This window comes from Sprattus sprattus (assembly GCF_963457725.1).
Source record: "Sprattus sprattus genome assembly, chromosome: 18".
Classification (NCBI taxonomy): domain Eukaryota; kingdom Metazoa; phylum Chordata; class Actinopteri; order Clupeiformes; family Clupeidae; genus Sprattus; species Sprattus sprattus.
The window spans coordinates 19,247,787-19,531,897 of record NC_137916.1 but is presented as its reverse complement, the minus strand read 5'-3'; the positions used below and the strand labels follow the sequence as shown (position 1 = coordinate 19,531,897).

The following is a 284,111-nucleotide window of genomic DNA, read 5'->3' as shown; positions in this document are numbered from 1 at the left end:
GACTCCCTACATCACCAAACTTTGCCATTTCCCCAGCAGGAGAAAAGAAAAAGCAACTCATAATGGAAACCATAATAATGAAGGCAATGAGCAGGTACAGCACAGGGAGGGGGAATGAGGGCTCTGCTCTGTTGCAGAGGGAACGTCGGTACAAGAAAGAATTGATGGCTTCATACAAGCCAGCAGGTCCTGTGTGAGGGCTTTTATGTCCTTCTCACTCCTGCTGGGATTCATCACTTCTGCCTGTCTTTTCCCATTAGCTTTACCATGGTGTCTCATTCTCACCATTCTCACCGGCTCGCCAGTCCTCTTCATGTTAGGCACCCATCAGATATACAAAAGAACGAGGCCTCACCATAAGAGAGAGAGGGGGGGGGGGAGACTAGGACACCGATCGATTTCCCCTCATTACAATTTTGTTTTATTGTCTCCATTAGGACCTGCTGGGTCAATCCGATTCGCTCAAGGAGGAATGAGAGAGAGAGGGAAGAAAGAGAACACAAGGGAAGACAGACAGAAAGAGAGTAACAACTGTCTAGTCATCAAGTGCTCGTACCATAATTTTCTTTTCATTTTCTGTAATCTCGACGAGTAAAAATGTTTACACTTTAATATTATAAGTTCATGCTTATGGTGATATTCCTACAAATACACTGTAATTTGCCAGACATTCAGACTTTTAAATATATGTACCACAAAGCTGGCAGATGGTAATCAGATGGCAGATGGCAATTATTTGTTATAGTTATATTCGGTTGTTATAGCTCCTGTTTGCAAATCTTTGAAATACATAAGCTTCTTTCTCACACACACACACAAGACACACACACACACACACACTTTATAACCACCTTCAAACTCAACACCCTTATAGTGCTGTGCTTTGTTATGCCTGAGCTGTTTGAACAGTCAGCAAAATATACCCACCGTCTTTACATTACTTTAGAGGTTGTGCTCACAGGAGTAAGGAGAATGCAGAATGTTATGGCAGTCATGGTCCAGCTTTAGGATGGGCACCACCAGAGGAAGCTGCAGTACTACTCAGGGGCATGACAAGACTTTTTGCCTAAGGTGGCTAACGTTGTCATCATTTTGGTGAATCTATTGCAATGATTATGTTTTCTTGTTTCCTGAAAAATACAATACCCATGATCCCGAGTGACACAGGACACAGAAACAGGTCTATAACGCTGCCAGTCAATCAGCCCTTTGTTATTTCCTTTTATTTCCTGTTATTGTGCTATTCAAATGATTATTCAGATTAGTCAGCACATCACAATGACAATTACAAACAATCTCTCATTCCCTATCACAGTTGATGAAAGGTGCATAAAAATAACCTGCCAATTTACTGAATGAAAGTGTTTTAATGTTATGTCTTTCATTTCGAACCCCCCCCCCAAAAAAACAGCTAAACACAGCCAATTATGTACTTCACAATCAATATCTAAAATAATCTCGGTGATGCATTTAACAAACAAGGAAACACAGAACAAAGTAATTGCACTGTCAGAGAGAGAGAGAGAGAGAGAGAGAGAGAGAGGGAAATAAACAGAGAGAATAGAAAGGGGGAGACAGACAGACAAGAGAGAGATACAGAGAGAAATAGATGTAGAAGAGAGAGAGAAAAAGAGAGAGGCTGACAAAGAAAGAGAAAGAGAGACTGGGATGGGGTGGACCACGGACAGAGGGAGAGAGAGCACAGTGAGAGAGGAGCATTCCGGCTGCAGTCGAGAGCATGACAGAGCAGAGCGGGTGGCAACGTAGGCAAAGGAAGCAGAGTTAAGATCCTGGGTGAGTAAACTCATATCTGTTACTTGATAACCAGTCTTAATAATGTCACCCTTTGATTAGAGAATTCATCAGATTCAGACTGTTTTTCTTGAGGTTCTACTAAATGTCTTTGCTTAGTTTGATATTTCTCTGTTTTCGGATGGGAGTACATGTGAATTCAGTTCCTCTTCATCAGTTGACCAACACTGATATATCACTGATGGTGTTGTGTATGATTGGAATTCACATGTATGTGTGTGTGTCTGGGGGGGGATAACAAACAGAAGGGGGGCGATGTGCAGTCCTTTTTAGGATGCAGAAACTTGAGAAAATGGAAAATAAAATTACAATTTTTGTGTAGGCAAGTAAAAGGAAAATTACCTCCTGTCGATGGCTGAAGTCTGTACATGTGCCTGGTTTGATTTGAGGCTAATTGTTGACGTGCTGACAATTGGTATGTGGAGAGTATCATAACGGAACACAGACCATCTGTGAACACAATATAAACTGTTCACATTCTGTGTCTAGAAAGTACAAGAAGGAAATTAAATTTTCCCTTCTCACTTTGAGACGATAGGTTTGTGAGTGACCCTTTCCAACCTCATATCCATACGCTGGTGGGATTAGGTTGCCTTGATGCACTACCCAATTTAAGCAGGGAAACTGCATTCTTTTGCCACCACCCATTGCATAAAAAACTTTGAGATGCATGAAATAATACCAGAGACAGAGAAAAGCAATGGATTGGCTCTGACATACAAATAACACCTTTCCTCAAAGTGTAGGATGCTAAATTGATTGCTGTACTGATTGTACTTGATTGCCTTTCACTCAACTTCCGTTGTGTTACTGTTGGATGAAATGTGGATGAAGTGGGTATAAGGGCACAAGTAAAAGAGTGGGAGCCTACAGTATACAAGAGAGGTTTGAGTGGGTGGGTGTCAGGGGATGGGCCTGAAAAGGAGGGTCACAAGCAGAGGAGACCCAAGCCCAGTGAGGACATCATGATCTCTGAACAAGCTACATGATGATGAAAATTACAGAAGGAGGTTACAGAGCTGCTGGGTGGGGAGATAAGTACTGTGTGTGTGTGTGTGTGTGTGTGTGTGTGTGTGTGTGTGTGTGTGTGTGTGTGTGTCTTCATATCTGTGTGTGTGCGTGCATGAATGAGTGATTTTCATTCATTCCTCCATAGAAACCAGTGTTTTGAGATCTGATGAGGTATATCCCTATGCTACAACCCAGACAGCTGGTGTGTAACATTCCCTGTCTTCTCCATGACCCAGGAGCAAAAACTCCTCCTGTGCACCTCTAACCCCTCTGCAGGTGATGGCTTTCAATGACTGTTCCACCTCTCCCCTGGACATCGTCCCCTCTCAGGAGTGCAGTATTTTCCTGTCAGTGATCCATAATCACTCTTTGAACACAACCCCCTCTTCAGCGTACACCCCACCAGCCTACGGCATGTCCTGCCTCAGCATGAGCCTCGGCGTAATCTCCAACCTCACTGGTCTGGCTGTCCTATCGAGGTCATATACCCGCTTCCGCGGTCGTGCCAAAGCCCCCTTCGTGCTGTTGGCCAGCGCACTGCTCCTTACCGACCTGGCAGGGCAGGTGACCCTGGGCGCTTTCTCCCTCTACCTGCACCTGGAGCAGAGACGGCAGCAGCGAGCCCTGCAGCAGTATTTTGAGCCGGTGCGGGCCTTCTGCAAACTGTTCGGGGCCTGCATGGTGTTTTTCGCCCTGTGCCCACTGCTACTTGGAAGCGCCATGGCGGTCGAGCGCTGCATGGGCATCACACAACCGTTCCTGCACGCCACGGTTGCCACTGTGGGACACGTGCGCCTCTCGGTGCTTCTTCTCGTCTCCCTGGCACTCTCCCTGGCAACGTTTCCCTTGCTGACGGTCGGAGGTTACGTGCCGCAGTACCCCGGCACCTGGTGCTTCCTACCAGTGCACGGGCCGCTCTCCCTGGCACACGCGGGCTTGGTGTTGAGCTTTTCTGGCTTTGAACTCGCCGCGCTCTTTCTGTCGGTGCTGTGTAACACCGTGAGTGGAGTGGTGCTTCTACAGGCCAGGAGGACCTCGCGGAGAGCCAGGCATGGCACTGCCAAGCACCGGGGCCCTGTCAGCGCATCAGCAGCCATACACTCACTGGACGTGGAGATGATGGGACAGCTGGCGGTGATTAACGTGGTGTCATGTCTTTGCTGGTGTCCTTTTCTGGTGAGTAGCTGTGTCCTTCAACGACACAAGCCTTTTTCAATGGTGCCAGAAAAATCAGCAGGAAATTCGAAATCACCCCTACACAAGCCAAACACACATAGATACATACACACGTACAAACACACAGCCCACTAACATACTAAAACCAAGTCTTTGACGAATGTATACGTTTGACGAAAAAAATCTTTCTTAACAAATAGAAAAACAAACAGGAAATTAATCTGGCTCTGTTTTCTGCTACCTCAGATTTGTGTCTCTTCGTCGGTTGGGAAGTTTCTCGCCGGTTCCCCTCCATCATATCCGATCCGAAAGCAAGAGCAACAGCTTCTGCTGAGTCTCCGCCTGGCGTCCTGGAACCAGATCCTGGACCCGTGGGTCTACATCCTACTGAGACGGGCCGTGTTGCGCCGGATCTGCTGTGGGTTGCAGCCCGACAAGCTCACAGTCACACAGAACAGCTCCAGCACTGGATCCCACAGAAGATAAATATTTTGTCTGAAATAGTTGATAAAGATATGTCCACCAATATGTTGTTGTGGTGCAGATCAGTTGGAAACAATTCCACAAAGCCCTAGGAATGCTGTTCACATCATCATTCACATCAGCAAAACACATCAGAATCAGAATCACGTTTATTGGCCAAGTAAGTTTGCACAAACAAGGAATTGGACTCTGGTTAAAGTTTACTTACACAACATATACAGCCGCAGAAAAAATTAAGAGACCAGTTCAAAATTATCAATTTCTCTGGTTTTGGTATGAGTTAAAGTAAAATGAACATTTAAGTTTTATTCTATAAACAACTTACAACATTTCTACCAAATTTCAAATACAATGATTGTCATTTAGAGCATTTATTTGCAGAAAAATGACAAATGGTCAAAATAGCAAAAAAGATGCAGTGTTTTCAGATCTCGAATAATGCAAAGAAAACAAGTTCATATTCATTTTTAAACAACACAATACTAATGTTTTAACTTAGAAAGTGTTCAGAAATCAATATTTGGTGGAATAACCTTAATTTACAATCACAGTTTTCAGGTGTCTTGGCATGCTCTCCACCAGTCTTTCACATTGCCGTTGGCTGACTTTAAACTACTCCTGGCAAAAAAATTCAAGCAGCTCGGCATTGTTTGATGGCTTGTGATCTTCCATCTTCCTCTTGATAATATTCCAGAGGTTTTTAATGAGATTCAGGTCCTGATGTGGTGGTCCTTAATCCACACCCTCACTGGCCTGGCAGTGTGGCATAGAGCATTGTCCCGCTGGAAAAATAAAACACTCCTCAGAGTGTGGGAGCATTGTCAGAGCAAAGGGAAGCAAATCTTTCTTACAGGAAAACGTTGTACTTTGCCTGGTGGCGGTTTGTAAAAGACCATAAGGATTGAACCAAAGAGGACTGGAGGTCATCTTCTAAGTTCATCTTCTCTTCTCTGTCTAATTTTCAGCTTTGCCCAACACATGGTCGTCTGATGGTTAGACAGAGACCTGGAGACGCCTACAAGCCACAGTGTCTTGCACCTACTGTGAAATTTGGTGGAGGATCTGTGATGATCTGGGGGTGCTTCAGCAAGGCTGGAATCGGGCCGATTTGTCATTGTGAAGGGAGCATGAATCAAGCCACGTACAAAGTTGTCCTGGAAGAAATCTTGCTTCCTTTTGCTTTGACAATGTTCCCCAACTCTGAGGAGTGTTTTTTCTAGCGGGACAATGCTCTATGCAACACAGCCAGGTCAGTCAAGCGGTGGATGAAGGACCACCACATCAGGACCCTGTCATGGCTAGCCCAATCTCCAGACCTGAATCCCATTTAAAAGCTGGGGAATGTGATCAAGAGGTCGATGGAAAGTCACAAGCCATCAGACAAAGCCGAGCTGCTTACATTCTTGCCACAGGAGTAGTATAAAGTCACCCAACGGCAATGTGAAGACTGGTGGAGAGCTTGCCAAGACACATGAAAGCTGTGATTGTGAATCAAGTATTGTGTTGTTTTAAAATGAATATGAGCTTGTTTTCTTTGCATTATTCAAGATCTGTAAGTGTGTTCATTCTGTAATCCTACAATTAGTTACAGTGTCTGTAAGTTACTGCTGTGTGTTCCGTTAGCATCTGGGTGCTAAGTCCTGCTGAATGGAGCAGCCTACGGACATTTGTCATTTGTCAAGTTGTCATTTAAAAAGAAAAGGATTCTCTCACCGGTCTGCTACCACATCTAGTTCCTTGCCTACCCCATCATTACTTCCAGCTAACTCAGGCTGAATCAAGAAATACAGAGTTTTCATCCGTAATTCGCTATCAAAATACAGCCTATCGTTCACTATCGACTCCTTTAAGTCTCATAAATGTTATGCTGTCTGCACATGACACATTTTGTGTGCCCCAAAATGAAGAATAACTAATTTTTGTCTTCTGATATTTTACCGCGAACACATAGATGAAATATAGACACATAGATCTTGTGCACACACAATAATACAGTTATTATGAAAGTGCCTATGCATCACAGTGTGTAAGCAGAATGAAAATCTTGGTTTTGCTGTTTCCACTGCATACAGATGGTTTTGCATTATTTTCAGGCCTCCTTTTTAATACCATAGCGGAACGGCATAGGCTACTTCATCCTCTAATGTTGCAAATGCATTGTACTCAAAGGAAGCACAAAATAACTGCCAACACATTTGATCGATACCCTCTGTCTCACCTGCTTTAATGATCCCTCAAACCTGTTTGCGATTCCTGTTGGAGCCTCCATCAGCCCCCTTTTAGTGCTCCCAGGGGAGGGAGAGCTGCAGCTCCGGGATCACATTTGCATTGGCGTCTCCATATCTCCGCTATGGGGACTGTCATGCCCCCAGACACCCCTGCCTCCATTTATAAAGCAACTGGTGAAACATGGATCCTTCTGGTTGTTCCAGCTGTCTCACTCAGAGGCTCATTGGTTGCCCAGTCAGGGCTGAGCCTTGGGGGGAAGGAGGGTGACCCTTCTGGCCAAGGTTGGGGCAGAGGCAGCGGCAGTGGCGTAACTATAGGGAGTGCAGCTGCACTAGGGCCCGTGGTGAAGGGGGGCCTGTCCTCCATCTCAACGCAGAAGCGAGACATTGAAGAACTGACTGGGCCACCCGCCATGCTCGACGCATCGGAAATTTGTTTATGATTCAGTCCGATCAATTCGCAAACATTTCTCAATTATGGGGACAGTTATTCCTAATTATGAGCTATCACTTGCCCAATAACCATTTTAACAATAGTCAGTCTTGACAACAGCAAATAATTAATTTAGCCTCATTTGCCTTCTGCTGAATGAAACGAGTCTCGTTTTTATTAAGTAATATTGCCATCGAAAAATAGCAAGGATGTCTGGGTAATTTTGTTGTCAAAGATTCTATAGCCCACCCACACATGTTACGATTGTTTCCCATCCTGTGTTGTGTTGCATTGCTTGTTGAGTAAGCGATAAGTAGGCTACCCCATGCCCTTCAAACACAAAAGTGGCTGCAGGAAGCGGCATGAACGCAACGAGCAGGATGAAAAGGGTGGCAAAACTGCCAAAATTATCTTCATTTGGATTTGTGGCGAAGAGTGTTCAGGAGAACGCTTCGTCTCTGACCCCAAACCCAACGGCAATGAGGCCCAACAGGGTAGGCTAATCACATAGCGTTTACTGTCTGGTATACTGTCTGTTATAACACGGGTAGATGGAATTATAACACGGGTAGATGGAATCCACCATTCTGAGAGTTAGTTCCGGGGTGTGCTATATTCTACGGTATAGTAACTGTACGACCTGTTTTCATCTACCTGAGCGTTCCATATCAGTACGCACTCAAAAGGAAATATCTATCCAAGATGGCGGCGTGTTGTGGCTAATGTAGTGGGGAATGTTTCATGTGAATTAAGCTATCTACACGACTTTTTATATGCCTAAATTGACTCGGTTAGTTGTTTCTGTGCTACGCGAATGTTGCAGAGTATTGAAAGTATTTACTGAAAGTCTCGAATATTATTTGTAGGTGACTTTTAGCGCTTAGACCAAAAACCCATTTGAAACACACGTAGCTTTTGTGCTAGGTCTAACAGACGTTAAATTCCCAATGCTATTTGTCTGTTGCATAGCAACAGCCACACAAAGGGGGACTATTTTCTCTTGGCTACTGAAATGCGATACACAACGTTTGGTGTCTACAACTTTTTTTGTCCTGAAAGGCAGCTTACTGTTTACTTTAATTGTACTTAATATTTTGGAGTCGCTGGCAACCGTGTTATAAAAGCAATAAGGTACTCGAGTCAGTACGGTATCGTCAATAATGTACTTGTTCGAGGGTTTGCCGGCCCTCCGCTGCGCGTCGGGCCTAACAACTCCCTCGAACAAGTACATTATTGACGATACCGTACTGCCTCTCGAACCTTATTGCTTAAATATACTGTCAACTCCTATAGTTCACATCCTGCAGTGCAACAGATAGCAAAAGCTCAGATTGTGGATAACCACATGGTTACATTAGAATTTGGTGAGGTGTGCACGCCTCTGCTATTGTTTCTTACCGTAGAATGCCATTCTAAATGTCATGCATGTTACGTTTTATAATACGCCTAATGCTACTTGAAATGTTTTTTTTTGCTTCAATGTCGTTAAAAGAATAAGTTACTTTGCGCGTAGGCCTACGTGATATTGTTGGATGAAGTTTGTTTTGGTTGCAGCACACGAGACGCTGTCGAGCAGCTGTTCCCATAAATCCATGTAAATGTTCGTAATTCACAATAATGTTTGATAACCCCCTGAAGAAGTTGTATTAATGTTTTCCCATGTGTTGTCTATCTGCTCATTATACACTGTTTCTCCAAAATCAGTTTGATCGATGAAATACTGTGTTCATTGGTGTTTTCATGACAACATATTTTAGCAACCCTTAATGTGTATTGTACATCATAAGTACATTGGCCTGCGTCTCGTTTAATTGCAATATCGTTGTTGCGCCTGACGTTATGACGGTAAGGGGGGCCCATTGACAAGCTGTGCATTCGGGCCCGTCAAATCATTGTTACGCCGCTGGGCAGCGGTCATCCATTTTGACCAGTGGTGGTATGATTTACTGCTGCTGTGGGTGTCTGGAGATGGGCAGAGCTGGCGGACAGTGGGTACAATTCTTAAATTAAAGTGTGTCTGTGTCTGTGTGTAGTAGTATAAGAAGAGAGCAATACATACTTTTAGCACTGTTTCAAACTTTCTGGAACTCTCCAGATCCATGTTGAAAACATTTTATGATGTTCTCACCTTTCTCGGACAGAATGTATTTGTTCCTGACAACAACAGTGCAGGGCTGCATCAGCTTTACTTCTCCAGGACAAGACACATTTCTTCTAAATGAGCCTTCAGTTTTTCCTCACTGTACGCTGTTGTACATTCAAAGTGATTGACAGGAAACTAAACAAAGTCTTTGTACTGAAGCCTTGCAATTACATAATGCATGAGTATTCAGCACTGAATGTTCTACTCAGCAATTCCCACCTTGTTTGGAGTATAAGACTTGTATGTATTTAATAAGTCCCCAACTTTGGCTCATCGCTCATCCCTCTTCTCAGTGGAGATCAGGTTAAATATCCAGAGTTTTCTTTTGCTGGATGGTGTGGTGTAGTAATGTAAAACAAGGCGTTTGAATTGTACCTGCTCTGGTTCGTGCAACCATCAATCTACAGTCTAGACTCTTTTATGAGTATGTTGATTATATTACCATAAGTTATTATCATCAGTGCTACAGGACATTTATCATCAGTGCCACAGAATAGCTGCAGATAAACTGTCTGCTATCAGCAGTCTTAAGAGTTTCTAAGCCTCTGAGGTGAAGTGATTTAAGCCAGAAGGTTTTTGTGACATTAGAATTTCTCATGTGTGCATAATATTATGGTGATATGATATATATATATATATATATATATATATATATATATATATATATATATATATATATATATTTGAGATTATTGTTTAGTTATTTGATATTTCCTTGGGCATTTCCAAGACTTTGTGTCTCTGTGAGCGGTGTGTGTTTTTATCTGTGTGTTTGTATCTCTGTGTGTGTGTGTGTGTGTGCAGAGCGCTACTCTGTCTGAACCGCTATTGATCACGGTCCCTTTTTAGAACTGCTAGAGCCTGACTAGCCCTCCTGATCCAGATGGCCTTTTCTGTCTTTACACCTCCAGCTCAGGCAAAGATCAGTCTTTCCAAAGCTCCTACCTTGGTGCACAGCTCGGGAGGGATCTCCAGCTTCATATATTTGTCTGTTTTGTTTGTGTAGCATACTTGGGGTTCCCAGTATGCACTGGGTGTTGTGTTTTGTTGTTGTTGTTGTCGTTGTTTTAGCTGTTAGCGGCCCATTTTGTGTCTAGTAGGAGTGTATGTGATTGTTGACCATGTCGTCTGTGAGTTGATTAATGCCTGTGTCAGTCCCTTGTGTTGGTTTAATGTATCTGTGCACAGTGTCAATGGCGATCTCCCCTCCTTTTGTGCCATTGATGTATGAGTTCCTCCTACGTGTGTCCCCTACTACAATAAATGGCTGCTGCCAACAAACCAATGCTGTAAGAGTCATCCCTTCAGGAGAAGAGCCAAAAATGTGAGTGCTAAGCATTGTGTGTATGTTTTGTTGTGAGATTAGTCCATACATGAAGTTTATAGTTTAGGTATTTAGCAAACAAGTGAGCGACCACACACAGCCATAACGGATTATGTTAGCTTCATGTCAGCTGGAAGATACATCAATAAGAGTGTCCGTTTCATCTTAATCCTTTTTCATCAAGACACTTATTCAATGTATTCCTTTGGGTCAAACAGTCCTTGATTTGTGTGGGATTTTATATTTAGTTTTATTACTTCTAGCACGCAGGCTTGAGAAGAATTGACACTTGAAATAACCTCTCAGTGTGAAGAGCCTATAGGCCAAGTGACTGGGTTGATTTTGGAAGTGAGATTGTTAAAGTAATGGGAATCAACAACTGAGGATTTAAGACTGCATAACAGGATAACTTTAACTGTGAGACGAATCACTAACAACACACACCTGACAAACAAATCAGCATAAATGTTCTTAAACTTTTGAAACCAAGTCAAGCCAAAAAAAAAGACACCACAAACTAAACATACTGACAAATATATATATAATAGCCTGCACTGATCAGTACTCTATGATTCTATATTCAATTGTATTTTTTTTTAAACAAGGTATCTCTCCTGATGAATGTATGAATGCATGCATGCAGTAAAATCTTAATAGACTGAAATTATAAATATTGAACTTTCACAATTTCGCCAGGGAATGAGAATAAAGTTGGAGTTGTGGTATATGAACATGAATGATACTGAATCTCCAACTCTCAAATAATGTTGCTAGCAACTCATTATTTACTATCCTTCCATTTTCATTTGTTAAGCATTAGGTATAAGTATTAGGTAGGTCATGTCATGTCGAACAAGTTCCATAAATTAGATTTTTAACAGCTGAGTCTTGTGAACTTCACATATTTAGAGCATGGCTTAAGATATTGTTCCTTTTAATTATGTCTTCATGTATTGTCAATTTGCCTTGACTGGAAAGCACTTTGGGTTGATCCCTGTTGCTTTTAAATGCGCTCTATAAATGAAAGTGTCTTGACTAAATTCACAAATGAAGTTGCGTGTGGACAACAGAGTAAAATATTTTGTGGACAACGTCTAGTGGAAGGGGAGGGGGAAGGAGATGGACTTCTCTGCATGAGTCTACCTCAGTCTGCCCTCCCCTGCTTCATCTCATCTCAGCCCCATGCACAGACGTTACCACTTATATACTCTGCACTATCACTTTCCAAACACACACACACACACAGAAGCACAAGAACACTATCTTGCACTATCCATCCACACAAGCACACGACCATTATATTTGTTTGCACTATCCACACCAGCAGCACAAGATCACTTTCCTCCTGGACACCGACAATCACAATCATTGCATTCTGCATCATAGGGTCAGAGCCATCACTGTATCTGTAAACACTCTATGTTATTATGTTCTCCCTATGTTTGTATTTGTGATTTATGCACTGTATGTACGTATGTCGGTGAGGCGTATAAGTGTTTATGTGTATAAGCTACTGGATGACCTAAATTTCCCCTCGGGATTAATAAAGTATCCATCTATCTATCTATCTATCTATCTAGTGGTCCACCGTCACAGACAGTCTCACTGGCATTAGCCTCAGCGGTCCACCGTCACAGACAGTCTCATGGGCATGACCCTCAGCGGGTGTTCCTTGCACGCTGTGCAGAAGTAAGGGAAGAATCTCGGGCTGACAATGCTGGTGAAAGTATAGAGGGGCGTCCTCTCCCGAGGGTCATAGAACGTCACCTTTGACCGATCCATATCCAGCACCACTCTGACGACCAGCGGATCCTGGGTCATCGTCAGGGCTGACCAGGGCGCCGTGCAAGCCTTGTACTCGCAGTTGCGAAAGCGAATGGCATAGAAGCCTTCTGAGGGCGTCAGCACGTGCTTGCCCTTCCGGTTGATGGACTCGCTGGCCACCCCCACCACCCAGTAGGTGTTGTCCTTGACCTCCACATCCCAGGTGTGTCGGCCCGAGCTGTAGCCGTCCGAGCCCAGCATCTCAGCGCTGACGTCGAAGCGCTCTGGGTTGTTGGGGAGCTTGAAGGTCTGGGTGAGGCATTGCACCGTGTTCAGATCTTTGGACAGAAGGAAACAGCTGGCTGCTGTGTTGGGGTCTAGGGTTACGGGAGCTGGAGTCAAAATAAGAGGAAGCATCTCAATGTGTGAAAGTGAAAGTTACTTAACTACTAAAAGCATTACAATAGCATACCTAATGACTTTGTGAGGAGCCTTTAGGACCCCTTTCTAGGCTGATTTTGTCAAAGACACTGTTAACTTTTTTTGGGATCCTTTTTTGAGGATTGAGGTGAGACAAAAAAATGAGCTCCAAAACCTTTCGATTCAATGACTTGCAAAACCATTCAAACAATGACTTCTCTGCAGGTTTTGTTTGTTTCTCAGGATGGGGTAGGGGTAGAATGCAGTGTCACATGCTTAAGCATTCTTGAGGTAGTGCCAGGAATTTGTTTTGGAACAGTCTCTTTTCACAGCCATAGTTTTGAATTGGGAAATTATTATTTCTTTTACCTGAATGCACCCCAAAATTGTATGTTTGTAATCACTGCATATCAGTAGTCGATGCATAAAATCAACTCTTTTGTTTCTGTGGGATGTGACTAAGTTGCAAATGTATTGAAGTCTTCAGACCATAGAGGATTCTTCACTATATGAGATGGAGAGGGGAGTAGCCTAGCAAGATTCTGGGAGTGAAGGATATCAGTTTCAGTTCTCACATCAACTCTCTCTCAATGATAAAAACAAACCTAATGTAAGGCACAGTGCACCTGGAAATGCATTTCTTTGATGAAAACAAGACTCACTGAATTTAACAATACCCTTCATTTTCTCCCAGACTTTAAACTTCAGAGAGCCTAAGTGCTTTGCGACATCAATCAGACTTCCAGAGAGCATGTCTGGGTCCAAAGGTTTACGCCAGGTTCTGTAAAAACAAATGTGCAGAATTAAACTCACTTTGTGCTGCTTCATAAAATGTGTGCAAATGTGTGAGGGAGAAGTAATGTCTTTAATAATTACATAATTACAATTATATCCATTGACCCCTTTTAAACTTTCACTGGTACATCATTTTACATACCTTTTGATGGTGTCCTTATAATTCTACAGAGGAAAGACATAGATTTTATTTCCTTAGGCATACCAGTAGGTTTCCAGGCAGAGCATAACATGGTCAACATTACAGTGAACCCTTAAGTGTTGGTCATTTCAAAGGAAACTTTGAGGTTTTGTTACCTTTAAAAATGGTATGTCTTTGGATCTCATCTCCTGCTCGGCTCTTCTGACTGTGTTTGCGAGGCAGGTCAGTTCATCGGTTATGTCTGCAATCCGATCATTTATTATCTGGCACTTCATTTTCTCCTCTTCTTTCAGAAGCTTAATCCTTTCGGCTTCTTCCTCCCGCAGGAACTTGTAAAGCGATTCAAACTCTTCCCTAATTTGGCTCTCTGTATGCTCAGCTTGAGCCTATGAAAACAAATGATTCTTGAATTAACTGTGGACGTGCTAAATTTCAGTAATTTCATGACTGCATTTTCAACACACAAACAATATACTCATACTCAAATTACCTTTATATGCTCTGTCACTTGATCAGCAGTCACTTTAGCTGTCTTGTAAAGCTTGAGTTTATCTTTAAGTGGTTTAAGGGCAGTCTTGAGCTCCTCCTGAAAGGCAAAAACAACTATCACAACAGCGTATAACTTCTGGTGGTTGCTTTAAATTACCACATTACCTCACGTCTGATGGTTTGTTGCAATGGGGTGATAAAAAAGGCACTAAATACACAAATGGGCTGTCAAGGATCACTGGGTGAAGGTGACAGCCAAAATGATCAATTAAGCAAATTGACAAATTAAATTGTTATGTTTGTGTTGATATTAAGACTAACGTGTTCCAGTCCCGTGGGTAGAGTAGGTAAGGGGCAGCTGGTCCTGCCAGGAATGCATCACCAAACACTTGAGAAGGGTCAGATTTCAAGGCTTCCTGAGCCCTCACATGAACCCCAAAATATAAGCCTATTATTAGCTATATAAGACACGAAGCCAAGCATCCACAAATAACATACTGTCTCTGTGGATCTATCAGAAGAACTGGGTACGTCGGTCTGCCCAGCATTAATTACAGTAGTTCAAGCTAGTTCAAGTGGCTTGACATGTGTTATGCTTGGTGTGTACTAGTGCAAATATCTAAACTGCATGCAAAACAGATAAACCAGAGGTAAGTTTTGAATCCCTGTCCAAGTAAGAGAAGAAGAGGCAATACCAGAAGAGGCAATACCAGATCACAGTTCCGTGGATGGTCGGTTGACAAATTGGCCATTGTTGTGTCGACTTACCTTACAGTCATACGCAGCTTCGCCTAAGGAGTACAACCTGTGACCTATGTGACGGGGAGACGACTTGCAGACCTCACAAGCAGGCAGCAGTTCCTCCAAGCAAAAAAGGGTTAACGTACTGCCGTGCTCGTTGCATGCCGAAGGATCACTCTTCTTGCGCTCCAGGATGTAAGCCTCACAGGTCTTCTCCAGCATGGTGTTCACCACCAGCTCTTCCATTGAGGAAGGAACGCAACACAAGGGGCAACTGCGGTTGTCCTTGTTCCCATCCCAAAAGCCCTCCAGGCATGGTTTACAGAAGCGGTGCCTGCATAACAGGACCACAGGCTGCCGGAAGATCTGTGCGCAGATGGGGCAGGACAGATCATCCTCGAGCTGAGAGTTTCTGTAAGCCATTTCTCCTGAGTGTTTTGAGCTAGCCCTCTGGAGGTCAGTCGAGGATACTTCAGTTGCTCCACCCTACTTCTCCTCTCCACCCTCTTACGCACGAAAGGACTTGTAGGCATGTGTCACCCCATTTGCACCTCCAAGAAACCCACATGGCCATAAGCTTCATGCTTAAACACTGCCTTTGCGGAGATCAAGGGTATTATAGAATAGCTATGTTGTGTGAGTGCCAGTTTTCATACAATGTTTTGCAAAAGCTTGGGTCCAAACAAAGGGATCAAACAATTGTAATTCTGTTCACATCCCAGTAAGAGATACTGATGAGATTGCGGTCAACTTTAGGATACAGCATATTGGAGGTATTAAGAGGGTAACCAGATAAGTATTAAGTTTGTGTGGGACTGTTACCAATGCTTAAAGGTCACGTAAAACTTTGATATAACGTCTATCTAACTGAACAAGAAACATTTGTATTCTGCTTCTCAGCAAAATCACACCTTTACTTTGTCCTCTAGTTAATACCACAGCACACCAGTTAAGACACAGGCTACAGCTTTTGCTATATGAAAGATATGATGAGCACAGTGCTGTTTGTCATCCCAAAGGGATACTAATTTTGAAACATGTCTTTATTGATAGACATCCAACAAGCATTGGCCATTACAGGCCCATGAAACGCAACTGTAAAAAAGCATAGAACACAATGGGTTCAACAAGTCCTTTACCAATGCAAGATTAAAAAAAAAACATTTTCCAAATTCTTTTAAAAGAGTAGAAATAATTGCCTTTTCAGCTGCCATAGTTGCAAAGTTTGGGTAACACAGTGTGTTCAATGCACCACCGCTTCAGTTTAAAGAAACGCTTTGTTACCTTTTATTGGGGCTTAATGTGTCCCTGGTTGCTGCTTTTAATGTAGTCCCATTAAATAGAGTGGCAAGTTTGCCGCAACGGTTCATGTGCCAGGTGGGTTAAAGAACACATCCACGTGTTCTTATTGCTAACATTAAAAAACCAAATGACCCATGAAAATTAAAATACAAGACATTATCTTATTATGCAGGATGTGGGACAAAGGGTCAAAATGCTATGCAGTACCACTCAAAGTGGGACACTTGAACACCCTAATTTAGACAAGGATCACCTCACTCCCTCAACTTCAAACTACAAATACATACTGTATAGCTTTCCTAATAACTCTTAACACATCCCTTTTAGCCACCATCTTGTGATAATTTCCTTTCGTGGTGCCATTATCATTAAGCTGACTATAGTCTATACAGGTACTACAGAGAGGACTGATGTTTTAGCAAGAGCCACAAATGGATGATGCTATTTTCTAGCAGTCTGCTATTTATTATGCTATTTGCAAGCAGGAGGGTGTGTGTGTGTGTATGTGGGAGGGGGGGGGGGCTTGTTCCTCTTGCAGAGTAAGCAATTCCGCACTGTCATAAATGGGAGACTCACAGAATTTCACCAAAACATGTCCCATTATTTCTCTCTGGAGTGGTTTGTATTCTCTGTATTCGTTCTGTATTTTACTCCTCCTTAAATATGGTATCTTCCTTTAGTTGTATCTGGGAATGTCAGAGCCCTCATCAACGAACTCCTGGGCCTGAGAATACATCTTGACACTTGATACTCTGCTTTTCTGTTGCACATCCTTCTCTGTTTCTCCTGAATCAGTTTCTGGCTTGTAGAGCACTCACCCCTCCCCCACCTTGTGCCAAGGCCTGACTGTTCTCCTTCTCCTTAAGACAGGACATCAACATTAATCATTAACATTATATTAAATACAATTTGACTATTACATTAACAAACACCTCTATCAACAGAGGTTTTGGTTTTAATCTCCCAGAGTAGGCTCTGCCCGTGTCTAAATTAGGCTGTGATATCCCAGATTTGATTACACATGTCCTTGTCTGGTCTTGCCCCCTCTGCATGACATTTATCTCTTTCACAGTCGTTCTAATCGAATGACAACAAAGTGGTCAATAAACTGACATGGGAATTGAATTGCAAAGTGCTGGATTGCATTTGAGTGATCAATGAATACTATGACAGACATGTCTTCACAGAGAACCCTGCCACCAAGTGGCCCATACATTATGATAAATCAAAGTGTAGTTAAATAGGTAACTATAATGCTGTCACATAGTATATTTAATTTTATACAGCTACTTACATAGTAACACATGTAACACAGCCTTAGGTGTTTTATGAGTTGCCCTGGATCTAATATTTTTTCCACAAAAATACAAATCATTTAAAAAATACAGTTCTGGATCTATAGATGTGTCATGCCGATCATGCATTAAAGTCCTCGATAGTAATATAATATTGTTGATCAAAAGCACAAGCAGCAGATCTACTTCAACACTACTTGGCATGCCAGATTTTGTCGGTCGGCACAAGAGGAAGAGAGAGCACTGTTTACAAGCTAAGCGAGCTAATTCACTGAGGCAGTGGCTCAAAACAAGACAACAAGAGCTCTGATAAAATAAATGTAAAAAATGTTTTACTGGTTGATGAAATGAAATGTGAAAATGTAGATATCATGTTTAAGAAAAAAGCTGATGGGAATCTGTTTTTTTTTATTAAAAGTTCAATTGCAGATTATATTTTATTGGTGGCGGTTATGTGGCGTAATTTTTCTCCAAATGTCAAAGGGGGGCTAGCCATGAAAAGTTTGGAGAAAAGTTCATGCGAGTCAGACAGATGACGGGCCATGCATGCCATGGGCTGTCTTTAGGCTTACTGTTCCTGTCTCAAACTGTGTGAAAACGGTGTATTGAAAAGGCTTATAAAAATCACTTATATAATCAGATATTAATCATAATATTATATTGAAAATAGAAGAATAATCTTTCCAAGTTTAGCCTGGGAATAAAGCAACTATTAGTCTAAAAAAATACATTTTTAAAACAAAATCACGTATGTCACAATTAATGGCACCACAAGAAATTTGAATTAAAGAAATGTAAGCAGCCAATCAATTTCATTGGAGTATAAAAATGAGGAGACACAGGGCCCAAATCCCTTAGTCATCCATCACCATGGGAAAGATTAAGAAGCATTCCAATTGCAACAAGACAAAAGTGTGCTGATTTGCACAAATTAGGGATTGGATTATAAGAAAATAGCTGCTTGACTATCAAGATTTAGCTTCTTGTCAGAGGCAGTCCAATTTTAAATGCCCATATCAAAAACTATTATGAACCAACCTCGAAGAGGATGCAAGGCTATTTTGTCAGCAGCCACAGTGAGGAGGATAATAATAGAAGTAAAAGAATCTCCAAAGACCACAGTTTCAAAATTACAGTTTGGTAACATCTTGGGGTCACCCTGTCTTCAAATCCACCATAAGACATTACCTCCACTGCACGTTTGCCCTACTTGACTGAAGTTGCCCCTGTATTTGCGATCAGGGGACGGGGACGTGCCCGCTGCGGTTAGTTAGAGTTTAAAATGATATTGGCAAAATATGCGATCAGGGGACGGGGGCGTGGCAGCAACGGTTAGAGAGAGTTTAAAATGATATTGGCAAAATTTGCGATCAGATGACAGGGGCGTGGCAGCGGTGGTTAGTTAGAGTTTAAAATGATATTGGCAAAATTTGCGATCAGGGGACTGGGGCGTGGCAGCGGTGGTGACAAAAATGAGTGTGTTGCCCCTTTTTTCCAGGGCAGAGCAACTGCCCTTCAAAATTCCTGTGCACGTCCCTGGAGAAAAGCACCTAATACCAAGCGTTCAATATGGTGGAGGGTCTGTGATGCTGTGGGGCTGTTTCTCCTCCAAAGGCCCAGGCGGTATAGTTCACATACAAGGCACTATGGATTCCAGGAAGTACCAGGTGATTTTCAATCAAAATTGGACTGCCTCTGACAAGAAGCTAATCTTCCAGCAAGATGGTACTACTACATTGTCACAGGGTTTCCAATACAGACCGCAAAACAACACGGTGAATAGCCTGGGTGGCTGTGTGTATCTCTCATCTTCACATGACTGCATACTCTCAAAATGAATGCTATAAAACTAGCAATCTAGAAAAGGGGGTTTTATTCACATCTTAATCCAACGACAGATTAATAAAGCACCGATGTACATTGGACCACATTGCTCCCTCTTAGAACACAGATTTGCCGCAAGAACTGCCACTGAGTACTACAGAGATCTAGATACTTTACAGGGACATGGACATGAAACAGATGCCTCACTGGTAATGACTGGTAACAGGTGAAGGCTGTCTCCACATGAATATCTCTAGTGACAAACATGTAAGAAGCGATAAAGAGAGAGAACAAAACCAGTAGGTCACATACTGATCCAATTATGGCTCTATGGCAACTGGATTATATTGGTCTGACTATTATAAGGTCAAGGACTTCACAGGAGGGTTTTATGTTGGGCCTGCAGGTGTTGCCGACATGGGCAGGCTGGCTTCATCTCAGATTATGAACTGTATACCACCCGTGAGACATACATAGGACACAGATGGGGGTGGGTACGTTTACAGGCAGAGCAGTGCAACACATGACAATGTCATGCCAAACTTAGACAAGCATATGTAAGACCAATTCAAAATTAGGTCTGTGTTCAGAAGCTTGCTGCCATTGGACTAGCGCACAGCATTGTGGTGATATCTTTATCCTCCTTTAAATACATTAAATTGATGAAAAGCAAAGCAATGCTGTTGCTTTTCGTCCTTTTAGAGAACAGCTTTTGGTCTGACCTTTAAACAGTCATATCCTCAGTTGTGTTTTAATGCAACACTCTTGACTGTGAAGGTAACAGGCAGCTACAGATGTGTACACAATGCAATTATTTCTCAGAATAGATACAATCAAACAAAAGACACTGTTGCATGAGGTTGCTGAAAGGTATTTAAATCACATCACATGATGCGAGTTTACTACTCAGCGCTTTCTAACACTATAAAACTCATCAGCCGTAGAAGGCATTCCTCTGAAACACTGTTTGAATTAATGACACACCGGTCTGGACCTTTGTGATTTGGCAGGACACAGATACTCAGCAAACTACATACTTTGGCCGTTCACCATTTGGTATTTTGAACCACTCATGATCAATATCTTGGTGCTCCGATGAATGTTGGCATTCTACATGAGACAAATACAGTGTTTCATAACACGTCTTAGGGTAGTCATGCATAATGCACAGTATAGTCACGCATTTGCTATCCATGTTAGATCACATACCTTGCAGTCTTCAAACGCCTCTTTGAGGGGATATACTCTGTGGTTTGTGTGGCTCCCATACTTATAGCAAAACTCACAAACAGGACACAAATCCGCCACACAGAAAAAGGTCAGCTTCTCATCATGCTCCTCACATAGGTTTGTCAGGGAGGCATCAGACTTTTTACTGCACATGGGACAGTCCTGAGACCCCTGTTCCTCCCAGAACTGCATAAGGCAGAACTGGCAAAAGCTGCTGCCACAGGCCAGGCAGGAGAGGACGACCGGGACATTGAAGATTTCTCCACACACATTGCAGGAGGGATCCTCATCAATAATTGCGGAGGCTTCAGCCTCCATTCTGCATGCAAAGTTCTGGACTTGTGTGCCTATAAGAGGCTGAATGATACTCTATGTACTGTATGCATGCTCCAGTGACAGACCAGATTTAGTTACAGGACCCTGCCCCATCCCCCGCCCTTTTCTCAAACAGACACACATCCACAAATCATGTCTCCAAGTCATGTTTGTTTTTATTACCGCCATGTTTGTTTTGATAACTGCCTTGCATATTAACCTGAGCTAAATGTTAGACTTTTTACTTCACATGGGACAGTCCTGAGACCCCTGCTCCTCCCAGAACTGCATAAGGCAGAACTGGCTAAAGCTACTGCCACAGGCCAGGCAGGATAGGACGACCGGGACATTGAAGATTTCTCCACAAACATTGCAGGAGGGATCCTCCTCGATAAATGCGGAGGCTTCAGCCTCAATTCAGCAGGCAAAGTTCTGGACTTGTGTGCCTATAAGAGGCTGAATGATACTCTATGTACTCTATGCATGCTCCAGTGACAGGTCAGATTTAGTTACAGGACACTGCCCTTTCCTACCCCCAACCCCCTTTTCTCAAATAAATCCAGTCTGCAAGACATGTTTGTTAAGTGATTGCACAAGCAATCCCATATTGTTCTTTTATTATTTTTATCAGTAGCCAGACATGACATTTTATTTGTATATCACTGTACTTTTGGTTTGCATCAGTAAACAGCCATAATAGCCACACTGCTTTCTAACTGACTAACTTACTAACATAAGTTGAGTAGCTAATGGTAAGTCACGCTCAGCTAGCAAGCTAATGTAAGCTATTTTGAACTAGCACACAACAGACAATTAAGACAACAAGGGTCGAACAAATTATAGTTTCTAGCGTTAGTCAGTGGTGTAGTGGTCAAATAAAAGGGGTATACATGTCCCGTGACACACTCTTAAACGCTTTTACAAAAAGTGGATAGATTACATAACCTCTTTGCAGGACTGTATTTAAAAAAACATATATAATAGATATATGACACAAATAACAATTTGACATGTCATTCAGAATTCAACATAGAAACGGTTCTGGGGAAGCAACTCAATCCGTTAATACTCAGACTCAGAAGACCGAGTGCAATAAACTGAAGTTTTATTCAATCCTGCAGACATTTCATTAAAATCGAAAGTGGTGGTCCATGGAGCAGCTCTGTCAAAAACCCAGTCCACTAACTATTTAAAGGGCATATTACGTCACTATGCTTTCCATTCAAAAGCCTAAAACTTATATTATTCTCAAATCTATACATTTTATCCACGCTCAGCCAATCAGAATATTCTCGCTCACTTGTTGCGAAACACACTTTTCCAGGTGCTGGCTCTTAATGAGCAGTTATTACCTTATTAGTAGTTTTACCCCTCCTGATTATGGGAGCATGGCTCTTTCGTGGGAACTTCTACCTGTTCTTTGATGAACTCTGCATCCCCTTATGCATAAACCTGTCACTGTAAGCCTGCACCTGTGGAAACAGTATGATCTTGGGTTAAGAAAGTCGGCCTCTCTGTTTGGCCTGACCTTCATCTCTAAACACAGTCCTCTCTGCCTGGTAATTAGGCCTCTCTGCACGTAGGCCTCGAAGACTGGCCTGACCTTGGTCTGTGCGCACGGGCCATTCTGTTTGAACTAACAAAACACTCACTCCTGCACACAGGCTATTCTCTTTGACCTAACAAAACATCCATTGCTGCACAACTCGCAAAAACTGCTTCGTGTTCACCACACAACAGGATTATAACCATGATTCTCAACAATGGATAACTTCATGTCCAACCAAAATTAATGGAAATAGGAATTCCCACTGTGTACATTTGTGCTGATTCAGACAGGTTGCCTAGTTAATGTTGTGTTAGCCAGGTGAGCTATACTGTAAACAGCTCGCTTGAGCATCGATTTGTTGCTACAGCACGCAATAATAACTATTGTTTATGTTTATGTTTTAAGGATTCTCAAAATACTGCCTGTCTGATGGCCATGCCTTTGTGTCTGCATAGCTGCAGCTCCTGTAATTTGCATGCTTGTTCACGTTGGAAAGGAATGGAATGAGTAGGGAGGGAGGGATGGAGGGGGCAGTTTGTTGGAAGGGTGTGCTGTTTTAGGCCTAATGCAGTGAGTGCATTTACCTCCTACTACACCCCTGGTTACAACGTGTTAAAGGTAATGTTAAATTGATTTAAGATGACAAGGTAACTTGAAAAACAAATTGGCTCACTTATTTTTATTTGGCTAACAAGTTCACTAGCATAGCAAGCCAGCTGCTAGCTAGTTAAGTTATCTGATTGCAAACCATATCACAAACATTAAGTCTGTATTTAAATATCTGCTCCTAAGTAGCATTTGGGACACTTCAGTACACTTCTAGCGAGCGCTGCAATACAGCCTATCAATCAATTCAGTCAATTCGCATAAAACTTGCTGTTAGTGATTATAGCAAATACCTTTGACATAGTGACTTCAAGTTTCCATGGCAACTATGGCCTGTTGAGCTGCTTGGCCCCCTCCATGTCCTCAGATGGATCAACTTACCCCTACATGGAGCAAGTTGAGCCACAATTTTTTTTGAGAGACCCCAAAATGGATTTGAGTTTGCCACACTGTTAAGATTTCAATTGATTGCACACATTGTTGTATGCATCAGTTTTACTCTGTCTCATGTTCCCTTGACAATCGGTTGGCCTATCTTTCCCCTACCCATGATCCAAAACAAGACCAGTAAGATTAAGTTGTTTTATGTAACTCCTTCACACTTACTTCACTGTATTGGGGGTGCAAAATAGATAACATTAAAAACGCACTGAATGTTATGGTGAAAGGATAATCAATTATTTCAAATTTTATACAGTGCCTGACAAAAGTCTTGTCACCTATCCAAGTTGTAGGCACAACAGATGATAACTTGACTTGTAGTTGATCAATTGGAATCAGAAATGGCTTCTATGAAAGGCGAAGGCCTTTAGATTATGCTTATTATACCAACATAAAGTTGTGTATCATTAATTGAGTTTTATCATGTAATAAGGACAGACAGGTCAGATTGGGTTTGGACAAAAGTCTCGTCGCATATACAAAAATATTTTTTTTAATTTTTAATTTTACTTTGATAACACAAAAATGCTACAATAACATCAGAGCATAAAGTCATGGTGCCTTGGAAAAAACAAATAATATTGTGTATGACTCCCATGAGCTTGGAGGACTGCATCCATATGTCTCAGCAATTACTCAAATAACTAATTGATGAAGTATGGAATGGCAAAGAAAGCAGTCTTGCAGGACTGGTTTCATCTTCCAAGCCTCCTCCTTCATCCTACTTCAGACATGCTCAATAATGTTCTTGTCTGGTAATGGGCTGGCCAATCCCGGAGCACCTTGACTTTCTTTGGTTTCAGGAACTTTGATGTGGAGGCTGAAGTATGAGAAGGAGCGTCATCCTGCTGAAGAATTTACATTCTCTTGTGGTTTGGGATGTAATAGGCAGCAATAATCTCTTGATACTTCAGGCTGTTGATGTTGCCATCCACTCTGCACACCCATACTGGTTGTAACCCCAAACCATTTTTTTGCCAAAACGATAGACAGTGGAAAAGTGTCAGAAGGTTGATTTTTTTTCTGATGAATCATCCATTGAACTGCATTACGATCGCTACGAATACTGCAGAAGACCTGTTGGAACCCGCATGGACCCAAGATTCACCCAGAAAACAGTCAAGTTTGGTGGAGGAAAAATCATGGTTTGTATGGGGGTGTGCAAAAGATCTGCAGAGAGGATGGCAACATCAGCAGCCAGAAATATCAAGGGATTCTTGATGGCGATTACATTCCAAACCACAGGAGACGGCAAATTCTTCAGCAGGATGGCGCTTCTTCTCATATTTCGGCCTCCACATCAAAGTGGATGCAATATGGATGCAGTCCTCCAAGCTCATCTGAGTCATATATGATATTGTTTTTTTCCCCCAGGGCACCATGACTTTATGCTCTGATGCTATTGTAGTATTCTTGTGTTATCAAAGTAAAATTCAAAATTAAAAAAAATATTTTTGTGTATGCGACAAGACTTTTGTCCAAACCCAATCTGACCTGTCTGTCCTTATTACATGATAAAACTCAATTAATGATACACAACTTTATGTTGGTATAATAAGCATAATATAGAGGCCTTTGCCTTTCATATGAGCCATTTCTGATTCCAATTGATCAACTACAAGTCAAGTTATTATCTGTTGTTCCTACAACTTGGATAAGTGACATGACTTTTGTCAGGCATTGTATATATATGTATATATATACAGTACTTTGCAAAAGTTTTAGGCAGGTGTGAAAAAATGCTGTAAACTAAGAATGCTTTCAAAAATGGAAGTTTATTTTCATCAATTCTTCATAAATTAACAAAATGCAGTGAAGGAACAGAAGAACATTTTAAATTAAATCAATATTTGGTGTGACCACCCTTTGCCTTCAAAATAGCATAAATTCTTCCAGATACACTTGCGCACAGTTTTTGAAGGAACTCGGCTGGTAAGTTGTTCCAAACATCTTGGAGAACTAACCACAGATCTTCTGTGGATGTAGGCTTCCTAAAATTCTTCTGTCTCTTCATGTAAACCCAGACAGACTAGATGATGTAGAGATCAGGGCTCTGTGGGGGTCATACCATCACTTGCAGGACTTTATGTTCTTCTTTAAGCTGAAGATAGTTGTTAATGACATTGGCTGTATGTGTGGGGTTATGTTCCTGCTGCAGAATACATTTGGTGCCAATCATATGCCTCCCTGATGGTATTGCATGATGGATTAGTATCTGCCTGTATTTCTCAGCATTGAGGACACCATTCATCCTGACCAAATGTCCAACTCCACATGCAGAAATGCAGCCCCAAACTGGAAAGGAACCTCTACCATGCTTCACTGTTGCCTGCAGACTCTCATTATTGTACCTCTCTCCAGCCTCCAGCGAACAAACTGCCTTCTTCTACAGCCAAATATTTCTAATTTTGACTCATCAGTCCAGAGCACCTTCTGCCATGTTTCTGCACCCTAGTTTCTATGTTTACGTGCTTAGTTCAGTCACTTGGCCTTGTTTCCTTGTCGGGGTAGAGCTTTTTGGCTGCAACTCTTCCATGAAGACCACTTCTGGCCAGACTTCCCCGGACAGTAAATGTCTGTACCTGGGTACCACTGGTTTCTGCCAGTTCTGAGCTGATGCCACTGCTTGAAATCTTCCGATTTCGAAGGTAAATAAGCTTGATGTGTTTTTCATCAGCTGCATTAAGTTTCCTTGGCTGACCACTGCGTCTACGATCCTCAACGTCTTCTTCAAAAGAGCTTGAACTGCACATTTTGAAACCCCTGTCTGCTTTGAAATCTTTGTCTGGGAGAGACCCTGCTGATGCAGTATAACTACGTTGTGTCTAGTTGCTTTGCTCAGTCTTACCATTTAAATGGATACAAAATAAACATTTATTGTTTACATTTTTCAAAGCATTCTTAGTTCATAGCATTTTTTCACACCTGCCTAAAACTTTTGCACAGTACTGTATATATAAGTTTTAATGTACTGCTGTACTGATATAATGCTGTTCTCTGTGTTGCTGTATTGACATATTGCATCAATAAATACTAAATACATTTTTAAAAATGTAATTTTCGCGGGCAATTCATTTTCAACAGTTCCCCTACATTACAGCAGAACACCTTTGTGTACTTCATGCCAATATAGTATGGAAAGCCAAAAATGACATAATTAAAAATAAATACATATGTAAAAATGTGAGTCATAAATAAATAAAATGACTAAAAATGCACCAAAGAAAAGCATTAGAAAAAATATATCATGCAGTTATGTGAATGGAAATGGAAAATGAGTCCTTTTTATTTACTGTTACATTTATTTACGCTTACATTAATTCCCAAATGAATTTCTTCCTCCTTTTATTTTTCTATTTATTTACACATTTTTTACCGTACTATTTCCCGTACCGTATTTATTTCTTCTCGCGCCTTTTTACATTTCTTTCTCCTACATTTACATTTCTGGCTGCATTTATTTCTGTATTCATTCTTGTCTCGGTATGCAAATGAGGTGGGCTATCATTGGCCGGCGCACCGTCTCGCTCATTGGTCGAGCTGCTAGGCCTCTGGCCTAAGTGTAGGTGAGAAGCTGTATGAAGAGATCGGAAGAGATTGAAAGCTATTTTGATGCAATTTGAATCACAAGAGATCGGAAGAGATTGAAAGCTATTTTGATGCAATTTGAATCACAATTTTTTCTAATGAATCCACCGATCACTTGGAGTATGGTGGCGAGGGAGCTTCGAGGCTTCGCAGAGATGGCTGAGACCTTGACTCCAGATGCCTTGCTGTTTCGGGTAGAGTCGCAGATAGCTATTGTGACAGAGTTGTCTGAGGCTACTGGCTTACAGGTGGATCCCATTCTGGAGACCTTGAATGAGGTGACAGAACGATTGACCGCAGATCTCGCCCAAATTTCTTCACAACCCCACAATCAATGTTCCCTCTAATTTTTTTCAGCACTGAGCAAATATTTTTTATTCTGAGCGCACATTTCAGTACTGTGAGCAGTTCATAAACCACGCAACCTGCCAAAAATGACCACGAGCCTGCAATAGCAATAGGTTTTCAAAGAGATGACAGCAAATGCATCAATATGTCTACAAGGTTGATATTTATTCAATATCCTTTATAATGGCTGGACTTTGGAACATTTTATTGATGGTGTTTTACCAGTCAGTTAAGTTGAACTTATAGGATCTTTGGTGAAAAATAAATAAGGTTTAGGGAGGTTATGACTGGTTCACTGGTTATGAATGATAATGATATATATATATATAGTTATATATACAGTATATACAAAATAAAAGTATCCAAGGTGTTAAGTCATTTCTCAGCAGGTACAACATTTAAGTGGAACTTCATTTAAAGAAAAATGCTAATGCAGTGCTTTACAAGAAATATAGTAATTATAAGGTAGCCTTTATAAATAATTTTATAACTGGAGTGGTTTGTTACAAACTAGGCTACAAAACAAGTAATTTGAATTTCATTGAGGGAGATAGGCCTATCTGGCTGTGTGGCTCATCTTGTCTGCAGGCCTATGGAAGACACATCTTTCTGACTAAACATGTCAAGATGTTGTTGTTATGAGACCTAATAGGTCTAATTGAAAATATTGGAAATGTCTTCCTCAAATCTTCTCTCGCCTCACGATTTTGTCTTAGTGATATTTATTAGACTGAAACCGTGTTCACAGTCGGCGCTAGATGCTTGGAATGTGCCACAAATGTCAAGAAGTTGTACCAGATCTGGAAAAAGCTCACTTTTCAGCGACCAGGTTACAATATCAGAAAATGACTTAAGCAGCCAGCTTTTCCTTTTTTCATTAACCATGAACTTGAATTCGTTGTATTGTTGACAAATGCGTCCCGGGACCGCATATTATGCTTCCTCCAAAAGCGCTTTGAACCTTTTCGCCAGATTGGTCACGTCATTCAGACCATGATCAAATTCACTAACTGCACCACCCAACGTATCCGGCTCAAAGGCAAACAACTCAGCTCATTTTCAGGGAAGGGGGCATCTAAGTGCTCTCAAATTTTACGGACAAACAGAATAAAGTCACTTGTGTTTACTGCATGTTTTCCCACCAGCAAACTCTCTTTTCACGTTTGCCTCCGAGCAGAATTTGCAGATCACGCCACTCCTTTCTTCATGTAAATATGTCTGAAAGTTTTATCCTACCTCAGTTTGGACTATTTCATCTATCCACTCATGTTTAAACGTTAGGCAGACCTTCTTTCTGCGGCACCTGCTCTGCCTTTCTTTTCGCCATGGTAGCCTATAACTGCTGGAGCAGAGCCCGCCAAGAGAGCTAAAGGATACTTTGTATGTAAACATTCTAACGCACATCCGGCTTGGTTGTCAGACATGTCAGTATTTTAAATGTTTATTACCTAGCCTACATCCCCTTTGATGCTCAGATTTTTAACCCCTAAAAAAAAAGTTTGTGCGGTCTGAAAAATGTGCGTGGTCTGAAAACTCTATTGCGCGGACACTTCGACTGGCCTGCGCGGCCGCGCACAGCTTAGAGGGAAAATTGCCCACAATGCTGTTGGGCGCCCATCGTTCAATTTACCAGTGGAAGCAGTGGAGAATTATTTACTGGCAGGGCTAACTGTCCGTGAAGTAGCGGATGTACTCGGAGTTAGCGAGAGGACAGTCCACACCGTCTAATGGCACAGCATCAACCGATCTACTCCAAGTGATCGGTGGATTCATTAAAACAAATTGTGATTCAAATTGCATCAAAATAGCTTTCAATCTCTTCCGAGTTCTTCATACAGCTTCTCACCTACACTTAGGCCAGAGGCCTAGCGAGACCAATGAGCGAGACAGTGCGCCGGCCAATGATAGCCCACCTCATTTGCATACCGAGACAAGAAATAAATGCAGCCAGAAATGTAAATGTAGGAGAAAGAAATGTAAAAAGGAGAAGAAATAAATACGGTACGGGAAATAGTACGGTTAAAAATGTGTAAATAAATAGAAAAATAAAAGGAGGAAGAAATGTATTTGGGAATTAATGTAAGCGTAAATAAATGTAACAGTAAATAAAAAGGACTCATTTTCCATTTCCATTCACATAACTGCATGATATATTTTTTCTAATGCTTTTCTTTGGTGCATTTTTAGTGATTTTATTTATTAATGACTCACATTTTTACATATGTATTCATTTTTAATTATGTCATTTTTGGCTTTCCATAATATAGGAGTGTAAACAACGTAATCAAAGCGACATAAACTAATGTCAAGTGATCAGGCCTGACCCGGAAGAAGAAGGAAGTTGGCGCCTGCTCTCCACTCTCCCTTCATCTTATGTCGTTAAACCTGTGAATAATAATACTATCCAAAATAAACGAATAAGGTTTGTTTATTATTTAGCGTATTGTATTGAAAACGTCAGGGGAGTATTTAAGTGGTGGTGTGAAGAAAATTGCGTTGCTTAGTGATTTTTGGACTTCACGATGGCGAAGTGTGATTCGTTTCACACGCAGCTAACAACAATCATGGATTTAATGAGCAAAACGGCTCTAGCTCAAATATTTAAACTCTTCGAAGAGGATTCGTCGAGATTAAAAAAAGAAATGGCAAGGGTGATGAGAGAAAACAAAGTCCTCCATGATCGTTTGCGTAGCCTGGAAAATGAACTTACCATTGCTCTTCAAGTAAAGCAAGGAGCACATAACCGTACGAAGGCTTATAAAACGGTGGGTATACCGACTGGAGAAACACATCGAGGCGTCGAAAGAGACAATACGGGTAAACAAAAATAACGATTTTTGTAACATCAGGTTAGGTGCATGCACACAACTGCGATACGAATGTATAAATACCATAGAAAGGAAATGATGTAAGTAACACATTGCACACTCATAGTTTCAGGTGTTAACCGTGCACCCTCAATCAATGGGATATTTGGGAAGGAGTGGTGTATGAACCTGTGGGAAGACGGAGAATCGCAGGGATGTCATTCAGCCGATGCAGATCCTTGTGGTGATATTGGGGATAAGGTACGCAATTGTAGTGCCTTTGAATAAAATGTTTGGAAGCATATGTATTAAACGCATATAGCTCCTGTAGGTGGTAACCACCTGTTGCGGTGGAAGTTGGGTTTTGTGTTGATCATATCAGCTTTTCTGTTCTTCTGCAGTGCAAGGTAGATGACCAAGACCAAATAGAGCTACTTACCATAAAAGAGGAGGAGTCAGAAGTAGACATCATTGACATCATCCATCAGAGAACTCAGACCTTTACCAAAGAGAGTGAGTATATATAATTACATGTCGTTCAATTATTTAGCGTGAACAACTGTCTGAGTTGTATTTTTCATCATACAGTGATGGTGGAGTGCTATAAAAATGTAATTACAACATCTATTTCAAGTAGAGAAAATACCAGCCAATTCACTATCTCAGATAGGTCTGTTGAGCAAGGCACCTAACCCCGATCACTGCTCCCTGGGCGCCGCCAAAGGCAGCTCACTGCTCCGTGTTAGTGTGTAACTGCACTTCACTGTGTGTGTGACACTTGCCTGGATGGGTTAAATGCAGAGGTGGATTTCAGAGTGTGTGTGTCTACACCACCTCTGCCATACAGTCACTTTCACTTTCACAACACTATTTCAAGGCCTATGACATCTGTCACCATAAGATTATAACATGGTTATGTTAATATTTTTGAAGCAGGTTTGACGTGAAATGTTAACAAAATATTCCTTCAATATCAGTCTGTCAGTCTTGCTACAGCCAATTTCATAATCGTTTCCCTTGGCTTTAGGAGGAAGATGCATTTCTGACGGAAGCGAGACATTGTCCACTGATGGACATCTCACAGACACAGTCAGGGAAGAGGGACACTCCATTTCTGCAGACTTCTCTGAGGACTGGGACAATCTGCCTGAGTCCTCCAGAGTCTTGAAGGCACAACACACAGAGTTCATTTCCCTCGATGGAACCACATGGGAGTACACCATGACAATGCCCGCAGCAAGTTCCACAGAATACGATCCACACTGTGTGCCAATCGAGTATGAGGGGGAAGAGGTGGCCAAAGAGCTTATAGCCTTTGAAGGGCTATCGGAAAACCCCTCCCAGACAGTTTTTGTGGAGGCGAAAGCCTTAACGGGGGCTGAAAGCGAGGAGAACTTCAATTACTTTGACAGATTTGACATTCAACAGTCCCTGAAGAGGAAGAACAAGTTCCATTGCAAACTCTGTGGGAAGAAGTATGTCAAGTACAGCACACTCCAGACACACATGAAGGTCCACAAGAGAGAGACCATGTACAAGTGCCGGGTCTGCAAGAGCGGGTTCCCGCAGAAGAACCTGCTCAGGACTCACAAATGCACAGTTGCCCAGGCCAACATCAAAAGCGAGGCCAAATTCTGCTGCGAGATCTGCGGCAGGGCCTTCACCACCAATGCCAACCTAAGGGTGCACTACTCCGTCCACACAGGCGAGAGGCCGCACAAATGCGACATCTGCGGGAAGGGCTTCACCCAGAAGGGCAACCTGAACATGCACAGGCGCATCCATACGGGAGAGAAACCCTTCTCCTGCTCCGTCTGCCACAGGAGCTTCTCCCAGAAAAACAACTTGCGGAACCACGTGATCGTCCACGGGAAGAGACAGAAGAAGAAAACTAAATCTGATGATTGACCAGTGTTATTTATTTTTTACATCTTTGTTTGTTAGTTTTTTTAAGCAGAAGTGTCTTTTTTTCAAAATAGGCATGTTAAGTAATTTGTTCATAATGTCAACATTCTTTAAAAAAGAGCATTCTCTACCCAGCACACAGTATCCCATGTTGTAGCCTATATGAAAACATTTACAGTGATACAGTGAAAAAGTATTTGCACCTTTCCCAATTTCTTCTAAACCCCTCAAAAAAAGTTCGGAAAAGTTTTTTTCGTCGATTATTCCTCCCCTCAAATAATACCAATTGGAATTGTATTGTACATCGTTGGAAAGCCTGATTAGTTTACCCGCGGTTAGCTGTGTTGCTCATTCCACGAATGCATGATCCTTACAAGTTGTACCTCGATGTAAAGGTGACTAATCAGGCTTTTCAACAATATACAAAACAATACCAATTGGTATTATTAAAGGGGAGGAATAATCGACCGAATAAATGTTTCCAAACTTTTAAATGTTTCAGATCATCCAACTAATTTTAATATAAAACAAAGACAACGTGTGTAAACACAAAATGCAACTTATAAATTATTATTCATTTTATTGAAGGTTAAGTTGTATTCAAAACCTTTATCACCCATTTGAAAAAGTAATGGCCCCCTAAACCTAATGATTGGTTGACAATCAAACATTTCTTTTGCAGAATTGTTTTAATTCAGCCACATTTAAGCCTGGGCAATCAGTTAATGGTCATGTCCCAGCATCTCAATCGAATTCAAGTCATGACTTTGATTAGGTCACTCAAAGACATTAATTTACTTTCTTCTGAGCCATACAGAAGGTGGCCTGCTTGTGTGCTTCAGATAGTTGTCCTGCTGCATGACCCTACTGCGCCTGAGCTATTGGTAAGAACTGATGGCCAGACATTCTCCTTAAAGTAACACTATTCAACAATTATACTTCAGGATTAGGGTTAGGATACGCAGTTTTACCTTTAAAAAAACAGCTTGAAAAAAATTGGGGCTCTACAATGACTTTGAATATGGAGAATCGCCTCCGTGCCGTTGCCTTACCAGGGTCCATAGGCATATAACTTAGTTATGTATTTTTGCCTGCCGCAGCCCGACTTGTTTACTGTCTGCCGAGCTAGTAAGTGGCTTATTTGCCGTCTTGCTTTGTCTTGTGTTGCACTTGCTTGATGTTTGACTGTGTAAGGACAGTCGTTGAGTAACTAGTTTGTCATAATGTCAAAGTCAGCACATTTAAAGAGATTTCGTTAGTTTTGGCTGCTAGCATACTGTTAGCGAATAGCTATTGATCCGTTGTGCTGCTTTAAGAGTTTTCTGATAGAGAGCAGAAGCCTTTGTGTTCTTTCTGGTCAGCAGTGGTTTTTCGCCTTGCAACTCTCCCAAGGGTGCCATTTTTGCCCAGTGAACATCGGCCTCAGTAAAGCCAAGTGAGGCTCTGCAGTTCTTTAGATGTTAGTGGGTGGGTCCTTTTGTGACCACCTGGATGAGTCGTCGCTGTGCTCTTGGAGGAACTTAAGTAGGCTGGCCACTCTTGGAAAGGTCCACCACTCTTCCAAGATAGTCCCAGAGCCTTAGAAATGGATCTGGAACCTTTGCTAGACTGTTATATGTCAATAGTCTGTGTGTTACAGTTTAATGCAAAAGTTTGGGCACCCCTGATCATTATCATTATTTCAGATTATAATCTGCTGGTCTTTCAAAGCAGTAATTTCATCTGGACATAATGTACACCTTATGGGAAGTCACATTTAAGATCTGTGAATACCTTTATTGAATCGACAGAAACAATGCAGTTTGCATTATGAGAATAACAGATATGTGCAAAAATGTTGGCACCCCAGTGGAATAATCACATCAATATTTGGTAGAGCCTCCCTTTGCTGAAATAACAGCATGTTGATGATTCTTATAGCCACTGCATCTGTTTTTCTCATGATGCATATTGCATTGTTTATTTGGGACCACTCCTCCTTACAAAATGTCTCCAGTTGAGTTAGGTTTGATGGCTGCCGAGCATAGACAGCCCACTTCAGATCATTCCATACATTTTCAATGATATTCAGGTCTGTGGACTGGTATGGCCATTCTAGAACATTGTATCTGTGAAACGTTAAAGTGTGACATATATGCAAAAATAGAAGAAATGGGGGCAAATGCTTTTTCACAGCACTGTACATGCATAGATATATGTATGTAGCTATACTGATTATTTTGAAGAGTATGGCATGGTGGACATGATTGACCTCTCAGCAAATCCATTTGTATGGATTTAATATACACAATTACAATGTTTTGTTTGCTTCAGTGTAATAAACCATCGTACTGGTTAAATGCGACCAGACCTGCTTGACAGTGCTTTTAGATGTTGGAGTGATACTGCAGGTATTTTGTCTGGCCAGCGTAGCTTGGGTCTGTAGTTGTATGCAATCAATACATGGAATCTAAAAGACATATTGCAACAACTCCCAAGCATCATCGTGTTACAGATACATCAATTGGAACACCAGTCAGAGTTTTAACAGATCAGCCAATCAGAAACATATTTTATGTTAGCAATTAGAGGTCGACCGATATATCGGTCGGCCGATGTATCTGGCCGATATGTCATTTTTTAATCGGCATCGGCTGATTTAAAAAATAAAAAAAATCTTTTTTTTCTTTTTTCTTGAAGTAACAACACATGAAAACATAAAATGTGACGGATTCAAGTTTTACAAAGAATTCTCCCTTCCCCCCTTCCCCGGCCCAGACAGCAAGCCTAAAATAAAGACAAATCATAGTCTGTACACATACATATATGTATATACATTGAAGAAAAGAATAACTAAAATAATAATAACAAAAATAATAAATAATACATAAAAAAAGGGGGTGGGGGTTCTCTGGATTCCTAGATTATGGATGTTTGTAAGTATTAGGCTGTGCGTGTGTGTGTGTGTACGGGGGCACGGACTTCAGACTTAAGATACTAGTAGGGGAGTAAAATTGTGTGCATCTACTTATTATTAGTGTGACGCTTTAGCATGCAAATTAATGGGAAAACCTTTAGATATCGGCCAAAAAAAATCGGCAGCCCATATCGGCTATCGGTTAACCCTGACCTCTAAGTATCGGCATCGGTTATAGAAAAACCCATATCGGTCGACCTCTATTAGCAATACTTCTGTTCAGAATCAATAGTATGTTAGTTTTTTACCTACCATTTCTGGCGGTCTCTGTGTGGGGCTTGGGCTTCCTGTAGGAAACGGCTGAACTTGAGTTTAGTCCTCTGTATAAAGGCATTATGGAGGTAAACTAAGAAGCTACAAAACAATTCTTAAAAATCGCACAATGCTGCTTTAAAGGTACAGTGTGTAGGATTTAGTGACATCTAGCGATGTCAGCATCTAGCTGCAGATTGCAACCAACTGAATACTTCTCCCTTTCCAAGTGGTGCCATCAAAATGCATAAGCCATCTCTAGTGCCACTGTTTTGGTTTGTTTGTTCTAGGCTGCTGCAGAAACATGGTGTCACAACATGGCATACCCTGTGGAAAAGGACCTGATACCAATGTAAATACTAAGGGCTCATTCTAAGCTATCGAAAACATGGTTCGTAGGAACTGGTGACTATACACTAATCAAAAAAACAGTATTCATAATTATATGTTCCATTTCTGCTCATAGATCACCCTAAATCTACATACTGTACCTTGAAATTTGAGGGAACAAAAGGCATTTTCTCCTCAGCAACAGTAGCTGGCAAAAAACCCCCACATAAATCATGTATTCTGATTAATACCCAGATTTACTTCAACAACTTGCGAGCTCTCATTTCTTTAAAATACCTCTTTTTATGAAATATGCCATAAGTTTAATGGTGAACTCTTCCTGTTTATTAAAAAATAAAAGGGAAAAAAATAAAAACATTTGGCCCCAGGAAACTACAGTGTTTCAGAATGGCATTCAACATATATTTAGCCAATATTTTCTTTTTACACTAGACATTTTAATCCATAGATTTGCAGTTCTAAAACTATATATATTTTTGGCATGTGCTCCTGGATAACCGTCTCCTTGGCATTGATAGCAGGGCATCTTGATGTTCCAGGTGAGCTTTGTAACTTCCACAGTTAGAGGATTCCAAGGCTAATCAATAAAATGTACTTAAGGCAGTTAGTGTACAGAATTATACAAAGCCTTTGTTTTTTTTTCTTTTTGTTTTAGTAACATAAAATTGAGAACCCAAACACTGAAAATGAATATCAAACAACAAGACCTATTAAAATTTAAATACCATGCACTTCTACTAACACTGTAACACTGAAATGTGGTTGTATATCAGTCAGGTGCTGTCCATCTGACCTGATAGCCTTGGCTCTGGTGAAGGTGCAACCAGATCAGTGTGGATTTTGTAGCCTTCCAGCTTCTTCTGAATGCACATCTAGCTAGTGTTCAATATCTTGCAGCATTTCCCCTGTACGGACACTTAAACTCCCTTGTTAAAAAAAAAAAAACCTTGTCCGTTCTCAGCTTCACCTCAGGTTACGATTACTTAAACATACCCTGAGATTCTGTGGGACAGAATTGTGACTTTTTGATGGAACATTTCATGATTTACATTTCAAATGCCAGCACTTGCCCTGGGTGGTCTCCTAGGCAACGCACTGATGGGTGTTAAAACCATGTTTATAAGCGTAGCTCTTTCCACATTCCAGGCAACTATATGGCTTTTCCCCGGTGTGACTACGCAGGTGTACGTTTAAAGAGCTCTTCTGCGAGAAGCTCTTGCCGCACTCCATGCATGTGTAGGGCTTTTCTCCAGAATGGGTGCGCTCATGGAGCTTGAGGTACGTCTTTTGCGCAAAACGTTTGCCGCACACGTTACAGCCAAACGGTTTCTCGCCTGAATGTCGCCGCACGTGAACTTTGAGGTAGCTCAAATAGTTAAAACTTTTGCCACAGAATATGCAACTGAATTTTTTGTCCCCGTTGCCACCCCTCTGATTCTGAGTGGTGCTGAAGTTGCTGTTACCAAAGTTACTGTTGCCAGCATAAAACACAGGGTAATCATCAGAGCCGAGTGGAGAGTCTGTGGCATCTCCAGAAACGTTACAGTTCTCAGGAGGATTTCCAGAGACTTGGAAGAGCATGGTGGGCTGCTCCTGATCATCTGGAGGAACGGAGTAAGTCATAAAGTCTGCTTCACAATGTTGAGATGCCCCTGTGGCTCTCTGGCCAACACCTTTGCTGGATATAGTAGATCCTGTGCAAGAGAAATATTCTTTCATTATTCTTTGCTTTTTTTCTTAAAGTCACACAGATGCACAGCGTTTATACTGGACACATTTAGACTAGACATCAAGAATATTTTTCTTTTGATGGCACTGAACATCACCCTATAGAAAGATATGATTTCACTGGGACAACATAGCAGCTCAGTGACAGAATAGGCTAGCTAAAGTCTCATTTTTGAAAAAAGAAAATAACACAAACTGACAGTTCTTCCAATGTTCAGTTAATTGTGATGTAAATGATTGTAGGCTCAAGGTCCCAACATGCACATGAACTAGCAATTATGATGACTCAAAATGTATTTTGAACTCGTAACATTAACATACCAGTATCCACTGGTAGTCTGGTGTTTTTTCAGATTGCATTTCTTGAAACTAGCTCTTGACACAAAGGCCATCCTATGTGTACCAATACCTTCCTACTGTTTGATTGCAGTTGATAATAATAGTGTGCTGTACATATCACAAGCAGAGTTTTTTTTAAAACTTAGTGTTTATATATAGGAATAGGTTTAATGCAGCTAATCTAGGCTAGTGAGCATCATTAAGCATCACCCAAATGATTAAGTACAACATAAGAGAAGATTATTGGGAGTTCGGAGAATTTATGTTAAAAAGCATTCCATTTCTAAAGCATTTTATACATTTCTAAAGCACAATAAATGATAAAGTATCAATAATAAAACCAAGTCACACTCAATCAACTCAAATGTCTGAATGTCTCTAAATGGGCCACATAGGTACAAGCTGGCGATAGACTTATGGTGTCAAAACAAGTTGTGTTCCTTCCAACAGCACCATAAGACATGTCACAAGACATTTAGCTAGACATATTTACCTGCCTATTAGATAAAGCTATAATGGCAACCAATGAATGATGATTGGATTTGTTTGCACTAGGTAGGTGAAACACCACCACATTAAGAATGCACAACTGTGAAGAAGTGGCAATGCAAGCCATTTCAAACTAGTTTTAAAAGAAAAAAAGACCACATTGCACACTGCAGCCCTCAGTGTGAAAACATGATTGAAAAGACTCATTTCCCTTTCATGTTGCTCACTTACTTTTGTTATTCCTTAGGACATTATGAAGATTAGTCTCCCCTTGGCAATCTTCAAATGCCTCTTCTTTGATTAAAATCATCTCTGGTTCGTCATCCACCAAATCTATTGACTGCATCAAGGATGGAAATACAAATATCTGTCATTTGTAACCTGAAAGAGTAGACACTTTGCCAAAAATGGTAAACAATCAAATCATTTCTGTCCAACCTGCTGTGTTTGTATATATATATATATATGTAATTAATCTTTTCTTTTTTTGTTACACAATACAAAATGCAAAATGTACCTCATCAGGTATAGCAGCCTCCAGGTGTGAACCATGCTTGTCTATCTGACTAGTCTCTCCATCTTTCCACAAATTCATGCACCACTCTTTTCCGAAGACATTCTCTATGGATGGTTGATGCACACCTGAAATACCAAAGGTAAACTAGTTATCAGGTATAATTAAAAATAGGCTATATATGACAAAATGACAAACTCTATGATTAGGTGAGTAATTGATAATGTAATTTCAGAAAGCTGCGTTACCTGCCACGGTTCTGACTTCGCCACAGAATTCTACCCCATCAGATGCACTGGTGACCGGGGTCTTATGCGTTCCAGTCCCTTGAACACCCCCACCACCGCCATTGCTCCGCACAGCTCTCAATTGGATCTCTAACAATTCACACCTCTTTCTCAGGGAATCGTTCTCGGTAGTGCGCTGAGATACTTCCAGGCGTAAAATCATCGCGCACTCGTTTATAATTTTGCCGATTTCAGTAACAGCCGTTTTGGCCAATACATCCATGATTGAACTCAACTGTGTTTGTAAATTCATGCCATTTACCATCAATGTATCCATGGTATATTTTTCGTCCGGAGCACCACAGATCCAACTGTACAGATTACGCTACTTTTAGATTGAGCCAATACAATATTTTACAGCCAACTCTTCGAAAAACATCGGTTTCTACCTACACTATTCAGAAGCGTCTATAATTTATAGCTGCTAGAATTTTACGTTAAACTGAAAGATATTCAGCCTGGAAGACGTGAAAACAGACCCCTTCTTTAGTTCAGGGAGTGAAGGACTATGGGATATATTACCGTAAACCGTCGTAAACATGAGTCTATACCATAGACTGGCCTACATTGTCTAATCGGCACGAACGTAAATCGTTTGCAAGAGACTACAGTTTTTTCTGGATTTACTGAGAGTTGGGTTTTGATTTGCAACATTTGTAACTTCCCTCCTTCCCCTGATTCTTACTTAAATAATTTAGCCTTTAGCAATGTGGTAGGCCTGGTTGTGACTATATCAAATAGGATGCATTATATGTATGAAATATACATATATTAATACACATTCATAGAAATGCACCATACGTTCTACATGTAACTTCAAATACTGTGTACTGCACACCCATGTAAATACAATTTATTTGCATTTTTCTAATAACCTATGGACATGTAGGCCTTCAGTAGCTACTTAGAGATGCTCTTAAGTATCAGCCACAGCACCTGTCCTTCTTCTAGTGCCCTGAGACTCAATATGCTCCCCAAAAGTCACCACTAAGCTCTGTGTGAATAGTCTGATGTTTTTTCAGATTGCATTTCTTGGTGAAGCCTTTCCCACATCTCAGGCAAAGGAAAGGCTTCTCTCCTGTGTGAGTGCGCTGGTGCATGTCGAGTGTGCACTTCTGGATGAAGCCTTTGCCACAGACCAGGCAGCGGTAGGGCTTCTCGCCTGTGTGTGTCCTCTGGTGGGTGTATAGGTGCCCTTTCTGGGCGTATCTCTTCCCACACAGCGTGCAGTGGAAGGGCTTCTCGCCCGTGTGGCTCCTCTGGTGCGTCTCCAGCTGACTGAAGCACCGGAATCTCTTGCTGCAGTAGGTGCAAATGAAGCGCCTGTCACCCCTGCCAGCCCCTTGGTCGCTATTCCATGGAGTCCTTGTAATACTGGGCATTTGTAACACCTGAGGGTCCTCGTTGATCTGGGAATTTGACTCAAAGAGCAAGGCCTCCCTCTCTGGAGTTGTTGAATATGTCTCCGGATTTGTCTCACCATCTTTCTTATGTGGCTGTGTTGGGGAGGGCTCTGCAATCGGACTCACTTGAGCCCTTGTGGTGAGGGCTGGTGTTTCAGAAGTGCCTTCACTGTCCTGTTTGTCAGTTGAAAGAGTCCTTGCATGATCATCATTGCCCAAACTTATTTCTGTGAACAAAGGGTGACAGAAGTAACCTAAGTATTACCTGAAGTGCAGAAACAGGCCTACTAACTTACAAACAAAATTGAAGACATTGAAGAAATCAGTGCATACAAACACACACAAAGCCTACTCACTGTCTTCACAACTGTTCAACATTTCTGGAGAATTACTATAGCACAATTGCACTTCAACTTGCTCCTCCTTGATGAAAACTTGATGGGTATCTGTGGACTGAAGAATTACTCATCAATGAAAACCATCTGAAAAAAAGTATGAGATTCTGAAATAGGTGTGAGTGTCTGGTGTGACTGGTTCTATTTTCCACATGCATTACAAACCAAAAAGTGGCTAAAACACACATACCTTCTTTCCCACTTGATGACATCCATCCGAGGGGTTGTATATGTTTTCATGTGTAGGTTCGCTAAAGGGAAAATGTATAACTTAATGTACAGTGCCACTTGAAAGTATGTGAACCCCTTGAGTAGTTCCAACCAATCAAATGAGACATCCTTAGGAAAAGGGTTGGGCAACACAGATTAAAAGAGAGAGGAAACCAAGAGGACAGTCCATCAGTCTGGGGAAAGCTATAAGACAATCTCCAAAACATTCCAGCTCCATCCATCCACTGAAAGACAAATTATGTACAAATAGAGGGCATTCAACATGACCCCGACTCTGCCTAAAAGCAGACACCCATCAAGATCATCACCAAGAAACACCAGAAGAATAATAAATTAGGTAAAAGCCAACCCACACATCACCTCTAAAGAGTTGCGGACCTCTCTGGCAGCATCTGGGGTAAATGTACGCGTCTACAATCAGACTAAAATTGTTGTCTTTTCTCTCTTCTTTTGTTTGTGACCAAATCATTCTATTTTGGACTATTCTGTCCAGAGAATGGACTTCCAGAAGGCCTCTGATTTGTCCAAGTGCTCCCTGGCAAAGTTGAAACGGGAAGTTTTTTTTTTTGGGTACACCTTGGCACTAGAGTGGTTTGGTTGGTTTCCTCTCTCTTTTAATCTGTGTTGCCCAACCCTTTTCCTAAGGATGTCTCATTTGATTGGTTTGCTTTATTGACTAATTACGCACCCAAATATGCTTCACCGAATCTGTTACCTGCCTGACTTTACCAATGCCACTGGGGGTTCACTTACTTTTGCACATACACTAATACCATGTTTCATGTAGTTTTTTGGCTACTCACACAATTACCTCTAAACAAGTACATACTATTGATAAACATAAACCTGATATTTCATCTATGGAAAATTGGTGATGAAAAAATTGAAAAATCATGGTTAAAGAACAGAAAACTCTTAACTGCTCAAGGGGTTCACATACTTTCAAGTGGCACCGTATAGCATTACAATGACAAGTTAATTGACGATGGGGGAAAAAACACTGCGACTACAGGCAGGTGTGTTGGGATACTTCATATGTGTGATGATGAGAGTGAAGAGGAAATTAGTTCCAAATGCAAGGAGTTCTCACCCTTTAATCCGTTGAATGTCTTTGCTGGACTGTGGTCCATCAATACAGATGTTCATGTTTCGATCTTCTAGCGTCCGTTCCCCTATTATAACACTGTCTTCAGATATAGCATTACGTTCATGTTCTCCGACATTCAAAATAAGCCTCTGCATCATCTGCAGTTTGTTTTTCAACGAGGCAATTTCTCTTTGACTGCGAGATATTTCCTGCTTTAGACCCCTGGATTCGATATCGACAAGTTTACTGATCTCAAATATTGCCGTTTTCGCCAGTGTATCCATAATACACATTAACTGAGACTGAAATGATCTAAAAGTCGCCATTTCCTCGATGCTGTCTTCGCTCATATTTTCGTATACCGGTATATTGTGACTTGGAAGTAAAATATTTAGATGACAGGAGTGAATGGCGCAAGTTAGCCCCAGCAGCACAATTTCCATCAGCGATTCTCATCTTGTGAAACCTCACGATAAGCGCATGCCTCCCACCTACCGCACGGGAAGGGATATGACAACTAGTTAACCAATCTCATCTCTTTTTTTATCTAATCGGACCAGCCCTAAACTTTTTTTTCAAGACAACCAACTTTTACAACAACAACAACATTAAAACAAGATCTCTATTTAAGGCATTAAGATTGTGTTGTAGACTATGCACACAGGTTATTGTTTGGACCTGCAACTCCATTCTACATCTTTCTGTGAAAACAATAGCAAATATAGTGAAATACTACAACTATAAATACTACATTTTCTCCATCACAGTGGAGGACATAAGCACAAATTTCTATTGCTGCTCAACGCGTTCACTATTATCAAGTGTAAGGTCCGGAAAAGCAAATATTGAATTGACCATTTAATCACGCCTTTAACTTTCGAGGAATTTAACCGAAGTAACATACAATAATTATTCTGAAATAAACCTAGAATTTGAACTGTACTGGAAACTACTGAAACTTAAAACTCGCTAAAAAAAACAAAATAGTATTGAATTAACTACATTAACCAGCATGCTCCACACAGGCGGCGTTTCTAATTGGCTAAGAAACAACACCCACAAGGAAGTTACAGGCGGGGAATACGGAAACTACACTAAAGCTGGAGGGAGACCGATAGCATTTTGAACGGTAAATTGGGTTGACGTAAAGCTTCTGAGTGTTTTATTTTCTCGATTAATATAATCCTCACAGCCGTGTTCGTCACTTTGGAGAATATAATAATGAATTATATCAGCACTCTTCCTGTTACAATAGGTGCTTGTCACCCGATTCCACCATACGTTGGCTAGCCTAATCCCCTTCTGGTTAAAATTCCTCCCATCCTGACCCATCTGTTTTTAAAAGGTGGCTATTCTCTACGTGCCCGTAGTAGTGACTACAATATGTCGTGACGATAGACAAGTAGGCTACACACAAGATCGTGCCAGAGCCAGGTTTGCTTGGCCCGGTGTAGCATGTTCTAGCAAGCACGCGAGGGCGTCAAGGTGTACCACATCCTCTTATCAAAGTGGTAGACCTATTGCAGAACACTGAAAGTTTAAAGAAAATGTGTAATTTTCAGTATAGTTAAAAGCACGGAACGCCCTCTGCAATGTGCGGTTGCATTCTTTAACAACAATTTTTTTGAATTCTATTGTTTTAAAATTTAAAATTTTATCTTTTATCAATTCATAGTATTTTGATTTCTTTCAGACAAGCACGTTGTTGCTAAGAAAGTACTATAACATGACTATATCACAATGTAAAATATCTGAGGTGGTTCAGTGTGAAGATATAGTTCTCTATAACACGAAATAATTTCAGCAAACAATAACTTGGCAAATATGCAACTATGTGCCAAATATTTGACAAGTTTAACACATCTCATAGTGTACAACAATTCCTGAAAATGTCAAGCATTTAGCATGACTAGTTCAAAAGTAATGAGTAATGGAACTTTGTAAATTTTAGCCAGATTTGTTTTGTTGCAGATCCTTTTTAAAGCCTCATAAACTAAACAAGATACAAACGTATTTAGCAAACCCTATAGTGGTTTGGTACAGTGACATTATTTACATGAAGAATGATGGCAATCCGAGATGGTCAATCAGAAGGCCTCTGTGAATGTATGCGCTTTTTGTTTTAGGCAGCCATGTCCAGCAGAAGAGTGGTGGTGTTCCCGTCATCTGTAGAGCTCGGCCCTGTGTTGGCCCAGCTGGTGTGTGATGGAGCGCAGAAGGCCCTGAGCGCTGGGAGGACTCAGTTTTCCCTGGGTTTGTCCGGGGGAAGTTTAGTTTCCATGCTCAGCAAAGAGCTACCAGCCCTGCCTGGTCTGGACTGCAGCAAATGGGTGGTGGGCTTTTGCGATGAGAGAGTGGTTTCTTTTGATGACCCAGAAAGCACCTATGGACTGTACAAAGTATGTGTACTGATTATTTTGAATACAGTATACTTTGATAATAATGAATAGTATAATTCATCATTGGTTTTATTCACTGGACATTTAAAAAAGAGATTTATGAAATGTTTGATGAAATATATTGCAGAACCAGCTTTTCTCCAAAATCAACATTCCAGACAAGGGTATTTTAGCAATAGATCCTTCTTTACCCGTGGAAGAGTGTGCTGAAGATTATGCTCACAAATTGAATCAGGTAAATTCTTTCCTTTGAGTTTATACTGTGAACTTGTGTACTTGAACGTGTACTTGTTCAACTGATATGCTTTATTGTCCTGCTCTTTGTGTAGTTCTTCCCAAATGAGGATGTTCCAGTGTTTGATATGTTGCTGCTGGGAATGGGACCTGATGGACACACCTGCTCCCTGTTCCCTGGCCATGCCTTATTACAGGTTTGTCATCATTATTATTACAGTGCCATTATTTTCTCCCTAAAACGAACAGGCTAAGTAGCTTTTGCAATTCCAAGTCAAGTCTCAAGTCTGTGAGCTCGAGTCCAAGTCAAGTCTCAAGTCTCTTGGTTGTAATGAGCGCTCTATCATCTGCTGCAGGCCATCAAGTTTACTTAGAACACAGCATGGGTATATCTAAGAAATTTAAATCATCATCCCTCATTTATCTCTTACCGTACAATGTCAGCATAAATTGGTTGTTTGGTACATGATCACTTTAAACAGGCTATTGAAATGCAATTTGAAACAAACACAATGATGGCTTTCCTTTAATGTTATTTACTGTATTTTGCCGTGTAACATGAACTTACAGCTACAGTATACATCAAGTGTTGAGGTCCTACTTACAGTTTTTCTCAGTTGCTTTTGTACATTTGTCAGAGGAAAAATTTAGATGATCAAAACTGTTTGACCTCTACACCATCTATTCACTTGTACACATCATAACAGTAGTTTTTTCATTGTTTTGAACATTTTGAAAATGCTTTTGCACATTCATGTAAAAGGCTACCTACAGTCATCTGCTGTTTGGTCTTAGAAAACCCAAAAAACATCTAGGTATCTATTGCAGGTGCATGCAGGTGGCTTAAACTAGTTATCTATGATCGTCAAGACTGGATAACATAACTTGGTTCTCAAACTATTTATGTGGCAGACAAGATTGTGCCACAGGTTGTATTTATCAACTGATTTTCTGCATCCTGCTACAATATTCTTTAACAATTACTTGGAGCCTCGTTGAATTGAAATGGTTGTCAGTGAGATGAAATATCGTTAGTTGGAAACATGCAATAATCTGGTATGGCCATAAATTATTGCAAAATTATTGAGTGCATTCATTTGAGCAGTTACACTAGCAGTGCCATGATTTTCTCTCAAACCACACTGGATTGAAGTGTTTGTCCTTTGCAGGCGGAATGATTTTAAAATCCTCTAGCTTGTGTGGTCCCAAATGTTTAATTTCAAATTTGTGCTCTTATGGCAAGGTACTTAATTTATTTTATTTTATTGTATAGTTGATTCATTATATTGCCTTGCTACTAGTACTGGCTAGAATAACTGTGATGACTTACAATGGCTAGCTGTGTAACAACACTGATACTGTCAACGACGTGTACACGTTTACACTTCTGTTATTTTTATTGAAATTTGTTGTTTCATTATTGAAAGTGCTTTGAACATGCACATAGTGTTTTCAGCTACTAACTTGGTTAAACACACGCTGATGGGCCAGCCCCTGCTCACCAAAGGAAGACTGCTAGGAGAAGCCCTGACCCTTACTCATCAAGTACAGGAAGATATATGTAATAAACCCGCAACCGTGTTAGTTATGAAGAATATATATATATATATATATATATAACAAACAGCGGGTAAAATAAATATTGAACAGCGGGTAAAATAAGTATTGAACACGTCACCATTTTTCTATAATATATTTCCAAAGGTGCTATTGACATGACATTTTCACAAGATGTTGGTAACAACCCTAGTAATCCATACATACACATAAACCAAAATCAAATACGTTCCGAAATTAAGTTATGTGTAATAATGTGAAATGTCACAGGGAAAAAGTATTGAACACGCTTACTGATTTGAACAAAACCCTTTGTTGGTAATGACAGCTTCAAGACGCCTCCTGTATGGCGCACACACAAACACACTTGTTGTTACCCTGGAAATGGAACTATTAATCATGTCATCCAGTGCTCCCCAGCGATATTTGGCAGAGGAGCCAGGCTCCCCTGTTGATGTCACCTTGACATGACATGATAAGACTACACAGGGTTGACAGTGTTCTCGTGTTGCCAAGGTGTAATGGAAAAACTCAGACTCTTTGTGCTGCGTGGGTTCATGATTATAATCATGGAAAAATGTAATGTTTAAAATGAAGAGGGCTGTCAGTTGTGAAGAAATAGCATTATAGTTTGTTTCGGTCTGGAGTAGGTTGTACACATCATCGTGGTTGTCGTGGATGTATCTTTTAGCTTGACCACAGTGGTTATATAATGAGAGAGCTTGGGGTGAATTTGTTCGCGTTGTCCATTTTGGTTATCCCCCTCAAAGGAACATGGGCCTTTGACAGGGAGCGCGCCACGTCTCTGTACCACCTATCTCATATTACTGAACAAAAGTTGGTTTTGAATGCTTCCATATGTGTATTAAAGAATATGTTTACTCTCTGTATGAGATAAAGTAATTTGTGGACAAACCAGCCTCTGCTTCAAACACCATTTTAGGAAACTAAAAGCAACATCAGTCATTATATACATTTCAATCATCATCACCAACAGCAGAATCGTCTTATAAATATACATATTCTGTAGTTATACCAACCAAGTGTTTAGGAGTTGCATGTATATAAATAGTGCGGTATAGGATCCTTTCCTGCTTATTGCAGTAATTGTCATTCGTCTCTCTTCAGTAAATGCATTTAAGTTAGGACCTGAACCATGAAGTCTCTGCTCTTGGTTCTATTTTAAAATCACAAGCATGCCCAAGCAGGCATACGTCTGCTTATGGTGTGACTCCAGGACTATTGCAGTATGCAGTAAGACTGAATAAGTTGCAGGCATCTTATTGCCTTAAAACTTTAATAGGTTACATAATAAATCATGTGATTTAGTAATACAGTAGATAATGCAGTAAAGAATAAGTAATTTAAACAGTTCAAAATATACTCAATTTTGCAGGAAACCCAGAAAATAATCGCCCCAATCAGTGACTCCCCTAAGCCACCCCCCTGCCGTGTCACCATGACCCTCCCAGTGGTCAATGCTGCTCGCTGTGTGGTGTTTGTCTCCACGGGAGGAAGCAAAGCACCAGTGCTAAAGGTATGTAGGCTGTCAATACTGTCTCCCCTCCATTCTCCTTTTGTGCAGAGAATATGAGAGATGCACATCAGGAGACCGGTTACAATGTGTATTTCAGGCCTTTCCCGCAAGCATTGTTGAGCTACAACCATCGTTAGTAAAAGAGAGTGTTCAAACTTCTTTTTGAGTGTTTACAAAATTCTTGTATCTGAACATCTTGTAACAGTGGTCATGGTAGAGCAGAGCTTTTGGAAAACGGCCCATATCTGACACTGAAAAATGATCTAATCAAATGTCAAATTCTAATGTTGTAAGAAACATTTACTCAAAATAATGCAAGAGTATCAACACAACAACTTCTGTTTGTCTTGACAGGAAGTTCTGGAGGGTGGTGAGGGACCAGCCCTACCAGCAGCACGCGTTGCCCCCAGTCAGGGAGAGCTGCTCTGGCTCGTGGACGAGCCTGCAGCAGCCTCCCTAACCCTGGAGGTGGAGAGACCAGGGCCTGGTGCCAAGCTGTAACATTAAACAGAGCACCAGTGAAGCACTTACATACAACACTAACTGTACCACAAGGTTAAGTTGCCTGTGAGAATAGTGATGGTAGTGAGAATAGTGACAAAATGTACACTGGTAATTGGTTGATATATGATTCTGTAATAGAACAATGAAAATATGTAATACCTGTATTTGTGGGAGACTAATGTAAGTCTGTATGACTTGAAAGAAGTATTTTGAAATTGCAGGGTCTATGGACCAAAAGTAAGTTGTCCAGACAGAAACCTTCGTTTGTTTATTCGGAGTGACTGATGATCTATATCTGGCTCCAAGAGTGATTGTCTGCACATCATGTGAGTTTACATAAACTAAACAAGTTACTGAATATCAATGAGTATTTTTTGTCATTGTTTACAACATATGTGAATAGTTCATCATTGCAAATATTCCTAGGCTGAAGTAGTGTGTTTTATTATTGATCAGAATGCTGAAATTGAAACTTGTGGATTTTTCCAGTTTAACTCAAAGATGGAAATATTAGTAGGAGCAGAGATGGGCAGTATTTCAATTACTTGTATTTGAAATACTAGTTAATTTGCTTTTGAGTATTTTGTAATTTGTATTTGATAGGGCCGATAAAAAAATCGAATGTAATTTGTATCAAAATACTTTAGAGTGGGGTAATTTTGTATTTAAAATACTCAAATTACTTTCCAGTGTTCAGGCAGAAGGAGATTTTTTTTCTGTCAGATTCTACCACGAGACTATCTGATCTGCCTCTGAATGTCATTGTCGAATCAGTGAATTTGCCAAAAGTGTTGCTTCTTATGGCTCGCCCCTTTTTGGGGCGAAAAGGAAATCACCCCAGATCTCTCTCATTGACTCATGTTAAATATTTTTTTTTCACAAAACAGGGTTGTGGTCGTAAACTTAGAAAGCTGTCTTGATCCTTGTCAATTTATCTTCATTAGTACATCGACTTAAAGGAGGTTCTTTCAAAGAGCGAATCCAGTTGTTGCACTGAACGTTAGCCATCTTGACACAATGTGACTTGATGAAAGCTGTGTGATGTCCTTATACGCAATTAGAGCTAAGGTCCGGGACGCGATCTGGCACTCCGCGCCTGGGCGAGACTCTACACTTTGTGAATGAGGCGCACCTCACCTAGGACGCGATCTGGCACTCCGCACCTGGGCGAGACGCTCCACTTTGTGAATGAGGCGCGCCTCACCTAGGACGCGATCTGGCACTCCGCGCCGCATTGCATAGAGGCAGGGGCGCGGGCGCACATGAGACTCTTATTAAAGATCTTAGCCTACTATAAACGTTGTTGAGACTCTTACTAAAGATCTTACTCATTCTCACAGAGACAAAACAAATAGCTACACGGTCATTTATCTGTGTGATGTCACATGTGTGGGCCAGTGTTGTCAATCACATGCGGGCGCCAATGTTGTCAAAGATAATCTGTAACTTGTGGAAATTGTATTGTTAAACGGTGAGTACTTTGGTAGATTAAAGTGTAAACTTTGAATACAAATGCTAGTACAACTTCTATACGTTATCTGTAAGGTTGTGAGTGTGAAGTGGTAATGTAAGTTGGATTCGTAAAACGTATTTTAGGAAATAAATGACATTGCTTGACGTGTAGCTATTTGTCTCTGTTTTGTTACCGACTTTCAACCTAATAAAAATCTCAACAACGTTTATAGTAGGCTAAGATCTTTAAAAAGAGTCTCATCGGCGCGGAGTGCCAGATCGCGTCCTAGGTGAGGCGCGCCTCATTCACAAAGTGGAGCGTCTCGCCCAGGCAGGGAGTGCCAGACCCGCGTCCTAGGTGAGGCGCGCCTCATTCACAAAGTGGAGAGTCTCGCCCAAGCGTGGAGTGCCAGATCGCGTCCTAGTCCTTACCTGGCAATTACGTATGACGAAAGCACGGTGGGGATAGCCCTCCCGGAAGCCATAGAGATTCAATGAGAGCCCTGTGGCGGTGGTCACAAACATGAAAAAAAGGATACGGAACCACTGACATAATAGCCTGCACCTGGCCCCGTGGTTACTACGTTACGCCACTGATTAGCCCAAACCTGAATGTTCTGCTATACCAAATTGTGAGAAAACTGAAAAATCAGAAAAAGTATTTCCTGTATTTTAAAAATACAAAATACATGTATTGTATTTTGTTACATTTTCTGGCAACAGTATTTTGTATTTTATTTTGATACATTTATTTGAGGGGTATTTTGTATCAAAATAAATTTTGATGTATTTTTGCCCATCTCTGAGTAGGAGTAGGTTCCCAAGGAGAGGTTAAACCACCTTGTAAAGTACTTTGCATAATACACCATTCTTTAATGAATTAAAACCCCTGGTTCCAGTAAGATTCCCGGTTACAAGGTTTATTTCGATTCATGTGGCTAGGTGAAGAGCGTCTTGAATTACCACCCCTCCAGGGATGGAAACGACTATTTGACGCGCCTCACTCCAACTGGACATTTCCTTTAACATCCATTTTGGGCTGCAATCCCTTTAACTGCCCCTTGAGCTCAGCATTAAAAGAGAGTTGGGAACTTGCAGCGTTGTCACTATACGCCGTATTTCTGTCGGTTAAAAGAAATTCCTCATTGGAGAACTCTTGGCATTTTTCTCGCCTTGCTTTCGTGTCACTTTTGGCAATATCGGATACACTTGCTCTGTGATTTCTTTTTTTTCTACAATGTACAAGTTTCCTTTGCTGGTGCTTACTTTACTGTCGTCCCTAAAGTTAGAAGAAGTCCAAGGATACTTTCCAGAGGAGCGCTGGAACCCTGAATCCCCGCTGCTTGCCCCAAGAGTTCTTATTGCTCTCATCTGTCGCAATTCGGAACATTCATTAGCATATTTTCTTGGGACTATTGAACGCCTGAACTATCCAAAAGATCGCATTGCACTATGGTAAGTGAGCAGGAGATCAATCAGTTTCCCGTGTCCAGGAATCAGCTACGTGTAGCATGTTAATCGGTCAGGTTTCAACACGTCTAAGTCAAGCCTGATGCTTTAACACAACTATGCGTTTTTTCCTTGTTAATATTATGACGAGTCTGGTTATTTCTACAGTTACGATTTATTTAATCAGTTGTAATGTTGCTGAGAATTTTAGACATCTTTTCCTTTTACTAATGTAGCGTAGCCTATCGAACCCAGAGATGAAAGGCTGAGGGAAAGGAAATGTGTACGGTGAAACAGACTTGTGACTGCATCATTTCTTAGTTATAATCCAGCTAATTGTCGACTTCCATCACTGTGTTCGCTTACGCTGCAACAAACTCAAAGTTTGCCCGCCCATAAACAAGTCAGTTCCTGTGTATTCACTAATTTCTTATATCTACATAATCAGGTCCCCTGACCCATTCTCCGTTCCACGTTCCACGTAGGCCTACACATTGTGAAGATATCCGACACTGTCAACGTTCATAGCAGGCTACATGCCTTGCGGGGAGTGGCGAAATCAATGTTCTTTATCCTTGTGAATATCAACCTAAGTTCATTTCTTCACCACAGCCTAACATTCTTCAAAAGACCACTGTAAAATACGTTGCCTACTTTAGGGCAGTTTGTGTGCTTCTCAGTTCCATTGCGCTGCACTGAGATTCAAACTATCGAATTAGTGAAACACAACTTGCAGAAATAATGAAAGCTAACTAGAAATTTAAAATCCAAAATTGTATGAACTGGTGAAATAATGAGTTAACAATTCCAATTTCCTAAGAAGTTCCCACTGTGCTTGTTAACCAGAAGTTGGTAAAACACAGAAAGAGTATAAAATGACATGTGTGTGTCATATCAGACATTGACACCTACCAATCTGACCCAGGGTAATTGTATGATGCCTCGAAGTAATAGAGCTGAATGACTTATAAATCAGATGGATGGGGACAGCACCACTCTGGGCAACCGCAGATTGTGGGTTGCCATTCTGGGCAGCCCTAGATTATGGAATGGCTTTGCCTGATGTATTTACCCATAGCATGATAGTGACTTCTTACCCCTTGATTTTATCCGTGCACAGGCTTTCATTGACTGGATGTTTGAAAGAGTGGGAATGGGAATTAAGTCGAAGGCTTTGTAAACATCTGCCTGCAGCTGGCTTGTGAGCTCAGCCAACAGGGAGAGTCTCACGGTTCTCCACAGGCTACACACAGACAACCCTGACTGGCACCTCACAGAACAGGCCAAATGCTCTTGGTAGTTAGAATGGAGGGCTAGGATTCACTTTGGTACCCTTGCCAAAATGTACTTTTTTGATGTGAGATCTCTTTCTTCTGTCTGTTCACAGAGCATTAAAGTGTGAGTTAAGAACATCTGAGGCATCCATGTCCTAGTCTGCATGCATTGGAACATCTTTTTTCCCCTCTATTGCCAGATGTATCTGGGCATGTTTATAGACATTAAACAACACAACTTTATAACAAGCTGTAATGTGTGATGCGTTACTGAGCAACTTTCCTGAGGAAGTGAAAACAGTGTTGTGTAAAGACGGGAAGAAATCTAGGTTAGCACTGAACAGACTAAGCAGCGTGGATGGGAATTAAGGGACGTCACATCAGCACTCTGTCTGGGGATCCGACTGTGGCTCTGGCCTTGAGTGTTGCTGCTGGATTCAGGAGAAGTGAAATAGTAATTGCAGACTCTGTGGACGAGACAAACTAGACCTGCTTGGGCTAGTGACGTGAATTTAACTTTTGGGTGATGGGTGATCTTCAAATATTGATGTTCCTTCCCTCTCACAGTGCAGTGAGAATCAAAGGTCTGTTTCTCATCACTGGCATTCACACAGGTCTTCAGTCCTACAGTCCAGTAGATTACAAGCAGGTCACAGCAGTCCAGTAGAGAAAATGTGATACTTGTGGGAGAAGGTGAGTGTATAATGTGAGAACATGACCCTGTCTGCCTATTGTTTCATGTCTGAGTGGATGGCTGTTCCCACAGCCAAACTGAAGCTGACACTTTGCTACCGTAACTTCTAACAAGGTACGGCTTTTCATAGTAAAATCTGGGCTCTGGCTCCTCGTGGCAGCCCATATCCTGGAGTTAGAAAAGTTTGGAAAACTACCAGAGCAGCTGTCAAATCTGCACCAGATATAGCTTTTACATCACTGCTCTGTCACTGCAGTGCACTTATTAGGCCATCCGATTCCATGTACACACTTGAAACCCACTTTCCCAATTGACTTGAACAAGGTCTATGTAATCTGCACTGTCCACTGTGTCTTCGCAAAGCCCTGGCTTGCAGGTTTATCCGTTACTGTGAGCTATTCTAGCTTTTAGTTTCTCCTCCTTCATTTGGTATAGACATATGGTCTGTTCCACTGCTGCCCTAGCCTTCCCTAGCTAGTCCTTCATTATTACTCTTGTTTTCCCACATCATTTCACACTCTGTGGAGAGTGTAGTGGATCAGTGGATTCTAGGAATTCTTACAGGTAACCTGTTATCTTTCTTACATCTTCAAATTCATGCTTGACTTCTTACTTCTGACAAGGAGACTGTTTGAGTTGGCTGCAGTGGTATGGTTGTAGCACTGAAAAGAAATTGCATGTTTGCTCTCACGGAGTATAGTGTCAGCTATGGACTACAACTAAGCCTTTCACACTCTGGTAACTGATAGTGGTTCACAAGACTGGTTCTTCATTTCATAATTCAGATGATAGATTAGATTAGGTCCATTACAGTCCATTTTATTGTCATTGTGCAGACTACAGGTATAAAGCCAGTGAAATTCATACAGCATCTATTGAGTGCAAGTGCAAGAGAAATTGCATTATTTAAAGGTAAAGTGCATACTAAGGAAATAATATATATAGGGATGAATATGGGCAATGTGTCTTAAAATACATTTGCATCATTTTTGTTAACAGTCTTTAATCTTGATTTACTGTGTTCATCGTGGTTTAAATTGGAAGTAGTAGAATTTAACACTATATCCATTACTTTCAGTAACTGGGTGTTCCTGTGTGAAAAGCTTGGCCACCAGCCACAATGTGGATAACGCTACTGCCATGCCAAGAGCCTGGTTACACATGATTCATACTCCTAGGTCTTAATTCTGCAGTACCTCTGTCTGTACTTGGCTATATAATGATTAAAGCTTAAGCGTTGACATCCACAACTTGTATTACGGTTGTGTTTGGTGTGATAGCTGCAAGGTTTTAAATCCTTTTTATGAGGGTGGTCCACTTTTTACTCATATATTATGCAATATGTGAGTTGCACTCAGTCACCATGTATTTCTGGATCTCAACAGGGTAGCCACAGACCACAATGTGGACAACACCACCACCATGCTGAAGGACTGGCTTGTCAAGGTGCAGAAGGCGTACCACTCAGTGGAATGGAGACCTCTGGAGCAACCCAGGTTGGTACCATACTTAGGTTTCATCACAAATACTGGTCCAGCAGCTTATGTTCTTCTTATAGCCTTTATACATTGCATTCATGCTGTGTTGTATTATTGTGAGGGAATTTGTTACTTTTTTGTAGAGCTTTTCAAGATGAGCATGGGCCAAAGCAGTGGTCCACCATGCGCTACGCCTATGTGATGAAACTTCGGCAAGCAGCGCTGGAGTCTGCCAGGGAGATGTGGGCTGACTACTTCATGGTGCTTTACAGCTGCAACGCCATTGGATGGTTGCATGGATGAAAACAGTTTCTTCTTGTCTTGCTGTTTTTCATTATAAGTTATACATTAAGTATAAACTAAGCTGTTTTCATTTCCCTTAATATTCATCAGCTGTAATGTCAGATCAAAAAGGCGGGGATTTGATAACCTTTCCACCATCTTGTAGTGCTTTATTTGGAACTGTCATTTGATTGCAATTCCTTGGAGAAATGTGGCAGGGTTGTGAACCTTTAGCCTTTAGAGGGCGGCCTTCTTTTTTTAGAACCCACCAGGAGCTGGCTGTCTTAGTTAAAGAGGATGTGATTTTTGGCTGGAATTATTCCACCTCTCACTTCCACTTTCCTTCTTCAGTCTGACATTTAGCTTATCTCTAACTTTCAGATTCTTACTCACATAATTGTCTTACTGAAACGCTCCTGTGCATTATACATCTGCCACATCTATTTGATTTATGGTCTATGGATCATGTTATTGCAGGATATTTTGACTGCATTTTCCAGATTGTTTACAATCATTTGTAATATCACTATGTTATGGATATCTATAGACTATATCACTGGATATCTCAGTTGGGAACAGTAAGGTAATCCCCTTCCTCTTTCTTCAGCTTATTGACTGTGACAACCTCCTGACCAACCCTAATGTGCTGTGGAGGCTCATCGATGCAAACAAGACTATAGTGGCTCCAATGCTGGAGTCCAGGGCCGCATACTCAAACTTCTGGTGTGGGATGACTGCCCAGGTGCGATGCTTTGGACAGACTGATACGTTGTCGTTAATGTCATAAAAATGTCATACTGTAAGATGCTTCGAAAGTGATGTGTTTTACCCAATGCAGAAAATAGTAGATCATCAGCATCCTGAGCTCTTGATTAAACCTGAATCCCTAAACCTTGTGTCGCTCTGCAGGGGTACTACAAGCGCACCCCTGCCTATTTACCCATACGGAAGCAGGCTCGACAGGGCTGCTTTGCTGTACCCATGGTCCACTCGACATTCCTGATTGACTTGAGGAAGGAGGCCTCCAGACAGTTAGCCTTCCATCCCCCACACCCAGAGTACAACTGGGCCTTTGATGACATCATAGTGTTTGCCTTCTCTGCTCGCATGGCAGGTAGAAATACACAAAAGCACAGCGCAAAGTATGGATGCAGCAGGAATTGTAGTAGTGCAATGATGAATTTGTAAAAGATTGCATAACATTTTATTTTGCAGTATTAAATATAGTTAAGTTCATTTCAAGTTTATTTATGACTATTTGTTCTGTAAAATTTTAGTTTCAACTACTGCTTAAAAGAGAGGGAGACACCATTGTCTCAATGCATCACTCCTTTCTCCCTCCGACTGTCTCTCCCTCAGATGTTCAGATGTTCGTACTTAACAATGAAAAGTTTGGATTCCTCCCTGTACCACTGCGTGCTCATAACACCCTCAAGGATGAAGCAGACAGTTTCATTCACTCTGTGTTGGAGGTTAACGGTGAGACAACCAAACATTTTAGATTCGGTTGCAGATGTTTTAGTAACACAGTCCATTCTTTGAATTGATCTCTGTGCGTCCTTTGTACCAACCCAGCCAAACAAAAAGTTTACAATCGTTTCGCTTTACATTCTAGTTAGGAACCCTCCCCTGGAGTCTTCCAAATACCTGCTACCTCCCGTCAGGCAGCCAGACAAACTTGAATTTGATGAGGTGAGTGTCCGGCTTCAGACCAACAGAATTGAGCTGATTTCACCTACTTTATGATACTGACGTAGCTGTTCCTTTGACTCAACTGGTAAAGCAAAACTGTGGGCTGTCTTCAATACCCACACAGCACACATGTACTTGGTATTTAATGAATATCTGTAAGTCAAGCGTGTATAAAGCATTTGCTAAATGAGTACATTTAGCAGTCTGCAAATGAAGATGTCATGTAAACGTAACAACACCAAAATCGTGGGTTCAATACCCCCGGAGCACGTTAAGTCATATTGGACGAAATGAATGAATGTAAATACCTGATTGCGTCTCTGGTCTGTCCAGGTGTTCATGATAAACCTGCAGCGTCGGGCGGACCGGCGGGAGCGCATGTTGAGGGCCCTGCAGGAGCAGGAGATCGCCTGTAAGGTTGTCGCCGCCGTGGACGGGAAGTACGTTGCTCCATCAGTCTGCTCATGACCGGACGTTTCTCAGTATGTGTGTCCAATAGGCACAGGGGGTTTGCTTTAGAGTTCCAGGGAGCTGGTTGCAAACCTTTTTGTCTCCAGCATTTAAGTTCCCTAAAGAGATTTTTCAGAAAAGTTTTTTAAAAATGTTCCTGAGCTTGTCCCTGCAGTGGAAAAACTCTTCATGTGTCGGCCTTTTGTGGTTTTCTCACTTTGTCCCCAGAGCAATGAATATGAGTGAGATTGAAGAGATGGACATCCACATGCTCCCAGGGTACAATGACCCTTACCATGGCCGACCTCTCACCAAGGGAGAATTGGGCTGCTTCCTCTCCCACTACAACATCTGGAAGGAGGTAGGAGGAGACGCACATGTTTCAGGCAGTTCAGTGTGTATAGACAACCAAAGCCTTGTTTATAACAGTGAGTCATTGACTGTGTGTGTGAATGCTGCTCAGATCGTGGAGCGCGGCCTGAGAACCTCGCTGGTAATCGAGGATGATCTACGCTTCGAGGTGTTCTTCAAGCGCCGGCTGCAGAACCTCATGGCCGAGGTGGAGAGTGAAGGTCTGGACTGGGACCTCATGTGAGTTGGAACTGTGATGATTTCTTCTAATATTTCTTATTTTCTGTCCTTTTTCCTGAAACCTGCCCTACTGTTGTAGAGTAGTAGCTCATTGCCTGTATCAACCACTTGTTTTTTTGTATCCTCTTACCCTACTTATATACTCAATGCCCATGAGTTCACTGCAATTTAAAATATTATTAGATAATGACAATATAACACAGTATGGCAAGGTAATTGGCTAATTATTCCAATACTTTGCTGTATTAATTTTTCTACCCTAATCATTTTTTGTACTCCTGTGTCCTCTCAGCTACATTGGAAGGAAAAGGATGCAGGTGGACCACAAAGAGAAGGCCGTGCCCAACATTCACAACCTGGTGGAGGCGGACTACTCCTACTGGACGCTGGGATACATGATGTCGCTTCAGGGAGCAAAAAAGCTCCTAAAAGCTGAGCCCTTGAAGAGAATGCTACCAGTGGATGAGTTTCTGCCCGTCATGTTCAACAAACATCCTGTGTAGGTTTATTGTTCGTCCTTCCTGACAGCTCTCACCTCGTGGGACCAATGCCAGCAGTGCTCTCGGCCTAAGCTTAGTTCCAACACAAGCATTGTTGGTCTTATAGGCTACTCCCTTGGGCAGATTTTGCCCTCCAGAAGGAGGACATGTTAGAATCATTAGGGAGCACGTCAGCTATAATATTCGGCTTGAGTTTCCCTGTCAAAACCTTTAGGCATTTCCCTCAAGCAAATGCTTAAGTTGTTCTGCTGTTAATGTCTTTTGGCATTAGGTTTCATCCGGTGGGTGTTCATCTCTGAAGATGAATGCGTCACTGTGTGCACACAGCTGCATATTGTAGTGGTATGTGTATTTCCCATTTCATCCACTTTCCAGATGCTGAATCTCTGTTCTTTGTGTTGTCCCACTGCAGCAAAGCCTACATGGAGCACTTTAAGACGAGGAACCTGAAGGCTTTTTCTGCTGAGCCGCTGCTGGTGTTCCCGACTCACTATACCGGCGACGCGGGCTACATCAGCGACACCGAAACCTCCACGGTGTGGGACAACGAGAGCGTCCGCACAGATTGGGACAGGGCTCGCTCGGCCAAGACCAAAGAGCAGGCCGAGATCAGCACAGAGGCGCAGAACTCGGACGTTCTCCACTCTCCACTGGACAGGACTGCACGGGACGAGCTATGAGCTAAGTCACAGGACCACGACAAGAGCCTTTACCTGAATGTTGGACTAAACGCCCAGTACAACCTTTGAATGTCTCTTCTTTTTATGAGTGTGTTTTTTTTTATTGTCTGTGAATTGGTAATTGAATTATCACCGTACATGGGTCTTGGTGCTTTTGTCCCTTTGTGGGATATTGGGGTGGGGGTGTTCCAGCTTTAAGGTTCCAGGGGGGCAGTTTTAAGGTAATTTTGTTAGCATGTAAAGCATTATCTACTCTTGGGTAGATACGACATGTGTAGGCCACTTACGCCTCACAACATTGTTTGGAAATGTTCCATCCTTTTGGTTATTGACAGGCACACAGTCCTTCCCCTCTGAGGACATTCACTGTCTTTTTCTGTAATAAGATCAGCTGTGCAATAGTTCAACCAAAGGTCAAAGCGACTGCTCTTACATTGTTGTAATCCATTGTGTTTTACATGGGTATGCTTTGGGAATACTTTTTTTGAAGTCACTGTCAGTGTGCAGATAGCTTACTTGGGATGAAATGCAACTTAATACAATGAGGCCTCTGCCCCTCAAACCAGAGACTTAAGAATAGTTTTTATATCAAAGTCAGTGTGATCTGGCAAATCATGATCATTGATCATTTTGCACTAATAGATCATATATGGGAATAATTCATAAGGTTTACATTAGGTAACTTTATACAACGCTCTCTCGACTCCTCCGGCTAAAGACGAGAGGCCACCAACTGTAATATTCAGCCAGTCTAAAGCTCCCTTCTCTGGCCACATGCTATTATGGTAAAGAAACGACTTCAGCCTAACTCGAATCTTTAATGACACCGTTCACGGCTTTGTCGGCAGACTGACGCCAGAGCTCAGAACCAACCACTGTAAACACTCCACACTTCGGTTAGGGAAGGAGTGTGCCATTTAAAAAGAGCAATAAAGTTCCCACTCAAGAATTCTTTCAAGACCACTGTCAAACCTCAATGGTCTCTTTGTCTCTGGGCTGTCGTTTGAGGCAGGGCTGTGGTATATTAGATGTGCTGTTGTTGAGCACAATAGCCAAAATTGGGATTCTCGTTATGTTTTTGGGCTGGGAGAGTGGGTGTTTTTGTCGAGACTATTTTAAGACTGAGGTAGGGCAGGCAGGGGCAGGCAGCTTCTCAGTTTTGTTTGTTTCTTTTTTCAGTTTTGGTCAATTTTCTTTTGCTATGCAAATTGCAGCCGTCACATTGTCCTATCAAGCTGTGCATTCATACTTTAATAAATTATAAAATGTTTTGTAAAAAAGTTGTATTCTGCTGAGTGTTGCCAAGGCAGTCTGTTGGAGCACACAATAGATGCTGCCATGATTTTTTTTATTATTTCATGGCAGTGGGTGTTTATTTTCTACAGTATCTTCTTCTACAGAGTCTGTTTAACAAAAATGACCTAAAGCCTCAACCGTAACACACTTTATACCTAAAAAGGACTAAAAGTATAACTAAACTAACTGCAACGGCCCAATTCAATCTTAAAGTTTCACTTTAGTCAGTCCCTTACAGTGCTTTGTTTGTTGTGGATGTATGCTATGTGCAACACCCCACTTTGCAAGAGATGGGTTGCAGAATTGCTGAAATTTGATTTGACAGCCTTGATTTTGACACTGTAAAAGGAACATGGGGTGGGAGGTCTTTCCTTTTTTTAGCTGTGGGGAAGTTGAAAATGAAAGAGGAAGCTGAATATCAGTGGCATGACCTGTTGTCATGACAGCATATAGACGTCACACCAACTGCATAATCAACCCCATCTGTGTGCCCTGTTCTGCCCTGTTTATTTGTGAAGGTGACTGTCGTCTGTGATACACAGTTGGAATGACAATCACACCAAAGGCATTTCCTCCTTGTGCACAGGTAAAGCTCTTCCACCTTGGTTTTAGAAGATAATGTTCAGGCCCAGAAGCCTAGCTGCTGTTGGAAGTGAGGTCTGTGTAAAATCCATGTGTCTCCATCAATCTCTATGCGTCTTTCTCTTAGGCCCGTGGCCTTGGCTGTTATAAATACTGTGCTGTGACAAAGCTGAGATACCAGTCAGCGCCTCCAGAGGGCACTGTAATGCTGTCTGCAGGGTGGCAGACCTGATGCTGTCACTCAGCTTAGTGTGTTTAGTCCAAAAAATGAGCACAATTAGACAAATACCAAACACAGAAGAAAAACAAATGTATTTATTTAAAACTATTCAATGAATGAATTTGAATGTGCACAACACACACACACACACTCACAAACGTTTACGACAGCAACATACACTTTGGGTTATAGGTGTGTCCTACGCAGTGAGAGTTAGACCTATTTCCTCTTGGTGCAATTGTGAAAGAACATTGGCCAACCTCAGTTGGATAGAGGAAGAGAGCTTCAAGCACGGAACGGAAGACACTCCGTGACGCCAGTCCTTTGGTCTTTTTGTTATTTCTTCACATGCTCGTGAGACATTGAGCGCAAAGCGTCCTTCGCAGGTGAGGCTCTCTTAAGCCCGGTAAGATAACAAGTGTGTGGTGCTGAGGATGCTCTCTTGGCCAAGCAGACGGGCTGCTGTGTGCTGGTGAACGTGCCTTTGACGGAGAGGAGGACAGAAACATGGCTGACACAGAGGAGGCGACTGAGACGGAGCGGCCCAAACTAAGGGGTGAGTACCAGCAGGTTGGGCTGGACCGCTGCACAGCTGCTGGAGGTTTCTGCTCTCCATCTTGTGTGGCCTTGTGTGCTATGTCTGTGTGCTGTTCCTGATTTTCATTCCTGTCTTTTTTATATTTGTTTAGGGGCTGTGTGTGTGTGTGTGTGTGTGTGTGTGTGTGTGTGTGTGTGTGAGAGAGAGAGAGAGAGTGAACGTTCCTTTACTTGTTTTTTCCATCTGTCTGACTGCATGTTATCTCTCTCACTCAGGGTGTGCAGGATCACAGCACTTCCTGTGTCGTTGCCCTCCATTTTGAAACTAAGAAACAGCCTGGTTCCTTTTGTGTCACTTGATGTGCATCCCTCCAACTTAACCACAGGGTGCAACCTCTCATTCGTATCTGCCAGTGTAGTGATTATTTTTACTGAAGCTCTGACTAGTTGGTTTAATTTAGCTAAGCTTATGCCTTATTGGCTAATTGAAATAAGAGTAACTGTTATAGTATTAAACTGAATCTAAGTCCACCATCTAAGAAACCCGTGCATATATCATTTAAATCAACTGCATTGCATTTTTCACCCACTTATCTTGACTACTTAAAGAGGGCCTATTATGCTTTTCCAGTTTTTCTTCTAATGTGTTACATAGCTTTTTTTCATATGAACGCTCTGCAAAGTTACAAAGGCTAAAGTACATGTCAGGGGGAGTAACTGTCTCCCACAGAAACCAAATTTTGTCAGCTGCCTGAAATGCCTTGTTGGAATTCCAACCCTTTTCCTATGTTACAGGGTGATGCAATCTTGCAATCACAATCCTTATTACCTGCCTAGCTGACCAATCAAAGCACACTGAGCTCATAGGGAGGGGACTTACAGACACAGGACCGAGAGTGAATACAAATGTACAGTATGAGAAAAAATATGTGTTTTTGGAGATTGAAGCATGTAAACATTTTTGTAGTAGACCCCAAAAATAAAATGATGAACACTGAAATGACCAAAATGTGAAAGTACCATTGTCTTAGCCGACTACAAAGCCTGACTGTACGATCCTGATCCTTCACATTAAATAAGTTCAGTTTGCAAGTGCATGCATGTGAGCTCAGATTCAAATTGTGAGGCATTCAGGCCACAAATCCTCTTCGTATCCTCAAGCAACAAAAATGTCTTAAGGGGCATATGCTCGGCATCTACATCATCTCTGCCACATGCAGTTTACCCAGACATTTGCGTTAACCAGCAAACACTAATAACACAGAGTGCTGAGATAAATGCTTGCAAGGATAATCGTGAGTGCTTATTTGAGAGAAACAGGGCCTTGTTGTCCTCACTGCTGCACATGATACAAAAGGCAGGCAGGATGCGGTTGACCAAAATGGAGCAAGCGGCAAGAGAGAGAGAGAGAGAGATAGAAATGGCAACATTTTTCTCATGGTGTAAGTCTGGTAATGTACATCTGTGCTTAGCTGTTTGTTTTTGTGTGTTATACTTGATTACTAAGTCGTGTGTTGTTGACAAACAGGGCCTGCTTTAAACATTTAGCTGACACAAACACATGGGTATTTCGACTGTTACAACACTTCCTGGCATGACATTCTATGAAGCTGTTCTGTTCTCACAGCTTCATTTCTAAATTGTTTTTATATAGAGATGTCAGTGTTATGGAGCAAACAGACCCACACTCATTTCCCAAAAAATAACTCTTCAGTTGGTGCATATAAATATTTTTCTCTTGTGTTCTTAGTATCTCTCTCTCTCTCTCTCTCTCTGTCCCCTGTTTTCTTCCATCCATCCATCAGTCTACAGCTTGAAACCTCTCTATTATCGCTCCAACAAGAAACACAAAATGTGTGTTGGTGATCTTGTATAAAGACTTTCACCTCCTTTACTTTACAGATGAAAAGTTCCACACAAGGTCTACAGACCCCAAGCGCATGAGTGAGGCTCTACGAGAGTTTGACAGCTTCGAGGTGGTGATTAACTATGAGTATGTGAAATCAAACTGCATCACTTAGATGTGCACATCCCTCAATGTCAGATTAACTTTGATTTACAATTTCTGTATTATGTAGTATGTCTTTCTCATTCTTTGTGTGTGTGTGTGTGTGTGTGTGTGTGTGTGTGTGTGTGTGTGTGTGTGTGTGTGTGTGTGTGTGTGTGTGTGTGTGTGTGTGTGTGTGTGTGTGTGTGTGTGTGTGTGTGTGTGTGTCTGGGTGCCTCAGTCCTGTTGAAGAGTATGACCCTGATGCAGATTCCTTCTCTATAGAGAATGTAGATCAAGAAGATGATGCAACGGTAAGACACACCACGCTGTTATCCACATGTGTTGTGGATCTCACCCTAGAGTCATTATCAGAAGAACATTAATAACCCTCTTCAACATTAATTAACACTAACACACATGCCTTTAAGAAATATTCTAGAACCAAATATTTCAGGCCAACATTTACATGTCAATGTGCTCAAAAGTCTTTATGCTTTCATCTCTCCAGGGTGAGCAGTCTCAGTGTGATGAGGATGACAAAGAAGGAGGTCTATGTGGTAAGATTTTCTCTCTCTCTCTCTCTCTCTCTCTGGCTCTCTCTGGCTCTCTGTGTGTCTCTCTATCCCTCTCTTTCTTTATCTCTCTCTTTATCACTCTCTCACTCTCTCTCTCTCTCTTTCTCTGTGTGTGTGTGTAACTCTATCAGACATTTTGGTGACCACAATTGTTAGGCCTATCTATGTAAGCCAATACCGATACATCCATCTCCTATCGGTATTTTCCCACTTTCTAACCTACAAACGGGCCTCAGACGCTAACACTAGTTCGATGATCTGGTCAGGAAGCATTTTGTGACTGCACTTAATCTTCCCTTCTTCAACCTCCAGTGTTTACATGTAAGTAGCCCCATGGACTAATTGCCCCATGCTAACAAGATTAGCACAGGGGAAGGGCAGGGGCAGGATTAGACCAACAGACAGCTGCTCCTGGGTTCCTCGTCAGACGTCCACTTAAGGAGAGCGGCAAAAAGCGGGGATGGAGGTGGAGAAGGAGAGGGAGGGAGAGGAGAGACTTGAGGGGAAGAGGAGGCGAGACAACTTTACAGGCTGAAAGTAAAGCAAATGATGCAACACAACTGAACATTGGGAGCAGAATGTCTTGAAGAAAGGATGCAGCCGATTACCAGCAGAGTGCATTGCATCCTGACATGCTGTAAACCCCTTTGTCCAAAGCCTGTGTTTACTGGGGATTAAGCCAATAACCAGTGCCGGGTTTCACCGGTCAATCTATAGATGGAATAACAGGACAGTAATTGATAAAGAGTCAGAGGTGGTTGAGAGTGTTGTTGGGTAAAGAAAAAAAGACAGTCAGGAGAGAGCCATCAACCGCCTTCTGCGGTGAGCGAGCTGCACGCTCCCTGTCCCCTGGAGGTCTAGTCTGGCCCAGCCGTCTAGGTGCTGTGGAGAGCCTTAGGGGAAGTAGAGGGTGAAATGACAGCAGGGATTAAGGATTACAGGTGATACCGCAAGATTAAATACCACATCGGGGCTCATTGGACACTGTCACCATAGAGTCACTCTCCAGGCCGGAGAGCCAGCACACCCCCACACACCACACATTTGGCCAGCGATGCATCTCACAGCCTCGGGTTCTCTCATTAATCTGCTGGCAGACTCACACCAACATCCTTTGCTCCCAACCTGACCAGCTCAGTGACAGCCACCAGCATCCAGTTCCTGGTAATAATCTAAATGCAGAGGCTATAAATCAATTGCAAAAACAATTACCTCCCAACACATTGATCAATCAGTGTGTGTGTGTGTGTGTGTGTTTGTGTGGCTGCCAGTGCATTTACTTCTGGTGGTTCAATAAGAATGGAGCTTGTGTAACTGTGGGGTCACCTCAGTCCAGGCCCTTTACTGTAAGCCACATTTAATAATGGACTCGTCAGTCAGTGGGGTGGGCCACAGCAACAGAGATAACCGAAATCAGTACAAACACAAAGCCAGTACAGTGAAAGAGAGACTGAAGTAGTGATAGTTGTGGTTGAAGTTATCCCCTGAATAGGAGCGCTATTCCTGGCCTGGGCCCGGCTCCCAGTCGTTCTGTGGGAGGCACCTCCCCTGCAATCTGGACCTGTCGGGCTGATCCCTCTCCAGGGCCCTGGCAAGAGGCAATGTGGGGTGGGGCAGGCATCGGTGACATGTGGGTGGCAGTGTTGGGGAATAGTGAACTACATGTAATTAAACTAGTAGTTTAACTAAATGTTTCAGTATGCAAACTACATTCATGTTTGCATATTGATTCAAACATTTTTAGTTAATTACTGAAACTACACTGTTGGACCATAAAAGGAAATTAATGATGTTTTATTGTTAATTTACCATTGCTTCAATCCTGTAATTGAATGCCCATTGACCAGCTCCCCCCCCTTTTTTTATCCTGACCACTGTGAAGTCATGCCCAGGAAATGCATCAGGCAGCCACCCTCTCAACACTTGATCTTGGTGTATTGCATGTGCAAGTGTTCAGAGAACTTGTTGCATGCTATTTTGGAGGTTACTTGGCTAATTTAGTAATCCTGCTTGATGCAATACCCCCACCTGGACTCTAGTTCCTGAAAGGCAGCGTCTACCTTATGTGAATAGAGGGGTATTTTATTTTTTTGGTTTATGTATGACCTATGAACAAGCAGGCACTTTTTGCTTTAAGTGGCATTTCGTGCCGACTTAATATACCTAGTTATAATTTCGAAAAATTTGATAATTTCCTTTACAAAGTGATTTTGAAATACTTTAGAATTTAGTACCTTTAGATTTCTCCCTTGTTCAGCGCCTTGCAGTGTGTTAGCAACATGCAAATGCTTCCTCCACTGGGTGTTGTAATGTAGACTGTGGTCAAGAGCCATGGTTGCGGTCACATTTATATTAATCATCTTCTTGACTGTTTGACTACGTCATAGGTTTTGACTTTTTTTTTTGGGGGCACGCAATGCTTCCACTTGATGTTGATCAGCAGTTTCCATGGTGACAATCATAAAGAGACAGCCATGTTTCTGCACTCCAGTTGAAAGGTATTAGTAAAAGCAATTACTTGGTGAAAGAGCTCAGGCATTGCCGATTATCATACACCGGAATGGGAAGTTGAAAATAAAGCCCTGTAGTTGTGTTCAAATTAGCCAGAAAGTCTGTCTGATAAGCAGGATATATATGTACTTCCTTATTTTGTGATAGTGAGGCCAAGAGCTAGGAGAGCCCCCCCCCCCCCCTAAATGATAGCAGAGAACAATTTACAGTCAATAGTAGAGTTTCTCTCAAGCACACATTTTCACAGTCAATGGACTCTGAGACTCCAGAGATATGTCCCTGTCAATGCAATCATTGGTCTGGCGAGGTATGTCGTCTGAGGTGATATAGAAGAAGACCTTTGTGTTTGGTGAGTCCAAAAGGAATGCTTATATGGATAGTCTGCGGTGGGAGGGAAGTGTGTGTGTGTGTGGGGGGGGGGGGATTTGTGGGAGGGTATAGGAATAGAGAGAGAGAGATGAGGGAGGAAGGAGGAGGGAGAAGGGAGGAGGGAGCAGAGCATAGCTACAGCCTGTGTGGAATCCCCAGGCTTCTCTTAACCACTGCTCCTGAACTCCAATCTGCTAAGCCGGAGAGAGGGCGCGCACATGACAGAGAGAGAGAGAGAGAGAGAGAGAGAGAGAGAGAGAGAGAGAGCAGCTGCACAGGAGATTTCTCTCATCCACCAAAGAGTCCACATGACCAGATCTGAACTTTGAGATGAGGGGGAGGAGGGCTTGGGGACTGGAGACTGCCGTTGGCCGTGTTGTAAATAGAGCTACCTCATCCAGCACATACCACCGATCTGTGAAGTTATCTTGCATTGAGCCAATAACTTTTTTTCTGAGTCAAACTCCCTCTGAGGTATGTCCCTCTGTGATGGATGGAGTTTCACTTCAGCGTGTTCCTGTCTCAACTGCCACCTAAAACCACTCCAGAAGGACTTCCTCTCATCGATGGCTGCAGTTCTTCTTTCCCCCGCTCGCTTTGGAGAAATATGGTGGAAGATTCAAGACACAAGGAGACATGCCTACTAATTTGACATGCCCTTTTGGTTTTCTTAGCATTTGACATGGCATTAGGTAAAGAGAAAAGAAAGATATGCTCTACTGCACAGGCTAACAGAGTGGAAGGGGTGAAAAGCTGAACCGTCCGGGACTGTGTTTATATTTTTCTTGGAAAAAGTGTGTGTGTGTGTGTGTGTGTGTGTGTGTGTGTGTGTGTGTGTGTGTGTGTGTGTGTGTGAGAGAGAGAGAGAGAGAGAGAGAGAGAGAGAGAGAGAGAGAGAGAAAGAAAGAAAGAAAGAAAGAAAGAAAGAAAGAAAGAAAGAGTGTTTGGGGGGGAATGCCCAAAGAGTCGTGATGCTGATGTACTCATTCTCAGCCGAGGATGCCGACCAGGCTCTGTGCCGCTGCGATGGGGGCGTGGAGATTGCCATGCAGTATGCCAAGATGTGGTGCCGCTACGCTAAAGACCTGCTGGCCTGGATGGACAAGAGAATCAGCTACGGTGAGTGATGCTAGTTACCGCAAGGTATTTACCCATAAACTTTGCACTGTTAAATCTGTACACGTTAAGAACAAAGAATCAATGCTTAATGTTTTCTTTTGCTGAAGATAGCAGTTAGTACCATACCTTGTTTATTCAGATGTGTCAATTACATACAGTAACCTATGAAGGATCCCCTGTGCTATGGTCACTCAATGTGCAACAAGTGTTATTGTTCTTCTTGCCCTATGTTTGGGGTGTGTGCTGATAAAGCTTTTGCTAAAGCAGACGTTGTAGTGAGATTGGCAGGTCAACAAACCATAAATTGCTGACCACTGTTTAACTTTGCTAGCAAGCTGTCTTCTCTGTGGGTAGGTAGCTTGCAAACATGCTAATGTTGTTAGATAGTAGGCTGGCAAACGCCTTGCAAATCACCTCAGACTTATTCTTTTGGTTACAATAATAGGGTTATCAGATTGTACAGTGTCTATAGGGTTTGGTCCGCCATCTTTGTTATTTTTTTTCACATAGCGTTGAAGAGTGATGCAGACACAATATCACACACAACATCATAGGCCACGTGCACAGGCTAGAGCAACTATAAATCAACCTTAAGTAGGGGTTTTGAAGAAAATGTCTGACCTCAGGCCTCATGTGTGATCAATCTCTCCTGTTGCCCCCAGTAGCTAACAGTGGCGATTACCTGTAGAGATTAAGATCAAGCAGAGGGCCCTTGTGTTTCATGGTGCGCCGTTGTGACCAAGCAGTCAATGAAAACAACAACAACAACGCTGACGCAGACAACCAGAGTCACCCTGATAACAACCCCAAAGAGAGGGGAATAGGGATTATCAGTCTGAGATTAGGAAACTACTCTGAGAGAGAATGGAGCAAGGGGGGTAAAGAGATTACCCCAGGAGACAGCATGCATGCCAGTAAATGCCACTCTGCCTGCCAAGACAAATGACATGTCATGTCAGTCCTCCCAGTGTCAACCTCAGTGTGCACAGATAATGGAATATCTGGATAACTGTTTGCAGCATAACTATTCAAGTATAGGTATGTACCTAATGTACCTATAGTATCTACTATCCCATAGGAAGAAAAATATGGGATACTTGGCAAAAACTCATTACATTGTTCATTTGTAGAGACAGTATGCACACTCATAATAGTTTTCATTTTTAACTAGTTTCCTGATGCATTTTTCATTTACTGTAGCATTACATCCAATCCCACAAATAACTGAACAACTGTTTGTGGACACTGTCAGATATTAGAATATCAAAAATGCACACGCATACTACAGGACAAATGGTGACAAACGGGATCAGAAAGAAACACCCAACGCTGTGGTTGAGCAAGTTAAAGAATAGGAACAATGGATGAGATTCTTGAGAGTCTTGTGGTGGACTAGCAGTAAGAAGTTGCTTTAGAATGGTAAACTCTTTGATCTGAGACATCATAGCACAGTGCATATGGGGTTTGAACCAGGGTTCTAGTGTTGCTATTAATTAACAAATGAGATTAAATGTGTAATGTTCTTTCATTCAGAGAAAGCTCATGGAGATCAATTTTTCCAGTTTCATAACACAAAGCACTTAGTTTTGGCAGACGTCCTAATGGCTATGGCAATGGCTTGGCTGCGATTCATAGCACACATTATTTGCTATGCCATGCTAAGTCCTCTACTTTCCTATTGATCGGACAGCACAGTGTGGTCTATAACGGATCCATCAATACTGACCATGGCTCAAACTATTTTTCCAATCCATCATATATTCCATGATGTTCCTGCCTTTTGGCATTTCTGTGGAACTGACACTAGACATAAAATAGGCCATTATCCATCAGGACAAGAAAGGGTCGTGTTTACTGTTTTAGTCTCCAGTCTGTTTTCCCCTTAATATGTCTATTGTCTATTGACATTTACCTTTGACAAAGATATTGGCATCAAGGTAATAGAATAACCCCCTAAAAAAAACACCTTATGTTTGCAGAGCAAGAGTTTGCCAAGAACATAATGAGAGCGGCAGAAACGGCTAAATCAAGCGTGTCCCAGCAGGTGAGTGCCTGTGTGCTTTAGGTGCACACAAGGGTGGCTGCATTTTGGTTTGGGATTATATTTATGTTTTATATTACCTCATGGTATCTCAATGCTCCCCAAAGGCTATACATAGCAATGAAGAGTGGATAAACTCTGGTTAAACACACTCTCATATCTGGCTGAAGTTTCCTGTGTGTTGTCTGAACCCTGTGCAGGACATGATGCCATTGCAGTACATCTACACTATGGCCCTGGAGCAGGATGCGAAGAACAGCTCCAACGCCAAACACACAGCAGAGCTGCTCCATCAGCGCTGCTACCAGGTACCGGCCGCTGTTCCGCAGTTCCTAGAACTGCAGCCAGCCAGTCAATGGGTCAATGCAGAAATCAATATTAGTGTAGTTGTTGACTGGGCATGTGGTGTAACTCCCTTTCCCTCTCCCTTTCTCCCTTTCTCCCTTTCCCTCTGTCCCTCTGAACCTCTCCATCTCTCTTTCTCTCTCTCTATGGATCAACTGTTCATTTTATTCAGGCACTTGCATGCAAGAGGAATGAGATTGATAGGTGGCGAAGGGAGTTTAAAGAGCAGTGGAGCAAGGAGCAGAAAAAAATGGTTGGTCTCCTTGTGTCTTTTGTGTTTAAGGGGTTTGCATGCTTGCATCATTGTACTAGCTTGGCACTGACTTTTCACTACATTCCCTGTGGTTGGGAAATGTTACATTCATTGTGTTAAGGACATTAATAACGAGCATTGATCCAGTTGAAAGTGATTGGAAACACTCATAGCAGAACACTGATCAGAAAAACTCACAAATGCATATCAGACTTATGAAATGTACGAGAGAGATAAGCTATAAGATCTTTCCCTCAAGAAAGACCTACTGCTCAGCTTTCCGTGATTTTATCTGAATAGTGTCTGTCAAAATTGCATTTCTGAGCACATCAGTCAGACTGCTGTAGCCAGATAAAATCACTTCTTATCACCTCCAAATAATTGAAAAGTATTGCAGACTGCTACCCCGATGAAGACCTCGTCTAGTAGCACCAGGATATTGCTGCTTGTGTTAATTAAAACGTGTGGTGTCAGAACGATGCAGAGTCGGCTCTGAAGAAGGCTCGGCAACAGTACATCCAGCGCTGTGAGGAGCTGGAGAAGGCGAAGGCCGTGACCGCCAAGGCAGTGGAAGAGTCCGGGGGATACAAGACCCTGGACAAGAGGAGGAAGTCCAGAGATGATGCTCAGACGAGGGTACCCACTCCAACACATACTACCAATGTTTCCCTTTGTGCTGCTGGTAAAGGGGTATAGCAAGTGTGTGTGTGTGTGTGTGTGTGTGTGTGTGTGTGTGTGTGTGTGTGTGTGTGTGTGTCTGGGAGAGTGGGTTTTTCTGTTTGTTTGTTTGTTTGTTGATTTGTTTGTTTGTTAGCAGGATTATGCAAAAACTGCTGGCCCATTTTTCATGAAACTTTAGAGAGAGGTGTAGCCAGGGAGCTGTTTCTATCCAGTGTAACTTACAATGCAATGTGTACAACGAGGCCACAAACGCAACACTTTTACATTCCACTGTAAAAACATCCAGTCTAAGGCCATATTCGGGGTTAAAAAGCTGAAAGAATGGGGTGGTGTCACTGTGCAGGGGCCTGGGAACATACTAATGTTATGGTAGCCAGTTGGTAATGCTTTGCAGTGAGCACATCCACTTCTATATCCAAGGTTACGACAAAGGTTAGGCAGAGTAGATTTTGAAATGTGCACTATGCACTATATAGGTTGAGATTTCCGGGGCTGGGGGAATACTGTACAACTACACCCCTGATTCCAACCATGTGTCTCTTTGCCTGAATGCACAGAGAACGGAGGCCGAGCATCTCTACAAGCAGTGTGTGACTGACGCTCAGACCCACCAGGACGAACTGGAGAGGGTGAAGGAGAAGATAGTCATCCACATCCGCAAACTCATCTGTCAGGGGGACACCGTGTTGAAGGAGGTGAGCTGGTTCGAGGTTCTATTTCTGGTTTGCTCAGTAAATGTAGCCTACTAATCAAAACTGAACAAAATAACGCAACATGGGACAAACTCAGACTTTGTTTTACTGTCACTAGCCAGTGAGCTATGGATTCCACATGATAGATATGAATTTGTGCACAGAAAAGAAGAGAGAAACAAGCTTTTGCTGAACAAGGAGAAATTATATTATCTTTTATTTCTGTTCATGAAACATGGGAGAAAACATACATGATTATAGTTCTGTTCAGTGTTTTTAAAACAAATAGAAAAAGTGCCCCATATTGTCAGTGTAAAATGGTGTATATTACTGGATTTCAAATAAAAACGAATCCCTGTGCTTATGTGTTTTTTGTAACCATGATCCTTGTGTTGATGTCTCTCCAGGTTACGGTGAACATGTTCTTCTTCCAGCGAGCGCAGACAGAGCCTATACCTTTGGGTTACCACAACCTGGAGCTCACGTGCAGGCCATATGAGCCTGGCGAGCCCTTTCTGCGTTATGTCTTTGGGAACCAACAGCAGCTTAAACCTCTGCAGACATTCGCCTTTCAGGAATATGTCCCACAGGGCAAGAGGTGAGCGAGCTAAAGATCTTTAAAGGTGTGTGCTTGCAGGGTGTTTGATCTAGAGATGCAATGTAAACAGGACAGGTAAAGGGGGAAACAATTGAGAGAAAATTGAGGGAACATTTGCAACTGAGGATATACCCTGGCACTTAATATTGAAGCTTTTTGTATGAATGTATGAATGTACGCATGTATGTTTGTATGTATGTGTATACCCTGGTCTAGCAGTATAATAACTGATGAGGTCATAAAGGACTCACCAAAAAAGAGCTCTAGCGTGAGGGTGTTACATTTCTCTTCTCAATGTGACTTATCTTCGATAAAGCAGAATGCCAGGGCTCTTCCTGTTTTTGCTTCACACACATTTGATCTTTAAAGCAGAAGACATTCCATCTGTCGTGGTGATCGAAGGGCTTACGCTTCAAAGTAATGTGTAAGAATGGTCCACTGGACATGACATTGACAGACAGTGTTGTTTCTGTGTTTTCTTGTATACAAATATATGAGGCATTCTAATGGAAAACAACTGTCACTCAGGCAGACAGTCAAAAAGTGTCTTCAGCGTACAAGTCCACCAATACAAACAGAGCACAACAATCACCCGCCTTCCTCTACCTCTCACTTTCAGAAAATCTCAGGCACCATCTTACTCTGAGTGAATGTCACACACAACCAAGCGTAGCCTAACTGTAAACACTCCTGCAAAAGTCAGCTGGGACTTCTGTTTTGTCGTAGGTCGCCCTCAGGTGGACGCCGTAAAACAAGCAACCCCCTCAGCCTTCTTCAAGACGCCTATGCTCTTCCTGACGATGTGAAGCGACACAGCGGCGATGGGCGTAAGTCATAAGAAAACACCTCACAAGAAATCATGCGATCACGCTTAAGGGGGAACATAACATCAAAAAGCACAGAAAAGAGATTCAGATGCAACAGATTTTATTTTGGCAAAGCAGAGGAACGAGGAGCGAGTTTGATCGCCAGGTATTCTCCACAGTCATGATCCGTGTTGTTCTGTCCTACAGGTCGTCCTGTTAACAGTGACAGCGAGAGTATGGGAGGAAGTCTTGAGTCTCTGTGCAGTCCTGGTAAGGTTCAGGCTCCTAGCTTACACCAGAATGTGTTTGTTGCATTTTGTTAATTTTACTCTCTCTAGGAGATCACTAATAGGCTGTCTTCTACCGTGTAACTGTTTTCCCTGCCAATAGCCCATGGGAATCGGAGGATTCCAAAAATTCCTTCCGGTACCTTGTCATCAGATGACCTCGATGAGAGAGAGATGGGGACTGTGTACGAAGGCGGTAAGTCCTCCTTTAAAAATATTTTTAAATGTCATTCTGTCCTGCAAGAAATCTTAATATTATCACTCTGATTGCTACTGCACCCCAGCACGTGACAAACACCATTTGTCTTGCCTTGTTAAGAAACATCAGCCTGTACAATCCCACCCCACAGAAAGAATAGACGCCTTGTCCGAGAGCAATGGGTCGACGGGCAAAGTGCGTACATCACGAGCGGCCCTGACTCATCGACTCAAGAAATCGAAGAGCAAAATGGTCAAGTGCAAGCAGTGTGAAAACTATGTCCTGGTCAATGGAGTCGAGTGCGGGGAGGTGTGTAGTATAAACATTGAAAATAAGTGCCTCTGCACCCTTGTAATAAGTAATGTCATAACAATAGTGCATGCTACAGTGTGTAATGCATCATTTAATTATATTATATGTCTTTTACTTTATTTCATTTTATCCTTTTACTATAATTCAGGATATTTTATACTCATCATTCATTTTGTTTCTGTCTCTGCAATGACCTCTCTCTCTCTCTCTGTCTCTCTTTCTCTCTCTCTGTCTCTCTCTCTCTCTCTCATCTGTCTTTCCGCCTCCCAGTGTGGTCTTGTGATTCACAGGAAGTGTCTGGAGGTTTGTCAGCTGGAGTGTGAGCAGCGGAAGGGGCTTCTGTTTGGGACAGGCTTGTCTCTCCTACCCAGGGAGACTCCGGACGAAGTGCCCTACATAGTGCGCGTCTGCACGGCTGAGATTGAGAACAGGGCCATGACAGTACAGGTATGCTCACCTGGGTAAAACTGTGGTGTGGAGCAGTAACTGAATGCTTGCTTATATATAAATAAATTATGTAAGATAGGGAGGATGTTACTGTGTTCAGTCATTTTCCAAAACCAGGCTGGCCATGGAACAGAAAGTTTTTTGTCTAGCAGAAGTAAAAACCTGTGTCAATACCGCCCGGCGTTCTTTTGCCTTGAAAAAGAAACAATTGATTAATCTAATGTTTGTCTAAACATGGACTGTTCAGAAACCCATGGAAAAAGAAGCATAACATGTTTGGCTGTGTATTCCAGGCCATAAATGTATTGTGTTTGACTGGCTGTCTCTCTTTTGTTTTTTCCCCTCAGGGTGTGTATCGGATCAGTGGGGCCAAACCTCGGATTCTGAAGCTCTGCCAGGCCTTTGAGATCCAAAAGGATAATGTCGACCTCTCTGAACACTCTCCCCATGACATCTCCTCTGTCTTAAAGCACTTTTTCAAAGAGGTAGCAGGGCACCACAACAAGTGTTCAACTTGATAGTTTCCCAAACTACGGATGTAAAACACATGCATCTGCTGATCATTCTGATAACACACTTTGGCTCTTTTCACAGCTGCCTGAGCCTCTGCTGACTTTTGACTTGTACAACAACTTCATCAATTTGGGCAAAGAGATCCAGCATATGAGCGAGAAGAGCCATGTCGCAGAGAATCCTAAGATGGTGGTGGACATAATGCGCACTCTGAGAGAGTTGTTGGAGCGGCTTCCTCTGAGCAACTACAGCACTCTGTATCACATGTTGGCTCACCTGTACAGGTAGAAGAACGTCCATCAGCTCAGCATGTTGCTGTCATCTTTATAATTCCAAAAAGTACCGGCGAAAAGACGTTTTATTTAGTTTTGTAGTACATGCAGCAGTCTAAAAATGATAGGGAGACAAACTTGGTGATTTTAAAAAGGGATGTGTACATCCTATAATTTTAGTTGTCACCTCAGGTGTCATAATTATCATGCTATATGTTGTCTCTCTTTCACTCACAGGGTGTCAGAGTGTTACGAGGAGAACAAGATGTCACCAGGAAACCTGGGCATCATTTTCGGTCCAACTCTCTTGCGCCCTCTGGTGTCTGGAGACGTGTCAATGCTGGCCCTGCTGGAGACGAGCTATCAGGCTCTGCTGGTGGAGTTCCTCATCTCCCACCACCGCCAGGTGTTTGGACCAGAGCAGGAGAGGCCATGCACCCCTCCACCACCAGCGCCCACCGCCCCACTCCCACAGACCCCCCCCAGGACTGCCTGCCCCTCGACACTGGCTGCCAGCGTCCCAAAAGAGGAAGGAGCGATTCGAGAGCGTCCTTGCTCGCTGGAGGTAAGTCTTGATGTCACAAGTTGCTTTCACCTGCTGATATCAGACACTGCATTTTCCTCGCCTGTCTATAGCTTGTAAATTGTTAGTCAAATCAACAAGTGCCACTGATGCACCTACGCTGTACCTTTTGATATTTAGACATATGCAGAAACAAGGGTTTTGGATGATGATAATTAGAGATTATGTAGAAAGCTTGAAAATTAGGCAGAGATTAGGAAGTTTCCTGTGTTCTGCTTAGTCGTTCTTGTGCTGCGTGTTTCTCTTTCCTGTGCCTTCCCGCTTCAACCCGGGGAGAGACCTGCAGCTGAGGCGCTCTTGAACGCTTATGCTGTGAGGATTAGTGCGCTTTGCCCGTGAGCTTCTGCATCGTCTTAACGCAGCCCAGCCCAGCCCATCCACTCCAGCACGACGACAAGAGCGGAATGCTTACCGCTCCAAGTCCTTTAGCAAAGTTGTCTGGTTAAATCCATGCTCTTGACATATGGTCCAGCAAATTCATTGGGTTCGCAGTGATTTTAAGAGCACCTGGAGGATGTTTTTTTTTTTGCCTCGTTGCACTTGCTGCAACACTCACCATGTTTAGAACAAGGGCCCTCGCAAACCAAACTAAATTAATACCACGTTTACAACAACTAACCCCTCTTCCCCCCCGGCTGTTCTTATATTTCACAATGGTACTCTGGACCCTGTTAACTCCCCACCTCCTCTCCTTAACATACTCCTCCATGGTAGTTACGCACCCCATAAGACCACAATGTGTGTCATTTTAACAGACCAGCACTTTCAAGAGAGACTCAAGCGAGGGTTACATTTCTGACAAGTCCTCCTCCAATGAAGCAGTGGACCAGCTCAGCCCACAGGCCAATGAGAAAGCAGGTAGGCAGGAGGGGATGTGAAAGGACTGTCCCCATTGGATGAAAGGTAATAGATAGAACATGTTGGAAAATTCGTCTTGCTTGCTGCTGCTGCTGATCTTGCCAACCTATCTGCACTATGCACTCACATTGCACTCAAGCATTCATTTTCAAAGTTAGCTTGGCCAAAGCTTAACATTAGCTTTTGCTGCCAATTCTCACCAATGCTACTAAAGAGTTTTTGTAAATAAATACCATGAACTGTCCAACCAACACTATTGTTTAAATAATTATTAGAGTATTTTTTGCTAAGTGCATTGGCACAGTTTTTGCTACTGGCTTAATAAAGTACTAAGTGCATCTCCTGCATTCATACTTTTTAATTTAAACATTTTTTTTTTCTTAAGTGGAAGTTTCTAATTCCCCCTTATGTTTCTGCTACTCCAGCAGTCCTGGCTGTGAGACGAGCTCCCCCCGCAGCCTGTGGGGGAGCAGGCCCCTTCCTGGTATCCCAGCCCCGCCGCCCCCTCAACAGGCAGCCAGTGAAGCTCCACAGGCACCCCACCCCAGCACCCAGAGTCCGCCCCACCAGCTTCCGCAGTGGCACAGACAACGCAGCAGAGAAAGAGGCCAAGCCAGAGAGTCCAGACAGCAGCCGCAGCTCCTCCCCAGAGCCACGGCGCCCAATGGAGACCCAACCACAAACCCACACACAGCTCCAGGTCCAGACACGCACACACATCCAGGTCCAGACACGTGCACACATCCAGGGCTGGCGGGAGAGCACCCCGGAGACGTCCCGCCCACGGAGCAGAGCAGGGCTGGCCCTGCAGGGACACCTGTCCCCGGCCAGACTGGACGTGAGATTGGACGACACGGTGGCAGCCCTGGCGGCTGCAGCCGCAGCCAATCAGAAAGGCGGCCACTCCGAGGGTGTGGAACTAGCTAAGAGCAAAACGGACCAATTGGCTAAGCTGAACAGCAACCAGTCCAATAACAGGCACGGGGGTGAGGCTGAGGGTAGAGCCCTCGGCCAGTCTTTGAGGAAGCTGTCGGGGGACGAATGGACTGCCAACAAGATTCTGTCTGGGCTGAAGCTAAGGCGCTGTGGTTTGGGGAAAGGGGAGCAGCTGCATTTCGTCTGAGTGACACAGGACTGGTCTTCCTAGACTGATCAAACATAAACTACTCCACACCTACAGCATACAGTATGTAAACATAGGCACTGAGACACTGTTCATCTCTATTCGAAAACACACTTATCGGCTTCTGGTACATTGCTTTTGAATAAGGATTTAGTTTAGTTTTTAACACTTTCATATGTCTCCATGAGTTCAAAGCCCTAACATACTGTCGTAACGCACTGGAACAACCCTCAGGACTTTACAGCAAAGGATTTCTGGCAATAAGGAACTTTGAAAGAGTCTGAATTGTTTTTCTTATGATCAGAGTAAATTGCCATATTTATTTCATGCAGATCTGTGGTCTACTACAAAGTCTTGGAAGACATGAGTAGGACTATTCCAGCAGCACATGCAGTTAAAAGATTATTGTTGTATACAAAGATTTAACAGGCTTTTTTTCTCTGTATAGTCATTGATGACAGCTGGGAATTTAATGTATGAAGTGGCAGAGTGTCCTTTTACAGTATTTTGTATGTTACTATGTTTTAAATGGTCAAAAATACTATACAATCAATTCTACCAAGATGAGTTATTGTTGTTTGATCATTACGTATCTAAAGTTTTTACCTTAATGAGCCTTCATGGTTTTCTTTTTTGTTTGTTTGGATTGAACAATATTTAAGCACCCATCCCTGGTCTCAGAAAAAAAGAAGATGCTTAAAATCCTCGTTCAGCTTCTCGCTTCTAACAAAACGGTATTTTAAGCGTTAACAGTATTTAAATGATTCTTATCGTCTTCTAAAAAATGCGACGTAAGCTTGTTCGACTCCAGAAATACTCTGGATACTTCTCCACTGACGTAAACTGATAACGGTTTTCAGGGAAGCGTCTTTTCTTTCCACGGGAGGGCAGCAGTGATATGTAACGCTAATCATCGGAACTGGTCTAGGCACAATGGCACCAACATTCAATAATGATTGGTTTATTTCAAGTAGATAAGTTTGTAGAGCATATGCTAATAGAGAAACATAAATTGGAAACTTGATAAACTTGTTTAATTGTTTACTTGGCGTCCCATTTAATGAACTTACATTGATTCCAAGAAATTGGGTAAGTCAGCATAACACACATACTCACAAATCACCTACTAAACGTCCGTTTTAGAATACTTCACAGAGCGAAGACTAGGCGTTTTAATATTTCATCCATTTTATTTTTGCTTCTTAGACTATATCCAATGTTTGATTTGTTGATAGCCTAATACCAATCTAATATTTAACATAATACAGCAATAAAACATACAGTATTGCTGTATTGTGTATTTATAACGAGTTCTGAGATTGGCACCAAGTCTCATAAGGCTTTCTGTCTAACACACACACACACACACACGCATGTACTCACTCACACACAAAAGCATTGCCTTCTCTCAAACACGCGCGCGTTCTTACAAGAACATGCTGACCGCCTCTAAATAACAATACATTGTCTCGCACAGTGGTACGGTATACACCTCTACCTCCTCAATGCTTTTTCTTGCCCACTACCCAAACCCTCTCTGTCTCCCCCTCCCTCCCTTCCTCCCTCCCTTCAGTTTTATGCGCGCTGAACTGTGTGCACGGGCTGAGGCTGGAACGGCCATACAGACAGGAGATATAAGTAATTTTTTGGCAATGAATAAGTGTCGCTGCGTAGACCTGCATCTTGGAGTATAACCTGACCGTGCTTGTTGGTATCTAGACAAAGTTTTATTTTTAAGGTTTTTGATGCTTCCAACAGAAATCTCCGGAGGAGTGTGTTTCACCTCAAGGTAGGTTCGGAGTCTTGTGCACGTCGACAGGTTGTTGATGTATTTGTGTAAGATTGTGCGTTGCTTGAGGGCATAGCCTTGCCTATTTGTAGCAATGATCCAAAAAAACTCTGAAGTGGTTTGTCGACTATGTATATTTATCGCACCTTGTTTGTAGCCTACTTGGTTTAGATTGATTGTGATCGCGTGTGTAGAGACATCCAGACAGAGGTACTTGAAGAGACCCGACTAGATTCCCCGTAGCGTCTATTGTTGAGTTTCATCAATATGTCACAGTCAAGTGTGGCATCTACTCAGTGGTATTGTCTCCAGAGGTCTCAAGTGTAGAATTAAAAAATGCAACCGCCAAAGCGGCTCTTACTCTTATGGATAAATCACGGTGTTGTCTTGGATAACATTAACATCTTTTATCTGGTTCAGGGGGGAAACATGTATGGCCACGTGTTCGGAATCCATCAAATATGTATTTTGAAAATCCATTATTTGTATTATTATTTCATGGGATAATGAAATGATAACAATATGACAATATATGTCGAATAATATCGACACTGTCCGTATCTTAAGGTGTCGTTTGCAGCTTCCTTCACTCTCCTTTAGACTACGCAATTGGACCTGTTAAATGCTTAATCGGAAAAGTTTGTATTGTGCGTAAAACATTCATATCATATTTTAAACAATCAAATAACCAATATAAAGAACGTGTATTCTTATTTTAGCTATCATTATTTTCCGAATGATGTTGTGTTGAATTGTTTTAATTCATGGTTCCATATGACATGTCGAGAGTGTAGCAGCGTGCCTTTTGGGGTTCGCACTGTGAACTTGCCGTCATTGGAGGAAGGGAGTAGGCTGTGTTCGTCCGTTTTGCTTATTCGGATAATTTGTCATGAAAATGACGATCAGGGCTGTCAGTAGCCTACATGCTATTAACAATGTAATTTCTTCCAATTCCTTTCGATTCTATTTCATATTCTTGAGAGCAGGGAAAAGTCGGGACTAAATGTAGAAGTGAATTGATATATATATTTGTTTTGCTCAGAAAGTGTTTATTAATCAATTATTGCCACAAGTCCACTAAAATATCACTCTGCGCGGTAAAAATGTAAAGTCGTAAAGTAGTTGTTATTCACAACTAAATTACCTGTAACTGCTTCTGAATTTTAATGAGTTAATTTCGGTAATTAGGCAAGTTTTGTTATTCCAGCTGTTTTGCAAGAACACAGCAGATAAATCTTCATCTTTTGATCACAGGCTTCTTAATTCTCATTTAGCGTAATGAGTGTAAGTCAAATCTGTTATTGGTGTCATCAGTGGATTTGGCTAGTTCTGCCAAGAACAAATGCTCAGTGTGTTTTCCATCTCTTCAACAACGGCCAAAGGCACAAGTAGGCCTACTCAATGAAGATGCCAACGTTGCAGAAGACTGAACAGATTCCTTTATGCAAATAGATAGGTTATCTGATGCTTAAATCGCCAACAAGCATAATGCCAACTAGAAATAGGCAACTTTGATTTCAACTTTCAATTTCAATTTCAACAGCGAATCTTCTTTTCTTCGATAGGGCCTATCCGGTTGTTTAAAACTCGCGTTGATATGAAAGATAGGAACATAATTTTAAAATGCATCAGATGGCACATGCTTCTGGTGCTCTTACTAAAAATAGCGTACACAAATGAGAATAACAGTTGCACTTTTTACGTTTAAACGTTTTAAATTAGTTATTATGAAACCGATTTAGGGTAGGCTACTTGACACTATGTAGGCCTTTTTATTTCATTTTATTCCAACAACCTATATCCGTTCTTTTTAACCGGTTTACTCTCATTTAGCCTTTAAACATGAAATAATGAGCGACTTTGTGTTGAAAGCTTTAATGTATAATGTATTTTTTTTATTAATAATTATAAGGTTGTACAATGTTGTTTAAATTCAATTTAACTTATTACAGGCAAATTATGCAATATCTTGCAGTTTTAAAGATAAGGAAAAATTGCTCACTCTTATTTTTTTGACATTCAGAAATAAACAGTCATATCATATAGCATTAGCTCATTATCCTTTTTATGATTTGATTAATTTTGTTAGCATAGCCTACTGCAATTATTTGACGAATTTGTAGGCTGCATGTGGTTTTTACGAAATTGCGCTACGCCTGCTGATTTCTTAAGTTATATTATTTAGTATTATATTTCAGTCAGTCCTTCGTTAGAGAGGCGTTTAATTAATACCCGATCACTAAACAAACAACTAGCCTATCTTGTTTGCCCGGCGACATTATTGGTTTTGGCTTTAAGCGTCATCTAGACAGCCCATGGGACGAGTTTAACCTTAATGCGTTTTAGGTCAAGCTAATGAGCCTGGGCATCAAGATCCAGCCTTTCAAAACACACACGCACATTCACACGCAGGTATCTCCAGACCAGATTTTGATAATGGACCAGCATGAGCTCCTTCTTCCTTCACGGTGGTCACCAAGTACATGTCTATAAATTAGACTTGAGCTTTTAGTCTTATTATCGTCGTGACCATTGCCTTCCGCGTTGTCATTCCAAGTCCTTTTAAATTATTTTCTGAATTGCAACTAGGCTATATGCTGCGTTGATGCCTAGGCAAAGTAGTGATTAATGGTACACATTACTTATTCATGTCAGGCCATATTTTTTTCAGTGCTCACTCTTTCATCACTTCTTGCCTCTTTCGATTTAATTGTCAAAAAATGACTCCCTTTGTCGTAAAATTGTCATTCACAAAATATAACTCGCGATGGTACATTGTGTAAAAAAAAATATGACACATGTGAGGTCTATATGGCTATTCTTTGTACAGCGAGCACTCCGAGGGAAGGAGGGACACAATGAAAACCGAGGAGAGCCAATCATGTCGTCAGCAGGGACCCTCTGCCATCCCTTTCGGTGAGACAGCTGACATTTCCCAGACTTGTCTTGACTTATTTTGGGCGTACGGGCGGGTAGGTTTTTTGTGATTTTCCCAAGATTATAACAAGTTATGACTACACAATGTCTGACATTTGCATTTGACGCAGCATTCATATATCAAACAGGACAGACACTGAAACAGCATAGGCTCTTCTAGGGTCTATCCATGAGACCATGATACTGTTTTGTAGATATAGTCTGATGTACAACACAAACAATGTGTGCAAGAGATACATTTTTCCCCTCATTTTAAAGACCACCAGTTTACTGCTATTACTGACACGTGAAACTAGGATCAACGCTGATTCCTGAAAACATTCAATTGACCACTGCTGCCATGGAATCACTGATGAGTGTCTTATATTCAATACATTATTTGATATCCAGTACCTTGATTATTGCTCTGATTTTCCTGTCATTCTATGTTATCTCATGGTGTAGAACATGTAAGAGGGGGAGAGGTGTGTGCGGGCTGCGAGTCGACCATTGCGGACCGCTTCCTCCTGCGGGTGAACGAGCGCTCCTGGCACGAGACGTGCGTAAAGTGTGCCGTGTGCCTGACCACGCTAACCGGCACCTGCTACTGCCGGGACCGCCTCCTCTACTGCAAGCACGACTACGAGAAGTAAGAGATGCCCCCGAAGAGGCTGTCACATACTTTTCAGATCATAGTCTCATTCAGATTCACACTCGCCAGCCATAATTCATCATAATAGATTATAAGTGCTTCATTAAAACATTATATGACATCACAAAACATTATAAGTGCTGCATTGAAACATTATAAGACATCATAATACATTATGGGTTTTGCATTGAAACATTATAAGACATCATAATACATTAAGGATGCTGCATTGAAACATTATAAAACATCATAGAACATTATGATTGCTGCATTGACACATTATAAGACATCATAATTCATTATGAGTGCTGCATTGAAACATTATAAGGGCCTCTTTGAAACATTATAAAACAATATTAAAACATTATGAGTGCTCCCACAGGGGAAAACCAAGAGTAAGATCAGAAAGTCATGAGAGTCATACAGAGAGCCTCTCCCCATTCATACAGCAGTCAGTCTGTGGTGCTGGTGAACAGTACAAGAGATGAGATAGGAGGGAGTGTGAGGGCGCACCGTGCAGAGAAAGGCAGCAGGAGATGGCAGGGCTGTCTCAAGGACGACCCCGCAGCCCGTTATCGTTGCTGTGGGAAGTGTCAGACGGCGTCAAGCAGAACAGACACTCCCTCAGCAGCTAACATCTGGAGGAGGAGGAGTGGAGAGGGATAAGGGGACAGTGGGAGAGCAGGATGAGAGCAGGATGAGAGGGAAGAGTGTAAAGAGGTGATGGGAAGAGATACAGTGCCAGACTTCATGTGCTGTTTTTTTTTTTTTTTTCAATGGATTGTCTCAGAAGTATGCACTTGCCTCCTTTATTGCGGGGTAACTTTTAGTTTATCATAGATCTGTCAACTATGTGCACTGAGACCCCTTGATCATTGATCCAGGTTCTCTACCTCGAGCCGAAAATTCCACAAATATTTCCAGATCTAGCCCACAAGATATTTAGTATTGTTGTATATATTTAGCATGCAACCATAATCAAGTTGGACTAAAAGATCTCGAGATGAAGCCAAATGTTATCATTTGATGACCTGACTTCATGTCTTCTAAAATGTATAGGGATATTTGATATTTAGAATTGGGATATATTGTCAAGGAATTGACCGGACTGTGAATGCATGATTGGCTAAGTCTATGCGCTCTGGTCCAGAATGAGCGATCCATAGCATGCCTGTCTGACTTGGCATTCCCTGCTGCCAACGACCTTGACTGGATCAGCAACAATGTCTCCTTGTTTTCCGCCCGGTGTGTCCATCAGCACCCAACACCAAACATGCCTCCTACTCCCTCACATCTCCCAGCAGGTGTGTGCACCACTTCAGCTGGGCCAAGGAATTTCAAATAGCTAAGGAACTGGAATTTGCAGTCACTCGGTTCTGGAATCAAGGTTTCTGTGGAAAGGAGGGGTTGGGAGGGGGTTAGAAAAGAGGGATGCTGTAGGCATTATTTTCTCTTTCTTTAGGTCTCCCTCTCTCTCATCCGTAGGCAATTTTCTCAGTAAACAGCTAACCCTATTTTTTCCCAATAACAACCAAGCTAAAGTTGAGTGTTTTCTTACCCATTATACCACCCCCACGCTAGCCCCTCCTCTTCCCCATCTAATCATCATTATTCACAGCCACTGCCATTGTTATGAGTGCTGTTGTTTTACATACATCTTCTCACAACAAACCGTAGCTGTAGACACCTCCGCAGATCCTACCTCAAACTATCCAAGTCCTAGACATGAATCATCCTCTCACTCTCTCCACACACTGACTCACACATCTACACACACACACACACACACACACACACACACACACACACACACACACACACACACACACACACACACACACACACACACACACACACACACACACACACACACACACACACACACACACACACACACACACACACACACACACACACACACACACACACACACACACACATATATACACATACAGACACAGCAAACACACTCCGAGCCCTGCTGGATGAGGCAGGTCCCAGACCAATAAAGCCGTGCAGCCCCAGGGCACGGCGCCTGAAACCCAGGCAGAAAATTAGTCTAGCGTGGGGCTCCGAGGCCTAGCGGCCCCCACCGCCACCCCTGTCCCCGGGCCTGACTTCCCCCCTTACAGAGGGAGCACAGCATAACACTGAGACATGGGGAGTGGATATTTAAGACATTTGGGGGGTTTAATAGATCACTCTGCGGGGTGGATGACACAGACACCAACTTGATCAGCCCTCTCGGTGGGGGCAGAGGTGCTCACGCTCAGCCAAGAACCGGCCATCGCCTTCCCACATTCTCACAGCGCAATCTCACTCAGTAAAAACTTCAACTCTTCTGGATTGCTGCATGTAAATATTTCCCAGGTATGGAGCTATTCTGGAGAAGAATGATGATTTTTCTCCCCTCTGTCTTCTCTTCTCGCTCTCCCTGTTCTTGTCTTTCTGCGAGATTCTCTCTCTCTCTCGCTCTCTCTTTCTATGTGACTCATTCATCACTGTCTGGTTTCTAATAATATTTCTCTGTCCTAAACCTCATTTCCTGCTTGTTGAGATTGATAGTAGTGATGACACCAATCAGTTTATCTCGCCGTTTACCCCCACGTTTTCGCTTAATCATCCCCGCTCCCTGTGTCTCTGTGTGTCTCAGGGAAAGGGAGGGGGGGGGGGGGGGGTGCTGGTTTGAACGAGGGGCGATTGGTTAAAGTGTTAATTACCAAGTCAGACATGTCTACAGGGTGTGTTGCGGTTGGAGCACCTCGACTTAACAGTATTAGCGACTAGGTCAGCGTAGAGAGTCACTGGGAAGGCTTCTTCTGTTATAAACCACCTAACTGTGCATGCTTGTGAGGTACGCTACTAATGATAGAGGTGCATTTTGGGTAGGGCACAGAGTGTGGAGGTGCAGAGGACCCTACAAAAATAGAGAGGAAAAGAGAGAAAAGGGATTCACGCTTTGTGTTATTGCCACTGTTTTTGCATAACATCTGATGAGGCCCCGTCTTCTCGCCTTCCCCCACAACAATTTCATTACAGACAGCTAATAAATGTTTCATGGCAGAACAAGCTGCCTGGCTTGGCTTTATTAAATCTGAGATAATAAAAGAAGGACGGCAAAAAAAAGAAGAACAGAGAGAGAGAGAGAGAACAGGAGGGGGAGGACCGAATGAGAGAGAGGGAGAAAGAGAGATAGAGAGCGAACGTCGCAGCCATTCTCAAACAGGGTTGCCCGTATCTTCTGTTTCTGGGGCAACGGGTAACGGGTCCCCCTGTCCCCCTCACAGCCCCCGCATCCCACCCCCCACCCAACCAGGAGAGACAGGAAATGAGAAACTGGCTGACAGGATATTGCGTTCTGGTGGCCTGGGGATTAGAGGTTTTATCCAAACACACACACAGACACACACACACACACACACACACACACACACACACACACACACACACACACACACACACACACACACGCACACACATCACATACATACACAGACAGACACACACACACACACACACACACACACACACACACACACACACACACACACACACACACACACACACACACACACACACACACACACACACACACACACACCAAAGGCACACACACTCACAGGCACACACACACATGCATGCACGCACACACACACGCGCACACACACACACACACACACACACACACACACACACACACACGCACACACACACACACAGACACACACACACACACACACACACACACACACACACACATACACACACACACTTTACCCTCCTCTCACGTGCTATCTATACTGCAGATTTATCATATATCAGACGCACCACACACTGAAGTAGATGTATTTTAATGCCTGTTTATCGGGTTTTTCATGAAAGCAGTCGTCTCTGATGTTAGATACAGCCTCCAGCTAAATTTATACTTTATAGCAGTCAGACATAACAGAGGTCATACACATTAGGTAGCCTAATATACATTACAGAGAGGAGGGGAGAAAGTGACTAGTTTCATCTAAAAGATACTTTACTGGGTTGTAGAATTTTTACATTTTTAAAGGTATATTCCATACTGCATGTGTGTGTGTATATATAGCAATGGTATATGACGGTGTCTGCTAGCAAAGTGTGTAAGAAGGTGCAGATGGTACAAAACACTATGAAACCCTTAATCTCAGATTACAGAGTTTTCCTTGGTTAGGTGCCACATTTCTGTTGATGTAGTGTCAGTACTGGGGAAGACAATCCCTGTGCCCCTGCAAGTGTGCAGGCAGCCTCTCTGTCATAAGTAGGTGCCTGAAGTAAAAGTAATGAAATGAAAAGACATTCTACCAGGTGTAGCCAACAGTCTAGCTACTGATATGCTTTCACAGATGAACGCAAGACATCTAGACACTATGTAATAGGATTTAGTATAATGCCAACACTGTCTGACACTAAATATTGGGAAATACTGTTTATTTCAGTTTGATTGCCGATTTCGTTGAAGAGATTGGTACACAGCGATCGGAAATTAATTTAAAAGAAAACGTTGGTGAGAACATAGACGTCAAATCATTACGTATCATTTAATTATACTATGGTATACAATATAGTATGGTATACAATACTTTATATATTATGTATATATACATTATACAATACTATATATATTTTGTCATGGTGTATTCACATGCATGCATTTGTAGTCACACTTGTGTGCAAATTTGTTTTCTGTGCTTCCTCGTGAGATGATTATTGTTCATTAAAATATGAAGTCTGGTTATGAAATTCACACATAAATACATACGGGAAAAATATAAATTAATTTTATATTGATCAAAACTGTGTCAGAGAAATGGCATAATGAGATTGGTGTAGTAGCGTAACTATGTCAGTGATCAGACAGTGTCAAACATCGGCCATTCTGTTAAACAATCAAAATGCTAAATTTAATAATGGATTAACAATCTATAACTTCAGTTTAATAATGGATTAATATGACAACGTACGTGATCATTTGCCGATAACACACGCCGTCCGATAATAGACACCGTTACGATAGGTTCTTCTGAGACTTAACCCACAGCAGCTGATGGACAGAGTGGCCTTTGTAGGAGTGAGGATTGAGTGATGCAAACTTGACCAAGGGACACAAACACAAAAGGTAGAGAGTTAGATTTTTTTCATTTGGGATATTTTTTGTTTTTACTGTTCTTACATCATATGATTTAGGATTCCTCCCCGATAAAAGTCTCATGTGTTTTAAAGTGATATCATTAACATTTTGAAGAAAATGAAATTCGTATTATTATTATTATTATTACATAATTAGGGTTCCAGTGCCTATCTCCTATAGTTTCTATAACTCTTGAAAACATATTTTAATCAAGGTAATTGATACCTGGTATAATAATATATCTAATATTGATTCTGGTAACAGAATGATCAGCTTCGTCATTTTGGTCACCCATATACTTTTCAGTCTCTTCCCGCTGGGTTCATAAACTGAAAATCCATTCAGAAAACCTGCTAGGTCTGCAGACAGGGGGAACAAATGTGTGTGTTTGTGGACACGTGTCTCACAGTCTTTTATTATTGTTATTTTGTACTTTTGCCACCTGTCCATGCCTCCTGAGTCTATCTGGAATTTATGGGAGCATTGGTGGATGAATTTGTGTGTGAGAGGTGAGATAGAGGGGGGTGGGTTGGGGGAGCAGACTGGGTAGGTGGAAGAGGGATGGGCTGGGGGGGTGGGGGGGTGGGGGGTGCAAGTGTAGAGAGTGAGCATTGAGGAGAATGCTGGGAGATTTTAATAACGCAGAGGCAGAGCAGTGAGATTTAATAAAAGGAGATGATGTGATTACTGAACCCTGGCTCTGAGCCACCATGCTTCACAGCAATATCCGTTCACACACACACACACATACACACACAACACACACACACACACACACACACACACACACACACACACACACACACACACACACACACACACACACACACACACACACACACACACACACTTATACACTGGTGTACACAAACATATGCCCAAACACACACACAAACAAACATGCACAAAAATCTCTTGCACACCAACCCACCCACACATACATATTGGTAATCACTATGTGCACTTGCTGCCTGGTGTATGCTCCCGTAGGTTGACAATACAAGTATAAAATGATGCGCACATGGCAGCGCTACAAATCCTCTCTGAGCATCCAACCCACGCACGCCTTAACAGTGTCTGGACATTAACAGTTTTCCATCCTGCAGTAAGACTTACTGGTGGAGACACCTGTGTGCAGGTGAGGCTGTTCGCCATTCCCCAGCGCGTAAGGATAGAGGTGAGATAGTAACTAAAAGCAAAACCTCTCAAATGCCTCCCTCCCAGTATGTGTCTATTAACTCATCTCTCCCTCTGTGCCTTAATCTCAATTAATAATATATAATCCCTCCCCGGTTTCTCTTGAGATTTGAGGGATTAGTTAAATGCTTGGACACACTTAAGCTCGGTATTGTAAATTTACAGTACATTACTTTGTTCCTTGACATTTGAGTTCCCGGCATCCTTCTTAGCAATGGCCGTGAATCTGCGGGAGTGTGTGTAAGTTGTTTCATTGGGTCTGCGTGTGGAGAGGGCTGAATGCTGTATTTGAGGGAGTCTCTCTCTGTTGAGGGTCCCACTCTCTCTTGGTGATTAAGTGGCTTAAGTGGTGTCTCCATGCGTCTGTGACCAATTGTCTTGGAAGGGCAGAGCGTGAGGATTTTTGGTTGAGGGTTTTTTGGTAAAGAGGGTGATTTGGGGAAGTCGGAGGTTTGGCAGACTTGAGGATTGAGGCAGATTAGCCGTGGCAGCTGCATTTCGGACAGGATCATCTCATCGGCGCAGATCAGAAGCCTTAACGGGCGGACCTGGCTGTGTCTTACCCCACCAGATTTAGGGTGCAACACCTTCCTTTCGCCCTGTCAGGGACAATCAACACTCCTCCTCTCCTCCTGCTCTCCCTCCTCCTCTCAGTGTCATGTTGCCATTCCACACCACGTTGCTTAAAAAGTATCTAGTGTAGTTTGGGTTTTCAAAATATGCACATTCTGCCAGACTTTTTAACAGCATAATATGAAAGTCATAAAAAGGCTGTGTTCCCTAGTGTTCGTGGAGATTCCTCTTGATTTTCTGCCTCCCTCCTTCTTTTGTCAGTTAGCCCACTGCTATTGTTTGCCCAAATTAATTATGGTGATTTGAGGTTTATTCTCAATTTTTCCAACATATTTCAGGCTTTAAGGCTGTGCCTGCTCTTTTAACCACATGCATTTGCCGGCTTCATGTAGGTTTCCTTCCATTTCTGCATATTTGTTAGCATCATTTTGTGGTCTTAAACATCCCCATTTATGTAAAAGTGTATCTTTAGATTGATTAATTATTATAACCATATGTTCATTTGCTATTCTCATCAGTTGCTCTCATATGTCCGTACGCAGAGCTACATTTGTGTACATACAGGTATGACTCACATATGGCACCATAGGAGCAGCCCATAACAGACAGCTATAGGTACCTGTCAAGACATATCTGTGTGGAGTGATTTGACGCATGGCTGTGTGATGAGCGTGTCTGTGTGTCTGGGTGACTGGCGTGCTTGTGTGTTTGTTTGAGTGTGTGAAAAAGAGAAGGGAGAGATTAACCCCATGCTACCCACAATCCCTGGTTATGAGTTTACAGCGTCTGTCTGGGCATCGCACTGTTTAAACAACAATCTAATTAATCCTGTCTTTATTAGTTTCACTGAGCTGAGCGGGGAGGGCTGCCGAGGGAACGAGGGAGGACAGGGAATCCTGGCAGAACATGCAGAGTAGGGGAGAGAGGGAGGGGAGATATCGAGGAAAGAACAGAGGGGTTTAAGGGGAATTTAACAGCTAGAGATCCGCGCTACCCACAAAGAACTGTAATGGTGAGAAGTTGTAATAGTGAGGGGAATTTGTAAGGGTCTGCATCCGTGGCAGAGAGTCACTTCGTAAGTGAGGAAGTCAGGACAAAACAGGGGAAAGAAAGGCAGTTTCATACTGAGTGAGAGAATTACATGGTGTCTGCTTGGTTCAGTTTACAGACATCCTGTACATCTTCAGTGCTGATCTTATCCATAATGGAACAGCGGGACACGATTGATTGATATGCTCAATGAGTTGACCTGGAGCTTTGTTGCCATTGTTGCCACATCTTCAGTGTAGAAGGCAACTACTGCCCCCCAGTGTATAGCAGAACAAACTGCATCAGTTGTGGACGTAAAAATAGGAGGCAAATATTGCTATGCCTATCACCAAAGCTCATAAGGTGTGAGAGAACATTATGAGCTTTAAGAATAAATGCAAAAGCAATCTTATCAACACGTTTCTTTTTCCCCAGCACATCCATCAAACCTAAGTCATTTCTAACACCAATTGTAATTTTGTTCCACATACAATACAACGGCTTAGCCCTTCCTTGCTCTTTTCTGAATCCCAAATAAAAATTAATCCCAAATAAAAATTAAAAGTCCTTGAAATATATTTATATACATTTTTACGGAAACCACAGCAGCACCCCTACATGTGAAGTAAGGAACCCACAATGTGGAAACAGAACTCTTCCTATTACACCTGTGTCCATGCAAAAATGTACAGATATTCAAAGATGTGTATTTCAGGTCCATATTGTAAAGTCTGTGTGACACCTCTGCTCTTTGCCCCATTTGTATGTGTGTGTGTGTGTGTGTGTGTGTGTGTGTGTGTGTGTGTGTGTGTGTGTGTCAGGTTGTTTGTGCGGAAGTGCAGCGCGTGCCTACAGGCCATCGGGCGCTCGGAGCTGATCATGCGCGTGCTGGGTCAGGTGTACCACCTGGGCTGCTTCAGCTGTTGTGAGTGTGAGCGCAGGCTGCAGCGCGGCGACGAGTTCGTGCTCAAGGAGGGACAACTGCTCTGCCGCGTCGACTACGAGAAGGAGAGGGAGATGCTGGCCGCCATCAGCCCAGCCCCCACCGAGTCTGGTAAAATCTGCAAATAATATCACAAATAATCAAATTTTATTAATATAGTATTTACCCACAATAACACTACCCACCCTCTTTACTACCAAGAAAATATATGTCAGTCTATAGGGGAGGGACAAAGTCTTAAAGTATAAGTCTCGGACTAAATTTGCACTGTCACTTGTTTGATGTGATAAGACATTTAATGAAACATCTTTAACAGACATGCACATGTAAGACCAAGTCTGAAACAGTAGATACAGTAGGTCTGTCATTTCTGGTGTAATCATTTAATTAAATAACCATGTCTATATCATCCCATCCAAGCCCACAGTTAATATACTGTATAGGCTTGTACTACACATGATGAATTTAAATGAATACAAACAATACTGAGCTTAATTTGAACAGGCACGCCATGCACACCTTCCCAAGACCTCTCATCCTATATTGAAAAAACATTTACTCATTTGTCTTTATGCGAGAATATTGACCTTGAGGGAATCTTTATTTTATTTATTTTTTACATTTCAAAGTACCAATATTTGAAAAAAATGTCATCTAATTTCAAGAGAAATATTCTACCATTAAAGCAAGATATTTACACTTCCTTATATGCCGAAAAATGTATTTCAGATGATTAGAAACAGATTGATTATTTCACATTAATATCCCCAGAAAATGATTACAGATTGATTATTTCAAATTAATATCCCTAGAAAATGAATATTATAGGAATAAGATTTTGTGGCTGCATAAGCTAAGGTCTTGGCAACTGAAGCATTTTTTACAGTATGTAAATTGAAGTTAGAAATGTGATTTTGTACATTACTTTTATAATAATTTAGATTAATTTTGGAAATTTCTGCCAATGCAGCAAGATAATTATAGCCTGGCCATTACCAGCCTGTGACTCCATTTCATTCCGTCTTTCAGTCTGGGCCAACCCAATGCATTTTGGTTTCCGAGATGGGCGGGTGCTTATCTTGAGGTTTAAAATCATTGGAGTTCCCTTAACCAATCAGCAACGTTTAGTAAGCATTCGGTAGATTAAACTCTTCCCAAAGCCAGTTGGGAGAAGAGCTACGACGTCCTTTCCAATCATAAAACTTACAAGAAAATACTCTTGTTCTCCTTTTAATTTTCTGATGTTCTCGAGAGTTGAGACAACTTTTCCGATAGCTTTTCGTGTCTTTTCCTCCAAGGCGAGTTTTGCGTCACAGCTCTGAACTGTTCGCTGATTGGTCCTACAAAATTTTGAGTTCTGGAGACGATTGTCAATGGGGTTGGGCCAGACTGAGTATGAGCTTGAAATCAATTGAGGCGGAAATACGTAGGCTGGTGTCACCAGGCTAAGATAATTACACAAGATAAGAACATTTCGATTTTTAATTGATTAACGACTGCTCAGATGTATTATTTATATTGTTCGGGATCAAAAGAGGTATGTGATGTATGAATGGAAAATGTCTTTTGTTTAGTGCAGTCCAATGTAGCACTACAATTTTTTTGTATATCTAAAATAATCAGGTTTTTTTTTTTTTGGGACATGATCCATGATGTACAAAAAAGTAAACAGGCTAAAATGTCATCCATCATAAAAATATAAGCAAGGATGGTGATGCAGCAGACATTTTGAAGAAAAATTGTGAAATAATATTTCCTAGTTTACCTTCATAACACACCTCTAAGCAATCCTGATGTGATGTAGCATTACTGCAAGACATAAGAGCACAGTAGTGAGAACCTGAGACCGCAGGAATAATAATAATAATAATAATAATGAACTATAAATAAATAAACTGCTGATGTTAATCTATTGCTTACATGTCTTCACAGTGAAGAGTGAGGATGAGGATGGAGGAGGTAGCTCGCTGGCAGGGAAGGGAGGCGATGAAGGCAAGGATCACAAGCGGTCGAAGCGACCACGCACCATACTGACCACACAGCAACGCCGCGCTTTCAAGGCCTCCTTCGAGGTGTCCTCCAAACCCTGCCGAAAGGTGAGCTGGGGTCTGCTGCGTAAAGAATGGAATGGTGCAGTATGTAGTTTTTATTATGTGAAGAAACAGTGGAATAATAGTGTTTCCCTGTGTTTCTATGGTCCCAGTATATCTGATGTATTTGTTTTTCATGCATTTGCCTACATACTCCAGGCCTGGAGAATTGCAAGTGACATAAATACAATAAAATCGCTAAACAATAAACACAGAAATGTGGGGAAACATTCTCATCATTTCAGAATCAAATAACTTTTTTGAGTCAGGCAGTCCTTTTGTCTTTTAACGACAGAAATGATCTTGCGGAGATCCTCATAGACATGGCTTATGAGTCTCAAACGGAGATGCTACTCCTTTCTTCTCTGTAGGTGAGGGAGTCACTGGCTGCTGAGACTGGCCTGACCGTCCGAGTGGTACAGGTGTGGTTCCAGAACCAGAGAGCAAAGGTTAGTGTTTCAGTTGTGCACCACACCACACTCATCGTGTCTTCCATGATGCTTCCATGATTGCTTCTAGTAAAAGAGGAGATTTCTTCTTCTCCTAGCTGGCTCGTGAAATATATTAGTCTTGCTTTCTATAAACTACATTGAGACTCACTGTTAATCATTGACAGTGTGAAAGAATGCACATGCTCTGTACTGAATTGTGTGAACCGAATTAGGAAATGAGCCTTGAGCCAATGCTTGGTTGATGGCTCCTTTGAATAAAAGTGAAAAGCTGCGCTGAACTAAATTGATATGAATGTGTATATCAGTCAGTAAGCTTGTGTGCTCCAGATGAAGAAGATTGCCCGTCGGCAGCAGCAACAGCAGCAGCAGCAGCAGCAGGAGCAGGATCAGCTGAGGGGGAGCAGGAGAGGGCCGAGCCGAGGAGGCCAACAGAGCAACGACGACAGCGAGGGTGAGAGAGAAGGCTCTACTCAACCAAATTATTATTCACTAACCAAGGGGATGATAAGTGACCAAAATAAACAGATCCACAGCACAGCAGAGTGAGAACCCGAGACCGCAGGAGTAATAATAATAATAATAATAATAATACATTATTATTCACTAACCAAGAGGATGTTAAGTGACCAAAATAAACAGGTCCATCTACTTATACAAAGTGACAGCCATTTTTTTTACACTGATGATATCCAGTGCACAGAAAATCTCTTAAAATAAGTGAAGAGTTTCTAGATAGAAAGATAGATGGATGGAGGAAAGAAGAGGATGATGACTGATAATTCACTTTGTTTTCTACAGATGGTTCCAGTGGTCATGGTTTGGACGGACTGCTTGCGTACCCCTCAATGCATCGGCAGCAGCTCTTAGCACTGGACCCAAACATCTATGTGAGTGAGCAGTTCCGCCACGGGCTCACTCCACCTCAGCTGGGCCCAGACCAGATGCACTCTTATGGTAAGATGAGCTGAAAGAGCTGGACACTACCTACTGACTATGTCTTCACCATTACTACTGCCTATGCTGTGAGTTTGTTAATGGTCTTTTGGGTTTTGCTTAAAAACGATTTTAAACACCATGAAGTTCTTTCCTATTTCCTTTCTATGTGACATTTTTGGCTTTAGCTGGTCAACTGTCTGTTCCTGTCTGATGCATTTACATTTATATTTAGTCATTAAGCAGACGCTTTTATCCAAAGCGACGTACAAAAGAGAGAACAATCAAGCTACGAGCAATAAAGACCTAGTGTAACAATAAATACTACTTTACGTAAGAAATAAAAAAGCGCAGGAATGTAACTACTGTTCAAACCATGAGCTTAAAGAGCTGAAGACTAACTAGTGACTATGTCTTTACTACTACTTACCATTACTACTGCCTATGCCACAAGTTTGTTAATGGTCTTTTGGGTTTTGTTTGAAAAAGATTTTGTTAAATTTCTTTCCTATTTCCCTACTATGTGACATTTGTTGCTTTAGCTGGTCAACTGTCTGTTCCTGTCTGTCATCAGCTGGTATCTACCTCTTTCCTCAGACTCAGAAACAGTGTTTCATGACCTGGACAGCGATGGAAGCCTCAGCCAGCTCGGTGACTGTCTCCTAGCGACAGCGGAGGGGGGCCTTTTGGCAGGCCGTGTGGGAAACCCAATAGATCGCCTCTACTCCATGCAGAACTCCTACTTTACCTCATGACCCACCCTACCCCCCCACCCCTACGCTGACCTTGACCCCACACAGACACCACCACCATTGAGTGTGGGACAGCTGATGAGAGGCCATTAGTCCATTGCTCATGAATGAAGCCCATAGGATTGCATTGCCACAAGACTGAGCTTTACTCAATGCCGGGACATAAATCATATATGGAGGTATTAAAAGGTTATTTGGTATTCTACTGAGAATAACACTGATGAGATGAGGTTTTCCTAGGAGACATTATGTAGTTGTTTTGGTTGTCTAGTGCTTGTACATTTCAAGAAAATATCAAGCACTAATCAGCAGTGGTTAAGAACAATATAGTCTTCTGGCAATGAAAAGCACTTTGTGAGGATGTATGTTCAATACACAAAAATTAAGCCAGATTACACAAAAAATGTTGACCTTGCCAAGACTTTTCAAGTGACATCAATACACTTATTCTTATTCATCCTAACTCAAAAAATGATCTAATAATTTTTGTACAAAGAAGAACATGTCATATCAAGGCAATCAGCTGAACGGTGAGCATGTGATTCCCTCGCATGATGTTTAATGGTGTGATACTTCTGTATTTGTTTTTGTGGATGTTAGGCTTGTTATAATCAAGTCTAAATGCAACTAGATTGAGGACAGAGAGATGGTGAAATGTAGTCAAAATGTATAAAAAAAAATGATTTAATATTATTTGGCACAATGGTCAGGTTTTACATTTTGACAGCTTTTTAAAACACAAACGCTGCCTGATTCTTTACAGTTTCCAACATGTACCTCATCCACCTTGTGAGCGGTTGAAGTTGTGTTGGAATTATCTTCTCACACAGCTTTGCATGTGATTTACAGCTGTAAAAATCCACTTACATTTATTTCAGAAGAAAATGCCAGATCCATTTGGTCACTCAAAATCACTTCAGAAGTTTAGGCTACTTTTGTAATGCATAAGTGGAAAAGTAGCCTATGCATTGCATTTTACCATTCCACAACTGCAAACTAAGAGTTCTTGCATTATCTGAGGCGGGTCTTCGGATTCTTCATAATTTTTAGGTAAGCTGAGCAAATATATGGCGGCTCCTTAATCAAAGTCCCTGATTTAAATCGTACACATTTTTAACCATAGAAAGCCCTCCCTCTGTCGGAAAATATGAAAATGTGGCAGTGGCTGTTTGCACATAATGGGATGCTGCAGCAATGTTATGATTTGTGGCCAGAAAAAAATGAAAAGTCTGGGCAACATCAACATTTTTAAGTGTTTCATGATATTCAGCCCCTACGCCTAACTCTTGACATAAGATGATGCCCTTTCAAACTGCTTGTAAAATAATTAGGTGAAGAAGTGGTCATAGCCACTGTTGCTCATTGAGTAGTAATTTCAAACATTTCAAACCTATTTTTTTGGACAAGACTACTGGAACAAACGAAGAATAATGATTGTATGGATTTATATCAAACTGATTGAATAACTTTGTATTAAGTGCTTTTCCTATGATTTTTATGTTGTAGTCCTCCTCCCCTTAAGGTCTGCCGTAATACCGGCAACGCATGGTTGTCTGTCATTGACCTCATACAGGAATATATTACTCATTAACTGGTGAAGCACTTAAGACTATGAGCTTAGGGAGTCTCGATGTGGATCAAGGCACACACATACCACTGTGGTTTGGGAAGTCTTAAGGGGAAAGCAAGGGAGTTCTGTGCCTTACAGACTCAAGTAACGGTGAGCTTTGAAGTATCAAATAGGATCTTAAGATCAGTCATGACTACAGAATTGCCATTCATTTGGTGATAGAGAAATTTGAATAGAGCTGGAAAATGGAGGAGAGCAGACTGACTCAGGTTATGTGTGTCTATGGGTCACTGTTAGCGCATCAGTAGGATACGTTTTACATATAAAGCTGACTATTATTTAAAACATTTTGCTAGTACATGTCGTTTTCATTTCAGAAAAAGTTAGTAATGTTTAGTCCCACCACTGTGTGATGATAGAAATGACTTTGGATCCTGCTCAAATTAGTTGCATAGTTAAGTTAAACTTAGATCAAACCACTTCAGTCATTACAGCTAAGGGCAGAATAAGGCCACTATAAAGCTAGTGTATCTAGTCAATAAAATCCACTCATGGAAGTTTTTGTTTTGAAACAGGAAAGAGGAAGTAGTAAAGAAATGATCAGGGTCTTAAACTACAGGGTTATTTCAAAAGCCTGGTAGAAACAGGGTTTTAATGTGTCTCCTTAGCATTTTTTTCCCCATCTCCTGGACAATGTGATGGAAGTATCAGGATAATGCAGGGAAATCGTGCGATGCTAAGACGTTTATGTGTTCCAATGTAAAAATAAATGTGTTTGTATAATAACTGTCATCTTAACTATCACCACTACGGTTATTGGGTGTAGTCACAGATTATTTCTCTTTGTACCGGTATTATGTTACTGATAGATATTTTGTACTTCTGCCTTGTGCTAGTGTTCATTAATATTGGAGTATTTATTTTGCAGCATGATATGAACCTGAAATATTTCCAGTAAGCATACACAGCGAACTGATAAATGTACCATTTCCCAGACCTATGGAGGACTAATTCTGAGAATACTATTTTGTGAATGGGACCAGGTGAAATACAATGGAGGAAATGTTGCTTTTACCTGGCATTTATTGACATATAATGATGCTGTATGGTTATTTATTGTCTCACACTGTTATGTCTCCTGAAGGAATTCTGTAAAACTCTTGAAGCCTGGGTTGTACAAACTCTCTTAAAAAGCTGGATCAAATGCAACACTGCCAACAGTTCAACATTTTTGATTTGTTAATTCCAATGGATGACGTGTTTTGTGACTGGTTGTATCGTCTCTGCAATATAACATGTAATTTCAGGTTAAGACACATCTAAGGTTACATAATTTATCCTCAGTGTCTGTCGTGTACGGATGTAATTTTTTTCCCAACAAGGTAAAAGAAATCTGTATTTTGAAACATAACAGTCTTTCCATTTGGCTACCTTCTGTTTTAATGGCTCATCTAAGAAATGTTCTGCTCTCTAGTCAAAGCGCTCATAACTCAACATCCTCCCTGTGTCTGTCTCATCGGTCAAAGTGGGCATGACCTCAACCCCCTCTTTCATCCTTTCATGCCACTTTTTTCCACGGTTAGCAGGTAGCTTGAGTAGGAGATGACTCACATTCCTCGGTTAAATATTAGATGGGCTATCAAATTTGTGGGGGGAATTTTTTTTTTAACATGTTGGAAAGCACAACTTCCAAACAGTTGAGTGGTGCTGCCTATTGAAAGTGTCAAGTAGTGTAAAGTTATGATGAACTGTTGGGGATCAAAGAGAGCGTGACTACAACACCTGCTATTATCCTTCATGCTTACTACCAGTGGGAAGCCAAATTAGGAGATGGCAAGCATTCCTTGGTTAATTATTACATAGGGAACCAAATATGGGGGGAAAAAATTACTTATGAACACATGACAGAAATCGCCGCATTTGAATGGTAAAGATGTGTTGCCTGTTGGCAGTTTAAGGTGGAGCAAATCCCTTATGATGAGAATGTACTGTTAGGAACTCATCTTGAAAGGCGAGGCACACGGAGTAAAGACAGTTAGAAAATACTCTCTCTAGCATCCCAATGAATGCAGTCAAGCCTAGACTGTACTCGTCAAATCAAACCGTAAGGTTTCTAATAAAATGTAATGGGGCCATCATCTTTTGCAGCAAGACCAAGATAGTCAAAAACACCAAGATCGAGTCAAAAATAGAGTGTGTTCACACAAAAACATCGAAGACTAATTCTGACACCTTGACTGTGTTTCGTCAATCAAGACTTTGACCGTTTTTATGTATAAAAATATTTATTAAATTGTCTGACACATTGAACATTATGTTATCAAAAAATTACAGAATAGATCTAAAATAAACAAATGAATTGCTCCATGAAGAGAGTGTAAATGTGGTCGTGCAAAACAATGGTTTTGGTCTGAATGGATGTCATCGTAGAACAGAGTTGGTGGACATACAGACACAGTTTTTGGGGGACACCTTGAGGTCATTTTGAAGGCAGCGCTCGCAGCTCTTATGAAGGTTGAGGTGCTTCAGTTGCTGTTGAGAGGGGTAAAAAGCAGAAACTCAAGGTAAGCAGAAGCTTTATGGCTTTTATTTTAAGTGACAAAAACAAAGAACGCCTATCAGAGGCATATTTCCTGTGACTATGGTGTAGCCTAACTGTGGAGAACCCTTAAAGCCAGTGGTTGTGAAATGACTGCTCTTAAATATGTTTGGATTGAATATCAGAGTCACAAGCAGAGAAACACATGCAGAGCGCAGTAATAATTTTAGGAATGTCTGGACATGACACATGTATTAAAGAGTATGCTCACTCATTTACTACTTTTTCTTTAATTTGAAAGCACTGGACACAACACATAAGGTGTGTGCGTTTAGCATCCTGTGATAAAATACCTTAAACTTTTAGATAATGGACTAAATTTAAATCAGAAAATGGCCACTTCATTCTCAATATTTTGGTTTTCCAGTCCATCTCATTATACTAATATTACCGTGATTGAACAGGAGTCCTATTACCCAGGAAAACACTGTTCAGGAGCAAACAGAGGCTTCAACTCAGGGGACAAGGAGCCGTATGAACTCACCTAATGCACTAATGTCAACTGTCTCGGCGCAGGCTGCAAAGCGTGCCACCTCTGGTGAACAGGCCTGGGCGGTTGCCTGGTTCTCTCGCAAGCAACGCTCAAACCGCATGAACTCTCCAGCACAGTCTGTTCGGATCTTCTGAATCACAGGGCTGCCAACAGCGGAAGGGTTACACAGACAGGTCAAAACAGCAATGCTCATCAAATACCCATGACAGACAGAGCCTGAGACCAATAAGTGAACTTCCCAAACTCACTGTGAGGATGTACAATGTGCCACTTTAAGTTTAAGTTCATGGCACTTCTCTTGCCATGTTGATGGGTTAGAGGATACACAGACTCCATACTCTTCCATTTCTTTGTGGCAGAACCGAGCCGTGATCTCCATAGCCGCCTGCCTGTTGTCCAAAACATTGGCAAGAAAACAGTAAACAGTGCATTTAAGTTGTCCATATCGCACACGCCACACTGACAGTCAACAGCGGGGCAGCAAAATGCAAGATCTCAGAAATATTCAGGGGGTTGCACTGGACAGGGACCACGGAATATGCCAGGCAGTACATTTTTTAGATTTAACTAGAGTTGGAGATTTTTCAAGGCTCCAAAAGTAGCTACGCCCCTTGGTACCACGTTACCAGACTGCCAATAACTCACAAACTCACGCGAAGCAAAGGTGGTACCGGTAAAATAAACTTGCTGATCAGGCCAATACACTAACCCTTAAATTAATGTGAAGTTAACATTAAGATGTAACTTAAAACACCTGCACAAGAGGTGCCTCCATGTGCTTACATTAGCTACGAATCGATGTACCACGTCTACATTTAATCTGAAACAAATAGTTACACTTCATTAAGATACAGATAACGCTAAACGCAAACTGACATTTATCAAGCTATTATTAGGTAATACTTACATTATTGTTAGTAGCTAGCTAGCTGACTGGCCAGCTAATGCAAAAAACACACCAAGGTTATTCACGTTAGCAAATTCTACATTGGCCAGCAAACCATGCGCGAATTGGAGCACACTCATTCGTTCAGAAAGGATAACGCCTCCCGCTACACGATTGGCTGTGGTATTTTCTGACATGGAGAGGAGAGGCTTACATAGCTAAACAGCTGAGACAGTTGGCATTTACAAATGTCAGTCACAACCTCCCTAGCTTCTACAAAACACAGGCTCATCAACTTCCTTGATTGATAATGTTCGCCATAATGCTATTTATGGCCATAAAGGCGGCACCACTACTTAAACCCCATGTGCGTACTATAAAGACGTATGTGATGTTTTTGTAGTTTTGTAGTTTTGCCGAAATAGCAGGTTTTATACATGAATAGTAAACAATTTCTGAAGTCGTAAGCACAGTGTCCAATCTGTAGTCTGCAGCCTGCTGGTGGCATCAGACACTAAAATATTCCTGAACACGAATGCCAGGGTACAGGTTTTAATTATGGCAGTGGTTTGTCATACAGACATTTCCGTCTTATTTAAGTGAACGTGAACTACGTTTAATTAGAAGTGAGCTCTGGACATACTAGGTTATACACTACTACACAACCACACGCTCCCCTCGAATATCTGTTGTCATAGTAACACCTCTATGCCGGAAGTGTCGTAAATGTCATGCGTCGTTGCGTACACGGAAGTTAGCTTCGGCGTGAAAGAAATTCCGAAATTGAATCTGAACACCGACTAGACCACGGAATTGCGAGAGTTTATCGTTTCGCCAACACCCAAAGTCCGGAGGAGGTGGCGAGAAGGGGGGCAAGTGTGGAAGGAATAAGCAAGAATGAAAGAAACTGAAAAGGTGGAAAACATGACTGAAGATGGAATTCTGGGGTCGGGGGAGCTGAAGATACCCCCCTCTATGAACCACAACCATGATAATAGTGCTAGCGACGAGCTAGTTAGCTCAGTGTCACTATATCGACGCAGGCCTAGGCTTTTTCATGGCACAGTACTTCCATTCATGACAGTACTTTACCCGGGCTGGCTTTATGTATGGTTAGGAATATATGGGGCTGCTGACTATCCTGAGGCCGGCCTGCTAGCACTTGCCGCTATCGGGATATCTCACATCCTCACTGTGCTTTCTGGTTATTGGTCGGTGCACGCGCACTGTTTGCTCACCTGTGTGAAGGTAAAGTTGATTTTTGTTTTGTTTTTCAAACTGATTTTGTGTCAACGTGTAAAACAACAAGGGCCCTCGGTTATTGTACGGTTCTGGGGTTCAAGTCTTAGCTGTCATGTAATGTCAGATCCCCATGTCTAGCCACTATATTGTTGTTATAGGGCATCCATGTTAGAACTGTTTTCTAGAGAAAACTGATAATTATGGTAAGCTGTTTAAGCATTCAATAGCTTAACTGGGTTTATGTTGCCGATATCTGTATTTCAATTGTTCATTATCAAAAAGATTCAGATATCCACAATGACATTCTTCCTATCTACACACTACTGTCATTTCAGATATCCACAACGTCATGTGTATTGGGCTTTACATTTCAGATATCCACAGATGTTTTTTATATCTAGAATGAACATCCTGGATATCTGCAATAGTATCCTATCCATACTCCCATTTCAGATATCACATACAATCCATTGTTATCAGTGGTCGTCAGGTGCTAGTACCTACTTCCAAAATTATGTCATCATGTTTGACTGCATCAAGTAGCCATAATATGTCAAGTGATGAGGTTGTTTTAGATATTTAGTATGTTGAACTGTAGGTCATAACTTCCATGTAAGACAGCAAATATTATTGTTGCTTGTTGTGTATTGTGGTGGCGTGTTATTGCTGACGTGACACTTTTTGGGCATGTGGCAATCATTTTCAGCCGCTGTGGGCTGATCTTGGTAATGTCACATTGTTGTTTCGGAACATAAATGTAAAATTACAAACCTGGTAGCAATTAGATATTTTTTAACATTGACATGGGGAAAAAGGTTACTTGTGTTAGTATCTATGCCCATGGTCATGTTGTAGCTAAAGCTATCAAACAACAAATTGGATTTAGATTGGTAGGCTAAATTACCTGTCCAGCAGAAAACAGGCAACTTCAACAACACTCTGAAAACATTTGTCCCATCATCAGCGATCAGGCGACCCACTCCCTATGTAGATATAAAGGGGTAATTCTACTAGCTAAAGAAAAACACTCTGATTTGTAGGTTCAGGAAATTATACACTAATGAAAACATAATTATGAATACTATATTCCATATCTGATAAAAGATCCCCTAATTACGGCACACTGTACCTTTTAAGAAGCTGTAGGCGCCTGTGACTACTCCGGAGCACACGTTAATCTACAAGCGATTTCAAATACTACTTACGCTACAATGCTTTCGGGAAACACTCCGAAATTGTAAAATGATTCCTTACAGGGATTCTTTGACTTACTTAGGCTTACAATGCTTTTGGAAAGCCTGACCTAGACTAGTGAGAATACAATTTAGACTAGTAGAAATGCTTTTATGGAAATCTAAGTGTCATTACAGATTATCGGAGTATGGTTTGATTAAATGTCAAAACAGCTTTCCATTGATAATGCTATTTAATACTGGTACAGAAATACTGGTGTCAACATTAGACTAGGCCTTTTAAGTTTCAGTTGAACAATTTGCCAGCTGGGGGAAATACCAGCTCTGATTGATATGGGTGACTGACTGTGAGAAATTCCCATCTGTGTGCCAACAGGAGTCGGATCCAGAAAAGGCCACTTTAGCCAAAGTAGTACCCACGCCTAACAATGGCTCTGCAGAGCTGGTGGCTTTGCAAAGGGACCAGGTGAGATTTCCTATCTGTGGATCAGATGTAAACAGGCTCCCTTGCCTGAGTGTAAGATAATATCAATACGCTTCATATTATGTTTTGTGATACTATATTGTGGTTCATTTTGTGTTGTGTCCCTGACCACTAGACAGCAGTGTTGTTCTGAATGAAAAAAGTAAACTGTATACTCAGACAGTTTTCCTAAATTTATATTTAAGAATCGCAATATATATCACCTTACTTACAGTATTGCGCTAGGCCTATATTGAATCGTGTCCCTTGTATCATGATGCATATCGTATCGCGCGATTTTTGCCAATACACAGCCCTAGCCTTTGGTATGACCATGTTTTGTGTCTGCTGTAAACTGTATACAGAAACCATTTTAAAACCAACTAATCCTTCACACAGACATTAAGTCCAAACTTAAAAGTATAACAGCGTCTACAGTTTACCTGTGATGTGGCTGTGCTCATAATATGACCCTTTCCCACATCCCTTCTTGCAACAGGATGAAAATGGAGAGCGAATCACATCTTTTGAGTTCCAGAAAATCAGATATGTGTTTGACAGCAAAGAGAAGAAGTGCTTTCTCCCTGTTTCGTTCCCCGTGAACCAGCCCATGGGCTACTTCCATGGCTGGAGAGGCTACCAGGAAGAGGCTGATTTGCGTGCTGCTGAGAAGCGCTATGGAACTAACCGCGCTGAAATGATGGTGCCAGACTTCCTGGAGCTCTTCAGAGAGCGAGCCACTGCCCCCTTCTTTGTATTCCAGGTCAGTTGATATGAGAACACATGTATTATGAATTGAAATGTTAAACTGGTGTTATCCATGGGTTTTGTATAAACTTGCACAATATTTTGAAGTTGTTATTATTGGCCGAACAAAGAACACTGAAGTGCTATTTTTAGCACCAAAGACTCCCCTCCTCTGCCAATGAGGTTTTTTTTAGGGTCTAATTGATTTTTATGTTGGGTCCTAAAAGGCTCTTAAATGGGAGAAGTGCCTGACCTAGTACTGGGATGTTGGAGTAGGATTTGTGTTACTTCAGTATAAGTAATAGGAAGATTCAAAATGTTAACTGTGTGTCAACTTTACCTGTCAACAGGTGTTCTGTGTTGGCCTGTGGTGTCTTGATGAGTACTGGTACTACAGTGTCTTCACCCTGTTCATGCTGGTGGCCTTTGAAGCATCTTTGGTGCAGCAGCAGATGAGAAACATGTCTGAGATCCGCAGGATGGGAAACAAACCCTACATGATTCAGGTAGCTGTTCATTTCCCCAGTCAAGTTTGAACCATCCAGGTCTCACCTATACTACTTTTCTGCCTGAATTGGCTTTGCTTCTGAAATAATTATATGGCTATGACCATTACATACATACATATCAATTCAGACGGATGTATAGTAATACATCAGTAAATATCAAAGAAATGTACTATCAAGGAAGGTCTGATCACCTGTTTTTAAATTCTCACAGGTTTATAGAAATAGGAAATGGCGTCCAGTGTCCAGTGATGACCTTGTCCCAGGTGACATTGTATCAATAGGTAAAATCTGCATTTCTATTTTGTATTTTTCAAATACCAATTATGGTATGGAGTATTGTGTAAGCTCATGACTGTGTTTTTGCCTGTAATTAGGACGCTCTCCACAAGACAACCTTGTGCCATGTGATGTTCTACTGCTCAGAGGCCGATGCATCATAGATGAGGCTATGCTGACGGGAGAGTCTGTTCCTCAGATGAAGGTTTGACTTTGTTCAATTCAAAGCCTCAGTTTCTCCTGTCACTTAGACTGCATGTTTGCCTATGTGCTTCTTCAAGGCTTACTAAATGCCTCTTCTCTGTACACAGGAGCCTGTGGAGGACTTGGACCCAGATAGAATACTGGACCTACAGGCTTATTCACGTCTTCACGTGATCTCTGGAGGGACGAAAGTGGTGCAGCACAGCCCCCCACTGAAAGCCAGCGCCGGCCTCAAACGTACGCACCAGAACTTCCTCTTTTTAATTTTTGTGTCTAGCTTTGTAATATATCAGAAACATTTTCACTCGTGAGTTGTGCAATACATCCAGGAAATGGGAGTACAAGCAAAAAGAGAAACATAGATGTTACATTTACAGTCATAACAAAAAGAGTGTGTTTTTTTTTCTTTCCTGTCTAGCTGTGGACAATGGCTGTGTGGCATATGTTTTAAGAACAGGATTCTACACCTCTCAGGTGAAGGAGCTTTCCTCTTGTTCTTAAAATGTATCTCTGTTGGTATGACAAATGTATAGTATAATAGATCTTCAACCAACCACTGATCTCTTTTTCTTAAAGGGGAAATTGTTGAGGACCATACTCTTTGGAGTGAAAAGGGTAACAGCCAACAATTTGGAGACCTTCATCTTTATCCTCTTCCTCCTGGTGTTTGCTATTGCTGCTGCTGTTTACGTCTGGGTGGAGGGTGAGTGGCTGTCTGTTGCTCCCCAAGCATTTTACCTCAGGTACTTCAGTCGATGTTACTTTGTCTCAATACCTTTTTCCTTTTCAGGCACCAAGGATGCCAGTCGGAACAGGTATAAGCTGTTCCTGGAGTGCACCCTCATTCTCACCTCTGTGGTACCACCAGAGCTTCCCATAGAACTGTCGCTAGCTGTGAATACTTCACTCATTGCCTTGGCCAAGCTCTGTGAGTATCTTTGCGTTGTCAGTCACACAGCTTTCTACAGAGAATCTTAACACAGAATACTCACAACCCCCACGTACATTGTCTCTTTTTTTTTCTTTTGTCTCTGTCTAGATGTGTTCTGCACTGAGCCTTTCAGGATACCGTTTGCAGGGAAGGTGGAGGTCTGCTGCTTTGATAAGACTGGCACCTTGACAAGTGACAGTTTGGTAGTGCGAGGCGTTGCTGGACTAAGGTACACCTCTCTTTTGATTTCAGTCTGTGTCACATCCTCTCTGTGAAGAGTTAAGTAGATAAGCACTGCTGTCTGTGCGCTGATAACAAAAACAAGAGACCTCTAACAGCAACCTCTAATAGGACTAAAACCGAATGGTTGGGCTTTTAACTGCTGAAAGAACTACTGCACACTGGGAGCAGGGTAGAAGCCACAAGCTACATAGCAATGCTTAATGCCAGCTAGAACACAGCAGCCGGACTGGTCCACCTGTTATTTAATAATAAATTCATATGTTATAAACCTGTTGATAATAAATGTTTTATTACTGATCAGTGATGTAGGGTATTAACTATGGTGTTGCTTCCAAAATAGCTGTGGCTCTCTTGGCAGTCAGATTGCACATGCTGAACATTTGCATTCAAATTTAGTTGAACTTATTTTCTGCAGATAAATCACCAGCTTTCTGTTCCACTCCACAGGGAAGGGAAGGAGGTGATACCAGTGTCTGAGATTCCGGTGGAGACGCATCGGGTTGTGGCCACATGTCACTCATTGGTCACTCTAGATGACGGACAGCTGGTGGGTGATCCCCTAGAGAAGGCCATGCTGACGGCTGCTGACTGGAGTCTCACTAAAGGTAGAGATGCGCGAGCGTGAAAATATACGATTTCAGTCACCGGGGGGGATATTTCACTGTATTTTAGTTAGCAGTTGATATTGTTTCTTGAAGATGAAGTATGACCCAATGAAAGCTAACCAGAATGGAGACACAAGTCTGTTGTAGGATGAATGAAAGCATACTTACAGCTAACAGGGAAGATGGTTTGGAACAGAGGTGTGCCTGTTACCGTTTGTCTTTCAACAACTTTACAACAATGCTAACACTATCATTGCTAGTCAGAGAAGGCTATGAGGTTGTAGGTGAGATGAGTAATCATTGCAGCTGGTAATGTCACTAAGTTTGGTCTGATAGCATGCCTGCAGCCACAGCTTTGGGCTGAGAGAAGTCTGTAACCTCCTCCTTACTCCTCCTCTGCTACCAGTGAACTCTGGTGTGATATTTTGTAAGGGTATCCAAACTCAAACTCATTTGCCATCTCTGACAAATGGGTTATGACCTGCTGTTTTCAGTCCTAATAAGTGCCTCTGGAATGTGCTGTAATTATGGTCTCTTTGATTAGATGAGAAGGTGTTTCCGAGGGGCATAAAGACTCCGGGACTGAAAATCCACCAACGGTTCCACTTTGCCAGCGCTCTGAAGAGGATGTCTGTACTGGCGTCCTATGAAAGACTGGGCTCCACCGAGCTGTGCTACATCTCCACCGTCAAAGGCGCTCCAGAGACCCTCAGGGGAATGGTAATAAGAGTCCACTACCTTCTCTATGGTCATACGACTGTCTATTACATTTAGTTAGGGCTTCATGTCGGGTTTTCTCACATCGGAAGTTACTTACATGAATTTTTGTCTCTGAAGTGTACCCGCATTGCTATGATGGGACAAGTAGTTACTGACATCTATGTATTAGTGTGCGTGTCGTAGTACCTCAGTGAGCGCTCCTGTCTGGCTGTTGCTGCTCCTGGATCCCTGACCTCAATGTTTCACAGACTGTGAAGGGGCGATGATGGATGATCACCCTAATAAATGATGCATCATTGGGGCCTTTTTTTCCCTTTTGCAGTTCTCCGAGTGCCCTGCCAGCTATGATGAAGTGCACCATGCCATGTCTCGAGAAGGTGCCAGGGTGCTGGCTCTGGGCTACAAAGAGATGGGACACCTCAGCCATCAGCAGGTACACACACTCTGGACCGCTGTTTTCTCACCCATGTTTGTCACTCTCGAAGGGAAAAAACATGCCTCTTTTTGTCCTTCTATTAGCCTTTCCTGAAACAACATTTGTTCATTCATTGTATTCTCTCCTCCTCCGTCCGTTTCTAATTCTGTGGTGGTCTAATTATGGGCCGCGCTCTGTGGAAATGTGTTATGGTTGCTATTTCTGGGGTCTTTTACTGAAACTAGAGAGGAGATTTAGTTCTGTCAGGATTGCTGCGTCAGAGAAGACTCTGCAGAGGAATTACTTTTTTGGGTGTTTTTTTTTCCTCTCTCTTCTCCAGGTGCGAGAGATCACACGTGAGGCTCTGGAGTGTGACCTGCGCTTTGTCGGCTTCATGGTTGTCTCCTGTCCCCTGAAGAACGACAGCCGCATGGTCATCAAGGAGATCCAGGATGCATCGCACCGTGTGAGTGACAACATTTTCTTTTTTTGTCCTCTGTCACTCACACTCGCTTCTCATTGACTGTATTACCGCAGGTGTCCAGTCTCTTCTTTCTAAATGTCTTTCCTCGTCTCCCATCGTGCTTGTCTCTGTCTCTAGGTGGTGATGATCACAGGAGACAACCCACTGACTGCCTGCCACGTGGCCCAAGAGTTGAATTTCATCCAGAAACAGCACACACTCATATTGCAGGAAGGCCCCAACCCAGGTAAGACAGCATACGCCTTGTCGGATGCAAGAGGTGTTCAACTGTGGCCTCATTTGCTTCTTTGGGCTGAGAAATTCTCAACTGGGTCACACACTGGATGTGTTAGATTCAAAACAGCTGTTCCCAGTTATGGGGTGTACACTGGCATTCATAGACAGCACCAAGTTCTGCTTCACCGCTGCTGATGTAAAACACAGAAAAAGCCTGCAGACACATAAAGCAATTGACACATGGCTTGAATTTATGATTTTTTTAAATAACACATATCTTTTTATCATATACATGTCCATGTAGATGTCCATTTTTCAAGTTTATATGTCTCTCAGGTTTGCCCCCTAAGTAATGTTTGTCTGCTATGCGTTTTGTTCCAGGTGAATGGCAGTGGGAGTCCATAGATGGCAGTGTGTGTGTGGCCCTACCCCCTCCCTCCGTGTCGGAATTGGTCCGACAGTACGACTTGTGTGTGACGGGGGAGGGGTTGGCTCGGCTGACCTACGACACCAAACTACTCAACGCCCTTTTACCCCACGTGCAGGTTTTTGCTCGTGTCAACCCCAAACAAAAGGTTCGACTTTTTTCCCCCCTCGTCAGCAAGTTGCAAACAGCCTTTTTAAAGTCTCTTGGTGCCTTATCTGAGCTTGCGGTGTATGCAAATAACAAGCACATATTTTTAGACCAGGTTATTTTTAGATGGCCTGGAAAAAAACCTGACTTAAGTGATAAATGAGTAGGGGAAGTGTAGGGAAAATATAGCCGTATGTTTGAATGAGAACAAATAATTGATTTGGCAAAGTAAGCCACAAAGTTTTCCCAGTGGAGGATCTCCTGCAACATAAAGGCAAGAGAGTGGAGTGTTCTTACTGTAAAGTTTGCCGCATTGCAGTTCTACATTGCAGTTCTTACACTCTTGGTAGACCCCCAACATCTCAGGACTGCACAGATTTTCCCAGACATGCTATGAAACAACACACTCTTAAGATATCACAAAAAAAACTAAAACCTCACTCTCAGTTATGCGTATGGCCTCATTGTGTGGTGTGATGGCCGCGTTGTCTTGCAGGAGTTTGTCATCACCAGCCTGAAGGGACTGGGCTATGTGACACTGATGTGTGGGGATGGGACCAATGACGTCGGAGCACTCAAACATGCCCACATTGGTGAGACTTCCCATCACCTTACAAAGTTGTTTGCACAGAGAAACTTGATATGTATACACAAACACACCCATGACCCATGGTCAAAAATGACCTACGGTAGCTTTCCCAGGGATATGAAGTTAACATAACTGTATGTTAAAAAAGGTAAATGAAAAAAGCTTTTTGGAAATGTTGGTGATAGAGATTATTTCCAAACACTGTTAATGACTTAAGAATATAATAATCAAGTGACTTGTTTGAATATATTCCTGTGAATTATGTGCTTATGAAAGCAGGAGCATGGCTTTTCTCTCTGTGTGTGCAACTAGAATATTAGGTGCCACTAAGTCTGCATATGAACAAGAGCATGTTTAGACCAGAGGAGATAAGAAAGGAACTGTGCTTCTTCCGACCTTGTTCAAAACTGCCATCCTTGCAAGACAGGGAGCCTCGGACGTGAGAAATCCACCACGTGATCATCCCTGCTCAAAGCTAAACTTCTGACTATATAAACTTTGTGCAAAGAGTTTATCAGGGCTTCACTTTCAGCCTCGGCTGGTAGGGGAGCCCAATTGCAATTGTTGTTGTTTGTCTGTCTAATAAATGTACTTTCATGCAGCTCCGGAGTCCTGAACTAACTAGGGTGATTTTTCACCTATCAGTTGGCACCTTTATTAAACCCACTTTGTTTTGACAGGTGTGGCCCTGCTGGCTAACGCCCCTGAGCGCATGCCAGAGAGGAAGAAGCGGGGAAAGGAGAAGGAGGCTCTGCCCAATGACTCCAGGCCCTTGCCACCCGTGCTGAGCTCCGGAGCCAAGGTCAGCTCTCGCGGATCCAGGCACAGGGTCATGGCCCAGAGGGAGGAGCAGCTTGCCGCTCAGAAGGTGTGTGCATGTGTCTGTCTGAGTGTCTGTTGTGGGTGCACATCTGTGACATGTACATAAGTGTGTGTTTGTGTGTGTGTGTGTGTGTGTGTGTGTGTGTTGCGGCCATACACACTTCCCCCTTTGAAGCTTTGATTTGCTTGAGTAGTTGAATGTCCCTGATGCGGTTATGCTTGTAATGTTGACTTTCCTCCATACAGCCTCTCTCAAGTACTTTAAATCAAGAATGTTTTGTTGGGTTATCTCTGTGCAGGAGAGGATCAGTCAGGTTCTGCGAGAGCTGGAGGAGGATCAGGTCCAAGTGGTCAAACTGGGAGATGCCTCAATTGCTGCACCCTTTACCTCAAAGCTATCGTCTATTCAGTGCAGTAAGTAGCATTCTGTGAAAACATTTTCCCTCTCCCTCTCACTTTTAAGAATGTTTGTCAAATAAATATATTCCTGGTGTTGGGTCGCAAGATGCACAGAAGTTTGTAAAATATGAATCATTATGTTTTATTATTTATTTATATACAGTGCCAGACAAAAGTATTCAATACCCCTGAAAGTCATCACCATTTTCACAATTACAAAAGATACTTAATCATATTTTCCCAATCAGTATTTTAACTGCGAACATTTATGCTCTAGTATATTTCCAAAGGCATTTAAGTATTTAAATCCCTGTGCTTTCAAGTTCCAGATTAAGGCAGATGAGAAATTATTCACAGGTGATACAGAGATGCCCCTTATTTCACTATAACTGCTTTTAATTAAGTTCTAACTATGAGAGATTAAAGTAAAGACCTCCTTCTGAATATAAAGGTCATCAGCCAGATTGTGGAATAACAGAGGAAACAAAGACTACCAGAACAAGGTGATTCAAATGCTCAAGTGAAGAAAATACTCCAAGAAAATATCCAAGTGTTTTGAGGTCCAATTCAGCACCATTGCGTCAATCAAAAAGAAAGTAGAAGTCAAACCTCCTAGATGCTTTGTAGAAAAGGTTGTCCCCCAAACTAAGCATATTAACTGGTGAGGTAGGCCACCATAGTAATTGAGGTGCAGGTGAAGGAGTCCACAATCTTAAGATATATCCATACAACTGCACTCCGTTGGAGAGTGGCAGAAAGAAGCCATTGTTTTAGAATATCAATAAAGAATGCATGGAGGTTGCTGAAGACGTGGGAAGGGGCGTTAAAGGTCATATCAGACCAAAATACAGATTTTTGACATCCTCGAAGCGCTTCATGTATTGTTAATCTAACACTGCCAATGCCTCAAGAAACACCATTTAATCGTGAAATATGACTTAGGTACCATCATACTGTGGGGATATTTCCCGTCTGCGGGAACTCTGAAACTTTGAACTCTGAATTGAAGGGAGAATAAATAGAAATAAATTCTACAGTACACAATACAGAAAGAAAACCTGTGGCAGTTTGTTTTAAAAATAAGGCTTGGGAGAGGGATTACTTACCAGAAGAAAATTACCCAAGGTACAAGGCTAAAGCAACACTGGAGTGACTCAAAAAGTTAAGTGAATATTCTAGAATGACACCGTAAAACCTTAAATAAAAATCCTACCGGGAATCTGTGGCACTACAGTCCAGTCTATGAAACTTCTATGCCCCTTTAAGATTTCAGCAAACACTAAACCTGATTTTAAATAGATAAATAAATTCAAAACTGAAATATACTACTTGTATAAGTATTCAAACCCTTGTGCTCCCCCTGGATATAAACATCGCTGCGTCTAAGGTTGTGAAATATATTTTTTTTCACCCTTATTATTCCCTTATTCAGGCATGTGTTTAACTATCTTGGTAAGACTAAAAAGCATACTTCTAACTGATATATATATATATATATATATATATATATATGAACACAGTTCCAACAGACAGTTGAGGTATACTGGATTAAGTTTAGATTCAGTAGACTTGTCTTAAGAGACACATAGCAGACACATATGATTGATGGGCTAGAAACCCCTTTAAGGTTTAAGCAAATTCTAAGCCTGAACGTCCCCCCCTCTCTTAGTCTGCCATGTTATAAAGCAGGGACGGTGTACGCTGGTGACCACGCTGCAGATGTTTAAGATTCTGGCTCTGAATGCCCTGGTGTTGGCCTACAGTCAGTCGGTGCTCTACTTGGAAGGAGTTAAGTTCAGTGACTTTCAGGCCACGTTGCAGGGGCTTCTACTGGCCGGGTGCTTCCTCTTCATCTCAAGATCAAAGGTCAGAGACAACAAAAGTTTCAGCCTTAAATTATGTAATGTAATGTCCTGATGAACTCACTGTCACTGTCCATCCTAAATCTGTATGGTACAATTCTGGAAATACATGGAAAGAAAACCAAACTTTTAAAAACACCCCTCTTCCTTTCAAGTTAGGTACATTTTTGAGGCCCTTACATCATACTAATCTGTTCTGGTATATTTCCTCCCAGCCTTTGAAAACCCTCTCGAAAGAACGGCCCTTACCCAACATCTTCAATCTGTACACGGTGCTTACGGTGTTGCTGCAGTTTGCAGTTCACTTCTGCAGTCTGGTGTATCTGTACAAGGGGGCTCAGAGCAGAAGCCCTCCCAGGTAAACCCTTAAATGTATTCTGGTTTTTATTAACTGTGTGTGTGTGTGTGTGTGTGTGTGTGTGTGTGTGTGTGTGTGTGTGTACTTATACTCTTTCAGCAGTCCAAGTTAGCAATTTCAATCAGCAGATGTACCACAATTATCTAAAACGACATCTCCTCTGTCCAACAGGTCAGAGCAGTTTGCGGACATCTACAAAGAATTTGAGCCCAGCTTAATAAACAGCACTGTGTACATCATGTCTATGGCCATGCAGATGGCTACGTTTGCTATTAACTACAAGGTAACATCCCTTCCATGAACCATCACATAGTCTGTTTGTTCAGCCCGAACTGTTACTTCAACTATTTGAAAATGGCATTTTGCAGGGTCACCCTTTCATGGAGTCTCTCAGTGAGAACCGGCCCTTGATGTGGAGCATCTTCCTCTCAGGCTTTGCCATCGTGGGGCTACTGAGTGGGTCTTCACCTGAGTTTAACGAGCAGTTTTCTCTCGTGGATATTCCCACAGAAGTAAGTACACTGCCTTTATGTGTTTTGTGCTGATGCTAGGTTTCAGCATGTGTTTTCAGCTTTGTCTTAAGAAGTGCAATGTAAGAGACAGCTGCATATTTATTATTATTTTTATTCTACATTGAAATTCTGACCCTTGATTTTGTCCTCCTTAGTTCAAGATGGTGATCGCCCAAGTTCTTGTTGTGGACTTTGTTGCTGCTTTGCTGGTGGATAGAGTTCTGCAGTTTCTCCTGGGAAAAGGAACCCTGAGGTTGCCTTCCTGAATTGTGATGCCAACAGTCGCCCCGAGCAACCGCTGCCCTTAGCAACCAGACTGTCGTGGAGAAGAGAAGATGGCTGGTAGAGACGTCTGCAACACGCGCAGGAGATCTGAGATGGACAGGCGTGACATTTAATGCTCAACACACCTCGGTGTTCCTCTTCATTTCCTTCTCCTTTCATTGCATATCTCCTTCTTCGTTATTCTACTGCTTCTCTCTGAGGTTCCTTCTTCCCGATGCTATCAACTCTCTCTGTTTTAATTTCCATCATGTAAAGCCTCATTCGTTGCTTTCTTGCTCACCTCTCCTGTGGCTGGCGAAGAAGACAGCAGTATTGTGTGGAGTGAGAGTGTGTTTCTATGTGTTCGGACTCACGCACACATGACAGGGGCGTTCTCCAAGAGAATTACAAAGTGTTCTAATTTTTTTCTCCATTTTGTAAAAAGACAGAAATCTGAATTATAAAGACCAAAAAATGTAATTGATTTGTTCTGTGTTTCTTCATTTTACGTATAAGCCATATGAAACGCATTTAAATCCTATTCCTGATCACTTTGTAAAATAATAATTATAATAATAATGATTAACTCATTGTGTATATGAATCATTTCTAATAGATAACACTCAGTGTCATGGTCTGGTTATAATGGAGTAATAGATAAACAGGGTTAGGGTTGGGTCCACCAAGTCTCAAGGTTTTGTATTAAGGCACACCTCAATTGGTGGAACAATATAAGAGTGTTAAACAGCTTCCATCACGAGCACCATAAATGGCCTACCTGAGCTCCTGTAAAGTCAATTTGCTAGTCAGTTAGAAATAACTGTTTACTATAATTGTTTATTAATAATGGTGTTTAAAAGCAGTGCTCAACAAGGGCCCCATGTCAATGGAAGGCACAACTGTATTTTCCCATCTTCAAAGGAAGGAGTATTTTTTTTAAAAGGTCGAACATTGCCTCAGTTGTGTGTATGAATACTGGAGAGTTACGTGGTGATTATCACATAATTTAAATCACGTTAGCCAGTCTTTCACCCATTGTTTCTCTTAGTACAATTTGTAGGCTATAGCCAGTTTACACAGTGATGGGAATGTCATTTGACGTTTGGTGTGATGCGACTTCATTTCCCAGCATGCATTCGAATAATGACATAGGGTACTTTGTTTTCGTAACAGCGCGGGATAAATTTGAAGGGACGACATTAAAATGGCGGAACAGCAGCAGGAAAAGTCCTCTTACACAAGGTTTGTTTTACGATTAACTTTAACAATGCGGCTAAAGGAGGGCGAACGTCCTATGATGGAAACAGCTTGTTGTTTTGTCTTTCTGCAAGTCGACTGTGCAAGCAAAACACTTAATCTAGTTTAGCTAGCCAGTTAGCTATCTACCAACTTCTCAGCCGACAACAATGTTACAACCTGTTGTTGTGGCTACCTCACACTGTCTATGGCTAGAAAGCGACACCTTGGCTCGCGATCAAAACTAAATGTTAACATCACTTGGCAATAACTTTGTAGCCATTTTGTTCACTATATTTTCTTTTGTCGCCTAGTTCCAGAAATGAGAGCCACGGTCATCATCAAAACGAGGTAAGTCAGTAAGCAACTGAACGCATTCCTATAAGTAAACGATAATATCGCTCTGCAAGCTGATTATCTATTCAAGTTGACTGTTGTTATCTATGTTTGACTGAATATAACGTGACCTATGGGCAATGACATCGCATTTCTGTGTAGGCTATAATGTCTGTAAGTTGCGCGCTGGAGACGGCAATTTAAGTTGACGAGACAGATTCACTTTTCAGTCATAGTCAGTGACATGCAAATACACTGCCTTCCATAACTTTGGCAACTCCCTAGGAAAAGTGGTTTGAAATAGTGTTGGCAAAGTTCACTTTTTTTCCAATGTATTTCAAGTAACTTATGAACAAAAAAGGTCAGCATAGCCCTAATACTTTTCATTTTGATTAGCTACCCAACAGTGGTAAAATTACATTCAAGCTAGGTTTAAGCCTAGAATGCTTGACAACTGGATTAAACTTGGCCATGCTTTTCTAAAGAAATTTAGGTCAGCACACTTTAATACCTTTAATGAATGATTGCCAATTAAGGGTTGTACGCAAAAAAAGTCAGTTTAGGATGCCAGATAGTATAGAAATGATTCTAACCAGACAGGACTTTTTGACCTTTCTAAAACAGTTTATATGTGTTTCTTATGAAAAGGCCAGATTCAATAGAAACCATTTCCACATTTTCAGACTTGTTCTCCTGCAGTGCTGCAGAAATGTACATATTATGGAGAAACTTAGGATGCATATGTTCCATTTCATAAAGCATGCTGTGAAGATAAAGACCTGCCTCTGACGATTCATCTTCATCAGTAAGAACAAGTGAGGATTTGTTTTGCTGTGTTCTGACTTACCCTTGTTTTGTATTGCAGATGGAGTCAGAAGAGACTTCCACTGGGATCAAAAGAAGTCTTCATGATGCGAACAACTCTGAACCACCTCACAAGTCTTCTCGTTCAGTGTCACCCTCTAAAGAACTCTTAGCGCCAGGGTTAGACGACAATTTAGAAGAACCAAAGGTGTCTTTGGTAGAAGAGATGGTTCCCAAAACCACGGAAGGCTCCGAACTGAGTCCTCGCTCAAGAAGAAAATCTTGGAGGAGGTCAACACGAGGCCGACAGTCCATGCCCTTGTTTTCAGGGGCTGTTCAAAGTGAGCTTCCTCTGTTTGATGTGATATTTGTTATATATCTGTTTTCCTCTGTTGAATGTATTTAGTAATGTCCTCTTGTTGTGATATTTTCCCTCTGACTTTATGAACCCATATTTACCCACTCTTGCCCATAGATTTACACAAGTCTATCAGTCTGTCCTTACCAAAGGAGGAGAGAATTGAGAAATTAATGGAAGGTGCTATGAATGTAAGAAACCTCACTTTTTAGCTACAAATATTTTCATAAACCTAACCCATACGTTTTTGTCAATGGCAGGAAAGTGTTATTTGAGTAACCACAAATCTTTGTTTCTTTAGGTGGCTGTGGAGAGGCTTCAGAAGACCCTTGTCACTCTGCCAGGTGCAGATTTAGAAATGTTCCAAACACAAGGTAGGTTGTGGTAGTTTGGTTTATGTTCTGCTGGCATGTCTACCTATCTCTAATAGGTAGACATGCCAGCAGAATATTAAGTTGTTGAAAGCTGTCAATATGGCTCGGGTTTTGCACATCACTTGCTCTCCTGATTTAATGTTTTAGTGGAGTCCTTAAAGAAAGAGTGGTCTCGAGTCGCAAAAGAAATACGTGATGAAAGGAAGTTGGAAGAAGAAAAAGAAAAAACAACCAAAAGGTAATTTTATGTATAGAGAGTATTATTTAGGGGTGGCCAGGGGCAGCCGTGGCCTACTGGTTAGGGTTTCAGGCCGGAAACCGTAGGTTGGCCGGTTCGATCCCCGACCAGTAGGAAAAATGTGGGCGGGGGAAGTGGTAGACCACTGCTCTCCCATACCCACATCCACGGCTGAAGTGCCCTTGAGCAAGGCACCTAACCCCGATCACTGCTCCCCGGGCGCCGCCAAAGGCAGCTCACTGCTCCGGGTTAGTGTAACCTAACTTCACTGTGTGTGTGTCACTTCCCTGGATGGGTTAAATGCAGAGGTTCATTTCAGAGGGTGTGTGTCTACACCACCTCTGCCATAGAGAGGACTTTCACTTTCATTTACACAGTAGGAAGTCATAATAGTTTTATGTCTGTATTACTTTCACTTCATTGGTTCTCTGTGTTGTCTTTGTATCCCAAGAGACCCTAATATTGAGAGAGCCTTGGAGCTGTCCAGGAGTGCCATCCACAGGTAGACCTAAGTTGGATTGGCTTTGGAAATTCCATGTGTTTTGAAAGCTAGCATCTTCTGTTTGAGCAACACGTCATGTTATTGCCTTCTGTGCCTCAGGTTGGAGACTGAGAGTGCATTGTGGGACTCTCTGCTTGAAAAGCATCAGTCAAAAGCTGAGGAGCTGGCCAAGTGAGTAAATGCTTTCAAACTATTATTGTTTCTTGCTTGCAGAGATGGGCAGTATTTCAATTACTTGTATTTGAAATACTAGTTAATTTACTTTTAGAGTATTTTGTAATTTGTATTTGATAGAGCCGATAAAAAATCAAATGTAATTTGTAACAAAATACTTTAGAGTGGAGTCATTTTGTATTTAAAATACTCAAAATACTTTCTCCAGTGTTTAGGCAGAAGGAGATTTTTTTCTGTCGAATTCTACCACTAGACCATCTGATCTGCCTCTGAATGTCATTGTCGAATCAGGCATCAGTCAATATGCCAAAAGTGGTACATTTTTTTTCACAAAACAGGGCTCAGGTCGAAAACTTAGATAGCTGTCTTGATCCTTGTCAATTCATCTTCATTAGTACACCGATTAAAAGGAGGTTCTTTCAAAGAGCGAATCGAGTTGTTGCACTGAACGTTAGCCATCTTGACAGAATGTGACTTGATCAAAGCCGTATGATGTCCTTATACGCAATTACGTATGACGAAAGCATGGTGGGGATAGCCCTCCCAGAAGCCAAAGAGATTGCAATGAGAGCCCTGTTTTGTGAAAACATGAAAGTAACACAGCTGCTGCCTGCAAAAATATATATATAGGCTACAAAATCAATCAAGTTGTTGTCTTTTAATAGATTTGCTTAGTTACACTGACATTCTGTGACTGTTCTTCCTTTTTTACTGGGTTCACCAGAGCTTTGTGTACATTATATAGCCCCGTAGCCAGGGCCCATAGACATATTTATGTCAATCTAAATAGTCTGAATAGCCAAGTCACATTGCCAAAAATACTGATGTTTACCTATATTCAGCGAAAAAATTACACCGACAGGTGTAATAGGCGGAATATGTGTGCGGGGGCAGGGGCGTGGTGGCGGCGGTTACAAACATGAAAACAAGGATAGGGGACTCAAATGTTTGGGAACCACTGCCTTACAACACTGACAAGGGCCCGTCATAATAGCCTGCACCTGGGCCCGTGATAACTACGTTACGCCACTGAATAGCCCAAACCTGATTGTTCTGCTATACCAAATTGAGAGAGAACTGAAAATTCAGAAAAAGTATTTCCTGTATTTTAAAAATACAAAATACATGTATTGTATTTTGTTACATTTTCTGGCAACAGTATTTTGTATTTTATTTTGAGACATTTATTTGAAGGGTATTTTGTATTTTGAATCAAAATACATTTTGATGTATTTTTGCCCATCTCTGCTTGCTTGTAACCATAAAACTATCTCAAATGTTTGTGATGTTCATAATGCAGGCTTATAGAGAAGGGAGAGCGTTTGCCTTTAGACCCCAGCTGCATGGCCCATTCCTCACAAAGTGAACTGATCCACAGTAAACCGAACTACCGCAACATACTCTCCAGACAGCAACAGCGTCTCTACACAGTGGAACTGGTGGTAAAGACCTAAGTCATTTTGATCATTGTCTTGATGTGTGCACCAGGTGGCTTCACTGAACAGTACTTCTGCTGTAGTGCTCTCATGATGGCTGTACATGTTGCCCAACAGAAAACCTATTCTCTCTCCTCAGCTGGACGCCCAGTGCAAACTTTTCAAGGAGCTGCTGTCTTTCCAGGAGCAGTGCGAGCTACTGGTAAAGGAGATAAGCACTAAACTTGGTAAGTTTCCAAGCATAATTAGGTAAAATCTAAAGTCTCTGTTTATCCCCAACTCTTAAATCCCAACTAAAAGAGCAAGCTTCTATTTGTGCCAGTGCACCAGTTCAAGCTCCGAGGCAGTTTTATTATTAAGTAATTAATGATTTGGTTATTAATTTGAAATTCCAGATTAATATGAATTGTTGATGACATTGAACATACAGTGTAGCAAATAATAGCCTGTTATTCACAATGATCCTGTCCAGGTTCCAAATGTGCCCCTAACTTTAAAATCTTAAATGTTGCCTAAATGTTGGACACAATGACTTGCATACCAAATTACGAAAAAGTATACGTCCAGTGTTTGAAACCTGATGTCTTTTAGCACACACATGGAATAAATGCAATGTCTGAATTACATTTTCTCTAAATGATAACTCCACCGTTGAGCCAACACTACACCTTGTATGTGGGACGGTAATGCATCATAAACCTGCTCATGAAGTTTCAACTGCACAAGATATTTAGGCATTGAGCATTATAACATGCATACCAAAAGTGTGTTCTGCTTATACCACCTTTACATACATACACAATAACTGATACTTCTAATGGTTAAACAACTCATGATCCTTACATGACACATATCTAAAGTGACCATACATGCAAACCTAGATAATTTATCACATGCATACAGCATTTGGCCTGCGTGATGTAAACAAGGTGGAAAAATCTTCATTTTTGATTTGTGAAATGGTTGCATAAAATAGGTATGAAGTCTACTGCAGTGTAAAAGTATAAAAAGGAAACACATTAGAATGACCGATGAGTTCTAAAGAGGAGAGTCTTTAAACTCTTTGTGATACTTTTTGAATGTAGGCTGCCATGGCTGTCACTTAATCGGATAGCACTAGGTAGGGTCTTTGCACCACTGAGGTACCACCAATGAAAATAATCTTGTTTGCCATTTCTTTCTGTGAAAGAAGGCATTACAACAGACGTTCTTCAGAGGTTCAAAGTTTCTTTTGTCGGGTTAAATGTTGACATCCAGCTAATTGCATAGGTTACGGTATGCAATGGCCGACTGCTGCTGCGGCGTCATCACATTCGCATTATTTGGCGGAAATGGACCTCTAGTACTGTTACTGGAATGCACCTCAAGTACTGTTACTGGAATGGATCTCTAGTACTGTTACTGGAATGCACCTCTAGTACTGTTACTGGAATGCACCTCTAGAACTGTTACTGGAATGCACCTCTAGAACTGTTACTGGAATGCACCTCTAGTACTGTTACTGGAATGCACCTCTAGTACTGTTACTGGAATGCACCTCTAGTACTGTTACTGGAATGCACATCTAGTACTGTTACTGGAATGCACCTCTAGAACTGTTACTGGAATGCACCTCTAGTACTGTTACTGGAATGCACCTCTAGTACTGTTACTGGAATGCACCTCTAGTACTGTTACTGGAATGCACCTCTAGTACTGTTACTGGAATGCACCTCTAGAACTGTTACTGGAATGCACCTCTAGAACTGTTACTGGAATGCACCTCTAGTACTGTTACTGGAATGCACCTCTAGTACTGTTACTGGAATGCACATCTAGTACTGTTACTGGAATGCACCTCTAGTACTGTTACTGGAGTGCACCTCTAGTACTGTTACTGGAATGCACCTCTAGTACTCTTACTGGAATGCACCTCTAGTACTCTTACTGGAATGCACCTCTAGTACTCTTACTGAAATGCACCTCTAGTACTCTTACTGAAATGCACCTCTAGTACTCTTACTGAAATGCACTTTTTGTTAAGAATAATGTACAGCAGAGGGTTCTGTTACAGCACAATTACAACACTGTTGACTTGGAACTTTCTATTGTAATGCTGTGAGTTCCACCGGTATATTGGCCCTTCCTCTGTGATGATGATCAAGCATTCAATCAAGCAAATCTGTGCTATAATGTGCTCTTGCAGCTTTTTAATTGGTGTGCAAAATAATGTAATTATATACAGTATAATAGCCATGGCTGTGAAGATTGCCTATTGTATCTTGGATAATGATCAGTAACAGTTTGTCTGTTTGTTTGTTTGCTTGTTTGTTTGTTTTTTAGCTGATGAGGCTGGATTCCACGATCTTCCTTGTCCTGTCAGAAGCCTTCTAAAAGGACCTGTGGCCAGCACATCATCCTAACGTTTGACTCGAACACAGAACAGGAATACCTATCAGTTTATGTGTGCTCAGTTAACATGGAGTTATGTATTTATGCATATATGAACAAAAGCCTGGGCTCTGTGTAAATCTCCAAGTTGATACTTCGGGTGTCTCATGTGCATCTGTAAGTATCACTTTCAAATGTCTTAATATGAGTGACCTTGTTTGAAATATGTCCACTATTTTATGTATGCAGGTTTATAAAGAAAAGGTTTGTGCTGGCTTGACAGAAGTAAACTTTCATTGCATTTGTCAACATTGTTAATGTCTATAAAACTGTCAAGACTATGAAACAGTAGTAAAATATCAATCAACGTCCACTAGATGGCACTACAGTCTTGTGTTTCCTAATGTTCACACATGTGCTTGCATATTTTGTAAACCCTTCATTGTATGTGTGAAGCCACATTACTCCAAGACGTTTCTCACTTATTCAGAAAATATTAAAAGTGAGAAGATGGCGAGTGTTCTTAAAATGAATATCATGAGACCTCTAAGAATTTTTCAAGTGACCTTTTTAAAGTTGTTGCATTTTGGAGTGCTTGGTGTTCGGGAACAAGGTGTGAACTTAGTGTCAACAGCCGCCTTAATATGTTCTACAGCCAAAATATTGTCATGTTGTCGACTGGACTCCAGAGCCCCCCTGTTTAGTGAGCACTGGGTGTCCTTTTCTAGCGCTGCATCCTACACACCCACCCACCCTTGTGTTTCCCCTGACCATTCACAGGAGTGTGCCCCTCCCCCACTGCCTCTTCCCCTCTCTCCTCTCCTCTTCCCTGGATTGCCGGGGCACCGAGGCAGAACGAAGCTCTGACATTGTGCCAGTGATTCACATTCATTCATTCTCTCTCTCTCGCTTGCCCTCTCTCTCTGATCTACTCCTCATCCTGTGGTACCACTCTCAGTTTCACCCTGCTGCTATATCCAATCACCTCATATCTCTGTGTCTCATACATGCACTGGTTTATATTTGTGTGTATGTGTCTGCAGGTTCCTGTGAAAAACACTGGTATTTACATGCAGATATGGTACCAGCAATTACGCAACGAAAGGCCAAGGAAAGAACATAGGAACGCATCTCTTACTGATAAGTGGGATGGGGGGGTGGTATTCCTTGAAATCAGGCATGTTTTCTAGGAATTCTGTCTCAATTATTTTGTCATGATTTACCTTTATGAATCAGTCAATTAAATGCTGTGGCTAAATTTTGTATGGAGAGAATTAGAGCACGGTGGGAATGAGATTGAGGTGTGGGGTTAAGTCCTTAGCAATAGAGGCTCTGGGGGTGGTGCAAGGCAAGAGGGATCGATTCTTATTTAGATGAAAATGAGGCAGAGCTTGTGGGCTGAGAAAATGCATCTGCCTTTAAACAGCCCAGAATGGGTTTGCATACAGACACTGAAAGGAAAACATGTTGGTTAAAACGTCTTGTTTGCCATGATATCATTATTTCTAAATATAAAAATGACCATACATCCGTTTTAGGTACACATGTAATTATTATATATTGCTAAATTGAAATACGATATTAAAGTTTGGTGGTTAAGCACCTATCTTGACATCAAACCCACATGATAGGGGACGAAATGATGGGGGGAGGGGGAGTTCTTCCACCTTATGCTTAGGGTTCTGAAGACGAGGGGTAGCCTACGCGCACCGTGTAACGTTGATGCTCTGTAGGCTCCACAGTTTATCTTAGAGCAGTAGTAATGACTTCAGTCCAAGGCTCGCAGCCCCTGTACTCTGACTCTCACTTCAGATTGATTAGTCGCAGATTGTGCTGGAGGGATGTGCCGAGCGTCAGCATAAACCTCGGTCAGTTTTGTCCCCCTCCCCTCCCTACAAACCCATCATCTCACGGCCGCGAGACGCACAAGTCTGCTTCTTCTTACCGTGCATTCCTCGAGCCATACGTCAGACAGTACTGTTTCACTCATCGGAGTGATGAAGTACTATGCGGAATCGTCAACGTTTGCAGAAAAAACGAGCAACCTCTTATTTTTAATCTACGCGCGTACAATAGCGGTCCTGCATGTTTCTTTTTTTTTTCAACCAGAGGAACTTAAAATCCACTTGGCCAAACTTATTCCTGGGTAGGCTGGTGACGACTTGTAAGTGTTTGGCCAAGATCTCCCGAGTTAGGCCCCCTTGATGTGACCTGAAAATGGTTAATCAACTACATAAAAACAATTCTTTAGGATTGGCTTATTTTTCTTTTTTTTTAAAAAAAGAACACAAGTTAAGCACAAAATGTTTTATCAATCTGTAACTAATGTTTGAATTTTCAGGCTAATAAAATCATCACATACGCTTCCAGTTCAGTCCAGAGGAAATGTAAACATCATACAAATGCAGAGCCAGGTCTTAATGTTCACAATTGATTGCGGGCAGCACCATTGAAAGAGTGAGGACCACTGTAAAGTCGTACAGGGACATGGATGACTTGATTTTAACTTCAGAGACATGATTGGGAGAGGCAGTAACATTATGCTCGGACTGTAGGCCTGTACAATTTCCACACTTAAAATGTTGATATTGTTCCAACACGGCAAAAATGGATGGGAATTTGGTTTCTGTTGAAAACAACACCTTATTAAAGTAGCCTAACCATAGCTAACAAATAAATACGTTAAGGAACAGACAGATTGATGGCTACAACAGCGACATAGGGAAGTCCTTAAATAATTGAAGTGGGTTTCACCATGTCATTTACTCACATGTTTGACCTGGGAGTTTTTGTCTGAATATATCTTGTATCCAGATGTTAGATTTTTGTAATTTATATCTGATAGGGAAAACTACTAACACAAGCCCCCTGGAGGTTTAGAGTCGTACAACAACCTCCTCATGGACGATGACGTAGGGGTGAGTATCGACTGTGCGCGAGACTACAGTGGTGTGTGTGTATGTGTGTGTGTTCCAATGAGTGGCGAAAAGGAGACAACCACTAGCTAAAGAAAGCAAGGAGAAAGAGAGGCAAGTCAACCATAGTGAGATAGAAGAAAAAAAACAACTAGCCGTGGTCGGTTGAGGGGCATGGAGAGTAGAGTTTTTAGCTTTGTTGAGTTGGTCGTGTTTTCGTATTGTTTTTAGAAAATTGGCCACATACCTGGTTAAATCCAGTTAAAGCGCGAGAAGAAGCCTGCAACTGGCTCTGGTCCCGGTTAAGGACCCGTTGAACGGCTAGCTGGCTACATGGTATTTTGTTGTCGCTAGCTTAGCTTACAGCCTGCGAGGTAGCTCCTTTGCCAGAAGAAATTATTGAAAGTAAGTGGCCTCTGCATTGAGAAAATGTACTGTGCTGCAAGACATATTTGAAATGCTTCGCTGTTTCACCACACGTCGGTTGACAGCGTTGTCTGTTTAACGTTGGTTGTGTTCAGCATTTTTTTCAAGGGACTTGTTTCTCATTTAGCGTTAGCTACCAAACGTTATCTTTTACGTTAGCTAGCCCACTTGCTTGCTAAGTTATTTGGTAGCTCGTTCGCTAGCTTGATTTAGCACGACAGTGAAAAGATTGCTAGCTCGTTTGCTGGTTAACTAGTCGATTTATTTTGACCTGCTTGGTCTCATAATGCACAGTGATGTTTATGAGATTACTGTGCCATGCATTTAAATGTGTACACTGTCACAGGGTTGGAAGTCCTGGCTTGCTGACTGAACTGTCGGGCGCAAGACACTGGTTTAATTAGCTTGTCTTGCTGTCTGGTGCTTAGCTACTTTGTAGTTGCGAAAACAATGCACTGTATTGACCGAACGCACTGAGAAACAGAGGTTAGGGTTTACCCTATGCAATTTTCTTTTAACGCTCTTATTGTGTCATTGGATCTAGTTAACAGTCTATTTGGCAACCGCTTTTTTTGTAACCATCTCTGTGTTCCTGCTGATATTTCGCCTCTTTAACATTAAAAAGCTGCGGTCTGAACCAGCTCCCCTTTTGGGTGCATGTGGTATTATCTCTACGGGCAAGCCAGCACCATTCGTGGCCAGCAAATCTTCATTGTCGTTGGTATCAGCCAAACCAATCTAACCTAACCTTTGTTAACGTTATACGTTGGAGTTTTCCTGTCTCTCAAGGTTAATTCTGCATACCATTAGCTAATCGTGTGAAAGCGTGCATTGTTTTACAAGAGATTTGTATTGTTAGCTGACTATCTTTTTATCCGATTGTGGGGAAAAGACTTCTGTGGAAGTATGGATGATCAGACCCGGATGCTGGCGGGTCTGGGAGGACTCGGCGGATTAACACAAGGCGATGTCGGCGACCCCGACTCGGTTCGGAAGCAGCTCGGCCAACCTCAGCAGGACATTGGGGATATTCTTCAACAAATAATGGCCATCACAGACGAGAGCCTGGACGAAGCTCAGGCAAGGTAAGGCCTTTGGGTGGCAGTGGGTTGTGGAAACCCAATAGTGCAGTCTACAATCGTTAAAATGTTTATATAATGAGTTTACACGGATAAATAAACGTTATACCATGCATGTTTTAGGCAAGCACATTCCAACACAAAATATTTCACTTGAAAATATTTGTTTATTTGAAGCTAAAGCTTGTCACAACTGTTATGCGTTAATCGGTTTAAATAGTATTTTATTTGAAACGTAATCACTACCAGATGCAAGTTGTGTGGTGAAGTTGTTTTGATTTACAAAATGCGTCTCCATACATTAGATCGGTGAGGGCTAATTAAACAATCCAACGTTAAACACTAATGTTACTTGTACACCTGCAGTGTCTGACATGCAACCTTAGCTTCTTTATTTGTCCTGTGCAAACTGTCCATTAACTTAACCTAACAAACCAAACAGAAATTAATAGGTAAATGTAGTCGCCGTGAACATTTGCCAAAATATGATTCGAGCATTTCAGTGTGGTTTGATATGGTGTGTTTACTTTAGACGACCAAATGGTTGAATTTATATATATTTCAATGTTTAGCTAATGACTAAAAGTGCGTAAATAAGGCCTAGAGACTCTGGAACCCCTTTTACAGATGTAATGAAAATTCATTTTGTGCGGAGATAAATACTGTTGCTGGAGCTCTGTTTGTTTATGCATGGAGTGAAGTGTAAAAGTGACGTTTACATTTTTTTTTTTTTAGTTTATCTTTCATAGATGTACCCTGCGAAAGTGGTGCAGTTGACACTGAAATTATGCCCTTTCAAGCCATTTGCTGTCGGCGATGGCCAAATTGCGAGCGTCACCAAATGAATGAATCAGATTAATTTGCTACCTTGTCATTAGCATAGATAATCAGGGAGGTCTTAATTAAGTCATTGCCTACGTGCCGAGACGGCTTTTAAATGTAAATGGTTGTTTAGCAACGTACCGTTGCGCGATATGATATGGCCTAAGAACTGTTTGTGTGACACAAGATCTAAATCAACAGACGCTGTTTGCTTAATGCGATTTTTTTTTTTGCACGTACCCGTACATAAAATAACAAATACAGGCAATAATCACGGTGTGCTCAGGCACAGCTGTCAGTGCATCACAACGGAATATTCATGCTGGTGTGGTTGTAGCCCATATGAGCTACGGAAAGGTCATCTGAAATTGAAGCTGGGGGAATTCGCACAGAAGCCGCTTTATAATGTGAGGCTGTGGCCACTCTGCAATGTGTCATTAGCTTGTGATTTTCCACCAAACCATTTGGCCACCTCGTTCTCTTAATTAATTCACTCTTCTTTCACCCCCTCCCTCCCCGGTGTTCATCCTTTTCATTGTATGCAGGGTGCAATCAATTCTCCTATAATGTGTACGCGAACGCAGCTGTCCACAAATCGAGTTTCTATTAATGAGATGGGGGCTGGCGCTTCATAGACAGGTTATGAAGGCAAGGATATTGCCTTTGCGTTTCATGATGGGCTGGAATGTTCTTTTTTTTCTATTCAAAGGTCTAGGCGAAATTCCCCCAGCACTGTGTTTTTTTTTTTTTTTTAAATGTATTTGAAATATGGGGTTTGGGAATTTTATAAAACGTGATTTGTTATTGTAATAGTCCAGCAGTGGTTTGTTGTTAATTCAAGTTGCTATTGTTTGTGTAACCCTGCATCTGAATTCATGTCATTTTCCTATAGTAGTTTGGGAGAGGCAATGATCTATGTTAGAGTTAACACTAGTTAAAAGTAAACATTAAATATATGCTGTAAAGACTTGCCTGTGGATATGTTCATAGATGTTCTGAGAAAAGAGTGAAATCCACCATGGCCAGCCTAGTAACTGCTCAATCCTTAGGACTTTCAACATCACTACCACCCCCCTCCACCCCCTCCCTAGAAATCTGTCATGGGATTAGTCAGTGTGTCATTCATAGGATTAGACCATATGTAATTCATGCATGTAAACATGGCTTGGCCTTGCAGTCTGCTGTGTTTCTTGGGCGCTTACTGGACAGCTTGGTCTGGCAAAGTCATGAGAACCAGTCAGCTGAGCGATAGTCTGCCTTGGTTCATCTGGGGTCTCACAGGATCTTTTTAAAAAGTCCTCCCATTGACAAGAACAGTTGTTCAGTATTGGTTTTAGTATAAACCATGCCGTACTTATACCTCACACCTGGGGAGTTATACAGTGTCTGCCTTTTGACTACTCCCTTGGAGTAGTCGTTACCATTTATGGAAAGCGCTGCAGCCTCTTGAACGCCACCTTATTGGCAGTAGTCTCTGACACAGGAGCTTTGTAAATATGACAGGAAAGGGCAACATTTTATGTTTCATGGACATAAGAACATTGTTTCATTACATAGGGTCAGTAATGACAAAAACAGAGTGGTCCTCTATGGGCTTCTGAAAAAAATAATTTGAATCTGTAGAAGGAGTTTTCACTGACTACCTTTACTCTCACTGCAAACGAATATTATGAGCAGTGGGGATTGAAGTTAGTTCCTCATGAATTATTTCCTGTTTTCATGCGAAGCATCCACCCCCTGCTCCCTCCAAGTGTATGAAGTCAAGGCAAGCAAATGTGTTAGCAATTTCAGAAGCTTATAGCCACATGCGGAACAGATGCGAGCATTCAAGTGCTCCTCATCCGCTCTTTTGGATTCCTCTCTGGGCCCGAGCGTAGAAGACCCACCCCCATCCCCCCAACCCCAAGCATCCATGCCAGGTACTGTTTTGGTGGCTCCGGGCGATGCCAGCACAGCTGGCACTGCCAGCCCCCCAAATCTCTCACCCTGTTGCCCTGTGTCCAGATGCTGGCCAGAGGAGGCTCCGGCGCAGTGGGGCGGAACTGACGACCCCACAGAGGGAGGGGGAGCTGGGAGGGGCACGGCAGGGGGTGCCCTGCCGCTCAACTTCCAGCACAGGTCAGTACAGGACCGCATGAGCACCCCCGTCTGTCTCCCACCTCCTCCTCCCTGATCATACCTCCATTCTGAAGGAAGCCTGATCTCTTGCTCTTAATACAGTGAGAAAACAGGACTGCCGAACATATAGTATGTATATTGTCACTTGCACGCACAAGACTACAGGACATGAACCGTTAACTGAATGTCACCAGGCATGGCCCATTTCACTCCATTTTAGATAATCAGCAGTGGGGACACAGGGACACGGTGGATCCATCTTCTTAATGTATTGTCTCTTCACTTACCATTTGTATGACACACATGTTCGATGGCAGCCTAGGTTGCTGTTTCCATGTTGAGCAAACTTTTGCAAAGAAATCCACAGGAATGGCATTTAAATGTCAGATTCCAATGAATGTGATTGTCAGCTAAAAAAGTAGCTGCTAATATATTGTGCCTTAAGGGGGAGGCGATGTAAATTAAAACGACTTATGTCCCAATCTAGCGAGTATCAGTTAGATAGCAAGCTAAACAATTAGCCTACTGCTTAGCTTTGCACGGTAAAAAAAAACAAGTGTTTTCTGCTGTCACACTATACATGAAAACAATAACTACTGATATGGTGCTAGTGACAATGTCTTAAAAGTTGTTAAATGTACCTAAATGAACTCCCAGACTACCCTCCACAGTGTTTGTTAGTAAGATCGTTGATGATCAAATAGCCTACAACTCCTATAAAGCCCATATGAGAGATACTTGGATTGCACACCTGTTTTGTTTCCCCAAGCTAGCAGTGGGGTTAATGTCAAAAAGGTTACTTATGTGAATATCTTCTCCAGCGGTAAAATAGTTAAGTTATCCAAGTATCCTCTAGTTTTCTCTAGTTAGGGTAACGTGTTCAGCTTCCTGCATCACTTTGATTTGCTACCTTTTTAGGCCATTGCTGTGTTCATTTATTACACCTCAATAAGTTGCCACCGCAGACGCTGAGAGTTTGTTTGATCATGACCGTTGCTAAGGAAATGTCTGATTGGATTGTTATTATTTGTAGATGAGTTTCACCATCAGTCAATTCCAAAATTAAACCAGTAGATTTTGTTCAGCATTGTGTTCTCTTTAACACCCTCATTTGCTTGTTCTCCTTTCTTGTGTTAAAAGTCTGACTGAAATTAAGCATTTTTTTCTTGTTGTATACGAACACATTTATCTTCTGTGTGTTTTCTGTGTATATTCAGGTGTTTATATTTCCCCCCTTAACTGTGACAGAAGTATTTGTAGTATTATGTAAAAGAATTACTGTGTATATAACGAATTTCTAAACCGTTAAGGCTAATTCTGTCAAAAAGCAAAGTGGTTTGTCCTTTCCTAAACATTCGTGTATGTTTTGTACTGTCATGCAAAGCTCAAGTGGGTGGGACTGTAATTACAAAGCTTGGTTTTCCTCTTTGGGGTTGCTGTGGCTAGCAGGTTTGAACCATGGCGTTTATTGGCCCTGTCCTCGACAGAAGCCAGTACTGTTTGGAGTGCATCCTCAACAAGTAGTCTTCTATGTCTATGAAAGCATTTACCCCACTGTGTGTTATTGCAAACATTTATAGAATTTCAGTTTTTAAAAAACCTGCATTGAACCTTGGACTTAGGTCTTGCTGCTGGGTCTTAGTTTGAACTGTAAATTATCTGACGTAAGCTCTAGTAGTTCCGATACAGATTTAGGATGTTTTTACGAGAAAGCATAGAATACCCTTTGGCTGTATTATGCATGCAGCGTTGTTCACTCCGATGCCGATCGGTAGACAACCTCTTCACTCCTTAGTCGGCAACAGCACCAGGGGCCAAAATTGGAATGGCCAGGTCCGTCTGCTCCTGAATAAAAATGCTGTAGGTCTGCCAGGTGCCGTCGTGGCACATGAGTAGAAAAGTGACATTTTTGCAGCAGCCCAACACACACTGACATTATCACTCATGTCTAGAAGGTTACCAGTCTAGAAAAAAAAAGTAGATGTGAAAAGAGTAGCTGTTGTCAGGTGTCCTTTTGCGTTGTGATAAATATGCGTTGTGATATCTATATATATATATATATATATATATATATATATATTGTAAGGTGTTTTGAAGAGCTGTGTCATTGAGCATTCAGCCCAAACTCGGGTGAGGATGTGTGGAGATCATTCTCAGTTCCTCCTGTCGTCACTCCTCCAGTGTTGATTGACAGAGTGCACAGAGCTGGGGACAACAATGGCAGAATGGTGATGTGCTGCCAAGGCGAGCGCACAGAATCTGCCACTTAAGGCACACTTCATACTTTTAATGAACAGCTTTTTCTTAAGGTTTGCCACTGCCAAGTTCCAGATAGCAAAAAAATTACAAAATGAGTATCATAAATATGAATGAACTACTTTTTTTTTTATTTTTTTTTTATCAGACCATAGCAATAAGGAAGTATTGGGGAAAGGTTCAGGTTTAAATTGCTATGGTGAAGTCGTACCTTGTCTTTGGAATTTAGATTTAATAACATTACAACTATTTGTCTATCAGTTGCCTTCATAGCCCAGTACGCACTGCTCATAGTTAACTCCACTCTCCATTGTAAGTCTTTTCCTTCCAAATTAATATGAAAAAAAAAAAAATGTTCACCCCAAGGGTATATTATTTAACATCTTAAAAAAACATCTCCAGTTGGAAGTCCTGCATAGTTCATCACTTGACCAATAACATATTTAGGCAGAATTGGTACAAACAGCAAATTGTTGTGTACTGAGCCCGTGTCAAATTTATTTTATTATAAAAATGGGCAAGCCAGCAAAGTACAGCTGTGATTGGTACTTCAGAAATTGACACATGCATTGAGATGAAAGAGATTTTTTTTCTAGAGATGTGGTCTGTGATGTCCTGGTAATGTCATCAGCATCATTTTTATGTGAATTTGTTTTCCTGTAGTGGCAGTGCTCCTATCTTTGGCATCACTCAGGTTTTTGTGTCTGGTCTGCCAGGTGGGGGGATGGGTGAGGAGGGGGTACTTTACCAGGGCTTCTCCCTCAAGACAAATTAAGAGCATGCTTCATTTAACACCTCATTTAGTTGTGGTGCATGAGAGAGTGCAAATATGGAGCCATGCAGGCCTTGCTTATTTTTGGGTATAAATATGAAGAAGCACATAATGTTTCATTCCTTTGTGATGAGCAAGAAATGCTCTGGGTAGTTTTGCAGCCTTGTAAATGCCTGGTAAGAAAATAAATCCAAGAGTAATTTCGTAATGGCTTTGGGTTGGTCCGAAAGGATTTGCCTCAATTGTGATCACAGCAATAAGGGATTGTGGGAGTCAGTGGTATTTAAAAGTCTTAATACGACTGGATTATGGGTATGCTCATGATGCATTAAAGCGACAGGAAAGAACTCAAGGCACAGATGAAGCCGCCCTTTGATTGAAGTTTGTGGGCCTCATAATCGAATGTGTTGGTCCAGTACAATATATCAGAATTTAAACATTAGTTATAAACACAAGCCATACATGTTATATACAATATCATGTGTGAGTAAGGGTTCTGTATGGCTAAGTCTAGCTATTGACACTCTTATTATTATTTGTGTGTGTGTTGCAGGAAACATGCTCTTAACTGCCACAGGATGAAGCCGGCCCTTTTCAGCGTCCTGTGTGAGATCAAAGAGAAGACTGGTGAGTTCTCATACATTCTGACTAAATATCCGAGGCCATCATGGCACGTTTGGCCAACTGAATCAGGCCCCCAGATACATTGGTCCTTAGAGATCTGCCCGGCCTTTGCCCTGATTGTGTATTGATTCTTCAAGGTCTGGTATTGATGAAGTATTGATCCTATTGAACGCTGAATGGTTTCAGCTGCAGCTTGTAGAAGGAGAGTAGGGTTGAATTGGTTTAGCATTGGCCTGTTTGTGCCCTCCTTGGCCTGTCGTCATTGTCTTGTTTGGGCTCCCTCGATTAAGCCCCGAGCATGTTGGACCTGTCTCGGATGAGGATTTGCCTCGTTAAAAGTATTGAACTGTTTGAGAATGGCAGTCTGGCTGTGTGTTTACTTACTGGCACGCTTTGCGCTGATTCAATGTTTGCTCTCAAGCTTAGCATTACATACTGTAGAAAATCCCTTTCCAATAAGCTGTCAGCTTGAGCTTTCTCATCTTGTTAGCCACTCTGCTTCATTAGCTGACAGATCATCTGCCATACAGCCCATTCCCTCCCCTCCTTTTTTTGCACAGAACAGGAAAGATGGCAGATTTCTAAGGTACAGAATAGTGTTCCCTGACGCATAAAGTGTGTGTGTGTGTGTGTGTGTGTGTGCGCCCTACATCCTCTCTGTGAAACCACCAACCTCATGTTGAATTACAGTGTTTACGTGATGTGCTTAAGCCTGCTCGTGGACATCCTGTCAATACCCACAGTTTTTGCCTTCCCCACCCTAATTGGAAGTAAGAAAAGGGTAGAGAGGAGGGGAAAGGGGGGTGGGCTTTCCCCCTGCTACTGTGGCAACCCCTGCCATCTTATTTACTTAGTATCATTTACTTTGATTTTCACATTAAGTCCTGGTGGGGTAAGGGCCTTGGGAGAGTTGCGGATGCTGGTGCAGGGTAGTGAGAGTGATGAGTCAGAGGGCTTCTGTTCCCCGTGGAAGGAGCTGAATCAGTAGAACCTCCATGTGGCAGTGGCCTTGGTGTTGCAGCCTTAGTATTCTGCTCCTGAGCAAAAATCAGCCGGTAAATATCAGTCCTAATAAAGGCCAAATGCCTGCATATTACTGTTGTTAGCAACTCTTCAAGATCTGCCTTCTACTTCTGCACAAGCGCCAAATGCAGTGCCACTGCTTATTATGTGATTGGTGCACAAAATCACATGTGGTTCTTTTTTTATTTATTAAGTTTTTATTTTATTATAAGTTATTATACCACTCGGTTTTTTTGGCACTGCTTCTCCTCTGACAGTTGTCACCACGTCGTCACCAGTGCAGATCTCACATGTCTGCCCTAATGGTGTATAGTGCGCTTGTACGCAGCTTTTTGACCGACTCTCTTGTTATTTTTGAATTGTCATCTTTAATGATCTATGCGGCACAGTTTAGCCAAGATGGTGTCCACAGTTGGATTTTCCTATAAACTTGCTCACCCTCGACAAAATGACTTGATTGAAGCTATAATTGTCAGATGAATATATCTGCACACCAGTGGATTAATTAAAGCTTATATTTCAGCCTATGTGTCCATTCAAGTGACAGTGCCTGTGCTGGTAGCCCATCTTCTCCGTCTGTAAATAAAAACAACTCTGCACATTCAGATCTGTGTGTGTCTAGATCTACTTTATTTCTACGTATAAAACTGTAACACTGTGCTAAGATGCTACAGTAGCCTACATGTTGCAGCCAGCAGTATCGGACTAAAGCGTATAAATGTGAGCTGTTGTTTTCTTCCTATATTATATCCGCTCCATATTGTATTGTTATGGGAATGCAGTGTGATTGCAGAAAATTCCAGAAGAACAACTTGACGGCAGCGCTCTAACTCAGAAACTCAAGAGAATGATATCCTCAGCTTCAGTGAAATGCACCATTTGATAGGTTCACTTTGATAGCAATGTGAAATTTAGCATATACCTCGACTATAGGTTACAAACCTTTTTAAGTGTGTGAGAGAATGCATTAAGTGTATCAAAATGAACAAGATTACCAACAGGTAGATGGAAACTATATTGATGGGTCATCACATTAATGTGTCTACATTTTGCTTGAACACATTAAAGTCAAAGCTGGGAGATATGTTGGACGTTCCGAGTTGTCTCCAATGCTCCATAAAATATGAGTCGGAAATAAACTAGTCTACCTGTTACTCTCAAATGCAATGCAATGATGAGTGACCTAGGTGTCAGTTGGCTCCTGCAAGCCATGCGCATTTATATCAATATTCAGACTCAAGCAAAGTTGGTGTGCATCATGTCAAGATTTGTGGGTTCTGACAACACAGTAGTCCTTCTTCGTTTTGGTTAGCTTCTAGGCTGCATCACACCCCTGTTCCGCCGTTACGGCTGTCCCTTTTACACAGACCTCTTTCCGCCTCTGTGACTATCTCCGCTTCTGGCTCAGAGGCAGAACAACAATGACCCCCATTCTGCCTCCGTACCTTTTATTCAGAATTGCAAGGCGAAATAACGGCAAAATATTCTCGCCTGGCAAACACTGTAAAAAACCTCAGTGTGTCATTGGTGTTATAGAGAAACGCTGCCCTGCGCCTTGTTAGATTATATTTATTGCTCATCCAACAGCTGGTAGGAGAGTCAAACCTTTCTTTCATTGGGTGAAGTGTTAGGTTATGGTTCTACTACTGAGGCACAATTACATTCACATTTTCTTGCAGAATTGTATCTCCTGCCTGTAACTTTAAGAACTCCCGCTGTGTTCATCCTGTGCCCCTGGAATGTGAATTAAGGGAGGCTTCCTCTTTTACAGACGATTATGGAGGCGGTTGTTGGCGGTGTACACATCTCCATAGATTTGGCTTAGCCTTGTTCTCTTGTATGCTTGCCTTATTACTCCCCGCTCACACACGCACAGACACAGACTAACTAACAGGACCACTGACACTGATATGCGCTCTTACACCCTGGGTCCTCTCTCCTTCTCTCTCTCTCTCTCTCTCTTTCACACACACATGCATACATGCATACACGAAACAGCAGGCATAAAAGAAAACTTGAGCTCGGGTCTATTCCTGCTGCTCCAGCCTTGTCCTCTCCTCCTCCCTCTCCCTCTCCCACTCCCTCTCCCCCATTCTTGAAAGAGAAGACTTGCTCTGAACTCAGGCTTTTGATATGGTAATGGCGGATGGAGAAGGTGGGGGGAGGTTACGCAGGGTAGTGGGGGAGGGGGAGCTGAATTCCTCAGAGTGCTGCAGTTGGGTAGATTGTTTTTATTGTTAAGGAAATGTTCTACTCAAGTGCAAGTCTCCTGACTGCAAGCTGGCTTTGTGCATTTTTTCTCCCCCCCTCCTCTCACTTTTGGAGTTACTGTTAAACATGGCCCTCATAGTGAGGCGTTAAAAGTTAATGAAACAAATGAATATGAGGGAACTAAGACACTGTGGCTTGGTAATTAAAGCACCATCTTGTTCTCCTCTTGTAAGCTCATCTCCATTCTCCCTGTTTGGCTTCACACTAAAATTGGCTACTTGTATGATGACTTTCTGCCAAAGCTTTAAACAATACTTAGCCTGTTGGGCCCATCTGCTTTATGTAATGGTTGTTTCACATTTCGTCTTTTCTTTTTTTCTTTGCTAGTCTGTTTTTTGTCCTTATTTTTCCCCATTCTGCCAGTCCTCTTTTATCAATGCTTTCTCTCGAAGCTCTTTGCTTCAGTTTTGTTTCAGCAGGTTATACTCAACCTGCTGTCTCTTCAGATTTTGTTCCTTTCAAGCTAAGGCACTTTGCTCACTTTGCATTCGTATTTACCATTTTTCAGGTGGTTTGCCATATGACCAGTGAATGTGTCTCTTGTCTTGTGTGTGAATGACTGTCATGGAATGAATGAATGGCGTGTGGTCATAAACTACTGTCAGAGAATAAGCTGGTCGGTCTCTGGTCTGCCTTCTTTTGTTTGTCTAATCCTCAGTGGAGCTGTGTGCAGACTGCTTATAGTTGCTGTAGTGTGATGCCGCCGCTGCTTCTTGATTTGAAACCAGTTCGGACAGCCTGGCAATGGATTGGATGGAGCTTTTGCAGAGTTCTGTCCAAACAGTCTTGAGAATTTCCTTCACAGCCACAGAAAATGAGTCTTCTGAGACAGGAATGTTAAGCTCTGCATCTCTACCTTTCCAAATAGACAATGCTGCATTTGGATTGATTGGCATGATTTTCTAATAATCTCAATATGTAGCCTAAACCTCTTTGCTAAGTCAGTTCAGCCTGTTTATACTATTATCAGGACCTTTAGCAGGTTTTTTTTTAGTAATGTAAAAACAAAACATTTACAAAAATGTAGCAATACTTAGCAAGAGTTAGATTCTTTAAAATATTCCACATGTGTCCAGGATTAGGTTTAGCGTCATGGTTTGTGTGATTTTCTTTTTTCATTTTAATTTTCTTCCTGATTAATACAAAACAATAACAGTGGTCAGAATTGTTGTCGTAGTAATATTATATTATCTATAGTTTCTGCCTTCTACTACTTTCTGGACTACTGCAATTTGTGTTTTCGGTCATAGTCATATGTATCAGTATTCAGTATATTATTTACTGATACCAGTTCTCTTCCACTTGATGGGACCTTTAATATCCATCTCCGGTCAACCCATCTACTTAATACCTTTATCGAGCCTGTTATCCAGTGACTCCAGGGCCCAATTAAGGGCCTTTTAATTATTATTTGTTCTTAAAAGAGTTTAATTTGAAGCCGCTCATAAAATTTCATGAGTTGTTGGAAAGCTCTGACTTTATTTTTATGAGGCTGAGCTGAGCCAGCGGATTCCTGATGGCAGGGTTAGCATTAGCGGTACTAGCGTTGTTAGCAGCAGAGACTCCTGTAGAGCTGCTACAGGCCAGGCTGATTTTTCTGGCCCATAATGCAGCAGAAACTGAGTCTAGCGCAGCAGGAGGACACAAAAGCACCCTGCAAAACATGCACTCAGGCCCAGTCCTCTGCGGAGCTGACTAATGCTGTCTACTTGGAGTCAGCGCGAGTGGAGCGTTTTAGCCCAGTGCGTGTGCGCACACATCAGTTTAGTTATGTGTGAGTCCTGAAACACGATGCCCTCATGCTTCTGTGCATCTGTCTGCTAGTCTGTGTGTGTGGTTGAGTCTGTGTGCCTATATGTGCCTGCATATCTTTCTAGCTGTGTGTGTGTGCCAGTGAGTCCTGGAACTCAAAGCCATCTCTTCATGTACTCTCGTATTCCATTCATGTGTGTGTTTCTGGTGTTGTATTCTGCCACTCAACTATTTTTTTCTCCCTTTCCTTTCCTCTCCTCCTCTCTCCTTTCTTTTCCCTCCCTCCCTCTCTGGCCTGTTCCCTTTCAAGAAGAGCGCAAATGAGAAAGATAGTGTGAAGGGGGAGAGGGGGCAAAGGAGCGATAGAGAGGGAGATTGATGAGGCAGTAAGAGCAGCAGTAATTACTCTGTGTCCATTCCCCACGCCGGATTGGCAGACGGCTAATATCACACAGACCCCTGGCCCTGACAGCCAACCCCCCCCAACACAAGCGTTGTGGCTTGGGGAGGGGGGGTGGGAGAGCATCACCCATACCCCCATCTCTGGCCCTGTGCTGTGTGGGCTGAACGTCTTCTCTCTCTTTCATTATGCTATTCCTGCAGGAATTACAGCAGGGAATATTGCGCAGACCTCAACCGCAGCGCTCTGCATAAACGGTCAAGCGGCTAGCCCCCTTTAATAAAGGAGCATCGCTGCACAGCATTGATAAACACCCAGCTGACAGCATCTTGTACGCAGGCGCTCTCCACAAACGCTATCTATTTGTTTGACTAATCTCAGTCAATGATTGGAATATCACATACTCAATCATGGGAATGGAAATAATAGGGTATCAGGTGCTCAGTCTTTTTTTTCCCACAGGTCCTTGTTTATTTATTCAATATTTGATGCACATTCATTTTGTGAACCACACGCTGGTGTTGAAGATATATCTTCTTATTGTGGATTCTTCAATTGAATATCCAAAGCCAAAGAGCTCGCTTGATTGCTATGGATGTCTCTGGAGATGTCCTTTTCTCACGCCATTTCTATAAACTCTGATGCAATGGAAGAGTTGAAATGGGAGAACAGCATGGCATTTCAAGAAGCCTAAAATGTTAGGAGTGTGCTCCTATTAAGTAAATCATTTTTTTTTTTAAATCTTGGTCCTTTGCCATATTAAAGATTTTTTTGCATATGACGGAAAACCTTGGCGTTTACTTACAATCTGCCCAAAAGCAAAAGTGCGTTTTTTGTAGCACCAAAATGTGCTTGCACAAAGACGATAATACAGCGTCAGTCATTTCATACATTCAATCACTCATCAATAATGATTTGTCCGCATCACAACCATTCAAATCTACGAGTCGTGGTCCAGGGGCCAGCTGGACTTGAATGCCATTGATCCCGACCCTGTGACTTCCTCTGCCCCCTGTCAGGTTCTGTCCCCGTCACACGTCCAGCTCAAACAGGAAGCGAGCGTCTCCTTAATTAAAGATATGTAAATGTGGACTCAGCTGGAATGCATTAGTGTTGGTGGCGGCAGCGGGGCAGGGAGAGTCAGAGCCTGGCTCCTAATCCAGACTAATTAAGGTTTAATTACAATTGATGGGAGCCTCCACCCCCTTCCACCTAACCATGAACCACTCCACGCTGGAGTCTTGAGGCATGTTTTTTATAAAGTGCTGCTCCGCGTCCCTTAAAGCAGACCGTTCCACGTAGGTGGGAATTCTGATGTCTTTATGTGGAGTGAGACGCTCCCTCGAGTAAGTGTCACTGATGGGGATCTCTGTATTACCAACAGCACCATCCAATATGACACTTACACTGTACACACACACACAAAGCCACCACTCCAACATGCACGTAACCACCATCCAATCTCACTAACACTCACCCCCTAAGATTCTGAGGCCATTCTCTAGAGAGCAGAGAGGAGTAGGTCTGGATGGATGACACTCGGATTGAAGCATTAGCTGTGTGCTAATCTAGCGTTAATCTGTCTGTGGCACGCAAAGGTGTGAACACTCCAGTCTAAACAGAGGAGCCTGAGCGCCGGCTGTTTGTCCCGGCAGTAACTGCACATGCTGCATGGCCCAGCGTCTGCCCTCTGAAGGTGAAACACTATGAGACTCGGCGTCCCCATCACGTCTGATTCCAGTTGTTGTTGTTGTTGTCCTGTGCCCCAGAGGCCTTGCAGGGCCACGCTGTCGCAAAGATGTCTGCACCAGGCAGAGTAGCTCCCTCCCCCTTGCCCATGTCCCTCTTCCTGCAGCATGTGCCGCTGGTTTGTGAGGTGCGGCAGGGTTAGTGTGTACGAGTGTGTGCTTGGTTGCCTCTCGCTCAGTCCCCTGGCCCTGTTTGGCTCTGTCATAATGCTCGTTCACCGGTTATAAATGGGAGCCGCTCCTCTGATCTATCGCTTAATTGCCACCTCATTTGCATAACAGTGCAAATTAACGACCTCTCAAATGAGCGTTCATTTTTCACAAGGTCTTTAGGAGCTCCTTAAGAGGCGGTGCTAATTAGAGCGGGAGGCAGCTGTGCTGATGAGCTGGAGCATCACACAGAGGAGAGAAGGAGAGACAGAGAGCAGGATAGCCCACATGGCTACAACAGCCACTGTCCTCGCACTGCATATACATTTATTCATTTAGCTGATGCTTTTATCCTTCCTGTAGAGTACAGGATGTATATATTTTCATCAGTATATGTGCTCCCTGGGCGCTGAACTCATGAGCTTGGTGTTGGTAGAACGTTGCCCTGCCAGTAACACTATAGCACCACATGGACACTTCCTCCTCGTCCTCCATAGTACGATTGAACTGATGGCTTCTTCTCCTCCTCCACCACCCCACATCTCCCCAGTGCAGTCATGTCACCAACACGGGTAGGTAAACAAGTGCTTTTGTAGGAGCGTGCGCATGCACGTGTGTATTTTTCCTCCTCACACCAAACAGCGAGAAGCTCCATTGTCCGGGCGCTCAGGTGTCCATAAAGGCTCTTTTTTGGAGTTAATAAAGGGCTGATTAATGGCAGCTTGTACCTGTGGCAGTATGTTTGTGTAAGGTGTGAGTGGCTCTCATTCCCAGGCCTAATCAGATCCTAGTGTGTTGACTCTGAACACTGACCACTCCCTCTGCCAGGAAGGCAGAATGACCGGTCGGTTGCTCCTTTCAAAAAAACAACCAGGGTTATTTCACCGAGGTTGAACTCATGATTGGTCAATTCAGACCAAGACAGTCCACATGGCAAACAATTGCAAACAGTGTGAATCATGATCGTAACAGCTATTGAATCGTGTATCTTAAATGGTGGATCTTGTAGCATATTTCAAGAAAAAACACTGGTGGCTCAAATGAACACGATCTGTGGTTGTTTTAATATATCAAATTCAGCTGCTTTGGTGGACATTTACATTGTGTAATAGCCTACGCTAGACATAGTGCTTGTTTCCTCATAGAACTTGATTGGCTTTATCATCTCTGTTTATCCTTTGCAAAGGTTTGAGACAGCTACTCGACCCAAAAAGCAGCTAACATAGCTGAGTAACATTAGTTACCTGAGTATCTAGCGTAGCTGAGTAACATTAGTTACCTGTTGGAATCTGACTCATGAATACCAATCTCTTCATACCGCTGGAATTTCAAAAAAGCGATTAGGTGTTTCAGGTACTTATTGGAAGTTTCGGGTATTGTAAATAAGCAATTAGCAAGGTATGCTAGCCTACAACATTCTATAGCGTACGCTACTTATTCTTGGCATATTGACTCGAAAAGGGAGTGAGGCTACTTAAGACTTTTGATAGGATTATGATTCATTGTCCTCACATTCGTCAGAGGATGGTCCACTGAAGCTAAGAGAACCTATGAGATTAATTTGTATCGCCCTGATTGTGCCTATTCAGACCAAAATCAACCCTCACAAACCCTCATCCAACCCAGGTTGAGGTGGGTGAAAGAGAGTTGAACAGCGCAGGTTATCCCTGTGTTTGTGTGTGTTTTAGAAATGGAGAATGTTTGTTTGTTTGTTTGTGTGTGTATTATAAATGGAGAAGGTGAGTGTGTAAGGAAGTTAGCTCCAGAGTGCGTGCCACTGGGGTTTCAGTAAATATGCCCAACAGGCACTGCTTAACCTGAGCTGCTTATGGCGGGGAGTGACGAATGGATTCGGCAGCTTATGTTGCCCTGGCACACTGTCCTGTGCCCTCTTCTTTCTAGAAATCTCCCTGTATACACCCCTCAATCTCTCTTGCTTCCTCTCTCTCTCTCGTTTGCTCTCTTTCTTTCTCGCTTGTTTGCTTTCTTTCCGTCTTTTTTTGCTTGCTTGTTCACTTCTATCTTTCTTTCTCTGTCTCTCTCTTTCTTTCTCTGTTTTATCATCTGTCTGAAGGTCCTTTTTTTGAGGTTAAGACTGGTTAACATCTTCATATCATGCTGGTTGTCACTGAACCATTAACCCTCTTGCGTGTGTTAGTGTGTGGTGTATCTGTGCATGTGTTAGTGTGTGGTGTATCTGTCATTTCCTATTAGTCAGACAGTCCCTCCTGTACAGCAGTGTACTGTTCAGATGTCCCTAATAGAGATATTACTTTGAACTACCCACCATCATTTAATTAATTGAATGTGTGTTGCCATCGGAGTGATTGCATCACAACACTGCTGCAAGGGTGGCATGCTCAGTTAATGCACTCGAACATGTTTTGGTTTTGATTGATCATCCTAGCAGTTGGCAGATGGGCTTCACCCCACGTTATCTGCAGTGATGCAGAACACAGCTGAAGATTTTTTTTTTTTTTTTTTGCTGTTGTCTCTAGTTTAGTTTGTTTACTGGTGAAGATGCTGGCATGTGTTTTTCAGATGCGCTGGCTCCATTGTCCCCGTCTCCCACTCCAGATGTAATAGTGATTGTTGTCAGAATGCTGTTATTTCTCCCCTGTTATTTCTCTTTCTCTCCCTCACTCACTTACACAAACAAACACACACACACACACACACACACACACACACACACACACACACACACACACACACACTCTCCTTTATTGTCTGCCTGCCATGATCACCCTATTGCACTTTTTTTCTATTTTTGAATTCAGACTGTTTGTATCTCTTTCTCTCAATATCAGTTTTTTTTTCTCTCTCTCCTTTCCTCACTCTGCTCATTGCTTTTCTTTTCTATCTCCTTCTGTGACTCCTTAAGCTTTTTTCCAGTTCTCCTTGGTTCTCCTTCTACCCTTTTCTCTCCTTACCTTTTCTCTCCCCCTCCTTTGCCTCTCCCCCTCTCTCTCTCTCTCTCTCTCTCTCTCTCTCGTGTGCTCTCTCTCTCTCCCTCTCCCCCCCCTCTCTCTTCCCCTCTCTCTCTCTCCCCCTCTCTCTCTCCCTCTTTTTCTCTCCTGCTCCCTCGCTCTCTCCCAGTGAAAGGCTGAGAATACCCAAGGGAGCTGATGCAATTAAAATGCTAATCCTGTCTGTCTACAGAGAGAGGGAGAGGGGAGGGGGGGCTGACAGCATGAGGGATTGCGGCTCACATGGAGAACTCGACTGAAATGGAGAACAGAGGGAGACGAGGGGGGGGCTCAGAAAAGAGAGGGAGAGAGGGTGGGAGAGGGGTGGGGAGGCAAGAGAAAGGGAGGGGGGGGGGGGTTGTGGGAGAGAGTCCAGAGTGAAAAGGGGATGCTAGTAGAGAGGGGGAGAAAGAGAGAGAAAGGGTTAGCATGCATTGAGGAAGACCGAAAGAGAGAGATAGCTTTGATACTTGTAGAGAGAGGGGGGAGGGAGGGGAGAAGAAATGAAGAGCATGCATTGAGAAATACAGAATCAGAGAGGTAGCTTTGAGAGATACATAGAGAGAGGGAAGGATCGGGGGGGGGGTAGCGAAGGGCTGAGCCTGTGTTGTGAGCCGAGCCGTGATGGACTGTGTCTCTCCAGTAATGCACTGAAAAACAGGGGCCATTAATACACCGCTCCCAGCACCAAGCACTCCGCCATTAATACACTCGCTCTGGGCGCTCAACACACACAAACACACACACACACACACACACACACACACACACACCAGCTCAGCTCCGTCTACGCTTTACACATATACCTGTTTCTCCACCTGCACCGACACAAAGGGGCCGCTTGCTCGCCGCCGCCGCTCTCTCCCTGACTGCTTGCCTGTGCAGAGGGAGAGGATGATTATGGATTCAGTCAAAACCCAGCCGGTTACCCTGAATATTTTATGGAGCAGCTCTCCAGTTCCCACTGCCTGTGCTGCGCATACCACTGTCTAAACCAGAGGCTGGAGGTGTTTCAAGGGGGGGGGGGGGGGGGGGGGGGCACTAACTGCTCTTACTCTGGTTTTGTCGTTTAAGGAAATAGTCTCTTTCTATTTCCATTTTTTTGGACTGTAATAGTACTCCATTGCTGTAGTGAGAATTCCAATTGTGACATTTAAGATGTTTTAAGAGGTGAAGACTAGGAGAGGCTTTATACGGCGGCTTTGCCAAGCCACAGTGTGTTAAATGGAGAGGAACCAGCGTTGCCTTAACAGATGCAGCACATTAAAATGTACATTAACTCATTAGCATGTTACTGTGTTTATATTAATGAACCATGTTAATTACCATGATTTAGCAGATTGAGTTTTATGAATAGTCTTGGAAACATACACACTCACAGGGAGGCTCACACACACACAAACTGTCTTAAAGGCTTTCTCCCTATTAAAATACAAAGGGAATGGAATTTTATCATTATTGCCTTTTTACCATTAACCTTTTTGTGTATATCCTCCCAAACACTTTCTAGTCTTATCAGTGTGAGCAGAGGGTGCACCAACAGACGCCAGAGAGACCTCAGAAGCATTCCCCTCAATCAAGCTGTTAACCCTTTGACTAAACAGTGTGTTTATGTGTCCTTATTAGCTTTTCACTGCTTAATTGGTGTAATTGGAGCCTATCAGTGGGCGTTAGGGGACCGCAGGGGGGGATGAGGGGGTTGGGTGTTTGTGTTTGGGGAGGGGTGGGTAAGAGGGATGGGGCTCGTGCTTGACCCAAGCAGTTTGAGTCTGTTGATTGTATGCTGTTGATTGTTGTGCTGGATGGCTGTAAGGTAACCTGCTGCCGTGTCTAAGCTTGCAGCAACAGGAAACTGTTAGTCTGGAGCAAGGTCTGGGACAGGCACTGCTGAAGTTGGTGCCAGAGCCCAGTGCCAAGCTCCTGGGATTCTGTTACACACACACACACAATTTAAAATCTCACACAAAACTGCTTGATACTTCTTTAAGGTTTTCAGTACTCCCACCAGCACAAAAAAGTACTGATGCATTTAGTTCCCCCCTGCTTAGTAGTGGACTAAAGAGCCCAAAAGCTAGAGAGAGGGATGGGCAAATCGGGGTCATTAGTTCAGTCGGCTGGGTCTGCCGCATTCCTGAGCCATGAGAGGGGGAGCAACAGAGAGGAGGAATGTGACTCTGTGTGAGAGAGAGAGAGAGAGAGAGAGAGAGAGAGAGAGAGAGAGAGAAAGAGAAAGAGAGAGAGAAAGATGGGGGGAGAGAAGACCTGAGAGGGAGAAAGAAAAAGAGCGCTAAACAGAGAGAGAGAGAGAAAGATAGAGGGAGAGATGGAAAAGGACCTCAGCAAGAGAAACAAAAAAGGGATGGGGGGGGGGCCTAAGAGGGAGAAAAAGAGAAAGAAAGAGAGGGGGAGAAGAGGACCTGAGTGCAGGGGTTGGGAGGGAACAGCACAGAAAAAAAAGAAAAGAGGGAGAGTTTTTTTTTCTCTCTTTTTCTCCTGTTTTTCAAAGACATGAGAGAGCTGGAAAAAGAAGAGGGGACTAGAAAGTTTGTAGACCAGTAAAAGGGGGTTGGAGGAGAGGAGTATTTTGAGGTGGACATGAAAAAAAGACAAACCAAAAAAAGCTCTTACATGTGCTCTGTCTTCTTTGTAGATGTTGCCCGCACTTTTGGCTTTGGCGGAGCAGCGAACTGCCTGTGTGTTGGGCAGCGCGTTGTATTTTTGGAATTCATTCATTGTTGAAACAATGCAGCCCTTGTCTCCGCTGCACTGTTTATTTATCTCTGGTCCGACAGAAACCGGGCGGGTTAATGCAGTTGATTTGGTGCCTTAATGCAGTTTGTGTCCACAGGGTTTTTGTGGCACAGTTGCCACACCCTTTTGGTGTAATGTAGCTGTAGTGGGAAAAACTAATTTAAACAGCAAAACATCATTCACCAATAAGTTCAGCCTGATACTCTTAGATGGGAGGGCAGTCGTTTTATATCAAGTTATAGCACAGCAGTGGGCAAAAGAAATGGCACTGTCCTTTATTCACTGCACTGTGCACAAAAGGATTTTGTGAATTGGGTTAGGAGTATGTAAGAGGGTGAAGTGAATGAATTTGTGTGACAAGCTAGATATTGCAAACCAGTAAGCAGACTGCATGTTTGTGGTTGTAATCATTCAAATATTCCTTGCAGACGGAATAAAAGAAACAAAAGCTCAGCATGTGCCGTTAGATCTGGTGTTGATTTAAACATGCTTCTAGAGGCTTTCTGTACAAAAGCTACATTTTAATTCCCAACCATATCCTTATCGTTTCATTCACATATTTCATAGTGACATTTCTTCCATGCACTGAAAGAACACACCCACTCTTGCTCTTTCTGCCTAGAGATGGCAAAAGAGATTTTGACCTTGCAGTTCGGTGTCATGAAAACTAAGGTTCTATTGTGCAATGGCTGTATCATTACATACGAGTGTCCTAAAGTCAGGTTATGCTCCCATGGAAGAAATAGTCTGGAAATTCACATCTTCACCAGTGCACATGCTTAGAGTGTAATAGTACGTGTGTTTGTCCCAAGCTGTTTGCTACAGGATTTTCAGTTTGGTATGCTACTTCCTTGTTCGGTACACCCTGACCCTCGCACGCTCTGAACAGAAATTCTGGAACACACTTTTTACCTGTAAGGTTTTGTGTATACACTTCAGAAATTTCATTTACGATGGCATCACCCGAATGTGTCGATCAGCAGAATGAGACAAAAACAGACTGGAAGGCATTCTCCCCACAACATTCAGGCAGCCTCTCACTGCAGATTTAGGCTGTGCCAAAGTAATAACTAATGCTACAGTAGTATTTATCGCTGTGGACATGCTCCAATACTCGGTTGAAGAAAATACAGAATTAAGGCATGTCATGCCCGGTATAAACGCATTATTATCAACAGGTCAGAGTCGGATGATGGAGCATAACTGACAGTTGTGTGATAATTTTTTTTCATGTTGGCAATATCCTAGTATTTGAGGGCCTAAACCGTTTCAATGAGAGTTATGGCCAATGAGGCACTGCTGAATTTTTCCATTTTTCAAAATAAAGGGAAAGATTTTTTTTATTTTTCTCCCACTGCCAAACAGTCACCCAAAAAACTGAGGTACACTCCGAACTGTGAATTTTGTGTCCCGTAACACCCCTAATGCATACTGTATGTCATCATGTAGACACTGTACGGCAGATACACGTGTGTGTGAGAGTGATTGAAAAAGAGAGAGAGATGAGCTGCTGGCCAGGAGCTGACAGAGGTCCTGTTTTAATACACTGGTAGAGTGTGGTGGCTGTAGGCGGTACTTATGGCTGGTCTTGCTCGTAGTGACAGCACATGCACTCCTATTACTTGACTCATGCCTCATGCATTACTCTACTGGCTGACTGCTAGGAGGGGCTCTGCTGACCCCTGCTGGTCGAAAGGAGTACTTTCCTTCAGTGCATCTCTCCTAGAGTACAAAGAAATGTGTTTGACCCGCTTAGCAGCCTCACAAAAAAAAACAAATTGGACTGTGCAATGTGCATTACATTCTACTGTTGACATATTGTACTTGGACAATCAGAAGTTGTATTTGATGATGAGTTTCATATCCTGACTCCTGACCCTTGCAACAATAGTAACAATAGTGGATCTACACTCTTTTTTGACTCACTGATGTTTTTGGTGCCTCTCCCACAGTTCTCAGTATTCGCGGCGTTCAGGAAGAGGATCCACCAGATCCCCAGATCATGCGCCTGGACAACATGCTGCTGGCCGAGGGCGTGTCGGGGCCGGAGAAGGGTGGGGGTTCGGCAGCTGCAGCAGCAGCCGCCGCTGCGGCAGGGGGATCCCCCAACGACGGCAGCATTGAGCACTCGGACTACAGAGCCAAGCTGGCCCAGATCCGCCAGATCTACCACTCCGAGCTGGAGAAGTATGAACAGGTAAGACAAATCAAAGTGATGACTCAAAACACTAACAACTCCTAGCAGACTCACAAAAATGGACTCAGAGAAGAGAAAAGTTTTGTTACGCTAACTGTAATACTGTTAACTCGATTTATTTTCACTGTTGCCCACATTAGCATGTGGTGTTTGACATAATTTTGTGTTATGTTGATTTTCAGGCATCTGTCAGCTTTAGGCAGCCAGGGAAATAGTCGCCTACACGTGTACTATTGGAAGTGATGAAGACATGAGCGACCTGCTTAGCCTATGTAGTTACCACTAGCTGAAATCAAATGCCAATACCAATATAACATTTCACAACACTGCACCATAAGTGCACTTGTCCTTTGATCGTCAACCGTTTTTGAGTTGTTGCAATATAGTTTTTCTGAACCTGTTTTGCACAACTGGACCAGCGTTAATGTTGAACCCTGTCACATCATAACGTTCGTATATGTGCTGACAAATGTGTTCATCTGGGCGACCGTGAAACTAAATTAACAATTTAGGCACCTTGGTGGCCATTTTAGTCGCCATCTTGACCCCACCAGTGTGTTATCTGCTAATGGTGTGTGCATGCAGAATGAGCATGGTTTGGGTATTTAGAAATGGTATAGCCCCAATCACAGGGTTTCAGTAGTGTAGTCTGTGCTGCTGTAGTTTGTTCTGCTCTTGTAGCATGAACCATCATTACTTTGCTGCACTGTAAGCATGAAGATTATGTATTATCCAGTAAAATATATTTTGTACTTGAGCACGTGGACCATGTGAAATGATGAGTCTCTCCCCATCCATGTTTATAGGACCCTGGATTTTCATGATGGACTAAAACAATTGCTTGGAGAAATTGTTATTTCCTTAGTCCCGTCAAGTAGAAAGACCTGTCTGTTAAGGCTTCTCTGTAACATGCCCCCCTCCCCCCTCTGTTCCCCAGGCGTGCAGTGAGTTCACCAACCACGTGATGAACCTGCTGCGGGAGCAGTCCCGCACACGGCCCATCTCCCCGAAGGAGATCGAGCGCATGGTGAGCATCATCCACCGCAAGTTCAGCTCTATCCAGATGCAGCTCAAGCAGAGCACCTGTGAGGCCGTCATGATCCTGCGCTCGCGCTTCCTGGACGCCAGGTAAGAGTGTGTCTTTGTGTTAGTGTGTGTTAGCAATCCTTAAGCTGAAATGAAATCAATGGGAAGATCATGTATTTGGTTTTTCTACTGACAGTTTTGTATAGAAAGAGCCAATTTGACATATTTTATTTCTTTACATAGTCTTTACAATTTTTGATACATCAGGAAACCTTCTGTATTTAATCTGTAAAACGTTTAATCTTGAAATACGTCTCATCTTACATCTTCACAGGCGCAAGAGGCGCAACTTCAACAAACAGGCAACGGAGGTGCTCAACGAGTACTTCTACTCGCACCTGTCCAACCCATACCCCAGCGAGGAAGCCAAGGAGGAGCTGGCCAAGAAGTGCGCGATCACCGTCTCTCAGGTCAGAAGGCCCCGTCACCTCAGCCGCTGGCACTGCACCAGCCCCTAAGCATTAAGATCACAGAGCCCTCGGAGCTCAGCACTAACTGCCCCACATGTGTCTGCCTCTACTGCAGTCCTCCCATACTAGGCTTATAGAGCAAGACACTAGCTGCGCCCAGGGACATTGAAGTAGATCCCAGGGAGCCTCAAAACACTGCAGAATTGTATGCCTCCTGTGTGTGTTCTGTTAGTCGCTGTGGATAAAAGTGTGTAATAAATCAGACTCAAATGTAGAAACCCCCCCTCTGTCTGTATGCATGGAGGGTTTAAATATGTTCATGTCGTCTTCCTCGTCCTTCTTTTCTCCAGGTCTCTAATTGGTTCGGCAACAAGAGAATTCGGTACAAGAAGAACATTGGTAAGTTCCAGGAGGAAGCGAACCTGTACGCGGTAAAAACAGCAGTGGACGCTGCCAATGTGTCGGCGCAAGCTAGCCAGGCTAACTCTCCGGCGACGCCCAACTCAGGTACTGTCTGCTCCACCTCCCCCGTCAGCCCTCTGTAGCGCACACACTCAAACCCCGCTCACACCCACTCATGTAGTCAGGATCAAATGCATGATACATTGGCCCAGGGTGTAGAGTAGCAGTAGCTCAATTGTTTGGTACCTGCATGTGTCTAAGCTTCCTTAATATAGATCCATCGTATGCACACATCCTAGTGTCACTTTGTTACACTCACACTTTAGTACAGATTTAATAAACATTCACCCATCTGTCCCCCTGTCCTAACTGTGTCCATTTTTACAACTCTGTGTGTGTGTGTGTGTGTGTGTGTGAGAGAGCCTGTGTGTTTTTTGACGCCGAGTTAATCAGTTTTTGTTGCTTTTGCCTTCACAAGTAGTAAATTGCAGAGTGTTTATTATGTACCGCAAGACACTTCAAACAAGCCTTCAGCTGAGAGCAAAAGTTTGCTTTGCTATGTGTGAAGGTGCTGATTAGATATGGAAACTAATTTCTCAGATTTATCGCCAGCTGTCAGATATGTATTAAGGTTACTGATGGTTGTCTCATTAAGGTATAATAGCACAAAGGCTGTTAGTGGCGTGTCTATCCAGTGAGCTTGCTCTTTCAAAGGTGGTGAGCTAACAGAAAATGTATGCTTGATACTTCAGAGGGGTCTTCAGTCCGAACAGAAAGAGTTTGATCACTTTGTACATGTTTTACACAACACACAGTTATTACGTTGAATGTTATTTGTTCTTTCATCTTTTATTGTAGCAACACTATCTGATTTTCTGTAAGTCCAACACCCAACCGTTTGTGTGTCTCTTAAGCCTTTGTCTACACAAGAGAGAACCAAACACATTCACTGATACGCACATTTAGATAGTGAAATCTAGCCCTACTTGCTCAGGATGCAAACAGGCAAAGGTAGGTGACTTCAGTATTAACATCATAACGCTCTTCCGCATGGAAGACCATGCCATGTCATGACTGGTTACTTATCAGACGTAATCCGACATTTCATTTCCCTAGTCCTGTCAATGAATCGGCCGGGTAAAGTTCCCTGCTGAGACACAAGATCTAAGATGGAGCCAGAGATATGGCAAAGTTTACCAAAGTGGTGTTCTATTACAGTGAGGTGGCATGACTTCAGGACTGCCTCGTTTCATTTAATTTTTACTTATTTTATTTTTTTTTCTAGAATATTTGTCGACTAATGCAGGCAGATACTCTTGACCCAGAACAGACAGTCTCCCAGACCGGAAAGACAAATGTGACTGGGTTGCCTTATAGTAGGGAGTGTCACACGTAGAAGCAGCTATCTTGCACAGTGGTGTGTGTAACCCCATGCCACTTCTAACACCCCTCACTCACCGGGTCAAATACGGCATGCCTGACGGGCTCCGTGTATCACCTGCAGGATCGTCGGGCTCGTACAGCCTCTCTCACGCAGGAGACGCCTACCTCGGTCTGCGCTCGCTCAACGGGGAGGGCCTCGCTGTCGCCCCCTCTCTTCAGCAGCAGGTAGGCGCTGAAGATGTCCCCAGTGAGCCTGCATCAATGCCCCTGTCCCCATCCCCTACTTTGTCCCTCTATCTGCCTGGCAGTTCTGTAGTCACCACCCTCTGCCTGCACCGTTCGCCCCCCAGCCCTGCATCACCAGAAGTGCCCGGACCCCATGATGCCCCACCCCCATCCTCCCTCTAGCCCTGACAGATCCCCAGCCTAGTGTGTGTGGCCCGCTTGAAACACCCACAAATGTTTTCTAGCCCTCCCATTGGATCAGTGCTGTTTGTGATTGTGAGATCCCATCTTTATCATTTTCGTTTTCTCGTTTTAATTTTCCATTTTGATTCTTCTCATCTCCTCCATCATTTCAACCCAGAAGCCCCCCTCTCCTTGTGCCCCAGTACTGTGGATAAGGTGTTTGAGTAGACCCAGTGCTGTTATACACAAACATGTTATGTTATTTTGAACCAGTCTTAAGTGGATTTATTTGACATATTTGGTTGGGTTGAACTGTGCATTGTAGCCATACAGACAAATGTGTGAGGCTCGCTTTCAGAGGGACAGCCAGGGCCGGGAAAACCAACCTCCCTGGCAAAATGTGAAATACAGGCCTTGATTTGGATAGACTGCTCTCTTAAAAACGCTGACAAGCCGCTCTGCCGTAAAGAAATGGGTTTTTTATCGTTTCGTCACTGAAGAGGCACTAGGCAGCGATCTGCGCGAGGCGAAGCAGAGCATTGAACTCTGCGGCCCTTTAAGCATTTAATCTGCCCCTGCTGGGAGAAGGAGAATGGGATGAAGCTGAAGCCCCTATTGAGATCCAGACGAGATTTATGGTGCCTTCAGCACCACTGCCAAGTCTAGACAGAGAGGAGAGGATTTCTCACCACACTCCTTTCTGTGTGTCAAGTGGTTCACCTTTAAATTAGATGGATTACTTGGTGACAGCAGAGGTATAATTTGTTTGGAGTGCGTAATAATATGAATGTGGACCCCCAGCAGTTGTAACGCCAATAAATGGTGCATGTTGGGATGCTTCAGCTGTAAGGCTTTCATTGTCTTCCTCCTGGCAGCGTCAGTCGGTGGAAAAAACAAGCAGCTGTGAAGTGACTTATGAGAGTGGTGTTATACTAGTCCATTGTGTTATTTTTTTTTGTAGGTGTGATGGCATTCAAACTAAAAAAGAGAACTGGTTTAACCATGCAAAGAGCTAGAACATTTATTTTTTGCAAACCAGATTCTATGTTACTTCAGTAGTTTGTTATGTTTCTTGTCTTTTAGTTTGAATTGAAAATGTTGACCTGCTTACCTGTCTAAATGTCACAAGTTGTGTCTATTTTAAGGTCCTGGAACAAGATTGTGTACATGCACACATCTTGCATGTGCAATTGGAGATGGCTTGTGTTTGGTGTACAACATATTTAGAGAATTTGTGTTCAACAAATGTAGTTAATTAGTGTTGACCTCTGATTAGTTTTGGTCTAACTTGCTTAGGATTTTTTTTTGCAAATAAATGCAGTTATTCAATGCCATACCACCCTGGTAACGCTTGTCCCTGTTGCCTGACAGGTGGATACCCTGCACCGTGCTACACACCTGACGGCCGGTTATGAGGAGCTGTCAGGAAGTGGCCTTTTTACCCCACACAGCCTGGACGTGAGTGGAGCACACATTCATACACACACGCTCACACATGTATCTGTGTGTTTGTGTGTGTATGTGTGTATGTACACACACACACGGACGTACACTCTGGCATACTCGTACATATACACACACACACAGATGCTCACTAAATGCACATATGCCAACACATATACACACACCTTCCCTCTATTTTCTCCTTCATCCTTGTTTTATTCATATCAGTAGACAAACATTGCACACCCATTTGTAGCTGCAGACCAGTCACTGAGTAGAAATGAGGACAGAAAGATGCAAGGCCCATACACACTCCTTGTGTGCGTTTCTGATGATAATGAAAACAGACAAAATGGTAATGATGATAATAGTGAAGTTGATTAATCAAGGTGATTAATCGCAATTAATCGTTTTTTTTTTCTTCTTAAAGGCACAATATGCAACAATTATGCTTCAGGATTAGGGTTAGGATAAGCAGTTTAACCTTAAAATAACAGCTTAAAAAACATTGGGGCGCTACAATGACTTTTAATATGGAGAATTGCGTCCGTGCCAATGGCATAGCAGGGTCGATAGGCATATAACTGCCTTCTGTAGTTTTGCCTGCCGATGCCCGCCGACCTGACTTTGATTACCTTCTGCCGATCCAGTAAGTAGCTTATTTGCCGTCTTGCTTAGTCTTGTGTTGCACATGATTGATGTTTGACTGTGTAAGGACAGTCGTTGAGTAATTAGTTTGTCATAATGTCAAAGTCAGCACATTTCAAGAGATTTCGTTAGTTTTAGCTGCTAGCATACCTTTAGCGAATAGCTATTAATCCTTAATGCACCTTTAAGACGGAAGCTTGTAATAATAGATATTCAAATGTAAAATTTGGAAATTATTGTAGAATCAACAAAAAAGGAAGTATATGTAAATATATGTTTCTAATATATATATTTCACCCTTTGGTGAAATCAAGTTTCTAACCTTGTTATCATGCCCATTTGGTTTTCTTTTCATACACAACATATAAGCTAAATAAGCAGTCAATGCTATGGCTAAGTATTTCCACCTTGGAACTGTATTGTACCAACGACGGTCTGAAAAACATGGAATCAGACAGCCTGGGTTTCTTACGTCACAAACCTAAGGAACCAATCCCTTCACTCCACACTACGTTCTAAGTTGAAGTGCTCAATAAACTTGCAAGCTTTTGAATTAAACTAAGCTCCATGTCAAGTGTACATTGGATGCCCCTAGATATTTTAACCATTACATATGCAGAAATAATAACAAAACCCAGGCAGCTGCGGTTCATTTAAAAAAAAAAAATATTTCAAATGAATCCATGGCACTAAATACTAATACTTAGTATTTGATACTTGATGTAACTTTATACATTTGTAACTGTCTGCACAGTGAATGTCCTCAATCTGCTGCATTTTTGTGCAGATGGTGCCTTAGCTAGTACTAAATGTCTCTCTCTCTCTCTCTCTTTTGTTCCCGTCCCCTCCAGGCTAACAACAGCTGGCAGGACACCACCAACCCCTCTTCCGTCACCTCTCCACCTGGTGCCCCCGGCAGCATCCATTCAGACACCTCTAACTAAGACAAATGCTTTTCTTCCCTACTCTCACACAGACACCCACTGACACGTGCACCCCTACTCCTGTTATTTCTCGACCCACCGCTCCTTCCACTGTCCCTGATGTGGGACATTTTTCCACTCTGCCCCCAAACCACTGCCATCTCCTTGCTCGAACACCCTTCCCCCCTCCCCAACCTCTAAGATCGACCCTACCCATAAGCCCTCTGGACCATCCCACCGGGCCAGGCATGATGGGAAAAGCACACAAACACTCAATGCTCACTCCTGAGGACCGCAGCAGAACACAAAAAGACTGGACTGCCCTCATAACGAGGACAAAAACTCACTGCTGGACCGTGATAACACTCCTCCACATAGAGGAGCGAGAGAGATAGAACATACAGAGAGGTTCCTTCCTGTGAGCCTAAAAACAACACGCAACGTAATGTGATGGCCGGTCTCCCAACAAAGGCCTGAGACGATTTAACTCACTCATCCTCCACCCACCAACACGCACGCACACATGCACACACATGCACACACAAACAAGGCATCACCCTCTGTAGACTTCTGCATTCATTTTTGAGGGTGAAACCAGCAGGCGGCTGAGCACCAGACGCCCCTCTGTCTTGGGGCTGAGTCTGCAGCTCTCTCCAGTCACAGTGGACACCTCCCTCTCTGGGTCCTACAAACGGCTCCCCAGCACCACCACCACCACCACCATCACCACCACGCTTGTACCAAAGTGCTGTCCAACAGTGGTCATCCCTTCCGTTTCCTCACAGAACAACCTCAGACACCCTTGAACTGAACACCAATGCAAGATATCCTTACATCCTGTTCTGCTTCTTGCAAGTCGGTTCCTTTTTAACGGAGTTTCAAAAGAAAAGAAAAAAGCTCAACGTAGCACTATTATTAAGTAAGTGAAAAGAACCTTATAGTATTGTAATAAGGTTGTTTAAAGTACTTTTATCAAACCTCTCAATGCTTGTATATGGACACCCACAACACACACACAAACACATACAAACACACACAGACACAACGTTTACAACAGCTGACAACTAATGAAAATGTGTTAAGCACAAGTATTTTTTTCAGCAATTGGACCTCTTCCGTAGGACACAGGTCAGAGCATAGGATGCTTTCATTCAAAAAGAAAACAAAGGAGTGCTGAGGTTGCAGCAGGACGTATGTCAGACATACCGCTAACAGGCCGAAGAGACAGGAAAGTACTGTGCAGGACCGAGGTTGGGAGAGGAGAATGTATAGGTTCTTTCTATGGAAATGGATTTCTATCTCTTTCTCTCCCATACACACACTCGCGCACACACACACACACACTCTGCAGCCACCCTGGTCACTTTTGTTCAATACTGTTGTGTAATCCTTGGATTTTTGTTTTCTTTATATAAAAAAAATGTAATCTGTTTCTTATTTTTTCTCCTCTCAAGTAATGCCCCAGCCACCAAATACAAAAAAAGTTAATTGTAGAGTTGAATAATTTTATGTTAGAATAACGGCAGGGGAGACGTGGGAGACTGAATAGGGAATGGTTTTTTCAAAACCAGAGGAATGCTACGTGTGATTGTCTTCCATGCATGTAGACGTTGGTGTTTTTTGTGGTGTCCATCAGACCTGTGCATCTACATCAGTTCAGTTCAGACTAACTGGTTCTCTCTTCTATATTTGACTTCTGGAGAAGTTGTAAAAACTTTTTCGAGAGGGTACTAATGACAGACCAAAAAAGGAAAAGAAAAATCGTCATGCACACAATGTACTGACAAGTCCTGCTGGCTGGTGTTTCTGTTCTTGTTCTTTCTTTGAATGGTCTCTGTTTAGGGTTTCCGAACAGGTTGCTGTAAAGCATCTGATCCCCCTTCCTCCTCCCCCCCCCCCCCCCCTTCCTCCTCCCCCTCCTTTCACAACATGCAGGAGGCCACAGATGACCGATTACAGTTGTTACCTGTATTGTTACAAACCAAAAATGTTTTCAGATATGTAATTATGATGACAAAACTGTGGTGGGTGTGTTAGTCTGAAAAGTTACACCTGGGGTGAAAACAAGGAGATTTGTCAGTTTTGCGTTAGTGTATGTGTTTGTGTGTCTTTATGTATGTGTGTATGTGTGTGTGCGAGTGTGTGTGTGTGTGTGTCTGATCTTACCTTACGTTACTTTTGGTGTATCAGGGTGGGTGGGATGTTTTGTTGTGGGTGGTCTGGGGAATAGAGGTGTAGGGATGTTTTATCACTCACCCCTGTGCTTTGAGTTGATTGTATCATGTGTGCAATGGCAGCATCCATTCCACGGGAAGGCACGCTGTCGCTCTAGTTCTCTCGTTCAGCTGACCCCATGGCGGGAACTCCACTCTTTGTCTGTTATCTAGGCCACTCAAACAAGGGCTTGTACTCTCTCCTTTGAAAATGAACCAAAAAAGAGCAGCACTGGGTGTGTGATGATTCAAGACTAGAGCTTAATACAGAAACACATTTTTTCACATTTTTATTTTCTCTAACTTTTTTTTGTTAACAACTTTATTGAAGAAAAAAAAAAGTCATGGTAGAACCAGAGTGTTTTGATATATGAATGACAAATTCTACATATGAGACAAAGGACACTGAAATGTAAATTAAGAGTTTTGTTCGTAAACAACCAAACTCTGACAAGCTTTTCAAGGTATTAGCCAGATTCTGGTGTCCTCTGTTCTTTACTGTTACTTAAAAGCGTTTCATATGGCTGTCTTTTACAAGTAATGCTGTTACTACACCAAAATTATAATTTTCTTTTCTTTTCTACCAGTCGTCTGTGGATGTCTCTGTACAGATTGTGGAATGTTTCAACATATATCTTTTTTATATAAAGATTCTGTTCTTTTTTTCTTTCTTTTTTTGTGAGTTTTCTGGTTTGCTTTTGCCTTTACTCTGCATATGTAGTAAAGCAACAATGTTTTCTTTCTTTTTTAAAACAAACATTTTAATTCTTCAGCTTAGTTTTTAAGTTTGACTGTGGATTTCGGAGTGATTTACTTTGCTTATTTAGTGTGTTTTTGTGGAAAACAGAGTTTGAGTTTGGTGCAGTGAGAAACACTTCCTACACTTACAGATTTGGCTCTTTTGTCGTTGTTGTTTTTAAAACAAGACTACCAGAAATGTGCACTGTAGCAATACTTTTTCCGCAGGCAGAAACCCAAAACTGCACTCTCATTCTCTGTAGAATGTAGCTGATGAATTGTCTTTAACAGGTCAGGCACAGTAGCTGTCCTTTTTTTTTTTAATTCTGACGTGCTATAAATTCTCTTTTTAAAAAAAAAAAGAAAAGAAAGAAAGACACTGAGGTTCTGTGACTCACATTTAATGTAGTGATTTATTTTGATTTTTTTGTCTTTTAAGTGTTGTGCTCCTTCATATAGATAACATCTATGCCTAGTTTTGGGTCCAGCTAAAGTGGATAGAGTATTTTTTGGAAGATACCTGTCCCACTGTCGCTGAGTCTGTGTTTGCCATCCTGCTACTCTACTGCTAACAACTGCTCTGCACTGCTCGAGTGGCTCCCCCTGCACCAAATCAGAACTGCATCGATAGCGTTTTTATATACTTTGTTTTATTAGACTCTTAGTGTCTCCCTCCTTTCATTCATCTTTCTTCTTTATTCACCCCATTCTTTTTCTTCTCTACCTCTCTCTCTTTCCATTTGTCTTGTATATAAATCCCTCTGTTTTCAGGCTGGTCGGCCTGTAAAATCCTTTTATACCTCAACTTTAGAACTGTTCTAGTAAGAGAAAAATATGAGAAAATTGTAGTGTTCCTTATTAGAATTACAAAAAACTAATAAAATAATCTAGTGTGCTTTTTATCATTTTGGGGTGTTTATTTTGGGGATGTTTATTTGCTTGTTTTAATGGGAACAATGACCTTTAGTCACTACAACTATGCTATTGTGACTTACAAAAAAAATAAAAAATGTGTAAAGAACCTTGGACTGTGCTTATGTTGCCCCCAGAAAACTGGGAATACTTGGAATGTCCACTGGACATCATGATTATTACATGTATTAACACAAATCCTGTAGCACATATACATTTGTTATTATACTTTTGGCACAATAATACTGGTGATGTCCTGTATTACTCATGACCTGCAGTAGCTTCAGTCAGTTTGTGCTTATGTTCAGCATTTATGGCCTGGTCATATTTGCCCTTTGCGGGATAATGGACTGATAGGGAAATACCTTTTCGACTGGTATGTAGAGATTTTGATGTATGCAAGAAGACTCTAAACATAAAAATGTTAAACATTTAATACTTGATAAAAATCTGATGCAACAACATATGATGGATCACAGTGTGTAATCATGGACCATCAGCAAAAATCTGGTATGCAATACTGCTAAATTATCAGTGTTAGTCTATATTCAAGATGGAAACTGTGAGCTAGTGCAAGTGATTACAAACTCCATTCAACAAAACAAACAAAAAAAAGTTTCAGATTACTCAAAACGGCCAGTGTCCATATCACAAATGAATATCCTTATTTTGCAGTAATAAACAGGACCTGTCACACCCACAAACGTAATGACTCATTTCCCACCAACATAATAATTATGTAATTTGCAGGAAGTTATGTTTGTGGGACTATTATGTTAAAAAAAAGTGCAAATGTGTATTAAGTTTGTGGGAAGTTATTACATTTGTGGGTGAAACAGGACAAATGTAAGACAATCCTTAACACCTGCTTTTTCTGACAGTAAGTTGGGTGTTCCCAGAGGCAGGAAGTTGGTGGCTGTCCACTGGTCCACTGGTTTCATCCAGCCGGGGTATCTGGGCGCCTGGCACAGATGGGCACTGTTTTTAGGCCTTCATCACCTTGCCAATCATCTGCCACTGTGCATCCCAAATAAAGGCCCTATTGGCCAGTCAGTCCTGTGGCTCACTGGGAGAGGGCCTATACTGGGCTATTTCCTGGTATTAATGTGAAGCAGGCCATTGATGCATAGATAGGAGAAAGCATTGCTCTTTCCGGTTTCCCTGGGTGAGTTGCAATTTAGAAATCTAGCAATGCATGATAAACGACAGGAAGATGCAAAAAGGCAAAATAACCTTGTCGTATATGACAATACGATAATCAATTAAATGTAGCAGGTGTCGTTTTGTCTTTCAACTCCTTCGTCCACAAACACCAGATTCGAGAATGGTATGCTCACAAATTACAACTCCGAAACACTTATGCAAGACATTGCAACTCCAAAAGTGTCCTCATCTGCACATAACAACGCTATGCGGAGCTGCTTGAAAACAGATGGCGTCTTGAAGATCTACTGTCCCTTTTCTTGATCGCAATAGTGGACGGCTCCCCCTGCTGGTCGCCTTTACTCCTGCACAGGAAACAGAGAATCTGCTTGAAGGTCTTTCTCATGTCCTCGTCTCTGTACGAGTAGATGATCGGATTCACCAGCGAGTTGCACTCGGCCAAGGCCAGGCAGAACTTCTCATACTGCAGAACCTGGCAAACCTTGCAACCCAGCCCATCCAGCAGAAGGATCACTAGGCCAGGGGTCCAGCAGATGACAAAAGCACCTAAAGGCAGATACCACAACAAAACACTTGCTGTGAAAAAGATGCATCCTCTGTCTTCCTGACATGAGACACCTGCCCTTAACAACACCCCAACATGACATGACATGCAAATAGAGCTTTGTAGATGAGGCAAGACAGCAGGTGAGATAAGAATGTCTTGCAGCAGACAGACGATAAGTTGAGACTACGACCAAAGGATTGCAGCAAAGCTGGTTTGCCAACTCGGATGTCTCCATCCATTCAAGTTTAAATGTATTAATTTATGTTCAGAAAGACTAAAAAGGATTCAAGGTACACCAATATCAGATCACTGACACTTGTATTCTAAAAGGAAAGGGCCTGCCAGTTTTATAAAAAAGGTATATAAAAAAAAAAAAGTTACCTAAGGTATAATCAGTTGTACAAATATGTGGTAGTTGCATACCAGAAAGAAAGAAACCCTCAAGGGGCAAGGCTGATCTTGCAGGTGGAAAACAACAACATTCTGAAGTTTTATCTAAAGAACACTTTGGATATTGTTTGATTACCCACAAACCACTGTGAGCCAGTTATGAGCCTGCTGCGCCATAAAATGAAGCAATAAGGAAAATCTCCCTGTCACGCTCATACTGTAAACTTTCATCATCCCTCAGTCACTTACCTAACACTATGACCACAGTCTTCAACAGGTTGATGACAGTCTCATAATTCAGCTGGTCAGCATCCAGGGTCGGCCTGCTGCGGCAGCGGCGACGCACGTAAAGGAAGATGCGCGCGTACATGGCCACCATGATGGAAAACATCAGCAGGTTGAGCACGGCCCAGAACACCAGGAAGCTGCGCTGGTACAGCGGCACCGTGGTAGAGCAGGTGTCCAGGTCGCACACACAGTGCCAGCCCATGGAGGGCACCAGGCCCATGAAAATGGCCACCGCCCAGAGGCCCAGGATGAGCAGCACCACGCGGCGGTTGGTCATGGTGCTGTGGAGCTGCATGGTGAAGATGGTCTGGTGCCTCTCCACGGCCACCGCCAGCAGGTTCGCCACCGAGGCTGTCAGGCTCATGTCGACAAGGGCACAGCGTATGAACCATTGGTGCTGCGTGAGACTGATGGTGTAGGGCCCCGTGTGGAAGAGCAGGTTCACATAGGACACCCCAGCAAACAGGTCCGCCGCTGCCAGGTTGCCCAGTAGGTAGTAGATGGGGAAGTGGAACTTACGGTTGATTGCGATGGCAGCGATGACCAGTATGTTGGACAGTATTACAATGAGACAAACTGTGACCCCGAGACCTGACACCACATAGTCTCTATTGGACCAGACTGATGTTATGTGCTTTCCGCTGTGATTGTAAAAGAATGACACTGGTTTGTCATAATTCTCACACTGTTGCATTGCTAGGCAGGCTAAAAGCAGTTGGTGTTGATCCCTTTGGTGGCAGATGGCGTGGATATTGAACACAGTGAATGTAGGCTTGTCAAAGTCAGGCTAGAAAACACCTTCCATAGTGATTGAAGCACTGTAAGCATTAAAGTTACTTTGTTATACAATCAGCAGATGTTATTTCTGTTATAAGAGTTTTCAAAAAAGCGTGAAAAACATTTGAGGACACTTATGAGATATTTCCTGCCCTGGAATATTAACTATAGAGAAAGTTCAATAATACATAGCCTATAATTGCCTAACGTGGTAAACTACATCTAACCTAGTCTTTTTTTATCTCAATAAGATAAATATGGATACATGCCATGGTTTATAAGTGATAAGTAATGATAGCAAATGCTAACTGCTATCATTCTAACCCACACTGTCACTGTCAAACACACGAAAAAAACGTTTATAGGCTAGTCACTACTGGCATATCTTTGGCGCCGACATTTATACATTCCTCAAAAAGGTGTTCAACAGGACATTCACGATCTCTATTCGAAACGTTCACACAAACGTATTAGAACAGTACTAAATAAACAACTAAGAGATTGGATAGGCTCTTCATAGGCTACTTTTCACAAATTACTTGACTTACCGTTTTATCCACACGATTGGATTTATGGAAATATCGACAAATGTCACCAACAGCAACAAGCTACCGTCTTCCAGGTACACGCCTCATAAAGTAGACTGATGATTGCAACATTCATTGGGGTAGATCTCCAATCGACTGTTGGCGGTATATCGAGTTCAAAAGTTATCTGACGTACGACCATTTAGGCTGAGACGAGTGCTCTCGGAAGAACATTTCCTTAGACACCAATGACATGAGCAACCAACAACACTAGAAGAGTGACGCAATATGAAAATGAGAAAAGAGCACACATGTAGGCTTGACCAAGAGTAAAAACGCGTGTCAAGAGGGCTGACTGTTTTCAAACATTTAAAACATTTAAAGACACAATATGTCATTATCTGTGATATTTCTTATCTGAAAATAGGCCAGCCTGCATGTAGTCTAGTCTAGAAGGATATTTATTTGTCAAACATTCCTGTGGTTGTTAACATTTTTTTGGAAATCAACGTTTTAATCACATTTTTATGAATTAACTGCAAAAAAATGCAATGTTTTTAACGGTTTGGTCCAGAAGACACTTGTATAGCCAATGCACTGCACTTTGCTGATTTTTTTAAAAGCAGACTAAACGTGTTTGTGGTTTGCCGTTTTCCTGTTTTGCAAAAACCAAGACACATTAACCTATACCCTAAATATCTGTCACGTGTTCTTCTCTAGTCCAAGTAGATGAAGATGTTTTTCACTTATTCATGCTGACAAATCACAATACACCTTGCCACTTCACAGAGGCCTTACTAAAAGGGATTACAAAAGTAGGCTAAAAGCAGTCTTTTAAAAAGTACTCTATTTCTCTGTTTTGAAATATAGCCCCAGGTCATATGAGATTTCAGTGGCATGGGTTGTAGATTATAGATACACATTTTAATCAATTTGTGGCAGGAACTTTATTTACAGAGCTGAAGCGACAACGAACAGAGCCTAAAGGTTTAAGGGCGGATCCCTTTTGGTTTCAGGCACATGCTGTTTGATTTTGGTTCTTATTCAGTGAAGTCACTGGCTTGCTTTGAAAACAAATTATGCTGTTATGGTAACACAACGCCCATGATGCCAGTGTGTTAGAGCGAAGTGCAACGTGAAAGAAAATTAGATACAGAAGGAATAAATGCAGAACAAATGGCAGAACTGACAAAACCAGCAGAGAGGTTATAAGTGTCATCGTGGTTTGAACTGAAAGAGAAGAATGCTATAACAGGCAGACAGTTTATAACTGTATCGGTGGTTGGAACTGTAGCCACAGACGCAAACAGAAAGACAAGGCATGGGGTTTTTTTGCTCTCATTTTCATCTGAATGCAGTGAGTGCCTTTGTTACAACTTCCCCTGGGTTAGGGACAGTTGTAACAGTGGCCGAGGACAATTAACGTGCTTGTCTGAAGGGGTAACGTAAACCTTAGTAAGCCACAGCCATGAATTATTCAAACCAAAATAGAGGTGGATAATGGTTTTCTATAAGTTGTGATGCATGTTACAAATGTCCCCAGCCAACTTATCCTAATATTTCATAAGATAATTGAAATAAAACACTTTCTGTGCAGGGCCCTACTGTATTTGTCGGTGGAAACTGCGGCACAAAATTACTTCTGTCTATAACTTTTGACAGACATTGAGACACCAGCTGAAATTTAGAACGTAGCATGTGTTACAACTGTCCCTGTGTTACAACTGTACTTTGTCTCCCCTACCTTTATTTGTAGCCTACTCTCACTGATTTAATGCTCAGCTAAACAGCCTTTGACTCTGTTGTGCTTTCTGAAAGTCCAAGTCAGGTCTCAAGTATTTGAGCTCAAGTTCAAGTCAAGTCTTTGGTCACAAATCCAAATCAACTCCCAAGTCTTTGGTCACAATCCAGGTCAAGTCTCAGGTATCTTGGTTGTTATGAGCATTCTATCATCTGCTGCATGCCATTCAGTCATTCTTCGAACAAGGCATATATATATATATATTTAAGGAGTTCAAAACTACATAGATTAGCTGTTAAATACATGATCACAGGCTAGTGCAATGCAATATGGAAAAAAGCGCACAATAACAGCTTTCCTTTAAAGTTAATAGCTGTATTTTGCGTTGTACATTAACATGCACCCACTATTGAGGGCCTGCTTACAGTTTTTCTCAGTTGCTTCAGTAGATTTCTCAGATAAGATTTCTCAGACTTTCTCAAAACATCTATTCACTTCTGCAAAGCATAACAGTAATTTGTCATTCTTTTGAGCATCTAAAAAAATCCATTCATTGTATATGTCATTACATGCAAATGGGTTAAACTAGTTGTCTAGATTGATAAGGATTGATCACATTTGTTGAAAGGGAAAACATGAGTGTAAAACCTCATATGCCAACTAGCTGAGTGAAAAAAATCACTTTGCGTGTAAGTTGCATGCAACATTGTCCCATTGTTTTCCAACAGGTTGTATTTGTTGCTATACTGTCCAGTCTCAACATGAGGCATATTGATGCATCCTGCTACAATATTCTTCAACCATCACTTGGAATTGAAATTGTTGTCAGTGACATGAAATTCCGAAAATAACATTCATTTAATTGGAATCATGCTATAATCTGGTAAATTTCATTTGTGTGAGTGAAAGAGACTTCCATGATATAATTTCATATTGGCAACATGACTAAACATTGTGTCTGACTGACATATTCATTGACGTTATTATTTACTTTTGAGGCATAGACTAAGTATTTGAGAGAGTTTTGTAATTCTCAAGGTAATCCATTGTGTCATATTGTTGGTACAAATTGTTTTAAGGAATGCACTTACTGCTTTGAGTAGGCTACTGAGGCTACTGAGGCTCAGGCTATTGAGAAAAAACTGTATACTTATCTTTTTTAAAATATTCGATTTTCAGGTGCCTGATACAGTTCAATTTGGTTAACTCAGATTTTTAGACATTGTTAATGCGACAAATAAATAAATAACAAAATAAAGATTGTTCAAAGATTGTTGAATCCCAAATCTCGAGTCCGAGTCGAGTCTCAAGTCTTTTGAGGATAAGTCTCAAGTCAAGTCTCAAGTCAAGCCTCAAGTCAGTGTGTGTGTGACTGAAGTGCGACTTGAGTCCCCATCTCTGCACCAACTAGCCTGCAGTTTGTTCCCAGACTAAGTTAAAAACCCATGTAAAGGATATCATTTCAATCTAAAAACTGTCGAACAACATATGGAGTTTTCCATTGGAACATTTGGCCGTGCTGCACCGGGCAGTGCCCATCTAATTTGCAGTGCCAAACTGTGCCTCATTTTGAACCCATAAGGGCTAACCGCGCCACTCCGCTTCCAAACAAAAATGATCTATTTTGTGATTGGCTCTGCCATCATTCAGCGCTTGCCATAGTGTGTATTTTTGTATATCAAGACAGGTATGACAGATCTGGTTTAAAGGTTCATCTGGACATTTTACACCATCTTCACCACAACCCCATGTATTACAATCATTATATTTTCCTACACTAGTTACCCAAAGACTACCTTTATATGCTGTTGCAATAAAAGCTTAAGATCATTCTTTCGCATCACAACACCATATTAATAGTCTATACTTTTGGGGAGAGGAGTCAAAGTAGCCTACTTATAAAACCGGGGTTTCCATCCGAAAACTTTTATTTACATAGAAAATAGAGCTCTTCTGCTCTGTCACACCAAGTGGCAGACTTTCTGCAGAAACATTTAACATTTCAGCAAAGATGTATACATTTTTCGTGTCAGTACCTAGCAAGTTGCAAATGTATTTCATTAGATTAAATGAGATTATTAAATTGAATATGTATCATGTTAGTCATGAATGGATATTACACTCTGGCCTAAATACATTCTCCAGAACGAAGGTGAGATGGGCTACACTGATCTCTAGAAGCTTCTTGTCATGGAATCTAAGTGGGAACAGGCTCAAACTCATATACCCTGATTAACAATATACGTAAAAGTTAGTTCAAATGTATGTGGCTACAGCATTTAAAAACAGTTTGGCACGCTACAATTATGTGTCAACCAATTTAATTGTTATGATAAACAACAGAAGAAATACTACAGTTTATTCCTTGAATTTAAACTGTCCAGATTCCGCCGTTAAATTGCTAAGTTGTTACAACAAAACCTTTCATTTATCAACTTCTGCTTGTTCTTCCCACTTAGTGGCTTAACCACACCTTGCTCGCATGGCAGCATGTTCTTCTTTGTGCAACAGTATGCATGCACTTCTGCAAGCTGTTTTCAAACAAGGGACCTTAGTTTGATTTCAGATCACTGAACATTGAATGAAAGCGTGTTTAATCAGTACTATACAATTAAAAGATCCATTCCTGCGATACTGTGAATTTAATTGTGCAAATAGCACAACATCTATGTCTAATCCAACACAAACGCTTAGATATGGTTACCAGTATGGTCCACTATTCAATACTTTCGCTTCTGTTCCAACTGACTCACTTCACTTCCCTCTTGTGGCAGAGTGGGCAATGATACATCCATGTCTAGAAGGAAGTCCCAGATGAGTTTATTGACTGTCTCGGGCCGATCCTCCTGCACCCAGTGACTGCATTTTGGGATGGTGTGAACAGCAACTGGGCCCCTGATATAAGGACGTATCCCCCCAGACATCCCCTCCACCAGTATTCTGTCATCCTCACCCCAAATCAACATGGTGGTCACTCCTATAGCGTCATGTTTGTAGAGAGTGTTGCTGTACATAACAGAATAAGTACAGGACTCATTATGATATATTCACTAAACACTAGGTTCTAGTTTGAAAGGTCTGGTATGTGATTCAGTTCAAATTTAGCAAATTGTGACCTCTCACCTGTCAGGTCAGTGTTTGTACCCAGTCCTAGCTCTGTTAATGGAAACCTAACAAAGTGGCTTGGACCGAGCTCATACACTATTCCAGCCAATCAACCTTTTGCCAGAATCGCAGACCTTACCTTTAAGTTGTGCTTAAAGAATGAACCTTTAAATTATGGTCATAGAATGAGGGGAAGAATATTGATTTTGATAGAGCAGGTTTCTAACCTGAGGAAAGCACGAAAGTAATTAAGAGGAGGAGTGAGGCCTCCAGGTTGGGACAGGCGATACAGGTACCCCTCCAGCTGGGCCTCGGTCAAACGCCTATCCTTGTTGCTGATACCAAGGCGGGCACCACACAGCATATTACGCAGCAGCTACAGAAAGCAAAGTAGGGGGGCACAAGTGAGAAGTTGGCAGGAGAAGCTAAAAAATAAAGTGTTATACCGTTATTCACATAACTTTCAGCACTTCGAAACTGCAAAAAGAGATCATCATAGACATCAACGTCTCTCTTGTGGTAAAGTCAAAAAAATAAAACGTGCAGACGAGGAAGGAAGTACAAATTTAGAAAAAAATGTGGGGTGCAATAGAGGAAGTGAGGTGCTGAGAGAGCAAAAGAGAGAGAGAGCGAGAGGAAGAGAGGAGATGTTGATGCTGAGTGTTAAGATGACCGATATACTTTGAAGTCATCCAAAGAGAGGGCTATCTCTGGCAATAGTGGCAGCTGGAAGAAGCAGGCGTGACCCGAGCGGAAGAGCTGCGCGGGGTGGCGCAGCACAGCATCTGTTTGGGGAGAAGATACCACAGAAGTCCAGCTCATCAAAACCCACATAAAAAGTGACGAGAAAAAGAATAAAGTGAAGATTACCTATGGATCACACAAGCCATTATGAGAGCATGAATGAGGCTACCTAGCCAGGCCGCTATGGATCACACAAGCCATTATGAAAGAATGAATGAGGTTACCTAGCCAGGTCGCTATGGATCACACAAGCCATTATGAAAGAATTAATGAGGTTACCTAGCCAGGCAGCTGGGTGAGGAGCGTTTATAATGATCAGGCGCTGCACCATGTCTGGCCTCTCCAGAGCGAAATGCCAGGCTAACATTCCTCCCCAGTCATGTCCCACCAAAATACATCTCGTGTGACCTGAGGAGAGAGGCTCATCAGCATTCTCTTTAATAATTATTATTACATATACTGACTATAAGATAAAGGGTATATCTAACCACAAAAATAGCAACAAAGCCTCCCTGTCTATGAGGCATCCTCGCATCTAGACTCACTTTCAATGGGTGCATGAAAATTAACTCAGGGCTCTAAGCAGAATTGTTTCAGCACATCTAATGAAGTTTGTTGCCAACATAGCATCCATTAGAAACGTGCTCATACCCAATTCATCAATGGTGTCTCTGATGTCATACAGTAGCTTCTCCAGAGTGTATTCATCTAACTGAGAAGGTGCATCAGAGTCTCCACAGCCTCGAAGATCCAGTGCCACTGTGTGGTATTGGCAACTAAACTCACATAGCTGGTGGCGCCATGAGTACCTGGCGTGATTACATTTGCATTTCAGGAACAAGGAATAAAAAAGGTACAGAGGAACAGAGAAAAAAAGACATTTTTGATAAACAACAACAAGGGGTATATCACCAGTTTTCCGGGAATCCATGGAGGAAGAGCATAAGAGGCCTTCTGTTGTCTCCTTGGGTTACATAGTGAAACCTCAAACTTGAGCTCTGTGAGTGCGTGGAGAGACATTAAAGTAGTAGTAAGTTTCTGTTTATGTCTTTCACATAAACATATGTCTAAAAATGAATTTCATACATCTAATAAGAAGTGGTTACACCTGCAGAGTACATTACCACAGCAGCGATAGCAAGTTAAGGGGAAGTCTATACAAATACCTACCACAACACCTCAGCAGTTACACTTCTACCTGACACATAAAGTAAAGGCATATGTGCACAGGAAGCTAAGAGGATGAGAGACCTTGTTGGGACTCATGAGATGACTGAGTGATCTCAAGGTAGATTGTGTATGTTGAGAGTTTAAAGGCACAGTCCACGTTTATAATTGAATACACTTTGTCAAATTCAGTGAACTGCTCCTCACGGTCCTCTGCCACTACTGTGTGTGCGCTCAAAAAATGTTAAAAGGCTTGAAGAATCACATGCCAATGATACCAAAATAGTTATGACAGCATATTTTACACAGTGCAATGGTTTATAAACTGCCCAGTGGGATCCATGCCAGTGGTTCATGTTAAGTGAAGTGATAAGCCAATGGAAGAGAACAGGTCATGTTCAGTGAGGGTCCAGTCCAAAGGAGCAAGAGAAGGTCAGAGACAGGGTAAAATTAGAAACAAAACTGGGCCAGAGAGCTGGACATCTCCTCTAACCTTTACTCCAATTTTCAATTGATCTGACAGAATATCAACGATTTTAAGAGTTTATTATTTGTTTTAAAGGACTTAATATAGATATATGTCAGACCTCTTCCAGCCTCATACTACTTTTAGATTTTCACCCAGATCCTTTGATTAACTGCTCCCCTTGATCTCACTATTCCTTTTAAAATGCAAAAGTTATTTGTTATGGTGCACAAGTTATAGAGAAGATACGTTTTAGAACTTCCCCTGTCACTACTACTGTTAAGGCTATACTTTGGGTCTGTCTGATGTTTTTGTGGTGCTTATTAATCTTCTTTAGCCTTTTATCTAATTAAATCGTATCATGCTTTTAATCACTAGCCTATAACTTAACCTTCTACCTCAAAGCTTTATTTTTTTCCTTTTAGCTGTTGCCTCTTGTCAATTTTGCATGCGTTTGTATTATAAACTAAAATGATTAACAGATGATATTTAATGGTTTCCACGTTGAATAATGTGTCAAGCAGAGAGAGGGTTAACTGATATCAATATTCTCACCCTGCCCCAAAGGAAGCCGTGTTTCCCGAGCCGTTCATCCCTGAGACAGGCAGGTGGCTCATGCCGGACAGTCCACTGGAAGGTTTTGGAGGGGTCTCGCAAAGCTCTCCAGGTAAATCGAATTAGAAGTAGCAGGGCGGTTATACATGCTGTACCATAAACAAGGCTCAAATACAGAAGACTTAACAGCCGCAGAGACAGACGTGTCGGAATCAAAAGAAGTGTCTTATAGAGATTTTTCATTGCAGACAATTTTAGGAGTTGTAGCCATGGAAGTCTTTCAGGTCATATATATGATCCATCTTTTTTAAACTGCATGCTGTATCTGTGTCAGAAGTCAAATAAAAGTGGTTTAAAGTCGGTAGGCTATGTCGTAAGTCCGTAGGCTACTTGAGTTGTAAACCTGAAGAAATATCCTAGACCGTATGCCACGAACCCTTGCGACAGTTCAAGGTACACTGACCGGCCAGTGTCTTTGGACGTGAACAGTAGTGGACAGATCAAGGACAAAAGCTTTTCACGTCGCTCCGCACTGGCTGATACGTTAGCTTACGAATAGGGTCTATGGCATTGTGCATTAATCAGCTAAAAAGACGAATCTGAATAATGGTTTAAAGACCCAAGGCTAGGCCTCCCTATCCGTTTTTTTTTTCAGTTGTATTTCTTTAATCCTAACAAATGTATGAACTTGAATAGGCCTGTGCACCTGCTCTCCAGGCACTTGCAATGTTTTGCCACGTGATGCCGCAATAGGGATACTTTTTGGAGAAGACAACGTAATCTCAGTAGGCCTATACTAAAGGCAGTTATTAATAACGACAAAATTACCAGTTATGGATGTTTGATAGCTCGGGGTTAGGCTATATGGCTACAGGTGCTTTTGGACGTGTTTGGTTAAGGTCCAGAAAACCTTACGATACTATTTTTTAGTTTGAATCAGATGTAGGCCTATGTTCAGGAAATTATTTCGTTTTCAACGATATTCAAATACAATTCAAAATGTCTTGGTATTTTAATTATTAAAAATTCAAGTTCATCTACCTTTCCGTCACGAGGGCAATAACATTTCTATTGTGTTTTAGAGTGACATTACAGTGTGTTGTCTTTACGTTCTTTGCGTTTCATCTGCGCATGACGTCATTGACGTCGAGAGGTGTTTGTTCTTGATTCTGGGAAAGAAAGCGCCCGCGCGCCTTGACAACCGAATAATAAAGGTAACCAAATGTTTTTCTGCATCACTAGCCAACTATTGCTATGTAATAGGATGATATTTTATCTCTGGTGTTGTTAATTGTCCTACAGTTGGTGCGTCAGACAGAATTGAAGTCGCCGTCTCGTGTGTGCTGCGCTAACAGGGAGCGAGGAGTCTTGAACGGCCTGTCGCTGCTGTTGCACCGACAGTAGCTTGTGGTTAGCTATGTGTTGTGATCATTTTACATTGCATAGGAATGTATCTGTTGTCACCACAATACCGTCATGCTAATCTAATACAGGAAATTCATACTTAAAGTGCAGTGCATGTTAATTATACACTGTTGTCATTGTGGTTGGAACTGTTAGCAACGACATAGCATGTTGTTTATTAGCAGCCATAGGCCATCTTCTTGGCTGCTAGCTTGGCATGTTCGCTAGCTTTTTAGTTAGCTGCGTTTTCCTTTGAGCGTAGAAGAGAATTTGGTAGAATGGCTGGTATGTACGTAATTTCACGTTTTCCTTTCGGGAATACAGAGGGATTCTACGTGTAATTCTGGAGGACATTTACGCCATGTTGCGGGAAACTAACTTGAATAATTGTGTATATAACGGCACTGTTCTGTGTTATTATTACAACACACATACTAGTAGGACTTGCGTTTTATAAGACAGGTACATTACGCTTATCTCCGTAAGTAAATGTTTGAATGTTAGACACAATTCATGTTACGGCGAATTCGTAAGCATGCATGCATACTTAAAAACGTAAAAATTACGTAGCTAGCTAGCTACCGAATACTATTTTAGCCTTACCGCCAGCTACCTAGCTAGTCTGTTAGCAAGGAGCTTTTTCGAAGTGTGGAAATTGTGTAGGTGCGTGAAACTAAACTTTAGAATATTGGCTGTTGTTTATTGATTTCATTGTGTGGGAGCACTATGCCTTTTCAGTGGTTTACGATATGGTCAAACATTATCAATAAAGCGATATGGTCGTCTGTGCTGTTTGGATTTCAAAATAAGGACTCGGAGCAGACCGCAGTCGCCATTTTGTGCGCTCCCTGGAGGACTAGCGAGAATGGGAGAAACGTTTGCGTTGTATAGGAAACCACTGCAAGCAATCAAGACCGCAGCAGCAGATTTACTGTGAGATGTCACAGTATCACGTTATACAAAGCTAGCTACAACAGATGCATATCAGCTCGTCATGCAGCGGTTGCATGCTTCTGTTTGACAGATAGTTCAGCTAACGTTAACCTGCTAACAAGCTAATGTGAGGTGTGGGAATGTTGCTTTCGGTTTGGGAATGAATCGTCTGATTATCGTTTCATTGCAGTCTTTTTAGTGTTATAACACCAACCATTTACTTTATAATATTGTATTTATAATAGTCGTTGCAGAATGTATTCTTAAAAAGTGTTGCAGAGTTGTGTCAGTGTGTTACGTTAACGTCAAAAGACCTTTGGACATTGGTCACATGGAGGATGTCGCATACAGATAACTAGTATGGTTTTTTTTTTGCCAGAAAATGTTACATGTCAGTTTTGCCATCGCTCCATACAGTTGAACGGTTTCACTTAGTTTCCCATTCCCATCGAGGTTTTTCGATACTTGAAAGAGTTTAACTAGAGGTTTTCAGTTTCGATTGGAAAAAAACGATGTAATTTTAGGAACTGCCGGTAGTTTATTTGGCATCTTCGTCAGCAATGACACTCGGTTAGTGAAAGCTGGGTTGCAGAGCGGGCGATTGTGCAAGTCAGGGTTTGGATAAGTTGAGTGGCTCAGTGTGTAAACTTGTTTGTGTCCGAGAATCATACCCGTGTAGACCAGCATGTTCGCTGTCACGCACTGACATTGCAAGCCGGTTGCATAGGAACCGTGTCTTGTTGGGCAAACGGATGGCTAATCTTATTTTAACCGCCAAGGAGGTCGCGTTTTGTTTGGCTGTCTATTTGTCGGCATGAATGCGGGAAGAACGACTGTCCCGATTTCCATGAAACTTGGTGAAACGGTGTAGGATGGGCCAAAGAAGAACCCATGACATTATGAAGCTGATCCAAATCACAGGGCGGATCCATGAATTTAGTTTCACTTTCGTTAACATTGCGAGATTTGGAGGTATGGCCTCTATAAGTGCCCTTCTAGTTGCAGATTTGTTAATGCACAAGTAACTGTGTTCATATTAAGTAAGAAACAGTGGCATTTATTTGTCAGATAAATGTTGCATCCTTTATGTTGCTCTTTTTGCAGGGACATTCAAGTTTACAAGGTATACCGGATTAGTATTGTGTCTTTTGAGCTGTGGGGAAAGTCTGTTGAAACACTAGTTAACGCCATCATTTCGATTCCAATGAAAGGTTGTGTTTGAGCTCAACAGCCAATCAAATTACATCCCTCCCAGCTTGCACTTGATGACTCATCAGTCTACTCCAGATCAACCCTAAAATGTGTATGTGCTCCTCATGAAGTGCTTGTTAGTGTTTAGCTCAGTAGTGTTATTAAGGTAAGGGTAACTTACAAAACCCACTTCATCTGTTGATTTGTGGTAAGGTACAACTTCCCAAAGCAAACATACCTCTAGCCATGCCCATTCTCAATAATAAAATAAAACTGCCCCCCCCCCCCCCCCCCCACACCCCCAAAAAGTAATCTGTTGTCTGGCTCAGCATTTATGTCGTCCTGTCTGGAGAGGTGGAGGGAAGATGGCAACAGGCAGTAGGAGTGTCAGAGTTGTGTGATAGGAAGAGTATGGGAACCACTCCTTTGATCAGCCAGCTGCAGGACCACCCCCTGAGTCAACAAATGGAGGGAGCGATGTTGCTAAACCTGGCAGCGCACAGCTGAAACAAGCCCCTTCAGCAGACACAGCCGTACCCTTAACCAGTAACTGACACCCCTGAAGCAAATGGAATACCCTTGGACCCATGAAGAAGAATGTAGTGAACAAAGAAATGGAAGGAAATTAGGCTCTGAAACAAGGGAATAGGATATTGTTCTGGATGGATGTAATGGTGATGGGGACAGGCACTCTGGGACAGAGGCTTACTGTGTGTGTGTGTGTGTGTGTGTGTGTGTTTGTATTTGTAATGAGTAACTCATGAGCATCAGCTCTGTTCTTTGTGAGGCATTATGTGTGCCGCAGAGCAAAGTGTGTCCAGAACAGATAGTGGCGAAAACTAGGGAGGAGGGTTCAGGCTGAGTGCAAAAGGTTACAAGGGCACTGAGACCTTTGGCTCTGACACCACAGATCTGTGTTCAACTGAATGAGGTAGACATTTATTCTCCCTGTAATAGGCCTATGACTGAATGTTCAGTTAGGTTGTTTGTTCTGTCAGATGCGTGTGGTTGACTAGATGCTGAACACAGTAAGGAGATGAAGTAAATCACTCCCTCAAAGAGGGGTTTGTGTGTTTATCTGATCAGAGCTAAGTTTGTTCAGGCAGTTTTCCTTCTTCTAAACACCTCCGGTTCTCTCCAGTTGAGTAACCATGGTAACTCCATCTTTGGCCTAATTGTAAACATAACCTCTGAATGAGGGCAAGAGGGAATGTGTAGATGATGGGGGATATTGGAGAGGAGGGACAGAATGGTGCATTTCCTGCAAACAAAAAAAACAAAAGCATTTACAGATAGATAAGAAAAAAAAAAAAGCATTAGTGAGGATTGTGTGTCCGATAGGAGTGATACTGTGCACAGCATTAGAAAGCATTAGAAATCGATTCTAGTCAACAAAAACTCCGGCTGATGGACAGTCAGTTCTGTGGCAGAAATTATGTTTAATATGTGCAGCTTCTGTTAAAAACTCCAGTTCAATACATTACCCCAGGCCTACTTCCCCTTGCATTTCTGCCTTGGAATTTCCTGTTGACAGCAGCCAGCCAAAGCTCCAGAGTGTCTGGGCTGTGTGCTTACTGTTGGACTGGAGTTGTATGTGGGCGGGTAGGGGTGTTCTCCTATCGTATTCGTAAACGCCTGACGCCTCCCTACCTCTCCTACTGCCCCACTTCCCTCTCCTCTCCCCTCTCCACAGGACACCCTGAGCATCAGACACCTGGGAAGACTGCGCCTCCCTCCACACCTGTGCCCTTCTTCTGGACTCCGTGAGACGGCAGCCTAACTGCTGAGCGGTGCGAGGGAAGATGACCGCTCTCAGATAGGGGACTCTGCGTGAAAGAGTTAAACATGTGAGTCACTCTCTAGGCACAACTGTCAGTGATGTCCATGCTGTCTTTTTTGAGAGCACACAGTCACATTAAAATGGTGAACTCTGACTCAACTACTGATGTCCTTCACAATGAAAAGGATTTGTTTGCACTCTGTAATTACTTGGATAGTGCTACCAGGGTGGCCGATCTCAGGTAGTGGACACCCTTATCAGGATGAATGGAAATTAATTTTGCGTGCGTGTTGGTCTGTTCTCTCTGGATCACTGCAAGGCCAGGGTGATGAATGAGTGCATCAACGTCTGCAGCGGTAGCGGCAGTAGCTGCAGCAGTGGCTACCCCCCTGGGCGGGGAGGAGAGGGCATCTGCTCCTCTGGTACTGCAGAGAACCAGCAGTGTCACATGAGGACACCATCACCTGCCCACTCAACAGATGGGAGGTGCCTGGCAACGGTCGCCTGGGATATTGTAACGATTTTAGAAGCGGTTAGCGTATTCCTTTGTAATCCTTTTTTGAAAGTTTTTTAAACTTTTTTTATAATCTATTATAATCTATTCTGTACCTCTCCATGGGTACACCTGCCCCACCCCCAACCCCAGTCCATCCCCCTGGCTGGATGTCTAACACACACACACACACACACACACACACACACACACACACACACACACACACTGACACACACACACACCCAGCGGATGTCCCTGAAGTGTCGCGTCCCTTGGCTGGCACTGCTGAGAGTGCTGTGATGATTAATGGCCTCTGAAGCCTGAGGGCGTTTCCTCACTGAGACCTCCCCACCCCACCCCATCCTTCTCTGCCACCCAACCTCCCCTGCCCCCATTACCAAGCTGTCTGAAGCCTACAGCTCCACCGACCCCGACCCCCCCCCCCCACACACACACACACGTACACATTCAGAGTGCTCCCCAAAACAGCGAGTGGCAGTGCTGTCGTCTCTGTGGCTCCCTGTTTTGTGATGCTCGCAGCTGTTGTATTGTCTCTGGGAGCACTGCATATGGCACGTGCACAGGGTGAAGGACCAGCTAGGCTCCTGTGTGTGTGTGTGTGTGTGTGCGTGGTGCAGAAAGGCTCCTGATGGCGTCTGTGAAATCAGATTCCCTCATATCTGTTTGGTATCACAAAGCTGCGGATCAGCACTGTCCCCCCGTTCTCTCGCGGGGCCCACTGACATCATCCAGGCTCAGAGAGGGTAATCAAACTGGGTGTGGGGGTGTGTTACCCGCAGACTTTCAGGCTCATAGTGGTCTGTGATCATGTCTGCGACGGTTGGGATTAGGGTTGTGCAGATGGACGATATCATCGTCCATCGTCATTTTTGACCCACCATCACGATGTATGGTAACCATCGTGATGCCACGCCCCCCCATATGAATTAAAGTCAGGCATGAAAATGAAATGGGCTACTGCTACAATATGCCTAATTGGCTTATTCTTATACAATGTATTATTATTATTTTTTCTTCGTTTTTCCCACGTCAAACATTTCATGTTATCCACGTTGACTAAGCCTGCTCCTGCGCTACCAGCATTACTCCATAGCAAATTACTATGCTGACAGGGCAGTGTCCTAGCGTAACTGCTAGGTCAGTTATCTGACAGTGTCAAACATCGGCAATGCTGTTAAACAATCAAAATGCCAAGTTTAATAATGGTTTAACAATCGATGTGCTAATTTTAGTAGCTAATGGATTAAAATGACAACGTGAACGTTTGGCAAAAACACACGCAGTCAGATAATTAACACCATAACGATAGCTGTCTGGCTAGCTAGCGAATAGCTAACGTTAGTTAGTTTAAACCAGAGATAACTTGCCCAAGCCTAGCATAACATCAGTGGTGAAAGTAAGACGGTACTCACAATGACAAAAATGTGAATAATGAGTTTGCCTATGACCATGTAGGCTTAGTTTATTACTTTAGCAGAGGAAAATTCAAACCTAACAAGTTCCATTTGGGAGACACAGGGGTAAACTGTCACCGCGCCCCTTGTCATTTCAAGCTAGCTGTAGAGAAGGCACTTCCAACACCGAGTCACCAGCAAATAGACCAGCAGTGGTCAGAAACAATGTACTGTTCAAGGTTTTACATGGAGGTTTTATATAAAATACGGTAGCCGTAATGCTGCAAACGGCGCTGCTTTGTAGTTTACCAAAGTCGTACTAAAACATTTTGACAGAGCGCAACCAGAATGAATCTTTTTTCCCCCTTACAGCTAAAGCTTGTCACCATGTTGGTTATTAATAGTATTATTATTGAGTCATGAGTAGTACACCCCCCCGACGAGACGATATCATCGTTGTTTCAATGTAAACATCGTCTTCTGCCAAATAAGGAGACATCTCCCAACCCTAGTTGGGATGAATGCGTTGTCCATAGGGGAGGTTGGGTGAGGAGTAGAGGTCAGCATGCTGAGCCTGACGAGACTTGACCCCCAGCTTTGCAACCCCGGTATGATTTTGGCAAATATCTGGGGGTTGTTGTTAACTTCACATTCATGCCAAGGCTTGCAGCTAAGGCAAGAAATGTAGAAAGTGAATTTAAATGCAGACATGTTGAACTTAAGATTTCAAAATCTTCACTGCCCCTCACATCCTGCTCAGATCACACCTTTATGTTGGTGTTACTACACACGTTCACGTTCTTATTAGCCCAAGCACAGCGAGTTGCACTTGCTAGATGCTTGTTTGCTGACAACCGCAGGTGAGGATGCTGAAGTTAAAAATAAACGTCTGCACGGGATAGCTATTAAAAGAACCTCTTTCGAGATAATTCTTGTGGTAGTGGCACTCTGTTGTTTGCTTTAACAAAGGTCAATTTCTGTGTGTTTATCCGTGTTTTGAGAGAGTGAATGAGGGAGATGGTCTGACATAGCAAAACTTATGTTAATACTTTGACGCTTGTGCCGGTACCGTATGAGTTTTTTTTTCATGCACCTGATAATACAGACTTGGATGCCCCGGTGTTTTGACTGGATTGGATGGAAAATTTCAGCCCATTCATGTCTTTGAATTTTAGGGTTAAAAGGTCAGGTCATCTCATTTCCCCTCGGCCGTGGATGACGAGGACTTAAACGTGTGTGTACGTGTGCGCATGAGTGAGAGAGGTCTGGTGAGAAGGGAGTGTGTTCACATGCTTCCCGGCAGTGCCATCTTGCTGCAGCCCCTGACCTCTTTGTGAGTGTTAGAGGAGCATCTGTGCGTGAGACTCCTACCTCGAGGCCCTTGGAGGGTGCCTCCACAGCTTTTCTGCCGCCAACTCTGAGTGTTACAGAGAGGAGGGGGTGGGGAGAGGTGCGACAGGAGGGTTGCTTATGTGCTCAGGGCAGGATCAGATTTCAGGGACGGAGAGGAAGACACTGACAGAGGGAGGGAAGGCTAGAAAGAGGGCACACGGGCCTGGTTTCCCCACATCTGCTCAGCGAGATTGGATCTGCATGTTTGACCTCAGCCTGGTAGCATGGCTTGCATTCCCTAGGGGTTATATCTTTCTCTCTCTTTTTTTTTTACTCTCTCTCCATCTTCCTGTCCTTTTCTCTTTCGTTTTCCTCATGTAGTCTCAGTCTCTCCCATCATCTTTTTTTCTTTACCTTTCACTCTCCGCCCATCCACTTTTGACAGACACTTCATCAAGCCAATGTGAAGTGATTATCTCCATTTCAATGCAAATATGCCTGTTCATTTCACTGGCTGTGTTTTTTTCTTGACCTGAGAACCACACACACACACACACACACACACACACACACGCAAAGTGGCACAAATCGGTTCCCGTAAGTGAGCTCCGTCTCTCCAGGCTGGGAAGGGATTACTCAGCGCTCAGCTATGTCATGATGCATCATCAGAACAGCTCACAACATGCCGGGCAGACCCCGAAGTATGACTCAGCAAAAAAAAAAACTTCTGAAAAAACTTTCCACGAATGTCCTGGAAGAAGGCATTTAACACCCCACCATTATCTCAACCCAGTGGCTTTTACAGTGAAGTTTATTGGGTACTGTTTAGCAGCATTATTTTCAGAGATTGGGGGGTGGGTGGCTTGATGTGTGTCTGTGTGTCTGTGTGTGTGTGTGTCTGTGTGTGTTAATGGATATGATTGATAAGAGGCTTCTCTGGCAGGGGATTCCCTGCTCAGTCTGGCGTCACGGTATTCCCAAGGATCCTAATTACTGCCGACTGTATTCTACTCTGACTGATGTGTTTCTTTTCCTCTTGTTTAGACTCCTCCTCAGGCTATCCTTAAAAACATGTTGGTTTGCTGTAACATCCAAATTGACAAGAAATATTTATATTTACACATTTCTGAAGGTAAAGAGCATTTTATAGTTTAGAAAGTAGAACAGTAACAACAAGCTTTTTCCCACTCTACTTCATTTTCTGCCATATTTTGAAAACGATTTATTGAAAATGTATTTCAAGACTTCACTCAGTTATTTGAATCACACAGGGCACTTTGCTCTATGTATTTAGCTTTTAATATAATAGCAAATAACGGTCTTTTCCTAATCATTTTTAAGTCCTTATCACAATGTCCTACTGGGAGAAACAAAAATTATGTGATCATAACATGAAACATGACGTTCTTCATCTTTTTCCAAATAATGCTCATTGGTTGCCACGTCAATTCCGAGCACGACAAAATAACAATATATACCTCTCTAGTGGCAGCACAAATATTATTGTAATATAATAAGATATTTTAAGTTTTTAAGAAACCGGCAACACTGGTAATGTGTGTGTTTTTTTGTGTGTTCCTTAAGTGACCTCAAAGTGCTTTAATTTATTTTTCCTCTTGCCTTTTTTTTTTTTTTAATGGCGCTTGTTTTCTTCGGCTCATGTTGTGTTTTATCAATAAATCACTGCAGGCCCCACTCAGTAGTTTCAAATATTTTACACGATCCAAACGGAAAGTAATATTCTGCAAGTTGGCAGATTCAAAAACGTGGGGAAAAATACATTTGTTTGTGGGGTTATGGCAGACCAACATAATATGGCAACATGGGTAATGGCAAACGAACATAGTCACATGTTCTCTCCTTGTCACACTCACGTTCACCCTGTTCCTAATATCTCTCTGGCCTGAAGTCAGTGGTGCTGTGCTGCTGCTGTGCTGCGTGGGTTCACTGGGTGGTCTTGGTCCTGGCGGTGGGGAGGAGGTGGCTGAATGGAGTCATGATGATGTGTTTGTGCGGCCCTGAATGACTGCCTGACAGCTGGTGGTCTCATGTAGTTGGTTAGGCAACACAGGCTCTTCCTCTATGGAAAAAAGAGAAGCTGTTTCTGTCTCTTCTGTCTCTTCCTCTCTCACTCACTGACAGTCAGAACACAGAACAGACTGAGCGTCTGTGATCGAGGAATAACATGCTTTACCGGCGCTGAATGAAGAGGCCACGTGTTGAAGCATTTACTAGTGCAGGGAGCACATGGGTGGATAATCCAAACGACAACAAAAGCAGAGATTGTGGAGCAGTTGAGCTGGAATTGTTGTTGTTCTTGCAGTTGAGCTTGAATTGTTACTGTTTTTGTATGTATTATTTGGGTTCACGCGGTCTGGTTCTGTCTGACATGTCATTGCCTTACAAATGTTGTGCATCAGAAGATCTCCACCGCTTACCTGAAAGAGACATTATAAAACGTGTCACTGTTTGTTAGTTTGTTTGTTGTTTTTTCTTGTTGAGAGGTCCTCCCCAAATGTCACTCTTCCCAGCCTCTAGTTGACCTCTCTCCCAACTTTTGCATTATCTTTCTCTGTGCCTCTCTCATGTCACTCTATTTCTCACACATCTTGAGTCTCCATTTTTGCGCGTGTGTGTTTGTCCGCGTGTGGTGGCAGCAGCGGGGTGGATGTGGCTTTTGTGTTGTCCGTGTCTAGACGTGTATGAATGTTTGAATCTGTGTGGGTGTGTTTGTGTGTGGAGTGTGGGAGCGGGAGAGCAGATAAGGCAGCCTTTGATTTGGTGGGGGGAGGCGTGTAGAAGATCATGCTGAAGAAGTGGGGGAGGGGCAGCATGGAATGGAAGGAAGGGGGTGGGGAGCTAAAGGTGTGTATTTGTGTGTGTGTGTGTGTGCATGAGTGTGTGTGTGTGTGTGCATGAGTGTGTGTGTGTGTGTGTGTCTGAGCGTGTGCGAGCGAATGAGAGAGACAGAAAGAGAGTGTGAGTGCAAGCAGGCAAGAGAGAAAGGAAGGCAAAGAGGGAGGGCTAAACTAGAGCTATTGATGGGGAAAGAGAAGGGAGGGGTTGAGAGGGAGAGCAAGAGAGAGAGAGAGAGAGCGAGCGCAAGCGACAAAGGGGAGGGGTGTGTGGGCTGAGGCTGTTTTCAATGAGGAAGCAGCCTAGCCATTTTCACCGTTGAGTAACAGCACGCTGCTCGCCGCCAAGAGAGCGAGGGAGAGAGAGAAAGAAAGTGCTCCTTCTGGATTTTTCTTTTTCGTTTTTTCCTTCCATTTTCACAAAAATACAGCAACCTGGGCTATCTTTTTGGCCCTCCTTCTTCCCCCCCCCACCCCTACCCCCACCCCTTCGCTCACTCTCTCTCCCTCTCCCTGTGTGTGTTGGTGTGAGTGAAGGCAGACCTGGGGTGGACACACAATGGGGCGAAGTGCCTGTGGCAACTGGGCCGTTGTGCTGCCGAGAGGGGGAGGGGGCGGAGAGAAGACCGGCACACAGAGGAGCTAACGCAGCCAGCCTGCCTGCCGGCCCAAGGCCTCCCCTCCTCCTCCTTCACTGCTGCTTGGGCTCACTCGCTGTCGCTAGCTCGGTTCTTTTCTCGCTCGCGCTGTCCGGCTGAGGCCGCCCAGCTCTTGGGCTTCCTTCAAACGTTTTCTCTCGGAAAGGGGAAATTGTCTCCTTCAGCATTGCACCATGGATTAACATCAGTGTGTGTGAGTGCGTGTGTGTGTTTGACGGCTCCATGGATTTCTTTGGGATATACGAGTCCATGCCGGAGATTTTGAGGTGGAACCCTTCCTGTGTTTGGGACTAGCAAGAAGGGATACCAAACTTTTTTGGTTTTATTTTCTTCCTTTCTTTTCTTTTTTTTATCTCCTTTTGTCTTTCAGTTTGGTTTCCTCTCACAGAGGGGCTCATAAATGGATTACAAGATGCATTCCAAATCAAATGATCTGCTGGATTTTCAGACACTGGATGCCCTTTTGGAAAAAATTGCACATTATTCTGTGGCCGTTAAAAGGTAAAGTCTTGCGAAATGCCCGAAATAGAAGCAGTTGTTTCTTTAACATTTGTGTAAATATACCAACACGAATTTAGTTTACTAATTCAAAACAAAGCCCTTGGGTTTGTATGTGTAACTTAAGGACCTACTCAGGTGAAAACACTGCGTTTGAAAGAAACCTATTTTCATTCAGAGTCTTCCGACATCAGCAAGCAGCAGTCTATATGTTTTATATTTTCCTCTGTTGTATTTTTAAACCAAAAGGAGTCTGTGGAGCCCTGTGAGGGTTGCATTGTTAGCAGAAAAGCTAAAAAGGCCGGAATAGCCAACCTCCTGGTGGGAGGGGTGTGTGTGTGGGGGGAGGGGGGATTTTAGAGGAAGAGGGGGTTGGTGTATTTGTTGTGGCAGCAGGCAAGTTTTTGGAAACCTGTCCTCACTGGGCAAGGCTCACTAGACTGTTCTGTGTATTCTGAGAATTCTTTTCCAGTAAATCAAGCTCGGTCTGGTCATGGCTGACATTTTGGACATCAAAACGGTACAAAGTTATTGACTGTTCTCTGTCTCACTGTCTCCATCTTTAACTTGTTGTTGTTTTAATCACTTCTACCAACATAATGTTGATATGAGTACAATGGGTTTCTGCTGATGACAGATGTCGGTCAAGCTAGTCAATGATGGTACACCTATATGCATGCATGCTATATGCATGCAGAGTGACCTCATAAGACCCAGAGCAAAGGTGCTAGGCTCAGGTCGTGAAGTCGATTCCTCAGCCTGACTGTGTTTGTCTGGCTGCATTGCAAAAAGTTTTTTTAACATCTAGCCAAGTAGGAGCACCCAGTGACCCCTGTAACATGACTCTACAAGAGCCTGGCTTGATTCTACATGTCTAGCACTGACTGTTAGCCCTGGGTAGTCATTCGTAAGGAGAAATAGGTCAGTCTGGGGCTCTTTCCAGAGGTTCATTTGAAGAAGTCAAGCTGACTATGACCTTTCACATGGTCCAGTGCTGTTAACCACCATCACCTTTAACTCAGCATTGGCATGCCTCAGGGTGAGTCTGTCTGTGAGCAATTCACTGATCTGGAGTGATCTTTCTCCTGTTCCAGACGCATGGAAACAATCGAGACTACCAATTACCAGTACTGAGTGGCTTTTCTGAGCAGCAGGTTGGGCAAAGATGCCCCATGTCAAAAATTGTCGAAATGCCCTCGTTCTCATTTTCTGAACAGGGTATTTAGTGTTATATGGTGATGGGGAAACCATCTCCTCTCCCTTCACTGCACTGAGCTCCATGTTGTCTTTTCGGAGGAGGCTTTCGTTCTGGAGGTCGGCAGACGTGCGTCTCCCTAGAGGAGCAGACTTGCCGTGGCTCCACTGTGAAAGAGGAGAGGTAGGGATGGATGAAAGGAGGAGTGGAGTGGTGGTGTAGTTCTATGCAGGCGCAGTGGCATTCATTATTAATGATTTAGCTTTCAAGCAAACAACCAGTAGCTCTCATGCTTCACCACCAGTGTCTACAGGGGCCTCTCTTCTCACCCCGCTGGAAAGGTTCATTGTTTCATTTTTGATTGTTGTTTTTTTTTTTAATTATTGTTGTGTTCCTCTTCTCTCCCTCTGTGCGTCACAGGCTGGGTTTGGTCTGCTTGCAGAACCAGATTTCCTAGTGCAGCAGCTTCGCAGTACAACTAAAACCATTTCCTCTCCAGCCTAGCATTCCACAGAACTACATAATGATCTATGTCCTGGTCAGAGGTCAAACGCTATTCCAGAGAGGCCAGGCAGGATGGAAAGGCAGAGGCAGGAAGTCGATCACCTTTCCCAGAAGTGTGTTTGCAGGTTTACTACAGTGGTGTTAGGTGAATGGAGGCAGAAGGGGATCTGATAGGGCTGATAAGGTCAGAGCAGTTTGTTCCGTAATCTTTAGTCACAGATGGGTGTTTTACACCCACACTGGTAGGTCTATTAGCAGGTCCTCTGAGCAATCCATTAGTCATACAAGAGGAATTTGAAGTGTGATTCTGACTGAACATTACACCAACACAAAACAGTACGTGACTGGAGTACGTGTGTGAGGGAGAGAAGAAGTGATCTCTGACTTACCGTGTTCTCACAAGGCTCTCACAAGGCTTCAGACAAAATTGTTTCATGACATCTTTCTTTAGATATGATCAGACCAGTGCATTTGACACCAGTTGGTCTATCACACGGTTGCAGTGAGGTTGCACTGCCAGTCTTCATTGTTTGTTTGACTCTGATATCATCATAAAACACACAAGCAAAGCAATAATAATAGAAGTACTAGTGGGAACACATGTATAACTCATAGTTTACTCATAATAACAGCCTCTTATGAGCATTAAAGATCCCTTCAGATCATAGTTTTAGCAGTAGCCTCCTTCAGTTCCTTATGACATATTTAGATTAAAGTCTTTGAATACTAAAACTACATTGATAATATTGAACACATTGAAGGCTATCTTTGCTTATTTAAACAGCTTCTCCCACTGTGCAAGTGTATCTTATTTTCATCACACCTTTTAATTCAGAATAATTTCAAGTAATTTCCAGTATTACAGGTTGTCTTCTGCAACATTCTCAGCTGACCTTGAAGGCAGCGCATCAAGTGAAAGCAGCACAGGAACCATGAGTCATGACCTCAGGAACAGGTCTGGGTGTGCCCCGAATTCACATTGCGCTACCTCTTTGAAGTTTCAACCAAATGACAAAAAAAAACAATCACAACTGGGCCATGATGTCAGAACGATTAACCCCCTGGAGAAAATGGCCACTAGGTCTAGGTGATAGACCTATTTATTTAGCCCACATTAAACTTGAGGACAAGATAGTGCTGACAGTCTTGGTCCTGCCATTAGGTGAGCCAGTATATGCTATTTATCAGCTTTTGTGACAATTCTATTATGCTCACATAGGTGATAAAAATGATCACCTTCATCATGTCTCTACAAATCCTATATGTACACAAGTTATACACTGATTAGATGTTCCAGTCAGTTTGTTGTCAGACTTTATTTTACTCTTGGCTCTTCAGTGTACTTTCTGACCTGGCCAGTAAGTCGCATACACTTTTGCTGTGGTGTAGTGTGTGTTCACACGGTGATAGATATGGTCCTGTGAGCGCTGCAGGCTGCTGAGAAGCCTGGTGGAAGGGAAAGAGTTTGTTACATTTCTCCAGGAATTTACCCTCACCACTATTGATTCTCATCATGCATAATGTTCATGGTTTGGAACATCAAGCACAACTGAGCAAAAATTCATATTTAGCCCTTCATTAGTGTCAACATCAACCTGAAAATCTCCATCTGAATCAGCATCTGCTTGTCAAATTGAAATGTTTCTGTAACGCTTTCAGAGATTGTAGTTGACAATTCAAACTTGTCACGCCAATGAAAAGTAACATCTTGCATGTCAGTTTACTTGCGATGCCAGTGTACTTGCGATGTCATTGGACGTGTCACTGTCAGTGTAGCTGTCCTTGGTTTCTACAAGAAATTTCATCTTGTCTTATTGACAAGATGATGAGGGCCAGCAGGTCAAGTTAGTTTAAAAAAATATATCACTCATCTCATGAACTCCCGAGACTATATGATGGGAAGACTTAAACCATGGGGCCCCCAAAATCAAGCTAAATGGTACTTAAAATTAAGAACAAAACACTGTCTCATCAAAGTTGGCCATTATCCAACCTTACCGTAATTATTTAAACAGTAGGTCACCTGTGTTATTTCATCCAATAATTCATCCTAAAACAAGTGCATTTGTACTAGTACCTGGTCAAAGAAACCATTACATATATTTCCATGGAAGTGATTTCATTATTGCACACACTGATCAGTTAGTCACTTGTTTTATTAAATTTGTAGGAACAAGATCTTAAGTACACAAAAGCTTGTCCATAAGAATTCATGTCATGGGAGCAAGGTCTTGATGTTTGTGCATATTAAAAACTGATGGGAGCTGGTTCTTGTTTTCATACCTTATCTTGAAAATGTATGATGATACCTTACTAGTACCATTTCTCCTGCTAGATTCCCATTGTAATACTTACCTCAAAGAGAGCTGTTTGTTTTTGGCAAAATTGACAGGTCTAGCGCCCCTGCTGGCTTGCTGTAGTGCAGTGTGTAGATCCGATCATTCCCATGTGTTTCAATGACAACATTTTAAAACACTATTCTACTATATCGTAAGGAGGCGTAGATACACTTGGGAATTAAGTGCTTGCTGGCCTTTGCTGGTAGAGACCGGATGCTGCATCGCATCGCTGCCAACATATCACATTAAGTGTTTTCCTTTGCGTTGAAAAAAAGGTTAAAATGGCTTTTTGTTCAGAAATAGAGATCAGTGATTTTGAATTAATTTTCTCTGACTTGTTCTAAACCCTTTCACCTGTCAAAAACATCAAAACGGAAATCCTATGAGTATGGACCTTATCTTACATTAAGGGGTTTCCTTTATGGAGAAAGCTAAACGTTCCAAAATAGCACTCGATGATCACCAAAGAAAACCGAAATCCAAGGAATCAGGTCTACTTTATGTTAGCCCTGTTGTCTCCAGTGCCACCCGTAGGCAAAGGAAAGGCTTAATGTGTCTTAACGGTAATGAATGATCACTAAACATCTCTTGGACATCTGGTGTTATAGACAAGTAAGCTACATTAAGCCACATTGAGTTTTTTTCTTACAATTGCAGAAAAGCCTTAATGTCTACCAACTAATTTCATATTTAAAGACCTCACTGGATAACTGCAAGTCAAAGAAGCCCTATTCTAAATGGTACTTATGGAACTTTGGGACCGATGGGACATTGGGCTCTGAGAATACTTCGTAACGTTGTATTTGCTTATTTTGTTGGTGTCTGTCTCCCTCGTCAGATGCAATATCATTTGATTTATATTGATATATGGTGGTCTACCCAGCTATTGGTATCTTTTGATATTATATAATTTAAACTCAAATTATAGTGAGGCAAAGAGAGGTTGTCTTGGTTGTTTTCAGCCATTTAAGCAGGTCCAGCTTGCAGTGTCTGTTAACAGCAGATACAAGATCCATCTTTTACCCTAGATATTGCGTTTGTACCTTTTCCTAAGATTTCAAGTAAGACAGTTGTTACCGCCTAAAGAAGACAATTTGATTCATCTGATAATTTCTAGTACTGTAACATAGGGTATGGTCCTGTGACCAATGTTTGTAAAAAGCAAAGATAATGTATATCTTGATGCTCACCTTTTTACACGCTGTTACTGCAAGTTTAATAAAGACCGTCTGTAACGGCAGGACCTTGGTACTGGACAAGGTGGCGGGCCCACCACATAAGTAGGTCTACCTGACATCTCTCATCTCTGCTGTGCAAACTCTGGCTCTAAATTTGACAACATGTTGGATGAATTTTGTCCTCATTTCTATGAAACAGTAGGGCATGGAGCCACAGCATCCAAATCATTTACTGTCATTGGTGCTTACGGTGGTTCTTATAGCAGTTGATGTTCAGCTGTACCAGCACAAGTATGGATAAATGCTATGCTAAGTTTAAATACTCTAAACTCTGACTCTCAGACTGTGGCATATTTAGTTCAGATCGAGCCATGATGACAGAAATGGAGCCTTTAGTCAACAAGAAAGGTAAAATCAATTTAAAAGAAATATCACCACCACTGAAATTTCGCACAGTTTATTATTCAAGAGGAAATGTACAGATACATTTGTTAGCAGGCTAAAGATTTTATTGTTTAATACTACAGGGCAAATAACGCCAGACAGTAGTTAAGTCACTGAGTACTGCATAGGACCAGTGATGTAGTGGGAATTCTTAAAGTAACACTATGCAACAATTTGACACCTTTTGAGGTATGGTTTTATAGGCAACTAATTTTGGTACCATCTTCAAATTCATTTTAAAAGCATATGGTCATGTGAAGGACAGATAAACACCTGTGTCTTCCCCACTAGCCATCCAAGATATGCCCTATGTAGTTCTGTGTAACGGGCTGGAACAACTTGCACAAATGGAAGATAATCTTTCACACACATGACATTGCCGGTTTTACTGCCAAAAGACCCCAGTTAGTGTGTTGGCAAGCTTCTATCAGTGTCAGCTGGGCTATTGGTGGTGTTTGCAAGGTTTTTGAGTGCCTTTTAGGTAGTAATATGACTAGGTTTGGAACAGAAGTCCATATTGCTGCTTTAAGCATTGAGATACTAATGTCGAGTCTAAACAGTTCTCTTGTGCATTTCAATGTCCAAATCTGACTAAACACAGTGTTTGTTCAGAGAAAAGATACTTTCTAATGTAAGCGATATGCACTACAACCCTGTTCAGGACATGTACCATTTTTCAGTTATAGTAGCATACCAGTTTAAAGGCTAGCCTAAAACCTCAAACGCAGACCTAGTGTTAGCCTCTCATCTGATCTTTCATCCGTCAACATGTTTAATATTAACCTTTACCTTTAGTATGTGTTTAGTCTTTACCTTTACCTTTAGAATAAAATGTTCTTTTACCACGTGTTGAAACACTTGAATAGCTCTGTTTGGGTCGCTGCAAAATGACGGACTTTCTTGCATCACGTTCATGTACCATCCCCACATTAAAACATGACCTAAACCAGCTTTTTTTTTTTTTTTTGTGGCATTGCACCATAAATCAGTGTAGGCCTTAGTCATCTTACAGTATTTATCTTTTAACTGGATACGAAAAAACTCAGTGCTAGTGCAAACCCTAGTGCACAAATTAACTGAAGATGATTTTAACACTTTTCTGTACATATTGGTCTACTAACTATTTCCAATAAGTAAAGAAGACAAAATGTAGGTTAATACGTTAATAATATAAAATTAAAAACATTTTTATGTTCAGTATCTGTCAAATAGTAGGAAAATAGCCCTAAATGGTTGTTGTCTGGAAGTCTGATCTTGCACACATGTGGTAGCTGGTCTGCATAAGGTAAAACAGTACCGTTTTATTAAGGACTTTGGGGGGTTGGATTCAGCAGTAATTGCAGCAATGAATGATCATGCTGCCCGTTAGAGGCCATCTGGTCTTTGTGTGTGGGTGTGTATCTGCTGAATGAGTGTAGGTTGTGTGTGTGTTTTGCAGTGTCTATTTTGTGTGCATCTGCGTCTGTGTTTATGCGAGTGTCCAAGGTTTTGTACCGAGAGAGACACCTCACCAGCCTGAGCCGACGCACACACTGCTACACACAGTCTCTGTTTGACTCCTGAAACAGCCCCTCGCTCCTATCGCCCAGCTCGACTCCTGAAACAGCCCCTCGCTCCTATCTCCCAGCTCGTCTGCGAAGCGCCGGTTCCCGTTGGCTGTCTGGTGGCCCATTTCCTGTGTAAAAAGCTTATCTGGTCAGGGCTGCTCCCAGACAACTCCTACGTGATGAGCAATCCTCTTGCTGCCCAGTGGGCGGTTTTGCTCATACTGTTGGTACTGGTGCTCTGCCGCATGACCTGGTTTGGACTGCCATGTCATGTTTGCTCCTACAATTACACAGAAGTGTAAACATACTGTTGGAATTGAGAAACTTTCCGGGACATTTTGTTGATCAGTGATTACGTGCCCTAAGGGCCTCATGTGTTTGTTAGTGTGCACTCATAGCACACCTGGAGTACACACACACACTAATGTGTGTGCTGTTGTAGAAGGGAATAACCTGTGAACATTAGGGGAATTCTTAATCAGTGTGGTTCTGACCAACATCCTTGACCGACTTGGATATGATAGTGTAAAATATTTTTTTCTAGCTGTTCAAATGCACTACCAAGTGAAAGACTTTTAATGTTATTCCTAACGTTTTAAACTTCATCAAGCCTTAAATATTAAGATCTCAGGCTACAGTTGTTAAATCTAAAATATCAGCCCATGTTATGGCATACAGTCACGGAAACCACATGAGAGAAGTGGAGGAAGCTCCAGTAGTTGGCATTGCTCCTTTCTCTTTTAAAGTTTCAGCACCAACACAGGTGAGGGAGTACTCTTCTTTTTCTTCTTCTTCTCACATTTATCACAGTGCAGATTCCCTCCAAAACAGCAAATGCATTTAATATGTGACACAAGTGCCCCATTCTCTATGTCCTTTTATAAGGGCTGTACTTGAATCTTGATGGGTAAATTGAAGGCCAAATGTCAAGCTCTCTGTTCAGTTTAGCTGCTTGGCTTCTAATCTCCTGCTGTGTAAAAGCAGAAACAAGGTGTGCCGATACTTTTACATTTAAACATTTACGTGCGAGGCCCCTTGAGCAATGACTGTGGTACGCGAGGTTCAAGGCCCAGGAGTTCACCAAAATACAAATGGAAAAGGGAAGCAAATCAGTGCAGTTGCACCATCACTTACTTTCCCACCGTGTGTTTTAAAGATTTAGCCCCTCGCACCGTATTATGTGTTTACAGATCCAGATCCTTGTGAACAAAAAGAAAAAGTTTTTGATAAATGAGGAGACGCTCATACCCCCTCCACAAAGTTAAAGATAGCCTGTGTCAGAAGGCTTTGTGTGTCTAGAGCCATAGGCTTGGTATGAAACAATTGAAATCTGCTCGACGGCAAGCTGTTAAAGGAACACCTTTAGTCAACAACATTATAAGATTAGTAATGTAGGCTTAGGTGTATCTCAAGTCTGACAGCCGGATTAGATCATTCAGGTCGTCTCTTTTCATGGACCAGGCACAGTGGCAACTCTATGGTTCAGCCAAGCTAATTGGAGAGTTCACGCCAGGTGAACATGACCTGGCCAGGATGATCTCTGCGAGCCTAGCAGCATTCACAATCCACTGGTTGTTTTGACTGGATTTGCATTCAACCGCATTCCGTCTCGTTTTATTGCGGTGTGAATCGCATGGTTGCCGCCTCGCGCAGGGCCTTGTATGCAGGGCTCAGCCCAGGCCTGGCAGGTCCCAGACAGCTTGGCATTTTTTCCTCCCGAGTCACGCTGTTCAGCCAGTCAGTCCCCCCTCTGTGCATTTTGGGAAAGAGTCGAGGCGATCATGTGACCTGGCTGCCACTTGGCCTATCATAAAGTGAGTCATCAAGTGTGTGGTCAGTTTGTTGAAACTAAGCTCTGGGTGTGTTTGTGTGTGTGTGTGTGCGTGCGTGCGTGCGTGCGTGCGTGCGTTTCTCCTCCCGCCTGTTCTCAAATCAGTGCACACGCACCCACACACACACATACCATTTTTGAACCGCTCATTTTGCTGGTGTATTTCCCTCTTTTGGACGTATTTTTAGCAGAGGAGTTTTTAGAGCATTGGCTGGCCTTGGGGCTCACAAGTATCTTAGCTGTCTTTGTACTCTGTCTTGAACACAATGTCCCCTGCGTCAGGAGTAGCGGGTCGGGGGCTGGAGATGGGCTGGAGATGGGGGGGGGGGGGGTGGAACAGTTAGTTCGTCTAGAGCCAGATGATGACGACTAGCGCTAACCTAAAAAAAAAAGAAAAGGGGGAAAAAATCCTCCCACATCACGAAGCCTCCTGTGAGACAAGAGCTGGAGAAGAGCTGGGTCCTACATGGGACGAACCACAGGCCTCGCCATGCCAAAACCAGAGGAAAAGATTTCTTTCATCGCACTGATAATATCTGATCTGACTGACTCTTTTCGGGCCACTTCCCAGGTAGTGCGAACGTTTAAGGAACGGCCCCCTAATCGGCCCTTTCAGCCTTTCTGTTTCCATTGCAATTGTCCATTGCCTTTTTGTGAATTGGCCCACAGCAACTGTAATTTGAGAACCGCACAGTCGTCCTCATCTTGGCTTACCCTTGTTTACCGTGTTACGGTGGACTCTCGTCACTTTTGGTCAGGAAATGGTGTTTTGAGGTTTTCATAAGGATGACGACGGAAGCGGGCTTCTATTGTTTTGTGGCGCTTGTGCTACACCGCACTCTATGTTACTATGCTACTCTCCTTACACTCTGTACTCGTTTGTTTCCTTGGGCAGGTTCAGCGGTTCACATTAGCACATCCAGGCCTATTCTTGTGGAATAGTTCAGAGTGCCTCAGCAGTACAGCTTTAAGCCATCCATTAGTGGTGCCTCCCCATGTGGCTACCTTGTGTACATATCCATAGGAGTAAGAGGAAGCAATCCTAGACAATTCCTACCTAGGTGCAAATCCAGCGAGCCTCCCCAAAGAACAATCTTATGAAATTGAGCCCTGTTTCCCTAAAGATTTGCTGTGCTACAACCATTGTTAGATGGCAGTGTTATTCATTTTCAGCACGTGTCTGTGTTGTGTCTGTGACCATAACATAAAGATGCTTTCGGAAGTGCAGCCCTAGATCAGCAAGGCTTCCTCTGTCAGCCAGCCTCTGTTAGCAAACAGTCATCAATGCCTCAGAAACACTACCATCCCCTACCTCTCTCTTTCTTCTTGTGACTAGTGCCAGTGGGTTTTGGTTAGCTGGCAGATTTGTGCTTCTGTTTAATGTAAGAGAGGTGAGTGAGTGAGAGAGAGGGAGAGAGATCGAGATCGAGATCCCTCGAGGAGCCCCAGGGCCATGGCATGACCTGAGGTTGGCCTGTGGTTGTGCCGTGGCATGCCAATCCACGCTGCACACTCCACTGCAGTGACCTCTCCCTAACCCTCCGCTACCATGAAGAGATCAGTTATATGAGCCCCGGGGCATTCTACTCCTGTTTCTAGCATAGCCACACACACTCGGACAAACACACACACACTCGGACACACACAAACACTCGGACACACACACACTCAGACACACACACACACACACACACACACACACTCGGACACACACAAACACTCGGACACACACAAACACTCGGACACACACAAACACTCGGACACACACAAACACTCGGACACACACACACACACACACACACACACACACACGTATCCAAGACTTCCATAGCCTTGAAGTGTGTTATCAACCCCCCCACCTTACACACAGACAGAAAGACACACAGACAGACACTCACACGTATCCCAGACTTCCATAGCCTTGGAGCGTGTTATCAGCCTCCCAACCCCACACACACACACACAGGTGCAACTCTGCTGTGCACAGAAGCACTAACAGCCACGCTTCTTTGTGATGTCTCCGTCCTTCATCTTGAAGTACAGGATGTTGATGTCTTTCAATGTGCATCAAATGTTGTGTTGACAAAGCAATATACAGGAGGCAGCGTAATGGCTTCAAGAAAAAGGGAGGGAAAAAATGACAACGAAGGCTTTCAGTCTCCACTCAGCCAATTTGTGGAAGGTGTGGCAAGCCTGAAATTGCATACTGTTCATGACACATAATGAGATGAGAGAATCTAAAATCGGTCCATGATGAAAGAGCACCCCTCCTCCTCCTGTACTCTAGTGGGTACACTGCGGTAGAGGAAGGAAGAAGCTGGGAGGAAGCGATGGTTCCCATGGGAATCAAGCTGAATTTTAGGTTGCTGCTAGCGACAACGACAGTGACAACATCAACTGATGCAGGGATGCTGCAGATATGGAGAGTGGTGGTGGGGTGGGCGCCTTACTGTGCTAGTGAGGAGGAGGGACATTTAAATGGATGCAATTACTTCATGCAAGTTAAGATCACAGAGTGTGCGAGTGTGTTCATATGATCATGGTAGTGGGCGATGTGCTGGTGGTCTCTGAATTACATAAAGTTGATGATGAAGAGAATGATTGATAAAGAGTTGACCATAGTGTCTGGATGTGTGATCGGTAATGTCTAACGACTTATTTTTCGACTCTTTTTCTCCTCCCTCCCTTCTCTACCTGCCTATATTCCTTATTCTCTTCCTGTCTCTTCCCCCCTTTGTCTCCCTCCTCCATCCTTCCCTCCTTACAGAGAGCCCAGCGAGGAGTGCAATGGAATCAGCGGTCCTCTCTCTGTGGAGCCCGCGCCCGGCTCGCGGCTGAACGAGTGGTGTCCCGCCGGCCCTCCATCCGCCCCTGTGCCCGCGCCACACCTCGCCAGCATGGGGGACGGCCTGGACGCAGCGCAGATGTCGGGCACCAGCAGTAGCAGTGTGCACCATGGGCAGCTATCCTCCACGCCCACGGTGCCCACCCATAACCCGCCTGCCCCAGAGACCTCCAATCCCCAGCGACCCAAGCGCCAGACCAACCAGCTGCAGTACCTGCTCAAGGTGGTGCTCAAGTCCCTGTGGAAGCACCAGTTCTCGTGGCCCTTCCATGCTCCCGTAGATGCAGTCAAGCTCCTGCTGCCTGTGAGTTTGAGACCTTTTCTAGTTCATGACTTCCATAGTCATGATTGAACTTCTAATGCACATTTGTAGCAGCCAATGAGCTGTAGAGATTAGTAAGTCTATACTGATTGCTTAGTGGCACATATGTCAAAATGAACTGAACAATTGGATGATATTAAAGCAGAGGTTTTAACAGTTAACACTTGACTGTGAACCATAGCCCCTCAAAAAGAAAGTAGTTTTAACCACGAATGAACAGAGTGTGAAATTGACTTATTTATGGCTGGTGTTGGGTGTTAGGTCTTGATCGATAACATTATGGTGTTGATGTCAGACACTTAAAAAAAAATTGAAAGAGATTTTGCTCTACCCACTCGTCATTTCAGCTAAAGTCTGATGGTTTATACGCCTCAATCTTTTTTCTCTTTAGTTTTTTCTGCAGATTGATTATAATATGACACCAAAAACATTCAGCAGCAAATTGTTATATGAAGTTCCAAAATAGCAGAGGTTTAGTATATAGTCTTTGCCTTTTGTCCAAGCCAAAACATAATGGAGTTGAGCCGATGTTTGTTCAGGTTGTTCTGCGATATCTTTCAGTTAGATACGATAAGTATTTATTATGAGAAATGGCTGTATGGAAACATGGAGTGTGTTATTTGTCCTGCAGGATTATTACAAAATTATTAAGTGTCCTATGGACATGGGAACAATCAAGAAGCGTCTTGAGAACAGCTACTACTGTAACGCCCAAGAATGTATCACAGACTTCAACACCATGTTCACCAACTGCTACATTTACAACAAGGTACGGCGCCTGTTTTTCCACAGCTTCTGGCATTCATTGTTACGAAACCTGTCTGCATAAAAGCGCTGTGTGTGCTTGTGACGTCGTGCACCTGTTTGAACCCTAATCACGTGTCGCCCCCTGCAGCCCGGGGACGACATAGTCTTAATGGCGGAGGCCCTGGAGAAGATGTTCCTGCATAAGATCTCCGACATGCCCACGGAGGAGACGGAGATCACGGTGATGCCGGGCAAAGGGCGCGGCCGTGGCAGGAGCCGAGACCCAGGTACGGGGCCTTCCCTGTGTGGGTTCAGTCATAGGGCAGCTGTGGTGAGAGAAGACCTCGCTCACAGCTGTTGCCTAAAGGCCCTACCTACTCATGTGATTTCATGTGTGTGACATGGACCTGAAACATGTCTCATACTCTTTGTAATTATCTTCATGATTTCTTTGTATTTCTCTCTTTCCTTCTTTCCCTCTCTTTCTATATATATCTTCTTCCAGGCCTTATCTTGAAACCAGGCTCTGGCCGGGACTCTCCGTCTACGGCCTCACAGACGCGCGGACTGGCCAACATGCCCCCAGGACCGCAGACCAGAGGCCTCCCACAGGGCCCCCCCCAGCTACCTCCCCAGCCCATCATGCAGCCCATGACCTCCCGAGTGCCCCCCTTGCTCCCCACGCACGCACCACAGCTGGGGCCACCCTACTCAATGGGCCCGTTGGACTGCGCCCCCCAGCCCCCGCCCATTATAAAGTCTGTGCCTCCCCCCGCCCAGACCGCCCTGCCTCCCCTGCCTCCCCTGCCGCTCCTGCCGCTTCTGCCGCCTCTGCCCATCCAGCAGAACGCCACGCCCATCCTCCAGAACGTGCTCCCTCCGCCCAAAGTGAGTGTTCAACTTGAGTTCATATCTTGATATTTTGTGTTGATAGCTTTAAATCCGCTATCAGATTTCTTTGCCGATTTTGTTTCCCACGTCTTTGCCATTCTGTTTTTCCTTCATCATCCCCTCATGCTTACCTCACCTTTTAATTCCCATGCTCCTTTGCAGCAGAGGAAAAGCCAGAAGAGGAAAGCCGATACGACGACGCCCACGGCGAACGACCAGCTCAGCGAGTCCTCGCCCGCCGAGTCCAAGTCAGGCAAGACGCTGCCACGGCACGTGAGTGTGCGGCCCGCCGCCAAGATGCTCAAGAAGGAGGCGCCTGACTCGCAGCACCACCTCGGCATGCTGGCCATGGCCGGCTCGCACAGCCCCAAGCAGCAGGAGCAGATGCGCTACTGCGCCAGTGTCGTCAAGGACATGTTCTCCAAGAAGCACGCAAACTACGCATGGCCCTTCTACAAGCCCGTGGACGTGGCTGCGCTGGGCTTGCACGACTACCACGAAATCATCAAACATCCCCGTGATCTCGCCTCCATCAAGGTTCGTGTTCACCTGCGTGCACAGAAGCCACGGTGCGGTGGTTCTCACAGCTCTTGAGTGGAGCAGTTACGCTAGAGAGAACAGGCAGGGTGTCTTCAATGTAGACCCGGCAAATATACATTGCAAGTGTTCTTGCAAAGCAGAACTGGTACAGTGGACATTACAGGATAGATTCTTTTTAACAGGCATCAGCACATACTTTCTGTGAGGCAGTGGTAGTGGTGCAGGTGTCTCAACATCAGGGAACATGACCCCACTTCAGAGACCTCTGTCAGACTTGACTTATGGTGCTGGTTTTGACGATCAGTAAACTTGTTCTATAATAGATAGCTTGATGGAGGATTTGTAATTAGCTTATTGTAAGATGTACTGCCAGAGCTTTGCCATTTATGATCTGCTATGGTTGCAATTTGTGTCCCCAAAACAGAATTTGTTTTGTCAAGTCAGAGAAGGTTTTCACTCCATTTATTTTAATGACAGACCTCTGCTGCCGTTAATTCTATCCAAATAGCTTCCCTGTAATGTAAATAGATATTTTAGGTTAAAGCAAAATAAAAAGATGGATGCTTGACATTTGATACAGTACTTGGCATAATCTTGGGATGGGATAATGGATAATTATTTATTACTTATTGCCTACAGTTAATGAAGCTTGCCTGAGTGAATAGTTTTTTTGTGAAACTGTCCCTCTAATTGTGGAAAGGACTCCACTAAATGCCCTCTCTTGTTGTAGGTGAAGTTGGATAACAGGCAGTACCGGGACGCAGAGGAGTTTGCGGCCGACGTGCGGTTAATGTTCTCCAACTGCTACAAGTACAACCCTCCTGACCATGAAGTGGTTGCTATGGCACGGAAACTACAGGTACGTGTCTCCTGAGTGGTACATCCCCAGCTCATGTCACTTTTAGATCGGTGCCAAAGCCATGTCCAGTTCACCTTGTCCTTAAGTGTTTCCCTCTGTCCTCTCCGTTCAGGACGTGTTTGAGATGCGCTTCGCCAAGATGCCCGACGAGCCCGAGGTGACACTGGCACCCGTGCCCGCTCCCATACTCCACCCCGCCCCTGTCAAGACGCAGCCCCCCATGGCCCCCCCCTCGTCCTCGGACTCCTCCAGCGACTCGTCCTCCGAGTCAGACTCCTCCACAGACGACTCAGAGGAGGAGCGCGCTCAGAGGCTGGCTGAGCTTCAGGAGCAGGTTAGAGGACTGAACTCTCTCAAAGCCTACAGCGTCCCACGCAAGGGGGTCGTTGAACAAGAACTTTCATTAAATTAGGTTTCTATAGTTCCAAATACTCTATTCACGGTTCCCACAGTGGTCGCTCAGTCGTGTTTCTGGGAAATGCAGTCCAGGAGGACTAAGAATCCTTCCATGTTGACTGCTGTTTATGTTGTAGACCACAGTAGTGTTCCTGTAATGTATTGGTTAAAGCAAGGTGCCATCACCAAGATCATTGATACCTAAACTGTGAAAATATATCTTTACTGGGTGTCACTTAAGAGGAGCATCTCCTGACCATCTCCCCCGCCCGATCTCTCCACAGCTGAAGGCCGTCCACGAGCAGCTGGCTGCCCTGTCTCAGCCCCAGACCAGCAAACCAAAGAAGAAGGAGAAGGAGAAGAGGGAGAAGAAGAAGGACAAGCACAAAAAGAAAGCGGGAAGCATGGCGGCATTAGACGAGATCCCAGAGCCCCAGATCCCTGCCCTGCAGCCCTCTAAGAAGATCAAGAACAATAAGGATCCGCAGCCTAAGAAGAGCAAGAAGCCTGGGTAGGGCATATGTGCCTTCTTCTGTTCTGTGTCTGTCCAGCTGATTGTCAGGTTGATTTAGTTCTTGGGAGATACATGGGAGACACATGGGAGTTTTTCTCTTTTGTTGTAGTAGTGTGAACATTTGCAAACAGCAGTACCAACAACTCAAATTATATTCTAAAGACTATGAGAGGTTGTTTTGAAAATGAGTTCCACCTAAATTTCCCAGAAATAAATAGAATCCTTTCCTAATCCCCATTTCACCCTCTCTCTCTGACTGCAGTAAGAAGGACAGCTTGAAGATAAACCGCACCATCCCTACCCTGAGCGCCATGCCGCCCACGCTGCAGCCCGTGCCAGGCCTGGACTCTGAGGAGGACCTGCTGGGGTCTGGCGGTGCCACCGGGGGAGGCCCAGACAAGTGTAAGCCCATGACCTACGAGGAGAAGAGGCAGCTGAGCCTGGACATCAACAAGCTGCCTGGGGACAAACTGGGCCGCGTGGTGCATATCATTCAGTCGCGCGAGCCCTCGCTCAAGAACTCAAATCCAGACGAGATCGAGATCGACTTTGAGACGCTCAAGCCCTCCACCCTGCGAGAGCTGGAGAGATACGTGTCCTCCTGCCTGCGCAAGAAGAAGAAGCCTCCTGGTTAGTGGCTCTGGGTCGTATATTACATTTTAATCATGGTCCTATGATCATTTGACTCCTGTGCATTACAGACGTGGTTCAAAATATACTTGCTCATCAAAAAGATGAGTGCTAACATTCACTGACCTTTCACCTTGCAGAAAAGACCATGGAAGCCCTGAGTGTAACCAAGACCAAGGGCTCCTCCTCTGACTCTGGCAGTAGCAGTGAGTCCAGCTCTTCAGACAGTGAAGACTCCGAGACAGGTGAGACGGATACGACCGCAGAGGTCAAAGCTCAGCAAAGCAACTCTGTGTGGATCAAAATGACAATGTTGTGCATATTGGCCAATGTCCTTCGCTCACTCTTGCTGGCTTTTTTTTTTTTTTTAGCAGGAATGGCATCCAAGCAGAAGAAGAAGGGTCTCTCGGGGAAGGAGGGCAAAAAGCTTCATCACCTGCCCCACATCGCCCCGCTGCCCCTGGCCCAGGTGCTGCAGCCCACAGCCCAGCTGAAGCTGCAGCAGCCGCAGCACCCGTCGCCTGTGGCCTACGTCCCGCCGCCCGTCGCGGCCCTGGAGTCCTCGCAGCACCTGGAGAACACGTTCGACTCCCTGCCCAACTTTGGGCCGCCCCTCATGCACCTGTCCCACCACGCCAGCGAGTCCTCGTCCCCCGCCGGCCCACCACCGCACCTGGGCGCCCCCCAATCCGGCGGCTCTGTGTCCCCTGAGACCCATCGGTTCCTCAATCAGCACGCCATCCTTCCCCCTCCAGGTACAAACCTCTGGAAGACACTTATGTCTGTCTTAATTGAAGCAGAGGACAGGACTGCTACACCTCTTTTCAGTGGTTTAGACTTCATCTATTGTAGCTAAACTTATGATGGTTGCTGAAATGGTTTTAAACCCAAATTACCCCTGGAAAGGAAGGTTCTGCCTTTGTTCATAACTCGGGTGTAAATAAGTGGAATGTCACATCCTAATCATGACTGACAAGGCATCTGTTCTTTTTTTCTTTTCTCCTCCATCTTTTCCCTCTCCTCCTCCTCTCTGTTTAGCCCTGCACAACGCCATGCCTCAGCAGCCTTCCCGGCCGAGCCACAGGGCGGCCCCTCTGCCTCCCAAGCCCCTCCAGCAGACCATGTCGCAGCAGCAGCCCCCGCCCCCTCAGCAGGCCCTCCAGCCTCAGCAGCTCCAGCCCCAGGCCCAGCCACCCCCCCAGCCCCAGCCCCCCCAGCACCACCTACCCCCCCACCTCATGCACCCCCCACAACCCCTCCGACAGCGCCCGCTCTCCCCACCCACCCTCACCCCGCAGGGCCTGCTCTCCTCCCAGCCCCCGCAGATGCTGCTGGAGGACGACGAAGAGCCCGGACCCACGCTGCCCCTCAACCCCAACCTGCAGCTCTACCTGCAGCACCTACAGGGCAGGCAACAACAACAACAACAACAACAACAACAACAGGCATCCCTGATGCAGTCCCTGCCTAATAGACAGCAGCAGCAGCAGCAGCAGGCAGGGCAGCCTCCTCTCCTTCAGTCTGTGCAGGTCCAGTCTCAACTGGGCCCGCCGCAGTTCCCACCGCAGTCGCAGACCCAGCCGCAGCCTCCGCCATCCCACCAACCCTCCAGCCAGCAGCAGCAGCTCCAGCAGCAGCACCAGGCCAGGCACATGCAGCAGCAGCAGCAACAACAGCAGATGGGCTTCCCCCAGGGCCCCATGCCCAGCACTCCTACGCAGTCAGCGTCGCATAAAGTGTCCATACCCTCCAGTAAAGCACAGCAGATCATCCAACAACAACAACAACAACAACAGCAACAACAACAACAACAGCAACAACAGCCACCGCCACAGCAACAGCAGCAGTCGCAGCAATCTCAGCAGCAGCATCCTTCTCCACGTCAACACAAGGCAGACCCCTACAACACAGGTGAGTGACAGGTGTCTATGCCTGACAGTGGCCCCTACACCCAAGTGCATCTCCCAGGGGGGGAGGCAAGAGGGCATTTCCATGCTCCTTTGCGATGCGCTAACTCAAGTTCTGTGTTGTTTTCTTTTGTGTCGTTGCAGGCCACCTGAGGGAGTCTCCGCTCATGATGCATTCCCCCCAGATCTCCCAGTACCAGCCCATGCCCCAGTCTCCCCCCCACACTCTGCAGCCCAAAAAAGTGAGTCTCCGGGGCCATACTTTGTTACTTTAACTCCAGTACGTATGTGTGTAATAAAGTGTTTGGACATAGTCTTTTGAACAACACGACCGCTTGTCTAGAGGGTGTAATGGTTGCTCTGTCTGTTTTAAGAAAGGCGTAATGTTCCATGCTGAAAGGGTGTTGATGTGTTTATGTTATAGTTTGTTATGCTCAGCTTTACTGATCACTGGTGGTATTGTGTTAGGAGCAGAGGCCTCCCTCAGCTCTGGGCGGGTTGAAGGAGGAGAAGCTGCCCCCGTCGCCAGTGATGCGCGGAGAGCCCTTCAGCCCTGCCATGCGCCAGGAGCCCCACAAGCACCCCGAGGCAAAGGCCATGCCCGGTCACGGCCAGCAGAGTGAGTACCAGCACCGCATGGCACTGCACCACCTCTTAATCAATATGTGCTTTGTGACTGCTGGGTTGGTTTTTGTGTGTGTGTGTGTGTGTGTGTGTGTGTGTGTGTGTGTGTGTGTGTGTGTGAACTGAGCAAACGCACATGTATTTGACTCTGTTTGTATCTCCTTTTTAATTTGATTTATATTGAGTGTTTGTGTCAGTCTGTCTTCCCCTTTTATCTATCTTTTGCAAGTTACTTTTGTGTGTGTGTGTGTGTGTGTGTGTGTGTGTGTGTGTGTGTGTGTGTGTGTGTGCCTGTGTGTGTGTGTGACTGTGTGTGTGACTGTTTGTTTGACTGTGTGTGTGACTGTGTGTGTGTCTGTGTGTGTGATTGTTTGTGTGACTGTTTGTGACTGTGTGTGTGTCTGTGTGTGTATACACGCAGTGTTTGACTGTGTGTGTGTATGTACGCAGTGTGTGACTGTGTGTGTGTGTGACTGCATATGTTCTGTGTCTAACTTTAACATCCTTTTTTCTGCTTTTGTGTGTAATGTTTAAGTAGTGTGGACGTAGTGTGTAAATTTGACTGACTGTCTTCAGAACAAGTCCTCTTCCTCTGTGCTCAGAAGCATGCCTGACCCCGTACCTTGTTAGTAACAGTGTCTCACCATCTGATGTATTTCTAGGAGAGCCCAAGTCGTCCGACAGCTCGCGGCCCGTCATCCGCTCCTCTGAGTCCAGTGGGCCGCCCTCAATGCAAGAGAAGGACAAGTTCAAGCAGGAGCCTAAAACACCCGTCGCCCCCAAAAAGGTACAGGTGGGTCATGGGACTGCTCTGCCCACACCCCTCACTGCACGTCACAACACATCACCTCACACCTGGAGGGATTTTAAGGCTGTTCGAGATAGCGAAAGACATACACAAGCTAATGACTTACAACACATCCACGTTAGGAAGAATGTGAACGTGATTGTCAAACGACAAAAAGGAAAGTTGGATTGTAACAATACCATAACTTGTCCACAGTTCCAGAGTATTTCTACAACATTGTGGTAACACTATGCAGTGTTTTTTGACCTTATGTCTTGGACCACTGACTGCCAAGTGTAGTTTTGGTAAGCACATGTGATAGGAATCATCACTGAAAGCTGCATTTCCCCTGTGGTGGTTGAACAGGACGTGAAGTTAAAGAACATGGGCTCATGGGCGAGCCTGGCCCAGAAGTCCACTTCTACGCCATCGTCGGCACAGAAGTCGTCGAGCGACTGCTTCGAGCAGTTCCGCCGTGCCGCCCGCGAGAAGGAGGAGCGGGAGAAGGCCCTGAAGGCCCAAGCCGAGCAGGCGGAGAAGGACCGCCAGCGCCGTGAGCAGGAGAAGCACCGGTGAGCAGGGTTTCAAATCAAATCAAAATAATAATTCCAAAGCAGTAGGCTGCTGCTCCATTACTGACGGAGTGTTAGCCAAGCTGTCGTCCTGCTTTTTGTTTTGACATGTTGGCTAAAACAGAACTTTTACGTTAAACACAGTGTTGTAAACTTTGAGTTAACTCACGTGACCAATTGTGAGTTGACCTCTTGACCTCTGCGACCTTCCTCAGGGGTCGAGATGAGGAGGATTCGCTGGAGCCGAGTCGCCGGCAGCACGAGGAGCCGCGCCGGAGGCAGGAGCAGCCGCAGCCACAGCCGCCGCAGCAGCAGCAGCCTCCACCGCAGCAGCAGGTGCAGCCGCCCCAGCAGCAGCAACAGCACCCAGCGCATTCACAGACACAGGGCCAGGTCCATTCGCCAGCCACCCCCCAGCCATCGCAGGCTCCCCCCACGCCACCGGCCTCCAGCCAGAGCGCGCTGGACCAGCAGCAGAGGGAGCTCCTGCGCCGCAGAGAGCAGGAGCGCAGGAGGAGAGAGGCGGTGAGGAACCACGCACTGCAGCCTTATGGGGCTGCCGCTTTATTACACACCTGCTATGATACACACACACACACACACATAAATATATTACACTCAACATAAATATAAACGCAACATGGTTCTCAATCTCAAAGGTTATAATAAGTTACGTTTCGTGGAAGGACATTTCTGAGTGCAGTTTGTAAATAACTATGGCTACAGATATGAATTTGTGCACACCGAGAAAGAGAAAAAAGCTTTTGGTGAGCATTCAGAAATTACGTATTTTATTTCAGTTTATGAAACGGGGCCAACATTCAACACGTTGCATGAATAGATTTGTTCTGTGTATGTACACACACATGTACATTTTATTTTATTTTGTGTCTAATGTGTGTAATATTATACTTTAGTGTTTAATTTGTGTATATGATTTATTCTCTTTCAGATGGCTGCTATGGTTGACATGAATTTCCAAAGTGATTTAATGGCCATCTTTGAGGAGAACTTGTTCTGAGAAGGATTATTTTAGCTTCCTACTGAACTGAAAGGAATTTCAAAACAAAAACAAAAAAACTAATAAATACACAAGCAGATCTTGAATTCCTCTGAGGGAGAAAAAAACAGAAATGGGATCATGAAAACCGCAAACGCACGGGACGATAGGTTTTACAAAACCCTGACGTGAACCCTGAACCTCTGAAACAAGCCTGCCAAACTGGTACAGGCTGCATCCATGAGTGAAAAGATGGCCCTGGCCTCCTGCGCTCGGAGGCGTTGAGCCCCCTTAGCCTGACTGCCACAGCCGCCTTTCTGCGGCTTCCTTTTCCTGCGGATGTGACGTCGTCATGGCAGCAAAGGGCCGAAGAGGACTTGAATGGCACACTGCTTTGCGTGACAGAGCAAAGAGTAGTGGCAGCAGAGCAGCACGCCGCCACCATGGAGCGGACGATTGAATCCGATAATGATTTAAATATTCTTGATTATCTGTTTAAGGCATCCATGAACTGTCATGCGTTGTGAGGGGGGTAAACAAGAGGCTGTTTTTTTTTTTTTCTTTCTCTTCCTTTGGTTTTTGTTTTCTAGGTGAACACATTCAAGCAGATCGCAGGGTGGGGGTGGGCACTTAAATATTAAATCTTGAGTTGTCACTTCTCAGGAGAGGAGGTGCAGCTTGCCTTACGCCTCTGACCTGTAAAAACACACACAAACACACAAATATAACAGTACTCACTGACCTGGACGTATGAACAAAGAAATTATCCATTATTTACAAACCAGAGAGGAGTGTTACAATGTGCAGATTTTTTTCATTATGTAGGATCTACTGTAAAAAGGTATTTTCTTATTCTATGGTTACTGTTGTGTTTTTTTTTTCTTTTCTTTTTTTTATATTTTAACACTCTTATCAATGCCATTCTCCATCTTTGTCTATGCCAAACAACTATTTCCTTTTATGCTGAAGTTCTAGTCTTGAAATTCTTCATTTAACTTTTGTCTTTCTTAATATATAAATATATTTTTCTTGTCCAGTCCCCTACCCAATGGGCCTAGCTAGCCTGATAGTAAATAGACTAATATATGCATTACTCCCTACAAGTGTTTATTGAGGGCAAACCCCATAAAATATGCATCCATTCTTCCATCATTTAATTTGACTTCACCCTAGTGCAGAGTTCCAATGACCACAGGAGAGCTCCCTGACATTGGGCCTTCTTGCTGAGCTGTCCTTTGTTTATTTTTTGTATTATTATGATCATAATTGAAAAAACTTTCAACATTTATGTCTATTGTACAAAGAGATGCAAGATTTTGCAATATCTTTTTTTTTTTTTTTCCAAACCGGTTTATCTTCACCCAATCGGCAACGTTAGAATGGGTCGAAGCATTAACACCTAGCTCGTTTGGCTTGGTTAAGCACAGCTGATTTTTGCCCGACAGAAGCCCAAAGTCCTCGGGGGAGAACTCGGAGATGGAACAGAGATGGAAGCTAGTCTTTGCATGACTCTTCTTTTCTTCACAAATCATTTAAACTATGACTAAGCAGAGACACTCTGTACGCTGTACTAGATATAATAAACACAAAAAAGATTTGAAACATAAAACCTAAAAAAAAAAAAAATACAAAAAAAAAATATCAAAAACAGTTCTGATTTTATATCATTGTTCTTGTTCAATTCTAGTGGATGTGAGTTCTAATTATATTATTTGAGACAGTGAGGGGGTTGGGGGCACAACTTGAAACCTTGGCAGATCCTCTGAGTTTCTCTTATGGTGTTTTTCTCCAGTGCCTGTATTGTATTGCGATTCTAGTTGGCCTATATTGGGTTTGGGAGGGTAAGGGGTGGGCAAATGCTGGTTGACCGAAGGCTTTGGGAAGGAGGGGGGGGGATTTTAGGGGAGAGCTTGTGTAAAAAGGCAAAAAAAGGAAAGTCAGCATTTTATATTTTACCCAATTACAATATTCAGGTTTAAAATCTAGTTTTAGCTGGACTTCTATGTACCTGGTCATTTTCTTTTGTCCCTAGCTTCTTTTTTTCTTTTCAAGTGGACATGTTGGCACAGACACTTAACCATTATTGTCAGTGTGCGTGCATGTGTGTGTATGCATAATTGTATGTTTATGTGTGTATGTATGTATGTATATAAGTTGGTATGTGTGACTGTATGGTCTTTTGTGGCACGGGAAGTGTCTTCAAATCCAAGAACACTTCAAAAGAACGAGTTGCTTTGCTAACAACACTCATCTTTTCTTCACCCTCCTTTGGAAGTTCACATGTTTAACTTTATATATTATTGGTTCATTTGGCCTATGAAAGGTAAGGTAAGAGAGATCACTTTTCAATACTTAAAGCCTTTTCATGTGTACTTGCTTTTCCATGGTAAGAGTTGGATGTTAACGTGCCATAGATATGAATCTCTCCAGAGAATGTGCTGACCATGTTGCTCAGCAGCAAGTTTGCTTTATTCAGGTATTTTATTTCACATTTTCCTTCTTCTTTTTTTTTCATTTTGTTTTTGGGTTTCGTGTTTTAACATTTTCCTCGATTTGTTTGGTATGTGAGTGGGCTATCGAGGTCAATGATTCAATCTGTTATGATCATGGAATAAACTCATCTCTTTTATAGAAAATTAAAAGGAAACAAAAAAACCTACATCTATGTGGTTGTTATTTGTTTTGCTCAGAATTCTTGGGAAGTGTAGTTAGACTCCAAAGTCATCTCATGACATGTTTTTACATTAATTGGTGTTCTTCCTTCTGCTGGGGATTAACAATTACTACAGTATCTAGGTTAAGAAAAGGCTTTAATCCCATGGATTCTTTAACATGACGTGTTTTTAGTGGCCAAATGGCAAATGTTTTGGACCCTCTTTGTAACAAACAGTCCAACTCAAGTAAAATGTGATTTGGTGCTGAAAGCCATATTATGTCCATTATAAGTTACATACTTTTCCCCAAGTTCTATAAGTCGCTTATATTAACTGTAGGTATTTTATCAAAAGACCAATAAAAAGAATATGTATAAACATTCATACAGGACGGTTCTCAAGGAGGTAAAGACAAGAATAATTTGAAACCTGTGTCATGATTTTTGTATAAAACATAATTGGTAGAGTTTTTTTTTTTTTTTTTTAAATGAGCCCCTAGCCCAAGTAGCCTACAACAAATGTGAAATGGCTCCAGTTTGAACTACAAACTTTTCTTTTCAGTCCAGTACAGACAGAACGTATAGACATGAGCATAAACATGAACAGAGCAAAAAGAAGGGTTGTAGACAGTGGATGACAAGGTTGAAATCACATATTAGCACATATTAATGCCAAAGGGTTTGAGGAAGGTTTAAAAGTAGACAAAACAATTTGAATATAGAATTTGACAGGAGCCATTTCACATGTTAAAAAATGTAAATTAATAACAAAGTTCCTCTTAGTAATTTGAGGTGTCAGGTAAATTGTGTAACTTTTTGTTCAAGTGTCTTCCATCATTCTTAAACACCATTGAAATGTGCATTGAAACAACCAAGAGTCAGTTCACTCTTACAATTCTATAGCCTACTGAAAAATTAAATATTTAAAGTTCAAAATACGTTTATGCACTGGATGTCCCCTTCTGAGCCAACAGATAAAATGGGCTGAAATAGGCCATTGCAATTAAAAAGAAATATCAATAATTCTAATGCATAAAATTCTAAATGTTTATTGTATTCATTTGTTTTTCTCTTCCATTGTTTGTGCTTGCATAAATTCAAATGCTTGCATACATTTGGTGGTATTTAAAGTCAATTCAAAGGGTGGATCATTTAATATGAAATTGTATTTTACATTAAGATAAAAAGGGCTGGAAATTAAATTGTGTTTTTTATTAAGTTAATAATGTACTTCTTATGTGGTACAAGCCACCAATGCAGTATTGCAAATTCAGTTCTTTTATCGGTTAATTTGTTTCTTTACAGTTTGTTGACCTTATAATATAAGAGAGTCTGTATGAGGACATACCATGCCTCCCCCAGCAATAGCTGACTAATTAAATCAGTTGATCCATGTCAAGAATAAAAAGTCAAGGGAAATGCTTTATCTTTTTTGACAACGTTTATGACAACATTCCGCAAAAATATGCTCAACTGTTTAAGTAAAACAATGACAGAAAAACAATCAGAAGAAGTAGGATGGAACTAATTTCGTTGATTCCGTTGTGAGGGTGACAATTATTGGTAGGCTAATCATGTAATCCTTTTAGTATTCAAAATATTTTCCAAACAATATTTTCAAATGTATTATTCCAAAAGCGTATACAAGGAGAAACAGAAACAAGTTGGCTTAAGGAGAAGCATAGATATAATGTTCTTATAAGTAAAGACATTTGAACCACAAGACAACTGAACTATAGTTGTTATGAAACCTACGTCATCATTCAGCGTCAAGAAATTGTCGAAACGGCAGAAGTAGAGTGAAGGTTGGAGTGGTTTACATGGTGCTTAAACATGGGCGTAAATTTAGAGATTTTTAGGGTGGGTATTGGCTTTTAATTTTATATGCATTTGTTAATACGTTCTGTGTTTCATATGAAGAGTTATTTATAACAAAACAATGACCACTAGTACTCGTTAGCTGTAGATGCTAGTTGAGGCAAGCGGTCATGTAACATCAGGTAGGCTAACCGGCTAGTTAGCAGCTAAAATATGATGTTAGATTCACTGCTGCGAGTTTCAATCGTTGTAATTATATGTTTAGTTTGTTTTCAGTAAACTTGATGTCACCGATAAAGTTTTAATTTGAAGTGTACATTGTTTGGTTGATAGCCAACGGCCAGTCATCATTGCGTAGTTCATAATCATTGATGTTTATTGTAACATTATAGAAACATTGTAACCGTTCAATTTACCTTGTCAGAAGTAGTTGCTTAAAATGACGCTGGACGGATTCCTTCAAGTACTAGTCGTCTCAATGTCATCATTTATTATCAAACCTGATTCACATTGTCCTCTCCGCAGATGATGCTGTACCTCTCCTTCCCCGTTGCCATGTTCTGGGTATCAAACCAAGCAGAGTACTTTGAGGAGTACATTGTCAAGAGGAAGGTTAGTTGTCTGTCACTCAGGTCACTTGTAAGCCATTTCTCTCGAATCAACTGCATTTCAAATCATTGTTTTTCTCTTCTTTTCCTGCGGTCTCTCACCAATTCCACACATTAGAGGGAGATCTTTCCACCAGATGAGAAGTCGCAGGTAAGTGTTGATAATGTGCATTGTAACATCTCTAAGACCATGTCAATGTGATGATATCTATTGATGGTTATTACTTGTGTCTACAAATAGAGGAAAGAGCTTGAAGACTTTAAGGAACGAATGCGGATCAGAAAGGAAAAGCGCATCTTGAAACAAATGGCCCTGGAGTCTCAGGAATGAGTCTGTACTGACAATAGTAAAAGCTGTGTTCATTCTGGATGGTGGATCTTTTCATGGGTCTGGTGAAGGATTCCTTATCCTTGGAACTGCTTAACTGCTTTTTCTTTTTTTGCTGATTTTCTGAGGAGACAGAGAGGTGAGAGGAAGATGGGTTCAACAATATTCAAAAGTAGAGGGGTATTTGAGAAAGTGTGGCTAACCTAGCCTGGCATAAACACTGCTGAACAGTGTCAATTTTTTTTTGCTGATTTCAACCAAATGCACCCAAACACACTGATTTCAATCAAAGTTTTAATGCATTATTTATTTTCTGTGATAAAAAAAAAATGTATTTTTATGTATATATGCACATTTTCTTTCCATTAAAGTAACATTTTGACAATTTGATATATTATGATTGTGTGAGGTTTCCTTTGACAAAGTATATTATTTTTGTATTCTAATAGTGTACTCCTCAACTGTAATACTTGACAAAACTACCACTGGTTTAAGTAAGTAATTGGACAGTAATGGACCTGAAACCTATGATGAAAATGAAATGTGTTTAACCTTTGGGACTTCAGCTACATCATTTCGATTTTTTTTGCATTGCATATCAGAAGCTAAAATGTTCATAATTTATCTTGAAAATCTAATAACAGGTTTCTCCTGATTTCACCATATTAAATTACTTTTGGTATTGTATACCTTTGTATTTTTATTTTAGCTCAAATGATGTGGACAAGATTCATGTACACTTCCATGGTAGCCTCAAAAATTCACTATGAAAGTAGACATAACGCATAGCGGTGCTTCATATGACTGTCGCATAAAGTGAGAAAATGAGCCACAGGTAAGTGAAATAACAAGATCTTTTTCAAAAGTCTTATATCTTGAATCATAATGTTTCTGCCAACAATAGACTAAAAAGGTTGTTATTCTGAATGAAATTTTGAGGAAGGCTTGTGGATGTGGCGGCTGTACACTTATAGGATGTGAAGTGAGTTACAGGTTTTGCGACCTGTCTAGTGAATATGAGTATAACTGTGACTAACATATGCTTATAACATATATTGTTGTGCTCAATTTGAGCATTTTGTGAAATTTACATTCAATATGAGCTTTATTGTATAAATGTTCACATTTATTTGCAAAGTTTTGAGAAAAACGCATGCATAAAATGTAGGATTATTAGTTGAAGTCAAGAATATGTTTAAAAACTGTCTTGAGCCTACCCCACTTCAGGGGGCGCTAGCACGAAGAGAAACGCACACCTAGGGACACAAACCTTATATTCCATAGCAGCCATGGGGGGCTGCAACTTGACCAAGTTTTATGTGGAGTGGTGAAGTTTATGTGTATGATATCGTCTACCAAAATTGGTATGAAAAAAAAGCGTAAGAAATCGAAAAAACATTGACAAACACTATATAGGCTAGTATTTTGAAATCAATCAAATGCATGATGCATTCGTTTTTAGAACTATATGATGGCATAAAGCTGTGAAGATTTGTTTTTTTCTGAAGATGTCAATGTTAATTGACCATAACTAATACGTAGTTTTGATGTAAAGACTGGATCATTTAAAGCACATTAAAGGCTGATGGACCATGGAAGATGGGCCTCGGCTCTCTTGCAAGCTCATGTCTTTGTGAGGAAACGGCTTTGCACACACAGCTTTTCTGTCTCCTTGTTTCTGGATGAGCTAGCAAATGTACCACAGGTCACTGGATGGCTTTTTTGTAAGGTTCGCCTGCTTGACGGCAGCTTTGTGGAGGAGACAGAGAGGTGAGAGGAAGATGGGTTCAACAATATTCAAAAGTAGAGGGGTATTTGAGAAAGCGTGGCTAGCCTAGCCTGGCATAAACACTGAGCATGGGGTTGGGTGAACCTGTTGCGATTTATTTTGAGTTATCGGTCCCAGAACATCGATTATGAATTTGATCAATCAATTCCGTGTTGGTTAGCGGACAGTTGTGCGCATTTTCGCGAACTTCTAAAGGTAATGTTGAGCCTAGTGCATCCATAGTCTGCCACCTTCTCACATTTCGTCCTGTATTGTTTTCCTCCTCTCCATCACTCTATTCATAACTAGTGTTGTCTTTCAGTTGCCCTCAGACAACATGATTATTAATCTAAATAACAGGAAGAAGATGTAGAGATCACATCACTTGTCACTGAGGTGAAGACTGATGGCAAAAGAGACCCACAGAGGTATATGAAATGTGCAATAAGTATAAAGTACAGGGGTGTGTTGCACAATAGTACTTCCAGACTTCCTTGTTACTGTCTTCTAACAGATTATGACTGAGCTGTCTAAGGTGGACCCACCACACCCCATGCAGCAAACTATATTAATTTGTGTGGGACAGAAATCAAATGCACCCCAGCTTAGGGGACCTGAATAAGGCTCTATCATCCTACACGTCAGCAAAGGAGCTGTAGGCCTCCATCTCAAGAAACAGAAACAAAAAAATAAGTTGGAAACCTACTGCAGATTATACTTAATATGACAATATCAATTGGTCAGCTTGGACTTATGTTTACGGACCTATGTTTCCATAGATACTAACCTTGCCAACCTATAGTTTTTGGGAACCGCTTACTCTGAGTTAACATATCCAGGTAAGGTCTAAACCCGCTTTCTGGAATACCCCTCAGAATAATGACAAACCTGTCAACAGGATATCAAAATGTTTAATGGTATTTGAATTGCCTGCAGTAATGAGGTATTTCACAACACTGTGCAATGGAGGAAGGAGTTTGTGTTTGAATGTGGAGCTTCTGTCAATGGATCAACAGGGGTTCTCAGCGACTCCATATGTAGAGTTTCAGTCCGTAAGGTCAGACATTGCTTAACAAGTATCCGTTTGTGCCTTATTTTGATCCCTTCATGTAATAAATATAGAATTAATCTACTTTGTTCTTGCTATTGTCTGCTATTTTCTGCAGGACCGAAAAGGTGGAAGATCTTACAAGAAGGTAAACAAGTAGTTAGGAAAGTCCACATAGATAGATTCAATTTATTTAAACTCAGATTGATATTTTGTGTGTGTGTCTGTAACTATCTAACATGTCATTACATTAGCATTTTCCCTCTTACATTGTTTTTCATAATTCTAGGTTGGCTATATAGACTTAAATCTTGTTGAGTTTATCGGCTCTGGCTATGTGACTCGCCACTGCCTCCTGGAGGGATACATGGGCAAGTACAGCAAATTAGACAACTCATTTCTGAAGGTAAGAAAGAAAATATTTATGTTTTCCATTGTTTTGACATTGATTTTTGTATGAAACTAATATAAATCCAATAGATTCAAGCATGGGAATAACATATCATATGATTGAATTCAGGTCAGATTGAATGTGCAACTTCTTCAGGGAGATCCGTGTTTTAGGACGTAAGATCACATACGCCAATCGGCAAACACATTATATTTAAAATGAGTATCCTTTTATTTATTTATTTCACTAAAATGTCTCCATAAATTAAGTCTTTAAAATATCTATATTATTGCTGTGGACTGTGAACTGTGAACTTATTTACAGCATTGGCTTTTTATGAATCTGGTTGCCTTTCTTAGGCCTGTACAACCAACAGACCCCATATCCACCATGGCCATAGTGAGCGGGACATCCGCATCTCCACTAGAATGTCCGTCCAGGCCAGTTGAAGTTTCAGTTGAAATACTGAGAGATCTGACAGAGACCAGTAGCAGGTCAATGGGGAAGGCCTTTGGTCAGAACCTGGAAGAGCAGGAGAGGGCGCTGGTAGCAGAGCACCTCACTCGTTTGGACCACACCCGTGTGGACGCCTGGGATGTGGTGGAGAACTTGTGCCTTGAGCAGCTTGGGTCACAGTTGGAACTCTCCACATCTATGGAGGGTAAAGAATATGTGTGTTTAAAGGTGTAGTCCGTGATTGTAAGCCATTATACTTTTGTCAAATTCAGCAAAATTCTCCCGTTGCATGTGTGCGCAAAAAAAACTTTACATAGCCAATGTCAACAAGGGGCGTTTGTTCCTTCAGGGGTTCAAGTGGCATCAATCTCTTGCCAGCCTAAAAGACTATAACTTTTAGGTGACAAAGACTGAAATGAAAAGCGATATGTGAAATGTATTTATTGGTATTAGGAAAACAAACTGTACTTTATGGGTCTTTTTGCACAGATGCAGGATTAGCTCTTTATGTCGGCGAGGATGGCTCTACAGCTCTGGGGGTTTCTCCTCAAGAGAACAGGTACAGTGTAGAGCAAAAGTACCAATGTATATAATCTAATGGTCCTAACCTGGATATTCATGACTGCCCATGTTCTTGTAGTCTAAGATGTGGTCAAACTCTGATGAAGGGGGGAGAGGGGAAAGATGAGTCTGTTTTTACTGAAGTCGACCCTCAGCCAAGGAGGTATGAGACATGAGTAGAACTAATGCATACAATACAACTTCAGGATGTGTGCCATCAATTGAAGCCTTAACATTGTTCCTAACTCAAATGGACAATACAAAAAAGTGACATGGTGGACATAGTGAAATAGACATGGAAGTCTTAAATTGAATTAAATATTTTTTGTTTTATTGTGTTCCGCTTTCAGTGTAGTACTCTCAACTGTATATTTGACATAATAGCAAAATGTTAAGCCTACAAACATAACATAAACACCAACATGTCACACGATATTTTGAATATCCATGTAATTGCAAACTTTGTAACCAATTACATAAATGCTAACATGTCACATATGTATGAAAAATGCTAAAATGGCAAAGCAAGAGTGATTCTTCTACATCATCCACAAGTAGGTAAACAAAACCTAGGGCTACAAGCACATGACTTTTTCTTCTATAATCACATGACATGACAGTTATTCATTGTTGCATTGATGCAACACTTACTTAAAAAACAAATATTTGACTTCACTTCATGCAAACATGAGGGGTAAGACGAACCATCAGTTGAACTTACCCCTAAGGCTCTAGCTTATTTTGCCCCACAGTTACCATTTTGGGGAAAGCACGTAGCACAGCAACCCAGAGTTACACTTTTGCAAATTCACGCACATGTGTTTACACGCTGCCAGTTCATCAACATATTTGATATAATGTTTTAAACTGAGATACATGTGAGAGTGATTACCTGATATGGGATTTTTTTTTTTTTAAATAATTGTTTAAATTTGTCAAAAAAAATTGGCTTACCGCTCCAAATACGTGGTTCTTTCTCCCACAGCAAGATGAAAATGGAGAATGTGAACTAAATTCAAAAGTCCCATGACAAAAATTGTGTATGGTTGCCCAGATACAGATGGTGAGGTAATCTTACCCACTGGCTCATCTTTCCCCACTCTCCCCTGGTCCATAGTGCAGAGTATTTTTGTTCCTCCAGTTGTAGACCATGCCCGTTGTGCTTGATGACACGGTGAAGTCACCCTAAATACCACCTCTTTTCTTACAGGGACTCAGATAATGGAATGGATAACATCATCATTATGAAATAAAAGTCTTTCACTCCAGTTATTTTTGTGAGGTGGGTTTCTGTAGTAAGTCTGACCAAGTTTCTTCACTTATAGGCCTATAGAGTGGTATTGTCCAGCTGTCGCAAATAATTAACAAACAATTGTTTCACCTCCGATTATTTTATAGAAGTATGTAGGCTGTGAGATAATAACCTACTGATGTTTATTTACAATTTTATATATTAGGGACCAAGTAAGAATATTGCATATGTTTAAATATTCCAGTTTAAGGCTATGTGAATAAGTCATCTTTTTTTCTTGAACTGGGTACAATAGAGAGATAACCTGTGTTGGGTAAAAATAATGGCAAATAGGTAATGAAGAAGAAGTAGACAAGTGTAGCCTTTCGGTTTCTTTGCAACAACCATGCGAAAGTGATGAAAGCCTACGGATATGACGTAAATTTAATGTATTTGGTAGCCACTTAAAAAGTTGCTGTAGGGAAAAGTCGATGTACCCGGAAGTGTCAAGATGGCCCCAAGTGGACTGAAAGCTGTCGTCAACGAAAGTAAGTAAATGTTAGGATTAAAGTCTAAAATCTGTTTAACATAGATGTTTTATTGTGTATTGTTTCATCGATTAGATATTTGAACCATCTCTGACCCGATACATGCCACTCTTCGAACCAACAAACTAATGTTATTTGGCTAACAGGCTACGTCACTTAAAAACACAAGGACAGAAGCTTCCTTATTCCCTGATGGCAGGGACAAACCGGTCTCTTACTTCAAACACAATGACTCGGTTAAAGTTGTTGTGGTTGGCCGTGTTAATCGAGAGACGTTTATGATTACTCTATAATATCATATATGTAATACATATTATATTCAGCTTACTGTAAGTATTTGTTAAAGCGCGGTTTTCAAAATGAATCGCACTTGTCTTGACACCTGCCTTGTGATCAACCTCGAGGGTGGTAAAACTCAGTCACTCATTTACCCAAGTCGCCACCTGATTCAAAGAAGGCTTTAGGAAGAGACTTGTTTTAAAACCGAATGAATGGCAATAACTTGACAAACATTGTAAACTTTCTAGCAACCTCGATGTGTTTCTTCTTTACCACAGGACATACAATGCATTACTCTTGATCCAGAACCCACTATAAAGCATTGTTCTTTATTTTATGTGAAGACCTAACAAGAAGTCGATGTTAACTTCCTCATCGGGCTTTTTTTTTTTCCCCAAGAGAGCCACAAGACCTCAAATCACTATGGGCGTTAGAACATATAAGCTTGGTTCTTATTTTGTTGGCTGGGTTTCTTGTGTTGTTGCTAGCCATGATTGCATTTTACAGACACAGTTAAGCTGGTTTTACTGCAGATCCAATTACCCTTGTGTAGCTACTTCTAGAACCAACATAATATAAAACTTTCTTGATTATCTGTCGGATAGGTGGCCAGATGAACATGCCCTATAGAAAATACAATTTGCCAGTGATGTGTATCTCTTACCATTGACCTATCTGTCACTTCCTGTGCCTATATTTGTTACTTCCTATGCCATTTTTCGAAATCTAATTTCTTCTTTGCTGCTCCTCACAGAGATAATAAGCGGAGTGATTAAGAGTGTGAAGAAGGATGGAGAGTGGAAGGTACATACATTAAAATCTGATGCCGTTATTTAAGCTTCTTATATAGTTGAGGTATTCATCTTTTCCCCTGTCCTTTCAGGTGCTTATTGTGGACCACATCAGTATGCGTATCCTCTCATCCTGCTGTAAGATGTCTGACATCATGGCACAGGGAGTCACCAGTGAGTTCAGGAAATACTAGACGATATAAAGTTCTGTAGATTGGTGATATATTAGAGGAATGCAGAAGAATATGTTGAGGAAACTGTTCTGAGGACTGAGGAGATCCTGTCTTATATGAACTGCGTGTTTTGTGCCACAGTTGTTGAGGACATCAACAAACGCAGAGAGCCTATCCCCAGCCTTGAGGCCATCTATCTCATCTCCCCAAGTAGAAAGGTGAGGACTGTTCGAGAGGGGATTTCTAGTCTAGTCTAGTGGGTGATCATGTTGTTTTTAAATGCTGGAACTCTTGATGATGAATAGCTTGAGACGGGTTTTTTCCTGAACTCACCAAGTACTTTTCTAACAGTCCATCCAGAACCTGCTGAATGACTTCAAGGAATCTGCCTTCACATACAAAGCCGCACACATCTTCTTCACTGACAGTACGTAGTCATGTTCGCCATCTTTTATACTAATTGTTAATAGGCCAGGGGATTCTTAATAGGGAATTCCTTATTACCCTAAAGACAAAAGCGGAGAAGTCATTTGTAGTCACAATGCTATGTCTCTCTTGCTTGACATGCATGGAAGCTTTTGAAAGGATTGCTCTTTATCATGTGCATTGAATTTGCAGCTTGTCCCAATGATCTGTTTGCTGAGCTTGGGCGGTCAAAGGTAGCACGAGTGATCAAGACGCTGAAAGAAATTAATGTGGCTTTCTTGCCCTATGAATCACAGGTGTGTCCTCTCTCTCTCCACCACCCTATGCAGAGCAAGTGTTGGCTTCTCTGGCACAAAATGCATTTTCCAGTGACCATTAGGCATGAATATTCCTCTGCCAGACTTTATGTATATTTATTGTATTTCTTTCTTTCTTTCTTTCCTTCTATCTATGTCTCTCCAGGTGTTTTCTCTGGATGACAGCAGCTCCCTGCACTCATTCTACGGCCCGTCGGACGATAAGGATAAGAATAAAATGATGGAGGCTTTGGCCGAGCAGATCGCCACCCTCTGCGACACACTGAAGGAGTACCCTGCCATACGCTACCGGAAGTACGGCACGCCTCTCCACAGAGCCAGCACAACAAACTCAGAGTTTGCATATATGAAAATACGATCCTCTCCGTGGTTTCCAGTAGTGTGTTGACCCAGTGCTTTTCTCTCCCACACAAAGGGGCCCAGATGAGAATTTGGCCCTGGCTGAAATGGTGCTGGACCGCCTAAACGCCCACAAAGCGGACAACCCCAGCATGGGAGAGGTGAGGAGATCCAGCTCTCCACTTTAACACTGTAGGACCTGCTACAGCCACTACACGTCATACTAGTCGTTGGGACCGTTTCATTGCACCCTGGCTTGTAGTTGAGAGTGTGTGAGGGTTCTTTGTTGTCATGCTGGAGATTTTTTGTATCCATGCTTATATCAACGCCTGTTCTTTATCTAAATTATAATATGGTTATTATCATAGAATCAGAAGGACTTCCTAATTAGATGGTTATTATATATACATATAGTTTTTCCTTCTATTGTTTTCTTTTGGAATTGCTGAGTGATCTCTGTAGTGCTGTGCTGTCTGTAAATCAAATGCCCCTCTGCACCACTTCAGTAGAGAAGCTCCATGAAGATCACACTTGTATTTGGTTTCCTGTTCACTGCAAAACAATAAGCTCTATGTGGTGTCTTTCTTGCTTTCTCTCTGTCTCTGTCTGCCTCTCTCGCTCTCTCTCTCTGTCTCTGTCTGCCTCTCTCGCTCTCTCTCTCTGTCTCTGTCTGCCTCTCTCGCTCTCTCTGTCTGCCTCTCTCTCTCTCTCTCTCTGTCTCTGTCTGCCTCTCTCGCTCTCTCTCTCTGTCTCTGTCTGCCTCTCTCGCTCTCTCTCTCTGTCTCTGTCTGCCTCTCTCGCTCTCTCTCTCTGTCTCTGTCTGCCTCTCGCTCTCTCTCTCTGTCATACTCAGTCTCTCAGCTGGTATTTTCCTGAGCCTAAATGGAACTCTGCACAGAGTAAGCCTTTTTTCCTCTCTTTTTTTTTCTCCATTTCCTGGTCTGTGAATTCCTTTGTCTGAGTAGATGCTTCCTTTACCTCCTGCTCGTGTGCATGTGATTTGCTTTCTGATCTACTGTCCACTGCTTTCACTATTGCTTCTTGTCATCTAAAGCTACTTCTATACCACTTCAGGGTAGTAAGTTTTGTGTTTTTTATAGAGACGCCATTGGGTTAGCTTCAGGTAACACGCTATGGGTTAACTCCCAGCACCTGGACAGGATATCTGTTCACGCATTTTTGAAATACCTCTGAAAACCACGCCATGGTGGATGTCTTGACTGATATAAACCATGTGTGGAATAACCGTGTCCAGCATTCCTAAAGCATAAGTGTTAAAAAATGCATCACGGCTCCCTCGGATACCCAGGGAAACACTAACTAGCGTGCTCTGTCATGCATGTTGGAACTGCAATGTTTAAAGTCCATAACTTGCCAAAGCTAATTCATGATATCGGTGCCTAATCTCAGTGAAAACCCAAAGGGGAAATGTTGCCAGTGTCGGTTTGTGTGTGTTTCGTGACTTGTGCTTGCATGTTATTTGTCAGGGCACAGACAAAGCTCGCTCGCAGCTCCTGATCGTCGACCGCGGCTGCGACCCCGTCTCGCCCATTCTGCACGAGCTCACCTTCCAGGCCATGGTGTACGACTTGCTTGAGGTCCACCAGGACATCTACAGGTCAGTGTCCCTGGGCTCCCCTCCTGTCAGTCCCTGTCACTGTCTCCTAGCTCTGTGTACACGATGGAGCTCCGTTACCAGCCAAAGCGAGCTCGGTTGTTGGATCTTCTCCCTGAAGGATCCTTCTTCCCTGCAAAGTTTATTCACTGCTAATGGAGTTAATTAAGACTCAGTTAATCAAGCCCTGCAGGATTACCTGAAAGGGAGAGCCAGGCACGCTGGATCAGGGCTGGAGTTAAACACAGTTGGGCTCTCGTTCCCAGAGGGAGGCCCACGTGGCTTGCGCTAAGCGAAGACGAGGTCCTCAACGTTTCTGCTCATAAACTTTGGAAAAAAGAGTCTGCCAATTGAACATGTTAATGTTGCAGGTACACCACTACTGGCATCGGCGACTCGAAGGAGAAGGAGGTGCTGCTGGATGAGGACGACGAGCTGTGGGTGCAGCTTAGGCACATGCACATCGCCGACGTCAGCAAGTAAGGCCAGCATGGGAGATCACTGCCCTCTTGGTGGTGGTGGTGTCGGTGGTGTTACCAGGCCCGCTGGTGTTGTCACTGTAAATGTTGTAGGTGTGAAATGTGCTCACTGTCTCTGCGTTTGCTCAACAGGAAGGTGACAGAGCTGCTGCGCACGTTTTGTGAGAGTAAGAGGATGAGCACAGACAAGGTGCGGGTAACCGTGTTTTTTGTGCACCGTCTGCTTTTGTGATTATTTGTAAATTTCTTAGTGTAGTGTAAATACAATATTGTATGCTAACATTGTTAATGGCTTTATTCATGTTTCTATATTTCTTTGTCCTCTTAACTATTTCCTCATGTTCTCCAGGCCAACATCAAAGACCTTTCTCAGATGCTGAAAAAGATGCCTCAATACCAGAAGGAGCTTAGCATGGTAAGTGTACTTAAAGATTACCATCCATTTCCAGGACATATATATTTTGCTAATAGTCTTTCTGTAATGGTGGATCTTAAAGGCCTCATGTTGGGTTTACAGTATTCCACTCATCTGAACCTGGCTGACGCCTGCATGAAGGTGTACAAAGCCAAGGTGGACAAACTGTGTGAGGTGGAACAGGTGAGCGTCTGATTATTTGGTTACACTTTTCCAGAACCCTCCTGTACTACACTGGAATGCAGTCTACCTCTAATTTTCTTAACTCAGCTTTCAATCTCTGCATTTGCCTCTACAGTTAGAACAAGAAACATTTGAGTAATATTCTAGCTATATATCTTAGCTGAACCGTCTGAATTCACAGACTGATATTGCTATTTGTGTTTATCTGTCCACAAAAGGGAAAAGACTAAGACCGTGAATTTCAGTTCATGTCTGTGTTTATGGAGAAACCGTGAATATAAAAAAAAACTGATTTTATCCATTCCTTGTTAGAAGGCCAACACAGGCCAATATCGATATACATCTGGTGTAGTAATGGCATAATTTGTATTTATAACATTTTTTTTATGTAACCCACATTACTTGAATCTCCAAACAGGTCCTAAAACAGCGTGCATTTTTGTGTTGAGGCTAGTGAGTGTTTAGGTTGATTGAGAGGAGATGCATTAACACGTATCCACTTATCCCCTCTCAGCTGACCATTATTGCAGTAAGACCCCGTCTGAAGCCACCCATTTATGACCCTTGCTACTGATGTCTCGTTGCGTAACCGGCTCTCGGAATTTACCGGTTCTCTGGATTTAAGTGTCCAACCTGTACTTGCGTGCAGGAAGCTGTTATATTACAGCACGGACAGCTCAGACCAGTAAATCCACACCAGTCTGTGTGTGGACAGTGAATTTATTGCATCTGTCCCAGGCAAAACAGTCTAAGCCAACCCACCCACACCCCTTCTCTCAGTATGTCTGTCTCTTTATTCAGAACATACACGTCTCTCTTTATTGCGTGTATGCGTGTTTACAGATGTCTTTGGTAAGTGTGTAAGTTAGTGTGTGCATGTGTGAGTGAGTTTGTGTGGATGAACCAGATGAATTTAGGTTCTGAGAGCTTGGATTACCTCCCTCATCCCTCTCCTAATGCACAGCTGTGCTTTCCCCCTTGTCACTCTATTTTGGAGAATATTTATGTTGCTCCTTGGATATGGTGAAAGCCATTTCACTTTGATGCCGATATTCAGCATGTCCAGCCATTTGTGTGTGTGTGTGTGTGTGTGTGTGTGTGTGTGTGTGTGTGTGTGTGTGTGTGTGTGTGTGTGTGTGTGTGTGTGTGTGTGTGTGTGTGTGTGTGTGTGTGTGTGTGTGTGTGTGTGTGTGTGTGTGTGTGTGTGTGTGTGTGTGTGTGTGTTCGTGTTTTTCTGTCTATCTGTGTGTATGTGCAGGTCTCTGCCAAAGCTGTGTATTATGAGTGAAATTTGAGTCCTCCTGATGTGTGCAGGATCTGGCCATGGGGAGCGATAGTGAAGGAGAGCCTCTGAAAGACGCCATGAAGAGCATTGTCCCGCTGCTGCTGGACGGCGACATCAAGGCCTACGACAAGATCAGGATCATTCTCCTCTTCATCTTCCACAAGAAGAAGGGTACGTCAGCTGCAAAGTAAAGTCCACTGGTTTGGGTCCGCTTCTGAACTAAAAATTGACCTTCAGTGTCCATCATGTTGTCAGATGAAACTTGTTGCAATACTCTATTTCGCAGGAAGACTTAAAAAAAAATTAAAAAATCTGGACCACCCACGTACCACCACTACTACTACTACTGTAAAAAAAATAGATGTAGTAGTAGTAGTAATAATAATAATAATAATAATAATAAAACAAACCCTTTTTTCTTTGAAATCATGGTCTTTCTCTTCTCCATGTAGGCATTGCCCAGGAGAACCTGACCAAGCTCATCCAGCATGCCAATGTGCAGCAGGACAGCAGCATCATCAACAACCTGGAGCTTCTGGGCTGTCCCATCATCAGTGGGGTACACTTGACTACTTCTCCGTCTCTGCTCTCGTGCCCGTGTCCATTGCTTTTCACAGCTAGTGTCAATCCTTGTCTCTGTCTTTCTGTCACAGGGAAAAAATGCTGAGCAGACTTTCCCTGAAAGGAAGGAGCGCACTGAGAGTACCTACCAGATGTCCAGGTGGACACCCGTCCTCAGGGATGTGATGGAGGTACAGGTTCAGGGGTTGGTGGGGGTCAGAAGGTCAAAGTCAAGGATTTTGGTGTGTAAAAGCCTTTGTGTACTTTCTCTCTCTGTCTCTAAACGAGTCCTGTGTTTTCTAGAACGTGATAGAAGACAAGCTGGACCGGAAGCAGTGGCCGTTCCTCTCTGACCCTGTCCCCATCTCCACCCAGCAGACTGCAGTGAGGTATTGCTCATCAATTTCCAAGCTCACAGCTATATATGGATTTCATTAGGGCCAGAACAAGTATAACAACAAACATGAGAGCCCCCTTTGAAAGCAGAAAGAGCTTTGAAAGAATGTACTCGTTTCCGTTACTTTACTAAGTAATACATTCCTGGGAATTTTTCATTTATCCTTGCGCAGTAACACAAGCCAAGTTAGTTCAGGCTGGCACTTAACTTGAGTATGATAACTCCACAGTTTACAGTTCACATTACGTGCTTGCTGGCCGATCTTGTGTGTACCTATGATTTACACTCCAGTGGTTATAAATGGAACTCAAATGTTCTCCCAAGCAGTGCACGGTTCGGACAGTGGCACAAGAACAAGTCGCCCACTGAGTACCGCAGCGGGCCACGGCTCATCATCTTCGTCATTGGCGGGGTGTCCCACTCTGAGATGCGCTCTGCGTATGAGGTTACACGGGCCACTGATGGCAAATGGGAAGTTCTGATTGGTATGCAGAACACCATTCATTATCCTCGCTTAACATGAATTGAGTGTGTTCACCACAAGTTTGCATGATATGAAGTCACACAGCAGTAAACAATTTTTGGTGTTCAGTTATCAAAAAAACAAAGTCTACTTTTTGTTTTCTTTAGGCTCATCTCATATCCTCACACCCACAAGCTTCCTGAGTGATCTGAAGAATCTGGATAAGTCTTCCTAGAATGCTTAGAGGAATCTCTCTTAGAGGGCTTGGGTCAAAACACTGGGAAGATGAACTTTCATAGAGTATGAAGGCCACTTTTGCTCTGAAGAAGAAAATCTGTGAAACAGTTAACCTTTTAGATGTAATCATGGAAAATCACTGATGATTTATGTTTCACCATCTTTTAGAATATATATATATATTTTTAATACTTAAAGTAAATTAATGTATATTTCGTGATCACTAATTATATTTAACTTAAAATTTACATTCTGAAAATGTGTTGGAGAATGTTCTCTTGTAGTGATTGAATTTTTCCGATCTGCCTTTTAATTTCTGCGTTTTTCTGTCCTGCTTATCGTTGCCTTTTGAAGGACTGCTCGTCTCACATCAGTGATAAGCACATAAAAAAACAAAACAAAAAAGTAACGATTGTTTTGGGAAATAATATTTTTGCACCTGGTATGAAGATTTGCCCAATGAAGTTTGCCCATCTGGCCTCCTCTACATGCTGAAGATCTGAGACCCTAATAGTGAACTCTCTGGTCATGATCTCCCTGGTATTCCCACATGTGCCTTCAGGCCTTCAAAGAGTGGATTTGTGTGTGCCGTTTTTGATGTGAGAAAGTGAAAGTGGGGTTTTTCTTTTCCAGCCAATCAGCAGTCTTTTTGGGGAGTACCTGTGTGGTTGTTTTCATCTCTTTTTGTTAGTCCTCTACTGGATGTTCCCTCCTGAACTAGTGCACTTTTTTATTGTTACATTTTATTACTGGTAGGGTGAAGTTTCTCCACTTGGGGGACATGGTTTCCTTATTGCCTTTGTATTAAAAAGAAATAAACTTCATGCAAATCCTGACCCCCTCCTTATGAGTGTTAATATGTGTATAATATTAAGGATGAAATGATTACAAAAAAAGCACATGGATTATAACATTCTAAGTAAATAACTGATTCTTCAGATGCTGGTATTTATCTCCAAGAAGAAAAAAAAACAACACTTTGTGTACCAGAGATGAGGTTCAGTAGACACTGTGCTGGACATGGGGAGTGGTTGGGTCCTTTAGGAAATATGACCTTTAGTTGACATCCGGTGGCAACCCTGCGCCTCTTACCCATGAGACTCCGGAAAGATCAGGCACAACCCAACCATTGTGGTAAATTATCCCTCGTTGATTCATTCTGATATCACCCATGGCTCAATGCATGGCAATTTCCTGAAATAAAAAGATCATCCTCCCCCATCTCTGAGGATTACATGGTTTTATGTAAGGATTACAGATGGCAACATGAAGCCACTACTTGATGCCTTTAATGGCCATGGAAGTTGATGTTTGGTGGCTGATATCATATAAAAGCACCTCCAACAGATGCAACCTGCTTTAATCTCTGAGAGAAGCTGCAAGGAAGCACTCTACCTCAGTATCTGTGTACAGTTCTCCCTGTCCTGCTGTTGTGGATACTGAAGTACATGCTAACGTTTTTCTGAAGTGTGACATTGCCTATAAGAGAGCATAACGCGGTAGACAAGCTCATCATGAGAGCTGTTGACACAGAGACAGACACAGGAAATATCGCTGATGTTCAGGTAAGCCATGACGTACTGTCTGTATCAAACACTTCATTTTATGTGTTATGTTCACCTTCAACTTGTTTGATATTATAGTACCTACAGTCCATATTCATTTGTTTTCATATCATTAGCAGTGACAGTGGATTATGAAAAGCTCAAAGGCCTTATCCTCCTATAGAGGGTTAAAGCATGATTTATCCTACAGCTGGAAGGTACTCCACCGGATCAGATGCAGCTCTTTTCCATAATAAGCCACTCGCAGCGAGGGCGAATGGACGAGCAGTGCTGTTCACTGGACCCTAGCAAGAGATCATCGCCAAGCCACAGCCATTCAGACACAACACCATCAGGTTAGTAGAGAGAGAGAGAGCGAGAGAGTTACATATTGTTTTGCACCTTTGGTCCTCGTTTGATCTTCTCTTCAACTTCCTTTATGAATTTTGTGTGACTAGACCAAAGACCTGAGGACCAGCAAACACAACATACCTTGTTTCCAGGTTCACCGGTAGGATAACCACTTGATGATCTTTACTGGACACTTTTTTTTCAACCAACTAAAAAGTCTGAATGCTCCATTTTCATCTTTCAGGGGTTCAGGATGGATAAGAAGAGGTACATTTTACCTCAGATTGTTTTGACTCCAGGGTCTCCTGCCCCTGGCAGAAAGGCTTTCTCCAGACCTGCCTCTCCCACCCAGGAGGATGAAGAGGACTTGGTTAGTGCTAATCTTCCTCGCTCTGCCACTTTCAGTCCTGGATCGGAGAGAGAAAAAGAGAGCAATCAGGTACTGAACAACGCTAATGACTCCTCCTATGTTGAACTATGAGCTGAGGGTAGAAATTTGCTATTGATGTATGTAAATATTATTATCCTTAGGTGTAATAGTGAATTGGGGTATAGATGCATGGTCTGGGGCTGACATTCTTGCAGTAGCCTACTATTGGTCAATGACACTGATATATTATAACTCTGATATAGACTCTCGTTATTGATAGTTTGTTTTTGTAGTGCGTTTGTAGTGTTGACATATTCTTCACTGACAGGAGTCCTCTTCAGAAGAAAAGGAGCAGATGTTCTCCATGGTTAGTCACTCACAGCATGGCAGGATGGATGAACAGCGATGTGCCCTCCGACACATTAACAGGACATCACCTGCTTCCAACAACTCAAATGCACCTGCTTCCAGCAACTCAAATGCACCTGCTTCCAACCACTCAAATGCAAACCGTCCAGGTCAGCATCTTTTCAGAATCTCTACAACAAATACCCCCAACAACAGGCATAACAACCAATCTGAACTCCTCCTTTCTTATCTATCCACCTTCAAACAGAAATACAAACGAAATAGATGATCATAAGTCTTCTTCATGATTTTGCACACATCCCAGGATCAACCGGACTTCCTCTCACCAGTGCAAAGATAATGCTGGGACATTGAGTGATGTCTTGGGTTCATCCTGTTTTTTCCCCCCACACAGCACCGGATCCTGATGAGTTGTTCCGAATGGTGGCCAACTCCCAGAGTGGTCGGCTTGACGACCAGCGCGTTTGCATGCGGTCACTGCCAGGGTTTCAACAGCCCTCCTGTTGCAGCCAGCAGAATGGGAAAGTCGTGACATCAGCCAAACCAGATTCTGACAACATGTGCAACTTGGTGTCCAGGTCACAGGTAAGGGACCTTTTATAAAAGGGTTGTGAGTGAAAGTATTTCATGGTTTGGAATGGATTTTATACACTACTCCCAACAGCTACAGTTGTTTTAGGCCCAGATATACTGTAAGTGCATTTTGCATATGGAGAGAAAACATTACATTTTCTCAGTGCATTTAGCAAAATGGAAAGTTGTTTCAAATCCACATATAGCTACAGTATGTATTCATGGATAGTAAACATACATTTTTCTTGATGTATTTTTTCCCCCAGCGCTTTAGAATGGATGATCAGCGTTGCTCTGCTCCTAACGTTATGAAGATATTAGCGTCTCCAGCCGCCCCCAGAAAAGCCCACTCCAGACCAGCCTCTCCCACACTGGGCCTCCCTCAGCCTCCTAAAAGGTCGTCATCCTTCAACGTCTCCCCCGAGAATGAGAACTCCAGCCCTTCAGCCCAGGTCAGCAGGCACACAGAGAGACTCTACAGCTGGATTTATCATTTGGAGAGACCTCATGTGGTGTTCAGATTATAATCTCATGATCTTGTTCCTGTTCATATACTCAGGTATGTATACTCGGCTCACTCACACTATGCTTTTATACATTAGCGTGCAGAACCAGCAGCTGCTGATCAAGAGAAGTTCCTTGCCATCATGAAGCGCTCCCAGCATGGCAGAATGGACGAACAACGATGCTCCCTCAAACCAAGTCCGAGGAGCTCTCCGGTTCACTCCTCCTCAGATACAAACACACGTCAGTACCAAAGTGACGCTTCTTTGCATTGCCTAAAAGTGTGCCGTAGTGTATCATACAAGCTGAAAACATACATGAAATCCCTGCCAACCCACAGGTCAAGATCCGGACCACTTCTATAAACTCATGGCCAACAGCCAAAGCCGACGGCTTGATGACCAGCGTGCAACACTCAGCCCGTTACCAAACCGAAAAGTAGGGTCAACGTGCCTATTTTTGCTTTGTCTATATATTAATTTATAATTAATTTATGCAATTTCTATACGTATTATGTTCATGCATTAGTTGCTTGATAACTTTTTTTTTTTATTCTGATGTCTCCACTCAGGTGGCCAAGAAGGATACGCAGGTGTCAGCCCCCCAGATAAGTGTGACCACCCCCAGAAAAGCCCACTCCAGACCAGCCTCTCCCACACTGGGCCTCCCTCAGCCTCCTAAAAGGTCGTCATCCTTCAACGTCTCCCCCAAGAATGAGAACTCCAGCCCTTCAGCCCAGGTCAGCAGGCACACAGAGAGACTCTACAGCTGGATTTATCATTTAGAGAGACCTCATGTGGTGTTGAGATTATAATCTCATGATCTTGTTCCTGTTCATATACGTTTATTCAGGTATGTATACTCGGCTCACTCACACTATGCTTTTATACATTAGCGTGCAGAACCAGCAGCAGCTGATCAGGAGAAGTTCCTTGCCATCATGAAGCGCTCCCAGCATGGCAGAATGGACGAACAACGATGCTCCCTCAAACCAAGTCCGAGGAGCTCTCCGGTTCACTCCTCCTCAGATACAAACACACGTCAGTACCAAAGTGACGCTTCTTTGCATTGCCTGAAAGTGTGCCGTAGTGTATCATGCAAGCTGAAAACATACATGAAATCCCTGCCAACCCACAGGTCAGGATCCGGACCACTTCTATAAACTCATGGCCAACAGCCAAAGCCGACGGCTTGATGACCAGCGTGCAACACTCAGCCCGTTACCAAACCGAAAAGTAGGGTCAACGTGTCTATTTTTGCTATATCCATATATTCATTTCTAATTGATTTATGCAATATCTATACTTATTATGTTCATGCATTACTTGCTTGATTACTTTTTTTTTTTTTTATCTGATGTCTCCAGGTGGCCAAGAAGGATACGCAGGTGTCAGCCGCCCAGATAAGTGTGACCACCCCCAGAAAAGCCCACTCCAGACCTGCCTCCCCTACTCAGGCAGAAGCCTCTCTCAGGCCCACTCCGAGGTCTATGACCTTCTCTCCTTCGTCTGACAAAGAGAAAATGCAGGATCTTGCTAATCAAACAACTCAAGTGAGTAATCTCATAATTTGAATGATTTTAGTCTTGTCATGTTCATTTTAACACATGTGCAAATGAATGCTTATATATTTCTGATTTTGTTTTCTTCCTGAAGGTGACATTTCAGGTATCCATGAGCTTTACTCCACAACAGGTAACCATTTTGTAGTCTTGGTCGGTTATTTCGGAAAAAAATAAGTTATAATATATAATATATAAATATTTATCATTTTAATAATTGTAAGTGTAATGTAAATCATGTCTTATCATACGAATCACAAACAAAGAAAAGGTTTTAAGAGTTACATCTGCAGTTGATTATTTTCATTTAATTGTTGACTTTAATTTAGATCCAGAGAATGCAGGAGCACCAGTGTGCTCTCCCTGAGGTTTTCCTGACGCTGGGACCCCCGGGAGAATCCATCAGGGTCCCTCTGAGTCCCGTTCCCAGCAGACCCTCCTCTCTCAACCTCCCTCCGGGCAGGTCGCCCGACCCCTCTGGGGCCTCTCCCAAACGGGCCCATTCCAAGGACCGCCGGCCCATGCCCTCCTCGCCCTGCAGGGCACCCCCACAGAGCAGCCCCATTAGCCCAGACGAGGACTACTTCTCCCTCATCCAGAGGGTCCACGCCACCCAGATCCAGAAGGCCACCAGAGGAGGGGAAACAGGGAAGGGGAAAGGAAAGGGGAATGGTAGGAAAGAGGGGAAGGAGGGGGCTAAGAAGAAAAGTTAAATGATTAAGTTTATTTTGATGTTATGAACAGGGCAGTTCATTTCATATGACATTTAGTAAGGCCATCAGTATTGTTACTATAGCTAATGCTATAGCACATTTGTTGGCCTGCAAAATTAATTGCACTCTATTTGTCTCACTTCTATTTATTGTGTGTTTGACTTCTCCATGTGCTACTGATTTTATGTGCAACATTTTAATTTTTTCCATCTTGTTAGGACTGCTCTGTGTTTGTGTCTTGGAATGAACATAAATCTTGTGTTGTAAGATTTGATACCTTTTGGTGTCATATTTTAACCGTTTTATACTGGTATAATAGAACCTTGAGACTCATCCCTCCTCTTGTCACCTGTGCCTGTGTCAGAGCTTATCACGAGCAAATGTGTTTCTGTGTATCCCTAAACATCTAATAAAGTAAGCCAAAGAAGTTGTTTGCCTTGGGTGATTTGAAAATACACACACACACACACACACACACACACACACACACACACACACACACACACACACACACACACACACACACCTATATACATATTCTAGCAAGTTATCCATCAAGGTGTCACTAACCAGGTTGTAGAACAGGAACAGATGTTGTAATGTTTATAAGTGATTGAGGAGTAAATAGTTCCTCTTCATTGTCAACACTACGCGTACATTTATGGTGTTCTTATTATATTATTCTTTATTTCAGACACCAAGTTCCATATAAAGTAACAGACATACAATTATAATAAATAAATAAAAATAGAAATAAAGAAAAACAAAAAGATACAACACACATAATACAGTGCATTAAAAAGTATGAAGACATTTGTGCCAATGTCGTCTTAAGTTTGAGGTAAAGCGATAACAGCTCTTTAGAGGGTTGACCAGAGCCTCTACTATGCAGTTCTCAGACTTGTCCAGTCGACACATGAAACCATACATCAGTTTTCTCAAGAGCGCCTCACAAGTTGGTACGTGCTTAGAAACAAACAACTGACGAGCACTATGCCACCTAGGCACATGAAGCAGCAATCTAAAAGCATCATTGTAAGCTACTTTCAGTTTCTGTATACTCCTTTTCCTGTAATTAGACCACAAATGAGCAGTGTACATTGGTGTTATGTAGGTTCTAAACAGGGAACATTTAACCGAATCTGAGCACATAGAAAACTTTCTTAATAACATATTGGCCTGAGAATATATTTTGCAGCGCTGTCGATATATATCGTTGTCATCAGTCCAATCATCAGAAATGACATGGCCCAGATATCTTATTTCCTCACGGGCACCAAGGGGACTGCCAGATAGATAAAAGGTAGGGAAGGTTAATTTCCTATCCTGATTACTTCTGACTATCATTATGTGGCTTTTCTTTGCATTATATTTAATATCATGGTCTATGCCATACTGAGAGCACACCCTAAGCATCTGTTGCAGCCCAGCACTGTATGGGCTGAGTAAGACCAAATCATCTGCGTACATCAGATGATTGACAATAGATTCCCCTATAAGACAGCCTGTATTTGTCTTATTCAGCTGGCTTGATAAATCGTCCATATAAACATTAAACAAAAAGGGAGATAAAATTCCTCCTTGTCGAACTCCGTTGCCAACATAGAAAGGAGCTGATACAACATTGTCCCATTTAACATGAAAAGTTTGATTGGCATACCAGAACACCAAAATCCTCACAAGAGGTTTAGGGACACCTCTCGCTAGCAGCTTCATAAACAGTTTTTCATGACAAATTCTATCGAAAGCTTTGGAAGCATCAATAAAGCATAAAAATACAGATGAATTTAGACTTTTGTACCTAGAGACAATCTCCTTCAGAGCATAGATACAGAGATCAGTACCATGTTTTCTTTTAAAACCAAACTGATTGTCAGCAGTCAGAACATACATTTCCAATTTCATTAATAGAATTCTCTCAAACACTTTAGACAAGATACTGGCTAATGCAATGGGTCGATAGTTGTCTTTGCTGTTCAGTTTACCAGACTTATCCTTAAGAACAGGCACTAACAGCACTGACATAATAGAGTTCGGTAGAACACCATGAACCATAATTCCAGTAAGACACATGGCTAGTAATGGACTGAGTCTATAACTGGCATTTTTTAGATGCTCTGCAGAAATGCAATCCATACCACAAGCCTTGTTGTTGTCAAGCATGTGGATGGAATCATAGATATCTACTGATCTAACTATCATGTCTGCTGAGAGACCTTTACATTCATTATCAATTCTAACGGTGTTACTTTTAACACAATTAAATAGTTTACTGTAATGCTCTCGCCATAGATCAGCAATCTTCTCTGGACAACTAATCCCCTCGATATCAGAAGGGAGGGGAGTTCTGTTATTATTTATGATCTTGATCTCCTTCCAGAAGTCAGTAAGATTGTTATTCTGCATCTTTCTGGCCAGCGAGTCTGCTCTCATTGTGTTTTCATTTTTCTTAACAAAACGAAGTGCATATTTAAAACTATTATTATTATTATTAGAACAAGGAAAATGCATTAGCCTTCTCGAGGAAATATAGGCCTTCCTATTATTCTTAACTTAATTGTCGTGACAATTACATTGTTATTAAGCTTCATTTTTCGTAACATTTAGTAACAAAACTCTTGGAAAGTGTCAAATGCATGCCGATGCAATTTGGAAAGTGTAACATCCAATCAATTTCAACAGTAGGCGGGGCTAGACTTACGTTCCGTACACGTTGTGGCAAGGAAGTTTCATCACAAAGTAATCGGTTAGCTACTCAGTTCTTTGAACAAATTTGGACTGAAGTGTTAGCGATGCCTTCCTTGAACGGGAAGGCCGATGTTATATTTGTAAGTACATCTATATTTAGTGTTCTCAAGCTCATGGGTATATATTAACACTATTATTGAGATGTTGCGGCCTGTTTTACAATCATGGCGCCCTTGCCTGCTATACCAAATGCTAGGTGTCTTGCTATCTGGTTAGCCTCCATCTCATGAGTGCCGATGTACGTTTTGTTCTGTTGTGATGCCATTTTGATATGATTCATGTAAAGCATTAATACAAACAAAGTTGTAGGACTACAATAGGACTACAGGACTACACATTTGTGGCGTATTCTCTCATACTGCATGCGTTGCCCTGCCCGTTATCACTGTAATGGTTAGCATGCTAATTTTGAGGCTGCTCAATGTGTAAATTGGTTACTCTGCTAGCTGGCTAGTTCCCTGCTATGGGGTTGTGACAGGAGAGACAAAACTTTCTTTTGACCTGACTTGGTTTCGGATTAAGAAATCTGTAATGTAGGGCTGCACAATAGAGGCTATACCCTCTCATGGGAACTTTGATATTAACTTATGGGCTTATTCTCCTGCGGTTATTTCTATTCTCAGGAAGAAGATGACCTGCCTTATGAGGAGGAGATCATCAGGAATCCTTACTCGGTTAAGTGCTGGATGCGCTACATCGAGTTCAAACAGAATGCCTCCAAATCAGTGCTCAACCTGATCTATGAGCGAGCCTTGAAAGAGCTACCGGGCAGGTAACGGAAACTGTAGTAACTAACTTTGTACGATGTTTTTAACTGAAAATGTACTTGAGTTTTGATGCGTATGTCTGTTGTTTCCCATCGTGCAGTTATAAGCTTTGGTACAACTACTTGAGAGAAAGAAGGAAACAGGTGAAGGGGAAATGCATATCAGACCCAGCCTATGAGGAGATCAACAACTGCCATGAAAGAGCATTGGTTTTCATGCACAAGGTACATTCATGTCATTGCTGCTCAGTTGTTTTGTTATGATCCGGCACAAACACCAATTGGAATGAAATGACCATCCTAAGAGTGCCATTTTGGTTTGATGTGTATCTGGTCAGTCATTTACAGATTCAGCACATATCATAATCTTAATTTGCTGTGCACCCTCCCTCCCAGATGCCAAGGATTTGGCTGGATTACTGTCAATTCTTGGTGTCTCAGTCTAAGATCACCAGGAGTCGCCGCTCATTTGACCGAGCCCTGAGAGCTCTGCCCATCACCCAGCACTGCCGTGTCTGGCCCTTATACCTCCGCTTTGCCAGGAACCTGCCCTTGCCTGAGACTGCCATTACAGTATACCGCCGGTACCTCAAGGTGAGAATAATGAACATGCCTTTTACAATGACTGAACAGGCTTTACGACCTTTATGACCGTAAGGATATTTGGCCTTATTACACGGCTCTTCTTAATGCTGTAGAATGCTCCATTCACTTGAATGGGGCTTCCCAACGTTCTGCGGTCAACTATTTTCCGATAACTGACCGTTGCTATGCAGTTAATGACCGCTGTCAAGGAAAGTGGCCTTTTTGCCTCTGATTCACATCTTTCGTAGCACTCCGCAAGTAGTACGGTAACCAAGGGAGTTTCAGCGGACGGTTCAACTGTCTTTGAAGTTCAACGTCTTTGGCGAACTATTTCTCTGCTTTTTAACACTACGTATAATAACAAAAACAAATACATTGTAAAAAGACACACTGTGTTAAGTCATTTTTTTAGTTTTAGCCGTATAATAAGCGGGATAATGTATAGAATGCCGGTCATTGTCGGGAAAATAAGCCCCTTCACGGTGAATCAACACCCCTCCGCTTCGCGTCGGGGTGCTGTTCGCCCTGTCGGGGCTTATTTTCCCGACAATGACCTGCGTTCTATACATTATCCCTTACTTACTTGTCTAGCCTTAAACTCTAATGGCATTGACTGTCTACTGTGATCGACTGTTAGCTATTCTATTTGCCATTATCACATATCTTCTCACCATGTCATCTTGTAACCTTATATTAGCTCTCACCTGAGCATGCTGAGGAATACATTGATTACCTGCATTCAGTCGGGCGTCTGGATGAGGCAGCGGTGCGTCTAGCAGCTATTGTGAATGACGAGAACTTTGTTTCCAAAGAGGGCAAATCTAACTACCAGGTAAGGACCTGGTTGATGTTCATTAGCAGATTAGTACTTGTCTTTGTCAGTGAGTAACCGTTTCTTATTTGTAAGACCACATACTGATGTCATGACATTTGCAGCTGTGGCACGAGATGTGCGACCTGATCTCCCAGAACCCAGACAAGGTGAACTCGCTCAACGTGGGTGCCATCATCCGCGGAGGCCTCACGCGCTTCACAGATCAGCTGGGAAAGCTATGGTGCTCCCTGGCAGATTACTACATCCGCAGCGGCCATTTTGAGAAGGTATGTTCACGTGTCCCTGCGATCGTGGTCCTGACATAGAAAACGAACAGGTCACCTTAAGCCTTTCTGACTGCTTTGTAAAATTAGATGCCATCAACCACTGAAAATGGTATGGCAGAAGAAGAGTACTTATACATTGAATGGTGTGATCTTTTAGGGCATAGACATGGTGTATTTTTTGAGGATACTGTTTCTAAATTGAAGCATTGTGCACATTGTGTTCTACATGAATCATGTAAGATCAGATGTTGGGGGGGTTGAATATACTGATTTGAAGGTGTGCTTAAACTGAGACCCTTCCCTTGTGTCCCATCCAGGCAAGAGACGTGTATGAGGAGGCCATCCAGACGGTGGTGACCGTGCGTGATTTCACCCAGGTGTTCGACAGCTATGCCCAGTTTGAGGAGAGCATGATTGCAGCTAAGATGGAGACCAACTCAGAAATGGGAAAGGATGAAGATGGTGAGGATTCCTAAACAGTGACACTTGTTTGTTTGAATGAACATTAGTCCCCAATGGTGTAGTTATAATCTTTGAGATGAAACTACAGGGAGAAAATCTTGATTGTTGTGCTTCACTTTTTCATGTTTGGTTAGGGAATTTCTAATGCTTAGCCCGGCCACTACACAGGGATAGTGTTTTCAGCTTCAGAGCCACAAACTCTTTCCCAGTACACAGTCAGACCCTCACACACTGACATCATGTCCTTTTGTGCTTTCCCCCTTGCCCTGTTTAGACGACATAGACCTGGAGCTGAGGCTGGCTCGCTTCGAGCAGCTGATCACCCGCCGGCCCCTTCTGCTCAACAGCGTGCTGCTGAGACAGAACCCGCACAACGTGCACGAATGGCACAAGAGGGTCAAACTGTATGAGGGCACACCCCACCAGGTAAGTGGTTCCCAGCCTGCCCCTGTTTGCACGCAGTGAGAGGGCATCCAGTAGTTACCATTATGGAGACTTGTGTAAGACTGACTGACTGGTTTCTGTGCATCTGTCAGATCATCAACACGTATACTGAGGCTGTGCAGACGGTGGACCCTATGAAGGCCACAGGGAAGCCACACTCGCTCTGGGTCTCCTTTGCCAGGTTCTACGAGGACAACGAACAACTAGATGATGTGAGGAAATGTTTTTCTGCTCTAGATGCTAGCATTTTTCTTTTAGCTGTGCTACAAGTTAATGGACTTTTTTGCGTTGGTATTCTAATTTGTTTTAAACCTGTTAGGCACGGACCATCTTTGAGAAGGCCACCAAGGTGAACTACAAAGTGGTGGATGATCTGTCGGGTGTGTGGTGTGAGTATGGCGAGATGGAGTTGCGGTACGAGAACTACGACGCTGCACTGCACATACTCAGGGTAAGACACAAACACACAACCGTTCACACCAACCGAGTCAGAAGGACTTACTGCATGTTTTTTGAAGAGTTTATAAGCTTTTATCTGATGGCATAACAGGTTGTAATGCTCCTTATGTCTCAGACGCTGACGCTTTTGAGTTTTTGTACTTTCCAGAAAGCCACAGCCATTCCAGCAAGGAAAGCTGAATACTTTGATGCATCGGAGCCTGTGCAAAATCGAGTGTACAAGTCTCTCAAAGTTTGGTCAATGTTGGCTGACCTAGAGGAGAGTCTTGGCACTTTCCAGGTATGTTAAACATTTTTATATAGAATGTAAGACATTGTTTCACTGTTATACAGACAAATGCTGTCTGTTAGTACAGGCTTATAGTGTACATAACATTAATGGCATGCACTAAAATCAGTCATGCAGGTAGGCTAAGTGGCCTGTGGTCAGGAATTCTTGTGCGTGTGTTTTAATGGAACTGTCAATACAGCCATCATGCCATTTTTATGACAAGGGATCACCCGGTTGATTTTACAGTGTTGAGGCCAATATTCAAATTTCTTTTCACAATGTAATCGGCATAATTGACTGTAATTTGTATTAGATTTGACCCACGTTTAGATTTAGAGAATGGGTGTGCAATGTGTGTATTTGTTGTATTTGAGAACTCTGATAAAAAACTTCCGTTCACAAACCATGGGGTTGTGGGTGCACATGGGCTTTTATAGGATTGATACATTTTGCCCCCTATGTACAAACCAGAGGGAGCAAGAGCATGACTGTGAGTGACTGTTGTTTGAATTGGATTTGTTGCTTTTCTCTTCAGTCTACAAAGGCTGTTTATGATCGCATCATTGACCTGCGGATAGCCACCCCTCAGATCATTATTAATTATGCCATGTTCCTGGAAGAGCACAACTACTTTGAAGAGAGCTTCAAGGTGAGCTGGCTATCAAAGCTTTGCATTGTACCTAGTATCTTATGATATTGTATACATATTTTAAGCACATACTTCTCAAAGTAAGCTTGCAGTTTGTGATTTTTGTCCTGTTTTTCAGTTCATATTGATTTGATATTCAACTATCAAGTTTATAGTTTTTTACCTTATTTGCTGAACCAATTCTTTCTGGGGTTGTTTGCAGGCGTACGAACGTGGCATTGCTCTATTCAGGTGGCCTAATGTATATGACATCTGGAACACATATCTCACCAAATTCATCGATCGCTATGGAGGAAAGAAGCTGGAGAGAGCGCGAGACCTTTTCGAGCAATCCTTAGATCGTTGCCCTCCAAAGTTCGCCAAAAGTATGACACAGTTTGCAAATAAGGCACAAAGTTTGCTGTAATGATATTCATCACCCAAGTCATTTGTCAAAAGCTACTACTATCCGGAAAACAGTTTTCTAACATCTGACCAAGTTCATCGATGAGTGCAGCCTAGTATTTAAAATGTGATGGCCTGCAGTTTTTTGCTTTGATACGTGCTGGTGTTTCTTAGTTTAGCTGGTCGACCTTCTATAATCTGCTTGTATCATCACATATCATTTCTGATTGACAGCCATATATCTGCTGTACGCAAAGCTGGAAGAAGAGTACGGCCTTGCGCGCCACGCGATGGCCGTGTACGAGAGAGCCACAGAGGCAGTGGATACAGGCGAGCGCCATCAAATGTTCAACATCTACATCAAGAGAGCAGCCGAAATATACGGAGTCACCCACACCAGACCCATTTACCAGAAGGCCATAGAGGTGAACAATGTCAGAATGTTCTTGAAACATTACATCTTCATATTGTTCAAAAGATGGCAACAAACACCAACACTCCACAGCATTCAAGAGCTGTTGACTCAGTGTCTTAAGCCTATTAGTGGGGGGGTAAATGAGAAGATCATCTCAATGTTCTAAACCCAACAGCCAGTTTGAAAGTGTGGGGCATCTTGAAGTTTTTTGGAGTGGGTTGGGCAAGTGTGGAGGAGCAATGTCGGTTTTCCGTTCTCACCTCTGTTTCCTGCTTTTGTATCAGGTCCTTCCAGACGAGCACTCCAGAGATATGTGTTTGCGCTTTGCCGACATGGAGAGCAAGCTGGGCGAGATTGATCGCGCCAGAGCCATTTATTCCTACTGCTCCCAGATATGCGATCCCAGGGTAAGGGCACAGATGAACTTTTCCCTCCAGCACTGTCCTCTGGCAGTGACATGCTACTGAGTGCTACTGGTCATACTGATTCAGTTCTTGTTTGTTTTTTTCTTCCCCCAAACAAAACTCTCGGCTGTATGTCTTGTCTCTAGATTACGGCAACCTTCTGGCAGGCATGGAAGGAGTTTGAGATTCGCCATGGCAACGAGGACACCATCCGCGAGATGCTTAGGATCAAGCGAAGCGTTCAGGCCACGTACAACACGCAGGTCAACTTCATGTCCTCTCAGATGCTCAAGGCCACCATCAATGCCAACACAGGTTAGGAAACCATGGCTGCGTCTGAATAGTCTTAAAATGCTGTCTTAGCACCCTGGTGTCTTAGAAGAAGAGAAGGAAGCACCGTCCGAACCTGCTTAATTTTTTTCTCAGGTGTCATAAGACACCTTAGAATACGTCATATAACGGTCATTTTTCAAGGAACCATCGGTGTAGCCTTGATGCTGTCTACTACCCACAAACCTTTGCGCCACGACCCTCCGGCAACTGAAAAAAGTAAACAAAGATGGCGGACCAACTCCGCTGACGGTCGTGTTTTGTATGTAAATGTACATGTTTTCAGCGTTTTCGCGCTTATATTTTTAAAAAGTTACCGAGAAATAGACACCGCACTATCCGATAACACCATCATTGTAACCATCAATAATGGTTAATGCGTTTTGCGAGGCGTCAGTCAGCCAACTTTCTAACATCAGTACGTTAGCCTACGTCAGTTAGCTACGTAAGCTACGTAAGAACCTACGTTCTTTCAGCATACTAACGACATAAAAGAACGTTCGTAAAGAACGTTTTTTTGAATAATCTCACCCTTAAAAATCTACCTCGCGCAAGACAGCTGTCTGACAGCAAGACAGGTGAGACACCAAGGTTGTAAGACAGCTCTCTTACATTTAAGACTATTCAGACGCAGCCCAAATGTTTGAATATAGCGATGCTACATAATCGACAGTGACGACCACTAGACCTGCCTACAGTTCTGCTGGAGTATGTCACTTGTAGATGTTGTGCAGATGTCTCTTATCTCTTACCTGTGTTTGTTTGTGGCCAGTGTCTGACCTTGCCCCGGGCCAGGGTGGAGTGGATGACATGAAGATGCTAGAGCAGAGGGCACAGCAGCTGGCTGCGGAGGCCGAGCAAGACAAACCCAAGCTCAAAGAGAAGATCCTCTTTGTCAGGTATGCATCATTTGCTACATATGTCCCGCCCCTGTCTCTGGTCTTATTTAACTTGTTCAGATACAGTAAAGGGTTCAGTGGAGAGCAAATTAGAATTCAATGGAAGGTCATGTAGAGTTACCACTATCGGAGAAAAAAATGTTTAAAGAGCTGTGTGTGCGTTGGCAGCCCTCTCAGTCTCAGTAGTGATCCAGGCGAGGATGACAGATATGACAGCCTGGAGAGATTGATGGATACATAAAGCAGCCTCTTTCTTTGGTTTTGTTTGGCCTGTTTAAACGAAGTCAAAGGCCTCTTCAATAGAGAGCAAGATGGAGTTCCACTGTCAGAACAGACCACGAGCAATGGATAATGGCAACCCTTTGTCCCAACAGTAGTTTTTTGTGTGGAACTATTTACTCTGTGCTCATTTTTGTTGTTTGTTTGCCCCATTGTGTGTCTATGAAGGAGTGACACATCTCGTAGCGAACTTGCAGAACTGACCAAACAGGTCAATCCAGATGAGATTGACATTGATGATGACGAGGACGAGGATGAGGATCAGGACGCAGAGCCCGAAGGTGAGATGTACCACCATGTCCTCAGTCCTGTCAATGTGCACTTGCGGTTTTAATAGTGATTGAACTGTAACTTGATGTGTAATGTGTCTTGATGCTGTCTTGCCACAGAGGTGCAGCTGGAGCAGAAGACTGTCCCCTCTGCTGTCTTTGGAGGTCTGAAGGACGACTGATTAAACAACACACTCTGTCCTCCCAACAGTATTTCTCACTGTTGAAGTCCAGAAATCACCAGACTTTAGAGGGCCACCCCAAAATCATGTGTGCCTGATTCTGTCAAAAGTTTTACAACGTAAAATACTTTCCCCCCCATATTTCTATTGATGTAGTACCAGTTGTTGTACACATGAGGGCACTGTTTGCTGTTCATTGAGTTGTGTACATTGGCATGCGGTACTTGCATTAAATGTGTTGTCAGCGTCAACATGACTCTTTCTTGTGATTGCACCATATTGTTTGATGAGGGACTGGGGTGGGGACAAGAACATTTAAAATACGTAGCAGTGCATTGTGGGATTGTGAGAGGACTGTTGAGTGTCCTCAGGGATAAAAGGGGTGGAGTGAAGTGAAAGCGGTTCAAGGTTTGTCAGAAACGTGTAGCGTCAACCTTTAGCCTGTAGTGTTTGTACAGGATTAGCAGCCTGCAGCTGGAAACTTTTAACCATCTACCAACATGTAACCTGAATCTGAACAGCCTACAATTGCTCTAGGAATGTTGTACGTTATTAATCACTGCTCTATTTGTCATGAAATTGGATTTCCTTTACTTTTATCAAAGATACACTAGCCTGGAATGTTCACCAAAGCAGGTGTTTCCCTGTAGTCGTGTAATGCACAATATTGGTGTGCATGTTGAGACTTTATGCAAGACTCTTCCTTGTCTGGCACATGTCAGTCTCGACACCTTAACATCTAGCGAATTGATTTTGTTTCTTGTTGGAGAGGGTAAGAATAAGGGAGAATAAACATCCCATAAATGTTCCACTGCCTAATTAGATTAAAATAGTTCAGTGGTAATCCTCTTATGATGTTAGTTCGTTGGGACGACCGGCGATCTCTCAACTTTCAAGGACAGCATGTGACGTACGGATTCGTGGAGTTTTTTGTGTGTGTGTTTAAGAGAGAGTTGACGGAAACCAACTCCTGTTCATTGATAAGCGTTAAAGTACAAGACTTTACGCAGCACAAGACAACCACAATAATTAAAGATCAAACTCTTGGCTGACGGCTTTCATTGTTTTGCTCGTGATTAAAACTTTTAACAGATTTGCTGCTGTAATATTCAAACAATGCTTTCCTCCCTTTCAGCGACGTAATTACATATTGTGACAATTTTGTCACCAGAGGCCTTTGAAGATCTTATAGTAATGGCTTTTTTCCCCGCAATTGCGAATGAAATCGCTTATTTTGTTACAATAACTTCACTCTCAGTTTGAAAATAAACTAGATACACTTTACTATACTGATAGCATACACTTTTTAAATTATCAGTTAATTGCATTTTTGCGTTTTCCTATGTACATTTTGCCTTGACTATCCTCAAAGGGTTTCCTCTCGTTTATGAGAGCAGCAGGTTATACCGGTACTGCACCTGTTTCAATGGGCAAAAAACCACCCTACCTGATGGTTGTGTTCACACAGAGATAGAGCCCGCCTTTTTGCATTCCCTGTCACTCTCGCTCAAATCCCATTGGTCACCCGCCCAGTTGAGTGACGTGAGTTTGGAGCACCTGGAAATCAGTCATCAGCGGAGCCCTACTCACAAAACGCTCAACGATGCGAGCGATGAAACGGGGTCAAAAATGTATGAAGCGCTGTTCATGGTGCCTCTAACGATTTATGGGATCCTTTAAATGCCTTTGTAACTTAATAAGGAGTTTCAATAAACAAACGGACCAAGACGGGGTTCATACGGACGCTGAAACCACAGTTTCTGGATATTCTTTCTCGTGAGTAGGCTACGTTAACGACACCCGTGTTCTACAGCCTTGACGCTGTGGGACACGAATAGGATGACTGCTTGATTTCCCATTTTTTTCTTACGCGACTACCTCCACCCCGGATCTTTTCCTTTCCCTTCCACACGGCCTGTCTGCGGACTCGCTATGGTGGATTCGAATGCAACGAGAAGGACTTTTGTAGTCCCGGACATTAAATCCGTGGATCACTATGATTTCACCAGAGCCAAAATATGCGCCAGTGTGGGCTGGCTCTTGGCTAAATCATACGGCAATGCAGGTATGTGTGAATTTCCCACATGGTTCATGTTTAAAAATGTCATGCTTCTGTCTTATCCCAGCATTGTTCTGACTGTCAGAGTAATGAAAAGCACATGCATGAAGGTGAACAGCTTACGATGTGTACACTCAGCGATTTTAGACACACAAAGACCGTAGGAGAGGTGGGAACATTTGCGTGGTCGCATTTGACCCACCGCTATTTCCCTATCCTGTCTGTCCACCTTATGCCGCATTCGGGAAACCGATCCCGTGAAGCCTATGGCTTGAGACAACACGCAAAAGGCTTAGGCTATCTTTCTACACCAGTGTGGCAAATAGCTGTTCAGCTTCACATAATTGTTCTCCCCCGAAATCGACTGGCCCATAGGCAATTGGTAATCAATAATTGCCTACCAAGGTTCAGAAATTGGTCTAAAGTGAACATAGTCTATTGCTCTTGTATAATCCCACTCTAAGTAGGCTAGTCCATATGCCATACATAACTTTCTATTATAACATGGCCTGGTCTGTCATCTATGAGGACATAGGGTTCCAAGGAAATACTTTGTCATAGGCCTTCCGTTAAATATTAGTTTAGACCTAAAACGGAGTGATAGCCGGTGGATAAACATGTGCCCGAAACCTATCAGGCTGTGACGCGCTAACACACCCACCTCAGAGTTCTATTGTTAACATACGAGGCTACTTCACATGTCAGCCGAGGTTTCAGGAGGGGTTTGATGTTTGCTTTTCAGTGGGAGCTCCATTTGACCCTAAACCCTCAATGCTGGTTGTGGGGATGCTGGTTCTATACCCACCAGTCTTACTGCAGCAGTTTATTTCTCCCAACTGTAAGACTCTTAAAGTGGCACCAGAATAGGGCTGAGAAGAACCCAAATTGGGCTGCCAGATGAACTGTTGTTTCAGTGCAGGAGCCACACCTTTCCATTTACAGCTGGCTTTTATTTGACTTTATCTGTCCTACCAGATTAAATTGGAATGCACTTGAGCAGTGGCATGAGTTATGCTACCTGCTCACATCTTAGGAAAAGATTTAGAAAGATCTCTGTGTGAATGGCCCCCTGCCCCATCACTGTTTGATGGCAACATGTTTGTGTGTATAGGCAACACACAAACTCTTTTGTGAACTACATAGGTTTCGTGGCTTGTGTGATGCAAAAAACTTAGCGGCGGGTTGGCCTCTTTGCAACACCGGCCTCTGGAGCAGCTTGTGTGTGTGGAAAAACAAAACATTTGAAAGGGGCCTATTGTGTTTTGTTCGTGAGCCACTAATAATTCAGATGATTAACTCAGCATTCCTAGACCTCCCTTAATGTGAAATAGGCTTGGTGATGTTTGGAAAGGAAGGGAACAAACAAAAAAACACCATCAAACCAACACAGCAGTTTAAGATTATCGCTGCACAGTCCTTCTTGAAGCTCCACATTCTCAAGGACACATTTTCAGAGATAAAGGGTGCATAGTGTTCTGTACAAAATAATGTTGTTGATGAAAAGAAGGCCTGATGTGTGTCATTATGACCCAGAATTGTTTGGTGATTTTACTGTTAGTAGCTCTGTCGTAACTTCACTCGTTCCTTCCTGGTCCTCTTATAATTGTTACCTTCCCTGGCATGTCACAGTCTCACAGTCCACCAATGTAAACAAACATGCTAAGACTTTGTTTATGCCAGTGTGAGTTTCAACACACACACACACACACACACACACACACATACTACCACCACAGCTGCCAAACCCCTCAGAGTTAAGAATTGGTTAGGGTTGTGTGGAGCTGTGGCACAATCTGTAGCATCCCAAATCCACGTGCACACAGGGACCTGGGCTTGATTCATGTCCCATTCCCATTCCCATCTCGCTCTCCCACTCATTTCCTGTCAATCTCTACTGAGTGAAGGCAAAAAGCTCAAAATAAACGTAAAAAAAAAAGAAAAGAAAAAAAGATTAGGTCAGGGTGGAACACAAGCGCTATTGTGCCTTACCAACTTTAATAACCTGGCTTATGTGCTGTTTGTTATGCAATCAGAGGCCCAGTCTTTGTCAGTGGGCCGTACGCAGGCTCAGGCTGGGCTCAGTGTTTATGTCTCGCCCCTGCGCTCTCATCATAGACCGACCTCACAGCCACGCCCGCTGGTCAAAGTCACACTTACCCTGGCCCTCACCAGCAAGCAGCAGGAAAAACCCTGAACAGATTAGACCAGCTCCACTGGAGCATGTTTGTGTGTGTGTGCGTGCGTGTGTGTGTGTGTGTGTGTGTGTGTGTGTGTGTGTGTCCGTTCCCTAACTCCATGGCACAGGATCCTGCTGAGCCAGGAGGGCCGCAGTTATCTTCCTGTCAGAACACGATGACATCATCACTTCTCTTCCCTGGCTGTGGCCTGGTGTGCTCTACTGAGCTGGGCTGTGCTGTGTGGGGTAGGGAAGGGTAGGGTAGGGTAGGGAAGGGTAGGGTGTGTGGTGGGGTGTGTGTGGCTGCCCTCATGCTGAGCGATAACGTTAGCCTAGCAGGAGGCCCTGCTCTCCTAAAGCCTTCCAGGTCTCCACTGCCTACTGAGGTTTTAACTGCTTCCTCACACACAACACACACACACACACACTGCTCACAGCCCTCTGAATCCCAGCTGCATTTTCCGGAGTTGGGCGCTGGTGGTGGCACAGCTTGACAGTGCACAATGAAATTCTGCCGTAATGATTTACCTCAACTGACCTCAGACCTGTTAAAGCTCACCCACTTTGCTCCCCTCTCATCACCGATGCAAAGCCCAGCTGGGTTTGACAGCTCTGCTTGAGTCACCAAGCATAGTCATGGCCCCGTCTGTCAATTTTATTAGGGTTCAAACTCAGTTACAGTAACACGTCACTGAAAGCTCAGAGTGCTACATCAACACGCGTCCAAATCAGTTTCTCTGTCCGATTCTTAACAGAATGAGCTTCAACAAAAAGCTGAAACTGCACACTATTTTTCCATGGACTATGCAAGCACTAGCAATAACTGAGGGGGGGGGGGGGGGATCAGCACCACAAGCTTTTCTTATCACCAGAGAGCTGTTATTGATTAGCTCCGTGTCTCTTGCATTAATAGGGAGAACTCCTGTGAAAAAAACGTCCAGGCCAGCAAGATTTCCAACCCGCTGGTGGTGTTTGCCAAGCTCAGTAAAAAACCCTCTGTTCCACCCCTATCCGTAAGCTGCTGGATACATACTGACACACTTATAAGTCAGTTAGCACAACTAGTCATGTGCTTTGTCACCGCAGCTAGTGTTGTTACTTCTCCTGAGTCAACAAGTGAGGAGGGACCCGTGAATCCTGTTCCCACTCTGAGACGGAAGGTGTGTTTGTTTTGTTTTGTTTGTTGCTATCTTGGAAAACAGGCCACTGTTTTAAAGCTGAAGGACCCCCCCCAATCTCCCATCAGCCAGTCACATCTTCAGCGTGGAGTAGAAAGAGTGTTTGAGTGTCCCTCTCTATTCTGCAGCTGGCACAGTCTGGGTTTGAAGTCTCACACAAAGCAGCTTCGGGAGCTTTGAGGTCAGCAGAAGTTGCCTGCTTGTAGTTTTTTTGCAGCCGGCAGATTTTTACTGGGCGCCCACTCCTCTCTCTCTCACTCACACACACACACACACACACACACACTGAATACACACACACTGAATACACATACACTATTGGAGTGATAAAAATGACACAATGCATATTTGTCTTGTTTACCCGCACGCAAATATTGCCTGCCGGCTGTAGGAAGTGTTAGCCTATTTCCTTGCAGAGCTGCACCATAACATGACAGCAGAGGATTACATTACATGACTTCGCTGCATCGCTGCACTGAACGAACACGAGGCCTCCAGAGAACACATGAACACAGAATGGTTCCATGAACTGCATAAAGAGCTTTAAGGTTTTACATTGTCTGAGCTGCATAAGTATTTGAGTAATGGGTTGAGTTCGCATGATTTAAGATCTCATTATACAACCAGTAGTCAGTGGATCAAATGACTCACATGTTTAGGCGGACATGTTAATTACCTGCAACTGCAAGAGGCTCAGCTGTGTTGCTCAACCTTAGGAGGTAAACAGCACATTGTTGCTCAGATATATACACTCATCGACAAAAATGTTGGCACCCCTGCACTTCTGTCAGATAATGCACCACTACTCCCAGAAAAGTGTTGCAATTACAAATGCTTTTGTATTCATATGTTTATTTACTTAGTTTGCATTGTAAAAACACAACAAATCTGAGAAATAATGCCGAATCTCCCAAATCTCTGTTTTGGGGTTGCTTTGCTGCTTCTGAAACCTGATGCCTTGACTGTGCGCATGGCATCAGGAAATCTGAGGACTACCAAATAATTTTTGGGCGCAATGTAGGGCCCACTGTCAGAAAGCGGGGTCTCCGTCAGAGGACATGGGTCTTCCAGCAGGACAATGACCCATAGCACACTTCAAAACGACCCAAGACAAAACGACCCAAGACAAAACACTGGAGAGTTCTGAAGTGTCCGTGGAATAAAGTCAGATTTGGCATTATTTCTCAGATTTTTTGTGTTTTTCCAATGCAAACTAAGTAAATAAACATGTGAATAGAAAAGCATTTGTAATTGCAACACCTTTCTGGGAGTAGTGGTGCATTATCTGACAGAAGTGCAGGGGTGCCAACATTTTTGTCCATTACTGTATACAACGTGCAGTAGTGAATACATAACCAGAAAATCATCTCATGCATGAATCATGAGAGTGCCCTCTGACAGAAAGTCCTACTGGTCCTTAAACCTCCTTGTGTAACGATGCCTTCGTGACCCTTCTTTGCATGTCTGAAAGCCTTTAAGTGCTTCTGCCCCATGCCCGTTGGCATTCTAGAGGGGCTCTCCTCGGCCACTGTGCCCGGGTGCGGTGCTTAGAAAGCTAAAGCCATCCGCTAGCGTCTCAGCCGAGCCTAGCTGTGCCGCCCCTTAATCAAGACGAAGAGGTCTCGACAGTCAGCATTTCCATGGCGACCAGCTCGAAACGCAGGGCCAGCCTCTCCAGTCTCCGGTTTCAGGGGGACGTTGAGGAACCTTGTGCGCATCAACCTCACAACACACTCACATGCTCTCTAGGGTCCTCTTCAGATGGTGATGAGGTTTGACTTGACGAGTTTGAACCCGCTGGCCGAGGGTGTGCTTTTGTTTTTGGGTGGGGGTGTGGGGGGGTTTGCCCTGTTTCTGTGTACCCTTGTTCCTCCTCTGGGGCTCTTGTCAGTGGTAATAGTGTAACCTGAGCACTGCTGCGGTGTGGAGTGAGCTCGGGTCCCCAGCCCAGAGAGCCATCCCCCTGCCATCCACTCTTTCCGGTTCTCATCAGAGCTTGCACCGCGCTGCTGTGGTTGGCCGGAGGTCCGGCTTTCTGCTGATTCATGTTGGTCCAAGCGGCCAAGCTGTGCACGGACAAAATTAGCATTCTCGTCCTGCAATCGCTTTTCTGGTGTTTACCGTGTCTCACATTTCCTATTGTTTTTGTGTGTGTGTGTGTGTGTGTGTGTGTGTGTGTGTGTGTGTGTGTGTGTGTGTGTGTGTGTGTGTGTGTGTGTCTGAGAAAGAGTGAGAGTGAGTGAGAGTGTTTGTATTCTTATCCGTGTATTCCTCAGAGTAATGCTGTAGAACAGGACTTCACTTGATGATTGAAGTGACAGAGATGTTTGCTGTCATTATAGTAGCTTGAAGCCACTCTAGTCTGATGTCGTACCAGATCTGGAGGTGTATTTTTCCTCTTGAATGGAATGGTGATTGGATTAACTCCTGCCATGCTCCTCTGAGGCCTCTCCCTTGTTCATCTGATGTACAGATGTATGTGATTAAACCAGTGATGGTCATATCAGTGGGAGCAGGTGTGTGTGTGTGTGTGCGCTTGTGTGCAAGTGTATGTATAAAAGTATGAATGTGTGTGTGTGTGTGTGTGTGTGTGTGTATCCACTACAAACTTCACAGTGTGTGTGTATAAAAGTATGAATAAGTGTCTGCTAGACTGTGTGTGTGTGTATCTGTGTTCTTGGTTTTCAGCCCCACTGTTGTTCTTTTCTTTTCTTTTTATACACTTTCTATGTCCAGGTATTACTTTCTCTCTCTCTTCTCCTTTCTGAAGGTAGAACACAGACTGGTCATTCATTAAGGGTCGATCCCACAGGAAAATGAAGCCTCTATCGGCAGCACTCATCAGCCGCCTCTGCTGTGGCCTTTGCATCCTGCTTTGCATTCTGGGTGAAAACGCCAAGTTTGGACCCAGATGGTGGAGAGGGAGGGAGGGAGTGTGAGAGAGATAAAGAGAGAGATAAAGAGAGAGATAGAGAGAGAGAGAAAGAAAGAGAGAGAGAGTGTTAGTGTTTTGTGTGTGTGTGTGTGGGGGGAATGTCCCATTTTGCGTGTATTACAGGAGGCTTTTTTTGTTCTCCCAACCTAATTACCGCGGAGCTGGGAGAGCAGCGCCGAGGAATGGTGTCAAATTCACCACCCCTGTTTTTTTTTATCACACTCTTAGACACTCATTCAAGTTTAAAATACTGAGAGGTGCTGCACAGTCTGAACCTGGAGGAATGGCTGCAAACTGCTGCCAGTACTGCAGCAAGTTGTCGTGACCGAGGCGCTCTGAAGACTGTCCTTGGCGTTATTCAAGTCGGTAGCGTTGGGTCCTGGACTTCAAAAACACACCACTGCACTATCTCTTTTTTTTCTCACATGCACCCCATTTTCAGTGAGAGGCCCCGGAACAGGTCTTTCATGCGTGTTTGGGGATGTACTTTGAGCCCGCCACGAATGCCGCCGAACCTGTTTCCTGGACAAATAAGTGGTGTGTGTTCTGGCTCTCTATTTCGATGATTTCCTTTTGGTGCCAGCTAGTAACAGCACCTAGATCAGCTCCTAGAGGTGCTGTGGGTACAAAACAGTAGGCTACTTCTATAAAAAAAAACTTTTGAAAATATTCAGGATTTGAGACTTGGAGAGAGACTGGGACCTAGAAATATGTTAACCCAAGCTCTTTTGGTTTTGATTTACAATGTGTTCTTGTACTTTTAGATGTGAGACCTATACAAATGTTTACTGAATAAACATCTTTAATAATCCTATACTAATGAGACTCTTCCATCATAAACCAATAAGCCGAGCACAGGGTGGGGACCCGGTCTGGCTTGTCTTGCTGTCTCTGTCAGGTGTTTCTGACTGAAGTGTGTGGATGAACATGTGCGTCCCTGTTTTCTTTGCTCCCGGCTCTGCAGGACGGGAGCAGTGCACTGTGGGATAGCGTTTCAGTCGGTGAGGGGCGGGGCTGGGGCTGGGGGGGGGGGGGGGGGGTCTTGTTGGGGTGGTTGCTGTTGAATGGATGCTGCTGCCTTCCCTCCCCGGGAGCAGTCAAGCAGAGGCGGAAGTGTCTGCTCTGGGAAAACCCGCTTAGATGAAACCAGAGCCCAGGCCGTCATTTCTGTCATCCTAGCCTAAGCCCTGCAGCCCTGGATTTGGTGACTGGGCTGCTTTTCAGAAAGACACTGTGCCGACAAACACTCACACACACACACACTCTCACACACACACTCTCTCTCACACACACACACACACACACACACACACATGCATTCATCAACCCATGCTTCGTTTAACCTCTTGTCTGCTCACTCATTCGTATGATTCTGTCCGCAGGCCAAAGGATCATGGCCTTCTGGTGAAACTGTGTGCATGTGCTACTCTTGGCTGTAGCCTTGGCCATATCTCTTTCACGAGAGCTGTGAGAAAAGCCCCTATAGCTCTGGGTGTTGTTCATCATGTCCAATAGGGAACACTTTATCGCCACCAACCGCACTCTCATATACAGTCTTTTAGGAGTGCTTACTTCCTCTTGAAGAGCCCACAGATCCTCACTCACAGGCTGATGTCTCTGTCCTCCTCTCTGCTCCCTGTAGAGAACGTTCCGGCGGAGCTGCGAGACCCCTTCTACTGCGATCAGTACGAACAGGAGCACCTGAAGCCCCCGGTCACAAGGCTCCTGCTCTCCCCGGAGCTCTACTGCCGCACCTACAGCCTGCTGCTTGGGCAGGGGCAGGGGCCGTCGGGGGCCCTAGTGGCTGAGGGGACCCCCAAAGACAACTGCGACCTCCTGCAGATCCTCAGTAAGAGGGGCCTGGTCGCCAAGGACAAGAATGTCCCCATCACGGACGAAGACCTCCGCCACAAACCCATCAAAATGGTGAGGAAATGGGTGTGTCTGTATATGAGTCTTTGTGTGTGTGGGGTGTGTAGGGTGTGTACATCTATGAGTATTGATGACCAAACAGAACGGTATGAAAGAATGACAACTATTCACATGTTCCCATGAGTATTGTACCTATGCTTCAGTTGTGGGGTTTGATTTGCGAGTTTTCGTTTGTGCCAGCTATTTGTATGTTAATAATTCATGGTTCCTTCAATAGCTGTGAGCAGAACATGCCACCAATATATTTACCATTTGGCAGATACCATATAAAACAGTAGAGATGATTTAAACACAACATCAGGAGTCATAATCACATTTGCCTATTGACATGGCTATTATGACTGTAACAGCAATTCCTATTTTACTACCACTGGTGGCATGTTCTGCTCACTGCATGCATGTGAGCATGTGGTGAGCTTGGTGTGTAAGTAGTGGGGGGTCTGTGTGCATGAATAATTGAGTGTGTGTGTGTGTGTGTGTGTGTGTGTGTGGTGGCCAACACCACTTGAGATCAGAGCCTAACCAAAAGGCAGCCTGTCTGCGCTCGAAACCGCCCAAATGTCACAATCAATCCTGCTATCGACCCTTTTGCCTTCTGGCCACGTGGAAGGATTGTTTCTCCTACCCCCAGTCCTACCCTTCAGCCACCCCCACCCCTCAGCCAGAGCTATGTGCACTCCTGGGCAGCAAGCGCAGGGCGGGGGTTGGAGGTGGGGTGGATCTTGTTTATCTCGTGATTCTGGGGGATTAGAAGACATCAAAAACAGCCCCTGCCACTGTCCCTCCCCCAATCGCGAACCAATCCCTCGGGATGAGCGGATCCAGCTGTAAGGGATGGGGGCTGTTGCATGATGCTGTTGCATCATGGGAGCTGTGGTGTGCACGGGTCAGGAGTCAGGAGCACAATGGAGCAGGTAGACAATCAGTGGTCAGCAGTGGACTCCGGCCTCTGGGAACAAAGCCACGCACAAAGCACAGTGGGGCCAGCGGTGACCCGAGTCTTCCTCCTTGTTGCGTGCTTGTGTTGTTTTTGTGTGTGTGCCTGCGTGTGTGAGTGTGTGTGTGTGTGTGTGTGCATGCATTTATGTAATTTTTGTGTGTGTGTGTGTGTGTGTGTGTGTGTGTGTGTGTGTGTGTGTGCGCGAGCATAACGTAGCGGCTCCCAGCAGGAATTAAGTTAATGTGGGCACAGCGCCCGTTTTGCTCCCCTTGGCTCTTGGATCAGCTTTGGCATCATTAGGAGCCCCTCAGCTCTCTTCCACTGTGTGTCCTTGACTGGCTCATCTGACTGTTAACATTGTTTTAATGGCGGCCCCCCAGCTGGAGCTGACTGGGGGGGACCCCTCTAACGGTATAAAGAGGGTAAGCTCCTCTATGACCTCTGACCTACTGTTATAGTAATAAAATGAGTCCTCTAATTGAACAAAGTACAGATGTAAATTCGTAACCCTAAGTATGCTTTTCTCTGGTAGTTTGTGTGAAGTAGTTGCTGTTGACCTGTGAGGTTGCTTTTCCCCCTGCAGGGATGTGCAGCTACCACACTCTCAGCTGTTTGTCCTGTTCTGTCCCCGCTGTGGCAGTCTCTGTGGAGGCATGGGGGAGGAGCTCATGCTTCGGGTGTGTTCTGTGTGTTTGTATGCGCTATGTGTGGGTTTACGTGTGCTGCGTGTGTTTGCGTGTGTGTTTGCGAGTTTTCATTAGTGTGAGTTTCTTTATATGCTGTGTGTGTGTTTGCGTGTTTGTATTTATTAGTGTTTGTGTGTGTGTGTGTGTGTGTGTGTGTGTTTTCATGAGTGTCAGTTTCCGTAAGCTGTATGTGTGGGTGTTTGCCTGTGTGTTGTGTTATTGTGCTCTATGCTCTGCTGCCCTCTGCCTGGAGTCGTCCATGTATATTTGTGTGTGTGTGTCTGGCAGCAGGTGTCCCTACTCTCCCGGGGTCATCAGATCAGTGGTGCACCAAGCGCCGCCCTTTTGCCTTCGCCCAAACCTGGTGTTCAGCTTCAGGCTGGCGCCGGGGCGGTGCACGGTCATGATCTCTGCGCTGGTGCGCCGGCGCACCCTCAATCTGTGACTGGCTCGGGCGGTGGCGATGGCAGCGGGTGAAAGTGGGTCAGGCGGCAGCATTAGGACAGAGCAGCCGCAGCAGAAGCAACAGCAGCAACGGCAATCTGCTGCAGCATGGCACACATATTAGAGCTCTGCACACTGGAGCTCCAGCCTGATCCTCACAGTCCCCCCCCCCCCTTCCCACACCCTCTCATGAATGTGCGCATGTTAATATGTTCATCCAAATCTTAGGTAGGGTAGAAGGGAAGCGTATGAAAGATTCTAGCACCCAGTGGAGTTAATACTCCCTGTAGCCTCAAAAAATTAAAATGTCTAATTTGGCTCTCCAACCCCCCAAAAAATGACTGTCCTAGTTAGCCAAACACGGTGACTCCCCTAAGCAGACACACTCTGGGAGAGACACTCTCCGTCTGGGAGAGAAACTCTCTGCCTAGTGACAGCCATGTCAGTGTCCCCTGCCTCCCAGTCATCGCCCATCATTCCCGCGTCCCTGTGGCTGTCCGCTGCCCAGCCCAGCCCCCCACCACTCCTCAGATTGAGGATAAAGATCTGTGAAGATTAGCGATAATCTGCCATCCAGACTCCACGTCATCATGCCAGCCCATATTAAATCACCGGCAGCCACGCTGGGAGAATCTTCACACACGTATCGTGCCGTGTACCTTCACCTCATAAACAGTCTGAGGAATGTAAACGCCCATAATAATCTGGCTGCCAGCGATACTACTGCAAAGCTATCCCCTTCTTTAAGGGGTCTCTGTGACACGTCATACGGTGCATACATGACATGCCTTGTGTCGCCTGCGTTTGACTCCCCTCCAAGATGGCCGCCAGATGTTCTGCTGAGAAATTGCGAAGGGAAGTTTGGGTTGATAAGGGTGTTGTTGATCTCAGGCTGGATTGGCGAGCCTTTGCAAGTTAATGAGCTTTAAATACCCTGGAATGTTTCAATCTCCTTTTATTCCCCACAAGTCGTTTATTGCCTCAGAGGTTCACCCCGTGGTGTAACTGCACACACCTACCCCAGGCACCGGGCTGGACTGGGCTGAGTGTCTGTTCATGCTGTAAGTTCTCTCCTGGAGAGAATGTCCAGGTACGTGGTTCAGTGACAAACGTGGGCAAGTTCATTCAGTCAGTTGTTAACCTAATGGAAGAGCCCTATGGCCTCTTCTCCTAGAAAATCAAAGCCATGGGGCTCTTCTTTTAGGAGGTTTACCACTTTTTCTGAGTTAACTTACCAAGGTTTGTCACTAAACCACGTACTTGGAAATACTCCCCAGGTTTGTCAGTTTGAGTCAGTGCTAGCTGTGTGTGTCCATTGGGCTCTGCCCGTGAAGGCATGCCAGATATTCCCTTTCAGCATTTAACGCAGCAAATATTTTGGATCTTTTTTTCTCTCTGTTCATCTGACTGTTTGTTATCAACTTTAAATGCCTGTTTATTTGGTGCATTTCAAAAAAGGGAATGCCGCAATGTTTACCAAGTGCCTCGCCGTAGCAAGATTGTGTGTGTGTCTGTGTGTAGGTGTGTGTCCATGTACCCAGCCATGGGGTAAAGCGCAGTGGGTCCTGCTCGGAGCTCAACGAAAGGGGCTCCTGTAAATCTCCCTAGGGGAGGCCTCTGATCCCTCTGTTTGTCTACCTCTAAGGGCAGGGGGCAGCAGGGTGGCGGGGGAGTGGACGAGTGGGGGTGGGTGGTTGGGTGGGTATTTGGTGCGGGCTAAGCATCAGACCTTACAGTAACCTCCAGCCTAATCAGCAGGGCCACTGCTGACAAGCCTTTGTTGGGATCAGCTATGTGGTGATGCTGAGCATTAGTGAGCTCTGCTCCCTGAGACCCCCCACCCCCCTCTGAGACGGGCTGCGCTCTGCTCTGCTCTGCTCTGCTCTGCTGTTCTCAGATCAGGTTGAAGTTCACTTCCAAGGTTCGTGATTGTGTGTTTGTGTGTGTGGGAATCCTGTGTTTGTAGTGTGTAGTATGTGTATAAGAGCATTATAAAAGTGACTCAGGAGGAAGGGCTGTTTTTTATCCGAGTGCCATGCAGGGCTGCTCAGGATTGTGTTGAGGTGCATTGTGGGTCATACTTGGTTGTTATGGCGATCTGGCAGGCTCTGTGCGCTCTGTGTTCCCGGCCCGCTTCACTCGCTTCCCTCTCATTAGCCAAACTTGTGATTTGGCTTAGCAAGTTCTGGAGGGTCAGGGAGGGAAATCCACCCTCAAACGCCTGTCCCCCTCCCTCTTTCTCACACTCGCACACACACACACACACATATACACACGCACACACCCACACACACACACACACACTTGCTCGCTCAATCAATCAATCAGTTACTCACTCTTTTTCTTAGTTTCTCTGTATTTTCTCATACTCAAAACACACACTGGCTCACTCTCGCACATACACACTTGCATACTCACTAACTCATTCTTTCTCTTTCTCTCTCTCACACACACACACACACACACACTTGCTCATTCTCTTTCTCTCTTCCTTTCTTTCTTTCATTTCATTCCTTTTCTTTTCCCACTCTCTTTTGTCATAATTTACTGCCTCCTCCAAATAGTTGCTGATCTGAACAACAGAGCAGGCCTCGTGACCTACACTCTACAGTCTACACTCCAATTGGCTGTTACACACACACACACACACACACACACACACTCACTCTTCCTACCTCTTTGTCTCTTTTCCTCTCTCTCTTTCATACACATGCGCACACACACACACACACACACACACACACACACACACACACACACACACACACACACACACACACACAGACACACACACAATTAAAAAGAGAAACAGACATACAGTGAGCGGTTTTCGTTTATCTTTCCCTGTCTCTCTCAGGAACAGTTCCTAACAGTGTGTTCATAGCTCACTGGGAGTTTTGTACTGTCACACATTGTTTGCATCAGACTCCCCCCTCCTCCCCCTCTTGTTTTCATTGTTCAATTATGCGTTTCAAGTGTAGCCCAGTAATCTGCATTTCCTTGCTCGGCACACCAGACACAAACACTCAGTCGAGCCTCTCTGCCTCACTCTCAGTCTCTAAACATCTGCCCTCGCCCCCCACTCACCCACCACCCCCCAAGACACCACTCAGGAAATTTTCCACGAACAGGAAGCTCGGGGGGGGGGGGGGGGGGGGGGGGGGTGGTGGTGGTGGTGGTGGATGACACTGGAACCTTCCTCTCTCCAAAGACACAGCCTTCCTCCAGCTATGCTCCAGCTCCAGTGGATGAGTGAGAGAGGCACAGAGCCAGCGGGTGAGAGAGGAAGAGAGCCTGGCTGTCCCAGGCTGAAGAGAGAATGCTATGTGACAGGGCACCACCGGCAGCTAGAAATCACCCCCTGACTCTCTCTCACACTTGCATGCAATGACACAAACACACACACACACAGACTTGCATGCACTGACACACACACACACACACACACACACACACACACACACACACACACACACACAGACTTGCATGCACTGACACACACACACACACACACTCAGCACCCCCACCAGCCTCTGCCTCTCCTCAGCTGTGTGGCGACTGGCGAGGTCAGCAGTTTGCTGCACGCTCAGACAGACATGCTGTCCGGACACACACTGCCAGTGGAACGGAAGCCAGCGGGCACCGTGCTGCGCTGTGAGTGTACCTCATTCTCACCTTAAGAGACGTGCTGGCGACAGACTCTAATGCTGTTAGCCTCCCATGCTAGCACGCCTGCCTCCCTCCCCCCCATGTCCGAGGGCGCGAGTTTGAATCCAGTGCTGATCTGTGCTTGTCTACTCTCGACAGCCAACCCGGGCAACACTCACATACACTAACACAAAGAGACAAACACACACACACACACAAACTCTGACACATGCATACTCGCACACATACAGCAGGCCCCTGACAGAGGAATGTGTTATGATGACCTGTGCTGCACGGTGCTGAGTTAATGATTATAACAGAGACCATGCCTGTGGTGAGCCCAAAGCCAGGAGGAGGAGCCAGGGCACACACGCACACACACACACACACACACACACACACACACACACACACACACGAAAAGATCTAGGCTGCCAAGGATTTTTACATGACAACTAAGACGTAATAAAACTGTCCATTCGATTAGACAGGAAACAATCTAAGTTAAACAAATCATCAACAATCAAGCTTAGACAAAACATGCTTACAGTGCCATATACAGGCTATCTATATCTGTCTTCCTTAAAGTGCAAGCTGTCCTCGAGAACATAGTGTGTGTGTGTGTGTGTGTGTGTGTGTGTGTGTGTGTGTGAGTGTGTGTGTGTGTGTGTGTGTGTGTGTGTGTGTGAGTGTGTGTGTGTGGCCTCCCTTCGTCTGTCTCTGAGGCTTGGCTTGGCTCCCCTGTAGAGTAAGAGGAAGTCTGGCCTGCCGGGTGTCCTTGAGAGCTCCTGACAACCCTGACAGCACTCGGCCATAAACTCAGGCCTGGACACTGTCCTGAGGATCCCACACTCACTCACTCTCCCCACAATCACTCAGTCATCACACTCTTAGACAGGGTCCTCAGGAGATCCAACATCCCAGCACCAGCTCAGAACACCTGATAAGTAATACCCACACCTGGTTTGCTCAGGTGCAGGTCAAATCAACTGCAATTGAGTATAAAATGTTCATCAATCTGTCACCTGAACTCCGTTATTCACGCAGTATGGTTATTGACTTAGTGTTCACTCCGTATGCTTAACACAGACTACAAGATGCTCAACAGCCATATTTTTACAATAATTGTTACTAGTTATATAGTTAAGGCAGGAGAGACCTTAGGGTTCTTGTGCTAGAGTTCTACTGCTAATGTTCACTTGGTCCACAGGAAAACCTTTACTTCCTGATGATTCTGCAAAGCTGCCGGAATATTCCTGGCTGTGCGTGGATTGCGCACCAAGGATCTAATGAGCCCTTCCGAACATTTTAAAGCTCGCCTATCTTGCCCTCATCAGGGTCGTCTCACTCTTCCCTCCCATGACTAGGCCTCTGGGCCGTGTGAGGCACAGGCAGTCCCAGGTCCAGAGGGTGTCCACAGGCGTGGTGCTGGACACAGAAGCTAATGGCCTAACCCTCTTAGCGGTGCTAAGGAGCTCTCGGGCCCAAGCCTGAGCTGATTGTGTTGTTCGGGCAGGTTTAATGGGCTCTGCGCCCTCCGATGGAGTCCCTGTAATGGGCTCACTCGGTAAGAATGTGGAAGTTAATGGGCCTTTTTGGATGTGAACTGTTTGCGGAGCTCACACTCAAGCTTGTGTTTGTGATGGTGTGTGGGATGGCCACTGGGGTGGGTATATATGTGGGATGTGCACTCAAATGACTCGTTGTGTATGATTGGTGGGTCGCAAATATGGCAGAACATGCTTATTAGCTCGGAGTATTGCCAGTACCCCTCTTATCCCACTTGTGCCCACACACACACCAGTGGTGTTGACAAGCAGGAGGGAGCACTGCAGAGCTGGCTGATCCCAGGTGAATTGATTGCAGCAGCGTGCAGAAGCACAGATCCCTGCAGTCTGTCACACATGAGTCATGCTGCTGTAGCTCACTGCTGAAGAGGAGGAGAAGAAGCAGGGAACGGGCTGAGAGAGAGAGAGAGGGGGAGAGAGAGAGAGAGAGAGGGGGAGAGAGAGAAAGGGGTAATTTCTACAACATCAAAGTAATGAGATGAGGGAGGAGAGGTTATGCCTGGAAAAGTGAAATGATGGGAGAGTGGGGAACTAGAGAGCGTAAATGGATGCTAGTAGCACACTGACTCATCTGGCTGGGGGTTCAGCTGCAGAAGCTATGTCTTGACTTGTCATTACAGCATACACAAGCCTGTTATGGAATACACACATGCCCCCCCCCCCACACACACACACACACACTCACACACACACACTCCCACACACAGTCTCCCCCTCCCTCTCTCTTGTTCTTTCTCCTACACACACACACACAGTCACACACCCACACATTAATTTTCCTCCAAATGAGAAGAATCAGCCCCTGGAGACCTCTGCTGGCTGTGTGTTACGTGGGTGTATTGCACACCTCGTGTTGCCTCGCCAACGCACAGGCTCAGCGTGCGCCAGCCCTGGGCCTGCTTTGCCACCTGGCCCGCTCCAAACGTCGGCACCGGCAGTGGCCTGCCCCGCTGTTCCATTAAGCTGAGTAGCCTGCTGGGCCCTGATGTCTGTGGCGCTGGTGTCTGGGTCGGGTTCTGACTGTGTCTGTTCTGTCCCCCCCCTCCCTCCTCCCCCTCCCCCTGTGTCTGCTGCAGAGTGCCCACTTGGCACTGATCGACGCACTGATGGCGGTGGGTGCCATGGAGACGGTTAGTGCTGCACGGACGAGAGGAGCTGAGCTGCTGGAAGGAGGCGGAGGAGGAGGAGGAGGAGGCGGCATCAGCGGCGGCTGGGAGGAGCCCCTGCTCCAGTGGGTCATCGGGGTAGGTCCAGCTGCTGGGAGCTTCAGCGGCCCCCTCTCATATGTGTGCTGTTTGTGCAGATTTAGAGCCAGTGGGTTCGAGCCAGTGCTTTTGTCAACGCGGAGGAAGGGATCAGTGTTTTATTACACCAGACCTGCGGGCTTATTTTTTCATGTGTTTACATGGTGTGTGTGTGTGTTTTGCTTGCTTCCAGCTGAATCAGACGCTGATGGATCTCACAGAGGGAGCGCACAGCTCAGACACCAGCTCCGACCCACAGCCCGTCCAGCCCTCTGTAAGCACATCCTCTCTATCACACGCTTACACCCCCCCCCCCCCAGCCCCCCCCCCCCCCCCCCATATATACTCATTCTCATGTTCTCACACACACAAACTTACTTTAATTAACACCATTCATAGAAAGGTGATGATTTTTAAATCAAACTCATACATGTGCTTATGAATGACGCTACAAATGCCAGTCAGCTGCTGGCCTACACACACACACACACACACACACACACACACAAATCCTCTCCTGCTCAGATTAGTCCTTCTCCTCAGTTTTCCTCCCCATAATGGGCTTTAATGTCTGTCCTCTCCTCTCTTCCTGGCTGTCTCTCCTCTCTTTTCTTCCCCTCTCTTTCGCCTGTCCTTCACTCCTTTCTAACAGTGTCCCACCCGCTGGTACTGGAAACTTGTTCCTGTAAGTCTGTCTTGCTTTTCGTCCTCTCGTCTTTTGTTTCTCATATTCCTCCTCCTCCGCCTCCATTTCCTGTCCTGTTCTGAGGCCCTTCAGTCCTCCATCGCCCCCTGCTGGTTCAAAGCTACTCTGCTGCTGCTGCTGTTGTGGCTGCTGCTGGCTCTCTCTGCTGAAGCTCTGGCATGAGGTTGGGTTGGGTGGGATCCTCTGCCTGAGGGGGGCTCCGGTCGGATATCTAATACGGCCCTATGGGGCTCAGAGGAGACGAGTGAGTATGTAATATGGTCACACATGTAGCGTTATATCTCAGAACACACAGCTTGAATGAAACCCATGGGTCCCCCGCCCCCGCCCCCCACACCTCACTTCAGCTCCTTTTTGTGGAACATCATGGAATGTTGGAATGATGCGTGAATCCGATGTGGAAGACACTATCCCAGTGAGACAGGTGAAAGTGGGGCCAGTCTGCCAGGTAGAAGAAATCATTTGCATCCATGTGGTTGAGGACTGCACCATCTGTTCCGTTAGTTCACTCCTCACAGATGAGCTGCTCTAGCCGATCCAGCCAATCTACTGGATATCCTTCTGTGAAGACAAAGACAGTGATATCAGAATGCCAGTGATCTCAGGGGTTCCCACCTTTTTAATTGGCTTGTCATTATGTGAGAGTAGCTGTACAGGTGATTGTGTGTTTGTGTGTGTGTGTGTGTGTGTGTGTGTGTGCGCGCACTCGCACATCAGGTGAGGGGCGTTCACACAGCTGCCTCTGTTCGGTGCTTTGACCCGTCTGAAGTCTCGTCCTGCTCTCTCCTGGGACCTGGCTGTCCTAGTTTCCCTACCCACAATGCTCTTGCTGTTCCTGCCTACACCCTATCTCACACACACAAACACACACACACACACACACACAATCTCTCTCTCTCTCTCTTTCTATCTCCCATTACCTCCTCTGCTTTCTCAGAAAGTATTGTCGTTGCACCGCCTCCACGTCCACTCTGCCTGCTCTGTTTGCATGTGCATCACAGGGAAACTATTTGTTGCACTACATGCATACATGCCTGAAAGACCAGCTGAACCAGTTTGAGCTCCACACATTTTGCCTGCCTTGTTTTTACTCCATGGATGGATCAAGTGGTTTTTATTTGCTTGAATGGAGAGGAAAAACAAACAAACTTGGATCCTTTTGTTCTGGTCTGATCTGTGGATTGTAACCCGTGTGCTAAACCCCCCCCCCCCCCCCCCCCATCTCTCCCCCTGTCCTCAGATAAGGTACAGGAAGGATAAGATGCTCTCAAGGCAGAAGCCCTTTTTCCCACTGGTGAGCGAGGTGAAGGATCTCAGCAACGGCTGTGCCATCGCTGCAGTCATCCACTACTACTGCCCAGGCCTGCTGCGTCTGGAGGGTAAAGTCTCTTATCTCCCCCGGCCAGCCAGCCTGCCCCCAACCCCCAACCCTCCCCACCCTCTGCTTCAGCCTTGCCCACCCTTATCTTCCCCTCCCCCCTGCCTGATCTGATCCTTTGCTGTCTAACGGCGCTTTCTATTATTAATGCTGACCGGGTCACTGGTTGAACACTGGCATTCCTCGACATACTCACTCACACTCTCTCTCTCCTGCTCTCTCTTTCTTTCTCTTCTCTCTCTCTCTCTCTCGCGCTCTTCGTCTGACCTGCTTTCAGACGTGTGCATGAAGGAGTCCATGTCAGTGGCTGACAGCCTGTACAACCTGCAGCTGATCCTTGAGTTCTGTGAGAGCTGTCTGAGGAGCTGCTGCCCCCTGGTGCTGGAGGACCTGCTCTACGCCCCGCCTGAACTGCAAGTATGTGTCGTCAGCACTGCAGTCCCACCTTGCATACACACCCACAAAACAAATTTGATATGACTAAGCACGCATATACCACACCCCACGCTTTTTGATTGATTTAATATTGCTTAAAGATTTTTAGTGCAATTCTGAAAAGCTGTAAAGTAACTACAGTTTCTTTCCTCTCTACATTCATAGTTTAAGTGCTTTCTATTATTTGAGGTTATATAGTTTACATTCAATGCTGTTAATATTAGCCAAGTTCTAAATGACTTCTATTGTTATTTTTGACATGACCTCTCCGTAATCTAAATGATTTTGTTGCCTGAGGTGATCTGGTTGTCATATCCTACTCAGCCATCTAAAGTGTTGCAATTGACTGTGCTATCGCTGCTCGTGTGGAACACCAATCTCTTTTTTTGGATTGTTCCCTCTGCTTTGCAGGTGAACATCTTGAGCTTTCTGGCAGAGCTCTTAATGTGGTTCGAGATCCAAAAGCCAGAGTTTGTTCAGCCTTTGCAGGCCATTGAGGGTAAGTGTGTGTGCAAGACAAAGATATTGATTGATGTGTGAAGCAATGACACTGCATTATCTCATGTGGATGTGATTATTCTTTATAAGTAAAGAGTTGTGTTTTGCAGACGGACCTGGTAAAACTGATGGTGGGACATCCAGTGGTAACAGGTACACTACTACACTACTGGGCCTTTAAAAGACTGGGCCTTTAAAAGAACCCCTTGTATAATAATGACCTCTCTAGATCAATCTACATCTTTCTCTCTTTAAAATGATTATGATAGAAGTGTGTCTGATGTGATGTTGTTTCCTCTTCCTGTCTCTTCCTGCAGCTCTCCATCCCTCTTCAAGAAGCCCTTCCTGCCCATCTCCTCCCCCATGTCACCGGTGCCAGGTAAGCGGAGTGGGATGTCATCTCTTCATTAGCATGCTTCCTGCTTGTCTGCGTCTGTCAATGGGTTGTTTTGAGGTGTTTTTGAGGGCACGAAAGTGCTGGTGTAGTTCTGTGTGTGTGTGTGTGTGTGTGTGTGTGTGTGTGTGTGTTTGTATGATCCAGTCTTTTTTTCAGTTTGATGTTTGTTTGTTTTGACACATTGTTTTTGTTGAATCCATTATCGCCATTTGTTACATTTTTTGTCTGTCTGTCTGTCTGTGTGTCTGTGTGTCCCTTTGTCTGTCTGTCTGTGTACATGTGTGTGTGCATGTGTATCCTTATCAGGCTCTCTTACTCAGTCTACCTCAATGTCTCATGTAGAGGCCGTTGGAAGAACATGGACAAAGAAACCAATCAGGTAAGGCTGAGCTGCCTATTATAATAATTGTCACTTTGCACTGGAGGTACTGGGTGCTTATTATGAATCTTCAAATTTCATTCATTATCCAATTATCCATCCATTTTTATCAACTGTATTATTTAACTTTACCATTTTTATCGCTTCCTCTCCCCCTCTCTTTCTTGTCCTCTCCAGCCGTCCCCTGTCTGCCGTGTCCTTCAGCATCCCCTTCGGTCTGGACAGTGACGTGGACATCGTCATGGGCAAGTCGGTGAGCGCCATTACCCGCTCTGTTAGCTCCGACAACCTGAACCCGGCCAACAGGGGCCTGACGCGCGCACCCTACACCCCTCCAGAGGACCTCAGCCACATGCTCGGCAAGTCGCCCGCCAACGGCTCGCACCGGGCCTCCTGGGCCACGCCCACGCCCGACGCGCCCCTGCTGGCGGAGGAGAACGGGCTGGATGACACGGAGATGGAGGCGGAGGCGGAGGCCGGCGAGCTGCCCACCATTGAGGAGGCGCTGCAGATCATCCACAACCAGGGCAAGATGGAGCCACGGCTGCACCCAGACGGAGCCCCCGACGGCTTCTACCTGCACTCGCCCGACGACCCCGCCAGCGCGCGTCACAACGGGAGCCCCGCCTCCTCTGCTCTCAGCTGCTCCGCCCCCTCCCGCTCGGGCGTGCTGTACAGGCCTCACGCGCCGCCACCGCCCCCGTCGTCTTCCTCTCCGTCCCGCGCCCGCCACACGTCGGAGGGCTCGCGCGACGACGACTCGGTGCTGCGCGACGGCAGCGTGGACTCGGACGCTTCCGAGGACCTGCCGAGGACCGCCCACTCCACGCCGGCGACCCCGGTCTCCAAGCCCCGCCCCAGCAGCAGTGGCGGCGACCACACGCCCGACAGCGGCATCCGCATGACCAGCTTCGCCGAGAGGAAGAAGAAGCTGCTGACTCCCACGCCTCAGGAGCCCGACGCCGATCCCACCAGCCCTGCATCTGCCCCGAACCTGACCGCCAAGAAGAAGGAAGAGAGCCCTGGCAAGAGCCCTGCCCTAAACACGGAGATGTCCGACCTGGGCGCCCGTCTGGAGGAGAAGCGGAAGGCCATCGAGGCTCAGAAGAAGCGCATCGAGGCCATCTTCGCCAAGCACCGGCAGCAGCTGGGCAAGAGCGCCTTCCTGCAGCTAAAGAAGGGGCGCGAGGGAGAGGGGGAGGCTGAGGAGCAGACCAAGGGGGAGTTGAGCGCATCCTCCACAGAGCCGGACCTGAGCCGCCTGTCCCGTGCCGAGCAACAGCCGCCAGAGATGCAGAAACACCCACAGCGCCACCTAGCGGAGGAAGAGGGTAACATGAAGCCGCACGCAGGCTCGAGGGAGAACAGGGAGGCTGCACAGGCCGGGGACAAGGGCTCGGCTCCTCTCGGGGACTACAACAACGCCGTGACCAAGCTGAACGCAGCCCTCAGTTCCCTGCAGACCGACATGCATCGGCTGGCTGAGCAGCAGAAACATCTGATGCAGAAGAAGCCTGCACCCGCCACTTCCACCCATGCCTGGGTCATTCCCCCTGGCCCCAAAAGCACCGGCCCGCCCCCTTCCCGCCTGTCTCGCGAGACCACACGGGACCTCCCTTCCGCCTCGTCCTCCCCCTCCCCGTCGCGGAGGCTGGCCAGCCACACCACCCCGCCCAAATCCCCGGGAGCACACCGCCGGGCACAGTCGGCGCCCCCCAAGAGCCCAAAGCACCACCATGTATCACGGCCGGCGGACCTGAAGGTCCCAGTCTCCACCCGCTCGATCGTGGCTTCCCAGAACGTGGACAGCATCCCGCACTTGCGCCGCACCGCGCCTTGGCAGTGCCGCGACCAGAGCGCCTCTTCCATCAGCTTCGGCCAGACGGGCACCTCCATGTTCCCTGAATCCTCCCGCAGGTCCACACCCACGCCCTCCCGGGCCGGCCAGGATGACCTTGCCTCGGACGCTGGCTCCGCAGAAGAGCACGGTGTCTTCAGCCTGGAGCTGGAGGGCGCGTCCACAAAGGGGGGCAGCAGCTCGGGGGCCCCCTCCGAATGCTCGTTCGAGAGCGACGTGCCGGCCGCCGGGTTCAACGGCAAGCGCAGCAGCCTGATCGAGATCTCACTGTCCTCGCTGAGAGGGCTGGAAGACGAACTCGAACAGTCCAACGACCCCTTCTCCGATTCCATGAGTGACCAGACGGAGCCGGAGCTCAAGTCTGGGGTCGGCTTCTTCTTCAAGGTCAGTGGACCGACAGCAGTCGCCCCATTGACGGCTAGTGTGTGTCTGTTTGCCTTTGTGTGTATTTGCTTTTGTGTGTGTGGGTGTCTTTGTGTTTGTTTGTATATGGTAATGTGGTTGTATTAACCCCATCCCTGTGTGTGTGGTGCGCTGCAGCAGGATGAGGCTCGACCGGAGGATGAGATGGCCCAGCGGCGCGCCGCCCTGCTGGAGAAACAGCAGAAGAGAGCCGAGGAGTTGAAGAAACGCAGACAGGAGCAGGAGAGGGAGAGGGAGGCCAGGTGAGGCACATACACTCACACTCACACTCACAGTTGCACATGAACACACTCCACAGCTCCTTACACCCATTACAGTACTTTATAAACCATCATAATAGTCAGTGATGCTTTACTGAATCATGTAATAGTAGTTGTAATAGTAGTTTTAAATTAAAAAAATGTATTGGTTAATAATTCCAACACTGTTTCTATTTCTGTGTTTTAAGAATGTTTATTAAATGCATTTAAAAAATAAATATCAGGATTTGGGCATCTGCCAACCCTAGATGGAATTCTGCTATAACACTTTTGATGTGAAAATGCGTGACATTCACTCTGATCATTTGCTACACAGCAGGGTGTCAGATTGTGCACCATATGTTGCTTTTAGGAAACCCCAGCTCGCCGTGGCGATTTCTCATTTGAAGTTTGCTTCTGTCACCTTTTAGCCGATCAGCGTCAGGAGACGAGCTCCGACCGCAGACGCCGTCCACCCCGCCACCCCCGCGCACGCCCCCGTCCGAGGGCCCGTCCCACCGCCGTGGCAACTTCACGAAGAATGAGTACGAGATGCGGCGCCAGCTGAAGATCATGGAGGACCTGGGCAAGGTGCTGAGGCAGAAGCCCACCACCGTGCGCGACGTCAAGAAGCAGCGGCCCAAGACCGTCTTCCACGATGACTCGGCCCTCTCACGCAGCCCTTCCAAAGGCTTCCTGGGTACTACGCTAAGCTACACTACGCTCCCACACTCTTTTTTTCCAGTGGGTTTTTGGTGTTATTCATCATGTTAAATATGGTATGCTTCCTCTTCTTCCGGTAGGTTCCAGGTTGAACAAAGTCTACTCTCACTCCACTATGAACCTGTCCTCTATGGCCAACGACACGGGTAGCAGCGGGACGCTGAGGGTCAGGAAATCTCCTAGGTGAGCACTACCTCAAGTCCAAGCCTCCAGCGCATTCGAGCAAATGTCGGATAATTAAGTTTGTCCTTTTTTCCAAATCTTTTCTGTCTTTCTTCCCCTGCAGTCGTTCCCACTCGCCGTCGAGGCTGATGTCACCGGGTCGGCTCTCGAGCCACAACGGAGATAGGGACTGGGACAACGCCTCCACCATTTCATCCCCTGCCTCCATTCCAGAGTACACCGGTACGGTTCACTCCCTGCTTCTCATCCCTCTGCGTACCTGAGAGCCAGGTGCAGCTGGGATTGAGAGACTGCCGAGAGAGAGAGAGAGAGACAATCCAATTACATTTATTACTTTTGTCACCTCATCAATTTGTGTCCTCTCTTTTTTGACTAACACGGATAGCGTAACTATGTCAGTTATAGGACAGTGTCAAACATCGGCCATTCTGTTAAACAATCAAAATGCTAAGTTTAATAATGGATTAACAATCGATATGCTCAGTTTAATAATGGATTAACATGACGTGAACGTGAACGTTTGCCGATAACACACGCAGTCTGATAATTAATACCATTACGATATGTTGTTGATTCAAGCCAAAAGCTGATTTCCTAAACAACGGACAAAGTGCATGTCAATTTAAATGTTTTGTCTATAGAAGGGTTGTTATCACCTATTCAGCTGACTGTCATAAATTCTTCTTCAAATTGCCTTAATGGCTGTTGTGAGTTGTAAGCTATCCAGTGATAATTTGTGAGAATTTGTGTAACTTATATTACGTCATGCCATAGCACAAGTCATTTGTGTCATTGTGACCTGTATTCGAAATATGCATATGGGAAGCTACCTAATTAAATGCTGTGTCATGGTGCATTCCAGGCCCCAAACTTTACAAGGAGCCCAGCTTCAAGTCCAACAAGTTCATCATCCACAACGCCATCTCACGCTGCTGCTTGGCAGGCAAGGTCAACGAACCCATCAAAAACAAGATAGTGGAGGTGAGAGACCTACCAGTCTGTGACCTCTGGGGCCACATTCGGTCTTTACACTCAAACATGTCCACGCACTGCTGTGTGCTTTTAAGCAGAAAATATGTCCCCACTTGGTTCATCTGTCCACACAGGGTGCATGGGACCCTACCATTGAACAGCTTTGGTCTGTCCTTGTCCCACCTTCGTCCACCTTTCTCTACCACTGCGTTTTGCCTGTTATACACCACAGACATCTACACTCGTCCCCTTTTTTAAACTACTTTTCTACTCTCCCCTGTCCCCCATTTCACAGGAAATGGAGAAGTGCGACGCCAACCACTTCCTGATCCTGTTCCGGGACAACAGCTGCCAGTTCCGGGCGGTGTACACCATGAACCCGGAGACGGAGGAGATGATGCGGCTGACGGGCATCGGCCCGCGCTTCATCAGCCCCGCCATGGTGGAGTCCATCTACAAGTACAGCTCCGACCGCAAGCAGTTCACCGCCATCCCGTCCAAGACCATGTCCATGAGCGTGGACGCCTTCACCATCCCCGGCCACCTGTGGCAGAGCAAGCGCCCGGGCACCCCCAAGAAACCCGGCACCCCCAAATGAAGCAGGCGCCGGTCTCTTGCTATCTTGGCTCTCCTCTGTTCAGCCCCCATCTCTATCCCCGAACCCCCACCCTCCATCCTCCCCGACATTCCCCGCAAGGTGGATGTTTTTCTCTCTCTCTCTCTCTCTCTCTCTCTCTCTCTCTCTCTCTCTCTCTCTCTGTCTTTCTCTCACTCTGGTTGCAGTGAGACGGAGAGAGGGGTGGTGGTGGGGTGGTCACCCAAAGTCCTAGAACACAAGAAGGAAATCTATGCCATTCCTGGCCTTTTGTGTGGAGGCCACAGCGCCCCCTGCAGCACTGCTCAGGGTGTTGCAGGACAGGCTTACTGAAGGGCAGAAATGCAGGCCTCGTCTGATACGGGCCCAGACCCACGTAGGAACACTCAAAATGAAGGCGATGAAATGATTGTGTAGACGCAAAAAATGTCAATCCTTAATCCTTTGAATGAAGAAGAAAACATGTCCAAAAGAATCCTGCTTGGCTGGAAGTGTCTCCTGACTGAAAGGGCTTGGACAGGCCCGTGCTGCCATGTCTCCACCTGTCTTAATCTGTGTACCCTCAGTGCAGGGCAGAAAGGTGAGAGTGGGACCAGAGTCTGTTCCACTGCCACAATCTGGACAGGTTGAGGAGATCTGTCTTCTGTCACTTCCCTCCCTTTACCACCCCCCCCACTCTCTCTCCTTTATCTGTTTTGCCCTTTCCCACACTATGTGTCTGTGCCCCCCCCCCCCCTGTTAGCCTTTCCTGTTAATCAGCTGGGAAGACTCCCCCCCCCCCCACCCCTCCAGTTGAAATGATCCATGGCACTGCTCTCTACTGAATGTACTGCAGGGCTCCCTCCTCTAATCAGTGGGCTTCGTCTGTTCTGCTGTTTCCTCCTTGGCCAGTCAGGATATGGGGAGACCATAAAGCGCTCTTCCATGGGTGGGGTGGGATGGGATGGGGTGGTGGGGGGATACAGATACTCTTGCCATGCTGCTGTGCCTATATATCCGGATGACATGAAGGACTATCCCCCTCTCTCTCGCTGCAGACCCAACATTGTGTCCAATGAAGACATCTGGATGTGTGTGTGTGTGTGTGTGTGTGTGTTATTCTCTCGTTTTATCTTTCCTTCTTTATACAAACTGCACTTTTGACATGTTTGTATAACGCATGTCAATCATCCAAGCCTTGCTAGGCCTGAGGAGACCATATCTGCAGACTCCGATTCAGGTTCTGAATCTTCTTCATGTATCTTCAGACCCTCAGTCATGTCCAGTGTCAGTTTACTGTCACAGAGAAACTACCCCAGGACCTGTCTTATAGTCCTCATCAGCGCTACTGGAAAATGAGACCAGACTTCATACTTATTAGCATTGACAATACTCGTTAGCATTGACTTGAAATGACATGGATGGATTTAAAAGAAAAGAAAAGAAAAAAAAAGTCTCAGATCAACAGTGATTTAATATGTACTCGCCTGAATCCTGTTTATTGATGATCCTTTTTCTTTTTGACGATGATTTGTATAAAGTGAGGATACTTTGTAAAGCTATCAAGCTAGCCTGCTATTTCAGCTCGAAAGGGTGTGTGTGTCAGTGAGTGTTTGAGAGAAAAGAGTGTGTATGTGTGAGAGAGGGAGACAGAGCAAAAAACGAAGAGAGAGACAGTGTCCAAGAGAAGGAACGAATGAAGTCGAGTCCAAAAGAAAACTTGATCTTTTCTCTGATTAGGGTAAAATAAACCCTGTGCTGAGCGAACAAGCCATGTGTCATCCATTTTGGTTATCAAATGTGCTCACACCCCTCTTCAAAGGTACATTTATACGCATAAAAACATGCATACATACATACATACACACATACGTACATACATACACACACATGTATACAAGTAGACACAGGGTTGATAGACTGCTTCATTCCTGGAGCCTTCTCCTGACCAAGTCTGTGCTTTGTTGTCTGTCTAATACTAGGCTGCTCTGTTTGTCTTCCTGGTTCTTACTCATGGGGTGTGTAGAGGAGAAGCCAGAAGCTGATTTAATTTGCTTCCTCTAGGTATTCCTACTCTATGCCTGCCCTATCTGCCCTGCCCAGGGCTTCCTCTGTTGTGGTTCACTGTGGGCATTGGACAGTCAATATTCGCCTGCCAATCACCCCTCATCTCACAAGAGTCGGACACAATCATGTTCTGTGTCAGAAAAAAAAAATCAGTCAAATGAACACTGCCTCCAACAGTTAACTTCATGTTGTTTATAGAACCGATGCGGAGATGTGAATATTTTTCTAAAACACTATGTGCAAAATGTCACCATTTAATGGTTTGGTATGGGTGAGTTTGATGAAGTTAAATGAATGGTCTGGAATGATTGCTCCATGTGTGTGTGTGTGTGTGTGTGAGACCACATCAGAGTGGCGATCTATAACTGGATTCTGTGCAATTTTCCTGTAGTTCTTGTTCTCACCCAGGGGTGTATTTATTGGGTTGGGAGTAGCAAAACTTTTTTTTTTTTTTTAATGTTTAGTTTCAAATATTATTTATGTTCTGGTTTAGGTGGTGATTTCCATTCATTCATTCGTTCATTTCACATTTGTCATCTCTTGACCCCATCAGTGTCTTCACTTCCTTTTTATGTTGTTGCCATGTCAGTCTGTAGTGATATATTTTGTTTTTGTTCAAATTGTCCATGATTATGAAATTATCCCAGGTGACTGGATCAAAAGAATAAATAAATAATTTTTTAATCACCCTTATTTTTTCATCGTTGTGTCCAAATATGTGTTGCGCCTGCATTATTTGATTTACCTTCATTTTTTGGTTTGTATTTAATATTCATGTCATGAATACTTGAAGTCAATTCATAGAAGACAAAACCACAGAGTTGCACTAGTAGTCACATTGCAACCCTTTGAGCACTTTATTTATGATTCTTTTTTCCAAGAGACGTTTTTTTTAAGAATGCATGCTTTGGCAACTGAAGAAGACATTGATAACCTGGTAGTGTTTGCGCTTTCTCTCCTCTATTTGTTCCATCAGAATGTGGATCTGTTAAGTGCTGAGGACTGAAGACTCAGAGCACCACTTCAAGGCCCTTATTTTAAAAGCTATCAGTATATACACAGTTCATTCCAGTCCATACCCATTGTTTCAAATGACTCCTGTCCCTATGACTTCATGGCTATCGTTCCTGATCTGAAGGGTGTAGCCGGAGGGGAAACCCCCTGAAATATCCAGCAGGCCTAGCCCAGGACGGGAACCGTCAAACATGCCAGGATAGTATAGATTAGAGATATAGGCAGCATAGGTTGATATTCTCCAGGGGGACCACATCTAGTTATGCCCCTCTCTGTTCCAGTCCAGTCTTCCGCTGGCAACTGGCTCTAGCTGTGCTTGGCAGCGACCATCTCAGTGGCGTGTCCCCTACTCCCCCCGCTCCAGTGTGCCCGGATGGTTCTAGCTGTGCCTGGCGTGGAGCATCTCCGTGAGCAGCGAGTTGCAGGGCAGGTCTCCCAGCAGGTGGCGCTGGTACAGGTACTCCTCCACCTGGAGGCTGATGCTGCGCACCTCGGGCAGGCGCAGGAGCAGCTGGCCGAACTTGTCCGAATGGCCCGGGTGCGTCCACAGCGTGTGCTCCATCAGGGCCCGGTTCACCCGCTCCTGGGTGCGCTCCACCTGCTCATGGTCCTGCACCGACTTCACGTCTGGGGAGGTGGGAAACACACACACACACACACACACACACACACACACACACACACACACACACACACACACACACACACACACACACACACACAGGCAGGCATCCACACACACACACACGAACACAGGCAGGATTGCACACACACGCAGGCAGACATACACAAACACGCGTGCATAATTGAACACACATGCAGACAGAAAGGCATACACATGTCATACAACGTAATGTACACATACACACGTGAAAAGGTTAACACAATCACGCATGTATACACACAAGTAAACCCACACAGGCAGTCAAGCATACAAACATATACACACAGAGAGTTGCATGCCCCCCCACCACACAAATGGCAACACATACATTCAGACAACATTTAAGATTGTTTTTGGTATTTTTCCTCACAAAGCCCTGCCATGAAAGGGAAAAGATTGTTACAGCTGTGTTGTGTTTAAGACCCACATTAAACAGCCCTGAACTATTTGTGGGAAAATTGATTATATATGCTGTTGTGCGGTCCTCGAGGAAGGGCAACAAACCAACCTTTAAATGCCTAATAACTCTAGGCAACAGGGCTAAGCATACAAGCTATGCATGTTTAAAAAAAAAGAAGGGAAAAAAAAGGAAACTTGAGCTGGCAGCCTGTGAAGTTTTTAGTGGATACACACACACACACACACACACACACACACACACACACACACACACACATGCACACACTTAAAATAAACACAAGACGAGTGTGATGATGGCTCACCGGGGTTAAAGAGAACCAGGTATTTCAGACACACAAAGTCTTGCCTGTCCAGCTGCAGAGACCTTAATTTGAAGACGAGGTCTTGAGTTCGGGACACCAAGCTGCTCAGAGTGACACCAGCCTGAGAGAGCACAGTCGAGACATCAATCTGGAGGAGATTGAAGAAGGGGATTCACTTTTTTTATTAGTCATTCAAAGAAATGCAAATTGTTGAAATGGCAACTGATTCGATGTATGATTAAAGTTAAACTATTTTGATTGCAAATATTTTAAATCGTATGTGTTCAGACCATCTGTTGTCCCTACTGGTATTCACTAACAACCTGCTCATTGGATACCTCTGGGATTTTTAAAGAGCATTACCCAGTGGTCAGTGTTTTTACCTGCTGTCCTGTGACCAGGTAGATGCCTCCATCTTTCCCATAGGCCACCTGTCTGCACAGGTGATCCAGCACCAGCAGCTCACTCCAGCAGCTCTGCAGCAGTACCATCTGATCCTCCACCTGTGGCAGCCAACGCACCAGTCAACACTCCTCTACGCCAACTTCCACTAACAACTCAACAGTACACCATACACACATACACATGGCATCTCTGCTCTCACAATAAAGCCTTCAAGGTGCAATATGTAGATTTTTACAATACAAATGTTTACAGACATATCCTTATGATGTTGCTCTGAAAACAACAGAGATAGTTGGCTCAGAGAGAAGTAATATAAAAAGCCTGAATTTACAAAACAAGTCGAACACAATGCACAGAATGAATGACCAAACTATTTCAAACTATGCTTGCAGGATGACATTTTAGTAGTAAGTATAGAAACAGTTAGGTTTTGAACTGCAGAATCTACTTATTGCACCTTTAATGAAGTGCTTATGCTTAATTTGTACTTAGTTACATTGAGTTCTTTGAACAGGGCACTGTTGCGGGCCCACTCCACGAGCCTGAACAGCGTCTGGTCAGCAATCTTGCACATGATGCTGAAGGTGTTGAGGCAGTCGTGTTTGCCGCGGCTGGTCTGCTCTCTCTGCAGGCTGGCTAGCACGTGTGCGCAGAGCTGGCTCTCATCCGGCTCGCCCCGCAGCAGCTTCTCCATGAAGTCCTCCGAGGGCAGGGGAGGAGCCAGGCCTGGTGTGGGCGTGCTGGGAGTGGGAGTGGACGTGGGTGTAGGCGTAGAGCTCGGAGTGGAGGTTGGTGTTGGGGTGCCCGTGGGCATTGCTATAGGGGTGAGGTAGGGCAGAGGTGTGGGTGTGGGTGGAGCTGGGGGCATTGTGTATGCTGGCTTGCAGCTGAATGAGACGGGCCTCTTGTCCAGGTCATGGGGATGGTACAGGCTGGCGTATAGAGGGTGGGCAGGGGGAGCCAGTGCTCGGTCCCGAGCGGAGTCCAGGAGCACGGGGAACTCTGATTGGCTCATGCTGGGAGTGTGTGGCTGTGGAAGGTGGTAAGGGTCCGGGTGCAAAGCGGCAGGTGTGGGGTTGGAATGACTCAGTAGGTGGAAGTCATGGGGCAGTGGCGTCAGCTGAGCTGGTTGTGTTTCCAATTTGATCCTGTAGGGTGCGCTGTTGGGCTGGTTATAAACGTCTCTCCGTTGCTTCATCTGCCTGTCCCGACGGTACAAAGGGCCAAACTTGTTCCTTCCTCCTCTCATACGGTCTGCCCGCACAGCTGTGGAGAGACAGTCACAGTAAACATACAAAGGCACAGTATGTTAACCTTACAGTCTATTTGTTTCTCTTTCTCTCTCTCTCACACACACACACACACACCTATGAAATATCTGGCATGTTTTTGTTTTTGAATTGTTTATGAGTTTGTAGTTGTTCAACGTCCTTGCACTGTGCACAGAGATTTTGAACAATCTCAGACCATAATGTGTAGAACTCCGTCAACAGTTTTGATCTAGGTCACTGCAGCTGCACTAGTTTATGAGGTCTCAGATAAGTTCACTGAGGGAAAGTGAGGGAACAGTGTAATGCAGTAGACCAGTTTGACCTGCCCTAGAGCCAGTCTGAGCACACTGTCATATACTTCATCACATTAACAGACACAAACAAAGAGACTATATGGGACGCTTAGGCCTTCATAACTAAGCTTGATTGTACTAGATTCAGACTATGCAACCTGATTTATTACATAGTCACTCTGTCAAGTCTGCACATCACTGATTACTACATTGATAAGTCTGGTTTTATTGATCCATTATTTTCATGGATCTATCTGTTTGATGGGTTTCCCAAAATCAAAATCCCATTATGTATTACTGGTAGAATGAAATCTGGCTGTAAAAAAAAACACCTATCTAGCAAGTCTGCTGTGTAAATAAGTAGGAGAGCCCATGCCCACTGTCCACTACACACTGCCCACTACACACTGCCCACTGCCCACTGCCCACTGTCCACTACACACTACACACTGCCCACTGCCCACTGCCCACTGCCAACTCCCCACTGCCCACTGCCCACTACACACTGCCCACTGCCCACTGCCCACTGCCCACTGTCCACTACACACTACACACTGCCCACTGCCCACTGCCCACTGCCCACTCCCCACTGCCCACTGCCCACTACACACTGCCCACTGCCCACTGCCCACTGCCCACTGCCCACTGCCCACTGCCCACTACACACTGCCCACTGCCCACTGCCCACTGTCCACTGCCCACTGCCCACTGTCCACTACACACTGCCCACTGCCCACTGCCCACTGCCCACTGCCCACTGCCCACTGCCCACTGCCCACTGCCCACTGTCCACTACACACTGCACACTACACACTGCACACTGCCCACCCTCTCTCTTCATGCCAACAGCCAGGCACTTCTGGAAGCGGCAGGATGGGCATCTCTTCCTCTGGGCCGGGTCCATGGGGCAGCTCTGTCTCTCCGCACATGTGTAGCGCTTGTTGTTCTGCACCGTGCGCTTGAAGAAGCCCTGATGGAACAGAAGGACAAAGTGGGGTTAATGCGTGAATATGTCTTATGTCAGTGTTGTATATATATAAGTAGTGTGCCTTAATAAAGTTTAAGTTTGTCTTAGGCTTCCCTTCCTTCCTTAACTAAGCAGAAAAATGGTTGAAAAGAATGCTCTCTCTCATTTCACTATTATCGCAGGAGAAGTAGCCTGTGGTGACTGCATGCCTGTGGTGAGGTGAGCAGCGGTGAGGTACAGTAGTAAAGTAGTGAAGACTGGGGGCACCTTGCAGCTCTCACAGGTCAGCAGGCCGTAGTGATAGCCCGACACGCGGTCCCCACACACGGGGCACCTCTCCGCAGGGTCCGCCAGCAGGCCAGGCTCAGGCTTGGGCTCCTGAGCTGGAGAAGAGGACAAGTATGACATGAGGAGTGTTCAGACTGGAGTATGTCAAACAACTTATTTCATTAATGGGTTTAACATTTTTTTGATAAAATAATCCAGGAGTACATTTTGTAAGGTAAATGGAAGTTCTTCGCTAAGTAAAGTAATCGGTTTAGTTTGAAACAAATATGAAACAAATACTGGACAGAGGCAAACTTAAAAGCCCTGGTTCCATCCAGACTAATGGAATGCTTTCACCTGACATGGTGATGCCAAAAAACACAAACACTCATTTTTAGTTTTGTTATGTTAGTGGTGAAACGTCGAGAATGCTGACAGGAGACAGGTGAGTTCAATGGAAAAATTGACACAAAGTACTAGTCTTAGGGTTATCATGTATCTAGGTCATGTGACTGGATTGCATGTGGATTGCGTTATCAATCTCTTATCAAAGAGACAGAATAACTGTACGCCAGGCAATAATCCTTACATAATTCCCACACTTGATGACATACAACCGGAACAAAAAGGCTCTTTTGTGACAGTCATGGTAAACGGTAAATACAGTTCATAAAGGTTAACAGTACATACTGTAGAAGTTAACAGTAAAAACCATATGTGCAAATACTATACCGCCCCATCTGCACCATGGTACAGTGTGGAATAGTCTTACACAAAACTACAGTACACCATACTAGTACACTAAACTATTCTATAATATAACGTCATTAACATACTAAGCCTTTACCTGCTATTTCACACAAAACTGCCTAAATCAGACACTGTGTGGTGAAGTCAGTACTCACACATTGATGTTCCCTCAAGCGTGCGTAGATCCTGTGTGTAATCCATGGGATGAAGGCCCATAGCCTGGGCCTGCTCCTGGTAGTAGTGTGGGATGCTCATGGTGAATAAGCTAGATGGGGTGTCAATCCATCAAGCTGCCAATCAACCCCAAAATGTCCATGACTACCAGAGGAGCCCGCAGAGAGCTGAACGGGACCGGGACAGACAGAGAGAGAGAGAGGGAGGCAAACCCAGCAGAGCAGTGCTGGGTAGAGGCCCCGTCCTGGACTTTGGTCCATAGTGGGGGTAATAAACCTGCCCCTGACTGGCACTCCTTCCTGCCCCTCAGAAAAATAAAAAAAAAAACTCTGAATCTGGAGTCTGACATATTTAGTGGAAAAGCACAGGACAGGCCACCTCATCACCAGGCAAGACACCCAGACATGTCTGTCACAGGGACAGTGGTCATTGGAAGTCCACCCATGTTTTTATGGAGTCTTGAAATATTTGTCATCATACCATTACAGTCATCAGGCGAACACACAACAGTGAAGATGCATATTATAATGCAACTTGTCATGAGCTCCACTCTCTCCATTTTGGCTTGCAAATCAAGTTAAAACTCATACAATTTGAACCTTTATATGCATTTTCCTGCTTTAGTTTTGTTCAAATTGTTGTCTCATAACTAATTTAATGTCTAGTTTATGTTTTTATTGTGATTTATTTCGATTTTAATTCTGTCATGCACTTTTACTGTTTTATCTGCTGTCTTACAGTCATATAGCATATTCCAAGGAAAGTAATCTGGGTATGGATCATCATCACACCATACAATATATATAAAAAATCTGCCCCCATTTAAGAGATCATAAAACAGCCTTCCAATTAGCGGAACAATCTTTTGCCTCAATTATGTGGCAGTTGACGTCAAAAGAGATAAACCAGTCCAAGGGTGATCAGTTATCTACCCAGTCAGTGACTGACTGAACATTATGCTCTCTAAGTCTTGCCTCATATCAATTTCACTCTATTGAGTACAGTGACGAGTGTTAGCCAATAAAAGTCTACTTTGTGAATGGGACTCTAACTCAGATAAGATGTATCATGTCAAGTCAAGTAGTCAAGATATCATCAGATGAAATCTGATATCACCTGTTCTATCATAAATGTGTGCATGGTGTGTAGGTGTGCATTGTCATTTGTATGTGTGTTTGAATGTGTGTGTGTGTGTGTGTGTGTGTGTGTGTGTGTGTGTGTGTGTGTGTGTGTGTGTGTGTGTGTGTGTGTGTGTGTGTGTGTGTGTGTTGAATGTGTGTGTGTGCGTGTGTGTGTGTGTGTGTTTTATAGTTTGTATTACTTGTCAGCTCTTTATCTGGCCTATGTCTAAGTTCATGCTGTAGCTGTCATTTTCCACTCCTAAGGCAAACAGTACCCCCTAGTGGTAGTGGATAAACTGTGCAATGTGCTCCTATGAACATGTTCCCAGACCTGTTCTCAGTTTTGCCACTCACTTAAAGGACAACCCATGTGATTTACTCCCTGAACACACTCACATAGTATTACTTACAACATTCATTAGTCTATTGGATAAATAAACGATCTGCCAGTGACATAAAAAAGGCATTGTTACTTGCAGTGTTCCAACCATCTTGAATTTATGTTGATGGGTGCTCACAACAACTTAATTCATTAATGGTTTAACTATTTTTTATAAAATAATCCAAGAGTATATTTTGTAAGGTAAATTGAAGTTCTTCCTCAAGTATAGTAATGCCATCGGGTTTGTTTGCAACAAATACGAAAAAGTACTGGACAGAGGCAAACTTAAAAGCCCAGATTCCATCCAGACTAATGGCATGCTTTCACCTGACATGGTGATGCCAAAAAACACAAACACTCTTTTTTTGTTTTGTTATGTTAGTGATGAAACGTCAAGAATGCTGACAGGAGACAGGTGAGTTCAGTGGGAAAAGTGACACAAAGTACTAGTCTTAGGGTTATCATGTATCTAGTTCATGTGACTGGATTGCATGTGGATTGTGTTATCAAAATCGAAAAAATCAAATCAAATGATTTGATTCGTTATCAATCAAAAACAGTAGTTTGTCAATAAATCATCAGATTAAATCTGATATCACCTGTTCTATCATAAATGTGTGCATGGTGTATAGGTGTGCATTCTCATTTGTATGTGTGTTAGAGTGTGTTTGTGTGTATGTTTTATAGTTTGTATTACTTGTCAGCTCTTTATCTGGCCTATGTCTAAGTTCATGCTGTAGCTGTCATTTTCCACTCCTAAGGCAAACAGTACCCCCTAGTGGTAGTGGATAAACTGTGCAATGTGCTACCTATGAACATGTTCTCAGACCTGTTCTGTTTTGCCACTATCTAAAAGAACAACCCATGTGAATTACTCCCTTAACACACACACATAGTATTACTTACAACATTTCTTAATCTATTTGATAACTATCTGCCAGTGACATAAAAAAGGCAGTGTTATGGTTTGTCACTTGCAGTTTTACAACCATCTTAAATGTATGTTGATGGGCACTCCCAGTGTACCCTGCCTGACAGGTTCAAGAAACTCAAAGAGAGATAAAAAAAAACACATACAGGTAATTATAATGAAGCAATGAAAACGTTATTTAGTTACCAGCACAATAAATACACTGGTGCCTTTATTGTTATGAAAACTAAGATCTGTCCAAACTATCAAAAGACGCTATACATTTCAAGAGAGATCCTAAAAACAGGATGGGACAGGTCGCATGGAGGTCCATACGGTTCCCTCTCCTCTAAAAGGAATAATGGCACAATGAAAAGTCCCTGCAAAATCAAGATGTTAGCTGATGATGTAATAACTGGAAAGAGCTCCCTCCTCCACATCAGTGAAAGCTTCCTCTAGTGAGGCCTTTCACTCAGCTCCAGCAGCCGGACACACATGGTCTCCCTCCACTAAGTACCACACCTCGTTGTGCCTGTCTATCATCTTCATCGGGCTGGAATGCACACACACACACACACACACACACACACACACACACACACACAGTCACACACACAAAGACACACATCGAAATTTAAAATGACAACTATTCACTTTTTCTTAAGTATATCAATTCTTAATCCTCAAACATAAACGTTTTCAATCTATAATCCTCAAACATAAAACCCTGTCCCTTCCTTATTGAATTATTTCCTCCCTACCTGTCATAGCCGACATCGCAATGGTAGCCACGGTTGTAGGACGCCTGGACAGCATCCAGTGAGTCCCTCAGCTCGCGAGACTTCATTCTTGACGAGAGACCCATCAACCAGCCCCCATAGCTCTTCACGTAAACCTTCATGTCAGACATCTCTTGGAAGTATACCTGTGAGGAAAGGTTATGGAAAGATTCTTACATGTTTTCCTTTTCTTTTTTGAATCAATATTGTTGTTATTGCGGCTGTTTGTATTGTCTGACATGTCGGGTCCCTAATGCCAGATTCTCCATTAATTCATTCTTCATTAGTCCTGACAAAGCAGCTCATGCTGGCTCATGTCTTTACTCAGTTATGGGCCATCCAGATGGATGAAACTGTGTGTGTTTGTCATTTCTGTGGAGACCTACGCTGCTATCGGTGGGAGTGGGAGGGGTCTGGCCCTGCTGGAAGGTAGAGGGCAGCAGGAAGCTGACAGTGTAGACTGATGACTGCCAAATACTGTTGCCATCCTGGGTTTTGATGATGACGGGAGCAGTCATGTCAATCTTCACACCTGCGGGATGACAGCACAATGTTGCCGACCAATTTGTGCAGTGCAATGATTACCTTCATCAACTGTCCATCTCTTCTGTCGTTTTCATTCTCTTGTTGAGTCTGTCACACACACACACACACACACACACACACACACACACACACACACACACACACACACACACACACACACACACACACACACACACACACACACACACACACACACACACACACACACACACACACACACACAAACACACACACACACACAGTAGCTCACCTGCATCATTGGCCCCCTGGATGTATTTGAAGAGTTTCCAGAAAGCTCTGTTAATGGCCACTTCCATGAAGAAGGATTCCGAATCTGCAGACACCCATTTGGAGGTCTCATAGTGGCGCACCTGAAAGACAACAAGTCACTTCCTCTGTTCAAGCAGATACATACCCCCAGCCCAAGCCTGCTTCACACCGAGCACTGACATCTACGCTTGTCTGGAGCTAATGGATATCAACGAACAGCATTTAGATTTGATAGAGGATTACTTACCTCATACTCATCGCCTTTGCAGATGGAGTTATACATAAGACATTCCTTTGTTTCAGTGCAAAGGCTGGAATCGCTAGAATCACTGAGGAGGGTTAAAAAAAAATCAATGTTTTAAACTGAAAACACTATCATACATTCATGCGTTAAGAACCATTATTGGAAAACTTACCCAACTTGGGCCTCCACTGCCAGAGCAAAGACCAACACAACGATTCCTGCAGCATAAACCCTAGTGACAAACCCAGATGGCTCTTATTGAATAAACATGAAAATGGCGGTCTTCATATAACTAAAAAAAAAAAAGTATTTAGTCTAGTCTAATAGTATTATACTATATAGTCTAGTGTGACTAAATGGTTATAGTGTGTTTTGTGGGGATGTTTGGCCATTAATGCTGAATAAAAAAATATAATATTTCAAAAGAATATATACTTATTTTTACAAATGGGAGCCAAATTGTAGCCTAAGAGACCGGGTAAGATTGTAACACTTTTTAGACTGCTCTCATTTTAAGATGTATGCAACATACAACCCTTGTCTCTATAATTACTTCACCAATCCCAGCACATATCCATTACTTTTCCTTTCATTTTCATCTAAATTAAGTGAGTGCCTTTGTTACAATTGCACCTGCCTGGGACAATTGTAACAGTTGCCGTGTTTAAAGGGGTAAAGTAATATTTACAGTAACCGCCATGCATTATTCGAAATCAAACTCGTTCATCTTAATCCAGTTAGCTACGTGTTTGTCAGTTAGAAACATTTTGTACGTAAAACAGAGTTAGCAGTTTATGATTAAGCCTAAGAATCCTTACTTCTCACACTTGACCAGCATTATTTGCATGCCTGAATCTCTGCTCGCAAAAGTTTTAATTTGCTTACTACGCTTGTTGGTTGCAACCGATTGCCTTACATGTGTGTGCTACATTCTTGTTACAATGTTTGCAACATTCTGAGGCTGATAGGCCGTATGATAATTGGAATATGATACATTTTATGCAACTAATGATTATACACGCATCTAGATTGGAAATCGCAGATCACAACCACCCGTAAAATCTTATCCAAAACTTGAAAATGAGAAATTAGCACCACATAACAAGTTCTTTCTATAATCTTTTGAGAATTTAAGCATATAACCTGTGACCTTAATACAACCCCAGGTTACCCGGTCTTCCCTTGTTCGCTATAGGATACTCACATTTTCCCCCAGTGGATGTGGTTTGCCCTCGAAATGTTGCTTATTTTTGTGCTTCAGTACAACACTTCTCTTCTTTTTATAGAAGCCTCTTCAGGTTATGAAAGATGTGTACACTCCCTGCTCGTTGACCACACCCACAGTTCCATCTCTCGGTCATGTAACGCTTGCATAAACGTTGGCGAGTGATATACTGGTAAGTCAAGTTCAAGCAGGAGCCTTTTCAAAAACATTTCAGTAGGCCTACCTTTCAGGAATTTTTCATTGTT

At 43.4% G+C, this 284,111-nt stretch overlaps 20 protein-coding genes across 30 annotated transcripts; 14 read left to right on the top strand and 6 right to left on the bottom strand.

Moving 5' to 3' along the window:
• Nucleotides 1–2,721: 2,721 nt before the first annotated feature.
• On the top strand, nt 2,722–4,485 carry ptger1c (prostaglandin E receptor 1c (subtype EP1); the record flags this gene model as incomplete). The annotated part of the gene is made up of 3 exons (XM_080856203.1): nt 2,722–2,766; nt 3,100–3,999; nt 4,246–4,485. The coding sequence occupies 3 exons, from the start codon at nt 2,722–2,724 to the stop codon at nt 4,483–4,485; spliced, it is 1,185 nt and encodes a 394-aa protein (XP_080712329.1).
• A 6,511-nt stretch (nt 4,486–10,996) lies between these two features.
• trim35-13 (tripartite motif containing 35-13) lies at nt 10,997–20,968 on the bottom strand. 3 transcript variants are annotated; one of them, XM_080856726.1, is made up of 7 exons: nt 20,592–20,723; nt 14,989–17,123; nt 14,222–14,317; nt 13,887–14,117; nt 13,732–13,754; nt 13,457–13,575; nt 10,997–12,766 (listed from the first exon to the last, which is right to left on the bottom strand). In XM_080856726.1, exons 2-7 carry the CDS (start codon nt 15,382–15,384, stop codon nt 12,228–12,230), a joined length of 1,404 nt encoding a protein of 467 aa, XP_080712852.1. In that variant the 5' UTR covers nt 15,385–17,123; nt 20,592–20,723; the 3' UTR covers nt 10,997–12,227. The 3 variants fall into 3 exon arrangements, with proteins under 3 accessions (XP_080712852.1, XP_080712853.1, XP_080712851.1); XM_080856727.1 differs by lacking the exon at nt 14,989–17,123 and having other exon boundaries at nt 20,592–20,968; XM_080856725.1 differs by lacking the exon at nt 20,592–20,723 and having other exon boundaries at nt 14,989–20,577.
• An 8,869-nt stretch (nt 20,969–29,837) lies between these two features.
• Nucleotides 29,838–32,483, top strand: LOC308379060 (uncharacterized protein). Its single transcript, XM_080856116.1, has 4 exons — nt 29,838–30,276; nt 30,394–30,527; nt 30,668–30,779; nt 31,294–32,483. Exons 1-4 carry the CDS (start codon nt 29,982–29,984, stop codon nt 32,172–32,174), a joined length of 1,422 nt encoding a protein of 473 aa, XP_080712242.1. The 5' UTR covers nt 29,838–29,981; the 3' UTR covers nt 32,175–32,483.
• Nucleotides 32,484–36,101: 3,618 nt separating this feature from the next.
• Nucleotides 36,102–39,566, bottom strand: LOC308379805 (uncharacterized protein). The gene is made up of 4 exons (XM_080857069.1): nt 39,049–39,566; nt 38,804–38,928; nt 38,518–38,626; nt 36,102–37,424 (listed from the first exon to the last, which is right to left on the bottom strand). The coding sequence occupies exons 1-4, from the start codon at nt 39,362–39,364 to the stop codon at nt 36,814–36,816; spliced, it is 1,161 nt and encodes a 386-aa protein (XP_080713195.1). The 5' UTR covers nt 39,365–39,566; the 3' UTR covers nt 36,102–36,813.
• Nucleotides 39,567–43,276: 3,710 nt separating this feature from the next.
• On the top strand, nt 43,277–48,778 carry pgls (6-phosphogluconolactonase). Its single transcript, XM_080857193.1, has 6 exons — nt 43,277–43,332; nt 44,330–44,602; nt 44,730–44,837; nt 44,932–45,033; nt 47,790–47,930; nt 48,285–48,778. The coding sequence occupies exons 2-6, from the start codon at nt 44,336–44,338 to the stop codon at nt 48,429–48,431; spliced, it is 765 nt and encodes a 254-aa protein (XP_080713319.1). The 5' UTR covers nt 43,277–43,332; nt 44,330–44,335; the 3' UTR covers nt 48,432–48,778.
• Nucleotides 48,779–51,075: 2,297 nt separating this feature from the next.
• On the top strand, nt 51,076–60,079 carry colgalt1a (collagen beta(1-O)galactosyltransferase 1a). The gene is made up of 12 exons (XM_080856693.1): nt 51,076–51,341; nt 54,689–54,799; nt 54,925–55,042; nt 55,671–55,805; nt 55,973–56,177; nt 56,423–56,542; nt 56,679–56,755; nt 57,089–57,195; nt 57,434–57,566; nt 57,669–57,796; nt 58,089–58,295; nt 58,709–60,079. Exons 1-12 carry the CDS (start codon nt 51,124–51,126, stop codon nt 58,974–58,976), a joined length of 1,827 nt encoding a protein of 608 aa, XP_080712819.1. The 5' UTR covers nt 51,076–51,123; the 3' UTR covers nt 58,977–60,079.
• A 1,502-nt stretch (nt 60,080–61,581) lies between these two features.
• On the top strand, nt 61,582–78,411 carry gmip (GEM interacting protein; the record flags this gene model as incomplete). Its single annotated transcript, XM_080856093.1, has 21 exons — nt 61,582–61,630; nt 63,514–63,604; nt 63,840–63,912; nt 64,110–64,158; nt 68,050–68,175; nt 70,155–70,219; nt 70,417–70,524; nt 70,734–70,814; nt 71,289–71,450; nt 72,053–72,190; nt 72,595–72,785; nt 73,512–73,612; nt 73,799–73,861; nt 73,982–74,074; nt 74,229–74,386; nt 74,660–74,836; nt 75,184–75,321; nt 75,431–75,633; nt 75,859–76,186; nt 76,960–77,062; nt 77,488–78,411. 21 exons carry the CDS (start codon nt 61,582–61,584, stop codon nt 78,183–78,185), a joined length of 3,195 nt encoding a protein of 1,064 aa, XP_080712219.1. The 3' UTR covers nt 78,186–78,411.
• Nucleotides 78,412–79,921: 1,510 nt separating this feature from the next.
• Nucleotides 79,922–96,672, top strand: lmx1al (LIM homeobox transcription factor 1, alpha-like; the record flags this gene model as incomplete). The annotated part of the gene is made up of 9 exons (XM_080856686.1): nt 79,922–79,974; nt 82,805–82,890; nt 83,356–83,539; nt 92,321–92,553; nt 94,375–94,538; nt 94,904–94,981; nt 95,312–95,435; nt 95,783–95,938; nt 96,515–96,672. Exons 1-9 carry the CDS (start codon nt 79,931–79,933, stop codon nt 96,670–96,672), a joined length of 1,227 nt encoding a protein of 408 aa, XP_080712812.1. The 5' UTR covers nt 79,922–79,930.
• Nucleotides 96,673–103,088: 6,416 nt separating this feature from the next.
• atp13a1 (ATPase 13A1) lies at nt 103,089–116,191 on the top strand. The gene is made up of 25 exons (XM_080856740.1): nt 103,089–103,465; nt 105,029–105,118; nt 105,615–105,878; nt 106,213–106,368; nt 106,583–106,652; nt 106,746–106,852; nt 106,959–107,088; nt 107,270–107,325; nt 107,428–107,554; nt 107,642–107,779; nt 107,891–108,011; nt 108,473–108,630; nt 109,175–109,350; nt 109,673–109,783; nt 110,106–110,231; nt 110,367–110,475; nt 110,847–111,040; nt 111,536–111,632; nt 112,309–112,496; nt 112,750–112,864; nt 114,519–114,715; nt 114,927–115,069; nt 115,241–115,352; nt 115,438–115,581; nt 115,737–116,191. Exons 1-25 carry the CDS (start codon nt 103,115–103,117, stop codon nt 115,845–115,847), a joined length of 3,591 nt encoding a protein of 1,196 aa, XP_080712866.1. The 5' UTR covers nt 103,089–103,114; the 3' UTR covers nt 115,848–116,191.
• An 847-nt stretch (nt 116,192–117,038) lies between these two features.
• dsn1 (DSN1 component of MIS12 kinetochore complex) lies at nt 117,039–123,705 on the top strand (the record flags this gene model as incomplete). The annotated part of the gene is made up of 11 exons (XM_080857115.1): nt 117,039–117,087; nt 117,396–117,432; nt 118,283–118,562; nt 118,697–118,770; nt 118,881–118,953; nt 119,101–119,191; nt 119,643–119,693; nt 119,793–119,864; nt 121,168–121,309; nt 121,443–121,530; nt 123,626–123,705. The coding sequence occupies exons 1-11, from the start codon at nt 117,050–117,052 to the stop codon at nt 123,703–123,705; spliced, it is 1,026 nt and encodes a 341-aa protein (XP_080713241.1). The 5' UTR covers nt 117,039–117,049.
• A 2,964-nt stretch (nt 123,706–126,669) lies between these two features.
• pbx4 (pre-B-cell leukemia transcription factor 4) lies at nt 126,670–160,576 on the top strand. Of its 3 annotated transcripts, none has more exons than XM_080856819.1 (10): nt 126,670–126,993; nt 127,907–128,099; nt 134,615–134,688; nt 149,702–149,946; nt 150,884–151,074; nt 151,307–151,442; nt 151,793–151,949; nt 153,349–153,452; nt 155,007–155,093; nt 156,578–160,576. In XM_080856819.1, the coding sequence occupies exons 2-10, from the start codon at nt 127,921–127,923 to the stop codon at nt 156,668–156,670; spliced, it is 1,266 nt and encodes a 421-aa protein (XP_080712945.1). In that variant the 5' UTR covers nt 126,670–126,993; nt 127,907–127,920; the 3' UTR covers nt 156,671–160,576. The 3 variants fall into 3 exon arrangements, with proteins under 3 accessions (XP_080712945.1, XP_080712943.1, XP_080712944.1); XM_080856817.1 differs by lacking the exon at nt 153,349–153,452 and adding an exon at nt 130,920–131,033; XM_080856818.1 differs by lacking the exon at nt 153,349–153,452.
• Nucleotides 160,577–161,920: 1,344 nt separating this feature from the next.
• lpar2a (lysophosphatidic acid receptor 2a) lies at nt 161,921–163,595 on the bottom strand (the record flags this gene model as incomplete). The annotated part of the gene is made up of 2 exons (XM_080856099.1): nt 161,921–162,222; nt 162,863–163,595. 2 exons carry the CDS (start codon nt 163,593–163,595, stop codon nt 161,921–161,923), a joined length of 1,035 nt encoding a protein of 344 aa, XP_080712225.1.
• Nucleotides 163,596–167,980: 4,385 nt separating this feature from the next.
• LOC308379610 (epoxide hydrolase 3) lies at nt 167,981–172,226 on the bottom strand (the record flags this gene model as incomplete). The annotated part of the gene is made up of 7 exons (XM_080856823.1): nt 167,981–168,952; nt 169,279–169,427; nt 169,733–169,836; nt 170,075–170,203; nt 170,447–170,604; nt 170,708–170,793; nt 171,984–172,226. 7 exons carry the CDS (start codon nt 172,224–172,226, stop codon nt 168,667–168,669), a joined length of 1,155 nt encoding a protein of 384 aa, XP_080712949.1. The 3' UTR covers nt 167,981–168,666.
• Nucleotides 172,227–173,138: 912 nt separating this feature from the next.
• brd4 (bromodomain containing 4) lies at nt 173,139–206,780 on the top strand. 6 transcript variants are annotated; one of them, XM_080856883.1, is made up of 20 exons: nt 173,139–173,197; nt 177,205–177,358; nt 196,352–196,733; nt 197,383–197,520; nt 197,647–197,785; nt 198,004–198,386; nt 198,552–198,926; nt 199,660–199,788; nt 199,901–200,122; nt 200,469–200,695; nt 200,961–201,328; nt 201,469–201,573; nt 201,703–202,083; nt 202,367–203,239; nt 203,380–203,477; nt 203,704–203,854; nt 204,522–204,652; nt 205,013–205,218; nt 205,434–205,743; nt 206,171–206,780. In XM_080856883.1, the coding sequence occupies exons 3-20, from the start codon at nt 196,482–196,484 to the stop codon at nt 206,237–206,239; spliced, it is 4,557 nt and encodes a 1,518-aa protein (XP_080713009.1). In that variant the 5' UTR covers nt 173,139–173,197; nt 177,205–177,358; nt 196,352–196,481; the 3' UTR covers nt 206,240–206,780. The 6 variants fall into 6 exon arrangements, with proteins under 6 accessions (XP_080713009.1, XP_080713011.1, XP_080713010.1 ...); XM_080856885.1 differs by having other exon boundaries at nt 201,700–202,083; nt 203,710–203,854; XM_080856884.1 differs by having other exon boundaries at nt 201,700–202,083; nt 204,522–204,646.
• Nucleotides 206,781–210,642: 3,862 nt separating this feature from the next.
• pet100 (PET100 cytochrome c oxidase chaperone) lies at nt 210,643–212,022 on the top strand. The gene is made up of 4 exons (XM_080856897.1): nt 210,643–210,731; nt 211,215–211,301; nt 211,416–211,448; nt 211,539–212,022. The coding sequence occupies exons 1-4, from the start codon at nt 210,705–210,707 to the stop codon at nt 211,626–211,628; spliced, it is 237 nt and encodes a 78-aa protein (XP_080713023.1). The 5' UTR covers nt 210,643–210,704; the 3' UTR covers nt 211,629–212,022.
• Nucleotides 212,023–217,585: 5,563 nt separating this feature from the next.
• stxbp2 (syntaxin binding protein 2) lies at nt 217,586–226,341 on the top strand (the record flags this gene model as incomplete). Of its 2 annotated transcripts, none has more annotated exons than XM_080856889.1 (19): nt 217,586–217,628; nt 218,662–218,711; nt 218,791–218,872; nt 219,013–219,089; nt 219,223–219,298; nt 219,490–219,593; nt 219,760–219,908; nt 220,030–220,114; nt 221,441–221,571; nt 221,940–222,047; nt 222,180–222,237; nt 222,397–222,462; nt 222,565–222,645; nt 223,960–224,101; nt 224,383–224,489; nt 224,584–224,682; nt 224,795–224,880; nt 225,213–225,373; nt 225,519–226,341. In XM_080856889.1, 19 exons carry the CDS (start codon nt 217,592–217,594, stop codon nt 225,584–225,586), a joined length of 1,767 nt encoding a protein of 588 aa, XP_080713015.1. In that variant the 3' UTR covers nt 225,587–226,341. The 2 variants fall into 2 exon arrangements, with proteins under 2 accessions (XP_080713015.1, XP_080713014.1); XM_080856888.1 differs by having other exon boundaries at nt 217,592–217,628; nt 225,216–225,373.
• Nucleotides 226,342–234,288: 7,947 nt separating this feature from the next.
• On the top strand, nt 234,289–242,460 carry xab2 (XPA binding protein 2). Its single transcript, XM_080856887.1, has 19 exons — nt 234,289–234,401; nt 234,945–235,093; nt 235,189–235,312; nt 235,484–235,681; nt 236,370–236,504; nt 236,609–236,773; nt 237,091–237,235; nt 237,510–237,661; nt 237,772–237,891; nt 237,999–238,130; nt 238,287–238,418; nt 238,945–239,058; nt 239,261–239,423; nt 239,677–239,867; nt 240,142–240,264; nt 240,408–240,576; nt 241,364–241,490; nt 241,938–242,050; nt 242,159–242,460. Exons 1-19 carry the CDS (start codon nt 234,366–234,368, stop codon nt 242,218–242,220), a joined length of 2,550 nt encoding a protein of 849 aa, XP_080713013.1. The 5' UTR covers nt 234,289–234,365; the 3' UTR covers nt 242,221–242,460.
• A 1,692-nt stretch (nt 242,461–244,152) lies between these two features.
• camsap3 (calmodulin regulated spectrin-associated protein family, member 3) lies at nt 244,153–269,819 on the top strand (the record flags this gene model as incomplete). The annotated part of the gene is made up of 18 exons (XM_080856202.1): nt 244,153–244,285; nt 252,211–252,494; nt 260,863–261,030; nt 261,224–261,304; nt 261,683–261,715; nt 262,977–263,115; nt 263,392–263,531; nt 263,961–264,048; nt 264,158–264,200; nt 264,365–264,426; nt 264,751–264,823; nt 265,001–267,065; nt 267,222–267,346; nt 267,775–268,043; nt 268,147–268,249; nt 268,353–268,471; nt 269,112–269,230; nt 269,517–269,819. 18 exons carry the CDS (start codon nt 244,153–244,155, stop codon nt 269,817–269,819), a joined length of 4,347 nt encoding a protein of 1,448 aa, XP_080712328.1.
• Nucleotides 269,820–273,255: 3,436 nt separating this feature from the next.
• On the bottom strand, nt 273,256–278,470 carry nr5a5 (nuclear receptor subfamily 5, group A, member 5; the record flags this gene model as incomplete). Its single annotated transcript, XM_080856890.1, has 7 exons — nt 273,256–273,503; nt 274,263–274,410; nt 274,646–274,765; nt 275,164–275,933; nt 277,060–277,201; nt 277,466–277,581; nt 278,371–278,470. 7 exons carry the CDS (start codon nt 278,468–278,470, stop codon nt 273,256–273,258), a joined length of 1,644 nt encoding a protein of 547 aa, XP_080713016.1.
• Nucleotides 278,471–281,231: 2,761 nt separating this feature from the next.
• Nucleotides 281,232–283,878, bottom strand: soul5 (heme-binding protein soul5). Its single transcript, XM_080856896.1, has 7 exons — nt 283,846–283,878; nt 282,814–282,873; nt 282,645–282,726; nt 282,378–282,498; nt 281,968–282,113; nt 281,564–281,727; nt 281,232–281,355 (listed from the first exon to the last, which is right to left on the bottom strand). Coding segments are annotated over exons 1-7 (660 nt in total). The 5' UTR covers nt 283,848–283,878; the 3' UTR covers nt 281,232–281,270.
• Nucleotides 283,879–284,111: the final 233 nt, after the last annotated feature.

What these genes read in the sequence shown, in the direction of transcription:
- trim35-13 (XM_080856726.1), bottom strand. Translation starts at nt 15,384, where the DNA reads ATGGCTTACAGAAACTCTCAGCTCGAGGATGATCTGTCCTGCCCCATC. An exon ending in AAGCTGCGTATGACTGTAAG is followed by an intron (nt 14,318 to 14,988) that starts GTAAGTCGACAC and finishes TTTGCCTTTCAG; the next exon opens with GAGGAGCTCAAGACTGCCCT. An exon ending in AAGTGACAGAGCATATAAAG is followed by an intron (nt 14,118 to 14,221) that starts GTAATTTGAGTA and finishes TTGTTTTCATAG; the next exon opens with GCTCAAGCTGAGCATACAGA.
- LOC308379060 (XM_080856116.1), top strand. Translation starts at nt 29,982, where the DNA reads ATGGCGAAGTGTGATTCGTTTCACACGCAGCTAACAACAATCATGGAT. An exon ending in CGTCGAAAGAGACAATACGG is followed by an intron (nt 30,277 to 30,393) that starts GTAAACAAAAAT and finishes GCACACTCATAG; the next exon opens with TTTCAGGTGTTAACCGTGCA. An exon ending in GTGGTGATATTGGGGATAAG is followed by an intron (nt 30,528 to 30,667) that starts GTACGCAATTGT and finishes GTTCTTCTGCAG; the next exon opens with TGCAAGGTAGATGACCAAGA.
- LOC308379805 (XM_080857069.1), bottom strand. Translation starts at nt 39,364, where the DNA reads ATGGATACATTGATGGTAAATGGCATGAATTTACAAACACAGTTGAGT. An exon ending in CGAAGTCAGAACCGTGGCAG is followed by an intron (nt 38,929 to 39,048) that starts GTAACGCAGCTT and finishes TTGGTATTTCAG; the next exon opens with GTGTGCATCAACCATCCATA. An exon ending in TGTCCTAAGGAATAACAAAA is followed by an intron (nt 37,425 to 38,517) that starts GTAAGTGAGCAA and finishes TCTCTTGCACAG; the next exon opens with GATCTACTATATCCAGCAAA.
- pgls (XM_080857193.1), top strand. Translation starts at nt 44,336, where the DNA reads ATGTCCAGCAGAAGAGTGGTGGTGTTCCCGTCATCTGTAGAGCTCGGC. An exon ending in CTGGCCATGCCTTATTACAG is followed by an intron (nt 45,034 to 47,789) that starts GTTTGTCATCAT and finishes TCAATTTTGCAG; the next exon opens with GAAACCCAGAAAATAATCGC. An exon ending in GCAAAGCACCAGTGCTAAAG is followed by an intron (nt 47,931 to 48,284) that starts GTATGTAGGCTG and finishes TTGTCTTGACAG; the next exon opens with GAAGTTCTGGAGGGTGGTGA.
- colgalt1a (XM_080856693.1), top strand. Translation starts at nt 51,124, where the DNA reads ATGTACAAGTTTCCTTTGCTGGTGCTTACTTTACTGTCGTCCCTAAAG. An exon ending in CTTCTCTGCTCGCATGGCAG is followed by an intron (nt 56,178 to 56,422) that starts GTAGAAATACAC and finishes TCTCTCCCTCAG; the next exon opens with ATGTTCAGATGTTCGTACTT. An exon ending in ACTACAACATCTGGAAGGAG is followed by an intron (nt 57,567 to 57,668) that starts GTAGGAGGAGAC and finishes AATGCTGCTCAG; the next exon opens with ATCGTGGAGCGCGGCCTGAG.
- atp13a1 (XM_080856740.1), top strand. Translation starts at nt 103,115, where the DNA reads ATGAAAGAAACTGAAAAGGTGGAAAACATGACTGAAGATGGAATTCTG. An exon ending in TGGCTTTGCAAAGGGACCAG is followed by an intron (nt 105,119 to 105,614) that starts GTGAGATTTCCT and finishes TTCTTGCAACAG; the next exon opens with GATGAAAATGGAGAGCGAAT. An exon ending in CAGAGCAGAAGCCCTCCCAG is followed by an intron (nt 115,070 to 115,240) that starts GTAAACCCTTAA and finishes TCTGTCCAACAG; the next exon opens with GTCAGAGCAGTTTGCGGACA.
- pbx4 (XM_080856819.1), top strand. Translation starts at nt 127,921, where the DNA reads ATGGATGATCAGACCCGGATGCTGGCGGGTCTGGGAGGACTCGGCGGA. An exon ending in AGCTGGAGAAGTATGAACAG is followed by an intron (nt 149,947 to 150,883) that starts GTAAGACAAATC and finishes TCTGTTCCCCAG; the next exon opens with GCGTGCAGTGAGTTCACCAA. An exon ending in TCCGGCGACGCCCAACTCAG is followed by an intron (nt 151,950 to 153,348) that starts GTACTGTCTGCT and finishes TATCACCTGCAG; the next exon opens with GATCGTCGGGCTCGTACAGC.
- brd4 (XM_080856881.1), top strand. Translation starts at nt 196,482, where the DNA reads ATGGGGGACGGCCTGGACGCAGCGCAGATGTCGGGCACCAGCAGTAGC. An exon ending in ACGTGCTCCCTCCGCCCAAA is followed by an intron (nt 198,387 to 198,551) that starts GTGAGTGTTCAA and finishes GCTCCTTTGCAG; the next exon opens with CAGAGGAAAAGCCAGAAGAG. An exon ending in TCGCCCCCAAAAAGGTACAG is followed by an intron (nt 204,653 to 205,012) that starts GTGGGTCATGGG and finishes GTGGTTGAACAG; the next exon opens with GACGTGAAGTTAAAGAACAT.
- pet100 (XM_080856897.1), top strand. Translation starts at nt 210,705, where the DNA reads ATGGGCGTAAATTTAGAGATTTTTAGG. An exon ending in AGTACATTGTCAAGAGGAAG is followed by an intron (nt 211,302 to 211,415) that starts GTTAGTTGTCTG and finishes TCCACACATTAG; the next exon opens with AGGGAGATCTTTCCACCAGA. An exon ending in CACCAGATGAGAAGTCGCAG is followed by an intron (nt 211,449 to 211,538) that starts GTAAGTGTTGAT and finishes GTCTACAAATAG; the next exon opens with AGGAAAGAGCTTGAAGACTT.
- xab2 (XM_080856887.1), top strand. Translation starts at nt 234,366, where the DNA reads ATGCCTTCCTTGAACGGGAAGGCCGATGTTATATTT. An exon ending in CTGCACTGCACATACTCAGG is followed by an intron (nt 238,131 to 238,286) that starts GTAAGACACAAA and finishes TGTACTTTCCAG; the next exon opens with AAAGCCACAGCCATTCCAGC. An exon ending in CCCTCCAAAGTTCGCCAAAA is followed by an intron (nt 239,424 to 239,676) that starts GTATGACACAGT and finishes TCTGATTGACAG; the next exon opens with CCATATATCTGCTGTACGCA.
- soul5 (XM_080856896.1), bottom strand. An exon ending in CCAGGGGGCCAATGATGCAG is followed by an intron (nt 282,114 to 282,377) that starts GTGAGCTACTGT and finishes GTCATCCCGCAG; the next exon opens with GTGTGAAGATTGACATGACT. An exon ending in CCACTCCCACCGATAGCAGC is followed by an intron (nt 281,728 to 281,967) that starts GTAGGTCTCCAC and finishes CTTTCCTCACAG; the next exon opens with GTATACTTCCAAGAGATGTC.